Source organism: Podarcis raffonei, chromosome 2 (genome assembly GCF_027172205.1).
Source record: "Podarcis raffonei isolate rPodRaf1 chromosome 2, rPodRaf1.pri, whole genome shotgun sequence".
NCBI classification, from domain to species: Eukaryota; Metazoa; Chordata; class Lepidosauria; order Squamata; family Lacertidae; genus Podarcis; species Podarcis raffonei.
Window position 1 is genome coordinate 37003870 of NC_070603.1, and position 288358 is coordinate 37292227.

Here is a 288358-nt window from a genome sequence, read left to right on the forward strand (position 1 = left end):
GGGGGAGCAGGGAGAGGGTGGTGGAATTCATAAACGCTTAATTCAGATGAAACAAGGAGCTTTTACGCACCCACGGAAGCGCGCGTGCGCACCCCCGTTTCGAAAACCTCGCAGCAGATATGTGAGAGGTTTCGGGCGGGGTGGGGAGGGGTTGTTAGCGCTGATCTAAATCCGGAGTTACTCCTGCTGTGTTGTTGGGTAAACAGAAGAGCCCTGGAAGAACGGCTGTGCTGCTGGGCTAAGTAAAGACCCGCCCACCCTCGCTGAAGAATGTATGGAAAAGACCCACGTCCCGTCCCCTCCAACCATTGCAGGTACTACTCACTGAATTTCCAGGGAGATTTGTCTCTCCTCTGCCCTGCCCTGAAGAATTCAGACTCCTGTCCCCCACCCCTTGCAACTTCACTGGGCGAAGGCCAGCTCCAGAGGGTGACCAGGTTGGGCATTTTCCAAGGCCCCAAGACCAACTTTGTACAGAGAATGTGCAAAGTTTGTGTGTCTTGGGCAGTTTGTATGTCTTGCCTTCTCCATGGGGTGCTGTACCTGAGGAGGGGGCCCAAATCCATGAATGCCTGATGAATTTGCATGCGCGAGAATTTGCGTGTCTCCATAATATAATACAGTGGTACCTCAGGTTACGTATGCTTGAGGTTACAGACGCTTCAGGTTACAGACTCCGCTAACCCAGAAATAGTGCTTCAGGTTAAGAACTTTGCTTCAGGGTGAGAACAGAAATTGTGCTCCGGCAGCACGGCGGCAGCTGGAGGCCCCATTAGCTAAAGTGGTGCTTCAGGTTAAGAACAGTTTCAGGTTAATAATGGATCTCCGGAATGAATTAAGTACTTAACCCGAGGTACCACTGTACAGAAGGTTCGTCCCTGAGATCACCGAACAAGACAAAGGCAAGGGACTCGTTTTCTTTATCTTTCTCTACCTACAGCCACTGAGTCCACACTGTACCTTCAAAGCACACTCAGTGCACATTTAAATCTCATTCCTCATCCTGAGAACTGTAGTTTGCTAAGGGTACTGGGTATTGTAGCTCTGTGAGGGGAAACTAGGAAGTCCCTGGATTCTTTGGGGGAAGTCAGAGCCTAGAGCTTGCCGATCAGAAGGTCGGCGGTTCGAATCCCCGCAACAGAGTGAGCTCCCATTGCTCAGTTCCTGCTCCTGCCAACCTAGCAGTTCGAAAGCACAAAGTGCAAGTAGATAAATAGGTACCGCTCCAGCGGGAAGGTAAACGGCATTTCCGTGCGCTGCTCTGGTTCACCAGAAGCGGCTTAGTCATGCTGGCCACATGACCCAGAAGAAGTAACCACCCTGGTTACTGGTTATGGCAAGAAATACAATAAATAAAAATAACAGTGATAATAACAAACCCCGACGCCTGGGGTTTAAGGGGATGGTTTGCACTCAGAAGATACCATATTTTTCGTTCTATAAGACGCACCAGACCACAAGACGCACCTAGTTTTTGGAGGAGGAAAACAAGAAAAAAAATATTCTGAATCTCAGAAGCCAGAAGAGCAAGAGGGATCGCTGCGCAGTGAAAGCAGCAATCCCTCTTGCTGTTCTGGCTTCTGGGATAGCTGCGCAGCCTGCATTTGCTCCATAAGATGCACACACATTTCCCCATACTTTTTAGGAGGGAAAAAGTGAGTCTTATAGAGCAAAAAATACGGTATTTGCTTTCTGGTAAGCTTGAGTCCTAGCAATGCACTAAATAATCACCAGCTGAACTCTAAATAAATATTAAGAAATGACTTGCAGTTAATGCAATGATGGTGCAGCCAAGGTCTGAATCTGCCTCTGTGCAGCCATCCTATTCATGTGCTCACAATCAACATGATGCTTTGTCTTACACACATTCACACCTAAAAACCTACTTGTGGAATTGCAAATGAAAACCCTGGCAGCTTCCTAAATCCCTGTCAGTGGAGTTAGGTTAGCAAAAATAGCCTCCCATAGAGTAGTACCTCGGTTTACGAAATTAATCTGTTCTGGAAGTCCGTTCTTAAACTGAAACCGTTCTTAAACTGAGGCGTGCTTTCCCTTATGAGGCCTCCCGCCACTGGTGCCCTTCCACCGTTCGGCTTCCATTCTTAGACCGAGGTAAAGTTCGCAAACTGGGGCACTACTTCTGGTTTTGCGGAGTTTGTAACCCAATAGTTCGTAAACGGGGCTGTTCTTAAACCGAGGTACCACTGTATTCAACTTCCCAATAGCTTCATTCATGTTTACTCCCACTTATGTCAAAATGGAGAGGTTTGCAGACATGATGCAGAATCGTGTTTCTTACCACATTGATGTTGTCACACAAACTTGCTCTGAAAATACAAAGGACTGGATTAGCCATCAAACTAAATGATGCTGTTGTGTAGGAGGTGTGTATGCGTGAGAGAGAGAGAAATAAAGAGGCATTGTTCGTTTGTTTATTTCATAAAAATTATATGTCGCTTTATTGTAGAAAACCCCCTCAAAGTGGTTGTGATGGGATGATGAGCTGCTTGTGCGTAAAATCCTAATCCCTCAGAGTTTGGCTAAGTCCCCAAACCTCTGTCTGTGATGGAGCTCCTTAAACATGACTCCATCAATCGCTCGTTGAATCGGACAGTGGGCGTTTACGGAACTTCTTCCAGCATAAAAGCTCCTTAACGGAAACACGTCTTCTGGACTCTCGGCGTGACAGTTTCCGCCGAGGAGTGGGTGTCCCTACAGGAGGTCCTGAAATCTCCCCGCTGCTCCCGCTTGAAGTGTCTCTGAGCCCTCCCTCCGACTCACTTTCCCTTGGAACTCCACTTCTCCCCCTGCTGGTCCCCTCCTCCGCTGAATGGTCTCTCTCACCCTCCATGAGCCCTTTCACCTCCTTAGTCTCAGATGGCAGTTCCCTGACATCCACCTCCCCTCCAGGGCCCCCTTCACCCCCTTCCCTCCCCTCCTCTGCGGGAGGCGAGGGAGCAAAACCCCTGAAGGAACCTCCCTCATCTTCCGAAGTTTCGAACACTTCCCTCCACCTTTTGCTGTCTCCGGTTTCCAAGTACTCCTCCTCATCGGAGTCTGTTCCTCCTTCCAACTCCGATTCCCTGAATCCCTCCAGTTCCTCCTCATCGTCGGTGGTGCCAAAGTACTCCCTCCGAAACCTCGCTACTGGCTGAGGTTTCCTGGGGAACCTTTGGTGGAACGTTTCGATCAAGATCTCGTCACGGACCTCCTCTGCCTTCACCCAGGTGTTTTCCGACTCCGGTTCCCCTTCCCACGCGACCAAATACTCCACCTGATTACCCTTCCACCTGGAGTCGATGATTTCCGCCACATGGTTGCGGCTTTCCCTTTCTTCTATGGCTGGCCCCCGTGTGGATACCCCTTCACCTTCCCCCCTGTATGGTGACAGTAATGACCTGTGGAATACTGGGTGCAGTTTCATGTGGTTCGGTAACCGGAGTCTGAACGCCACTGGGTTGACCTGTTGGATGACCTCAAATGGTCCCAATCTTTTGGGTCTCAATTTCTTGCAACCCCCCTTGAACGGCAACCCTTGGGTTGATAGCCAGACCCGACTCCCCACCCTAATTGTTTCACCTTCCCTTCTGCTCTTGTCTGCCTGCCTCTTATATTCTTCCTTGGCCCTTTCTAAGTTGAGTTGGAGTTGACGATGGATCGCTTCCATTTCTTCTACAAAAAGTTCCGCGGCCGGAACACTCCATCTTTCCCCTCCTTCCCCTGGAAACGCCCTGGGGTGGCACCCATAATTAGCCAAAAAGGGGCTCATCCCGGTGGACACATTCTCAGCATTATTGTAAGCAAATTCCGCTAGTGCCAACTTTTCGACCCAATCGTTCTCTCTGTCATTGACATAACACCTCAGGTATTGTTGGAGAATACCGTTTGCTCTCTCCGCCTGCCCATTGGTCTCAGGGTGCCTGGCAGTCGAAAAGTTGACCTCTACGTGCAATAAGCTCATAAGTTTCCTCCAGAATCTGGACGTGAACTGTTTCCCTCTGTCGGAAACCACCCTCAAGGGGGCGCCATGCAGTCTGAAAATATGTTCTACAAACAATTTCGCTGTTTCTTCCGCCGTGACTGCATGTGAGCAAGCTACAAAGTGACCCATCTTAGTTAACAGGTCTACTACGACTAGTATGGCGGTTTTCCCCTGGGATTTGGGCAGATCAGTCATAAAATCTATCGACACCGCCTCCCACGGTCGTTCTGGTGTGGGTAACGGTTCTAATAACCCCGCTGGTGCCCGCCTTTCTCCTTTGGCTCTCTGGCATTGGTCACACCTTCTCACATACTCCCGTACATCCTCCCTCACCTTGGGCCACCAAAACTCCCTGGTCACCAACCACATGGTCTTGTGTTGCCCAAAATGCCCCGCTGTGGGATTGTCGTGCAGCTGTTTGAGTACTCTCCCCCTCAATTCCCCTTCGGGTATATATAGCGCCCCTCTGTAATACAATGCCCCGTTTCTTTCTTCAAAACCCCCGGGGTCTTCTCCCTCTCTCCTTAGACCTCTGAGCTTGTCCTGGGCGTACTCATCATTTACCGTTCCCTCTACCAGTTCTCTTTGCCCCACCCAGGCCGCACCACACACCCAGTGGTCCTCTGGGATAATATGTCTCTCTTCCGGCGCTCCCTCCCCCTCCAAATATTCAGGTTTGCGAGAGAGAGCGTCCGCTCTGATGTTTTCTGGACCTGGCACATAGCAAATTTCAAAATGGAATTTGGAGAACTCCTGGGCCCATCTCACTTGTCGTTGGTTGAGCACCCGTGCCGTTCTCCAATACTCCAAATTCTTGTGGTCCGTACACACTTGCACCTTATGCTGTGCGCCAATTAGTAAGTGTCTCCATCTCCGGAACGCTTCGTGAATGGCGAGTAGTTCTCGGTCATATACCGTGTAGTTCCTCTCGGATTTGTTCAGCTTACGCGAAAAGAAGGCACACGGTCTCCATTCCGACTTATTGCTCCCTGGCTGAAGCAGCACCGCCCCCACCGCCCGGTCTGAGGCATCAGTTTCCACTCTCATGGGTTTTTGTAAATCCACATGCAGGAGCTGTTCTTCCGAAGCGAATGCCCTTTTCAATTCCTCAAAAGCATGCTCCGCCTCCGCCGTCCAAACGAATTTCTTCTTGCTGCTTAGACAGTCCGTGATGGGAGCCGTTAGGTGGGCAAAGTTCTTGATGAATTTACGGTAAAAGTTCCCAAACCCTAAGAACCTTTGCACATCTTTTTTCGTTTTCGGTGTCTTCCATTCCAGCACCGCCTGGACCTTCCCTGGATCCATGGCTAATCCCTTGTCTGATAAGCGGTACCCCAGGAATTCCACCTCCTTGGTGTGGAACTGACACTTCTCCAATTTCACCCACAACTGGTTTGCTTGCAGCTGGCTCAGCACTTCCCTGACATCCTTTACATGCTGCTCCTCATTCTCTGAATATATCAGCACGTCATCGAGGAAGGCCACGCAATTCTTGTAGAGCAAAGGTCCCAGTACGTGGTTCATGAGCGATTGAAAACAGGCGGAGCCTGATTGTAATCCGAATGGCATAACGAGGTATTCAAACGCCCCCAAAGGGGTGAACATGGTGGTTTTCCATTCATCCCCCTTCTTTATTCGTATCAGGTTGTATGCTCCTCTCAGGTCCAGTTTCGTGAATATCTTTCCCTTCCTCACCCTGGTCAAAATGTCATCAATCCTGGGCATGGGGAAAGTCACTGGTTCTGACACGGCATTTAGGGCCCGGTAGTCCACGACCAATCTCGGTTTATCCGTGTTTTTTTTGTCCACAAAAAACACTGGGCTCCCCCCCACCGCTCTGGACTCTCTGATGAAGCCCCTCTTCAGGTTTTTATCAATAAACTCCCTTAACTCCTGCATTTCCCTGTCTGACATGGCGTACAGCTTGCCCACGGGGAGCTGGGCTCCAGGGACCAGATTAATTTGGCAGTCAAAGTCTCTGTGCGGTGGTAATTTATCTGCTTCCCTTTCACTGAAGACCTTGCTCAGGTCAGCGTATTGTTTGGGCACCTTCCCTTTGTCCGCCACTTCCGTCCCTGCTAGAGAGGCTTTTGCCCCTTCTGGCACCTTTCCCTCTCTGCAGTGTTCCAGACAATGTGCTGATCCAAAGGAGACCACTCTCTGATGCCAGCCCACTAGCGGGTCATGCAACGCTAGCCAGCTCATTCCCAAAATGACTGGAGCCCCTCCCAGGGTGGCTACATTGAACGCTATCCTCTCAGTGTGCCTGGCCACCCTCATAACCATTGGGACGGTTTGTAGGCTGACTTCTCCTCCCAGCAGCTCCCTCCCATCGATCGTGGTGACCTGCAGGGGGTTGCTTAAAGGGAGTGTCTGTATCTGGTGTTCAGCTGCAAACTCCTTGCTCATAAAATTACAGGAGCTGCCTGAGTCCAGGAGCGCCTTAGTCTTTAGTGGGTATCCGTTTGCCAGCTCTAGCAACACCTCTATTACTAGGGCTGGTCTTGGAGGTTCTGGAGTGGGCACTTTTACTGCTCCTTGGCCTGTCTGCAGTGCCCTGACAGAGGCAGACAGGCGTTGGCTTTTACTGGCTCCTGGACTTCCTCCTCCTTCCCCCCAACAGCTCCAGCCATCCCTTGCCATTCCTTTCTTTGCGGGCAGACTCTGGCAAAGTGACCTGGCTGCTGGCAGAGATAACATTTCTTGGCGCTCTTTCCCTCCTTCTTCCTCCCTTCACTGGGATTTGAAACTGCACGCGCGCGCGCTGTTCCAACTTCCATCGGCTCTCCTGGCGGGAAACTTGGTTCTGGAATCTCTGGAATGCGGAAATCCCTCCAACGCTCTCCTTTCCCCTCCCGCTTCTCCAAGGCTCTTGCCTCCTGGCGTGCTCCAATGGTCAGCGCTGATTTGGTCAGCTGGTCCATAGACTCCGCCCTGGGCGCCCGGGAAAGTTCATCTTTCACCGCCGAAGAAAGCCCCTCTTCAAAGAGCATTTGAATGGGTTCCGCCGAAAGGTCCCACCCCAATCTATGTATCAACATTGTAAACTCAGTCCAGTACTCACGAACCGATCGGCTCCCCTGTTTGCACGCCATCAATTGTCTGCGCACCAGCCCCTGTTCAATCTCGCTGGAAAACATCAAATCCATGGCGCGAAAAAACTTCCTCGCGTCCTTCAGCATGTCACTATTCCCTGCCATCAGGGGTCTGACCCAATCTCTCGCCCCTCCTTCGAGATGGCCAATCACAAACGCCACTCTCGATGCCTCGTCGGGAAAGTCATTAAACTGCAGTTCAAGAGCATACTGCATCTCTGTCCTAAAGGCTTGGTAGTTCCTGGGGTCCCCCCCAAACTTCTGCACCATTCCTGGCATCTTTCTTGCTAGTGTAGCGCCTTTTGCCTTTTCTGCATCCTGCGCCCTCCTTTCTTCTAGCCTCGCCGTTTGCATTGCTAGCTGGAGTTCCAACACTCTGTACCTTTCTTCCAGGCTTGGACCCTCTCCAGCTCCTGCTGCTCCTCCGGCTCCGGCTGGGTTACTCATGATGCCTCTCTGCACAAGCTGCTTTCAGGGACTGTCCAATTGCTGTGATGGGATGATGAGCTGCTTGTGCGTAAAATCCTAATCCCTCAGAGTTTGGCTAAGTCCCCAAACCTCTGTCTGTGATGGAGCTCCTTAAACATGACTCCATCAATCGCTCGTTGAATCGGACAGTGGGCGTTTACGGAACTTCTTCCAGCATAAAAGCTCCTTAACGGAAACGCGTCTTCTGGACTCTCGGCGTGACAGTTTCCGCCGAGGAGTGGGTGTCCCTACAGGAGGTCCTGAAATCTCCCCGCTGCTCCCGCTTGAAGTGTCTCTGAGCCCTCCCTCCGACTCACTTTCCCTTGGAACTCCACTTCTCCCCCTGCTGGTCCCCTCCTCCGCTGAATGGTCTCTCTCACCCTCCATGAGCCCTTTCACCTCCTTAGTCTCAGATGGCAGTTCCCTGACAGTGGTTTTCCAAAAAAAGGATAAAACAACAAAATTATCACTAACCTGTTATTCTTATTTCAGACCATACCCATATTAAAGGGTATAGGAATCTTCAAAGAATGGCAAAAAGTGATCTCAAGGTATATCTGGCAGGGGAAGAAGCCTAGAATAAAATTTAAGTTATTGACGGATGTAAAAGAAAGAGGAGGCTTCGCCCTGCCAGATATGAGACTGTATTATGAGGCAGCATGTTTATGCTGGTTAAAAGAATGGATAAAGTTAGAAAACAATGAATTACTAGACCTTGAAGGCTTTGATAACAGATTTGGGTGGCACGCGTACCTATGGTGTGATAAAAAGAGGGTTCACAAAGGATTTGGAAACCACATCTTCAGGGGTTCTTTAACAGAGGTTTGGGAAAGATATAAAAATATATTGGAACCAAAAGTCCCACACTGGTTGTCCCCGCTAGAGGTAATGAGTGTTAAGAAGACTAATATGAGAGAAAAATGGGGTACATATGGTGAACTGGTAACCAATGAAGGAGGGAAATGGAAATTGAAGCCATATGAACAAGTTAAAGAGTATATATATGATTGGCTGCATTACTTCCAAGTAAATGAAATATTTAAAAAAGATTTGAAGGAAAAAGGTTATGTGGAAAAAGAATCAATTTTCCAAAAAGACATAATAAATAACGAGTACAAAACTCTGTCAAAAATGTATAAGATATTGTTGGAATGGTATATGAAAGATGAAGAGGTTAAATCGGTAATGATACAGTGGGCAAAGGATTTTGGGTACAATATTCAATTTGAGGAATGGGAAAAATTGTGGAAAGAGAATATAAAATTTATGGCATGTACGTCACTGAAAGAGAATGTGATGAAAATGTTTTATAGATGGTATATGACACCTGTAAAACTAGCAAAGATGTATAAGGTTGATAACAAATGTTGGAAATGCAAAGATAAAGAAGGGACGTTCTTTCATCAGTGGTGGGAATGTAAGAAAGTGAAAAGCTTTTGGGAAATGATATATAATGAGATGAAAAAAATGTTAAGATATACTTTTGTGAAAAAACCCGAAGCTTTTCTTTTAGGTATTGTAGGAAAGGACATAAGAAGAAAGGACTGTAAGCTTTTCCAATATGCTGTAACGGCAGCCAGAATCCTGTTGGCCCAGAAGTGGAAACAAGAGGAGATACCGACGATAGAAGAATGGAGATCAAAATTGATAGACTATGCGGAATTGGATAAATTAACTGGGAAAATTAGATATACTAAAGACCAAAAGTTCATAGAGGACTGGGGAAAATTTGTGGATTATCTGAAAAACATATGTGGTGTAAATACAACGCTAGTGGGATTTCAAGAGGCACTGTAAAAAATAAATAAGTATTGTTTATTAGAAATAATGGGAGTAAGGAGGAGCAACGGCAATACGAAAGAAGGGAATGTGTATTAAAGGTATAAACATGGATGATTGTCAGAGACGCTGAAGGAAGTCCAAAACAGTCATAATTTGTTGTATTCGGGATAAAATGTATAACTGGATGAAAACTAATAAAATTTATTTTAAAAAAAATTATCACTAACATTTTTTACAGCATTAATTTAAAACATAAAAAAGTTACAACAATAGACTGAAACTAAAGAAAATTCAAATCAGCTTTCCAAACATCTGGGTAGGCTTGTCTAAACCATAATGTTTTTAGCAGGCACCGAAAATAATACAGCAGAGCAGGATCTGAATCCAGACCATCCACTGGTGTTGTATGAACTACCAACACTACTGGGATGTAAAAGAAAGTGCTTGCATGTGACAGGACGTGTTCAGGTTCCAAACCTAACTGAAATCCCATTTTTGGGCCTTCATGAATGCCACTGTCTGCCAGTGGCACAGTGTCCCAGTTTAGCACTATTAGCATTCTTCCATACAGAAGGAACACTTTGTATGAAGGACAGAAACTCAACAAATGCTGCTTTCTCCCACTGCATCTAATCCAATTTCTTGCATATGGCAAGAATGTTCTTCAACCAGGCATTGACTTGTCCATGATCCTGACTACAACAGTCCATTTCCTGCTAGTGGCGCCTGTCCTGTGGAACGCCCTCACGTCAGATGTCAAGGCGATAAATAACTATATAACTTTTAGAAGACTTCGGAAGGCAGCCCTGTATAGGGAAGCTTTTAATATTTGATGTTTTATTATGTTTTTATGTGTGTTGGAAGCTGTCCAGAGTGGCTGGGGCAACCCAGTCAGATGGGTGGGGTACAAATAATAAAATTGTTGTTGTTGTTGTTGTTGTTGTTGTTGTTGTTGTTGTTGTTGTTGTTAGCATAGGAGGTGCACTGCAGAAAGCTGTTTAACTGGGCAGATAGCTTAAGAGAGACAGGGATTTTCAAGCTGGATACCTGCGTTTCCTTGTAAACTCATAAAAGGATCTTCAAGATCAGTAATGGCAGTTCAGGTTCCACAAAGAAATAAAACACATTGTGATTCCTGTTTGAGGTTTGAGGGGTCATTCTGAATCCCTCCCAAACCTGTGACCCTGTATCTATTTAAGGGGAAACCAGCCAAACCAGTTCCTTTGTTTGGGTAATAGCTTGAGCTAGCCATTTACATATCCAAAGAGGTTGCCCTGTTGCCTGGCCTTCCCCCAGCTTACCTGGCTGGCTGGCACATCATCCTAGGATGAGAACAATAGGCCAATGGGTCTGTGCATGAGTAAGTTTGGGCTGATGCTGGAAGCTGGAGACACAGGCTTGTCTTGCTCTGCACTGGATCCAAAGTTTGGGGCTCCCCAGGAAACCTAGTGTTAATGCTGCGATCCCCTTCATCTTTAACTCGGGTTGTATATATGTGTACAGAAAACTATATAACCTAAAGACACCACAGTCTCTTAATTTCAAGGAAACCAAACCCTGGGTAAGTACTGGAACTGCTCGAGTCTCTCACTGCTCGTGTATTGGGGTGCATGATGCAGCATGACTATTACTGCTATTAATAATAATTAATATTACAGCACAGCAGCAACAAGTATACCCACCACACCATGTTTATAAGAAGAGAGTTAGGCCCATCAGGCATGGCCCACAACCTGCTTGCATGGGCCTAGATTAGAATATATCAAGTTCCTTTTGATGTAGAAAGGATTCCCTCAGATGAGCATGAGAATTAATCTCAGAATAGTGGGTTCGAGCTCCACATTGCATTTCAGGGGGTTGGACTAGATAACTCTCATGGTCCCTTCCAACTCTGTGATTCTATGACCTCTATGCTTAAGTCAGAAAGTTTTAAAACCACTTCCACAGATATTTAAAACCACTTCCGTAGATATTCCACGTTACATGCAGTTTGGGTTTGCAAATCTTTGGATGTGGCCACAGCTCAAATATTTAGAATGTATATATGCTACCAGGAGTGAAAATGCATTGTGTGAAGGTACTATGGAATATTTGAGGGCTCTGCATCCTTTATCAGCTGAGGAATGGAAAAGAGAGACATTTGAGTACACTGACAAATTCTCCTTCTTATCTCCCAATGCCTCCTCTTGCTCCTCCATAGCTCTGCAAATGCCCCCTTTAACCACATCCACTTCCATCTGCCCTCTTTCCAATTTCTCCTCCTGACCAGCTTTCCCCCTGTAACCAGAACCCTTAAATTACCCCCCCTCTCTCACACGCACACTCCCTCCCTATCTCCCATATTTCCCCTCATCTATGGAAATCCTACCTTTATCCCCACCAAATGCCCCTGCCCCTTTTCTAGTTCCTCCTTCTCTTCCCCTTGTCACCAGAGGACTAAAACTGTCACACTGATTTATAGGGCTTGAAATGCTCCCAGTGGTCAAATTTCGGGAAGGACACATGACCTCCCACCTTCCCAGGCCGTTTAAGCTTTGGGATCCTGGTGTTGCCCCCATGTCTTCAGACTTTTATGCTTCCCCAGCAAAACAAGCAGTGGCAGGAGAACTGCTCAAAACTCTACCATAATCAGGCCACATCGGCCGGGTCTTCCTGTTATATACCTGCTGGGATTGACAAGGTGTATGACCCTCACCTGAATCTCATTTAACTCTTTGGGGAGGGAATTAGCATCAGACGTCATGTGCATGGAAGTTGCCAAAGCAATTAACCAACTAGGGTTACTGTTAATAGCACCAGTTTTCCTATAACTTGATATTGCTGGATAGTTCTGATGAACTGCAACAGCATTTTTAGTTTGCTTTCTGTTGCCACCCTGGAACTTTTCTTTATTAGTGCCACTTTGTTTTGTACGATTCCTTGCAAATGAAGGAAAACAACTTTTCTCCTTGTATATGTTGATAATATGATTTTGGTTACTGAGAACAAACAAGAGTGTACAGAAACAAGATTGGGTGCAGGCTTGGCCAGGACATAGGCATGACACACCTGTGACAAAGGTGACCTGTGTGCTTGCTTGCTTGCTTGCTTAGCTGTTGGGAACGTCAAGGTCCCTGCTCTCCCTTCTTATGGTCTTTATATTGGACCTGGAGACTCCAATAGAGAGCATTCCATGTCAAGAAGGAGGGCAAGTGGGCACCCAATCAAATGACAAGGCAGGAGCTACACGGAGCAGGGCCTTTTCACTGGTGGTGCCCATTGTATGGCTCGCTCTTCCCAGACCTGCTCTCTTTTGGCCTGGAATTTGGAGCTTTATAATCTAGGAAGACTTTGGAATATCAGGTTGACAAGTCTTATCAGTCACTGACGTATGAGCAGATGTTATTTGCTGTTATTCTGGGTTCCTGGTGCACCAGGGTTTACACCAGCGTAATAGAGTTGGCCAGGACGTAAGAAGGGATACAATTTATGAGCTTTCTCCATTATCTGCACAGCAGGGGGTGTTCAGTCAACAGTGCAAAGGCTGAGCTGAAGTGTTTCCTGCTGGTTACCTGCTTTCAGCAATAGGGGTCACTGTTTGGTAGTACCCCATTGGTTAGCTGTCAGATTCTAGAGCTCCCTATTGGGGGCTCTTAGGTAATTCCAAAAATACAGAGTCCATTGATAAAACAGTGTTCATTCATAAAGCAGTAACATAAATCTCCATTGCTACATATTGGGTGTGTATTTCAGCACTTGAACGTACAGCTTTATGGCCATTCTGTAGTGTAGTGCTTATGCGACTGTGAATAAAAGGTGGCTGGGCTCATCGTCCTGGGGTTTGGGGGGGGAGGTGAGAAAACTGATGGTGAATTTGGGGTGACACAGTGCTAATATCCTGAGGATCCATGTGGATCTGTGCTTTGTAACCACATTTTTGCATCATTGCGGCCCCGCGAAACAGTGGATATGTGGTTTTTTGGTGCAGGCTATGGCCATGGACATGCTGTGTGATCTGATGGTGAATTTGGGGTGACCCAGTGCAAAAATCCTGAGGATCCAGGGCCTGAGAGGGTGGAACTTTATGTGGAGCAATGCCATTATCTAAGAGAGACCGCATCCCTTTGTCTCTCTCTGTGAATATTGAATAAACTACTTGGTAAGAACTCTTCTTGTTTTTCTCCTTCTTGACATCCCACTGTGGGAGCGATAGGATTCCCTGAAGTCTTGACACCTACCATCTCAAGTCTCTGGAGAAGCTTACATCATCACAGTGGGCCCTGAGAATGGGAGGATATTATTATTGTTATTGCTATTCCCTCTCCTGCACTCTGTACTGGTCACTGCCTTAGACAGCATGGTCAGGGATGGTGAGAGCTGCAGTTCACCAACATCTGGAGGACCCTAAGTTTCCCTCTCTAACTGTAAAAAGCCTCCAGACACATTTATGGACATTTTTAGAGCAGGACACATTTCTTCTCCATCTCTAGTAATGTAGTCCTGGCAGGAGAACCCTCCAGCACTTGCCAATATAGTGGAGCACGCTGACCGTGTCCTTCCATGCAGCCATGTTTCTGCTTGAAATTAGATTGTCCAAGTGAGATGACATTGCGCCATGTAGATTCAGGAAACATGAAGGCAAGAGGCAGTAATGAGATGATGGAGGCAGGTAATTAAATTTGTTCCGCTAGAAGCCGGGGGGGGGGAGGGATTTAACCACACGCCTGCTGTGCTGACTTGATCAAACATCCTGAAATTGGTCCTAGGAGGCTGGTTTGGTGTTTTTTTAAAAAAGAGGAGTGCAGTGGTTTCCAGCATTTCATGGCTATCAACTCTCCACCCTTGGCTTTGGACATGGCCTCAGGAAGTAACTAACCCTTGGGTACAACGGATGATCAGACGAGCCTCCTCTTCGTTTATACTTCTAGGCTAAGATGATGTATGTCAATGAGGCACACGCAAAGGTAAAATTCAGAAGCCCTGGCTCTTAAGAGTGAATTTGTCGATTACAGTCTCGGAGGAAGGCGAGATCAAGACAGCCAACAGGGAGCATCCTTTAAATAAATATATAAATATATTTTTGGAATCAGCCCAGGGATTGAAAAAGCAAAAAAACAAACAAACGAAAATTCAATATCGCTTGGCTGTGGATGACAAGCTGCTCTGGTTAAGGAGTTAAGGTCTCGTACAATGTGTGCCTGAAGCTGATCCTTAAGAGACCGACTTCAATAGTCTAGCAAGAAAGATCCATGGTATACGTTTATAGCACACCCACCACACATTTAAAGCACGTGGCTTTCCTCTCCCCCTCCCTTGTAGTTTGAAGGGTTCTCCTGGGAACTGTAGCTCTGTGAGAGGGAAAACTACAGATCCCATGATTCTTTGAGCGGGAAACTCTCGTGCTTTAAGTGTGCATTGGAAGTGCTTTAAGTGCAAGAAGTGGATCTGCTGCATGTTTGCAAGTAGCCTTCTGCACACGTTGCTGATACTTTATTAAATTAGTAGGATCTATGTGCAGCTTCATCTGAAAACAATGTCCTGAGGTTTGCATTAAATAGTATAAAATATTTGTTAAAAAAAGCAATGAAGCGGACTTGATGGGGTTTTTATCTGGATGCCTGACATCCCTGACAATATTGAGGCCACAATGGAGTCTTATAAGGTTTAAGCCTCACCGGACGACCTACTTGTACACCCAGCCTTTTGACGGAATCTGTGTCACTGTCCTTTGTTATTTGAAGGGGGTAAGTGCTCTCTCCTGTCGTCCTGTTTCAATGTTTACTGCTAGAACGTGCTTTTTTATATACTGTGTTTTATGGGTACCATATCCTGCTTCTGGGTTATTTCCTAATGAAAAGCAGGCAACAACTTTTATATACAGTGGTACCTCAGGTTACATATGCTTCAGGTTACATACGCTTCAAGTTAAAGACTCTGCTAACCCAGAAATAGTGCTTCAGGTTAAGAACTTTGCTTCAGGATGAGAACAGAAATCATGCTCCGGCGGTGCGGCGGCAGCAGGAGGCCCCATTAGCTAAAGTGGTGCTTCAGGTTAAGAACAGTTTCAGGTTAAGTACGGACCTCCGGAACGAATTAAGTACTTAACCTGAGGTACCACTGTATAAATAAGTCAATACCCTCAGCTGAGTTTGCAGCTGCCCCCTTATAAGCTGCCACTTGCAGCACATCCTGGGGCCAAGTCCAGCACCTCAGAGCCCTTTGCCAAAGCACCACCCTAGCACCTTTGCCAAGCGAGCGTGGGCCACCACCCCCAGAACGGGCACCCCAGCTACCCAGTGCTGAGAGTGGGCAGCTGCAGGAACAAATGGTCGAGAGAGACTGCCATAGCTGCCCAGCCCAGCATTGAGCCCTTGAAAGGAAATAAAAAACACACACCGTACTCTGGCAGGGGGTGTAATCATTATACTCATCCCTGCTAAGCTGACAGGGGTGGGGGACATGTTTTCGGGAGGCAGGCACAGGCTCTGGCACAGCTTTTTGTTTTTCCTTTTAAGGATTCAGCTCCAAAAAAGGAGTTCCAGGTCAGGCAGCTGCAGTGATGACCATCTTTGCTCCCCCACAGTGCCTTGGGGGGCCCAGAAGCTTTTGGTGGCTAGGTGTGATGTGTTGGTTTTTGTATTTTGGGTAATAGGAAAAAAACCACTAGGTAAAATAAAAGAAGAACTCCCTGGATGCTTAGATGGAGGTTTGAAGAAAATACTCTTTGGTGAGAGAGAACTCCAACAAAGATTTAAAATCACAAAAATGCAGCAAAACAAAGTGTGGAAATCTAGACTGCTGGACCTTTACAATATCCCTTTCTAAGTTTCTTCCATAGCTCCCCACTTTTAGACCATAGAAAGAGACCAAACATTTTGTAAGTTAAAAATGGTTTACTTACAAACTCTTCCAAAGTCAGATTCATGTGCTTTTCCACACGGCAGCAAGAAAAGATAGGCAGTATAACTTAAGCTCCCAAAATGGCAAATGTTTCTAAATTATTTGTCTAGGAACACAAAGATTGCTTGCTTAAGCCCCACGGTCTAAGCTTGGAGCATGCAGCTTTGTCCTCCTAACCGGTAAGGTTCAAATGGTGAAAGAAGAAGAACAAGAGAGTTTGGTAACCCTTCCTTCCAAGATGATGGGGAGTGACCTAGCTGAGCCTGGCAGGACTGCTTACTCTATGGTCTTAACCCCTTCATGCATTTTATTATGTTTTTATATTTTGCTGGAAGCTGCCCAGAGTGGCTGGGGAAACCCAGCCAGATGGGCAGGGTATACATAATTAAATTATGATGATGGTGGTGATGATTCATTACAGTTAAGCATGTTTGTTATATGAGGCTGGATATCCCACAGGATGGTTCCCCACCTGATACTTCTCCTTTCAGTTTATGTCTGAAAAATCAATCCTGGAAACAGCCCCAGTATGCCCTTTGAGGCCCATGGGTCATTGCCTTTGCCCCACAATGCTGTGTGCTGACGTCTGTCCTGTTCTGGGGAAGGGGAGTCTTCTCAGGCACTGAATTGCCCTACCCACCTAAATTAACCATTGGGGCCTTATAGGAGAGACTATAAGAGACTTCCTATGTAGGCTTTGCCTGAGCAATCGTCTTCCTGCCTCTGGAGTGTTTCTGGGTCGTTGGCAACCAACTTCTCTCTCTGTTGCCTGTGGCTCACTTTGTTGTTGTTGTTTAGTCGTTTAGTCGTGTCCGACTCTTCGTGACCCCATGGACCAGAGCACGCCAGGCACTCCTGTCTTCCACTGCCTCCAGTCAAACTCATGCTGGTAGCTCCGAGAACACTGTCCAGCCATCTCATCCTCTGTCGTCCCCTTCTCCTTGTACCCTCCATCTTTCCCAACATCAGGGTCTTTTCCAGGGAGTCTTCTCTTCTCATGAGGTAGCCAAAGTATTGGAGTCTCAGCTTCAGGATCTGTCCTTCCAGTGAGCACTCAGGGCTGTTTTCCTTAAGAATGGATAGGTTTGATCTTCTTGCAGTCCATGGGATTCTCAAGAGTCTCCTCCAGCACCATAATTCAAAAGCATCAATTCTTCGGCGATCAGCCTTCTTTACGGGTGGCTCACTTAGCCCTGATAATTGCAATGCTCATCCAAGCCCACTGACCTGGCTTTCAAGCATATTTTTATTAGAGAGGAAGGTGCACACCCACACCCGTGTTAACCAGTTGCCACATCCACAGCTTTACTGAGGCTGTTAACAGTATAGCTTTTCATCAAAGGCTGGATCTTCGTTTGCACCCAGAGCAGAAAATCCAAGCATGAGAAGTATACATCTCCCCATAAAGATCCTCGAGATGGTCTACAAAGTCTGTCATCCATCAACCCTGCCAAAGAACATACAGCATATGGCAGTCTGGGAATCTGCAGCATATGGGCAGAGTAGATGGCATACGTCTCAGGAGACTTCACAAAATCCTTCCACGGTGAGCACGATATGCTTAGGAAGAAAAGCAAATGTGCATATATCTACTGTGGTACATGTCAAACTTTAGATGCCCATGGATTTGGGAGGAGGACCAGGAAAGAGCAGACGTGGGGTGAGCTTTTGGGAAGGAGGAAGCAATCCTGAGGTGCGATTCAAAGCAGAATTCAGGAACATGGAAAGATGCCCTAAAACTAAGCCAAACTCAGCCACTGGCAGCATCTCTCTAGGGTTTGAGACAGGAGTCTTTCAGCAATCACTTCCTTTCATAGGAGCTGCTGGAAGGCTGGAGTCAAAGACAGTTGGGGAACTCAAGTAGCTTCAAGTGCATTCCAGCGCAATGACAGAGGGACAATTCCTAACAGTTCCTTGGTGATGGAAGAATCTCTCCACCCCTCAGAGAGGCCATCTTTGAGTCAATCTACCTCAGGCACTAAGGGGCACGGGTGGCGCTGTGGGTTAAACCACAGAGCCTAGGACTTGCCAATCAGAAGGTCGGCGGTTCGAATCCCCGTGATGGGGTGAGCTCCCGTTGCTCGGTCCCTGCTCCTGCCCACCTAGCAGTTCGAAAGCACGTCAGAGTGCAAGTAGATAAATAGGTACCGCTCCGACAGGAAGGTAAACAGCGTTTCTGTGTGCTGCTCTGGTTTGCCAGAAGCAGCTTAGTCATGCTGGCCACATGACCCAGAAGCTGTACGCCGGCTCCCTCGGCCAATAAAGCGAGATGAGCGCTGCAACCCCAGAGTTGGTCACAACTGGACCTAATGGGCAGGGGTCCCCTTTACCTTTTTTTACCTCAGGCACTGACTTTCATATGCGCTTTCAAATGGCCACAGTAGTTTCCTCTTCTTTTATTATGTGGCATGGAGGAAACAGCAACGGACACAATGAGAGAGAGCACAAACCATCCCCTTTTGTCTTGCTTTGTTATTGTAATGATATTGAAAGCAGACTGGATGTGCTAAATTAGGGATCACCAACCTTTCTGGGTCAAGGAGCAGAAGACCAGAGCATTGGCTAAGTGGCACAGGGCTTCCTCCTCCTGGTCTGATTCCCCCCTGATTCCCTAATGCACTCTGGAGAAAAGATTTGCATATGAACAGCGCTTGGGTATTCTGCTTTCCATTGCAGCACAAGTCAGATTGGATCACACACACACTCCCACACTTACACGGTGACTGACAGCTGTACGAAAGATGGTACACCATATCTCAGATTGTGGCACTTTTGCAACATCACATATTGCAATGCTATTTTGTGAAAAGAGTGCATTAAAACTAATAATCTATGAACACATTTCTATATTGCTTTTCATAAACAACATCCAGAAGTGTACAAAACCAAGAAGTACAACAAAAGTACAATTGAGAATAAAATGTAGCTGCTAAGCAAACAGAAAGTTAAGTTAAAAAGAAACTAGCTGGTATTGGTGGCCAACAAGGACCTCAGAGAACAGACGGGGTTTGCAGCACACGCCAAAATTGCAACGGTGTAGGCAATTGCTGCAAATCAGAGGGGAGGTGATTCTACAGAGCGGGTGCCACCACTAATAAGGCCTTTCCTCTTGTCACCTCTAAAAAAGCATTTATAGGACACAGCATAGCCAGGAGGGATTCATCCAATGATCTTAGTGATTGGGCAGACTGACAAAGGCCCTCCTTTGAGTAAGCTGGTCACTAGTTTAGGGTTTTGCAGTGCAAAACTAAAACCTTAAACCTGGCCAGGTTTAAGAGTGGTATAACAGCTACATGATAGAATGCCTGGCTCAGTACCTTAGCCCCTGCCTTTTGGAGCTGCTGCGGCTTTCAGACTGGTCCCTAAGGGCAGCCTCACACAGAACGCATTACTTTGGGCTTTGCTGTCAATAAATCATATGGCAACCTAAAGAGATGCTGCCACCTGATGGGCCAAAGCAGCATTACAATTATGCAGGGAGAACATGGACATTCTTGCACATGTTCTTGGGACACCTTCAGCCCATACATTGGCGTCCGCACCAGAGAGGTGGAAGAAAGGTTAGTCCCCCCCACTTGAATGGGGAAAACTCTTTCCTCTATCACTATGGTTCACCTCACGTGTGTGTCTGAGGGCATGCAGTGTATGCATTCTCCGGATGGTAGGTTTTGTGGAATATATAACCTTTGACAAACAAACTTCCTGCCATATTGATGATGTGCATTTCACTAATGACTTGCTCATTGTAAGGGTCATAGTGGAATAGGTGAAAAGTCAGAACTAGCCAGTATCCTGCCTTTGGAAAGGAGATGTTTTAGAGGAATGATTCAAAGATGAAACCCTTTGCAAAGCTCTGCAAATGCAAAAAGAACGTTTCCCTGCCCTCTCCTGGTCAAGACGCCCATTCCTGTGCTGGCTAACCTAGGTATTTTTATATTTACATACATTCTGATCACGTTCTTGTATAAGCAAAAGCATTCAGGCTGCAATGCTAAGAAGTAAGCTCAGTAGGACTTTTTCTGAGTATTGCATTTAATAAGGTGTAAGTGTAAACATAGGTCTGTTTATTAAAAACTCTGCACTATTTTTATATTGAGATATTAACTGACTCTGCCATCTCCTGAAAAGTTTGTCTTGTGATTCTTACCTTACACTGCAATCCTACGCAGCTGTGTTCAGAAGAAAGTTCCATTGAGTTCATTGAGGCTTACTGCCAGGTGAGAAATGCAACTTTAACTTCTTATAACACTGATTAAGAAATATCACTCAAGAAACAAGTACATGGTAGTACTTTCGGATAAGAGCAAACTACGTAGCAACAGACGCCAAGAGCAATGGAGTGTGCATAGGAATGCATACCTGTACAAGTAGATTTCCAGTACAACTGGACAAGCCAGCAATCAAAAAGTACTTCATTTTCTTCACTTTTATTTTCTTTCCTTGCTTTTCTCCCTCTTATCACAAGCATCGCATCTACTCTGGCCTTTCATAAATCAGGAAAAAAAAATTTGATAGTATCTTTGCACTATATTTTTAACAACACTGTTAAACCAATCAGCTGCTTTGTAAAAATAAAATAAAAAATAGTGTCAATATCTATAGGCTACTATCTAAAGAGAATGGATCCACCCTCCAGCCTGAACTTAAAGGAAATTCAGCATCTTAACCTTCTGTTTTCTGGATCCTAAGAGATCAGGATTTTTCTTCCAGTGAGACTACAATGATTAATCCCAAACCAGTTCTATGGTCTTGTAGGAAAAAAGCAAGACAGGGGTGCAATCAGCTCCGGTCATGCAGACAGTTGATCTTTGTCCATGTCTCTATGCCCTTGAGTTTTCTTGGATTTGCAGCTGACTTTGTTGTCAAGGGAGAATTTTCCATCACCTCCTGCTGATATGAAGGAGTTGGAAGGTAATCCCCTTTCCACAACAGAGAAGTGCAAGGGAGAAAGGGCCTCTGGAGAGAGAAACTTCAAAAACTTCTTGGGAATTGAAAAGGGTCCTATTCAGCTTTGAAGAATGCCAGCATGGAGGTGGTCACCTAGCAACCTGGAGCAATGTGGCACAGCTTGGATTCCAGAGCCGGAGAAACAATGAGTCCTTGCGACCCTACTGAGAACTTAAAGCCCCAGGATCGTCTCCCAGAGCAGAGACAGAGCACATCTAATGGGAAAGCATCTAATGAGAGAATAGGCTTCACCAAAGCGATGGCAAATGCATCAAGACATGTTGCCAACACACACACACAGAGGAAAAAACAAGGGCTCTTCACTGATGTAAATCAAATGTTTAAGCTACTGTAGTAGAGACTGACTGGTGGAGAACTGAAACCAGGAAGGAGTAAAACGGAAGAGAGAGTATAGTGGAAATGCTGTGTGAGACCCCTTCCAGCCAACACAGGTAGCAATGGCCAACCCGGCTCATTATACTCACAGTGGATTCTCAGGGAATAATTAGCCCCATCAAAATGTTTTCAAGTAGTAATATCCTTTTTGTCTTTTGTTTTGTCCTGCAACCAACAAAACTGCATGTGCAGCAGAATGGATATTTGTTGTTGCAAGAACCAAGTCTTTAGTTGGCAAGGACCCGCTCTACCAAAATGATAATAGAAAATATGGCTCAGATCCATCTCAGCTTCCAAAATTTGCCATCAGCCAGGGCTCCCTTTTCATCTCGCTCAGGATCGCTGGTACAGCTTCATGATGCCCGAGTCGTGAAGTTTCTTCCATGTCCTCCGTTCCAAATCAAAGTCATGGTTGCTATAAAAGACTAAGCGATGCCATTTTTGGTCATAATAATGATCTGAATACTTTTGGTAGTCTTCGGTGATGTATCCGTAAGCACTTACCTGTGGAAAGCCAAGAGCCATAATTGGGGAGCTACAGGATAAAGGAGGGGTATAATAATAATAATAATAATAATAATAATAATAATAATAATAATGCAGCCCACACAGAGATGTGCTGTGGAAGATCCATGGTGACTAGGGTCTCCTGCAAGGCTGCAAAATTATTAGCTCAAACCTTTTCTTCCCTTGCCCTTTCCTCAACCTAAAGCAATCTCCATCCAAAGTTGTTATTCGTCACTGAAAAGTGTGTGTGTGTGTGTGTGTGTGTGTGTGTGTGTGTGTGTATGTAGCCTCTGTACTTCATCTGCCTCCCCCCCCTCCCCGCTAATAGAGCTAATAACAGCAAGGTTTTGGCAGGGCAAGATTTAGACTGAGGAGAAGTAAGGGAGAAAGGGGTTAAGCCTCACCACCCTCAGCTGATACAACCCTGTCCATTGACAGTATCCCTAACATCTCCAAGGTATGGGGAGGAATTAAATGTCACACTAATGTGATTGTTCCATCAGCTTGCTAGAGAGAACAATCCCCACTTGCCTTGCTCCCGTGCCCCACACGTTGTCCCTGAGGTTCTCCAGACCACCCCCAGCCAATTGGGAGGGGGCATGGAAGATGAAAAGGGGAGGAAGCCCCACATCGCAAGCAGCATTCCTTGTTGAGGGCTTCTGCTGATGGGAATTATTAGTTGAATCCTGTCCCTTGCGTGTTTGCAGCCCTTGCAGCTCAGATTATCACCTCTGGGCACTTCTAGACCATCATTGGTTTTTGGGGGTGGGATTCAGCCACAGTCAAGTTCTGAAATGAATTTCTAGCTCTTGTGCAACAAACTCACTCCCCCACCCCGCAAACTAAACTTCTTTGTTGAATGCCAGATTGTATAAGCTCCCCGCAAACAAATCAGAACAAATGTTCAGCAAATAACCGGCATGATCTAACCTCCCTGTAAACTTTGTGCAAACAAATCAGGAGGAAGATTCAACAGACAGATTGTCTGGAAGCAACCTTTGGGGCGCCTTTGAGTTCTTCTTACCTGGTCACATAGGTGGAGTGCAGTTAGAAGGAGGAAGGCACCTGTGGTGGGTCTATAGATCCGCCAGTAGGACTTGTCTAGGCTTTTGGATCTTAGAAACCTGAAGTATGAGATATTATTATTATTATTATTATTAAATGTTTCTTTTTGTTGAGTTTTATAAAGGTAAATAAGCTAGTTGGAGATGCTTTGTGGGCACAGAGGGCTTGTCTTACATCCTTATTTGATTGTGGGAGCACATCCTGCAATTTCTGATGGCCACTTAGGCAGGTAAAACAAGTGGCATTTTTTAAAATTTAGCAATACAGTGGTACCTCGGGTTAAGTACTTAATTCGTTCCGGAGGTCCGTTCTTATCCTGAAACTGTTCTTAACCTGAAGCACCACTTTAGCTAATGGGGCCTCCTGCTGCCGCTGCGCTGCCGGAGCACAATTTCTGTTGTCATCCTGAAGCAAAGTTCTTAAGCTGAGGTACTATTTCTGGGTTAGCGGAGTCTGTAAGCTGAAGCGTATGTAACCCAAGGTACCACTGTAAAGCCAACCTAACAATGGATGCTCCTCATTTGTAAAAGTTGCCATCTTCCCTTCGGTCAAGGGGCCCTGTGTTTCTAAGAACTGTGCAGAAGAAATCCAGTGGTATGTTTCTAGAAAAAGAGGTGCCGGAACTCACCATGAACGCCTCCCTTGTTCTCTTATAATAAATGGCAATGGCACCCACCTGAGAGGTGCCAGGACTCGGTACCAGTGAGTTCTGGCTGAAAAAAGTTCCGACTGTCAGTGGGTACAGCTTCTCTAACTACCATTGAAGGCAGTGGCATCTGTTCTTGTTCATAAATGATGACACCATCATGCCAGGACAAGGAGCCCTATCCGCTTATTGGACCTGACAAGCTTGTTTATTTGGACCCTGCTAGCCCAGAGCATCCCTTATCATTCAAGTTAACTTTACATACCACATACCTGTTTTTCATGTATCTGAGAAAATCAGGATGAATGACAAAGTAGTTATCCAGGGTGAAATTGCTACCAAATTTATCCCGAGGGTATGGCCTGGGAACGGAAACAGAAAAAAACCTTTTAGGCCAAGCATGTGCCATTCAAGCAAGAACTAGTTTGGCCACTTCTCCTATGAGTTAGGTGATGTGGTAGACAGCCACCATTTTTCAGGGTGTGCCTAAGAACCGTATGGGAAATGAACTTTCAAATGATCTTTATTTCAGCTGTTTGAAACAAAGCAAAAGTGCTACCAAAAAAAGGAAAGGAGGCAAGGAGGACGTGGCTTTTAAAAGGGCAAGGGGGAGAAATGAAACGTCATCAAGGGATGGGGAAAGGATGTTGTGTTTACCACAGAAATTGAATAATAATAATAATAATAATAATAATAATAATAATAATAATTTATTTATATCCCACCCTCCCCAGCTGGGCTCAGAGCGGCTAACAACAATAAAAGTAACACAGTTTACATAAAATCACAATCAATTAATTGAAATACATTCTAAAATCAATTCATTCTAAAATCAATTCAGAATCAAATTAATGGCAACCATTGGGCTTGAGTTCTATGAGCATTACCAAAGGAGGGGGGCAGACTGCGCCTTGGCCAAAGGCCTGGTGGAACAGTTCTGTCTTGCAGGCCCTGTGGAAAGATGTCAAGTCCTGCAGGGCCCTAGTCTCTTGTGACAGAGCGTTCCACCAGATCGGGGCCACAGCCATAAAAGCCCTGGCTCTGGTTGAGGCCAGCCTAACTTCCCTGTGGCCCGGGACCTCCAAGATGTTTTTATTTGAAGACTGTAAGTTCCTCTGTGGGACATACCAGGAGAGGCAGTCCTGTAGGTACAAGGGTCCTAGGCCGTATAGGGCTTTAAAGGTTTTAAAACCAGCACCTTAAACCTGATCCTGTACTCCACCAGGAGCCAGTGCAGCTGGTATAGCACCGGGTGAATGTGATCCCGCAGCAAGGACCCTGTAAGGAGTCTCGCCGTGGCATTCTGCACCTGCTGGAGTTTCTGGGTCAGTCTCAAGGGCAGCCCCATGTAGAATGAGGAGACCAAAGGCTCTCTTCTCACTGAGTTCAAATGCTGCTAAAGAAAAGCCCTGTGCTCATTCACAGTAGCATGGGACTCTTTGCTGACAATATTCCAGCCCGTCAGGTCTTCCTGGAGTGATCATGTGACATATGATGTCCTGGCTGTACCTGCAAGAGCACATACTACAATCTTTGGTGGGCATTCCCACATACACAGGAGTTCTGGTCGAAGAGTCACCAACTACAGTGGAACCTCGGTTGTCAAACGCTTTGGAAGTCAAACGTTTCGGCTTTCGAACACCGACAACCTGGAAGAGAATGCTTCCGTTTTCGAATGCGCCTCGGAAATTGAAAGGCTTCCGAGGCATGTTTCTCCATTTTTTCAATGGTTGTTGAACGTTTCGGAAGTTGAACGGTCTTCTGGAACAGATTATGTTTGACAACCAAGGTTCCACTGTACTTGTTAAAATAGCAGGAGAACCCCGTGCTTTAACTCTGGAATTGTTTTCACTATTCATGTTTGAAGAAGTCAACTGTAGTATTAAATAGAAGGCAGTGATACTTTATTTGTTGACTGCCACATGGAAATTTGAATGTACTTTAAATGAATGGTGTGGATCTGCCCATGGTCTTCTGCAAATGCAAACTAAAATGGCCAAACTCTTAAGGAACATTGTCCTGAAACGGACTGAAAAACAAAAAGGGGGAAATCTGCTTCTCTTACCCATAGCCATCCAAAAATCCCTTCCTGACTCTCGTGTTCAGCAGAAGAGCTTTCAGCCATTCGTAATCTCTTGGCCCTTCCAGGAAATGAAGGTACTTGATCTCCTAGGAAACAAGGCACACATACGCTGGTAGGGGTTGCAGCAGATGGAGCATAAGCGCTGCCAGAGCACAACTAATGAATGGGTAGGCACTCTGTGCTGGCCAAACAAAATCCAAATTCTGATCCAGACCTCATTCTGAATAATTTATGTAAATGAGGCACGGCCAACCTCAGTGGAACAAGAGAGGCAAAATGACAGAAAATGGAAAGCTCTGCAAAATTTGGAGTGCCGATTTAAAAATCCAGAGACAACCCAGATTATTCAGGTTCAACATAAACTAGGTACTGTGTGGCTCTCCCAAGAAGTTCCACTGGCGGAGGAAGGGGTGCAGTGGGTGCGGTCTGCCCCGGGTGTCATCCCTGAGGGAGGTGACATTGCTGCGCCGCCCCCGGGACACTCGCCCCCCCCGTGGCTAGCTCCCCCCACCCGGGTGAACAGCATGTGTGCCGCTCTGGGTGCCAGAGCAGCTAGCTCTACCTGTGCGGAGAACTGAGCTGGGCACTTTAGTGACTGGTCTGCTGTTCTGCAACATGAAACACACGCTGGGACTAGGGTTAAAGGCTCATCTATTGTCAAGCCTAATGTCAATAGATAGTAAGTGGTCACAGACTGAGGAACCAGTGCTTGGATTTTAATGTGGAGCTTGGAGGGTGGGCAATAAACCTTTCCCCCTTCACCATTTTTCTCATCTAAATGACCCCTCTCTAAAAACCCCACTAGCTGTCCCACATGGGAGAAAACATCTAATATGCCATAATCTGCGTTACCTTTCCCATGGGGATCTTCTTGAATCCACGATTTCCCAGAATTGAGACAGAAGACACTAAGGAGTAGGCTGTGAATCCGTAGAAGGACGTTCTGGTTCCCACGTCTTCCTCAAAATCTTTGACCACGGCCCCGCTCACCCTGGCCAAAAATGACCATATAACATTGTAAAGTTAGCCTTGTAGCAGCTTCTCATTACTGGATTTCACAATGTGCTGCTGGGGTGGGTGGTTTTCAATATTTGATACAAAATAAGTGGCTTGGGCAAGTTTCTAGATGAAGGGAGCTCCAAAGGTTAAAGATATCTAGGTGATTTCAGTTTTCTGTAAGCCAGAACAATGAAACTTAATCGGAACCATGATCTTTGCACATATGCACAAGGTTGGTGTATAATGGATAGCTGTTAGCATCCTGACATTTGGAGAAGACTCCAAATACCCTGGCATAGAATTTATATGTAGACACAAGCAATAAATTATACAGTATATAAGGTGTGGGAATCCCCCATAACTTTTAATTTTAAAAAAGGTTGTCAATGATGTTGGCTCCGAAGAGAGAGAGAGAGAGAGAGAGCGCGAGAGAGAGAGAGAGAGAAGGTCGTTTTGTGTGCATAATATTTGGTTTAGGACCATCAGTTTCAGATTTTTCAGACTACCTGGAAAAGAAACAGCAGTGTTGGTGAATCGGCCCTGTCCCTAGGACCGCCTTCTCCTGTATGAAGCATCCCTCTCATCACCATCAGAAGATTCCCTACCTTTAGATGCCCCAACTATCCCTACATTATACATTGAAAGCACTTACAAAGGACATTCTTTCACTCAAAGAATTCTTGATGGAAGTTCACCTCGCCACACACACGTACGTGTGTGTGTGTGTGTGTGTGTGTGTGTGAGAGAGAGAGAGAGAGAGAGAGAGAGAGAGAGAGAGAGAGAGATATTTTGGCTTATAACGTTGGTTTTTAGTAGATGACCAAGGTGGCTTTGTGGTACTGTTGAAGGATTTCTCCCAGTCAATAATGACAGACATGGGTTCTTTCTGAGGAAGGACAGAATTTATTCACCTGCGCAGGGGCTGCAGTGGGATCTCTCCCAAAGGCTGAGCCCCTCCTTGTTCTCTGAGGCTTCCTTTTATAGTGACCAGTAAACAATTTCTGCAGGATTACCCATACAGGCAAAAAAAGAGGAAGTTTACTCAAGCAGGCAAGAGGAACAGAACTTTTTTAGCTCCCCGTCCCCAATCCTGTCTGCCCCAAACTGCGAGCATGTGCAGGTTTAAAAATAGACACAGACATCAGTTAGCTCATTCCTTGTGACTGACTTTCTGTCATAGATTGGCTTTACACAGCACTTTTCTGCCAATCTCCAGACTGTTGAGGGGAGAATCTCGATCCTTCAGTACTGAGAGGAGATGCCAGTTTTAATTCTGGCTTTATCCTTCTGGCACTTTCATGGATTATGCTTTCGTTGACTTCTGATATACACAAACACACATATGCACACATAAATACGCGCACACACGTTACTGTTTTAACAATGCTGTTAAGCTTCCTTAGACTGTTTTTGTTTACTTGTTTAGGAAGGGCTAAACATCTAAATAGATAGATAGGCAGAAGAAGAACACAGGAAAACAGCAGTTCCTCTTACCGGAAAACGTAATCATGGGAGTCAATCTCCTGGCCCATTTTGGAGTTGTTCAGTATCCCCCCATTCCCTACCACCGCACATCTGATACACCTGGAAGTCTGGCTGCTGTTGCGTGCAAAGAGAATTTGGTGGGACGGTTTAGGGGGAAGCATGGTGATGACTTGTTTTACTACTGAAAGACAAAAGACATCCTTATTCAGCATGAAGGGCAGGCAGTAAACACGCACAGCTCTGAACTGCTTGGGGCGTAGGATGGAAGTAAGGCACAGGAACAGAACAGAATCAGAGCACTTTAAAGTCTGCCAGCTTGTCTTAGGCTTGGCCTCTGAAGCGCTGCCATTTTCACTTTTGTAGACATCGCTTTGTAAGAAGTCCATACCTGCAGACAGTGGAGCAGCTGCTGAATTGTTGCTATCTGTACACAGGGAGGGCGTGTCTAGTGCACATTTAGATTCCTTGCTCTTCCCCACCCCATTGCAATGCCCACTACACTCCTTTTCAAACAATAAAAAATCCTGCAATAGCACAAACTGTGCAGGCTCAGTTTACAAATGGAGGTTCACATAGCTTTCAAAATTCTGAAGCATCTCTGGTTTTGGTTTTTAAAAAATATTTACCGTAAGCTGCCTTGGGAATTATTAAAAAAATATATACATGGAAAGGTGGGCTATGAATTTTTAAACAAATAAGTGTTTGACCTTGACAAAGGAACACAGAGATACTTTATATGTGGTGCACATTTATTTTATCTCATGAAGCTCTAAAGTTTATAAAAGGACATTCTTCTGCAGCTTTTCCCAAACAAAGCATCCCTTATCTGGTTAACCTTTATCTCGACAGATAATGCATTATTTCATTAAGGGCTTAAGAGCATAAGAACGTAGGTTCAATGCACCTCAGACACACCCATGACTTTTGCCCAAGGTGGAGGCAGTCATACATGTAGCAGACACGTCAAAGATCCCATAGATAATGTAGTTGGTACAGAAGGAGACTCTTAATCTCAGGATTGTGGTTTCGAGCCCCACACTGGGCAAAAAAATTCCTGCATTGCAGGGGGCTGGACTAGATGACCCTCAGGATCCCTTCCAACTCTACTAGGCTATAATTCTTTGAAAGCACTGGGGAACCCCACACCTCCTGGGATTCTACCTTTATTTTTATTTTTTAAATTTAATACTCTTATATACTGCTTAATCATTATCATTTCTAAGCAGTGTACTTTTTTAAAAAAAACCATACAGAAAATGAAACAATAAAAATGTATCCTAAAACCAAACCCTAACTTTAAATGCCTGCTGGAACAGGAAAGTCATAAATCATGCGCCTGAAGTTCAGCAAGTACATACAGCATTGCTGAATCCACAATATTGTTGAGGGCACACAGCTCCTCCCTCCAAAGCAGGGGAGCCTCATCACTACCAGAATCCAGCTTAATGTAATGCAAAACAGATTCCATTCTATATAGCTGAGAAATAGTGTATGCCAAACCGAACTTTTTCAAGGTTTATTACCACAGTTGGGTAAAAGTTGGCATAAATTTTATCTAAAAGGAGATTCCTATTATGAGCTTTCTTCACCCTGGTCTTTATCTGGAATACTTCCTGAAAGACTTCCTGACCTTCTTAATACTTTTAAGCAAATATATTGGGTCAGATCCTGGGTTCTCCCACCCTCAGGAGGCAATTTCAGCAGGTGCCCTCTTACCTGTCAACCACCTGACACCCCTATGCCTGTCAGCTGACAGGCACTGACTTGGAGCTGGGATTGCCTGGCAAAGGAATTCCCCTGGCTTGATGTCAGTGTCTGTCAGCAGCTGGGTGCTAACTTAAAGCTCCACTTTCTTCTCTGCTTTCTGCTGGAGTCCCCCACAGGGAATCCAGAAGTGCAGGGGATCCCAGCTGGTTTGCTCTCTCTATGCTGTCATCACATATGACAGCAGGTGAGCATGACTTTTGGGAGGAAGCAGCCCTGTGGCCAAATTGGGACCTGCGCCAGACCTAATTAGTTCTGCAGCCCAGAGGTCCTCCAGCCCTGCTGAAAAGCCCCTTCCACTGAAGGAGTCTCCTTTTATAACAGTGCTTTCCAAACTGGGGTTTCCAGCTGTTTATGACTACAATTCCCATCACCCTTGACCACTGGTCTGGCTCGCTAGGGATAATGGGAGTTGTAGTCTAACAGCAGCTGGAGACCCAATTTTGGGAAAACCCTGTTCTGCAGCCTTCTACTTTAAGGATGCATTTGCACTGATACTCAAGATGCTTATCACCACACTCATTTACCAAATGCGCAAGCGCACCTGGAGCGCATAGGCACCTTCTGCTAAGGGAGGCCAGACCCAAAGAGGACATGGAGGCGGAGGGAGTCTCCTGCATCTTTAAGAGCTCGGCACAAGAGGGAATTCCAGTTTGGTGTACTTACACTTCCCCTCCTCTACCCAAACATCGAAGATGCAGGAACCATGCTTCCTTTCGCATCTGGTCAATCAATTTCTGCTAAGGCTACCTCAAGGCATTTTGGCACTTGAAGCGAAAAATCCAATAATGTCCTCTCTTGGTTCATCATCATCTAAATAACTGACAAGCTGCCACTGTCCTGAAAGTGGGAAATGCTTCTATTTGAGGATACTATCTACCTCGTAGAAGAGTTTTGGATTTGATATCCCACTTTATCACTACCCTAAGGAGTCTCAAAGCGGCTAACAATCTCCTTTCCCTTCCTCCCCCACAACAAACACTCTGTGAGGTGAGTGGGGCTGAGAGACTTCAGAGAAGTGTGACAGCCCAAGGTCACCCAGCAGCTGCATGTGGAGGAGTGGGGAAGCGAACCCGGTTCACCAGATTACGAGTCTACCGCTCTTAACCACTACAATTGGTGTTGTTTGCATCCACCTGTCTCAAGAGACAATGGAGTGTGCCTCCAGGGATGAAGTCTAACCACTGGAGAATCATAGCGCCTGCTGTGGCTGCAGAGACCGGTAACCCATAACTGCTGCCTCCCATGTTGTTTTGCTGTGTCCTTTACAGTAAGCCTTACAGTAAATCTGAGTGAACAGGTTTCTGCAAAAGTCCTCACAATTCTCAAAATAGTGACTGTTCCTAGATCACGTGACAGGGGGACAGGGAGCAGGTTCTCATCTGGGGAATTTGAAAGAGGGTTGGTCTTCTCAATGAAAGACCTGTGAGCACTTGTCCCAGAGAGAAGAACCCTTGACCCCCGGTTCTTTCTGTCATCCCCTTCAAAGAGTTACTCACATGAGTAATTCAGCTCCATGAAGCCATAGGGTGGGCCAAAATGGTCTAGACGCTCCCATTCGCTGTCACTGAAGTGAGTCTTGTCCATGAAAAGAGTGAGGTTGGGCAGGAAGAGATCCTTCAGCCAATCAGACTTGGCAGCCTTGACCCGCAGAGAATCAGGGCAGCTCTCAAAATACACAAAAAAAGGGTGAATGAAGTCAGGAGGTGTTTATTTGAGAGACTATATTTAGAGAACCATATTAACTGACACTGATAACAGTAACCACATCCTGTTAGTTACGTTAGCAAAATCCTGTTGGACAGTCTCAGTCAAAGGGAGCTGCTATTATCTGAATGATTTTTGTGTACACACCATGCACTGAATGCAGGCACACATCCACACCCCGAATCTTGGGAACTGTAGCTCGGTGGGGGCTATACTACAACTCCCAGGATTATTGGGCAAGGGGGGAAATAAATATGTTGCAAATGGGTGGTGTGTACACAGTCAAAATGAGTTTTAGACCATCTCACTGGGCTGCTAAACCTGTCAGAGATTACAGATACAGGCTGATGTTACCGGTAAGTGGTCTTCTGTACTAAAAAAATACCCTTCCTTCGTATAGAAAACTAGACCAGAGAAGGAACCTTGACTTTCTGTTCCCTTCTCATGTCAATTCTCTGTGCCCATGGATTTATTTATTTACCTTATTTTGTAGGAACAATAATCCAAGCCACCATAAGCAGTCTAAAGTGACACACCCCAATTTTCACCTCCGTGAAAAATAGATGCATTGCCTGTTGGGATTGCCAGTGCTAATTTCATGTCCCTGGCTGCTATTATCACACATTATTTTTTAAAAATAAACTACATAGGGCCCAGTGGAAACATTTCAAATTTGGCCTTGGAGATCTGAGTTCCAGTCTCAGCTCTGCTCTGATAGAAGTCTGGACGGGCCAGATCATCCGTTCAGTTCCCCATCTATCTCTCTTTGGGATCTTATGAGAGAACCAAGGCAAAGATAAAGAAACACTGCCCAATGCAGGGTGTTATGTATGCATTAATTTATATTCCTCATCTCAAACCAGAACAGGTGTTTAAAACACTGTAGGAACCTAGGAGGAATCCCCATGCCAAAAAAGTTTACAGCCAAGATTAGAAGAGTGGGAAGAGAACAGGTGAGAATGTCACCTAGCAGAGTCAGCTTCTACTCTTTTGTTTGGTTACGCCCCAGACTATAGAGAACTGAAATGGCCCAAGCCAGGTCTATACTTCTGTATTATTCTGTATGTGTAACAATGAAATGAAGGTATCTGTAGGACATTTAGGGCCAGGTCACGCTATATCAACTCACTGATGCTGGTGTTGAATTGTCCAGGAGATACTGGTCATCAAAGTCCCAATGGGGCTCAGATTTGAAGTCAGATGCTTTAAGCCTTTTCTTGGGGGTCGGTGCAGGAACTGGATGTGTGACTTGTTGAGCCCCTGGCCTAGGGATAGAGACGTTGTGATTTGTGACAACAGAATGAGAATCAACTAAACTCTGGTTCTTTTTAGCTACATCCATTTCTCTAGAAACTTTCCCCTTGGTGTGGCTTGCAGTGGGTCGTGGTGTGGCATTTTGATTGGATGCTGTTTTTGCACCTCTTTCCTCATCCAACTTTCGATTGGATGCTGGTGCTTCATATTTAGCCTCAGCTCGTTCATTTCCTTTGTGTTCCGACTTATTTTTCTCTTCCTTTGGACTGGATGTTGATGTCACATGCTTCTCACTTTTTTTCTTATGCACGGTGGGGGTTGCACTCAGACCCCCAGCACGGTTTTGACCAGCTGCAGGTGTCGCAGTCTTGTGTTCAGCTTGATTCTCATTGGCTGTGGGCCTCAGTTTCTCCACAACTTGCTTTGGATTGGCTGCTATCACACCTCTCTCCCTGGCTTGCTTCTCAGTCGATTCTGATGGGCTGGTGACCTCCACATGCTTCTCTCGGATGTCCATTATGTTGCCACCATTTGCCAATCTCTTAACAGCATCTTGCTCCAATGGGGAGCTTCTTGGGCCAAGTATTACATTGAGAGGCCTTGGTGTCTCCCTGTTGGCAGACATCACTTCTGGGGTAGCGGGCCGGGTGTTTATTTGTGGCATGCTTCCAGCACGGCGAAAGTAAGGAAACTGGCTGAAAGGTAGTTTAAAAAAGAGATAGTTACTGCAATAGATAACTATACAAATTATACACTGTGTTCCACTGGTATGAAGTATACTAGACAGTTGCTTACACTTGACAATATTATGGAAGCCGTGTTATGGAGGCCCCAACGACATTTGAACTCTCGACCCCTTGTTTACAACCTTTAATAAGCCATTATAATTAATTCTCCCCCAATGCGCCTGTGATGCCAAGGAGTGGCCCGCAGATATTTGGATTTGTAGGAAGGTGACAGGAAGATTCTATGGATTTAAACAAACAACAAATAAGCCCTCCCTGAGGCTGGGTTTTAACACATTCAGACAAAAAAGCCAAGTGTATAAATACACTTGGGCTATGTACACATTGGCGGCACAAACCGCAGTGAGATAATTTCAAATCACATTTATAAATTGTTCTACACAACGGCGCGAGTGGGGATGTTTTCTCCAAATGTGCAATACCAGATTTGTTTCCCCACCCCTGTAGCGCCCCCTGCCAAACTTCTGTTCAAAGAAACTTTTGCCTGCGCATGTGCTGTCATCAGTGCACGTGCATGCGCAAAGACTGTACACACCTCAGATTTGCATTTTCAAATCAGACAGAAACTGCTTTGAGGGAAAACACATCCAACTGGAGTGTTTCTCGAGAAACTATAGGATACAGATGGACTGTGATTAACGTTGTGTGTAAGGTAAAGGTAAAGGGACCCCTGACCATTAGGTCCAGTCATGACCAACTCTGGGGTTGCGGTGCTCATCTCGCTTTAGTGGCCGAGGGAGCCGGCGTACAGCTCCAGGTCATGTGGCCAGCATGACTAAGCCGCTTCTGGCGAACCAGAGCAGCGCACGGAAACACTGTTTACCTTCCCGCCGGAGCGGTACCTATTTATCTACTTGCAGTTTGACGTGCTTTCAAACTGCTAGGTTGGCAGGAGCAGGGACCGAGCAACGGGAGCTCACCCCGTCGCGGGGATTCAAACTGCCGACCTTCTGATCGGCAAGTCCTAGGCTCTGTGGTTTAACCCACAGCGCCACCTGCGTCCCCAACGTTATGTGTACTCATCTTCAAACACCAGCAGTGGAAACACACTGGAGCCAAGGTAAACAGTAGTGGGTGCATAGCCTTGTTAACATAGCATTATAGGTTTGGTTTTGTGGAAGGCTGATAACATGCAAGGTGGCTATATTGGTCATGATAGTGATTTAAATTTAAAAGATTTGTATATCACCCTTCATAAAAAACAAGATTCCAGATAAACATGTTAAAAGTTCGTAATTCGGCAGTTATTGCAACTCGCTACAACACACACACATCTCTATGGAGAGCAATCCGTAAACCTATTATGCCTGCTCCTTACTGTTCCTTTTTCTAACTGGCATCCCAATAATATGTACCGTACTTCATGTGTTGTTGTTTTTTCATGTTATGTTTCTTTTGTTACTGTTGAAAGCCAATAAAATACATAATTGTTTTAGAAATGAAATACAGCTCCAATAAAACTATAAACACAGACATAAAGCCAAGAGTGCACAGATAAACCACAAAATGCCTGGGTAAATAAATTAACCTTTTTCCTGGCGCCATGATGACTGTGACGTGGGTGCCAGCCAAAGGAGTCTTTTTGGGGAGAACACCTTCTTCCTAGTTGGCAGCCTGAAGGAGGTTGCACCAGAAGAAGGGCATAACTTTATATCACAGCAAGATGAATATGAGAGTAGGCAGACACAGGAATACTTGGGTCTCAATCCATGTAGGGCACAGATGAGCAACCTGCAGCCCCCACCATGCCTTGCAGCTGTCCCATTCATCCATACCATCAGGTTCCCTTCCTTCCCGTTCTGTTTCTTCCTTATCCCCCCTCCCCCCCGGCTTTTAACAATATTTCCCCCTCTTTCCATGTAGACTGCTTCCAAACTGGGCATTTACTGTGAAATAGCAATGAGCCACCTGCATGTCGTTGCAAACAAATCAAGCTCCTCCCATGTTGTCTGTGTTCATCTTCTTTCTTTTTTCAGAGCTCAGAAACGTAATCTTAAAAAAAAAAACACCACAAAAAACCCCACAGTGGAACAGCTGCACAGTTTCCCCAAATAGGATGACCCATGTGGCACAGCAATTCTGGCTTCTTAGAGCTTGTGTAGATTGTTCTAGCCATTTCCTTCTCTTTGGGGCATTTTTCCTCTCTGGGAATCACATCTAGCCCTTTAAATGTTCCCATTTCAAATGACATTGCATTTTTCTGTTTTCTTCTTCTTATCAGCTGGTTTTCTCTCATGCCATCCACAATTGCAGCCAGATGTTGAAATAAGGATCTAGAATCATTGTATTTTAATATTCTGCTGGAAGCTGCTCAGAGCGGCAGGGGAAACCCAGCCAGATGGGTGGGGTATAAATAATAAATTATTATTATTATTAGGCACCATGGTGGGAGCTGGGAGTCTGGCTCCCATGAAATTAGTCTACCTTTCCCCACAACACACACACATAGCATGTGTGGCCCTTAACAGATCAATCCCAAGGGAATACAGCCCTTGAGAAGAAGAAAAAGTTGTTTATGCCTAGTTTAAAGGTTCTAGGTAAGTAACAGCACTTGGACTCTGCTCAGAAACAACCGGGCGACCAGCACAGATCTTTTTAACCTATGCATCAAGAAGTGATCTGAACAAGTTGGGACACATCAACATTTTAGCAAATGTATCCTGCCCTAACGGAAGCTTCTGAACTGTTTTCAAAGGCAGTTCCGAATACAACCCATGGCAGGAATGCAACCTTGACAATACGCTGTTATTTACCAGGCTTCCTGAGAAAACAACAACCCATATTCTGTGTATGAAAGCAACATGGCTGCAGCACAACTTGTTTAATGCATTAAGAAAGAGTATGGGGTTAAAGGAATAATCCTTTGGGGAAAGGACTTGCTGCAAAGTAGTAATATCACTGCTCTCGGCTTTGTGTCCTGCTAATGCAAAGCTTTCCAGACTTTTCATGTTGGTGACACACTTTCTGGACATGCATCATTTCACAACACAGTAATTCCATTCTACTAGCAAACTAGAGGTTAAACTAGCCCCTTTCCAGCCCCAGGAGGAGTGTAGGGAGTGTTTGTGCAACACACCTACACACTGCAGCCAACACACTAACGTGTCACAACACAAGAGTTTGGAAAGCTCTGTGCTAATGTCTTGAAACAGCTGGGAATATCATCTAATGGACTGGTAACTGCATCTCTTATCCAAGCCAATGAAGATACTTTCATCTCTGCTGGTGCTGGAGGCGAGATAAATTCATTTACCCAGGTGTGGCTGTATTCACAGATAAGTGCAATTATTGGTGAGTGTGAGGCGTGTACTAGCACAAAGTGAGGAGATTCCCCCCCAAAAAAGGGGTGCAAGCACTTTATCTGCTGGAGTCCTGAATGTTTGTAAGACAGTCCCCACTGCCTTTACTGCATGCAATCGCACAGGTTACATGCGGTTGGAACTGTTTGTTGTGCTTGCACAAACCTGCAGAGCGGCAGCTAGCCAGAAGATAATCCATCATAGCACATTGCCAGAGGGTTTTTTTTTTCCTGTCCCCAAACAAAATAATGCTTCTGTGCATCAATCATCTCCCAATTGCTGGGGCTCTGAAAAAGAGCCAGGGCACACAATGTGCCCATGTCATTCAGCAAAGCACAAGAGAAATACTGCTGGTCTTTGGTTAATGGGGCTGTGGCGCTGGCTATTCTTGGGAAACTTTCTGTCACTGAGAATTACTGAACTCCCACTGAACCGCAATCACACGGGCATTTGTCACATATCTGTATCTCCATGACATTTCTGTAAGAATGAGGCCTTGATGATATCATAAGACTTCAATGTTGCAGTTCGGGAAAAGCCACCCATGGCAGTTTTTGTTTTTTGTTTGAGAAGGTTGGGAGAAAGAGAAGCAGAGATTTAACAGAACTGTTTGATAGAATCTGATGTTGAGAACAGGCACCCTCTACCATGTCGCCTTGCCCTCCTACAGCTACAAGGAAGACAGTTTTGAGACTGACTGCCGGATCCCCCGCGTCAGTTGTCTCTTCCCTCTTGGCAATACAGTATGCCTCTTGAAGCTCAAGAATTCGTTTTTGTTATTTATTTCATTTTGTTGAGAGTATAAAGTGTTCTTAATGTTAAATCACCCCCCCTCCTTCCCCAAAAATTATGTAAACGGTTGAAGAATGCTCCTGCCTCACAGTGGCTCCATTCAGTGCCAGCACCGTTCACCCCAATGACTTTGTCTACCCGGTGGCACAATTTGGAGTACAGTAGTACCTCGGGTTACATATGCTTCAGGTTACAGACTCTGCTAACCCAGAAATATTACCTCAGGTTAAGAACTTTGCTTCAGGATAAGAACAGAAATTGTGCTTCGGCACAGCGGCAGCGGGAGGCTCCATTAGCTAAAGTGGTGCTTCAGGTTAAGAACAGTTTCAGGTTAAGAACGGACCTCCGGAACGAATTAAGTACTTAACCCAAGGTACCACTTGGGTATATAAATGGCAAGTGGTGGCGCTTGTTATGGTTTCTTCATGGGGCTGCAACATGCCACCTGGCCCTGAATAATGCATTCTAGGGAAGTGACCATTAAGCTTCCTTCCACACGAACTTTCGGAGGAGACTGGAGCTCTAAGTCGGAACAGGGATCCCTTCTAAACAACACGCTGTTCTAATAACTTCTAGACTACAAGGACCAGCACAGGAGAGAGAACTATTAGCATGCCCCAAAACAACAATGGTAACTTGATCCACCACAGGACGTACTGCTGGAGCAACCCTTGATTTATATAGAGGCCTTGCATTTCTGCATTATCTTCCACCTCTTTTCAATAAACTTTAAAGGTTACTCTGTCTTTTGATATGTTCAGCACAAGGTCTAAGCTCATGCACAACTCTGACCCTAAATTAAATCTCGGACACGCCTGAGTAAATGCAATTGTATGCACAGCCCTTCTGCAAACAGATCGAGCACCAGATGGCTGCCAAGTCCAGCAGCCTTAAAGTCGGGATACCAGTGTAAATAATTGTAGGTATGCAATTAAAAGGAGGAACGGCTTGTACTCCATAAGTGACAGGCTTGAACCCTCTCTGCAAAGAATGATTTATTGATTTAAACTGTGCTGGACATCTGGTAATGATTAAAGCTTTAGGTTGAAAGTACAGTTTTGAAACGACAATAGGGTTACCAGGCCAGTCAGTTAATTATCAGTTGATCACCTCTCACTTGATCACACCCAACTATCCCATGAAACCACGTAAGTGGAAGTTTTTCAACCCCATGCCCCACCTTATGGGGCCACTTGTTAGCAAAAGCATGTGAGAATTGCAGTACTTACCCTTTAGCTCAGTGGTTCCCAAGGTGGCTGGTACTGCCCCCTGGGGGGCAATGGGATTACCCAGGGGTCACTAAGAGGCAAGAGGGCAACAGGGGGGGGGACAGAGGTGGGCCCCTCCAAGCGCTTTGATCACTTATTTACATTGACCAGGCTAAACACCTTCCTCCCTTCATATTTAAAGTTTTACTGCTCTTCTCCCTTTCAAGGCTGTTTCCTTTGGTCATGTTTGCATTCACAATTCTGAGTTGTCAGAAGTCACAAGATGGCTGCCAATTATTGACAATAGCTGTTGATTTTCTTCTAAATTAGTTACTGTGCATCTGTGGTAGGTGAAGGTTGGCGCGTGTTTGCCCTCGTTGCCCATCTGCCGGCAGGTGAATAAATCTTTCCTATTCCAACAGGCTTTGGGGAACCGGCTGCTTTTAATGAAAGGGATGGTGCTGTTCTGATTTTATTGTAATTATTTGTGTGGTTTTTCATAGATTTTATATATGTATATACAGTGGTACCTCGGGTTACATACGCTTCAGGTTACATACGCTTCAGGTTACAGCCTCCACTAACCCAGAAATAGTGCTTCAGGTTAAGAACTTTGCTTCAGGATGAGAACAGAAATCGTGCTCCGGCGGCAGCGGGAGGCCCCATTAGCTAAAGTGGTGCTTCAGGTTATGAACAGTTTCAGGTTAAGAACGGACCTCCGGAACGAATTAAGTACTTAACCCGAGATACCACTGTAGTTTTAATCTTTCAGTGTTCAATTATTTTTTTTAAATGATGGGTTTCCCCCTATGTATTTAGTGGTTCTACTTTTTATCTGTAAGCCATGAGTCCCATCAGGGGAAAAGGCAGGGTGTAAATAAATGTAATAATCAAGGCCAGCAAGACCCATGGTCACAAATGATGGGATTTGTACTCCCAAACAGCAAAAAACAGAGGCTACCCCCTCCTTGTCATCGAGCTGTTTAATCCACACCCAGGTCAAAACATATTTTAGAATTCAGTTTCATTCTTTCAATAAACTGTTAAATAATTTGATCTGCAAATGATGCCTAGGCAATTGTTTCAACAGCGCAAGCATTTCCTCTTTCCAGGGGGAAAGATTCCCCCTTTTCTCTCCCTGCACAGTGTTCTTCAGGTTCTCCTAACCTTCCAGAGCAGAGTTGGGGGAGGAGAGAGGGGGAAAGCCCCATTGCGCTGACAGGAGCCCTTAAGATGGCTTCCACTAGCAGAAAAGGTTAGTTAATAGTTAATAATAACCAGTGCTTTTTTCTGGGGGGACGCAGGGGTACACATACCCCTAAACATTTTGTGAATCTTTGTACTTTTGTCCATTTACTGTATTTATTTTTCCCGATTTGAACTATAAAATGGTGATTTTCTTGAGTCAAAGTGAGAGTACCCCTAAACATTTTTTAAAGAAAAAAGCACTTATAATAACAAGAATAATTTTATTACTTATACACAGCCCATCTGACTGGTTTGCCCCAGCCACTCTTGGCAGCTCCCAACATATTCAAAGCACAATAAAACCTCAAACATTGAACACTCCCCTCTAAAGGGCTGCCTTCAGATGTCTCCTAAAAGTCATATAGTTGAATCCAGCTCTGTGTTATGTAAATAGATATATAATTTATCATTACTATTCAATATTTATTTACCGTATTTTTTGCCCTATAGGGCGCACTGGCCCATAGGATGCACCTCATTTTTTTGGGGGGGGGGAATGAATAAAAAAAAATATTCCCCCCCCCAGCCGCGGGGCTGGGGCGGGGGAAGCCCGAGCTTCCCCCGACCCCAGCCCCCAGAACAGGCTGCTATCCGCAAGCCTTGCGAGCCCGGCGGCAACTCCCTCCTCCGGAGGGCACCCTATGCTCCGGGCTGCAGGCTGCCGCCCGCAAGCCTTGCGAGCCCGCGGGAACTCCCGCTGGGCGTGCAAGACTTGCGGATAGCTTCCTGAAGCCTGGCGAGCGAGAGGGGTCGGTGCGCACCGATGCCTGTCACTCTCCAGTCTTCAGCGAAAGCCTGCATTCGCCCCATAGGACGCACACACATTTCCCCTTCATTTTTGGAGGGGAAAAAGTGCGTCCTATAGGGCGAAAAATACGGTATATCGCACCTTTTCCCTTGACAGGGACTTAAGGCAGCTTACCAATAAAATAATAACAGCTAAAAACTTAGAAGAAAAAGCAACCATTAAAAAACAAGTAGAATTAAAACGATATAAATATATAAAACATTGATTAAAAACATACATATATAATTACAATAGAAATAGCGCTATTAATGTTAAAAAGAGGACAGTGAAACCCCTAATGGAGTATTTGGTAGAAACTGAGCTGCAGTGGAATGGAAACAGTGCTGACTGCAATGAATATGGATCAGAATGGAAACTGCTGCTTTCCTACATCCCTAGTTCTGTCCTTCCGTTATAGACAGATGCAAGAAGTGTCAGCAGTGTTCTAGAACATTGTGCTGCTTCCTTTCTATCCCTTCAATCAAGGGGAACGGAGAGGAAGGAACCCCAGGAAATGGAACAAAAAAACTGCATGCCTCAAATAATAATAGCATGCACTTCTTGGCAGCGTTGAGGGCTACAACCACCACCAGGCAGCAAGCATTATTTGTCTTCATGTGCTCATAGCAGCAAGAGGCTTCTCCCACATAGGACAGAAAATTCTCTACAGGCACCCTTCACAAATGGGTTAACTATGGGAGAGCTAAAGGGCATTTCCAAGTGAGAACTAAAAGGGCTTTACTGCAGCCAGTATGTACCCTTTTCTGTATTTCTCAGCCTGTATTTTTAAGCATTGGTATGCAACATATGATTAATCCCGAGTGTCTGAAAAAATTAAGGGGCACAGCTATTTCCACTTACTATTAGTTACAGCAGAAGTAATTTGCTTTAAATTTTTAGATACCTCATGTTCACTGCATATCCTTAATTCTTATCTGGGGGGGGGCAGGACTTCTTGTCATTTAACTCAATGAATTAGTTGGTTTTTCATTATTTCCTCTTATATCTGCATAAACTCACTATAAATCTCCCCCTTTGGGACATTATTTCAGGAATGTAGTCATTATAAGTGAGTTGATGTATTTCAGTTTACAAATAGCTGTTCTCATTCAACCTGTGTGTGATGCTAAGTGAGCCTTTTATAGATACAGACAGAGATTATGTGAAAGGCGTATGAAAGTTGCTGTTGGTTATGATGAAGCCAACACTTCTGAATTAATTCATTTGAAGCCCTACCTGGAAACGTACCAATCAAGACTTTGCAAGGATTGCTGGCTATGGCCCTGCGGATAAAAGTGAGCCACTGACAGAGAAAATATTATCTTAACTTATATTATGCAATAGTTTTACGTGTCCATAAGAGAGATTACATGGGTAAGTATGATACACTATGCATTTCAGTATAAGGAAAGACCAGCTAAGCTTATCAGAGGAAGCAACACATGAGGTTCATCTGAAAAGGAGAGGGGTCTCCTCTTACCTGTATGGATATTTTTCAGTAAAGCCAATGTAGGCAGCAAAAGAGAGAACAAGGAACAAGAAGCCTATGAGAAGCAGCCTGGTTCCCCTAGGACACCACCTTCTGATTGATCTCATGGTTTCACACTAGACATCCTAGGAAGTCTCTGCCTTCTTTGCCACAGGTACTTTGCAGACTGACGAAAGCTACAAATCTGCTCCTCTGATATCCCTTGAAGGCAAGGCACACACTCCATTCAGGTGCTCAAGGGCAGCTCAGCCTCATTCTTCTGCCAAAAGGGCAGAGAAGGGTTACTTCCTCATGTCTGGCTTAGTGATTTTGTGGGCAGAATTTGCAAGCAGAGAAACACCCGCAAGTCAAACAGGTGGGTTTCACACATTTCCTTAGCCCCATAAACAGTGCTCTTTGATAACCTGTTTGCTGCAGGTAAATATTACCTGAACAGATAAAATGTGAGCAGATGGTGAAAGGAGCAGGGCTCTGTTCCCTTTAAAAAATTAAAAAGAGGACATTTAGGCAGGTGTGGCTTTATCTTATTCCTGCAAAACAAGCTGCACCTGCCGAATTTCCCTCTCTGAAACAGCTACCTGAAGACAACATAGGCATTCTGTCTTCTTTTCCTGTTAGTTTCTCTCTCTGTCTCTGTGTAGGAAGAAGTAGCTGTGTTCACAAGGAAGGGGAACTACAAGCTATAATCCTGTACTGAAGTTACTTGGCAGTAAGCCCCACTGAACTCAGTGGGACTTCCTGCATCAGATCTAAGGTGTAACACTTCTTGAGGGTTTGTAAAGAAATGTGCATTTTCATTAAGGAATTTCATTAATTCAGGGAGAGGGGGACCAGATGGACAGGGCGACCCTCTACAGCAGATTGGGGATGGGGAGGCTGCAGTGGAGATGAGAGGAAGGGGATTTATCAATGCAGAAGTCCACTCACACAGAATCTTTCTTTATTATACAGTCATACCTGTTAAATATGCTTCAGGTTGAGTGTTTTCGGGTTGCGCTCCGCGGCGACCCGGAAGTGATGGAACGTGTTACTTCCGGGTTTTGCCGCTCGCGCATGCACAGACGCTCAAAATGATGTCACGCACATGCGCAGAAGCGGCGAATTGCAACCTGCGCCCACGCGGGTTGCGTTCGCTTCAGGATGTGAACGGGGCTTCAGAATGGATCCCGTTCGCATCCAGAGGTACCACTGTACTAACACTATTATGTGGCACATTAAATTTATCCATATTTACTGACCTCCTTTCTCATTTGGACGGGTAAATACATTAGGTTTGTGATGGTGTCGTAGATTTTACTTAGGATCTGTGCTGGATATTCTTTCAACACCAGGATATTAAAGTTAGCAAGTCCTCTTAGAAAACTATAGTTTGTGGTTGAAAGTATGAGCAGTAGTTCTAAGCTGCAGACATTGAAAGGATTAAGGATGTTCTTGCAGTTCAACAATTATTTCATTATATGTCATAAATTATCATCCTTAAATTATTTTCTTAGTTCTGTGAAACCATGATTTCCATAAATAAAGATTTCCTAATAATCTTCCTCCTCCATGTTTGCATTATAAAACAGTGCAGTAAGAGGTGATTAAACCTGGGGCTATTTTTTTGCTTGTATTTATTATACAAAGTGTTAAACATGGCTGATATGCATAGCTTATAGCCTTATCAAAATGTGAGCAATGCCAGAGTGTATTGTTTAGACTTGTCAAAACATTAATTTGGTCCAGTATTTAAATCTTTTCGGGTAAAATCTGATTTTTAAATGGGCCAGCATAGCTGCTTCATAGTGTTTTCTAATTCGTGGGAGAGCTATTCCTTTCTCCTTCATTGTTATGTAGAGTCTTCAAAGTTACTCTGGGTCTTTTCTTTTGCCAGATAAAAACTATAAATATCCAATTATCAAAAATTTCGGGTGAACTAATGGTAAATTTAAAAAATACAATAGTATTTTTGACAATACTATCATTTTCAAGGCAGCCATTTCCCCTATTTGTTATTTATTTGTGATCAGTGTTTTTATTCATTTTTGTCTTTGTTTTACTTCAGATAGTATGATTATGTTTTAAAAGATTTAATGCACTCATTTATTTATTAACAATGTATGTATATTACCCAACAGCTAATATACAGGTGAATAATAAGGTTTAAAATGCATATTTTTAAAAAGCAACAAAACAAGCAATAAAACATTAACCGATAAAACCATCAACAGCAAACCATGTAAAATAGCATAAAAATGGCAGATTGGACTATTGGAAATCTTGATGAATAAATTGAGACTTGCATGAGAATAAATTTTAAAAGGAAATTTCACTGCAACTTGTGTTGATTTATGAGTACAGCTGAACATGGCAATCTTCTGGCAGCAGCTCTTTGTATTGTATAGTTGATGTAACTCTCCTAACGCCCCTTCTTTGGTGAAAGAGGCTCACCTATGGAAAAAAGGGCAAGTTTTATTTTATATAATCCTTTTGTCATAACGTCTCTTTGAATTAAAGTTTAATTATTTTTATTACTTCAATCCATCTCAAAGCATTATTTAATATTTTGCACTATAGTTGCGTTTAACACCTAAACAGTTACAGTAGTATGTATGCTAATATTGTGGAAATTCCATCTTTGGTGTTTTATAGCCTCTATTTTGGAAATGTGATGTTTCTCCTTATTGTTAAAAATCTAATATTTATTTATTTATTTATTTAAAAAAGATAGCATAGAAAAACACTAGAGTATCTTAAGGATTTAAAATCCCAGAAAATAAAAAGGACCACAATGTGGGTGCCAGGCAAGTACCTCTAGCGAGGGCATTCCATAACCAGGGCATGACCACTGAAAGGGTATCATATTAGATGCTGGAAGAAAATAACACTGTGAAATCTAAAAATACTGACAGGGTGAAGATTTAGGCCGTGTTCCTATGAATAGAGATAATGGAGGAAGCACTAGACTCCCAAGAAGCAGCACAGGACATTGGCCTTCCTTGCCAACCTCTTATTCAGTCCAATCCTGAACATCTTTATTCAGAGGTAGCACTGAACTCAGTGAGATTTACTCTCTAGTAAGTGTGTGGAAGATTACTCAATACATAGGTTAGAAGGAACCTGTTAGTTACACTTTTCTTCCTGATTGGAAGCTGCAGTGCCTAGCTTAAGAGAGACCACAGACACTCACATGAATGGGGGGGACGGGGGGGGACTGAATACAGACTTTAGCAGGGATAGTTAATGTGTTGCTGCCCTCTAGCTCCTATTGTTCCTATAGTCCCTGATGACTGGCCATGCTGGCTGGGGGTGTTGGGAGCTCAGCAACTTCTGGAGGGCACCATATTGGCTACCACTGCTTTAAGGTATTAGATGGGGGGTTATTTTCATTGTATTATTGACAGAGGTGTAAGGGGAGGGGTAGTACTTCTAGTGAGAGACAAATTGTGCTCCTTCTGGGGGAGTTAGTCCATCTTGGTCCCCACCCTACACTCAGCTCTCACCTGTGGCTCCTAGAATAAAGTTACTAGACACCCCTGTTTCCCGGGGACAGTCCCCAGATCTAAACATCAGTCCCCATAGAAAATCCATTGAAGTTGAAAAGTGTCCCTGGATTCATTGAAAAAAATCTAGTAACCTTATCCTAGAAGCCTGTCAACATGCTACAGCAGCCACACTCTGGGAATGGCTTCGACTGGCCAGCTAAACTGAGTGAGGCTAGCTGATGGGTCTCAAACCCTTGGTGAGTTTAAGGACCCTCCAGGTGAAGACAGGATGAAGCAGATTGAGTGGATGAAACCAAGAAATGGTCAAGAAGGTGGTTTCTGCATGTGCTGTAGAGGGAAGCGAGGGACAGGTGGGGCTCATCAGCCTGGGAAAATAGTAGCCTATCTAGGAGAAGGAAAACTCTGGTCCTAACCTCTGCTGCCTTGCAGTTTATCATCAGGAGAAGAAAAGGCTAAGGAGTCAACCCTACACAAATCCAGCCCCTTTTAATGAGGGTGAAAGAGGAGAGCGCAAAATATGGTCTGAGGCTCAACATCAAAAAAACGAAGATCATGGCCACTGGTCCCATCACCTCCTGGCAAATAGAAGGGGAAGAAATGGAGGCAGTGAGAGATTTTACTTTCTTGGGCTCCATGATCACTGCAGATGGTGACAGCAGCCACGAAATTAAAAGACGCCTGCTTCTTGGGAGAAGGGCAATGACAGGCCTAGACAGCATCTTGAGAAGTAGAGACGTCACCTTGCCAACAAAGGTCCGTATAGTTAAAGCCATGGTTTTCCCAGTAGTGATGTATGGAAGTGAGAGCTGGACCATAAAGAAAGCTGATCGCCGAAGAATTGATGCTTTTGAATTATGGTGCTGGAGAAGACTCTTGAGAGTCCCATGGACTGCAAGAAGATCAAACGCATCCATTCTTAATGAAATCAGCCCTGAGTGCTCACTGGAAGGACAGATCGTGAAGCTGAGGCTCCAGTACTTTGGCCACCTCATGAGAAGAGAAGACTCCCTGGAGAAGACACTGATGCTGGGAAAGATGGAGGGCACAAGGAGAAGGGGGCGACAGAGGATGAGATGGTTGGATAGTGTTCTCGAAGCCACAAACATGAGTCTGACCAAACTGCGGGAGGTAGTGGAGGACAGAGGTGCCTGGCGTGCTCTGGTCCATGGGGTCACGAAGAGTCGGACACGACTAAACGACTAAACAACAACAACAACAATGTGGCTGGATGGCACCTTGTACGCCTCCTTCCAGCAACTCCTGCAGCCAAACTGGTGCCAAATGTATTGCTCTGCTTTCCTTTGGACCACATCAGCAAGGCTGAGGGGGGAACCATGTCATCTGGGCAGCCCAGGATCTCCATCCACACACTGCCCAGGCTTGTGCCCTGGGGAGGTCACTTCACCCTTGGAGGTGCACTCCATTGTCTCTCAAGATAGATGGATGCTAACCACCATTATTGACATACGTTGTATCCACATAACTGCAAATGGCCAGTGGAGCTGGTTTAAATGAGGTGCAAATCTTTAAATAAGGGGCATGGGGCTGGTTAGAAAATAATTATTTACTACATTATTACATTACATGGCCTTCTTGTCAGAGTTGCTGTTTCTGCTTCTGTTGGCCTTTCCCCCTGCTCATTCCTTTTCAAATTCAGTTTTAATTCCAATTCCAGAACACTAATAATTTAAGGTGAATTAACACGTTAAATGAGTCTTTACCTTGGAGGCTGGTTGTGGGTGGGACTGATATTGGCAACCTTATTGTCAAGTCAGGATCCTAGAAATGGTTACGGTACTTGGAAGTTTCAGTGTTATAGTGAATAGGATACTATGCTCTTCGTGGTAGGAAGTTGTCTTGCCTTGGGCATTGTATTCTGAACATACCAAAGTGTCTGTCAATGTTTGCTTAATCAAATCCATTCCAGAAGAATATTTGCCCTTCAGAATTACTTTTATCATATGTCTGGCAGGAGCAATTTAACAGCATCAGACGGACAGCATCTGATACTGACTCTCTTTTTGTTTTCACTCTGGAATTTTAAAACATTTCTCTCTACAGGAAGTGCTCTTATAATGGCTGACCTGTGCAACAAATAGCTTAAAAGGTCTCAAGGAGATCCTGCGCTGCTCATCCAGGAGGGTAGAGCAACTCCTGCAAGACCTGCATGAATCCCTGCAATTCCCTCCAAGTGTATGCAGAGAAGAGCTGCCAGTAGTCCAGCAAGCAATTCAAAGCACGGTGTGGCAAAGGGCTGTGTTCTTATCCTAATTCCCTTCTATGGGTTGCTCTCATATGCCTTCAGCTTGATTGAAGACTGGGTGAACATCCATTCAACGGTCTGTTCAACCTTGCATTCTCCACATCAAGAGAAAACTGCAGTGGTTCTTTATGATGATGCCATCTTCATAGCGCACTGTGAGGAAGCTGAACAGAGATCCACCAACCGTTTTGCCCAAGCCTGCAGGGAGTTTGACCTTACCACCCCCCTGACAAAGACCAATTTCCTGGGTCAGAACATCGCCAGCACTCCATGCATCAGCACTGGCGACCACATGTTTGAGATGGTAGACACTTTTGTATACCTGGGCTCCACCGTAACCAGCAACCTCTCATCGATGCTGAGCTGGACAAGCATATTGGTAAGACAGCTACAGCTATGGCACCCCTCTCCAAGAGTACGGGAGAATGTAGTGCTAATGACCAATAACAAGATGAAGGTCTACCAGGCTTGTGTGCTGAGCACGCTGCTTTATGGAAGTGAGTCACAGGCAGTGGCGGAGGAAGGGGGCGGTCTGCCCCGGTGCCAGCCTGGGGGGTGACATCGCTGTGGGCAGACACCTCCCCCTTGGGATGCCTGGGCAGATGCCGCCCCATTGGGATGACGCTCGCACGGGCGGGCGCCTACCCAATTGAGATGATGGCTTGCACGGGCGGGCACCTCCCCCTTGGGACACTTGCTTGGGTGGGCACCTCCCCCTTGGGATGCTCAGGCGGGCGCCTTCCCCTTGGGACGCCCCCACGTGCAACGTGCTACGCCCCTGCCATCCTGGGTACCAAATCCCCATCTTCTGCGACTGGTCATGGACAACTTACAGAAATGATGCCTCAATGCCTTCCACATGTGCTGCATCAGGAAGATTTTGGGCATCACATGGCAGAACAGAGTCTCAAACAAAGATGTGCTCTCCCAAGCCCACATTCCAAACAAATTCACAATGATGTCTCAGCAACCTTTGCAATGGCTTGGTCATGTCCACAGAATGGAAGATGGCAGGATCATCTATGGGGAGCTGTCTTCAGGCACCAGGCTTGTTGGCAGACCAACTCTGTATTACAAAGATGTCTGCAAACGTGCCACGGAGCCTGGCTGCATTAACCGTGCCATGTGGAATCCCTTGCAGATGACCGCAGCACCTCGAGACAGGCAGGTTGTGTATCTACAGCAGTGATCGGAGGAGGAATGACCCCTAGGAGCACAAAAAGAAGAAATGCATAGCACATCTGCATCAGCACAACTGGATGCCTTCATCTGCCCCAGCTGCAACAAAACATGTCGGTCTCTGCAGCCACAGCAGGTGCTGTAACTCTCCTATGCTTTGACTTCACCCCAAAGGTGCACTCTTCTATTGCCTCCTGAGAAAGGATGCCATCAACAAATAGCTTACACCTAGACTGTGAAGAAACGCTAATGTAAGCTTCATGTGAAAATGCCCAATATGCCTCCCCTTAAAGACAGATTGCCTCGCATGCCCTTAGTGTCTCTTGTAAGCAAATCCCTTTAATCATACCTTTAAAGTATAAATTGAAAGAAAAGCCTTTTTTTTGTTCTTCTCAAAATAAACAAGGTGATAGAAAGATGTTGATTTTGCATCCAATGTGAAAGGATTGAAAAAAATCTGGATGTTCAAGTCCTTACCTGGTTCAGGGAGGAAGTTCCATTAGCTAACACATTCTTTCTGTGCCCATCATAGTTCTAAAGCAGGCTTCCTCAACCTCGGCCCTCCAGATGTTTTGAGACTACAGTTCCCATCATCCCTGACCACTGGTCCTGCTAGCTAGGGATCATGGGAGTTGTAGGCCAAAAACATCTGGAGGGCCAGGGTTGAGGAAGCCTGTTCTAAAGAGTATGAAGCATTACACGACTGTGTTGACTCTGACATACATCACTGAACTTTGGAAGCACATCTTCATACTGCTAGAATGTATGTGTTAAGTGAGCCCTTCCAGTGAAGGGCAAAAGGAAGCAGGCCACAGCACCCGTATTAGCTGATTTTTGAAACAGTGACCAGAAAATAGGAGCCAACTCCTAGGGGCTGATGTCACTTCAGTCCCCCCAATAAAATATTTGAGGGGCTGCCCTCCCCCAGTTGATAGGCATTGCCATTCAAAAGGTGTGCATGCACTTCAACTTGTGATTATGTGGGGCAGGGGTTACTTCAGCCCCCCCCATATTTTATTCAAGTTGGACCCATATTTTATTCACCCCTGGACCAGAAACACTGTAAGTTGCAGGGAAATGGCCTACAGCTATACCCAATTAAGGCGGGGGAAGATGATGGCACATTAAAATCAAAATGCCCAGATGGCTTCAGTGGCTACGGATGCCAGCTGGTTTGCCAACTGATGGCCCTTCCAGAATGCAGCAGCAGCTAAGGTGCTGGTGGGTACCACAGGCTAGGCACGTGTTGCACCCGTTCTTAAGACCTGCACTGGTTGCCTGTGTTTGTATAAGCACAATTCCAGGTGCTTCAGGTATTTGGGGCCCCATACAACTTGGCCACTAAATACCTGGAGGATCCTCCTCCTTTATAGGCCTGCCCATGTGTTGAGATCTCCAGGGGAGGCCCTGCTGACAGTTGTGTCTCCCTGTGATGTTCACAGGTTGGTCGTGCATGAACAGGACCTTTTCTGTGGTGACCCCCCCAAATTGAGGTATATCTGGACTTACCGTTGTAAACATTTCAGCATTAGTTCAAGATGTACCTTTTTGCACAGCTCTTTGAAGATAGAAGATGAGATCAAAATACCCCTCCCATTGGACTGGCGTTACTATTTCTGCTCATTAATTTGGTTGAATTTATGGTCCCATCATGTCTACTTGTACTGAGTTGCATGTATCCCACCCTGGGACATGGTGAAGGGTTGGGCTATAAATGCATACAAACAGAATTAGCAAAATACTGGGAGTACGAATAGATGGGGTGCATTTTCCTTCAGTCCTTCCTTCCCAGCAGAGAGAAATGTGTGGAGAACATAGAAGTAACAAACGAAAACAAGAACAAGAACCAACAGTCATCCTACCTTGAAGGAGAAAGAGGCCAGCAGCAAGTGGATCTCAAGAAATAAAGGTTTTATTTATTTACTGAGGTTTATCCTCAAACTACTGGATAGCAGGAGATGTGAGATTATCTGTCTGTATTAGTGAATGCCCACTGAGAAGTAGCTTTACTGTCCACATATTAAGACTATCACCCTGGTCAGCACAACCATTCTTGGGGCAACACTTTTCAGTTGTGATGCTGGAGGAATTAAAAGGTAGAAAATGGCAGGTGGTGATGACAACTGCCATTAAAAGCAAAAGTTATATAATTCTTACTTTCAGTGATGATGTGTCAGTTCCCTGCTGCTGATTGTATCATGCACAATGAGTTTCATTTATTCACTCCATTCCCAGTTTCTTTTTTGTTAAACTGCTCAGGGCACCCGGCCATTTGCAGCAACAACTGTATTGTTAATGTTTTGTTAAAGTTCCCAGAAGCTTATAATTATGAACGCCAAGCAATTGCAATTACTTTTTTTTTAAAAAAATAATATTTATTGGAAAAAAGGTTTTTTGTTGTTGTTTTTTTAAAAATAAAATAAAAATTCCACACACACAAAGAAAAAACAAGACAGAAAAATAAAAATAAAAAAACCATCATTCTCAGATTCCCCACTTTCCATACCTTCTTTCGTTGACCTCCTCCTCCTCCCTTTTCTTGTATCCTGATTAATAATAATCGCAGCAAATCCTTTCCTTAATTCATAATATTCTGTCATTACATTACCTTAATTCTATTTTCATCTTATCATATAGAAACCTTAAAGTTTAAAGCTTAAATCTTATTTTTACCAACTTCTCCTAACCATAACATTCTTTAGACATTTTTACAAGAGCCAAGTAATTTCATTTCAACATTTTTCTAACATTCATTAATTTTATAGAACAATCTTAATTATATATAAAAAAAGAGAAAAACAATCCAATCTTCATCCAGCGTCCCTTCCTCCTGGTCCCGGGCTTTGTCAGTCCTTTTTAACCTATTAATCTAGCACATTAACCTGGTAACCTTATATCCGAGGCCCTCAAGTCTCTTCCATGTCCCTTCCACAGCTCTTCTTCATATTTTCCTTTCATTCTCGGGAACTCCAGCTTGGTAACGTTTTGGACCCTTTTCAACAAATCAGCCCCTTTTCCATAGACCAGACTGGACTCCATATGGTAATTAAAAACATGTTCCAGATTCCCTCCAAAATTGAGAGCCCCCACAGCTCCAGACATCAGACGGCCCATTGCCAGACTCGAAAGGTCCAAATCTCCCTGTAAGGGGGGTCTATCCAGCCCCCCATTTCCAAACCTAACCAAACTTTATCTTTCCAAGTCTGGTTTTTTCCAAGTTCATTTGTCAACTCCAAAAATTTATGTTCCTGCTGGGCCGCTGCTCCCTCCGTCTCTGGCGCCCAAGATTCAGCAACATCCTCTTCTTTCAGTTGTTCTGTCATGGCACACTCCTGTTTTAGTTCCTGGGTGGGCTCCATATAATTTCCCACTACCTGTTCAAGGGTTCTGGCCTCATTAGTCATTAAATCAGTCTTCTGGCTTAACTGATCCAATAGGGCATTTATTTTACAGAAAGCACCCAACAGTGCTTCTGAAGACATTGTCCTGCAAGGTCACAAATCCTTTCCCACGGTTGTAATATAAGACAGCTGCAAGCTCCCAGGAATTAGTTACAATTTCACAGTCCCCCTCTAGGGGGAAAGCTTCTAGTTGTTCTTTCTTTTAATAACAATAGCAACAAAGTTTCTTTTTTGTGATATTTTGTCCATATTTGTTCTTTTAAAATGCGAAAGGAAACAATGGAATCACTATGTTTCTCTGATCTTAACTATTTGTCAGAGACATTTGTTTCTGGTCAATGAGCTTCAAACGTCAATTCTGACACCCCGCTCCAGGATCAGGACGGTGGAAAATTACTTTGCTTTAAACTCACTTCTGCAGGTTTAAACAGCCCCCCCAAAAAAGATCCCCCTTCTTCTGCTGCCGAAGGGGGGTTCAGCGATTTTAAATGATGAAAGCCAATCCTTTAAAAGTGATTTTCAAAGCTCTAGTTTACGTTGTCTTTGCTCTGTTCTGGCTACAAGGAAACGGAAGGCTGACTTCCTGTTTAGACCTTCCCATTTCAGTACCAAATTAGGGTAAATTTTAAGTCCAAATTCCTTTCTATTTCGCCAGTTCTTAATTCAAGTCCAATTATTCAGTGTTTCAGTACTCACGGGTGGTTATTTTAGATGCCAAATTGTCCCAGGAAAAAGGCAGCGCTCTCCGGTAACGGCTATATGGCTTCGCTCCGCAGAAAAAGCAATTGACTCACAGCACCGCGCCACTTCCCCCTCATCGCTTCGGAGCCCGTTAGTGGGTTCCTTTGCGGGTTGGGGGGGGCGCTAAGGATGCCCGCCGAGTCCCACGGTCACAGGCTTCATCCGCCTGTGATTTCCAGAAGAGTCCCCGCTTCGCCGTAGCGGAAAAGACCCGTTTCATGCGGAGCTGGTCCCTCCAATTCAGAGGGAGTCCGCCATTACCGATGGCGCCACCCCGGAAGTCCCTGCAATTACTGTTATAATCCAAGCTTTGCTCCAAGGCATGTGCTACAGCTAATAAAGAGGCAGAGTTCGCTCCAGCTTTTCTAATGAGCTTGCCAGTTTGCCATCACGCTGGACCCAAATAATTGAGCAGGGACCATCCCCGATTCAAGACAGGAAAAGCAAGAGAGAGTTTTGGAGCATATGTTCTAGTACAGTGGCAAGGAAAGCAAAATGGCTTAAGGAAACCTTCCATGTTCTTTGACTGCAGAGACCAATTGTTATTAGAAGCATTTTTCAAACAAGACTAATAACTTCTCTACTTAGCAAGCTATCACGGTAGGATGCAGATTACCCAGTAAGTTATAATATAGGGCTTTGTAGCCTGAGGGATTCCAGGTTGAGACCAAGACAATGTTCCAGTCTGGTCTTACACATCTTTATTTAGAAGGAAGTGGGGCTTATTTCCAAGTAAGTGTACATAGGGCTTCAGCTTTAGTGACATGAACAGTATTTACTGAGAGATAGGACTGTTGACAACAATACCAGTGGAAAAGACATTAAATGGTGCATTTGTGAGCAGAGATTTAACCAGTCAAAAGCAAAGGAATGGAACAGCAAGAGGCAGCATTGCCCAAAATTACAAAAACAAATGACAGTATTAGAGTCAATAGGATAACATTAGGCTATGGTGACCGGCCTATTTTTGTCCCTTATTATGGACTTCATGTTAACTTTTGTGGATTTTTTCTCTTTCCTGAGAGTTAGGCAATGGACTGTTCCATCCCACTTGACTTTCTTTCCCAGCAGTATTATATGGTAGAGGCAGTGGAAGCAGCAGGAGGCTCAGGAAACTGAATGGAGAGGGCAGCACTTGGCCGCAGGGTGCTTATTTCCCTGACCCCTTGCTCCCACTGCCTTCTGCTGGGCAAGAAAGCAACCCATAGCCAGGTGCCTGAGATGGAAGCAGCCTGTCTCAGGGAACTGGATGAAGGGCATATTGTTCTCCAACATTGTGGAATGGCCAGTCAGAGGCATGAGAATATCCACATTCTTTTTGTAATAGGCCACAGCCACTCAAAGTGCATCCATGGTGTCATGGACAGTAGTGGAAAACCTTTAAAAATAGCTGGAGGGGAAGGTCATCTGTGTGACAAACAGGGCACTACCTATCAATTCAAAATAAACGTTTCTTTGGGAATCAAGACAGTACTAAGGGCGCCAGGGAGATCACAAAAGTTCATAAAACTGCATGTTTGAGAACTATAATTTGAGATTAACAAAATTTATAAAAGGTTCTGCTATGGAATCTATAAAGTGAGTTTCCAGATTCTGTTAAAGAATAATCCAATGTTACTTATTCTAATCTCTGCTTTTAAAAAAATTAAAAATCCTCCATACTACTTATTCCTGACAAGTAGTCAATATAGTACATCCAGTGATATTACAGTGAGCTCCAAACTATCAGCAGAACTAAGAACCAAACGAAAAAGAAGTACTGTATTTTTTGCTCTATAAGACTCACTTTTCCCCTCCTAAAAAGTAAGGGGAAATGTGTGTGTGTGTTATGGAGCGAATGCAGGCTGCGCAGCTATCACAGAAGCCAGAACAGCAAGAGGGATTGCTGCTTTCATTGCGATCCCTCTTGCTGTTCTGGCTTCTGAGATTCAGAATATTTTTTTTCTTGTTTTCCTCCTCCAAAAACTAGGTGCGTCTTGTGGTCTGGTGCATCTTACAGAGCGAAAAATGTGGTACATCCAGATGGCTCAAAAAGGTGAGCTGTCACTACCATTTGCTAAATAGGAAAGACTGCCAAATACTATGTAGAACTCACATATGCAGTAACTGGGATATAGTGAAAATATTCCTGAACTGCTTCATGGGAGTCCTACAAACTGGAACTTCTACATTATCAACAACTGGCAAAATGAGAAAACTACAAACTTTAAAATGTTGGTTTAGTCATAGCACCATCTAGTGGAATACAAAGTTATCACTGGGAGTATCTCATAATATACTGTAATACTGTATAAAAAAAATTCTGCTCTTACAGAAATGAAATTACCATAGTAATAAACCTAAAACCAGCATGTAAATAAGTTACAGATAACATGAGTGATGCCCATATTCTCCATGATTTAAATACAGATGTCATAGGCGAAGGGGATCGAGATACCCCTTCCAATCTGCGCCCCATCCCGAGGGACGAGGGTAGGGTGAGCAAGGATTACTCACCTCCGTCACTGGTGTTGTGCAATGCCAGGTCTATAGGCAACAAAACCGCTACCCTGCGAGATTTCTTCACCTCGCAGGGGGTTGACCTGGCTTGTGTGACGGAGACCTGGGTGCGCGAAGGGGAAACTGTTACCTTACGAGAGATGGCGCCCCCGGGTTTCTCCATCCTCCACTAGTTGCGGACTGTGGGCCGGGGGGAGGGGTGGCATTATTAATCCGGGAAATTGTTCTTTCAGGGCTCTACCATCGCCATCGATCCCCGGCATTGAATGTGTTGGCCTAGTGTGGGGCTCCGAGGTGAGCTTGGCTGTCTGGCTGGTGTACCGGCCACCCAGCGCACCAGCAGTCACCCTGTCAGGCCTGCTGGAGGCGGTGGCCGGCTGGGCCTTGGAGTTCCTTAACCTATTGGTATTGGGGGAATTCAACATCCATGCTGATGCCACTCCCTCCTCACAGGCTCTGGACCTGGTGTCTTCCATGGCAACACTAGGGCTCTCCGTTTGTTTCGGGCCCCACACATCAAGCAGGCCACACGCTGGATTTGATCTTTGGCGTCGGTATAGATGTGATCATGTCTCCTTCGATGAAGGTGCCATGGTCTGATCACTACGCTCTGAAAGCCAGGATTGATTTTCCACCCCCACCCTGCTTAGGTGGCGAGCCAATTTGGGCTCGCCCGCAGAGGCTGATGGACCCTGATAGATTCCGTCAGGCCTTGCGGGACCTTGCTCCCCCTGGCGACTCATTGACTGAGCTTGTTGAGGGCTGGAATATCCAGCTCCTAGCAGCCATCGATGAGATCGCACCTAGGCGCCCTCTGCGACCCCGCAGAAACCGGGCTCTCTGGTTTACCGAGAAGCTTCGGAAAATGAAGCGGGACCTCAGACGGCTAGAGCGAGTATGGCGGGGTGCCCGTGACGGAGCCTCAAGAACATCTTATAGGGTTTTTATGAAAACCTACGAGATGGCAGTGAAGGCCGCTAAGAAGTCCTACTTCTCAGCCTCCATTGCCTCCGCTAGCTCTCGCCCGGCGCAATTATTTAGTATAATTAGGTCTTTAACGTCCCTTGAAGGACAGCCAAATTTAAATAACAATTTGACACACAGCTGTGAGGCATTTGCGAGCTTTTTTGTGGAGAAGGTCCTGTTGCTCCGCCATGACCTCCCTGCCAATTTGGATACAATTTTTTTTAAAAAGATATTTATTCAGATTTTACAAAAAAGAAAGCATAAGTTTACAAAATAGAGAAAATTATAACAACAATTAACAAACTAACATTATAGCCACAATTAACAAACTAAAAAAACACACATAAAAAAAGATTAAAAAAGATACAAAATACAAAAAACATGCAGCTAAAAAAGAAATTTAAAAAGAAAAAACATCCATTTTTCAATATCTTTGAATTCATTTACTTGTTTCCTTGACCTCCTCTCACCTCTTTTTGTATTCCCATTCACAAAGACATTTCAGCAAATCCTTACCCTCTTTCAACCATCTCTACTCTATATCTTAACTTATTATTACTATATATTTTCATCCATTATCAATCCATACTTGCATATTCTTGTTAATCTTAATACCAATACCATTTATTTTCAATCCAACATCCTTTTAGCATTCATTAATTTTACAGTATTTCTGCAAATAGTCTTTAAATTTCTTCCAGTCTTCTTCCACCAACTCTTCTCCCTGGTCTCGGATTCTGCCAGTCATTTCTGCCAATTCCATATACTCGATCACCTTCGTCTGCCACTCTTCCAGTGTGGGTAAATCTTGTGTCTTCCAATACTTTGCAATCAGTATTCTTGCTGCTGTTGTTGCATACATAAAGAAAGTTCTATCCTTCTTTGGCACCAATTGGCCGACTATGCCCAAGAGAAAGGCCTCTGGTTTCTTCGGGAAGGTATATTTAAATACCTTTTTCATTTCATTATAGATCATCTCCCAGAAAGCCTTAATCTTTGGGCACGTCCACCAAAGGTGAAAGAATGTACCTTCAGTTTCCTTACATTTCCAACATTTATTATCGGGCAAATGATAGATTTTTGCAAGCTTGACTGGTGTCATGTACCACCTGTAAATCATTTTCATAATATTCTCTCTTAAGGCATTGCATGCCGTAAATTTAATACCTGTGGTCCACAACTGTTCCCAGTCAGCAAACATAATGTTATGTCCAAAGTCCTGTGCCCATTTAATTATAGCAGATTTAATCGTTTCATCCTGAGTGTTCCATTTTAACAGCAAGTTATACATTCTTGAAAGTATCTTAGTTTTGGGATCTAACAGTTCTATTTCTAGTTTTGACTTTTCCACCTGGAAGCCAATTTTTTTATCCAAGTTATACACCTCTCTTATTTGATAATAATGAAGCCAGTCTCGCACTTTGTCATTTAATTTCTCAAAACTCTGCAGTTTCAATATGTCTCCTTCTTGCTCCAAAATTTCCCAATATTTCGGCCACTTGGCCTCCATATTGAGCTTTTTCTGAGCCTTTGCTTCCATCGGTGACAACCACCTTGGGGTTTTGTTCTCAAGTAAGTCTTTATACCTTATCCAGACACTAAACAATGCTTTCCTGACAATATGGTTTTTAAATGCTTTATGTGCTTTAACCTTGTCATACCACAAATATGCATGCCACTCAAAAACATTATTAAAACCTTCTAAATCCAGAATATCTGTGTTCTCGAGAAGCAGCCACTCTTTTTAACCAGCAGAATGCTGCTGATTCATAATAAAGTTTAAGGTCTGGCAGGGCAAATCCACCTCTTTCCTTTGCATCAGTTAATATTTTAAATTTTATTCTGGGCTTCTTGCCCTGCCAGACAAATCTAGAAATATCTCTCTGCCACTTCTTGAAACAGTCCATTTTGTCCAAGACTTGTAGTGATTGAAACAAAAATAGCATTCTTGGCAATACATTCATCTTTATGGCCGCAATTCGACCCAACAAGGAAAGCTTCAAATTTGACCATATTTCTAGATCCTTTTTCACTTCTGACCAGCATTTTTCATAGCTGTCCTTAAATAAATTCCCATTTTTAGCTGTCATGTTAATCCCCAGGTATTTCACTTTCTTAACCAATGTTAAACCTGTCTCACTCTGAAACCTCTCTTTCTCAATTGGTGTTAAATTTTTCTCAAGAACTTTAGTTTTTGATTTATTCAACTTAAACCCTGCCACATGACCAAATTCTTCAATCATTTCTAATACTCTTTTGGTACTAGATTCTGGCTCCTGTAATGTCAGTACTAAATCATCTGCAAAAGCTTTCAATTTATATTGTTTAGCTCCGACCTTTATACCTTGAATCAAACGGTCCCTTCTAATCATATTTAGCAGAACCTCCAGGACCGAAATAAAAAGTAATGGGGAAATTGGGCAGCCTTGTCGTGTCCCTTTCTCTATCTTAAATTCCTCTGTCACCACATTATTAACTATTAGTTTGGCCTTTTGTTCCGAATAAATTGCACTTATACCATTTTCGAACCCTTGACCAACCCCCATCCCCTGAAGATTTTTCTTCATGAAGCTCCAAGAAATATTGTCAAAGGCTTTCTCCGCATCCACAAAAATTAAAACTGCTTTAGTATTAATGTCCACTTGCAACTTCTCCAAGATATTAATTATATTCCTCGTATTATCAGACAAATGTCTGCCTGGGAGAAAGCCAGCTTGGTCCTTGTGAATCTCTTCCACTAATACTTTTTTTAGTCTTTTGGCCAAAATATCAGCAAAAATTTTGTAATCCACATTAAGTAGGGATATGGGGCGATAGTTCTTAAGTTGTGTCTTTTCAGACTCAGTTTTCGGTATAAGTGTAATATATGCTTCTTTCCACGACTCTGGCGCTTTTCCCCCCTCCAAAATTTCATTACAAACCTCCTTTAGTGGTTTAATTATCCAGTCCTTCAAAATTCTGTAGTATTTTGAGGTTAAGCCATCCGGCCCTGGAGATTTGCCCAACTGCATATTCTGAATGGCACCTTCTACCTCCTGTTCTGTAATTTTATAGTTCAGCATTGTCTTATTTTCTTGAGAGATTTTTTGTAATCCATTTGTTTTTAAGAATTGGTCTATATCAAACTCCTTCTGAGGCCCTTGTGTATATAGCTGTTTAAAGTACCTCTGGAAACATTTCCTAATTTCTACTAGATTCTGAATGTTCTTTCCTTCCACTTCCAAATTAGTAATAGTGTTAAGCTTTTGTCTTTTTTTCATCTGCCAAGCTAGCAGTTTCCCACATTTGTTAGCCGATTCAAAAGTTCTTTGTCTCATTTGTTTAATTTTCCATTCAATTTCCTGACTCGTCATCTTCATATATTGCACTTGATATAACTTTATGTCTCTCAGAATCTCTTGTGAATTAGGTTTTGCTCTCAATTTCTTCTCGCCCTCTTTTATTTTTTCCAAGATTTTTTCTTTTTTCTCATTTTGAGCTCTTTTTTATTGAATTCTGTTGAATCAGAAACCCCCTCATAACTGCTTTACTTGTGTCCCAGATTACTCTTTTTTCAATGGTTGTGTTCAAATTTATCTCAAAGTAGTCTCTCAAAGTTTTCTGGGCCTTCTTAATAACCTCTTGATCTCTAAACAAGGTGTCATTCATCCTCCATCTGAAGGAACCGGTTGGTGTTAGTTTCATCTCCATTCTCCTGGCATTATGGTCGGAGCACGTTTTAGGGCAGATCTCTACTTTTCGGATCTTAGGTGCCAATCCTCTAGTTATCCAGATTTGGTCAATTCTTGTCCATGTCATTTTGGCTTCAGAAAAGAAGGTTCCCTCTCTACCCAAGGGATTCCTAGTTCTCCAAGAGTCAATCAGGTCCATATTGTCAGTCAGTTCAAAGAAAGTTTTTGGTGGTCTGCCATCTGTCTCTGTGACTTGTCCATATTTGTGGATACCACTCCATTCATATCTCCCATCAAAATAATGTTATAGTCCATGTAATCCAACAAAGTCTCATGCAACTTCTTAAAAAATTCAGATTTCCCCTCGTTCGGCACATATACTCCTACAATCATACATTTTTCTCCTTGTGTTTGAATTTCAATTGCTACAAATCTTCCTTGTTCATCTTTAAAAACAAATTTCGGTGATAGGCTCTCTTTTGCATAAATAACTACTCTCTTTTTAACCTTGTCCGATGAAATAAATTCTTGGCCCAATCTTTTATTAATCAAAATTTTCCTATGTAGCCTTATCACATGCGTTTCCTGTAAGCAAATCAGATCCAATTGCTCTCTTTTCAATAAATGAAAGACTTTCTTCCTTTTCTCCGGGGAATTCAGTCCATGAATGTTCCAGCTTAATAGTTGCAGAGACATGATGTATTTAAATCGCTTTTCCTCCAACTGCTCCCAGTAGATCCTCTTTTTCTGACGGTGGTATCCCTTTCTCTAACTTATCTTGTCCCAAAGGTAGTGGTGCTTTGTCTAGTATTCCTGATCTTAAGGCTCTCAGCTCCTCTTCACGCTTCTTTTTGCAAGTCTTCTCCGTAATCTCTCAGAAATTTTTCTTTATCCTCCACTGATCTTATTTTGAGCTTTTTACCTTTGTAGGTAAAGGATAGTCCTTGGGGAAATTCCCACCTAAAAATGATTCTATTACCTTTCAGCAGGGTCACCAAATCTCCGTAATTCGACCTCAGGTCCAAAAGATATTTCAGAATATCCTTGAATATCTCCACTCTTAATTCATTTATTTCCAATGCGTTCTGGTAATGCAAACTCAATATTTTGTCTCTTTCCTCTTTTGATCGAAGGGTAATCAAACAGTCTCTCACCCTGTTCTTTCTCCCTCCTCTTCCAAGTCTAAAAGCACTTATTATCTTGAAGTCTTGCTTATCATCCAGTTTCCAAAAGTTTGCAAATTCCTGTGTTAGGAAGTCACTTAGACTATCTTTCTCAAGTTCAGGTACCGCTCTAATCCTCAAATTGGTCTTCTCCTTCAGTTCAATCATAGACAAGATTGACTGGTGGGCCCCAAGCTGTGTCTGGTGGTCTCCAAGCTGTTTACATATCGGTGGTATCTTTTCCTCTACAGCCACTGCTTTTTCTTTTGCTTCCTGAGCTATCTTTTGATTTGACGCAGATTCTTGCAGCAATCTTTCAATAGATTCTGTATTTGAATTCACCTTCTGCCCCAAGTTGTTGATACTTGTAGTATTTTGGTCAATTTTATTTGTCGCTCCAGTAACTTGTTTGCTTAATTTATCCAAAGATTCATAAATTTTGTTTAAGACTGAAGTAAATCCTTCTTCCGATGTCATACCTTTTGCCCCAGCTTGTGCTGAGTCCTCCCCTTGTGATACAGGAGGGCCAGATGCAGATGCTCTGCGTTGCTGCGGTATTGCACTAGTCTGTTGATGTCTGACCTTGCCCGATCTTGTTGTCTTTTCATCCATAACACTTTTGTTTGAGTCAAGGTCACTCCCACGATCAGACTTGTTTTTGCAGTGGAAGTTCCCAGGCTGGTTAGAAGTGGAAATTTCCCCAACCTGTTGTAGCACTTTCAGTAAGCCTCTAGGGGGACACAGTAACAGTCAATAAAGATGCCACAGAGTATCTTACCCACTTCTCAAAAGCCCCCCTTCAGCAAAATAAATAACCGTTTCAAGTCCAGAATATCTCCCTTGCAGAGTTAGCTGTCAGAAAGATACATTGTCCATAAATAGTGCGTCTCTCAATGCAACAATTCTATTTAGTCTTGACAGTCCGTTCCCAAGAGCTGAGTGGTGGTCTTATATCCCTTTTTCCTTCTCTTCTTAGACCTTTCAAGTTTTTATAGGCAGCAAACACTTTCACTACTTCCCTCCCTCTCCTTCAATTCAGGGAGGGAATTCCTTTGATTTGACGTTTGGATTTTAAGTCTTTTTGATGCGCCTTCCCCGGTCTTAGCTTAAACAGTCTTTGCTTTAATCTTTATACAAACCGGAAGGTGGACTTCCTGTTTACACCTTCCCGCTTCAGTGCCAAATTAAACCTTGATTTTCTTTAGCCTCCAATCTTTAAACTTGCCCTACTCACGGGTTGTTGTTTGGTAGCCGAATTGTCACAGGAAAAGAGGTCAGCGCTCTCCGGTAACAGCTGCGTGGCTTCACTCCACGGAAGTAGCGATCAACTCTCAGCACCGCGCCAGCCCCCGTTCCGCTCCGGAGCCCCTCTTGGGATTCCCTTGCAGGTTGGGGGGGCGCTTTAGGTGCCCGCCGAGTCCCACGGTCACAGGCTTCTCCCACCTGTGATTTTCAAACGGGTCCCCGCTTCGCCGTAGCGGGAAAACCCAGCTTCCGCGGAGCTTCTCCCTCCAATCTAGAGGGAAACCGCCATTACCGATGGCGCTGCCTCCGGAAGTCCAATTTGGATACAATAAAGGAACTGGAGGCCCCTCGACTGTCCTCGAGTCCAGTATTGGACCACTTTGACCGGATATCCCCAGCCAATGTGGACAGACTCCTCCGAGCTGGAAAGCCCACCACCTGTCCTCTTGACCCGTGCCCGTCTTGGCTGATTAGAGCGTGTCCAGACGAGGTGCGGGCCCCCCAGGGTGATATCATCAATTTGTCCCTTGGCACTGGGATATTCCCAGGGGAACTGAAGGAGGCAGTGGTGCGCCCGCTCTTAAAGAAAACATCATTAGATCCCTTAGATCTATCAAATTACCGCCCGGTTTCGAATCTTCCATTCCTGGGTAAGGTGATTGAGAGAGCGGTTGCTGAACAGCTTGGTAGGTTTCTGGATGAAACATCGGCTCTCGATCCATTCCAATCCGGCTTCTGCGCTGGTCATGGGACCGAGGCGGCTCTGGTCGCCCTAACAGATGATCTCCGCAGGCAGCTGGATCGAGGCGGGTCGGGGCTGCTGATTCTTCTAGACCTGTCAGCAGCCTTCGACATGGTTGATCACGAACTCCTGGACCACCGCCTTGCCGACGTGGGGATCCAGGGCACAGTCCATCAATGGCTGCACTCGTTTCTCTCTGGTCGGGGACAGAGGGTGGCGCTTGGGGGGGAATTGTCATCGCGCCACTCCTTGGTGTGTGGAGTGCCTCAGGGTGCGATTCTCTCCCCGATGCTTTTTAACATCTTTATGCGCCCCCTCGCCGAGCTTGTCGGTTTTGGGCTGGGTTGCCATCAGTATGCCGATGACACCCAACTCTATCTGTTGATGGATGGCCATCCTGACTCGGCCCCAGACACACTGACCAGATGTCTGGAAGCTGTGGCTGGATGGTTACGTGGGAGCCGGTTGAAGTTAAATCCTTCAAAGACAGAGGTCCTCTGGCTGGGACGGGGCGATATAGGATTGAGGGGGCAACTCCCATCTCTTGCGGGGGTGCAATTAGTGCCAGCATCGTCCGTTAAGAGTTTGGGTGTAATCTTTGATACCTCCCTCTCTATGGAGGCGCAGATTACAGCTATAACAAAGGTGGCATTTTTTCATCTCCGCCAAGCTAAGCAGTTGGCTCCTAATCTCTCTCGCCCTGACCTAGCCACTGTGATCCATGCGACGGTCACCTCCAGACTGGATTACTGTAACTCGCTCTACGTGGGGCTGCCCTTGAGACTGACCCAGAAACTCCAGCGGGTGCAGAATGCCGCGGCAAGACACCTTATGGGGTCTTCGCTGCGAGATCACATTCATCCGGTACTATACCAGCTGCACTGGCTCCCGGTGGAGTACAGGATCAGGTTTAAGGTGCTGGTTTTAACCTTTAAAGCCCTATATGGCCTAGGACCCTCGTACCTACGGGACCGCCTCTCCTGGTATGTCCCACAGAAGAACTTACGGTCTGCAAATAAAAACATCCTGAAGATCCCAGGCCACAGAGAGGTAAGGCTGGCCTCAACTAGAGCCAGGGCTTTCTCGGCCGCAGCTCCAATCTGGTGGAACGCTCTGTCACAAGAGACTAGGGCCCTGCGGGACTTGACATCTTTCTGCAGGGCCTGTTAGACAGAGCTGTTCCACCAGGCCTTTGGTCAGGGCGCAGCCTGACCCCCTCCTCTGGCAATCTGCACAGAATTTTGCTTAATGGTTGCCATCAATTTGATTTTAATTAATTTTTATAATGAAAGGTTTTTAGAATGTTGGATTATTTTGATTGTTGTTAGCCACCCTGAGCCCAGCTTCGGCTGGGGAGGGCGGGGTATAAATAAAATTTATTATTATTATTATTATTATTATTATTATTATTATCATCATCATCATCATTATTATTAATTACTCATTTGTCCCTTTGCTTTCCCTCTCTCTCCAAGGTTTAACAATTGGAATATGTAACAAATCAAAGCGTGAACCCCCTGTGCTGACTTAATAGGTAAAGGTAAAGGTACCCCTGACCATTAGGTCCAATCGCAGACGACTCTGGGGTTGTACGCTCATCTCGCTCTATAGGCCGAGGGAGCCAGCATTTGTCCGCAGACAGCTTCCGGGTCATGTGGCCAGCATGACTAAGCCGCTTCTGGCAAACCAGAGCAGCACACAGAAACGCTGTTTACCTTCCCGCCAGAGCGGTACCTATTTATCTACTTGCACTTTGACGTGCTTTCGAACTGCTAGGTGGGCAGGAGCTGGGACCGAACAACGGGAGCTCACCCTGTCGCGGGGGATTGAAGAGCTGGCCTTCTGATCGGCAAGCTCTAGGCTCTGTGGTTTAGACCACAGCACCACCCGCGTCCCTGACTTAATAAATCAAGTCAAAAATTGTAGTGTTGCAGTGTAGTATAGTATGTGGCACTGAGTGAATATTTCCTTAGTTTAACTCGAACTCTATGTACATGTTTGTGCTAAACATGACTAAGAAAAAGTATTATCTTTTATAAACATCAACAGTGAAACACATTTTGGTTTTTCTAGGTGCAATAAAGAAAGATGCTTTATTTCCAGGGGGAAAATGCATTTGTCAGATAACTGGCCAAAACATTATCTTCATAAATTAAAGACTCCTAACCGGGAAGAATTAACTTGAGACATGAATGCCTGTGTCCACGATGAAAGTAATAACTGAACCTGAAAATTAATTTCACATCTGTCTAAAGAATTCAGTCACTTTACTCTATTATACAAAGTTCCCTGTGTGTTATTCCAGGAATACTGATACCAACATCTTTGTCATGTCTATCAACATTGAGTAAGAATTCTACCCTGAAACACATTCAGGATATTACAATTGAAATGGTATGCAAGATTCAGAATAGACAAGATGTGCCACTGTTCTCATTGTTACAGTCCCCCAAACTACTTGCTTTTCGTTCTGGTGCACATGGTATGCCTTTTGATGACATCAGTGGATTTCCTTTTGAGAATTCTTGCTCTAAAGACAACTGGGTATAGTTGCTTAAGGAAGTACATCTAATATTGGGGGCAGGACAGAAAGCACAGCCCTACTCCCCAATATTGCCCCATATGTGAGCAATACATGTATAGGGCCTCAAGGCTGACAGCAGCATGTCCACAAAAAGATGATTTAGATCAGGTGTGGAGAACCTTTCATCCTCCAGATGTTATTTATCTACAACTTCCATTACCCCTGTCCATTGGACATGCTTACTAGGGCTGAAGGGAGCTGTAGTTCAGCAACCTCTGGAAGGGCCAAACGTTCCCTGTTCATGATTTAGATAAAACCCTTCCTTCTAGAGAAGAATCCTCATAGTATAAAGTAATGTCATCATTGCCTGTTGATAAAGGAACTGTTTCCAAAATCAGTTTGCAGCTGCCCTTTAATGAAGAATTGTTTATTTTGTTACAATTCCCAGAGGGACAGCAGTGTTAGGCTGGCGCACCAAAACCAATAATGAGTCTTGTGGCAGCACAAGGACTAACAAATTCATTATAGGATCAGCTTTCATGGACCAGAATCCACTTAAGCAGATACATGATGTGCAAGAGTGGGGAATCTGCTGCTGATCTGCAATTCCCATCTTGCCCGATCACAGGGCATGTTGGTTGGGGCTGATGGGAGTTGCAGCCCACTGGTTCCCCACCCCTGCTGAAGTGCAATCCCCAATTGGCGTGGATGTGTACATACATGGGGGGGGGGTTGACAGGGGTTAGTTCAAGAGAAATGCAAAAGGACAGTGATAATAAGGTAAAAGCAAAATAAGTATTGTAACAATTAACAAGGCTGCATTGACAAAAGCATAAACACCCCATCCTTGGTAGGTGCCACCAGACTCTCTGTTATTTTCATTATCGTGCAATTTAAACACTGTGGTGATGTATGACAGAAACAGGCTGAGAATCTTAACAAAATTAAGCAACAGTGTTGTGGGTAGCAACTCAATATAATGTACAAAAACAGATTTAGTTCCAAAGCAAGGCATCTGCTTTAACATAACATGAAGAAACAAAACAGTAGCAGGTCTACAGGACACAACCTTTGCCTGCATACAATTTTTTACATTTATATGTTACGAAGTAATATACAGTCAAGACATGTTTGCATTTCCATCACAGTACAATTTTGATTCTTCAAATGTCTTCATAAGTTGCAATTCTCTCTAGACATCTTGGTTTAGAGATCCCTTTGCTTGCTCCTGTGACCTTTGCTTCTGGCATTTCATCACATTTTGCAAAGATCCAATTCTGTAGATAGTTTAGGCAAAGCCTCATCCTACTCGATGCAAAACAAGATACAGACTAAGTGTGTAACTCAAGTGTATATATAAAAAAATCACAAAAATAGCAGTTCCTTGGTTTTGCAGGCGTCTCCATTTTTCCCTGTTTTTGCTCACCTTTTATTCACAGATGTCCATATCCACTTAAGTTCCTGCAGTGATGTGGCTATATCGAACAGCATGAGCCATAGGAAACATTTGCCTCCATCTTCATTCCAGATGGAGCAGTTTTTCTAGCAACTTACCTCTAACTCTGTTGCATCAGTTAACAGTAACTATTCTGAGATAAAAAAAGCACTGCAAGGCACTACTACACAAAGTCAAAGTTATGGTTCTATTGCAATATTTACACTGAGATTCATGTTGCAAAAATAGATAATAAAAATTCAGGTAGCCAAACATAAACCCATTTCTCCTTCTGTCTTGGATGATTCCATGACTGCCAAAGAATTATCCGGAAGAGTATTGGCCTCTGCTGCTAATTCCATTTGATTATTTGCACAATACGGTTTCTTAAGTTTTTATTAAAAACCACATATGGAACTTCTTACTTCTGCACCTATATCTGACCTGCATAGATAAGCTCATCCTCAAGCTTAGACGAAACCCCAACAAACTGATGAATACGTTCTTTGGTCATAATACAGTTTACAACATTATCCTGACCTCCCTATACTAAATGATAGCTTGTGAATTCAATACAAAATAGTGAGGGGGGGGGAGAGAACATAACCGCCGCCACCCTGGGCAAATCATTTATCATCATTCTGACAAAAAAAGCACAGAAAATTGTAATAGCAATTTCTATTAATTATGGAAACGGCAGCCACTTTACAATACTTAATTAGGAGTTTTAACTAGATGTCACAAAATAAGTGGCTAGTTTTTCAAATTTCACAATCCTCTTTGTCAGACAGGTTGTTAAACAAAACAAGGTGTCATGGAGAGAAGAGATCTGTTGCTGGTAGAGGGCATGGTAGAAGCCCTATCACCAGTAACGGAGAAGCCCCTTGCAGATTGATTAGGTTAGTTTATGCCAAGTACAGATGGTTCAGGTTGCACCAGAGAGCATTGGGACAAAGAATCAATGAATGTTAGAATGATGTTGGAATGAATTTATGTGATTCTAGCAAAAATGTAACAAAGATTTAAGAAAAATAGACTGTTAATTGGTTAAAGGAGGGAAAGTAAACTTATATTAATATCAAGATAAATTTTCAGGATAAAAGTTTGAAGAGAGGGAAAGGATTTGCTGAAATGGATAATTGACTTAGACTACAAAAAAGGGAGGTGTGAGGAGGTCAGGGAAACAAGCAAATGAAAGACAAGTTATGGGAAGGTTCAATTTGTTTTTTTTAAATTGTTTCTATTTTTCTGTTTTTTATTGTGATGTGTTGTTTTGCTTTTGTTTAATTTGGTGTTTCTTCTTTTTTCTTTTTGTAACCTTAAAACTTCCATAAATACTATTTTTTTAAAAAAAGACTCAATGGCCATCCCCCCTTTGAAAATATCTGAGTAGTGATTCAAAACCAAATCAGAGACAGGTTCAAGTGCTGGCTTTGCAATTTCCAAAGTGAGCGTGGTCACTGATTCTTTGTTCAAATCATTTGCACATGGCATAAACAGACCTAATCATTTGGCAAACGTTTTCCTGAATCGCTGTGCTAAGGCAATCACATATAGCACATGCGACTTCCACTGCACTCTTACTAGCAACACCTTTTCCTCTTCTTTCCCTGTCCTCTTCCTTTTTGCGTGTGCATTCCATATTCATCCCGATAAAGAGTGAAACAAGAAGGTTAGTTCACTACTCTGAGGTCCTAATAACAGTATTATGATGCTGGGGCTGTCTGGATTTTCTCTCATGGTCCAATAGGGTTGACTGTAATTATAATTAATTATGGATACTGAAGAGGTAATATGGAGTTTTCCTGTACTTGTATTAAGCAAGTCTTTTCCACCAGATGTAATTCCATGTCCTTAAGGTAGTCAAAGTGGGAAAACGTATATCAGAATTACAAATAGTAAGATTGGGGGGGGGGAGATATAAACTGGTACAAATGGCAATAGACAATGAATACTTCCTAAGTGCCACCACACTAGGGAATGATGGTTGGGAATCACAGCCAATTATTGCTCCAAATGACCTCTTCTAGACAATGGAACTAGTCTGCGGCAGAAACTCAGCCCTCAAATGACTCACAACCCTCAAATGGCTTACTCTGGAATAGCGCATAGCATTCAATGACCAAGTGGAGTAAGCAATTTGTTGACTGCAAGAGAGAATCAATGCAAATGCAAATATCCAATGCTGAAAAACATGTATATGTATACTTTGTGTGGTCTCATTTCCCCTGTCTACCCAATACACTTGCACATACAATTTGTTAACATCTGAAAAACTGTTTCACCTGTTTTTGCTTATAATGACTAGTTACATACATGTGCCTCTCTGAATAATGCCTTGAAGACAGAGTAGTAAGCAGATACCTGGTCCACAACATTTTTCATTATACCATCTTACAAGTTTCCCTTAAAGAAATCAAAATGTACAGTTTCATTAACAATGAGTGTATACATTGAAAATCTTCATGTTAAAAGGGAACAGTTTCTTTCATCTGTTATTAGACAGTCCTATCGTTGCAGAGATTAGTCAGAGGAACATATCTATCAACCTGTGTCATCTATATATGTAAAATGCAGTTCAAAGCTACCTAGGAACAGGAAGCCCATATCCACTCGTATTCATCCAAGTGTGCAATTTGTAAGACACTATATGATGGTCAAGCAGCAACAAACCCATTCTTTCTGACAAAACCAACACATATTACTAGCATCTTCCCAACTATCCCAAAACCTGATAGAACCGCAGGACTTTCTTCAGGTCTGCCAAGAATAAATCAGCTCCTGCATCAGATAGGTCATTGACATCAGGCAAGAACAGGTTTGCTTTATCAGACGTAATCAAGTTATGCGACAGAAAGTGTACACCAATTTCATTACAAAAGCCTACCATTTTCTTGTTAACATGCTTTTGAGCTTTCGCCATCTGTTCAGGATTTTGGTCCATCTTGCAAGCACGTCTTGGCAACAGTGAAGACCAAACTATGGTAGCATTTGGGAATGCTCTTTTAAGAATGCCCAAGTCATTTTTCATGGATATAATGAGAGACAAGTTATCATTGGGAAGATCATCTTCTCCAATATGAATTATTATAAGGGATGGAGAAGAACGGAGATGATAAATTTCATGCAGAAGAGGCATGAGCTGTTCCCATTTCATTGCCTGTATCCCATGCCAATACACATATGCCCTTGAAACAGAGATGCCCAACTGCAATCCATGTGGTAGACTTTTAGCTCTCTTCTTTGATGCCAAGATCACAGAATTGCCACATATCCAGATTTCCTTTGGGGGAGGTTGCTGTCTTCCAGCACCTAAAAGTAAAATGCCACATTAGTTCAACTACTTCAGATTGACCCCTGCACTAGCTTACTGTTCCTCCATCCTGAAAGCGCTAGTACTAAAAGGTTAAAGACTGAAATTTAAAATCTATAAACATGTTAATATGCTAGAAAATTTGATCAGCATTCTCTCCAGACCAAAATCAAGAGACCAAGCTAGCTGCACTTTTGAGAAGACAGAAGTCCACTAATATGCAGCAGAATTAAAACATTCACAGAAGCCTGTTAAGACAGCTGACTGAGGAAAACCCACTAAGAGGATCAAGGATGGGGTAGGGTGAACAGTGCAGCTGAGCTCAGCACACAAGGAAGCACACAAAAAAGGATATCCCCCTCCTTCAGCTGTAAGCACTGGTTTTCAGGAACAGGTGACAGGACTATCACTGCCACGGGTCATGAAAAGAGCTGGCTGCAGAACCAGTCTCAGCAACACTAATCCTTCCACTATGAGCAGCAGCCCAGATGATACGCAGGCAGGGAAGACAACAGGAGCTGAGTGATCCTGACATCTGCCCTCACCCACTTATCAACCTGAGGCTATAGTGTACCTAGCTGTAGCAAATGCAGCTCAATCTGACCTGAATTGAAGAAGGTGCAATAAAGTGTTTTTTTCTGACCAAGAAAGTCCATTAAGCTGCTTTCACAGGAATAAGCATTCTGGGGCAATTTCCCCCACGAGGAAAGGCCACAGCAGAAACCAGCAAGTAGAGGCAATTTGGCATGCCTCATTTTCTTGCCACCCCAGAATTTTAGCATGGCCAAAACATGGTAATCTTATGCTGCGATCCTTAGCATACATGGTAAGGAGTAATGGCCACTGGGCATATGGAACTGACTTTGGAGTTAACATGCTTAATTTTGTGTTGTTAAACTACATTTTACATATATAAATGGCAGAGAAAGGAGAAAGAGAGTGCATCTGTACAGTATTCTGTTTGCCCAGTTCAGTGAACTCTGTGCAGTTTTAACAGATCTCGCCACTGCTGTTTTCACAAACATATCTGTATGAACCAAAATTCAGGCAAACAGAAAAGACGCACCTCTCTCTTTATTTTTTTTAAGAGTCAAACCCTGCACTCAAACCTGCCTCTCCTCCATCAGCAAACAAATACTTCAGGTATTGACAACTGCAGGTGATATGCTGCATTTTTTCGTACGATTAGTACAAAGAGTTTTATTAGGTAAGGGGAACCAGCAAGATTAGCCTACTTACCTCTGTGATGAAACTAGTGTCATTTAGAATGAAGGAGGAGGATATAATCAACCACAGCAGTAAGAGTAGGAAGACAGCAAAATTCAGTGAGTGGTGAAAATAGGCAAGAGCATGGAGATGGCCATTTGAATGGCAGGTGGTGCTAAGAACCTGGCTTGAGAGTTTTTTTAAAGTATCAAAACTGGAGTGACATAATGCAGTAGATTCTTTTTGGCTCCGTTAGCTTCAAAATCCGCACACAGAGAAACATAAGGGGCACAAGTTGCAATCATTACACTTTGACATCTGTGGAATGTGAATTATACCTACCACCTGTAACTCAGTTCCATAGAAGTTTTGAACAAAAGCACCAGAGAGGAAAAAGAACACTTCCAAAAAGAGCATCTGACTGTAATTAGCTGGTTTCTTTTTATTAGATGGATCAATACTTAAGATAAATATAAACAATATATGGCAACAAACAAGGTTTTAAAAACCCACAAAACAAAACAAAACTACATCTTAACACAGTCACACATAACTTGAAAAACTAGGGTAGAAAAAATTATCTGAACCTTGTTTTGTGTCAAGAACACAGAATCATACCACTGGAAGAGAAGATGAACAAGTATAATACTCTACTATGAAGCTGGTCACCCCCCCAAGCTTCCCACAGCCCGTGCAATCCAGAGCAGAGTGCCCTACCAGTAACTAAGTGGAACTCAGAAATGCGCATGATGTACAAATAGATCCAGGTGTTTAAGCAAAGGAGATGAGACATATATTGGTCGTAAAAGTAAAGTGGATTTGATAACTAAAAGTCACTGCTTCCAGTCTAATGTTGCCACAGTCACACCTTCACCAATTACGGCATTAATAAGGGAGACCAAATCTAGCTCTCTGCTCCCAGTGCTATCATTGATTATTTGACCTGGGGTAGCTGAGGGAAGGAATTATGTGCATAGCACCTATGCACGCACACAGAACATTTCTGGAAACATATGTCTGCAGCAGGCTGTCTAGTTTTTTGCTGGATAAGCTATAGCAAAGCACATGAACCACGTATGGAGATCCAAAATAAAAATATATACTTCAGAAATTTCTTAAAGCCAATGAGATTCTTTGGTGCTACAGAAATTCTGGGCACCCAAATGCAGCATTCAAAATTTCTGTAGTTGAAAAACTTTTGATTTCCAGCTGAATTTATTAATGGTCAACTAGGAAAGGTGGCTGAGTGATGAGCCTCTCTTATGCTGGTCACAGTGACTGTTCCCATCTTTAAGGCATGCCCACAGTGTTATTGAGCACTGCTCAGCAGTACAAAACTTTAGGCTGCCGTTTTTGCAAGACTTATCCAGCAACATGGTGGGCATGTCTGCAGGGTGCTCCCTGTCCCTAGCAGAGATGGTTTCAGGATGAAAGGACTACTATCTTCTTGCTGTCGATATGCCCCCAGGCAGGTAGGCAATCTCCCCACTTTCTTTGGTCCAGCAACTTGATATCCAAGGGCACCTGCCTCTGCTACATGCTTACCCTCAGTCCTGAAGAAGTCTCTGGTGATGCATACCTGGATTTTGATGCTGTATGAATCCTGCTCCTGGTGCACTGCTGGATCCTTCCCAAAGATCAGTGCGACCTTGAGAGCATACTGTCCCAGTTGTTCCCAGGCAATATTTTATGTGAGCTACAATGTATTTTTCACTTGATAGTATTTGGACCACCACTCCTGGAAACATGTATGCATTCACTCAAGTATTTCCACAAGTGTACTTGATCAAGGAACAATGGCTGGTATGGATTTGAGCCAGCAACCTCCTGAGTTTGTTCACGCTTGCTTGGAGACAGCACTATTGCATTCTCTTGTTTGTTGCTACCACTTGATTCTATGCTTTTCTTCCATTGGAGTTTGCTAGAGGGGTAAAATGTTTTGCCTTCGAGCCAGTAATCACCTAAGTATGTTTGCTACCACTTTAGCAGACAGCACCAGAAGGGCCCCTTGAATGTGACTGCTGCCCAGTTGTCAGCACTTTGTACATGTTAGGGGCACAATGGCATGGCCAAAATGCCCCCAGCTTGGCTTACTGGCTCCCTTCATGTCTGCATTATACACAGCATGTTCTGCATAGCACCAGATTGATGGACAGTGGCACTGTTTCCCTTTTTGTGTATTTTCCAAGTAGTGTGTTTCCCCACTCCCAGTCTGAGTATGCACTGGATATGGCAGCCTTTTTTCTGGCAAAGCAGCAACATATTGTTGGTCTCAGTGTAAGGCAAACATATGATTGCTTTTTTAATACAGTATCTTTGGATCAGCTATAGGCAGAATCAAATGCTAGACAAAGAGAGGCCAGAAGCACAAGACAGTAAAGATCGTCTTCTTCTACAGTACTTACATCTATTGTTCAGAAGTATAAGGACCTGCTGATCATGCATTGTCTGACTTGCTGTATGACACAATAACGTTAAAGCTTATCACATATAGTATGGTACCTACACTGATTCAGCAATTGCTTTTTCTAAATATTTCAGGATTTTATATACCATTGCATTTGTGCCCATATTCTTTTTCAACTCTTTATTTACTACTTTCTGGTTTCATAATGGGTATTCCATTGCCTTAATTGTTCCACTTGCCCACTTTAACGCAGTCACTAAAAATCTGCATTATTAATTCAGAAGTTTATGGTGTGGGGTGCACAATCAATTTATACCACAACATGTGTTTTCTGCATTTTCTAATATTCCACAATTAATTCTACCTTTCTGGCCTTGTCAAAGGCCATGGGACACAGAGACAAAACATTCCATTTCCTGCTAAATAAAGAAAAATCTACCCTTGCTCTCAGTGAGTTGCAGCTAGATATATAGTTGGCACAATTACCACAGTCATGCCACACTAGGCAGCTGTGGTTTGGAAGCTTTTCCATCCTCACTCACTTGCGGCCATTTTTTCCAAACAAGTGTGGGACAAGATACAGTGGCATGGAAATGGCAATCCCTGCAGGTTTGTGTTTTGGAGCATCTGGCTTGAGGTTGCAGCCCCACCATATTGGAGGGCGCCTTGTTTGACTTACCCGTCACCTGTTGCACGGCAGTTATCACAGACGTACGCATCTCATTGACAGCCTTCTTCTTCTTCCCCCCTCCTGCCAAGCGGGGAATAGGATTCAGGCCTCCCGGAGGGTCTACTGCCGGAGGGGCCACTCCGTTGCTGCCTCCCGGATTCAATTCCGAGGTGCCTCCCGCTGCTGCCATGGCTTCTGGGCCAAGCAAGCCACGCCGGCCAGCAATTAAAACCGCCTCCAAGGCTTTCATGAGGGACGGGTTCGGGGGACTGTCCTTAGGGTTGGGTCCCCTGGGAAGCTTGTTTTCTGGCGTCCCGGGGACGACGAGGCTGTCATCACTGGGCCTCTTGACTGGCTCCATGGCAGAAACAAAGGGGAGATGGCAGGGAAGCTATGGGGTGCTCCAAAGGACCAAATTTTATTGCAGGTATAAGGGAAACCACAGGCCCCAAAATAACCTATAAATATAGGGCGCTGCCTGTCTCTTGGGGCAGGTGCTTTGCAGGCTCAGCACTGTCAGGTCCAGCACTGAGGTGGAGGCGGCGGGAGCCGCACCTAGCAGCACAAGTAAGCGACCTTTTAAGGCGGGAGTCGAAATGTAGGGCCCTTCGAGGTGGAAGGCAGAGGAGGCGGTTACTCTGCAGCCGGAAAAAGCGCGAGAGCGGAGGGGTCCAGCCCAGGCGCCCTTCTCTACCCCCTCGCCACCCCCCGGGTCTCAGCTCCCGAGAGAGGCGCGGGGGTTTCTGAGGCGACCCCCTCCCGCGAACTCCGCTAGGCCCCGGGCGCTTCCTCGCCGGAGAGGAGCGAAGCGGCAACGGGCCGTTGCCCTGGAAACGCTCGTCGTCGTCCCCCCCTCTCTCCGTCACCGCGAGCGCGGGACAACCGACGACAGCGGCGTGTAACCACGAGCAGGGAGCAGCCTCCCATTTAACATCGAGCGGGAAAAGGACCCACGCAGCAGCCGTAGCCAATGACCCTTCTTCCGGGCCGAGGAGGGAAGCGCGCGTGCGTACTTGGCGCGGCGCGGCTCGCTACTGTATCCTAGACTCGCAATGTGTAGAGAGTCGCCTGGAGGCCTCAGTTCGTGGTTCAGTTTAGCCCTCGCTCCGCTCTCCGCCTGGCGGAGGTGAGAGCTGCGCAGGACGGCAGATCACGCATGCGCAGTGTGGAGGGAGGAACAAAGATGGCCAAGATATACCTAAAATCTGCATGTGCTTTTATATGCAACAAATATATGCCTGTGCTGACTTATATGTGTAGGTGCACATTTAAAAATAGTTACTGCGCCGTAAACACAGTGGGCTGCCCACGTGTGCTTAACCCTAACCCTACTTCCCTGAATTCAATAGAACTTACATCTGAGTACACTAGTAGACATGGTTAGGATTGTGCTGCTTAGCAGCATGAGAAGATTTAAAGGTAAAGGGACCCCTGACCATTAGGTCCAGTCATGACCGACTCTGGGGTTGCAGCGCTCATCTCGCTTTATTGGCCGAGGGAGCCGGCGTACAGCTTCCGGGTCATGTGGCCAGCATGACTAAGCAGCTTCTGGCGAACCAGAGCAGCACATGGAAACGCTGTTTACCTTCCCGCCGGAGCGGTACCTATTTGTCTACTTGCACTTTGACGTGCTTTCGAACTGCTAGGTTGGCAGGAGCAGGGACCGAGCAACGGGAGCTCACCCCGTTGCGGGGATTCGAACCACCGACCTTCTGATCGGCAAGTCCTAGGCTCTGTGGTTTAACCCACAGCGCCACCCGCGTCCTTTTATGAGAAGATTTACATAATTGCAAACATGACAAAAGTGGTCATCAGCGATAAATAAAGCTCATCAGAAAGTGCCCAATCAAATGGAACGATTTCCACATAAATCATAATGGGATCTAAAAAATACAGGATACAAAAAGTTAATAGCTGTGACAGTTATTAAACAAGATCCTGGGGCCAAGAGTCTGTTCAGCAGCCTCAGCTTTTGTGGCTGGAGTGCAATCCAGTTACCGTAATTCATAGACGCTGCAATTGTAGCACCTTCCTGGCTTGTCTTAAATGTTCAAGTTGACTTGAGGCTGGCAAATTATAAGCAAAAGTTGTTTTGTGGGGAATGGGGACAATGCTGCCTAATGGTGCAAGTAGCCAGCACTGAAACACTTGTCTTCTAAAGGATTTCTTTTCTATTGATGAAAGTGAGTTGGAATGAAATGGCATAGAATACTGAGGGAAAAACATTTTGCCTATGCTCTTCACCAAACTACAGGTGGCAATCTTATGCTCACTTGATTAGGAGGAAGTCTTATGAAATCAATGAAGCTCTCAGGGAGCAACTCTCAGTAAGATCACACTGTTATAATACATGAATTGTCTATTATTTAATGAAGATATCCCACCATGTGTTCTTACACCCACCAAGTCCTTTTGGATAAGATGCATTTCTCTCCCACTGCTTAACAAGCTATGGATTCATTTCCATGTTATGTGTTAATTTTATCTCTGCCTTAAATTCTAAGCAGGTATTATTACACATTTTATGTTCCAGGGGCTCAGATTTTTTATTTTTTTATTTTATTAATTTGTTGATAGCTTGTGATGCTGCTCCTTCTGAACAGCTATACTGGACTGGAGGGCGGAGAATTGCAATGTGGACATTTAAAATAAATAAAAGTCTCAATCTCACTGGAGAATACAGGGTCAATACATAACTATATTCTGAGAGTTCTTATATGTGTCGTGGAGTATTTAGTTCAAAGGCTGTATGGCTTATTCCTACCAGGGGAAAGCATGTGAAATTTTAATTGAAAACTGGAATAAAGTGTTATTTTAATCCTAGCCTGAGATTTTGGGACTATCTCCCCCGTCCCACTTCCTTTCTGCTAGCCTTATATTGAATAGCAGAAGAACAAATGCAAAGCCCAGATGGTCCTTCTAATCAACAGCACATGCACACGCAGTGTTCCCCCCCTTTTGTATGTTAAACAAGAATACATTTATTTAAGATATCAAGAATACATTTATTTAAGAAAACATAACATGAAAACAAACTTTTCATAAAATTTCCCAATGTGCTTTTAGCAGTAAGGTAAAAGGTAAAGGTAAAGGCATTAATCCCATATTAAACATGAATGAGCATAGATCTTTATTTGTGAAAGTTTTAAGTTAATGTTTATCATTAGCTTTTTAAAAAAAAATTAGGGTTTTAGTCTTCCACAGCATCCATGAGAAAGTTTTGTCAACAAGTGTGTGAAATCTGGTAAATGCAATGCCAGTTAAGAAATCAATTTATTTTGAAATAAATGGGAGATAATATGTTGAGAAAGTAGCTGACATTATTTACTTTGCTGCCAGCAACAATATGTTTCTAACAACCATTTATTACTCTACCTAATTGGTTACATTATCTCAAAACAGATCATTTCAAACAATTATCTTGTTTCAGCTGGGTTCAGAAACATTGAATCTTCATGCAGCACTAAGGGTATCTTCCCTCAATGCGAGTGTAACATTAATGTATGGAACGTTGATTTGGATAGCAGTTGGTATATTCAAACAAAAAACCAGAGGACATTTTTCTTCTAGGAAAAATCAATTCCCAAAATCAGAATAAAAGCTAGTACTGAATATTTTAAATAGGCCAAAATGCAAACATTATCTTGTTCTACATATTTTTGCTGAAAGTTCTGCAGCCTCCAGTGTGCTAAAGAATTAAAAACCAACGGTGGTGAGGCTTGGCGACTTGCAGTCTACATGTCATAAAGCTTAAGCTGTTCTTTGATGTCAGTTTCAGACATCTCCCCAAATGTTTCTGTTTTTTCCTTTAAGAGGGTGAAGATGGCAGTCAGTTGTTCTCTTTGGACCCTGCCAAGAAGAGAAGAACAATAACAGGAAGAGAAAATGGAAAAACCATTGCTTCATAAACTTATAATGCCTCTGAGCAGGATTAATGGAGTCTGTCACCATGCTTTCTGTTACTTCTTCTGCAGTTATATCTGGGATCTCTGTGGTATGAGTACAATAGCACTGGGATATTCCCCATCCAGAATTAAAAGCAGGAATGGAGAACCTGTGGCCCTCCAGGTGCTGGACTCATCAGCCCTAGCCCGGTAACAACATCTGGATGGTACCATATTTCCCATCCCAGACCTAAAGTCTGCTTTATGGTAGGACATTTGAATGAAACCCTTCCCTAACATTCAGAATGGAAAATAGCATGCACCTCTGGTTGTGGGGGACCTTGGTTTCTAAACCCCACTTTGAGTGTGTTCGTTTATTAAAAGGAAATTGTCTTTTCAGATACAAGAGCCTATTTCCCTGAATCCCACCAGTTCCAAAAACATGTTGTGTATTTTTTAGTCTCAGAAATCATGGAAGCTAAGACCAGTAAGGTGCTATGTTATGTATGAAGGTGTTTACGTAAATAGATAGCTTCTTCAAGCAGGCACAACAGAGCAGTTGCTTACAGCAGGATTTCAGTTTAATGTAATTTAGAGGGAAGTGATGCGATGTCTTAAAACATCTGTAAAGGTAAAGGTAAAGGGACCCCTGACCATTAGGTCCAGTTGTGACCGACTCTGGGGTTGCGGCACTCATCTTGCTTTATTGGCCGAGGGAGCTGGCGTACAGCTTCCGGGTCATGTGGCCAGCAGGACTAAGCCGCTTTTGGCAAACCAGAGCAGTGCACGGAAACGCCGTTTACCTTCCCGCCGGAGCGGTACCTATTTATCTACTTGCACTTTGACGTGCTTTCGAACTGCTAGGTTGGCAGGAGCAGGGACCGAGCAACGGGAGCTCACCCCGTCACGGGGATTCGAACCGCCAACCTTCTGATCGGCAAGTCCTAGGCTCTGTGGTTTAACCCACAGCGCCACCCGCGTCCCATCTGTCCCAAAAACATCTGTAACTTCAGGTTATTTCTCCCATCCCTTAGACCTTAGATGATGGACATGCTCTGTGACTTGTGACATTTCTATATGTTCAACTTGAACTTTACTTTGTAGAAACAAGCATCTCTGAAGTGTGTCACCCTTAAAAATAACTGTGGTTCCAAAACATACTTTTCTGATGGTCTCCATCACTGTGATACCTTGATGAACGGATCTAGCACTTATTCTTCATTGAAATTAGGGACAACGGGGGATTAATCATTTGCTATTCAGGAGTCAGTGAGCTTGCCATGAGGAGTTGAGCAGGGGTCCCAAAGGGATATGTGTGGTACAGAAGCAAGTTTAGTTTAAATGAACCTTCAGGGGTAAGAGGACATCATGTCTGCACAAACTAATATTTAAGCACTGATTGCATATTTTATTTCAGAAAATCATAGATGTCTAATAGCAGAAGTGAGATCTTTAATGTGGAACTCTCATTCTAAACATATTTTAGCAAAGTGGAGGGAATACTAACAATAGGTCCTGCCCGTTTGAAATCCCAGTTCAGTCATCTTTCCCACCCTCCCATATAAAGAGAGAAACTAGTTCTGTCCCTCCCCCCCCCCCATTATGGAACAAGTCAATCTTAAGGCACATCTAAATGGATAAAGCAACAGACTTCTTGGAATGTTTTAAAGTCTATTGTGATATGAACTTCTATAGGCAAGAACCTTGAAAATTCATGGGTTACACATGGCAACTGTACTGGTGTAAGAACATGCACATTCTTGAATTTGCAGTTCAGCTGAACGTTGGTTTCTTGATGCAGCAAAAGAAGAAATATTGGTAAATTCAGAAAGACTGGATTTGGAACTAAGAGGAACATCTACAATTAATAGCAATGAATTAGATTATTATTATTTTTTAAAAGACCTCTGGCTTAAAAATGGATTTTCCATGGTTATGTTTCAAAAGAAATGTAAGTTTTCTTGTTATTTTTCTTCTTCACCAGAAAGAGGTGGTAGAACAGGACTGTATGTGTTGTGTCCAATGCTGCGACTGCAGAGTTATACTCGTGCAATGGGACTTAATCTTCCTCTCCTTGCATGCCTTCAAAATTTATTATGGGGTATTCTGCAATCCTCTGGAGCAAATTTTCCAGCTGTATGGGGGGGGTTTGAGGAGAGGAAGTATCGATTTGGAGGCCAAAGTATTCTGTGCTAGTGGAAGAGCAGCCTAGGCTACAAGCAAAAGCCTATGGACCAGCCTATACAAAATGCTCAGCCATGTGGTTTTCCCCTTGACATTTTCTTCTACAGAATGAGCGGCAGAAGTTGCAAAAGCCGAGAGGAAGATGTGTGCAGGTGGATTGCAGTGTGCCATGAGACAAAAGTAGCTTTGGGGGGGAAGGGGTTTTAGTGTGGGAAAACAGAAAAGCATATCTCCTGTCATGCTCAACTTCAACAGCAGACATATTGGTGTGTGGTGTTGTTTTTTTAAATCACATGAAAACATAATGTGACTGAGTATCATGTAGCTTGGCCCATCGCCATTACTGTCTGAGAGAAATGGTTACCATTTTTAAAATCAGTTTAGTAACTGTCCCTGCTGACGATGGTGGAACACTCTGTTCACAGCAACCCATTGCATAGATTTCGTTATACTTGTGACTTGGGTTTAAAAGGTCATTGCCCTGATCATTCAGAAGACTTCTCTATTATAACCAAGGCTCCAGTGCTGATTTATGGTGACAGACACTATTATACATTCCTGATTAGCTACCATGGGTGTAGTCAGGACTTTTGTTTGGGGAGGGGCAGCAAAAGTTGTTGGGCTTTTTTTTTCAATAGGAAATAAAAATTGTTGAACTTTTCTTGGGAAATCATGGGTAAAAATACCCTGTACTGTAAATAGGACATTGCAAGGGGCAGGCTTCTGCTGGGAGGGCAGAACCTCAGATAACTGAGCACTTTCAATGCTTTTCAATAATATTTGTGTACGCCCATGGGTACAGGAGATGGAGAGGAAAGGGGGAGGAAATGAAGCGACAGGCAGCCTTTCATGTGAACAACTCCAAATCCTTACCTACTTTGGAATGAGACATCGCTTATTTCCAGTTTTGGACTGCTGTTTTGTGCAAGCATGATAGATCACAAAAGGTGTATGTGCACATATAAACAAATATCCATGGATCTCAGGTTTCCTGGCTTGGAGCAACACACACACACATACACACACACACATGGCTGCTGTACCGTGTGTGTACAAGGTACCATTGTAATAGGAAAGCCGTCCTGGTCAGGCCGGAGTCCTTGCTGGGAATAGCTCTCCTGACAGATGATTTGGACTCAGGTAATTGAATGCTACTAACAGTGGAAGACAGGAGTGCCTGGCGTGCTCTGGTCCATGGGGTCACGAAGAGTCAGACACAACTAAACAACTAAACAACAATTGAATACTTTCAATGCTTTTCAATAATATTTGTGGATCGGGGCGGGGCAGTTGCCACCTCCTGGTTATGCCCCACTAGAATGCCCGCTCGGTGTCTAGGTTTTTGGAATACAAATAACATTCTATAACTAAGTGATCCTTCCTCCTTTCCTCAGCTCCAAATATTGGGGGTGGAGAGATAATTTTTATTGGGACCTTGGAGTGGAGGAAAAGGACTTACACTCTCCCTGCCTCTTGCTGCACTCCCAGTCATGATTGCCCCCACCCTTGCTGCAGCTGTGTGTGATGGTGGTGGAAGAAAAGAAGCAGATAAAAAGGTAGTACTCTTTGGAAAGAGAAGGGTTAAAATGGGGTGGCTGAGATGACTGGCAGAATCCGAGACCAGGGAGAAGAGTTGGTGGAAGAAGATTGGAGGAAATTTAAAATTTATTTACAGAAGCAGTGTAAAATGTATGAATGCTGATGACATTGAAATGAAATGAAGGGGTTTTAGTGACGAGAGTGAAAGTTTGAAATTATAAATTTGGGAGGTAGGATACTTAAGGACAAAGTGGTAGGATATGAATTTGCTGAACCAACTGTCAAAAAGGGATACAAAAAAGGGAGACGTAAGGAAGTCAGGAAAATAAGTTAATTAATGTTGAATAATTAGAAAAGAGTGACTTGTGTTTTTTCTTATTTTACTTCTGTGTGTTGATTGGTGTTTTTTCTTCTTCTTTCTTTTCTCTTTTTTCTTTTTTAGGTTAAATGTTTGTATTTTAGGTATTTTATGTATTGTGAAATCTTGGTTTTGTGCTTTTATTGTCCTTTGTTTGGTGATGTCTTTCCTTATTGTTAAATTTAATAAAATATTATTATTAAAAAAAATAAAATGGTAGTCGTGAGTAGGAACAAGGAAGCTGCCTTATATGAAGTGAAGCCATTGGTCTATTCAGTAGCTGATGCCATCAGGTGGGTCCCTGCAGCTTATGGGGAGGTCAGCACTGTGCAAACACACTGGCGTGAGCACTGTATTGCCTCCACTGGTGCATTTGTGCAGAATCAACTTCCCAACAGCCTTGCCCTCCCTGCTCTCTCTTGGTAAGCAGCAACAACAACTCACCTGCACAGAGATCAGGCAAGTACGTCTGCCTACCACTGAAGCCATCTAACTCAATATTGTCCACATTGACTAGCAGCTCTTTCCTGGATTTCCAGTTGACGTTTTCCCAGCCTTATCTGAAGATGCCAGAGGATGAGCCTAGAACCTCTTGCATGCAAAACATGTGCTCTTCCACTGAGCTACCATTCTTCCCACAAGAACCTAGGGAGATTCCTAAAGGGAGAAATCATAGCGAAAGAAATGACCAAAGCACCACTTAATCAGACCACACCCAGCCTATATAGGCCAGAGTAGCTGTGCAATGGGAACAGATGTTCCAGAACAATTTGGCCTTGCATGCCACTATTTCTCCTTTCAGACTTTATTTGTGTTTATTTTTCAGATGTTGTGTTAGTTAATCTAAATTGCTTTATGCGAAGTTGTATGGATTGATCTTTTTATTGATGTGTTGATCATTGACACTAGGGTTACCTGTAACTGAGGGAAGGTCTTGTTCCCCTCCATCTTTCTGGTTAAACCCTATGTTCATTGAGCAGAGATGCCATTCAGATGCAGCCTTATTCTCTATTTCCAACTTTGTTTGGCTCGGTGCTGTCTCAACTTCCCCTCAACCACTTTTGATCTGCCTAGAGGATGACCCATCCACATGTGCCCATATTCAGCCCACTGTTACACTGCTTACCTATGTGAAATGTGAATGGACCCAGACAGCACATGACATGCAAAAGCATGAAAGGAAGTTTTTGAGGGCAGAAGGGGGGGGGAGAGATGCCTGTAACTTTGTGTCCTGCCTACTTTTAGCCCAACATAAACTGATAGTTTGAATTTGCTCTTTTAGAATACCTGCTTCTCATACCATTCCTTCCAAGATGATACTGTCTTCTAGTTGTTAATCTTGGGCAGTAATTATGGTATTGTTTCCCAAGGAGGATATAACTAATGCTCTTTGAAGTATTCCTCCCCCCCACCCCACCCCACTCCCAGGGTAATATTTGAACCAAACCAAGTAGTTCGAGGGTGGAAGGGCATGGACACCATGCACATTAACAAACACAATGACCATTCATATAAACTATTTAAAGGTTTATTGGACTGAATAATGGCAATATACATTTTAAGCCACTAGAAATTACAGTCCTATGTATATAAGATCCACCTTCACATTTAGAAAAAAAAATGTAAAAAATACCCAGACAGCCAGTTTTGTCACTATTGAGGAGATAGCTTTGCTCGCTGCCACTAGTAATATTCCTTGTACAATAGACGTATTGCTGTATACTGAGACGTTATATTGTATATAAGGCATTCTTTGCATAGTTAATGCTGTTTGGAACACTGCATCTGTCAATGTGAGTTGGAGGCAGAATGGTTGCTAACAGTTTTTTCAAAGCCGAGTGTCCTTATACATATTTGTATATATAAATAGGATTCAATTGCAAACTGTATTGCTAGTGAAAACATACAGAAGCAGAAGCTTAGACTTAAAAAAAAGAAAGAAAAGCCAAACTTCCCACTGTTTCCTCAATAAGCCCTTGAAAAAGTTATGCTAGGGGGGAAAAACATCTGCCCCAAACCTAGGTGCCCCAAAGAATGATTGACTAAACAATTTCAAGTATTGTCTGCATAAGTTATCATTTTTAAAAGCAGCTTGGGTTTGATATATTATTAAGCATCGAATCAGTCTGCCCTCAAAACATGAAGAAAAAACAGGAGTATTGGGAGGAAATTCCAGCCTAAAATGGTAATTTTGCAAAACAGGAAGTGACACCAGTATTGTCCTGAAATACTACCTTTGTGGAGGAAAAGACTTATAAAACCAGTGTGGGCTTATAGTAATTGATGGTTTCTAGCCACTAAGGCCCATCAGATGTTATTTTCTGTATGGGTTAATGATTGGATAAATCTTTCAGGGAAGCAAAGAACAGAGAAGTTCAAAAAAGATGTAACAGTGTAGTGTCAGGGAGAAAAGAAAACAAGGATCTTTGAGGTTAAGTTTATAATTAATATTTCAAGAGTTGCCTTACATTTCATGGATTATGTTTTCTAACTCTGTTATTGGGGACAGGAAGCAACTGCTAACTAAACAGAAGCATTGGCTATCGAGCATTAATGGTGCTCAGACCTCAGGATGAAAATCAGTCATGAACTATTACACTAAGGCGGCAATCCTGTATATCCATTTTGCTGGGAGTAAGCCCCATTGAACTCAGTGGGACTTACTTCTGAGTACACAGGCCTAGGAGTGCATTCTTATCTCTCAGGATTCATTCTACCTAAGATGGAGGACTGCTTCGTCTTCAAAAGGCTATGAAGCAAGACAGGCTACACTAAAGTCTACATCCTTCCACCATCCACAAACCATCACAATGCTTTATATCTCAATGCATTGTCTTCAAGGATATAAAGGAAGTTTTTGGTCCCAGGTAGAGGGGTGGAAAGGGACCAAATAGTTTGATATTGTATCTCTGGACTGGCTGATGCAATGGGTAACCTTTGTCCATGCTATCTAAATGGAATATCTCAGGTTTTTCTTTTGGATACAGCAGATATGGAGTGGTTGTCACAACAAAGTGCATTCATGAGTTTTACTTTGACATCCAAGAACAGTACCCTCAAAATGTAACTTCCGTAACTTTCTCTAGCCCACTTAATTCTTGGGATCAAGCCACACAGATCCTTTCCGGTCTCGATATTTACAAAGATTTATTCTGAGGAACTCGGCTTCGTTCAGCCAAAGAGAAAGTCCCGTATTTTGAGGGGTTATTTATTTTTCGGTTATGTATGCGTATCAGGTTGGTTTGGGGTTGGTTTGTTTCTCAAGCCTTTAAAGATGCCAAAGGGAAAGCCTTAGGAAGAGTTTAGGGATAACTTCATATAGTCTTCAGTTCTGCAAGGGAAACAAGAAGAAAAATAAAGAGGATACATTTCAGTCAGGTCGCTTTCTGTGGGTTGCTTTCCTACTACTACTTTCTGAGATAAGTGGAGGAAAAGAACCGAGTTTAGGGAGGGAGTTTGAAGGAAAGTTTCTGAACCACCCAGGCACACACACACAGTGATTAGCAGAAGGGGTGCCTCAAGGCTTAAGGCATTTGCTTCATCATTTGCAGCAGGGTAGTCTATGCCCAAGAAAGTGAGCACTGTATCTAGAAACCTCTTATTTTGTGCCAGGCATATTCCAGGTTCTAGCCCTGCAAACTGAAAACATGCAAGGATCCATGTAAAATCAAATTAGTATGTCTCAGTGTCCCACCTCAAACATTTCCCCCTTTGGATATCCCAAGAAAAGTGGGTCACTTGGCCAAATAACATGTTTCATAATATAGGTCTACGAACAGATTCAGGCAGGCCATACATTGCTTCTCACACATTACAGATTTGCGTTAGCCTTTCCACGGTTGACAGAAGCAGTTTTTACTGACCCAGGAAACTGGAGCTTGCAACGGAGGGAATTACTGCAGTGCATAGCTTTAACCAATCTCATTTCTGCCGGCAACCCTTTCCTAAAAATATGCACATCCCAGCATCATTTCCTTATCCCCCCACCCAACCGCATACATTTTTCATAAAAATCAAAGACTGACTCGGTCCATAAATATTTTGAGAGCATGTGCTTGCTAAGGTTTGCTGTTGAGGCACTATGGGTACTGGTAACCATTTATCATAGACAGCAGTGGACAAGAGGTATACTCACCCATGTCTTATATATCAGACAAAATGAGTTTACACCCAATTGTCCAGTATAAAAAGATACAGGCTATAATCTTCTTTATGCTGGAAATAATATCTTAATAATTTACAAAGGGCAGCATAGTTCAGTCACACTCAGTTGTTTATTGTTCCCCTTTTATAGATTGAATAAAAGAAAAAGCAAAGTATATGAATCCAATATCATTTATACTGATGTTGACTTACTGAAGTTAATGAGGCTAAAGCAATGGAAATGATCGTGAAATAGCTCCACTAGGTTGCAGTCAACATGATTAAAGAACTGGTGTGCCTGCCCTTAAACCACTTTTACCTCATTTGGGTCAAAGGAGCTTAATGGCTTAGGAAACAGGCAGACAGCATTTGAATGCCATTACACTCTTCAGAAATGGTCTTTTTCCCAAAGTAGCTTTGGGATCAACAGACTTAATGGCCTCGGTGTGTTATGTCAAGTATTTTTGAGCTGTTGGACCACACAACAGTCCTCTTGATGCCATATACATTTATATAAGGCATTTTATTTTGTTTATTTTGTTTTGTTGGAAGCCGCCCAGAGTGGCTGGGGAAACCCAGCCAGATGGGCGGGGTATAAATAATAAATTATTATTATTATTACTTGTCGTTTCAAATGAAACAGTTCATCCCAATCTTAAGAGAAACATTAATGTCAGCATCACTTGGCTTGGCAATATAAGCAGCATCATGCAAAAGAGAGTTCCACATGCTTTCCGATTCCAGCTTTGTGGACAGTCACTGACTTTAGTGTTTTAGGGAAACAAAATGGCATTCAGATGTTCTATGAAATTCTTGATGAATCTTCTCCATGCATAGGGAAAGGAGGGTACCTACATACCACACTTTTAGGGAATGCAGAAAACAATCTTATTTTGACCATGATCACCCCAAAATGCTCATTTCTGGACAATTCACTAACAGCCCAATCTACCCATTCAAGCCAATATACTTAGATTTTACTACAAACATCAGGAACTGCATTAGCTAATGTGTCGCTATGCAAGCAATTCATCTGATGTAATGTTAGCTAACTTTGCATGGCATAGATCCAAAATATTGTACAAGTAGGGAGAGGAATATGAGATCACAGTCCCTTGATGGCTCCCAGTTCTCCCATTCAGTATTTTTCTGCAGCTTCCTAATCCATTCATCCCCTTCCCTATCGCTTGTTGACCCAGCAAAACCACTCATAAGTTAGCAGATGGGAAATGACATCAACTGCCTGGAAAAGGATCAGTACAACACAGAAGATATGAGAAGGAAATTTTGTGAAGGATTGCCAGGTGGGGCACAGATAAAGAACAAAAAGACCTGGGGAGAACTAGAAGCTGAGCAAAAATGGAAAATTTCAAAAGCTCAAAGCAGCATTCCCACTGCCCCTCTGTTTTCTCTATGCCTTCCTAACACATTCAGAAAGAAGAGAAATTTTGGCCCACTAGCTAATAAATACCATGAGTTGTATTCCAATTAAATTATACTCAGAGGAGATCCATTGAAATTGAAGCACCTACGTTAATTTCAGTGTGTGTACTCTCATGATTTCCCCTTATATGAATGGTTTTATTTGAAAATTTGCATGCAGGTTAATTATAGTTTCTAGAGAAATAGCTATGCTGACTGCAGTAAGCCCCCACCGGCTTGGGTCTCGCCTGCTTCTTCTTCCCCACCGGTGAGTGCTCTTACCGTGCTGCAGAAGATGAAAAGCAAAAAAAGGAACAGAAACTTACCAGCCTCTCTTATCCCAAAGAAGCACCATGCTGGACAGGAAAGCAAAGCTGCTGATCAAGGAGTGGGAGGAGAAGGACAAGGCAAGCAGCGAAAGGGCAAATGACAACAGGAAGAGAAGGTATTTACCACCCCAAGGCTACACACACAAGGAATCAGCAAGCAGATATCACAGGAGGAGCAAGCAGAGGGGGGAAGCATGCACTGGGGAGCAGGATTGGCAGAGGCGGCCAAAAGGGCACCTGCTCCAATGTATTCCCTACCCCTCGGAAGGCCTAGCTCTGTTTGTGGAAGGGGGAGTTGGCAAAAGCGCCTTAGCTGCTTTGATTGATTCTCTGCAATCGCTTCTTTCTTTTGGCATATTCGGAGGAGCTGTCTTATGATGACGTGTTTGTGCAGCCTGAAGTGATGCAACAGTGATGCTTTGTGACTAGAAAGACAAACTTGTATGTTGTCCTTAAAAACAGGACACAAGCAGACCCCAAATGGGAAATTCTTGCCCTACCCTGTGGGATTTCACCAAGAAGTTGTGGTGCACTAACATTTAGATCCAAAGTTGAGAGTTCTTCCTGTTGTATGAATTGTGAGTTTCAGAGTGTTGTGCACAAATCTGCTGCAAGCTTTGGCCACTGTATCTTAAATGAAGGGCAGGTCAAGCAGGAGGGCTGCATCCCCTCCATTCTCCTCTTCTTCACTTGGAGTTAAACTAGGGCAAGCACACAGCTGTTGTTGATAGTAAACACAGCCACCATGCATCTAGCTCTCCACTGCCCACTGCCATAATGTCTAGTAGAACGTATACTGGCTGCAATCTGCAATGCCAAAATCATATTCATTCTCCAAGCTGCATAATTGGGAGGTAGGAAAACATGAGATCATGATGTCACAACACAAGATACGTTCTACTACACATTAGAGAAAGAGAAGTGGAGCTAGATGCAGAGCTGCTGTTTTCATTGGCAGCTGCACGTTTCCCATGATGTCTAAGTCTGGCCATCAGAAAACTGCTTTGGGGTTGTCTGTACCTGGAAACAACAGCACCTGATGCTAACAAATGGTGGTTACATCAGAATGGCACTTTGTTGATATTTCCCAGGAGGGGTGACATTCAGAAAGCATCCTGACCTTTATTGCTCTTTGAAAACTCACGGGACACTTGAATGTTGTCCTTTGCCTCTGGCTGACCCTAAAACTGTGTCAAGAATGTGCACACAGACATTCACCTCAAAGTGGAAATTTCACAGGGGCCATCCGCAGACCTTCTTGTTCTTAGGTTTAGGCTCATACCCCCATTCTCTGTTTCTCTCATCTATGGAACGACAAGAAGATATTGTGGGTTGTATCAGCCCAGATCCTGCCCAGAGCAGACCTGCTGAAATTAGTGGAACTTAGTAAGTCATGGTCATTAATTTCAACAAGTCTGCTCTGGTGACCAAGAAAACCTGTGTTTCTAGACCCTTGCTTAACTACACTGAACAAGTTATGTTGGTTTATACCTTGTTAACTGCCTAGGCTTCCTCAAAGAATGCTTGGAATTGTAGTATGGAGACATGGTGAGGAGAATTCTATGAAAGGTCCCCACCACATCTACTTTCACCACCACCCTCAAGCTACAATGCCAAGGTTTCCCTGGGAAGAGGGACTGGTGGAGAAACCAGTTCTAATCTGGTGTGGATATGCCACTATAATACAAAACAGGAGAAGGGGTTTTGCAGAGAGGCTTCCCAAGATCTACAGAGGGCGCCCCAACACCAGGAATCTCACATTGTCTTCCCGGGGAAACAGTAAAAATGAAGCGTCATAACTAGAAGACTGGAAAGGACCAAATCCAGAATCATATCCTGCTTTGAATTGTTGCACCCTTCAGGATTAAATCCTAATATGACCAGAGATCCATAAAGTATAATTCACAAATCACTTGCTGAGGCTGTTTCTAAAATGCATCCTTTAGACTTCCTGATAGGCAGGTGGGTGGAAGTGCATAAGAGGAGGAAAGGTAATGCTTTTTACATGTAAATATAGAATGTGCAACCCATTTGAAATCATGAGCATTTCCAGGCTGGTTTGTTCCCTTGACGCCAAAGGGGCTACTAACTAAGTGGAAGTGCAAGTTTGCCACTTGAAGCGGCTTCTGGACTGTAGGTTTTGGCCACAACCCAGAACCTAGTCACTTACTGCAGGGCATCTTCATAGATTTTCACTGGGGTATCTGCAACACTGAGAAGGATGGCATCAAGGGCGCTTGCTGAAGCCCATGCCCCAGCAGGAGGCTTGCTTCCAATCCCCGGCTGCTGCCTCTTCTTGCTGCCTGTTCACCTGCCTTCTTGGAGTAAGCAAGAAGAAGGAGCAGCAATGCCTTGCACTCATTCTCTTGGGCAGGGTTGCCTGTTGGGCCTCAAAGGAAAGGCACATTGTGGCAACAATGGCAAGGGAGAAAGGGATGGGTGCGCTTAGGGAAGGGAGCCCAAGGAGAGCATCTTGCCCCCAAGGGGCCCTTGGATTGGCACTGGACACCGATGCGGATCCTCAGCTACCAAGACAAGTTATGAAACGGAGCTAATCCAAGAGGACAAAAAGTATTGAGGAGCCAGGCAGGCAGAGCCTATGCAGTGCAGCTGGATTCCTTGCAGACCTCTATTTTTTGCTTCTTCTGTAATCCTACTATTTGGCTTGTCACTGCTCTTGACTCCTGCTGGATCCTATGTCATAGCTTGCCCTTCATCTTCGGTTCTTACTCTCTGCTCCTGGGGCTGTATCTTTCCCTGTTTGCGCTGCAATCTTGGAAGCTTTAACCTTGCCTTGATGTCCTGGCTGACTAAACCTTGGCATGATCATAATCCATAGTCTTCAAGCTTTGCTGTTCCTGCCTATTTCCTTGGCCTCTGACTTGAACGAGTTCCAAACGCATCCCTTACATGTGAAGTGTTGAATTTTCCAGTTGTGCTTTAATGATTAAAGTTGTTTGCAATCAGAAAGCTGACATGACCAGGACACCCCTTGAATTTTCTCCCTGTTGCCAGATTTTGAATTGGCCCAGATAGTTGCCCCTTGAACAGCAGTTTTATGTGGAGCAATTAGCAGTGGATAATGATTAGCTCCATGACATGAAAAGCTTCACTTGCTGATGTCAAACCTACGTTAAAGGCAGAGAAGCAAGCCAGAGCTGCTGTAGCTGAGTGGCTAGGTTCACGTCTCATTTCTACCATAGACTCAAAAGGCAAACCATTCTCTCATCTCCACTCTGCATCTCAAGAATACTATTGATCTTCCTTACTGGGCTGTTCCAAGGATTGTTGAGATAATGCATGTTTCTGAACACTTGGGAAGTACTGTATGAATGCTAAACAATAATGATTTTCAGAAAAGCTTGTTCTTCGGTATGAGAATTTTTGGAGCTGTTGGGCAAATGGTCCCTGTAATAACGACCCTCTTATTTTCATGACTGCACAGCAAGCTAAGCCCTATATGTAGTTGTTGCGTAGTGTCTACATAAGGCAGCTGTCCCCAACATGGTGCCCTCCAGAGGTTCTGGACTACACTTCCTATGATCCCTGACCACTGGCTTTGTTGATTCAGGGTGATGGGAGTTGTAGTCCAAAACACCTAGAGGGCACCAAGTTGGGAAAGGCTGGTTTAAGCCAAAATTGCAAGCATTAGATTGTAAACAACACAGCAAAACTGTGGCAAAGGATATTAGTGGACTGGGATCAGTGTGTCCTATAATGCAAACACCTTCCAATATTGAAAACCCAGGGCCCAATCCAGTAAGCACCATAAAACCCCACTGATGTCAGTGGGAGAGATTTCAGCATGTGCATAGCTTTGGGGGTGCTTCGGTAGTTAAAGAGCACAAGTTCTGGACTAGAAAATGGCCTTAGGCAAACGACTGTATCTCAGCCCCTAACTGATACAGCTGCACCTCAGAAGTCAAACGGAATCCATTCTGGAAGTCTGTTTGACTTCCAAAATGTTGGGAAACCAAGGCCAATCGGAAGCCAATCGGAAGCCGCGCAAACCGCGTCAGATGTTCGGGTTCCAAAGAATGTTCACAAACCGGAACACTGACTTCCGGGTTTGCGGTGTTCGGTAGCCAAAACGTTTGACTTGCAAGACATTTGACTTCCGAGGTACGACTGTAATATCATTCTGCTGCATGCCTTTCATTTTGGGTGGACAGTTCCTTTGTGCAGAAAAGACGGCAATATTACTACAAACAGAAACTCAACCTGAATGGAAAGAAGTTCTGTCCAGCCTATAGCAATTTGACGTAAACGTTCATTTTCAAATTTGGGAGGCAACTTTGCTGGACTCGGGTGAAGTCAGAATGTGGATTCGGAGATCTGACAGAAGAATCCTACGTGGAACCCCTGCAGCCCGCTCTTGTTATTTTTAATTCTGGCTGCTGCCTAGGAGGAACAACTCGCAGAATGGAAAATAAAGGCCAGTGAATGTCCCATTAGGGAAAAGCCGGTGTATCCTGTTCCACCATATTGATTTGTGGTGCTCATGGTAAATGAAATGGGGCACAGAGGGGAAGGAGACTAATTCATTAGTTATGAGGAGGGAGGGGGGAAGTGGGAGGTGCGGGGACGGGGGGGGGGGAACATGGTCAACTTTAGTTTCAGATCACATTAGCAGAGGTTATAGGTGGTACCACTAATTCTAAGAAGCATCGTCTCCTTACCAAAAAGATTTGTAAGAATGTTTGTGGCCGAGGACCTAAGGTACTTGCTACAGGGATGTGAGGTCAGAGGTCAGCTCAATCCTGTAATATAAACGCAGCAAACCTGGGTCACATCAACATGGCAGCACTGTCAGGCAGTCCCTGACTGGGGTGGGGCTGAGGGGTAAGGCGGTTGTGTTTGCACGCAAGGGATTTGGGGGTGGGGGGAAGGACTGGGTGGCATGGCTTCCCTCATCTGATTCAGTGCATCTCCTTACCTGAGGGCAGCCCTGCCCCAACAAACCAGCTAGAAAGAAGGATTGTTTGAAGAAGCCTGAAATGAGAAATTGCTGATGCCACAGCCAGCACTCAGAGGTGGGGCAAGGACGGGGGAAGAAGAAAAGAAACAAAACCAGAGCTTGGGGAAAACAAAAAACACAGACACACAAAAATATGGCACATTGACAAGAAACAGAGAATCCGTTAGAAGAAATGCAACAATCTGCCAACGCCAATTAGTGCAGGAGGCTGGAGAGGGGTTTGCGAAGGGCTCTGCACAGAGGCAGCAAGCATCAAGGATCCCAGCCCAGGTGAATTCTGGAACGGAAATGCATGGCACAGGAGAAAATGCTGTCAGCCAGGAAGCAAACCACCGCTTGTAACACCGACATTGCAATCCAGGACAGGGAGAGGTGTCAGAGCACATGCTCAGCCCTTATGAAAAAGTTGTCCTGTAGAACTGCTTGCCTTCCTGTTAAATGGAAGGTTGGAGGAACAGTCACTGAACCACCTCCATGACGGAGGCAAGAGAATCTCACCTGGTTATTCTTACATCAGTCCTCGTGCATTTTTGGTTAAATTAGCACCTACAGGGATGGGGAGATTATGGCCCTCCAGAGGTTGTCGGACTCACCAGCCCCAGACAGCAGGACCAGCGATGACTGGGGTTGGGAATCCAACAGGACTGGAAGGGCCATAGGGTTCTCTATCCTTGATCTACCCAATGAATGACTGTGGTCTTTAAAGCAGACCTGCACATCATACAGGCTCTGGATCATATGTGGTATATGGGGTGGCCATGTGTCCCACTTCACAGAGGATGGTCCTCTGTTTGAAGGTGGCTGTCTGGTCCAAATCTGGTTTAAAGGTAAAGAACCAAAACAAGGGAGTGCAGTAACTTTGAAGTTGCCCATCAAGGGCCATCTCAGACTCTGGTGAGACGTATTGTATTTCTATTTAAATTATTTCTCTATCTATCTCTCCCCAGCAAAATGTCAGTCAGCAATGCAAGGTCAATAGAGCAATGGGATTACAAAGTCAGTAGAGCAATACATTAGCCACCTGGAGCCTCTTTTACCTGCTGATGCATCATTGAAAAGCTAGCTAAACAGCTGGATCTTTCATTTTGGTATTAATGGAAGAGGTAGAGAAAGCCTGGTACGAATGAGAGCCTAACAGGTACTTGAATTATTACCAACAGAGGAAGGAAAGGACATTATGTTCCTACATGTAAGCACAGCAAGTTTGATTCCCTGGAAATGTGCAAGTCTACATTTTGTCTGTTAAAGATATGCATGAGGACAGAGGTGCCTCTGACTTGCACTTTCTGTATTTCTGCATGTCATGAATGCAAAAATGCAAGCAGCTCTGAGCACTGAGACTTACAGTGGAAGGGCAGGATATAAATAGTTCTAATAAATAAATAAACGAAAGACTGCTCCAAAACGGCTTAAATAATTTCTTCCCAAAAAAAAATATGTTTAGGACTGTTGCAGAAGATAACCTTACAGCAAAGCTTGCATCAAAATGAGTTGGGACTTCTCAAGGATGGATCGCAGCTATTGGAGACCACAAGTTTGATTCTTTTGTGGCTTGATTTTAACTTAACTGCCCAGATTACATAAAGATCTTCTTTCTAAAGAAACTCATTTCTAACTACATCCAGTTAAAAGCATCAAACCGCACCAATGAATAGAGGCTTCTCTGAAGGACATTTGATATAGAAGACCATTTCTAAGAGTAGGAGAACTCCAGGGCCTTTCTGTACCCACAGTAGTATGTATGAATGTAACAGGTAGCACTCCTATAGCACCCTACCCAGCTAATGGGTACATTCAATGCTACTTCACTGAGGGCTGTAAAGAATTGTCTTCTTCCAGCGATATGCCTGATGAGCATGAAATGTTGCTGTTAGGTGAACGCCATCTCTTACCAAAAGAAGCTAGATATTTGCGCCTGGTGCACACATTTTGAAAGCTTTAAATTCATATTCAGTTCCCTTGAGCATTTGGCTTCCTGACCTGATTACTCACCTGGCAAACAATGCCTCAGGGCATCCTATGACCCCCTCAACAGTTCACATCTGTGTATTGGCCTGGTAGTTCATTTGTTTTGCTTGCTCATTGACACCACTCAGATCAGCTTTTGGGGACAGGATAGGTGCATGAACTACTAGACGATAAAGCTCTCGTCTGTTATGAATTGATTAATAAAGGTAAAGGTAAAGCACCCCTGACAGTTAAGTCCAGTCACAGACGACTCTGGGGTTGTGGCGCTCATCTCGCTTTACAGGCGTTTGTCCACAGACAGTTTTTCTGGGTCATGTGGCCAGCATGACTGAGCCACTTCTGGCGAAACCAGAGCAGCGCACGGAAATGCCATTTACCTTCCCGTCGGAGCAGTACCTATTAATCTACTTGCATTTTTGGCAAGCTTTCAAACTGCTAGGTTGGCAGGAGCTGGGACCGTGCAAAGGGAGCTCACTCCGTTGCGGGGATTCGAACCGCCGACCTTCTGATCGGCAAGCCCAAGAGGCTCAGTGGTTTAGACCACAGCGCCACCCGCATCCCTCTATGAATTGAACTGATACATAGGCCAAATATAGGCACCTTGCTGTGCTAACTACCATTGCATGAAAAGCTGTGCATGCTGAAATTCCTTCTGCTACACAGCTATTCTACATAAAGGACTCCTGTCCTGTTGCATTTGGTCACACTATGTGGTGGTCGCAATCTACAACCGAAGCAAGCAGAAGCACTTCTACTGGACTGACTTGTGTTCAGCTGGAATCAGCAGCTCCAATTAGCCTATATGCAGTGATTTCCTCGCAAGTGGATTTCCACTGGAGAAAGCAGATCTGGATTGTTTAAGCTGCAACCCTATACACACTTACCCGGGATTAAGCTCAGCTGAAAACAATGAGATCTGCTTCTGAGTAAACATGTCTAGGATTGCAGGTTAACATCTTTACAAACATAAATTTCAGTTCCAGAACTGGCTTCCTTTCTCCATCACGATGTTCTTTGCAGAGCCTTGTGGAACCATAAGAGAATTATATGAACTGAGTTCCAACTGAAGAAGCAGGGTGTCATTCTGCTATTTTAAATAATAGCAGTCTATAGTCCCTGTTTTTATTGGAACTAAGTGTGACTGCAGAGCAAAGTAAGGTCCAGGATTTATGGAATTGCCAATTAAATATTTAGGCTTGCGAGCATGCGACCCATTCCTAGTCAGACTTCATGTCTCCATTAGTAAGCTCATTTTTACACAGCTCTGACCAAACAGACACAAAAAAGGGAGGAAAAGGCAAAGCAAACTTTGCTGACCACGTCATAAAGCAACAACATGAGAGGGAATCGCTAAGCCATTAGCACAAGAAGGAAAGCTTTGTATTTTTTTTTTTTTGCTATATTCCATTATTTTCTTACATATTTTATTTAGGTTTAAACTGCCTTTAAATTTTTATTTTAACAAGAAAGGCAGTGTCACAAGAACTCTTTGGCACAGGTGGGAGGAACCCTTGCCCCCCCCAATGTTGTTGAACCACAACTCCCATCAGCCCCAGCAAGCATGGCCAATGGCCAGGGATGATGGGAGATGTAGTTCAGCAGCATCTGGAGGGACAAAGGTTCTTCTCCACCACCTGCTTTGGCATGTAAAACATAATAACGATGCTGGTGATGCCATCTCCCAACTGGACCTAGGCAGCTGTTCCTGTATAGCTGCAATCCTAAATGCACATACAAGAGAGTAAGCTCCACTATAGTCAGTGGAGCACACTTCTGAGTAAACGTGCTTAGGCTCATGCTGGACATCTTCCAGTGCTAGGGTTGGATGAAATATTCAGCCAAGACCCTTTTTGGCACTTGATTTTATAATCTTCAGTACTGGGGGGAACTTACATTTTTTGTGGGGGTGGCGGTAGCTTACCATGCTAGATATGAGATGGCAGAAGGTATCAAGTGGTGGCAGATCTGTAATGAGCAGCGGCAGCTCAGCCTTCCTGAATGGGAACTGTTATGTATTGAAATTCTCACCCTGGCCACCAGGGGTATTGTGTACATAGTTTTCACTCAGTTAATTTAGGCGGGAAACCCTGGGGTGTTGTTGTTGACAGCCGGCTGCCTATAAAAGCAGGCCGGTCGAGCTGTTCAGTTCAGTTCAGTTCCAGCTTACTATAAAGAACCACTTGAAGAAATCTCTGTGTCGTCTGCTTTGTCAACCCACTACATAATGGGAACGATGATATATTTTGATGCAGTACAGCCTTTGGCCTACAAATTCTATCAACCCCACTGATGCAGCTGCTGGTGGGAGTTGCCCAAACATCTGGAGGGCACCAGGTTGTGGAAGGCTGGTAAAGCACCATTCCCAGGGGTATTAGTGGAAATATGTATAGTTAATCTCACTGGCCATCTGCTCCCTGGTTGACAAGAGGTCTTAATGCACAGAATGAGAAAGTAATGGAAGGCCAAAAATGGCGTCTATTTACATGATCCCTGCCATACTGGGTGGCTAAACTCAAAGAACTAAAAAGAAAAGAAAACCTCTTTGGAAAGTGATTTAAACTGAACTTGTCTGAGCCTGAGGGCAACCACAACAGGATGCCCACAGTATATCTTGTTCCTCTGAGAAATGCTGGCTATTCATTGCTTGGACAACTTCGAGATCCCTCCTTGAAATAGGAGGCTAGAGCCATTCCTTACCAGCAGAGCTGTTTCCAAGGAAGTGGGCAGCATCTCTCAAATTGGGAATACCACATAGCCATTAGCCGGTCTTTAATTCCCAGGAAAGCAGCAGGTGCAAACAGACCCGAATGTCTTAGTCTTTTGAGCAGCAGCCAGATAATTCCGAGTTACAACTTGTAACCAGAAGAAGATGGGTTCCAATCCCTGGCTGATCTGCTGAATTTAAAAGGATGCTCAGCTTACCTTTGTTCTTCTTCAAGTTCTTCTTTGGTCATCATGGTTTTATACTGGTTTCCTCTCAGTTTTCCAGGACTATATTTAAAGGAGAACTGTTCATCTGCTACAGAAGAAAGAGAGAAAGTCAGAACAAAGAAAGAACTAGGTCCACAATTTTGTGCTGACACGGGAGGAAAGACTATATAATGGTGAGACTTATTTCCAACAAAATGCAAAAGATCAGGCTATTGTTCTCTGAAGAATATCCCTTTCTCCTTGAATTAAGGGTTCACTTCCATATTAGGAAGAAGCAAATGCTATTTTGATTACCCTACGTTATTCTGATTTTGCCTTCCTTCCAGCCAGAGATTTATCTGTTTCCCCTGTGAGCTGTTTAATGCTTTAGTTTTGCATGCAATCTATAATCACACAGAAAGAAAACTGAGCTGGGCCAAAAATGCTCATCACACAGAAATCTAGTTGCATCTTTGAAAATAATTCCACTTCAGATTTTTCAATTCTGAAATGTGAAAATCAGAAGAAACATTTTTTTAAAAAAATTAAAGGTGCGAGCTGGTCATATCTAGCCATCTCTTATAGGTGCAAGAAACGTTTCCTATGCATTTTTCAGAGAATGGCAGATACGTTGTCCTGAGTAGATCACAACGCAATCGCTTTATTCTCACTTTTATCACCATTCCCTAACCTCCCCTTACGGTCACATCTCTGTGTGTTGTTCCGCCCGGTGTCTCCTCACACAGTGCGGCTCTAGCATGTCAAATTCTGTGTTGAATTGTGTACCCATTAAGCATGTTGCATATATGACTCAAACGTGTGCGCACAACCCAAGATTTTATGGGGCAGTGGTTTTCTTTGTTACCACGTGATGGTGATGATGATTTTATTTATTTGCCACCCATCTGACTGGGCTGCCCCAGCCATTCTGGGTGGCTCCCAACAAAATACTGAAAACACAAGAGGATTCCTAAGTTGTAGATTGGCTCTGCTGCCTTTCTTTACAGCACTGAATGATGCTTTATTTCTCTGGAATCCTGTAGACGTAATTAAAGCTATAACTAGTAGGCAAAGACCCGAGGTTTATCTATTCAAAGCAGGGTTTTGGTAGAGCTCTTTGTTTATGTTTTAAACCGCAGTTCTGGGTTATCTTCCTACAAGAGCCCCAGTAAATGATAGGCCTGGAAGTCAATTAAAGGCCCCACGGCAAGGGGGAGGCACCTGTGCCTGTCAGTTTCTCTTCCTTTAAGCCTGCATACATAAAAGGTTGCATTTAAATAAACTCTGCACCAGGCAGACGATGGAGCAATGCTGTCTCATTGTTGGGACTCTCCAGTGGGGCACAGGTTGTTCTCCATGTGCGAGGAGCAGTGGGACACTGTCTATTCTTAGAGCTTTATTTCTAACTGCAGAGAGGAGGGTATTGTTGTAAAGCAGGCTATGCAGCTTTCTCGCCATTGCGAGAGGCAACTCATCAGGAGCTGAAGGACCGCTGCTTCATTTGTATATGCTAATGTCACGCCATCAGCATAATGACATGCTGTCGGCAATTTGCATCTCATTTGGAAAGAGCCAAACAGCGCTTTGCGCATCTCCAGCAATGCATCTTCACGAGGAATTGTCATGCTGTTTGTATTACTGCTCCGAGTGGTGCTTGTCTTTGGCGAGGGGTCGGGAACAGATGGGGAGGAAGCGCTCCAGGGTTTCCCTCAGAGCCACCTAGGCTGCCTTGCACCACCCCCAATGGCTTCAGGTGATAGTATAAGCCCAACTGCCAAAGGGAAAAGCCCCGTGCTGAGCCAACCGTATGGAATTCTGATGGTGTCGGGTAAAAGGGCAGGAATTAAATTTCTGCTTCAACCAATTAATCGATTCATTAGCCAATTGTGGCACCAGTTAAGAGTCACAGAGGTGGTTGCTCAACCCCGCCTCCCAAATGTGGTAGTGCTCAAAGCTCTGCCTCAGATATAGCCAATGCAGGTGCTCTTCAGATGTTGCTGGATCACAGCTCCCATCATCCCTGACCACTGGTCATGTTGGTTGGGGCTGATGGAAGTTGGAGTCCAACATATTGAGAGCTTCCCTTTAGCTACCACTTCTCTGGCTCAACCCCTATATTTAATACCCTCCATATTGCTCTATCCCTCCCAGTTCAAACCACCTGAGAAAACTACTTACCTCAAGGTAGGGGGGAATCTATCTGCCGGACCTATATATGCAGAAGTAAAAATTCCTGGACCCTTCTATCATACCCATGCTTCAGTCTCCCTCCTCTATTTTGGATTGGTCATCCTCAGAAACTATAGTTTCTGGAGCAATCTGTGGATAACTAAAGTATGTACTGGGACACAAGGAGAGAAAACTGGGTATAATGCCAACCAGCTCCATAGCATATATTTTATATTTTCTGGGACTGAGAAGAAAGAGCAGCGCACAAAAGTTAGAGGTAAGCTATGAAGTTTGCTTGCAGCATTGGAGTAAAGCTACTGGAAAACAGCACTATGCAAATTCACTCCCTTCCCATATGCCACACACTTTCTGTGGGAGCCAGGAAGTCATGGCAAAGGTTTGTAGTGCCACCTGGTGTCTTGCTGACCCAGTGACCAGCATGTCCGTGCTTTACAATGTATTGGGATTGTATTGACCTTAAATGGAGTTGTGTTTCCTCTGGGCAGTGATGACCCTATATGGTGTGGGTGGGTTTAAGCCTTGGCCGGATGAGGTAACATGAGACACTGGAATGCAGCCATGCGGCTGGAGAGAACAAAGGGTAATAAAAACGGACAGGAGAGGAGAAGATGTCTGAAAGAGCTGCCCCTCAGTACATGAAAAAATACTAGCTCTCTGCGTCTTTATTTTATGCTGAATTACGCCATTTGGAACAGCTGGACTGCTACAAGTGGTGCCCCGTGTGAGGCTGAATAAAAGATACGACTGAGGTTTTTAAAAGAGAGCTAAGAAGCAAGATTAAAGCAAACTGTCTGAGGCCAGACTGTGAGAAGATTTTTGATCCAAGCAGTGGATATCATCGACTTACCTCGCCCGGCCAGGGCTGCAAGCGCTATTCATCTACGGATCCAAGGTGAGTCGATCCCTTAAATATTGATTTTAGAAAAATGGGCAGCTCTTTGACTACTCCCCAACAGAAATTTTTAAAAGACTTAAAATTTCTCCTCTCCTGCAACAAATTGGAAGTTCCTGAGGGAGATTTGATACAGCTCATTCTGGCAATTGATGAACATTGCCCCTGGTTTCCTGCAGATGGGACTTGGGAATTAAAACATTGGGATAAGATTGGAACACATTTTCATGGGCATCCCAGCATTGGTGTTCGGAATTTAAATGCATGGTGCAAGGTTTGGTATGCTATGGGTTCTTTATCACCAAAAAATATCTCCATGGCTGCATTGCCAACACAAGCTTCAGCTTCTTTAATTCAGCCTGCTGTCCTGCCATGTGTTCCAACCCTTACTTTGCCTGCAGCCCCAGATCCCAAACCTCCAGACTGCAGTTCCTCACCAGAGGACCCAATCCTGCAAAAATACCGTGGTCTGGCTGGAAATGATCCTGCTCTTCCAGCAGCAGAAACAGCTACCCCTTTGCAACGTGCAGTACTTGCCTGTAACTTAACTCAGGATACTATGGCATTCCCTGTTATTGTGCCAACTGCTGGTGCTCCAGCAGGAACTCAAGCCCAGCTTTTGATGCCAGATGACATCAAGCTTTTGGCACGTACAGTTTTACCCCCATCAGCTCACGAATGGGAAATTGCCTGTGGTGCTTATGCTCCTGCTTTACTGAACCAAGCAAGAGGGAATAATCCTAATCTTACCCTCGCAGATGTGATGGATGCTATGATGGGGCATGGGACCTTTGCTCAGGCTTCAGTACAAGCCACACTGCTGCAGATCTTATTGAGGGATACTGCTCTTGCTGCTAAACAAGCAATGAGAAAAATCCCGGAACCCACCAGTATTCAGACTAGATGGAATTCAATCAGACAAGGACCTAGAGAATCATATTCTTCCTTTATGGATAGGCTGATTACAGCAGTGAGTAGCCAAATTGAAAATCCTGAAGCCAAACAAATAATTATCAAACAATTGGCCTTTGAAAATGCCAATGAGGATTGTAAAGCTGCATTACAACTGATTATACACCTTTCTGCCACTACGATGCTTCGCATTTGCCAGTCTGTAGGTACAGCCACCCACAAGGCTCATTTGCTGGCAGCAGCGCAAAATAAAAACCAGCCTGTAGCCATCAATACAACGTTTCCAGCGTGGCAAACCAAGATCACTGATACCTCAGTGTGGGTAGAACAGTGGCCTCCACCAAAAGAAAAATCCGCAGCAATGGCACCATCTCGTTTCTGAACAGCTTATTTCTGAACAATTAACTTTTGGCCACATTGAATCATTTTCATCCCACTGGATCCAGCAGACAGGAACAGTTTGCTTTTACATTGCCAGTATATAACAATTTGCAATCCACCCAGCGATATCAGTGGATTGTTCTGCCACAAAGCATGCGGAACTCCCCTACACTTTGTCAGCATTTTGTGGATGAAGCATCGAAACCTTTCCGCATGCGCCACCTAGAGGTGCTGAACACAAGCTGCATCTGGCAGTATTTGCTACACCATTGTTGCCAACAGGAAATTTATATGCTCAGATGGACAAGAAGAAGACTATCTGCATTATAGAATGGTTACATTTACCTCATACCCCTCCGAAGAACATTTATTCCGCAAATTGAATCCACATCAGACAATTGTTGTCAAAGGACGTTCACGTGCTATAGCTTTGAGCAGTTTTGATGTTGCATCAATTTATTTGCCATTTTCACAGACTGAACAGCAGCATTTATTGATCACAAATGCTGCCGTGCAAATTGCTTTGGCTGATTTTATAGGTCATCATTTTTAATCCTCCAAAGGATGACCGTTTGACATTCCTGACACAGGTCACTTATGTTTTGACTAACCCCTTGTCTCTCACACCTCTCCCCTCTGCACTAACTCTCTTCACGGATGGAACGAAAAATAGGGGGGTGGTGACATGGGAAGAGGGAGGAAAATGGAAATGGTTATTTACTTCTCCACAGTCTTCTGCCCAGCGAGCAGAGCTAGCGGCTGTGATTCTTGCCTTTCAATCCTTTCCTACTCAACCTTTCAATCTTATTGTGGATACTCAGTATGTATATCGCCTTTTTGCTATTTTACCAATATCTTATATAACTCCTTCCTTGGATTCTGACTTGTTTTCCTTGTTTCTTGCCCTGCAAGCCTTACTTCAGCACAGAGAATTTCCTTATTATGTTGCACATCTTCGCTCCCACACATCACACCCAGGGTATTTAGCAGAGGGAAATTCAAGAGCAGATTCAGCTCTGAAGAACATTTCTGCCTTTTCTCTCTTTTCTGATGCTATACTAGGTCATAACACCCTTCATCTCCCTGCGAAAGCATTGGCTAAGCAGTTTTCTATTCCTTTGGCCCAAGCTAGGGATATAGTTTCCCAATGTGCTTCTTGTTCTAAATCTCAGCTGGCCATTCCTTTTGATGCTGTCAATCCTAGGGGCACGTCTGCATTGGCGTGTTGGCAGATGGATGTCACACACACCTGTGTTGGCTCCACGCTCCAAGGTTCACCTCACGGTGGACACCCACTCTGGATTCATATGGGCTACGCCCATGAGGGGGGAAACAGCTCGGCATGTTATTCAGCACACTATCCGCTGTTTCTAAGTCATGGGTAAACCTACGCGCATCAAAACTGATAATGGTCCAGCGTATAATTCTAAAACATTTTCGGAAATTTGTATGTTGTGGAATGTGAAATTAACTCATGGTATACACTTTAACTCCATAGGGCAAGCAGCTGTTGCCTGAATCCTACACTGGCTGGCAGTATTCACGGCTCAGCCACTCGAACTAGTAGGACAGTGTTGTTGAATAAGACTTTTAAGGGTGAAAATTATCATAAGATATGGAGGAATAATATTTTTGTAGAGGTTATGATTAAGTTTACTAGTCTATTGCATGCTTCTAAATGTTGGGTATGTATGCCTGCCCCCATTTGTTTTCAAATTAAAGAGGGGAAAGAATCATGGGGCATATATCCAAACTGTCAATATACATTGAAATTCATGTTTAATAGCTCTTGTTCTCTTACAGGAACATACAGTGACCAATCTCAGTGCTATAGAAGCGATACCAGTGCATGGCTAATAAACTAGAAAAGAAGCCTACCATGCAGCTTGGAATCAGAATCCTTATATTCTTAGCTTCCGGATGGAAGTTGGCTTCGACATTTATTGATTATAGTGATTATTATAGTAGTTATTTGCATTATTTTGTGTTGCTATATACAATGTATTCCTTCTTTAATTTCTGTATGTACTGCATGGTTCTCCAGTCAGAAGAGTCGCTTATCGCGCTCGACATATGGCTCTGATTAAAATATAAAGAAAGAGGGCATGTGGGAGCCAGGAAGTCATGGCAAAGGTTTGTAGTGCCACCTGGTGTCTTGCTGACCCAGTGACCAGCATGTCCGTGCTTTACAATGTATTGGGATTGTATTGACCTTAAATGGAGTTGTGTTTCCTCTGGGCAGTGATGACCCTATATGGTGTGGGTGGGTTTAAGCCTTGGCCGGATGAGGTAACATGAGACACTGGAATGCAGCCATGCGGCTGGAGAGAACAAAGGGTAATAAAAACGGACAGGAGAGGAGAAGATGTCTGAAAGAGCTGCCCCTCAGTACATGAAAAAATACTAGCTCTCTGCGTCTTTATTTTATGCTGAATTACGCCATTTGGAACAGCTGGACTGCTACAACTTTCAGCAACAGCAACCACCCTGAACAGCAAAGCCTTGGCTCAGCAGCCTTGAGGAAAGTGAAGCTTCGTGAAATCTCATTTCCCCTCATGGAAAAACCAACAGTGTCCCCTGACAATGGCAGCCACACAAGTCTGATCGACTGGAAGTGTGCAGAACTTCAGCTCATTTAATTATCACACACTACCAGAGAGCTTGAAAAGGCGCTTTAATGGGTCACTGATCCTGGAGTTCCTGGATAAATGCTACCGAGACCATCCATTGAGAGAAATCAGCAGTAACGCCACGATTTATGAAAGGAATTGAATAAGGAATGGAGAAAGGATTTGTTGTTTCTGTACTTAGGGTTAGCCTGGCCACCGGCATATTCAGAAAGCTCCAAAGTACAGAGTTTTGTTTGTTTTCGTTCCCAGTGGAATGTCCAGGGAGGCCATGATATTTTCAGTTGCCTCTTGTGGAAGGAGTAGCAGAAACCTAAGGTCGCTTTGTAATCATTCCCTCTGTTGCCGATGTTCAGGTGAGAGTGCCAGTGTACCAAAAGGGAAGCATAATGAATTAGAATGTGCTTGGACAAGAGAGAGTATATGTTCAGAGGAAGGACTGCAATAAATACAAAAAGGCCAGCTTTAAAAGCAGCCAGGTTGTCCTGACCTCATTGCATTTCAAATCACATTTGCATGTCACTGCATATATGCATGTCACTGCATATAGCTGTATTGTGTGTGTGTGTGTAGGATCAAAGCTGGTTTGAGAGGAAAAGCATCAAAACTCAGTATTTCTCAAGAAACTACAGGAGAGCTGTTGATTGAGGCCAATGTTGTTGTGTGTACACATATCCACAAACCAGCAGTGGAAAAGTGCATGGAGTACAGGCCAATTTTTTCAAAAAGAAATAGCACCGAGCGTGCTCACTGACCACAAAATGCTGACAGTCTGTTGGGGATGGAGGGACAAAACAGCAACGATATAAAACTGGATTTGGGGGAATTGGAATGGAGTAGGGGCATCCTGGAGGAAAGCCTGGCTGACTGAATAAAAAAGTGAACAGGCACGCTATAATAGCTGATGAATCTACCAAGGACCTCTTTCTTCCACTTCTTTCCATAGTCCGGGCTGGCCTGAGACATGTTGCCACTGCAGGCAAAACACAACGACGCTGTCCCCACCTGCACAATGGCGCCCCCCAACCACAGATCCTGGTCCCCTCCCTGCCTCTGCCATGGCCCCCACACTGCTGTCAATTGCATTACTGCAACTGTACCCTCATTGCAGCTGTACCTGTGCTGCCGCTGCAATACAGGGGCAGTGGGCGCAGCGGCACAGTCGTTGGGTTGGTGGCACAGCTGAAGCCCCAGCAGGACTGACAGTGGCACAATGGCAGGTGCGGGGGCAGAGAAGGGGAGGGATCTGCCACCTGAGGCAAATGGCTTCCCCTCAACCGCATGCATGGAAGGCTCCTGTCTGAAGCGCAGGGATGGGGGACATTTGCTTCTCCCGATGACGTTGGACTTCTGTCAGCCGCAGCCGCAGATTCCTCCACCCCTGCTCTAATGCTTTCAGAGTGATCAATCTGCGCTAAAGCTGCTGCTGCTGCTTCAAACACTAATGAAAGTTTACTGAACAAAGTCGACGGTTCATCTATCCATGCTTGCAACTTAACTCTTATTTCTCTAGTTTTTACTTCTTCTGTGAGAGCTTCTTCATTTAAAGATCAACACACAATTTCTGTGGGTCCTTCCACATGACCTGTTTATTGAGCGTTCATCCTGATTTATTCTGATTAGACAATGTTCGCTATTTAATGTGTATTCGTTCTGATTTGTCTGCAGGGAGGTTAGATGACGTTGCCTCGAAGCATGTGTTAACCCTCACTTTCCTTATTGCAAAAAGTCCAAACTTTTAGGGAAGCGGGTTTGTTGCATGAGACCTCCCAATCAAATATAATTGAGCAACCTGAATTTGTGGCTGAGTCTCCCTCAAAAATAGCAACAGTCTGGAAGCACCTCCAACCCCTACATAACCTAAGTTTAAATTATCCATAGATGCAGTAAAGAATTCTAAATATGGCAAAGCAAGCTTTCCAAGTGTTCATAGGAATTGGGCTGAAATGAAAAGGCCTACCAATATTTATATCTTCCCTGCCTCCAGCAAACTACAGGAAACACTTTTCAAGTTCTGGGCATGAGACTTGTTGCAAAATATGTAAGAGGAGTGGAATGACCTACTTTAAACAAAGCAGCTGGAAATACAATTTTAAAAGGCATTTAGCTAAACTCACTCCTTTGCCCTCACCCACCCCATCATGAGCCTGCCAGATGCCATGGGACTCTGCCTCAAAAGGTCATCTTCTTCCATGAAGTCATTTTTTTATTATTTAAAAAAATAGAGAACTTTAAATGCTTTTCCATCCTATCTTCCTCACAATCTGATCCTATGCAGGTCGTTTTCTCAGAAAGTTATCCCAATTAAAGTCATACCTCGGGTTACAGATGCTTCAGATTGCGTTTTTTGGGGTTATGGACCGCTGAAACCTGGAAGTACTGGAACAGGTTACTTCAGGGATTCGGTGCACGTGCATGCGCAAAAGCACTAGATCACGCTTCGCGCATGCACAGAAGCGCCGAATCGCAACCTGCGTGCGTGCAGATGCGCCGCTGTGGGTGGCGGACGCTGCGGGTTGCGAACGTGTATCCTGTATGGATCACGTTCGCAACCCAAGCATCCACTGTAGTTGGATAGGACTCATTTCCAAGTTTTAAACCTGTGAATCCCATAGCCTACTGGAGATTCTTGTGTGGCAATGTCACACCTTTAAGGAAGATGAAGAGGGATGCTTGGGGTGGGGGCAGTCTCAGCTTGTTGAAAGCTTCATTTCTGGCTGCACCCAGATGGGTACCACGATGTGAAACATGAAGCTTTGGTTTCTAACATTCAGCATGCAAAGTCAGTGGCAGATTTGCCAAGTCATTCTTCTCCTGCTATATGCAGTCTACAAAACACTTAAAGTAGATCGGCTCCTAAATCTGCATGGACCTGGTATTTTTTAAATGAAGTGATATTGAGAACTAGCATATTAGCTTAACTGGTTTTGGATCTTAATGGTTGACACAAGAAAGGAAAAGTGAACACAGCACAGATTTGGGTTAGGTTAACCAAAAAATGAAATGAAATGTACTGATGGATAGGCAATAATCTAGTATTGTGTCTCCAACAGTGATGGGTATCAGAAGCTAAAGAAGAGTAGGCAATACTATTGAGACATGCCTTATTTTTTCAAATTTGCATCCCATTTCCAGGCCTCAGAAGTTAAAGGACTTCCTGACCAAGACCTGTTTATCTTCCGTAGATTATAGCAGGGTGTCTTCTGAGCCTGAAAGTCCATGGTGGCAACAACCTTGCTGAAGTTAAGCAGCTCTGTGCTTGGAATGGGAAACTGCCTGAGAAGAAACACTATGGTCTGGTTTGCGCACAGTGTTAAGCCCTAGTTTAAATTAAACTGAGGTTTAAAACTCATAAGTGCTCTGCTCCTCCTCCACTTCTGACTGGCGGGGCGCAGTCTGAAAAAAAGCCCAAGTCTGGCTTGTTGTGTGATGTGCAAACCTGGGCTTTTGAGCAGTCGGGAGCAGGTAATGAGAAACATGCTCATGCATGTTAAATCATAGCTTATGTTAACTATGGTTTAAAATGGTGTACAAACATGGCATGCCATTTTGCGGCACATCATGAAATAATGGCAAGATATAAATTTAAATGCATCTAAGCTTTCACCCAACTAGTTTTAAAAGCTCATTACAGGTGACAAAGCAGGTTAACACCAGTCTCTCTGACCTTCTGAATCATTTCCTAACTTTAAAGGCAATACTTTTTCATACCACTATATAGTATAACAGATTGAACTGGAAGCCTTGGGTCCATATCCCTCATCAGTTGTAAAGTTGACTTGTTGCTCCCAGCAGCTGGTATTCAGCGGCATACTGCTACGGACCCTGGAGGTTCCATAGAGTTCAGGAATCAAACATGATAAAATAATATTGATATTTGATACTGCAGCAGCACTACGTATTTGATCAGCAACATTGAAGTGGGCAGCCTTGTCGCCTAAATATGATGAAGCACAAGACTGCAGTGCTGAAATGGGGCGGAAATCTCCCGCTGAATCTGTCTGGAAGCAGACTTAAGTTCATGTTGCTGAAAAGAAGTAGTAGAAGAAGAAGCAAACCCAGAGTCAGATTGCAAAAGAAAAAGGAAAGAGGAAAGAGAAAGTAGTTGAACTATAACAATGGGCACTCTTCTTCCACAAAGATGGGAACTGGGGAGAGAGGCATCCATTTACGTCAGAGAAACACTCAGAAAGCTGGATGCTGCAGGCAGGGGCGAAAAATGCATTAGCGAAGTACAAAATTTGCTGGCTAACAATTCAGTTCCCACATGGTTGCCAGGGGCCTCACCTTCTTGGCCTTCCCAATTCTATTAATACGCCTGAATTATATAATACCTTTCTTCGTGGTTGGGAGGGGACCAGTGTATGAACCGAGACAGCCGCAGCACCAGAGTCCCATATGGCAAAGATTTTGTATGACCTCAAGTTCCCCAAGCCTTGGAATCCTGTCTGCCTCCACTAACTGCTATTGGCATTTTACATGGACATATTAAGCTATTCCAGTAAATAGTATCTCAGGTTCGTGAAATGAATAAATTCCAACACACCCAGGGATCATGTTGCCTCCTTCTTAGGACAGTAATAGTTTTCCTTCTAGCTTCTTTCTTTAATTTGGAAGTCCCTTAATCAATGTTGGATGCAGAGCTGGAGATCGATGATGCACCTTTCTTATTTTCACTCAGTGATGCCTATTCAGGTGTGTCTGCATACATATGTAGTATCAGGGAATTGGACAAGCCAGATGGCAAGGAAGACTGGGCTCCTGAACCTTTTGTGCAAGTGTGGAAATTTCAGGAGGTGCAGCTTTTCTTACCTTCGCAAGACAGACAGCACCTGCTGGGGGAAAATGCTTCCTACTTTTACAAATGGTTAAAGGTCCCTGTCCTCCTTTGCATCTGATCACCCTAAAAATCACCTCTGAGCCTTACTAGATGAATAAAATAGCTCTGTAGCCTCATGTCAGAGCTCTGGTTGGCTACTAGTCTCTAGTATTGCTCTTAGAAACCTCGCCCTCACAGGGCCAGACAGGTGGTGTTTTGCTGGTGTATTCTGCGACATGCCACTGGTGCAATGAAAGTGGTGGTGGACTGACCCACCCACCCACCCACCCACCCTTCTGCTTTCTCGGCCGTTCTGTGATAATCCCCCAGTGTTATTGCATGACTGCTTCCTGGAGGAGCATATAGTGCTGTGACGAAAGCGAGGGCAAAGAACAAATGAAGCTGGAGCGTTAGTGGTACAAAGAGTTACAGGATGTTGCCAGGAAGGTAAGGGGCACGCACCAATTGGAAACGAAGCACCACAATATTTTTGCAGGCACAAACACTACTGGGTATAACCACCCCGATGCCATCATGAACGCACAGTAAAAAGGACGCCAGGAGAGGTCCACTGTCTGCATTGGCTCTGTGCTTTGTTTATCTAGAGCTTCCACCTTTTGGCAGGACTTTAAAAGCTATGGAGCAGGCAGAAATTCAGCCGCTGGGACTGTTAAATGCTTTGGCATGCAACTTTACGGTCCATCTGGAAACCTAGTGCCAACGTCCTCCTGGGCTTTGTTTCATAGGTGCTACAAGATGAGGACAAGCTACACTGGACACAACTATTATTCAGGACTACACATTACATTTGTATGCATACAGGAAGATATAAAGGGTGGGAAGATACAATCCAGTAGGCGATACTTTTGTGTGTGAAAAGATCATAGCTCTATAGCAAAGGACATGCTTTGCAGAAAATCTCTAAAAGAAACAAAATTGGAACTAAAGGATCAGATAGTGACCTCAAAAGACCTCAAAAACTGCTGCCAGTCAGAATATGCAATATTGGTCTAGATAATTGGTTTCACCCAGTTTAAGGCAGTTTCTTATGTCCCCCCCCCCTTTTAAACTGGCCTTCGTCCTGTGCCTTTAACCAGCAAAACCTTTCTGGGTGCAGAGATAAAATGAAGGCAAAGGATTCACCTGCTTAGCGTCTGTGTGCCAGACTGCTGTCAAAGGCACAGGAGCAGCGCCTATAAAGAAATGTCGCAGCTCCACTTCTTATTTCTCAAAAAAAAGTCTTGCTGTGTGAGCGCCAGCAAATGGCACTATAAAACAGGGATGATAATCACTCCCACTGCCTTGCGGACATGGTTTGTGAGGATTAAAGTTTGTTTATAAGGGTGATAAGTGTAATCCTCCTGAGCCAATAGGATTGTTGCTGTGACATGGGGCCTCGAGGGACAGCAAGAAAGTGGGACAAGGATTTGTCCCACTTGCTGTAACCACCAGACAAGTTGCAAACAGCACCGTGACAACTTTCTGTAAACTTCCTCAAATGATCCTCCAACCCCAAAAAGTAATGCAGCACTTTTTAAAGTAAGCCAAGCCCAGTGCCCCATTTAAATTTCAGTAAGATTATAGGCTTGCCAACTGCAAAAGCAACCCCCAGTAAATCTGGTGTGTTCCTATTGCTTGAACTGCAGGAACCACCTGCCAATTGGCGCAGATCGCAGCACTGCTGAAAGCACAGCTACAAGGGCCAGTTGAAAAGTTGGCAACCCTAACTGGACACTGGAATTTGAGCCGCTGGTGCTGGATCATGGCATAAAATACAGAGGGTTTTCCCCCCCCAAATTTAGCTGGAAAGGCCTCAAGGCACACATGTTTCTGTCTGCCTTGCTTTACGCTGTGTTCCCCAATTAGTCAATTAATCATTTGCAAATCAGCTGATGGACTAATCACTTAAACAGGGCTCCATATGAACCTCTTCAGAGATGCCCTCCAGATCTGGCAAGGAGCTCTAGGCCCAGTTTCCAAAGTTATTGTAAAGCAAGGGTAGGTGGAGGCAGAAATAGAAAGCAGATCTGTGCTGAATGTTCGTGTGTTGGTGAGCTACGCTGCCACGCTAGCATTCTGCTTTATTTTTAAATGTATTATTTCAGATGTGCAATTTGTTCCATGCTGAGGTCTGCTCTGGCGGTTGGGGGGGTGGGGGGACACCATTTGCAGGAGGTCCGCATCTAAAACGCCTGCAATTAATATAAATTGCCTAGTATTTTCATGAACGTGAAGGTTGCCAGCTGATACAACTGGTGGACACACTGTGCTAATTTGACAATCTTCTTCTTACAAGGTTTCATTGACAAATCCCCGGCTTGTCTTTTGTTCTTCCCCTTGCTTTGCATCTCCTCTGAAAAGAATTAACAGCCTGATAATCAGGAGGAGGAAGCAGCTGCTTGGGGGCAGGCAGCTAATCCTCTGCCCTCCCCCAGAAGGGATGGGAGAGTGAATGCAATGCCCAGGACTTCTTCACCGGAGGCCTTATTTATAGGATGTGACAGCCTTGCCTTAGCCCGTCATACTCTCCAATTCACATCCTTCAAGAAGCAGGGTTCTTGCCAGGCTGCTTGAGTCCTCCCTCTCTGGCTCCCCGCCCCACCCACCTCTGCTAATATAGGAGAGAACTGGAAATGAAAAGTGAAAGCTACCTGGATTTTCATCTTTGCTGGCTCAGAGGGGAGAGGACGAAAGTGTAGAACTTGTCAGGTTCCGATTGTCAGCGCCAGAGTTCTTTGTCAGCCCCTTCCATTGTATCGCAAGGGGTGAGTTCGCATCCAATAATAAGCCATCAAATCCTACCCAGGTGTGTATGTCATCCCTGATTTAGGAGGGATGCAGATATTGTTTGCTTTTAATCTAAGGGTACTATGGCTGAGGTGTGCCACTATGGAGCTTTCTGTTCACATTTAAATATGATGGAGAGATATTCCCACAATGCACTACACAATCTTCTTGTGCAACAAAGCCAGATAGAGGTGGAAGGCAAGCCCCATATTTTCAGAAACGTGCCTATTTCCCCAAGGTTGCTTAGAGGGCCAGAAATAAGGAAGCAGTTCAGGTAAGGCTGCGGGGTGGGTAGGTAGGACTACAGAAGTTGGAATCAACAGACAGGAGAATTTCTAAAGTAAGAAACAATGGGAAGTTGGGAGTTGCTGTCTCTCATTAGTAAAGGTAAAGGGACCGCTGACCACTAGATCTAGTCGTGGCCAACTCTCATCTTGCTTTATTGGCCGAGGGAGCCGCTGTACAGCTTCTAGGTCATGTGGCCAGCATGACCAAGCCGCTTCTGGCGAACCAGAGCAGCGCATGGAAACGCCGTTTACCTTCCTGCCGGAGCGGTACCTATTTATCTATTTGCACTTTAGCGTGCTTTCAAACTGCTAGGTTGGCAGGAGCAGGGACCGAGCAACAGGAGCTCACTCCGTCGCGGGGATTCGAACCACTGACCTTCTGATCGGCAAGTCCTAGGCTCTGTGGTTTAACCCACAGCACCACCCGCGTCCCTGTCTCTCTCATTATCTAGTGTTAATTTACATGTAGGTGTATACACATTTAAAATGTACTTTGTTTATGTTATGAATGGAACTGAATCAACTAACATTTAGAAATTGGATTACAATAGAGAGTCAGGAAAATCAGCAGGAAAACCAACCAAGTGGCAATGCATTGTGGCATTTGTCTAGTTTTCCCTAGAACTGCAGTCTACTGAAATATAAGGCATCTTACTCTAAAGTTCACATTTTTCGCTTGGCTCTGATTTTCACAAGTGATCCCTATACCTTCAGTCCACATACAAAAGCTTGCACTAACTGGAATGTGCATTCCATTTTAAAATTGCCCTTTTTGCTCTGTCACAGCCTCTAATGGTTAAGAATTTCAAACAAAATAAATTAAAAATGGCTTTCTTCCAGTCTTACATTAAGAACATTAAAAAATGATGGTCTCCAGACTAAATGATGCTCTTTGCATCACTCGTGCAGTCTTTTATCGCCAACGTTTCTCCCTCCAGCCATCATGCATCCCCAGACTTACCATCTTCAGTCTCAGGTTCCCTCACCACTAGTTTCTCATTTTCTGATTCCTGATCTTCTTCCTGGAACAGAGGAATTAAACATAAATCTGTTGCAAAGATGCTGGCGGCAAGACCTCCTTACAAAACAAACAGAGCAGCACACTGAAAAATCACAAGGGATTCATAGGCATAATAGCTCAAAGATAAAATTTTAGTTGGATCTCACTGAAAGGCATCTTCCATTAAATAAATCTTAAATTCATTTACACTTTCTTCCCCATTGCTCTTCAGAGGAACAGGCGCCGGAAGATGGAATTTAAAGGCTTATAAATGCATGATAGCAATTCATGCAGCTTATACTCACAGCACACGTAAAAATGGTTGGCACAAGATTGTTAAAAGAGAAAAATAAATTAAAAAAATGAATGACACCTTTTTTTTGGCACAGGGAATTCATTAAGTGCTTTTCCCCTTAAAATTGCCCTCTTTAAAACTTGAATTGGCTAGCATGTACATTCTATTTTAAAATGTTATTTATCCACTTCCTGTCCTGTGTTAATAACGCACATATACATATTCCAGGAGAAGGTGGGAGCCTGATTCTTTTCTGGTGGCAGCTTATGTGTGTGACAAAAGGAAAGACCTCTATTATAAAAGGGGGGAAATAATGCTTGCAGGAAACTTTGGTCTTGGATTTATAGACCCACCCCTTCTAGTTTAAGCATGTTTATTTTGATCCACCTCATTCCATCTTTGGTCATGCCTATACATACACACACACACAGAGAGAGAGAGAGAGAGAGAGAGAGAGAGAGAGAGAGAGAGAGAGAGCATAGTACCTCAGAGCATCTGCAGAGTGCCTGCACATGTTCAGAGGCAGGGGGCTTGGCAAACACCAAGGGGAGGGGGATGCCTGACGGTGCTCCAGCTACAAAAGCTGAGGCTGCTGAGGAGGCCAGAGACCATCTTGGCTGTGAGTCCTGGGAGTGTGGGGCCCTGACTGACTCCAACTACAAAAGCTGAGGCTGCTAAACAGACTCTTGGGCTTGGGTGTTGTTGGGAGGTACGGTTCAGTTATCACTGTTTTTTTTTGTAACTCTATTTTAGATCTTGTTGTGATGTATGTGGAAGTGGTTGAGTTTGGTTGTCTATTTTTCAGTGCTTTACTTTATCGTTTATAACTACTCTTTGAACTGTGGAAAGGAGGCATACAAATAAAATTATTATTTATACCCAGCCAGATTGGGGGGATATAAATTATTATTATTAATAATAATAATAATAATAATAGTGCCACAGTGAAGACCTCAGTAGTAGCAAATTCCCAGAACAAGAGCTGCTATTCCATACATAGGTTGAAAAGTAATTCTCTTCTCTCAGGGAGAGCCGGGAGATGCAGTTCCGTGAGAGGGAGAATCGCTTATTCTCAACATCCTCAGTAAAATACAATCCTCAGAATTCTTCAGGAAATGCTCTGAAAATTGTTATTGAACTGATTTTCTGTTCGGGTTTGGATTTCAAGTTCTTGCCATTGGAGAAGCTGGTGGCTCAATCTGCTAGTCCCCCTTCCACAGACACAAATGCCCACACGCCCACACTTACTTTTCCATTAACACTTAGGTGCTGGAATGCATAACAGGGCAGCCAGCAGCAGCAGCACATATTCCCTCTCCGTATCTCTGCATCCCTGGAGAGGAGTGGAATAGCCAGTCAGATTCCAGATGGTGTGTGGGCCTGTCGCCCATCTCCTCCCCACCTCATCTAATCTCCCATGCTTGATTCAATGGGACAGGGCCTTTACAGTTGCTACCATTTGCTCTATTTGTAAATGATGGTGTGTGTGTGTGTGTGTGTGTGTGTGTGTGTGTGTGTAGAGGAAGAGCCACGGGAGGCTGCCAGCCTCAATTACTAAGATGGAGTCAAGTTGGAGAAGAGACAAAGGCAGCTATTGCAGACATCTCAGGGTCAAGAGCTCGGAGAGATAAAACAGGAGCGCTCTCCCGGCAGGAAAGGTCTTGGGAATTCAGAAAGCAGCTTCATAGAAACCAGAAATTTGCTGTTGTTACCCAGAGGTCAGATCTGGATGGAAAGTGTCACCGCTGAGGAATGTGTGCGATTCACCAGCCTTTTTGGGCGCATCTCGCATTCTCTGGTCTCTGACTCACCAACCGGCTGGAGACACACGCACACACACACAGAGAGACAGAGCCAGCATCTCCTACACACACGTCTATTTTAGTCCATGCTTCCAAAAATGGAAACTCCTTTCGCCTCTTCATTCATTTATTTCTCAACAGCCCTTATTTGGGATGGGGAGAGGAAGTGTGACCCAACAAGCTGGGGTTTTCTTATGCATAGAGGGAATGCCAGAAAGGTGGCTTGACCTGGTCGTCTTGCATAGATGGGACAGACCAGCCCAGAGAAATTCTCCTTGAATGCGGGATTGTTATCTGATTGTCTGGAGGCAATAGAGCACTATGCCATGGGTAGGCAAACTAAGGCCCGGGGGCTGGATCCGGCCCAATCGCCTTCTTAATCCAGCCCACAGACAGTCCGGGAATCAGCATGTTTTTACCTGAGTAGAATGTGTCCTTTTATTTAAAATGCATCTCTGGGTTATTTGTGGGGCATAGGAATTGGTTCATTCCCCCCCAAAAAATATAGTCTGGGCCCCCACAAGGTCTGAGGGACAGTGGACCGGCCCCCTGCTGAAAAAGTTTGCTGACCCCTGCAATATGTCATCCACTATTCTCCCATCCACACTATACATCTAAAGCACTATTATACCACTTTTAACAGTCATGACTTACCTCAAAGAATTATTGGAACTGTAGTTTGAGGGCGCTGACTGCACAGAGCTACAATTCCTAGGACCCTTAGCAGATACAATTCCCAGGATTCCCCATGACTTAAAGTGGTACAATAGTGCTTGAAACAGATGCTGTGGTTGCGATCAGTGTTTGGGTCCTTGAACCCAGCCTGTAAGATCGTTTAAATCTGCACTACTGCCGTGTTTTCTCTATTACCCATCTCTCTTGGTGGGTGGGTGTGCATGAGGGAGAGGTTTAGACCAAGAGACAGAGCTAAGATAGATGGAAGCTAAGTCTGGGTCTGGTCAGTGCCTGGGCAGGAGTGGAGACCTCCTCAGAAAACAATGTATGCTGCCTTCAATCCAATGATGCAAGAATGGTGGAATATCAATATAATAAAATAAGTATTGTAGAACTCTGGAAGAGCAAATGAGAACTTTAAATATCTAGACAGACATCTGTCTGCCTGGGCCTATGTGTGGGATTAACACACGGGAAAGAGTCCAATGGGACTCTTCTGCTAAGTATAAAATACCAGTTTAAAAATAAACATATGCTTCCATTAATGCTTTAGCCTGGATAGCTCAGTTGGTAAGAGTATGGTACTGATAATGCCAAGGTTGCAGGTTTGATCCCCGGATGGGACAACGGCATATTCCTGCATTGCAGGGGGTTGAACTAGATGATCCTCAGGGTCTTTTCCAACTCTACAATTCCAGGAAATCTCTCCTTTTTTGTTATGTTCACCATTATGATAAACCATTTTCTGACCCTCTTGCCTTTGCAGGTTTCTGTTCTGACTTCTAATCAGCAGGTGTTCCTTGGCCATTATTTTTAACAGATCAGGATGTACGTTTCAGCTGTCCAAAAGCTGTGCACAGGACTGTTCGTGCTGAACATCTTTTCATGAGGTCATATAGTATGGCTGGGGCGGCGGCAGCAGCAGGGGGGTGTACACAACATATTTCTATCTCATCTCTCTATTCCTTTGCCAATGGTAAGAGCGTCTCTCTCCGAAGCATGTCCCAACAAAACCAAAACTGGGCAGTGCAGAGGGCCTTTCTCAGGAGGAATCCAGCAGTTTTCAGGGCCTGGTGGAACTTGCTTTACATGTTTGCCTGACAGAGTAACACAGCAAGGTGGAGGCACAGGTGAGCAGGAGGTTCACAGAATATCACAGCGAGTTTATTTAATCATGGTGGGAGGGGGCGGGGAATGATTTCCCCAAGTCATAACTAAAGCAAAGTGGTCATATTTGCAATGGGGTTAATATAAGAAAGCCCTGGATCCGCAGGAATGTTATAATTTTTGCTTGTTATCATCACTTTTGGAGACGATCATTTGGGGCACATGCACTAAACTGCAGTTGTTGCTTGGTTACTGCAGAGAATTCAAATGACTTTTCCCAAGGTAGTGTTTCCACTGCAAAATATAATAACAATAATAATAATAATAGCATCATTTAGTGCCAGGAGGGGAAATGCTGTATTCCTCTACTCCAAGTGTTTTCATTGCAGTTGTGTGCAGTGTGTGATGCCGCAATGCAAGAGAATGGCTGTGGAAGTGCCAATAAACTATTGATTCCTTCCTCCTCCTGCAAAAGTCAGCATGAAGTCAGGGAAAGATCATCCCATACTGCAGAATAGGGCGAAATGAAAGTGTGCGTGGTGTTGGGAGAGCCTGCTGCTGCAATACCACCCCTTCTGCCTTAAAGGTAAAGGTAAAGGTACCCCTGCCTGTACGGGCCAGTCTTGACAGACTCTGGGGTTGTGCGCCCATCTCACTTAAGAGGCCAGGGGCCAGCGCTGTCCGGAGACACTTCCGGGTCACGTGGCCAGCGTGACAAAGCTGCATCTGGCGAGCCTGCGCAGCACACGGAAACGCCGTTTACCTTCCCGCCAGTAAGCGGTCCCTATTTATCTACTTGCACCTGGGGGTGCTTTCGAACTGCTAGGTTGGCAGGCGCTGGGACCAAGCAACGGGAGCGCACCCTGCCGCGGGGATTCGAACCGCCGACCTTTCGATCGGCAAGCCCTAGGCGCTGAGGCTTTTACCCACAGCGCCACCCGCGCAAGAACATCTGAATAGGGTGCTCCTTTGAATTATAGAGCACCATGGAATCCTCACTTCTGCTTTCTGCTGTGTTGGAACAGCGGGGTGAGAGATTTAAGACATTTCCTAATGGCACATCTGTCCGGGAGACCTTGCACTTCAGCACACAACCAGAAATACGGAAAGCAGTCTCAGAAACAAGAAGAACAGTTTGGTGCTGAACTATCTCATGTGAACGTTGCACCTTCCTCTGTGATGCCTGGATTGTATCAGGTTGGGTGAGAAGTCCGTTTGGGTTCCTTCCAAGTCCAGTGCCAGATGTACGTCGAAGCTAAACAAGCTGTAGCTTAGGGCCCCACTGCCTGGGGTGCCCCCCCAAAAAAAAATTAAAGGGGAAAAAACTGGATGTTCTTTGATAAAATACATATTTTGTTATGTGCAAATGGCTTTAGATGCCTATTAGGTCCATAAATTACCATATATTCAACACAAACAACAACAATAATTTGTTGTTGACAAAGGACAGCTGGACATATAAAGGGCCCCATTACCTTCAGTAGCTTAGGGCCTCAACAAACCTAAATCCGGCCCTGCTTCCAACATTTCTATGATTCTGTGTGTAGACTGTGGCATTCATGCCCATGGCTTGCTGTTCACTGCAATCAAGGCATGTGCTGTTCAGCACTAGCTTTGAGGGCTGCACAGGGAGAACACCACTTTTATGATAACGCCAAGGTTGCAGGTTTGATCCCCGTATGGTCAGCTGCCTGGCTGAGGGCTGGACCAGATGATCCTGAGGGTCCCTTCCAGCTCCACCGTGCTATGATGCTGTGCCACACAGAGGGTCCCTAAGAGTTATCAAGTCAAGCCGCTCTTCTGTAAGATGGAACAGCTGTTTCAATGATGGGCAAAACAAGAGGACAGAAAGGCCCATCGGCAGAAAAGCCTCGACCCAGTTGGCAAGCAGCAGGCAAAGGAGCATCAGCGCAGATTTTTTGGGGTCATGAAGGCCACGGTACCCCGGGAGGCTTATGTTCTCCCAGTGTTCACTGACTGTGGCTTGGAGAGTGACATCAGCAGGGGTGGCAAGGAGGTTTCCCTTTAGGAAAGAGGGCAGTGGAAAGCTTCTTGTTTGAGGGCAAACAGAGGGCAAGCTTCTTGTTTGAGGGCAAACAGATCTGTGGATCTGGGAGCATCTGGGGGAACTGCTGCATACATAGGCAGTTTGGGCAGCTGTTGTAATTGACAAAGATCCATTCATTGGAGGATTATATTATTTTTGTTCCATGAATATTGCAACCTCGTTTCCCCGCTCCTTTCCTCTGTGCATTCACTCTGTGAGTGTGATGGGGACATTGTCAGAAGGAATTGTGAATTTTGGGGTGAGAGAAGCCAGGCTCTGACTCTTCTGGTCACTTTCAAAGATGGGCAGTTATGGGAACATGACAGAGAGGGGCATGGTGGGCTAAAGCCCCCCCCCCAGTTTCTGTGCTAAATCCATCTATTACTGGACTGTATAGATCAGACTGCCACCTGTTTTTAAGCACAGCTCTGGCAAGAGGAAAAGGGAAAGAGGCTCATGATATCACCTTGTTTATTTCCTACAAGTTCATTTCCCTTGTCCCCCAAACACAGGCTGACATCTAACAGGTAAAGTTGCCAGATGATCCTTGCAAAAGAAAAACAAAGAGAAAAAGCACGTAAGGTCTGCCAGATGCTTGATTTTTGTTTTTATTAAAAGTGAAAGAGCAATCCCAAGCCCATAGAGGCTGGAGGAGGAATCTGTGTGATCTGTACTCTGAGGGAGAAGAAGGGTGTGAAGGGAATGTAAACATCCAGCTCTGAAGAGGAAAACCACAGCTTGGAAAATAACTCTTGGCTTACAGTGCTGAAGCCAGTAACACGTTGCCATTTATGGCTCTGCTTTCTGACCCAAGCCTGATGCAAGACGCTGCAAGAGGAAAAGGGAAGGAACAAAGTCTGGAAGAAAGGCACACTCCACGAACATGGCCAGAGAGACAATGACATCATGCCCTGTTCCTTTTCACCCTTATTCCACATCTAGAACTCTGCCTCCTTGTATTGAAGGAAACAGCTGCGAAGGCAAACACCTCTCCAGATCGTTGGAATAACCACAGCTGAAGTCTGTTTTTGTCCAGAATGGAAAAAAGTGGATAGCCAATATGTAGAGTCAATGGGGGAGAGCACGTTCAGCTGAGACGTCTTGGATATCCTGTATGTGCACGCGTGTGTACATTATGTCCCATGTGCATCAATGTGCCTACTGAAGGAGGAATGCCGTGGCAAACAGGGGAAGAGATACACTCTGCCGATTTGCTTTGGCGGACAAAATTATGAACGGTTACTAACCCAAATGGCCAAGTTCTGCTTTCATTGTTGGCTTCTCCTAATACCATGACTGGGGATCACAAGCATGAAGAGAGTTGTTGTGCTTTTGTTCTTTCCAGAGGCATTTGGTTGGCGACTGTGAGAACAGGATGCTGGACTAGATGGGCCTTTGCTCTGATCCTGCATTCAGGTGTTCAGCTTCTTGTGGTTCCAGCTTCTGAGGGCTCCCTACACCACCAGGTCCTAAACTGTGAGGGAAGCTATGTAAGACAGGGGTGCCAACTTGAATAAAATATTGGGAGGGCCCAGGTAAGCCCTGCCCCACATCTATCACAAGATGTGGTTTGAATGGCAATGCCCATCAACTTTGCAGGGGCCTGGCCCCCTCAAATATTTTATTGGGGAGCCAAAGGGAGCTTGGACCCTAGGAGTTGGCTCCTATGGCTTTAGAGGTTCACCTTCCAGAGTGTTGAGAGTGGCAACAGGGATGTGGCAGAGGAGGCAAGGACAGCAACTGGGGTCTCCCTCTCCCCACGTCGTATGATGAACAGCTTTTTGTTTCCCAATTGCCTGTAAACACAGGCAACCAGTGTACAGGGCTCCAGTGCCTTTAATTGTGGTTTCAAAGAAGTGACTTGAGCCGCTTCCATGGTTTTAACATCCTGTACTGTTCAGTTGTTACGCTGTTTAAACTGGGTGGTTATTTTAAATGGTTGGTTTGCATTGCTAGCTGCTGTGGCAACCCTTTCAGGCTTGAAGAGCAGGGTAGAAATTGCCTGTAACCACTCAGCAAATGTATTGTAAAACATCAGCTGGCGTAAGGCCAATGCTTGGTTGCTTAGCTCCTGGCTATCTCAGTCTTGCCTGCGACCTGCTTGGTTGCTCTGGTTCTTAGCTTCTCATACCTTAACCTTTAACTGCATGACAAGCTCTGGCCTGGGACTTCTTCCTGGAGCTTGAAATCCTTCTATGGACATCTGTTCTTGAGTCCTGATAGAGCAAGAAAGGTTGAGGCATGCCTTGCCTCCTCTTCCTCCTCCTCCCCACTGGCATTTGAGCCCAAATGCCTCATGCCACTGATCAGCAGCAGGACAAGTCTTTCATTATCTTCTAAACTTATTGGCAGAAGTTGGCCTGATAGGCAAGGCGAGATGTTCTACTTGCTATCTCTCATGCTGTGATCTTGACTCTCTAATATAAAAGGAAAGGTGGCATATTCTCTGTCAATAACCCATATCCTGAAATGGGACTCATGGGCTTTCATACGGACATGATACATTGACCACTGATGAATGAATGTAGGCTGGAGCATCACCAACTCTTGCTCCACACACACTGCCTTCACAGTGACTTAGACTTCACACATTGCACCAGGGCAGACTTTGGTAACATGGCACCCTGAGCGAGGACAAAATTTGGTGCCCTCTTCCCTGCAATTATTTTTTATTTTCCCAACAATTGCTTTTGGTGCATTTACCCATATAGCTATCCATATAAATATGTTGTTGTTGTTGTTGTTGCTGCTGCTGCTACTATTTTTCACCCCCTTGGCTTGGCACCATATGCAGGGGGAGCACCTGCACTGCCTTAAATCCAGCACTGATTACACTGGCAACAGACACAAGCTGTCTCTATACATGTACTGGCAGGGTGCACACTTGTCAATCTGTACGGCCCCACTGTTGTGTACACAGACTGTACACTCCTTGAATGCTGCATGCAAATAAATGTACAGCTCAACTATTTGTGTACACAGATGGTGCAATTATTTAATGTAATATATGTGACACCCCCCAGCGTGATCTGAGGAGGACAGTGGGGGATGGAGGGTTGGACTTCACATCTCTGCCTGCCCATGAAATCATGGGGTGGTTGAGAAAGTTCTCCCACTCCTAGCCTCAAACCCATCATCTCTATAATGGGTGTAATGTTTACTTGTCTTTCACAGTGATGTTGTGTGGATGAATGAGATTATTTTAAAAATTGAGTTATATAAAAAGGTAATCGTTTGATCATTCTCCACAGTGAACAAGGCTGAGGCTGCAGATAATTTATAATTATGCAATGAAAAAAAGTTATGGCCAGCACAGGATTATTCCTCTCTTTTTTTATCTGGCTCACAAAACTATACCTATGAAGATCTTTAAAAGGCAAGAAAGTGACCTGGGGACCACAGTTCTCAGGAGCTAGTCACCTACAATTGCACCAAGGTGTTGACATCCCTAGACAGACAATTAAAACCGCTCCCAGACAAATTGTAGGCCTACCCAGCATATAGCTGCCCAGATCTGCTATTTATTTCCCTTCTACATTTATCCCTGCTCTGAATGTAGTAATAATAAGGGAAGGAGTTAACAAAGGGCTCCCAGCCGCACCCAGCCCATCCTCCTGGGATGCTTTGCAAGGTTGTTTGAGTGTGCTGTTTTTAACAACATTTCTAATCTGGCTCATTAATACCAGACCTCCAACTGCATTGGCCTGATAATATATGATGTAATTTTGCCCAGACATTATTATGAATAGATTTCAACTAATCTTAGAAACAGCAGGAATTGCCGGCTACAGTGTTAACAGCACAGGACTTGAAGTCCAAACACGAAGTTATATTCCATTATTGTTTTGGACTTAAAGTCCAAGCCTTGGGCACATCTTGTCAAATCTCTTTGTCTCTGTTTCCTTACTAAGAATAAAAACGACGCTTTCCCCAATAAGCACAATTGGAATATCATTTTCTTTTTCCTGCAAAGAGAGAGTCACCCCCTATATATTTTAATCCCTTTGCTTATTAGACTCTTCTTCTTACAGCTCAACAAAGCATTGCACAGTAATTGTTCTAAGCAATCTCAGAGCCACAAGCAATGTTCCCAACCAGGAAAAGTATCTTCTGCTTACAGAAGTGTGGAGTGTGCACAAATGCTATTTCAGATGGGAAAGCAAGACTAGTTATTTGTTCTTTGGAGAGCATGTCCATGTTAACATGCTCTCTTCTGTACCTTACCCAACGATGGGGCCGGATCCACATTACAGCCCCTTGTGTTTGCAATGCAATGCTACACTGATTTTTTAAAAAATAAACACAAATGCTATGCATGGGGCACATTGCGTGGGGTACCACCCTATAAGCCCATTGTTAATAACACAAGCCCATGGCATGTAGCACGGACTCAGGTTATAAACAAGGGACTTACGGTGTGGTGCTCCATACAATGGCCCCTCCGACCAGCAAATGTGTTTGCAAAAAGGTATGTTGCGAGTCCATGCTACAAGCCCCTGGGAAATGCAGTAAGAGAACATACACCATGTTTGACAAGAACACATCCACTTGCACAGGCAGTGAGTATCTCCCTCTCCTGAGCCATTTTTTTCCTCATCTACAGTTTCAAAAATCTATTTGAGGTTCCTTTCATGAAATGTAGGCTTGTGTGCCAGCTCTGTAACAACAGTCACCAGAGTTGCCTTTACGTTACGCAAGAGATTTTTGCCATCGGTCAGTGAGCAGCATCTGGTCTTCATCTGGCTCCAGCCCCAACAGTCCCCGAGGGGGTCCCTCAACCCCAGGCAAGGTGTGCAATATGTTCCCTGCCATTGCCAATTCTCCACCTTCCTCGGTGTGTTAAGGTGCTTGTTATGCTTCTCTCCCAGGGCCGGATTTAGGTTAGATGAGGCCCTAAGCTACTGAAGGTAATGGGGCCCTTTATATGTCCAGCTGTCCTTTGCCAACAACAAATGGTCGCTGTTTTCTGTGTTGAATGTATGCTATATGGTAATTTATGGACCTAATAGATATCTAAAGCCATTTGCAACCAGTCCATGCAGAATGTAGGCACCCTATATATAGAAATGAGCAAACAAGTGATATTTTAGGGAGCAGGCTAGCAGGCCATTACAGTGCTACCTCAGGTTACATATGCTTCAGGTTACAGACTCTGCTAACCCAGAAATAGTACTTCAGGTTAAGAACTTTGCTTCAGGTTGAGAACAGAAATTGTGCTCTGGCGGTGCGGCAGCAGCAGGAGGCCCCATTAGCTAAAGTGGTGCTTCAGGTTAAGAACAGTTTCAGGTTAAGTACAGACCTCCAGAACGAATTAAGTACTTAACCCGAGGTACCACTGTACTTACATCCTAGGAACCTACACAACACAAAACACTGTTGCTGCATGTAGTTTTATTTTATTTGTTTTTTATCTTATATTTTGGAAATGCACAACCAGTTTTTCCCACTCTAATTTTTTTGGGGCCCCCCCAAGAGAGTGGGACCCTAAGCTATAGCTTGTTTAGCTTATACATAAATCTGGCACCGTTCTCTCCCCACATGCTCTTTCCTCATTCCCCCTTCCATCCCTGGCAGAGTGAGCAGTTCACCCTGCACCCAGGATTCACTCAAGGAAGCAGCACAGGTAGAGTATTATTGACAGAACACTTAGCTTTGGACCTCTGCAGATATGCAGGTGCAGATGGAGAGGCAGCATCTCCATGCAACCACAGCACCCCTGACAGATGGTTGTCCGAATCTCTGGTTAAATACACCCAGCAAAGGAGATCTGAGCCTACCAGAACCTCCCAAGGCAGCTGGCTACACAGTCAAGTTAAGAGGGTTCTCCCACTGCGTTGCCAAAATCTCCTCCCTTGCCATTTCCACCTATTCATTCTGGACCTGTCAGCTGGAGTAGCAGAAGATAAGTATGCTCCATCTTCTATGTGGTAGCCCCTTAAGCCTTTGAAGACAACTGCTGTCTGTAAAAACTGAAGGATTCCAGGAAGAATCAGAACCAGACAATTCATGCTGTCTAGGGGCACAGCTGTGCTGTCATTCCACACTTTGATGGAGGCTTTAGTGCAGGGATCAGGAACATTTTCCAGCCATGGGCCAGTTCACTGTCCCTCAGACCATGTGGTGGGCCGGACTATATATATATATTTTTTTTGGGGGGGGAATGAACTAATTCCTATACCCCACAAATAACCTAGAGATGCATTTTAAATAAAAGCACATATTCTACTCATGTAAGAAAACCAAGCAGGCCCCACAAATAACCCAGAGGTGCATTTTAAATAAAAGGACACATTCTACTCATGTAAAAACACACTGATCCTTGGGCTGGATTTTGAAGGCAACTGGGCTGCAGCCAGCCCATGGGCCTTAGGTTGCCTACCTCTCCTTTAGTGCAAGGATGATGCGACCATCCACCCCAAATGACAGGAAGTACCAGAGGCAGAAAAGAATATTGAAATGTGAAGTATTGGAGTTAGGTTTTTTTAAAAAAAATATTTTTAAATGTTATATGTTAATTTGGATTTTTGTATATGGATTTGTGGGCTGCAGTATTGCTTAGGGGCTTTTGTTGGGGAATAGATTGTTTACTATTAGTGTGTATACCTTTGTATCAATAATGGTTTTGATCATTTTTAATTATGTATTTTGAACTTTGTATAACATAACTTTGGGTTGTAAACTGCCCTAAGACCTACGGGTATAGGTATACAAATTTAATAAATAAAATAAAAACAAATATAGTCAAAAAAGGGGGAGGGGATGAGGAGACACATGTGTCCAAAGAAAGAAAGAAAATGTGTGCATGATCGGAAGCAGGGATAGCCAACATGGTGTTTTCCAGATGTTGTAGACTCCAACTCCCATCAGCCCCAGTCAGCATGGTCCATGGTCAGGAATGATGTAGTCCACTAAAGGAATAACACAGTCAGGTTTAGCTCGTTCTACTAAATGGCTACTTGCTACTTTGGGAAATGCTGTTTGTTTTTCTCATTATTAATATCACATACCACACTGGCAGAGGCTGAAGCAATGAGCTATAGTACACATGCAGGACAGGTTTGTTGAGCTCTGGGCCCCTAAAATAGAACTGACAGGAGCCCATTAAGGCCCCTCTAATTGGACTGGCTGTAAATATGTCATCTGATCCAGCAGCTCCAGTAAACAAAAGGTGTCACAAGAGCCTGAGCATGTGGACTGAGTTCCTAACTTTATAGTTGGGGAGGGTGGGCCGTTGGCTTGTACGCAGTAGGAGGTTTAAAAATATTATTCCATTGCTTTCGGAGGAATTCAAGAGCCTAGTGCACAAAGGAAAAGGAAAACGCAAAACAGAATGCTGTAGATTGGGGTGTTGTTGTTGTTGTTTTGCCTACAGATGACAATAATGAAGTGTGAGCCGCACCTGATATTGCCAAATCTCCACCCACCCCCTTTGGGTTGGGATTTTTGGGGGGAGGCTCCCACAAATTTATAGGACTGAATGAGAAGTTTTAAGGTTAAATTCCTGACCACTTTAGAAAGCCTGCATTGGGATTCTATAAACCTAAAATGCAGCCTAAATATAATTAGCGAGACTGTGTATGTGGTTTTTTTATTATTAAAAAAAACAGCATATGCACACGATAATGACAGCTCTTAATTGAGCTTCTACTCTCAGTCTAATTACTACCCCTTCATTCCTCTCCCCTCTCATCCTTTCTTGGTTTTCCACAAGAGCTGATCTGTGCACAGCTTAATGCCGAGAGAATAATCCCCATATCTCCTCCCCCACTAGAATCCAAGAGCAGGAAGAGCTCCCATGGAAACCTTTCCTTTTTAAACTCCAGTTCATCTATTGTGTTTTAATTTCTTTAAAAGGTGGTGAGGAACAAGGACTAACCCCCTGCCCCCCCCCACTTCTAAGGATGCTTTTCTTAAAATTAAGGAACATCTGGCAGCTCTGCTCCTTGCAGCTACCCCACCCGAAACTCCTACAGGGCAGCTGGGATAACATCCATCCACTGCCCATTAATCAGGATCTTGTCTGCTTGAAAAGCTAAACATGAGTTAGGAGGCAGCTGGCTCTGCAGGGGGAAGTGTCAGTTTACTGGGTGAATAGGACCGCTGTTGTCTAGCACAATTCATTTCCCACATGGTTGTGCCTGTCGGAGGCGGCCCCTGCTCTGAGGAACTAAGACTGCTGCACTGTGATCTTGACATCTTTGCTTGCTTGGCGACAGGCACCGTCCAGATCTTCTCTCCCCACAAAAGGAACCCTCAACAAAGCAGGAAGAGTTATCCGAGGACTGGTTATCTGAGGACTGGTCTACATGCACACGGGCGCAGCACTCCATCAATCTGTTCTGATGACTCAGATGACATGGGAACAGCCTCCCTCCGGTGAAATACATTGTCAAAATGATGTCAGATGATAAGAACGCTCTGCCTGCGGTTCGGAACAACTAACTGGGCTTAGAAGAGTTGCAAATGGGGTTGTAAAGGAAAATACCTTTGATGTGAAACCCAGTCTCCCTTTTCTTTCATATGTAAGGGGAAAAGAAAATAAAGGTTTTCCACCAGCCTCACAAACCTGCCCGTGGAGAAGCTATATAGACTGCCAGTGTTTTAAGATCATGTAAAATGACACCATGGGCTCGGTGCTATGTTCTTTTCTTTGCTGTGACTGTATTGTGTGTGTGTGTGTACACACACACACACACACACACACACACACACACACAAAAGGTGTCAGGTGATAATAATGCTCTGCATTATTTTAATATGGGATGGCTACTTCAAGTGTACAAATCATCGCTTGATGTTGCAATCCCATGTCTGAATGAATACTAAACTCCACCAACCTCAGCAGCAGAAGCAACAACAAAATAATAATCCAGATTTCAGCTAGCTCAGGTTTGCAAGGACCCCAAGCAATCCACAATGCTTGGACACAGAGGACTGACAATGGCAGTAGGTTGTATATTATACTGCCAAATAGGCCCACAGGGAGACGAGAAAGACTTGAATCTTTTAAGCATGTACCTATTTGGGAAGAAGAAGTGATAAATTAAGTCAGAGAAGAAGTCCCATGGAAGCGACTGCACTGTACCACTGGTTTTCGTCTGTATATTTTCTGAATTGGATGCCTCTTCCACTCCTGTTTCTTGAATTGGCTTGTAGGATGATGTGCAGGAGTGAGAGGAGGGAGCTGCAATTTTTAAATTTGCTCATATGTGCCCTCTGTCTTGCCCTGCCATTTCCTGCCCTGAGCCATTTCAAGGCACATATGACAATAAAGGGAAGGAGGAAAGGCAAGGAATGGCCTCACTCCTTCATACATCTAGAGATGAAAGAGGAGCTTTTGCCTTAGTGAATTCTTCAGGAATCTCGAGTAGGGATTTGCCAGAATCTGGCAGCATTTCTATACCTTGACATGCATAGGTAGAAATTTCCTGTATTGGTTGACAATAGCATCAACCCACATCAGGGACATTGTAAATTCACAATGAAGTCTAGCCCATTCTGGGTTCCAGACTCCCGGAGAGTTCTGGAAACAGTTCCAGAAGTTTAAGAGAAATCCAGATGGAAAATTTAAAGTCATCAGATGCCAAGCAAGTTTCTCATACACAAGCCAAAGCCTAGGGGCTAAGCAACTGGATTGGGACTCAGAGAGCTGCATGCTCCATTCTTGCTCAAAGCATGCAATACTTTAAATTTAAACACCCACCCCCACCCACCCCATAACCACTACAGGTTCATCATCTGCAAATGGGAATAACACAATAAACCTCCTGTGTGATATTATTTTCAGCCTACTGATTTCAGAACATGATGTCCTATGTTATGGGCAAAATAAGTAGGTAGGATTTATACATAGCAGGGCTATTTTGTGTGTGAATACTCATAGAGACAACCGAATGTCTGATGGGTGATCAGGACCCCATCTATGATAACTGAATATATTAAGAAGAAGGCAAGGGTAGCCAAAAGCATTTTGGGGTCTGCGGTAATATGGCACTTCCTCTCCCCACCCTGATTCCACATTCAGAAGTTGACAAGAATGTCAGATGAATCTTCTTTCAACACTGGTGATGGGGCACTCTCCTCATCTTCTACTTCTAAGACCACCAGGTTTGGTTAGGGGTTGAGGGGAGGCCCCATGATCCTCTAATGTGTCACCTGTTGATACTATCTCTTTAAGAGGCAAGCTGAGAAGGCCTCATGCTAGCAGTCCATGCAAGAGGAATAGAACAGGACAGGGAGGGGAGAGAGAGAGAGAGAGAGAGAGAGAGAGAGAGAGAGAGAGAGAGATGAGATTTAGTTTTCTAAGCTTCAAAAAAAGGCCTGGGATATTTTTGCCAAGACAATCAGAATCTGGATATTATTTGGCAAAGTTGTTTATGTTGCTCTTTAATGTCAAAAATTGTTGCTCTGTAGGTTTTAATAAATATATGTTGAGTTTGATGATGTGGTGTGACTTACTGTTTCCCACATACAAGATCACCACTCACAACTCTGCTTCCTCATTATCGGCCACCTGAAGCAGCCGCCTCATTCTGTCTAAAGGTAGGGCCGGCCCTGGGAAACTTGAAAAGAGCCTGTTTTACAAGCATCTTGTTTCCTTCCCATAACTTCAGCTGAAAGAAAGGCCTTTAAGATCCACAGCTGTATCCAATCCCATCTAGTCTCTGCTTCTGGTCAGGCTCCCTTCTTATCTGAACTGCAAAACCTTTTTAGCTGGATGTCAGGTCCTTTTTAAAATGGCTCCTGTATCAAAGCTTTGCAGCTTGATGAGCAGATGGGATGCACAAACCTACATCTGATCCAGCTCACAGGGCAGGAAAGGATTTAAGGATTTTATCCACAAAACACTGCTGGCTACAGCTCTATCAGCTGCAAAGAACTTCTGCAATGCATGCCACTATTATTACATGCATCCCAAAGCAAGGACCTACTTCACCAACAGAAATAGACCGTTTACTGTTTTTGGCAGAAAGGCCCCACCACCACCAAAGAACCACTCTCCCAAGCAACTGGGAGCCTCAGCCAGTCATGGTGGGAGTTCGGACTTGGCGGCAATTTAAAATTTGCCACCCTGAGCTCCCTTAAGAGGAAGGGTGGGATAGACATTTAATATCTACAGAATATGGTGCTCGAACTGTTGGGTTATCAAGTGATGAGGAATCCAGTGTTTGGTATCAAGGGGTTGAGAGCGGAGAGAGACAAATGTGGTCAACTAGCCAGTAGGTTGGAATTTGCTGCAAAACTTGGTTTGACTGCCAAGCCCAGTCTTCTCGGTACATTGCTTAGCATCTGGGGATGCTGCTGATTCTCATTCTCAGAAGTGGTTTTCACAGGCACATGGACATCAGCTTGATTTCCTCGCAGCTTGTGATGACTTTTGAAGCATAGGTGGGTTCCCATGAGGCAAGACACAGTGATAACAGCAAGAAATTTATTGAATACGTAACTGGAAAACAGGGGCAAAGCAACTGCTTATATACATTCCTGAAAGCCTGGGCCACTCCCACTACCAACATGATTGGCTGTCTAAACTTCCAAGCTGCGAATCACAATTCAGAGTTCAAGGGCCAATGGCAGAGGCCCAAATCCTGCAATGTTCTGTGATGTCTCGAATCAGAACACAGGAGCTCAGAATCCTTAGTCCAGACTCAAGCTTGAACACATAACAACTTTGAGCTGAGCTAAACAAGTGAAGTGATTTGATTCAAAACTTTTGCTTTTATGTGAAGTCAGGCAGTGAAAGTCTGTATGTAGTGTTAAGATATGTGACCACTCAGTCACATCATCACATGATGCTACATGTTACCATTCAATACTGCAATGTGCAGACAGAACCTGTTTGTGTGTCTGTGTGTCTGTTTGCTTGTGTTACTCTGTAAAGGGTGCAAAATAACATCATAATGAAGTTACCAAGTGACAAACAGTCATGGATGGGCCAACCCTTGGTTTCCTTGGTTTGTGAACAAACCTTGGTTTTATCAACAAACTGCCTATCAGCACACTGAGAGCACCTTTTATCAATGAACATTTTAGTTGGCTGATTAATATTTGCACGGAATCCAACCACATCCTGATGCATGATGCATCCAGGCAGTTGAAGGGGAAAGAGGCAATCATCCTTGCTTTTCTGCCATTCCTGATGTAGCGATTCAATTAAAAGGGCCTTCTGCCTGCTTCGGAAACCCCTGAGGTGGCTACAGAATGGACAGCTGAGCTCACAGTGTCTCGGAAACTCAGGTAGCAGACATTTCTAGAGCTTTCCTGATTAGATAAGATTATTTTAATAAATCATGCCTGCCACAGATTAAGAATTAGCCAGGAGGCAAGGAATGTCATTATTTTCAAGGTATCTACATCTTTCTCCAGATTCCTCTTGGCATTTAGGGGCAGCTGTGTAGTCAACAACCTCTTCCTAGGTGGCCTTCCAAACAGCAGTGGCTCAGCTCCCTGACCAAATCTCTAGTGTCAGGCAGACAGGAGGAGTTTTTCAAAACTCCAAGAATCAGCATATTTTTAAGGCAAATGCTTGCTTCATACTTCTTCCATTTTTTTCCCTTTTCTTTTTTTTTGCAAGGCAGCCATCAGAGAAACAGCTCAACAACATTCCCTTTCTGGGAGTAAGGACAAATAAATCCAATCACTGACAGCTGAACCAGATATTTATTTGCATCCAAGTCCACCTTTCTCAAACACCGTTGACTCACAAAGCCCTGATCAGATTTCCTGTACAATCTGATGATACATGTCTACTCAGAAGCAAGTCCAGTTGAGTTCAACGGGGCTTGCTCCCTAGTAAGGGAGTATACCATAGCAGCCTAAATATCTTCTCTGGAGCTGCAAATTTCATAGCAACAACAATGACATTCTCAAATAGAAGAATTTTCGACGAGAAAATAGGCTGGATGAATCAGACAAACCAAAATGCAAGCCGATAAATGGTCTGCCCTGGCATAAAGCTGAACCCTGAGTTCCAAACCCACGATCCAATAATCAAATAAGTTAGTATTTATTCAAAGGCTCCCTTATTTCTGCTCTAGCTAGAGTAAGGGAGATGAGAGACCTCACAGACCACGTTTTCAAAGACTAAAGGGCAGTGCTAATGACTGCCACCCATGTTGAATTCTGTGGGCACCATTTACTTTAATGCCAGCTTTTTTAAAAAAGGGCTGCTCAGAGAGCACCCCAGACACACGCCTAGTTTCCCTTGCGCTGTGCCAGCCCAGTCCTGTCAAGCACTTGCTCAGTACAGAAACATCTATCTCCCTCTAGACACCGCTCAAGCACAGCCTCGCCTCCCTCCGAGATCAGCCAAAAGAAGATATGCAAAGCAAGTAAACTAAATGGGGCCATTCTTCCCACAAACAACATGTGGCAAGTGGCAGAGAAGTAATAATCAGAATATTCTGGCTTGCTTTAACAATCTAATATGGGGTGGGTGGGGTAAAATGAAATGGGGAGACCGTGACGTGAAGCCGGCCCATCATCCAACATCATGCTGTTTAACAAACAAAAGAAAACTGGAGGTAGCTTGCTGGTAGGCAGAGGAGAATGTATCAGCTGCTCCTTGGAAGTTGTGTGTACAAAAAAAGAAATGCTTGACTTTAGACGTAGGTGATTTGCAGAATTCTGGCTGAGAACTTAAAAAACAAGGGATGTTGGAATGGGTAGGTGCCATACTCTACAGGCTGAGGGGTTCTGAAACATGACATTTTCTTTACAATGCAAGGCATCTTCCTACCTAATATCCTTCCAATATACAGTGGTACCTCGGGTTACATACGCTTCAGGTTACATACGCTTCAGGTTACATACGCTTCAGGTTACAGACTCCGCTAACCCAGAAATAGTGCTTCAGGTTAAGAACTTTGCTTCAGGATGAGAACAGAAATTGTGCTCTGGTGGTGCAGCAGCAGCGGGAGGCCCCATTAGCTAAAGTGGTGCTTTAGGTTAAGAACAGTTTCAGGTTAATAACGGACCTCCAGAATGAATTAAGTACTTAACCTGAGGTACCACTGTACTGGTTTTCAGCCTTGCGAATGTCTGCATAAATGAACATAATAAATAAATAAGAAAGACAATGTACACCACAAGGCAGTTAAGCCAGTGAGCTGCTCGGAGTGTTATTTCTGCATCAAAGCATTCTGGCTAGGATCCCAGCTAAGCCCATCCACTCATTAAACCCCTCTGGACCTGGTAGACTCACACTTAACCAGGCATTGGTTTCCTGTGGTTGTTCTAATCAAAAGGCCTGATAACTCTCCCTTAATTATATATAAAAAACACCAAATGGAGTTTGCTTATTGACATAGGGCAGGGGTAATCAATATGATGTCTTCCAGGTGTTTATTGGACTCCAGCTTCCACCAGTCCCTGCCAGCATGACCAATGAACAGCGGCGATAGAAGATGCAGTCCAGCAATAACTGGAGGGAGTCAACTTAGGGAACATATTTTGTTTTTGAGGCAATTTAGTGGGCACTGTTCAGGAAGTAACGTGGATTCAAATTTAGTTGCCCCCCCAAAAAAAAATGCAGCACGTGAAATTTAACACAGTTAGAATGTGTGGGTTCCTTTTGGTGCATTCTTCATTCACAGTTTGAGTTTGCACAGATTTTGTGATTACAGGTAACAAGAAAAAAATGGAGCGACAGGGTTATGATGGTGGTGGTGAGAGGTGATTATGATTCTGAGGGGAAGAGAGGCAGACATGATAGGAGACGCACTGACGGAGGAAAAAACAACAACTCAGGTAGCTTTACAGTGTACAAAAGGTCTTTCCCCCAAATGAGAGTTTTCCCTTTTCTAAAATTATCTCCAAAACCATGAGGGTTAGCAACATGGGAGCCACCAAACATATTCACACAACAGCTTTGTTTGTGAAGCTGTGTTCTATGGACATACAGCTAGGAGTCACAGGAAACTGCCCATTAATCTGCACTGATGGTTATCACACAATAAACACGGGAACACCCCATGGACATATTTGGGTACAAACAGCAAAAAGGCAGTAAAATGAGGTGACCTTATGTACAGAGCAGGCATAAACGTTGCTTTTGTAGATACTCTTAGAAAGTGTAGATAAGCTGTAGCTAATACAGAGACAGAAGAATAGGGGGAAAGGCAGAGAAGGGTGTACGCTAGCCAGAAAGGAGCCCAGCCCCACCTCAGAGAAATAAAAGTAATTCTTTCTGAACCAAGAGACGCCCATCATGCCACGACAGTGGGGAGACTCCCACCAAGCACACTGTGAGGCTGCTTGTCTGAGGCCAGCTATATATATATATATATTTAGATGCTGTATATTTCCACCCAGAAAACAGCACGTGCTCTGTATGCTGGGAAACCCAGCTGGCTTAACAGAAGCTATCTCCTGATCAGCAGGCCTGCTTAGGGCAACTTCTCCCTCTCGCCAATGTTTCCCCGGGGAAATTACAAAACAAGGTAAAAGGGTGCCCAAAGGCATAAACAGGCACAGGAGCTAAGTGAGCGATGTGGAAGGTAATCACCGGGTCCAGGGATGAAAATAATAATCACAATAGCATCAACAAACACATCCTTCCTCCTGCAATCTGGCATCTGGGCTATAGGGGCCTGTTTCTAAGATGTGCTGACTCTGCACTGCTTCCATTTACTTCGCAAAAAACCCAACGAAGGTAGCATTTCTCCTAAAGAGATGCCGCAGAGGCAAGCAGCATATGAACCAGAAAACAAAATGAGCAGAGTAAATGCAGGACTCATTTGCCAGGCCCTTTACTAATCTTATTCACTACTCCGCACTGGCTTTTTGTACCAAGTGAGACCTCAGATGGAGACCTGAAGTTATTTTAACCAAGAACAGGCCCCCCAGTTGTTATTTCTGACTGGTTGGAGAAGGTAGTGGTTCGGCTCTCAGACTAAGACCAGGAGATCCGGGTTAAAATGTAGCCATGAAGCTCACTAGGTAACCTTTGGTCAGTCATCACATCTCAACCTAGCCTACCTCACAGGATTGTTGTGGGGATAAAATGGGGGGTATGATACTTTGAGCCCATTGTGGGAAAGGGGGGATATAAATGTAATAAATAATACTTATATAGCACTTTTTGTGGGTTCAAATAACTTCAGCAATCCTTACCACAACTTCTAAGGTTAGTATTATTCCCCCGTTAGAGATGGGAGAGTGGGATTGGAAGATATGTATGAGGCAGTCAACAGCACAAACTAGTTAAAGACAGTGACGTCAATGGAATTAAATAATCTTAAATCGAAGTCTTCTGGGTTGGATCCCAGTAAAGCACCCAGACAGGCTCACTGCTCATTAATCTCCTCTGGGCCTGCCACGCTCCTGCACACACTTAACCAGGCACCAGCCCTTTTAGTTGTTCTAACCATGAGCAGCGTTATTCAGTCAGGGGTGATGAGAATTATATTCCAACACCATTTGGAAGGAGACACAAGTTTGGTGTTCCCACTGCTATTCCAAATCAAATTGGGGGGGGGGGACACTTATAAATTACTTTCATTTAGTAAATCCCCTCCAAAATCACCTTTTATTTGGGGAATTATTCAGCTTTGGTGTCTACAGTAATTCAGGAAGCGATGATGATGATGATGATATAGCAATGCCTAGTGAGATCCATCATGGAGAGTAGATTTGAATTGGAAGCGTTCTGGACTGCAGCTCACGTCGTCTGTCATCTAGCCGCTACAACACAACAGCTCTTTTAATAGCGCTATTTCTATGGAGTTGCAAAGATTATACACCCAACATAATGGAGGAATCAATGTCCTCCCTCCCCAATGCTGAGTCATGCCACAGTGGTGATGAGACTAGACTTGGACTCTTCATGAGACTTTACACACACTTTCTATATGCAGTATTTTCCTCAACAACCAAGTCAATGTTAGGCAGCGCACATTCTGTGTTGCACTTAGGCGAAAGTGCTGGTGTGGGTGGGGTTGTGCACTGCTTCCCTCTTTTCAAGCCCTCACGGCAGCCTCTTTCTTCAGCAAAGGAATTGTTCTTGGCCTTGTACATGAGGGTGACAACAGTGACTCATCTATCTGGACAAAGTGTACTCCAACAGGAGTGGGGTGGTGGTGGATGACCAGTGCTACTTTTATGGAAGAAGAGGTGCTGGAACTCACCATAAACACCTCCCTTGTTCTCTTATAATGGCAATGGAGCCCACCTGAGAAGTGCCAGACCTCAGGGCGAAAAAAGCCCTGGAAATGACCTTAATGCAGGGTGCACTGTTAAGAATGAGGGGATCCCCTCAAATGAACATTCAGGCACCACCCTCCTTAGCCTTCCAGCTTCTTAAAAAAAGGTCTGCCTGGAGCCATCTGTTGTGATACTTCAATGTGCATCTGTAATCATCCTATATGCTAATGGCAGATTCATTCCTTGAGTGTGGATCCCTGTATAGCCAAAATAGCCCAGGAGGCGATGTGCAGAAGTACTTACAGACAGAGCAAAGTACAAAATAGTCTGTAGAAAAATCAAATCAAAGTAGCAGCCCCGCATAGAACAACCCCACAGGGACTGAGCATGTTCAGTGGCCATGGGAATGCCGACTGTTGAGGAGGGGACAGGAAAAGGGGGTGGGAGTGGAAATGGAATGGAGTATCCTAGAAAAAGCATGGCCAAATGTTGCTGCAAGTCCCACTTGTCTGGACTATATTTGAGCTACTTCAAGGAATACGGTTCCAGTGCCAGTCTAGAAGAGAGTGAAGTAATGGGGCATATTTTAGATATTAAGGATTTTAAGCACAACACATGGTTTATAGCCTAACTAGAAGAATGGTAGGTTGACAAAGCAGGCAGTGTGTCACCTCTTTGTGTCTTGAAGATCTCTCATTTATTTTTAATCAGAAGCCATCCAGGGCTGAATGCAGAGGCGAGTATTTTTTACCTCTGCTGCATGCCAGTGCCTCCTGCCCTATGCATATCCAGGGCACATCTCTGGGAAAATAAGGGACATCACCATGTGTCTCACTCTCGAGACTATGGGAAAACATGAGACTGCAGGAGGAGATAGGAAGCCAGACCTGTCCTTCTTAACGGCTGGAGAAGGCACCATCCATGGGGATTTCACCTTCATGTATAGTTGCATTATGAGTAAGGAGAAGACTTTCCAAGACCTCCTCTCGCATTTAGGCTACCAACAGAAAAGACAAAACGCCAAAGGCAGATTCCCAAAGGGAGCACAAGCAACTAAAGGTAAAAGGTAATGCTTGCCTTTGCATTATTTCCATCAAGCTATTTCAGAAATAAATGAATCAGCACACCTTTTCTTTGAGAATCTTAAAAGTCTCTCTTCTGAATGAGGCCTGCGACATTTACAGTATCAACAAGCCGTCATTGCTCACACTTCCTGAAGCTACAGGTGGGCTTCCTGAGCCAGTTACACAAATGGGAGAGAAGGGGATGGAAAGCTTTTCGGGGTCTCCCTTTTATAGATGCACTGGGATGTACAAAGAGTGAAACCAAGGCAGCTCGTTTGTTACAATCAAAGTTTGGGTTGATGCTGTCAAGAGATCGAGGGTCCTGGATGGCTCTCCCCCGGTCTTTCCAGGATGCGGGCTAGGGCAGGTATTAGAAGTTAATAGCACTGCATGGAACGTGGCATCGCCCTGGAGCTGCGCCCGCCAATTGCCTGGAATGCTGAATGGGCACGAAACGCAGAGCAACAAAGGCGAGGGGCGGCGAGGGGAGTCCTCGGGAGGAGGCGATCCGCGCCTTGATTGCCTGCGGCGGGAGGCTTCGCTCGGCCTTTCGAAGGAAAGGAAGGAGAGCGCATTGACCTCCCCACCAAATACCCGCACAGTTCAAGTCACCGGCTTGGCTCACATGCACAAGGCGAGGCAAACGCGCACAAAATGCAAAAGCAGGGCTGTCCGGAGAAGTGGAGGAGCTCCGCTATCTAGACATACACACACACACACACACACACATATATATATATATATATATATACACACACACACACACATACAGGAATGCTTTCGTGGAGAGTCCTGCATTGCAGGGGGTTGGACTAGATGACTCTCGGGCTCCCTTCCACACACACACACACACACACACCTGGATCTTACAAGACTCCAAGCACACACTTCTCCCTGGCTCCCCCAGTAGCATCTCCTTTACCTTGCTCTCCTCCTCTTCCTCCTCCTCCTCTTCTTCCTCCTCTTCCTCCTGCTCTTCTTCTACCGCCACCGGAGCTGCAGCGACAGCCGCCGCCGCCTGGCTGGGGATCTTGACCTCCTGCGGGTGGCTCTGCTGTCCGGCTTGGGCAGTCCTAGAGGCGGCAGCGGCGGCGCCCTCGTCCTCCTCGGCGCTTCTCTCCTGGCGCTGCTCTTTCTCCTCCTCGTCCCCTTCTTCTTCGCCAGCCCCGATCTCCTCCTCCTCGCGGCGCCTTCTCCCCTCGCCCTTCACTTCCCCGCCTCCCTCCTCAGGAAGCCGGGGAGGCCCCGCTGCGCCCGGCTCCTCCGCTCCCGCTTCGCCGCCCTCTGCCCCGTCCGCCGGCTCTGCCGCAGCGCTCTCCTCGGCGGCCTCTCGGGGCTCGCCTCCTCCCGGGGCCGCCGCCGCCGCCGCTTTGTCGCCCTCCGAGCCGGTCCTCAGCTTCACAAAGACCGAGGCGAGGATCACGGCCAAGACGGTGAAGAGCAGCGGGACGGCCAGGTAGTACAACTCCGACGCTACATCCATCCCTCCTTCGGCAGCAGCGCCGCCGCCGCCGCCGCCGCAGTCCCTGTGCTGGGGGCTCCGCAGCACCGCCTGCAACGCACCAGCAAGGAGCTGCCGCCGCTAGCAGAGAAGAACCGCGTTATTAAGGGTAAGAGCGGCAGGCAGCTCCCTCCGATATCTCGCCTCCGCTGGTTCTGCTGCCGCGCAGTGGAAAGAGCTCCGGCGAATTCCACAGTCCCCACGCGCGCCGCGCAACAGCCTGACAGCAGCAGCACTGGGCGGAATCCCTCCTCTCCTCAAGCTGGGTCGGGTTTCACAACACGCGCGTCACGGCCCTGCGCCCCGCCCACCGCCGCGCGCTCCCGCCTCTTAGACCCCTGATGCGGGGGGCGCGCGTTCTCTTTGCTCCTTCTCCCCAGCTGGTATGGGATGTCCTTGACATCGACATCATCATCATCATCATCATCATCATCATCATTATTATGTTTCTATGCTACTTTATATTTTTAAGCAAAAAACAACTCAAAGTGGTTTACAACCTTAATTAAAACATCAAATAAAACAATCCAGAATAAAACAATATTGAAGAAAGTGAAATATTATATCATAAAACATCTTACAATATCATCAAATCATAAGATACATGGGCATAACCAGGGGACAGCCCCCCCATCTAGTAAATAAAAATACTTAACTGACCAATGGTGTCATAGATAGCTTGGTTTTACCCCCCCTCCATCCTGCCCCCAATATAAATCCTGGTTATGCCTATGAATAGATAAACACTATGATCAAGCAATCATAAAATCGTGTCATAAAATCGTATCGTGCAGTCATCACCCAAGCCCTTTCTTCGTGTGCCTCTTCCGCAAGAGGTCCATAGGGTGACAACACAATATTTATGGAATGCTCTGTTCTGCTTCTCCCCTTCAAACTGTGTATATGTGTGCAGGGGAAGGGGGGCAATTATTTCTGTTTGTTATTATGGTTTGCATGTGTTTTTATATTGAAAACTGACCTGTGATCTTTGGATGAAGGGTGGTGTAGAAATAAAATAAGTAAGAATAACAAGCCTCTTTCCACCAATGAATTGCACTTGCTCAGGTAAGACAACTGGGTGGCCCTGAATCAATCACTCAGCCTCTGCCTCAGTTGCCTACTCCTAAAATGGGGACATTAAGCACTTATTTCACAGGAATGAGGAAATATTAAGACTGTAAAACACTTGGTCCATTAAGAGTGCTATATAACTGGCGCACTCTCTCACATGCAGCCAGCCCTTCATCACCGTAGCAGAAATAAGCTCAAACCCATCTCCCACTTAAATACTCTGTCTGCTATGGATTCTCTCCTTCCACCCAGCAAGGAAGATTCTTTCTGTCCATAATCTCCAAAGCCAAGCAACAATTAAGGTTGGTTTAGCAATTCAGTTGTTTTCTTCCTCAGTATACAAGGGAACATCTTGCAAGAGGGAATCTCTCCAGAGATTTCCTTGGCCTAGTGCTAAGTACTTTCCCTGCCTGTATGCTACACTAAGTGAACATCCAAAAACTTCTCTGCTCACCTTCCCCCAGTCCTAAAACTCATTATTAAAATACTTACTACAGCTGGGCTGTCTGTCTCTATTTGCCTTCAGGAGAAGTTGGTCAGGATCAGGTCTAGAGACCTCCCTTATGAATGGAGATGGTCACTCTATTAAACCAAGTTAGGAATGAGGTGAGCAGTGGACTGAGAAGTGCTGTTTCCCTGTTCTTGAAAAGTCTCGTAGCTGAAGAGCCTTTGGCATCAAAATAAGGTAGAATCTGAGGGGCTGGCAGCGGCCGCCGCCGGTTAAACCACAGAGGTACAGCTTCCCTTAGAGACACCTGTACCATTTGTCACACACACCAGCTTTTTGCATTGTTCAATCTACTTCCCACAGCAATGCCTTGCTTAGCAAGGCAGGAAGAACAATCCTTGATGCACCACAAAAGGAGGCACAAGGTGACAGAAAACATCTATGGACAATAGGGCCATGCTTTTCCTCTCTTTAACAGTCCTAAATATTGCTTAAGCCCTGCAAGGTTTGTAAGGCTGGTAGTAGATTGCTGCCCAGAAGTAAAATTTATCTGTGCCGTTACAGACTCCCCCCCAAGCTATCAGGATAGATAACTATGCCCTGACTTGCCAACAGGAAAGGGAAATTAAAGCTCGCATGCCAGACTCATATCCTAGGGCTGCTAGGTGCTGGCCTGTAAACAGAGCGATTAGTCCTGCAGTTCTCCATCCTGCTTCAGTCATAAAAGGGGGGGGGGGAGAGAGAGAGAGAGAGAGAGAGAGAGAGAGAGAGAGAGAGAGAGAGAGAGACTGCACCATAACCTTGCAGTCAACGCAGATGCAGCCTTCAGTGATGTTTACTGGTCTTGAGTCATTGCCAGGAAGCTGGATGGCCAGATATTGTTTGCACAGCCTTGGGAAAAAAGATATGGTACAGGATGGCTGCTAGAAGCGGCTGAAGTTTTACCCATCTCTCCATTTTACTGATTTTACCTTGTTTCTTTTGTAAAAAGAAAAAACCACAAAGAGGTCAGCTTCAGCCTTCTTTGGTTCATTTTAAGATTCTGAAGTTTGTATGTAACACCAGAACTCTGGTAAGATAAGAGAGGGTTGGCTTTTATCCACATCCTCGCTAAACATACAGTGGTACCTCAGGTTAAGTACTTAATTCATTCTGGAGGTCCGTTCTTAACCTGAAACTGTTCTTAACCTGAAGCACCACTTTAGCTAATGGGGCCTCCTGCTGCCGCCGCACGATTTCTGTTCTCATCCTGAGGTAAAGTTCTTAACCTGAAGCACTATTTCTGGGTTAGCAGAGTCTGTAACCTGAGGTACCACTGTATCCCCATTTTTTTCAATAGATGTATAAATGAATCGGCGTAGGTGCTCAGCATAGGGCTGTCTTCAACCAAGTCCTCCGACTAGGACAAGGGCTTCTGCCTATGAAACAGTACGTTCTCTTCCCACATCTGCTCTGGGGGTTTAAGGAACCCCTAGAACAGATCAGGAGGAATTCATGGGGAGGAAAGAAGAGGAAGTTCCTTTGTGTGGGTGGTGGAAGCCTTTGTGCTACTGGGACAAATTTGCTGGGTAGAACTCAGTCTCTAGCTCATGTTACAGTTCCCAGTTTTGTGTGAAGTCTTGAGGGGTCCAGTGAATGCAATGCTTTGTACTGAGACAGCAAAGCAGGAGTGGGGAACTCTGTGGCCCTCCAGGTGTAGCTGGACTTCAAACCCCCATCAGCCCCAGCCAGCATGGCCAATGGTCAGAGATGGTGGCAGTTGTAGTTCAAGAACATAGAGCCACAGGTCACCCCCATCTCTGTACACACACAGCTCGTGAGACTTCACCAAAGGCTTTTATTGGTAGAGTCTGCATTTTTACAGATCCAGGACCCATATTTAATTCAGACATGCATCTGGGGATCCTTTTCTTTTCTTTTTTTCTTTTCCATACATTTGTGTGGTGGTAGCACGACTGTTATGACCCACCTCAGATCACCTTTGTTGAAGACAAAGGGTTTAAATGCTCCCGGTATTGGGCAGTCTGGCCTCATGCGAGTGCCTGGTTAGAGGTCTCTGTGTGCAGAGTTGCTTGCAGCCATACACACACTTTGATTTTATGCTACTAGCTTGCAGGTCAGAGAAAAAGTGAGTCATCATCAGTAATGAGAAGTGATGGATGCAGGGCTGCTCCCATTTTCTAAAATATATGAATAGACGTTCCAGTTGGCATTTGGGACTACTTCAGCCTTTAAGAGTTGTAGAAAACCATCCAACCCACCAAATCACATTCCCACAGGTTTGCATTGTTTCCTTTACAGCAGAAGGCAGAGGCGTCCCAGCCAGCGGAGGCCACTGTTTCAGGCAGCAGAAACTCCTCAGGTGGCATGCCTGTGGGTGCCTTGCCTACCCCATGGGAGACGCCCCACCACAATCAGCACCAATTTTGGGCAAGTTTGCAGCCATTATGGGCAAGATCTCACCTGAAACCAGTGCAATATTACCCTAAATCAGCACTGCTAGTGGTGCCACTCTTCTGACAACGGAGGAAGGGGCAGGATGCATGGTGGTGGCAGCAGTAGAAGGCAGGAGATGGCAGCAGCAGAACTTCCCCTTTAATCTCAAGCAACAAAACAAAACAGGACACACCACCAAGAGGGCATTAATCAAGCTCACCTCTGGAGACAAGGGTCACATTCCAGCATGCCTTTAAGGGGCAGGGTTTGTTTTCTTTTGATTTTGTCCTACTTAAGTCAACAGAGCCAATATAAATTCTCTCTGAGCTCTAATGTGACCTTTATAAATTAATATTTTATGCATTGCCTGGGATAGGGAGACCAAGTAAATCCACTTAAAAGAACAGTGGACTGGCCAAGGCAACGTCTCCAGGGTTGTAGCTGGGATTGTCTTTCGGGCTAATCCTATCAAGACGCTGATCATTAGCATGCGGATAATTATATTCTTAGTAACAAACAACCATAACACCTAATCTTCTCCTCCATACAGCTTTATATCTCACAGGAAAGGGATAAGCAGAGCTGGACTGTTAGCGATCACTCCCTTTTGGACAGTGCTAAGGCACATCTAGGAAGCGTTGTCAGCTGGCTGGTACTTCTTCTCTTTTGTTAGACAATATACAGTTGCTAGATACGTCAGTGTCATTTTTCAGAACTGACTATGACAGAAAAGGGAAGTGAATTCTCTTTAAATCTTTAGCATTAGAACATCTCTACCTTTCTCTCCACTTGACTCAAATCTTTGGGAAGGTCTGGGCTAGTTGCCTCCAAGTTTCATTTTGGCAGGTAAAAGTAATAGATGACAGAACTGGCATCTGATATAGTTTTCCAGTTCTCTGATTTAATCACAGTAGCTCCCACACTGACTACTTCTGTGTGCAAGAGGGAGCAATTGGTACAAGTGAGACAGGTATACAGCACATCAGTGATAGGTCATAGCCTCTATTTTATTTGTTGCTGAAATTTCCATTTTGCAGAAGTGCTTATATGGACACACTCAATATGGACATTTCTGGATTTTGAGTATCTAGCTAAGAAACACCCAAAACTTGATGATAATGATGATTATTAAAAAAGGGAGTAGAGTTCAGTCATACCTTGGGTTGAATGTTCTTCAGGTTGAGCGCTTTCGAGTTGTGCTCCACAGCAACCCAGAAGTAACGGAACGCGTTACTTCTGGGTTTCGCCGCTCACACATGCGCAGATGCTCAAAATGACGTCACACACATGCACAGAAGCAGCAAAACGCGACCCGCGCACGCGCAGACGCACTGCCGCGGTTTATGTTCTATTCAGGATGTGAATGGGGCTCCGGAACGGATCCCGTTCGCATCCCGAGGTACCACTGTATAAGAACATAAAAAGAACCTGCTGGATGAGGCCAGTGGCCCATCTAAATCCAGCATCCTGTTCTCACAGTGGCCAACCAGATGCCCATGGGAAGCATGCAGCCAAGAACCAAGTATATAGTCTTATGTGACTGAATATTTTGGTTCTCGGAACCTCTGACAAAAAGGGAAATCTATGGACAAGGAGGAGGGCACAAGGAGAAGGGGACGACAGAGGACGAGATGGTTGAATAGTCTTCTTGAAGCTACCAGCAGGAGTTTGACCAAACTGCGGGAGGCAGTGGAAGACAGAAGTGCCTGGCGTGCTCTGGTCCATGGAGTCACGAAGAGTCAGACACAACTAAACGACTAAACAACAACAATGGACTGGGAATCCTTTTGAAGATTCACCGATGAAGAGCCATAGATCTGTACAAAGGGTTGATGTGGCAATCCATTTCAAGAAGGGATAGGGAACCCGGTGCCCTGCAGATGTTGCTGCTCTGCAACTCTCATCATCCCTGAAAATGAACCATGCTAACTGGAACGGATGGGAATTGGAAAAAAACTTCCTGTGGGTCACAGGTTTACCTCTCCCGGTTATAAGGAAGTGGTAGCATGGTTTGCCAAGATTCTCCCCCTCCCCCTTACTTAAATGACCAGGTTGTTGTTGTCTGCTCTCCTTAGTCCAGATCACCCATTATTGGTGATAAGGGCCAGTTCTTAATCAAACCGTGTCTAATTCTCAACAGATCAAGCTCTTCCACAGAACACTCGGCTAATTTCAGCAGTTTGCTGCCCTCTACTGGAAAAGGGTGGTCCTCCAAATATCTAAGCAGGAAATCGACAGCAAGGACAACTGCAACTATGGTGGCGATATGCAGACTCAATCGCTTTAGAATGGAATGGACCTTATTGAGAAAAACAAGGTAGGAAAGGATAGTTGAGCACCAGCACTATTTCCAATGCTCAAAGACGTGTCAATCGAATTTGTAAACAATCAGTGTGTGTTTGGATAGCCAATGCACAACTAAACTATGGCATGGTAACAGAGCAAGTCAGTTGAACATCTCAAGTGGGAGAGAAAATTCCTCTTCCCTTCTCACTATTATGATTACTTGATAATTAGGGAATTGCCTTCCACATACATGTCCCAGGTGACCTACAGCCATGTCCTTAAAAGGCGGAAAAGAACAACCCAGTGTAGGTTTAAAATCACAAAATGAACACCTAAGGCAGGTAACTTTTCAATTAGCTGAAAAGGCTTGCAGAAACAAAAATCGTTCCAGTTGTTTCTAGAAAGCATACATAGTGGGCACCTGCCATTATCTCAGCAGGAATGCTGCTCTGTAGAATGGGGGCAGCTCTACTGAAAGCTCTGGTCTGAGTTACTGTGGGGCTGGCTTCTGGTATCTTTGGAACTTTTAAAGACAAAGTCTCCTACAGAATGCAGTATATAAGGGATATATAAGGGGAAAGTGGCTGGCAGCAGACTGACAGCCAATGGAAATCCCACAAACAAGATGGTACCATACAAAAGGGATTCTACCAGAAGGACAGTGAAACTCTTTCCCCACTAGCGCTGCAGAGGGAGACCATGAAGATAAAGGCAAAGCTGCAAATAAGCTGTTGTTCAGGTTCAAGAATCTAAATCCTGTACTGCATAACTGTTAAGAATTTGCAGTCTTAAGAAAATGATATAGGTGGCTTCCTACAGAGTTCAATGGGGCTTACTTTCTAGTAACCATGTACAGTATACTTGGATCACAGCTTCAGCTATTTCCTTGGCTGGCTATTGTAGGACCCTGCAACCACCATTCAACTATCAGACTGCTGTCTTGAAGTTAAATGGAGTATTATTCATAGCTGCTGGCAGAAACAGGAAAGGCCAAATTTTACTGTGGGCTGCACAGGAGGCAAACATTGTTCATTGCTGAATGCACATAACTGAATTAGAAAAAAGTAGAAGTGAATACTAGACCCGTCAAGGATATGGGGTCTCTTAAAATTGACCACATTGATACACTGGTATATTAAGCTGGAGCAAGTTTGGGAAAAGAGGAACTTGTGGATAGTAAAGCGACCAGAACAAGGGATAGAGGTACTCTGTGAACACTTGCAATCTCAAACAGACACCGAACATAGGCAGGAAAGTGTGTTAAATGTTTAGGGTTTTGATTGGGACATCTGGTGAATATTTTAAAGGATCATAACAGGGAACTGTATTATTTTCAGAAATCTCAGCAAGACCAGGTGAACACATAACTGGGGTGAGCTCATGGTGAGAAAGGCTACTGAATTCTGAGGTAGGGTCAAAGTCACATGTGGAGAAAGAGGGAGAATCAGAGGGGCATTATGTTTGAGATAGCCACCTTATATGGAACCCAAGCTTTAAGAACTATATAAAAAAGGGCAAAAGCATGATGGGCGTGATTCTTTTGGATTTGGACCACCAAAGCTGTGGGTACATATGGGACTCTGGAGTGACAGGTAAGAACTGCTACCTTGAATCTCTACTGTTTAAGAAATGCCTTGTGTTTCTTCTTTTAAATATTTGTGTGACTTTATTGTTTCAAATGTTTGTAAGAAATTGTGTGAAACTTGTTTAAACCATAACCACATTTGTTCCAATTGCACTCTAAATCCAGAGAAAGACCAAGGTCAACAAAAAGGTGATTGGAAAGCTTTATGGAGCTTCCAGATCAAACTCTGGTAACTAATTAAAGTCTCCTAAAAATAAATTCCTACAATATAATTGCAGAGGTTGGATGGCCATCTGCCATATGTGATCTAGTTGAGATTCTTGCATTGTAGGCGGTTGAACTAGATGACCCCAGGGTACCTTCCACCTGTACAATTCTATGATAATAGACTATTCCCTTTTTTTACTATTGATGAGTTAATTCCTCTCAGCCACATAACTATAGCCTAGCACTGAGTAAGTAGCACACCGCCTAGCATGCATAGAGAGCGAAGCAGAGATTCACAACTTCTTTTCAGATCTATGTGGTTGCTCTGGCTAAGTAAAGGATGTTGCAACTTCCAGTTAAGCCATATCAAACTTATGTTTCATTTGTCTGATATGGCTTAACCGAAAGTTACAAGTTAAATAACGGTAATCTGTTCTGTCTCTGATATCCTTATCGAGGCTATACGGGTTGATTAAAAAGTGTGACACAAAACTAAAGGCCAATTCACTGTTGCTTTCAAATGTATGTATTGCAGAAGCATGAAGTCACTTTGGGCTTCTGATTTCCTCTATGCAGAAGGTTACAATACTATCTAAAGCATTTCCTAGAAAATGCAAGGCAGTAATCAGGATACAAATTCAATAAGAAGTTGAAGCTCTAGCAGAAGATATATTCTAGTTAGCATGCTGCACTGAATCAAGTATTTCAGAATCCTACAAATTGTGACACTGCAAGTTAGATACTGCACATAAGGAAAAAGATTATCACCCAATGTTTAGATGAAAGCTAAGTACAAGTGAAGTAATGGAAAATAAGGCTTTATTTTAAAAAATTTAAAAATGAAAAACATGAAAATCATTCAGAGAACAATTCAGAGCACTCCCACCCTGGTTCCATTAAATGATTAGACTTAACGAGTTGTTAGAGGAGGTGGCACTTTAAATGTTGCTGAAACAGTCCAGAGACTTCGCCCCTCACAAAAGGGAAGAATGGAGCTCTAGTCTAAGGGCCTCTCAGGTATCCTCAACACAATGACCCAGTCATTAGGAATTCGAGAAAGAAAAGGTTTTAGCACATTTCCCCAAGTAAGAAGTGGTTGTTGCTGAAAGCTGTTCAGAAAAAAAGGTTGATCCAGTTTAACTGAAATATGCAAGAAGAGCTAATAAACCCAGGACTTTCTTTGATGCAATCACAAGCTCTAAGTGAAATTTTTCATCGGATGGGTAACTGTAAAACATGCATCCTTTTAAAATGCATAAAGTGCCTCCATTAACAAAAGCATATGTTCTAATAACAGTACAGCATTAAGGACCTGAAAATAAAGTCTGAGCTAGAGATATATTGATTTGTAAAGCCCCTGTTACTTAATTAGTGTTTAATAATGATCCTGGCTAGGATCATTACAATCTCATAATATAAGTTTCTAGGTATCATAGTTATAAAAAAGGCAAGTATTAGCCATTGGACTTTTAGGCAGCAACTTCAGGTCTAACTGCAGCTGTCATAATATAAACACTGCATTGGTTTTCAAAGAGGCACATTAAGGGGGGGGGAGTTTGTGAAAAGCAGTATCTTTAAAATAAGAGTTGTGATTTAAACAACGATCAGCTGTAAATTTTCTCTACAAGGATTATTTAGAAGCAATATTGCAGTTTTCACACTCTTGTCATCCCATCACAAAAGAATCATTAAACCAGAAGCTTGGAGTTATTTACTTCTGCTACAACCCTGGGCAAGTAAAGAATTCAGGATCCTTATTCCCAACCCATGGCTATCTGAATGATTGGTACTTAACAAAACCAATTTACTTTCCTCCAGCATGACAGCTGCCTGGCTTCAACTCCGCAGAACAGGAATATAGTTGGCATCTGGCAAAACAATGAAAATGACAACACTGAAAGAGCGCAACTGAAAGGAGCTAGCCAGCTACTCAGATGCAAGATGTACATTCCTATAAATAAAATCTACAACTTTTTTAAAGAAAGAAAGCCCAAGTTTAATGTGGGTTTTTTTCATCAGTTTGGGAGATCTGGAATAAAAATATTCCCTAGTACAGTAACAGAGGCAAATGGCATCTATAAATGAACATATCCCACTTGTGGAAGATATACGGTACATTTAAAAAGGACACTGATTGTAGCTGAACACTGACATGTTCAGTTGCCTGTGGTGACTATTCCTAAAAAAATATAACTGGCTTAACCCTGAAATGCCAAATATCCATCAGCTCTTGATACAAAGAAAAAAGCCACCGAAGTTTGTGTTTTAATAGCATATTTGATACAAGACAGAGAAAGTTAGCATATTGTACCCAAATGGCAGGGCTCTTCAGCCTCACCCACCAAACATACTTAGCCCCCAACTTCCAGATGAATTTTACTGATCAACTCAGTGAAGGTTTGTAATCCTAGTTTAAATAAATGTACATGGCTGAACAAATGTATCTGCATCCCAGTATGACAAACAGGAATTAAGACTTCTAGGTAAAGATGACATTCCCTGCAAACCTAGTGCATAAAGGCCACACAGAATGTATTACACAACTCTCCTTTTTTAAACACAGAAAGCAAAACAAATACACTTTCAATATTCTAAACCTCATGGTTGCAAGGAATACTTTAACAGCACGGGCAGATTTTGCCAAATTCTGATTGGCATGCCGAAGGTTATTGATGCAATCCACGGTTGTCAAACAACGTAATAGCAGGAAGCAAGGCTAGAAAAGACCTTTGCCCAAGATATTGAAAATGCTGCTGCCAATGAACAAATATTGGGCTGACTCAGGCTGCTTCAAATGTTCTGGCCAATGTTAAGATATCTATACTAGTCCTAATTCCTTTCCTGTTGCTGTCCTGTTGGGTACCAGGCCACAAAAAATTGGAACATAAAGTTATACAGATACAGCTTCCCAGGAAGTTGTAAAATCCAGGGGTATGCAAGGTAAATTCACCTGGTTACTTTCATTCGCTATAAATTTTGGAAAGGTGTTTGTGCATTCGCTATGCATTTGGATCCTTCTTAAGATATTGTAACCAAACTTTGCATGATAGTTCCTGATGCAATTTTGAATCAAGATAGTAGACTGAACTTTACAAACGATACTGATTTTAACTGCACTGGCTGAGCAGCATCAGGTACAAGTCTGCTAGTTTAACCCAAGTGTTTTAAGGAAAAAGAGCCTGGGAGAAAACAGTTATGGGATACAGAAAGCAGCCATCCTTTTAACACATACTGTTGGCATTCAAAAAAAATGATAGTTTTGTGCAAGTATGGAGTTAAGGCTGGCAAGTGATATGTGGATCCCTGCCTGAGTGATATGGTAGTATTTTGGAAATGAATAATTAGTACTTTCACAATGCATCAGCCAGTAGATGTGAATTCTCCCTAGGTTGCTGGTAATAGGGGTAAGTAGAAAAACAGAAAGAGAATTGAGAAGCATACCCAATTAATCATTAAACTTGCTTTTAAGTGTTATTGGGGCATCAGACCTTTTCACTATATTGCAGACCTTCAGGGTAGAGACTGTTGTGTATGGAGGTACAAGACCCATCTTAACACATAACACCCATCTCCATTAACAAAACAAAAAACCTTGAAGCAGCAACATATCCTGAAAGAATACAGCTACCTTAAGATACACACAACCACATCCTATTTCAAGACAAAACACACACACATAAAAATACCTGCCATATTACAACAGCAGATACGAGTAGGAAGTTTCTGGGCTGCAGAGAAGCAGTTCTTCATAAAATGGTTTTTTTATTGTATTTTTTCAGACTCCATACACTCCATATAAAAAAGCTTTACCTTCATATAATGTTTCCAGAAGCTCCCACAGGGAGAGGTAAAAGAGGCAACTACAGCTTCTTCCATACCTATTTTTCTGGGGCAAACTTACAAACTTACTGCAAAATCCAGCAGCTTTTCTTTAAAATAGAAAGCATATTAATTGTGGAAATGGACTGCTGGTTCAGACATTACATATCTCACGAATCTTATTAGTCCATGGTTGGTTTGGTGTCATCAACAAGTTAAGAATTACAAAAAGGTGCTTCTTACAGGGTGATCATGTTTTACACTTGGTTGGATATAGCTAACACAGTGTCTCTTTTTGTGCTCTAGTTAAAGGATCTGCTGACTAGTTACACGCAGCAGAGGTTATAGTTCTGACCTCCAGTTGTAGTGCACGAGAACTCAACTTGTAAACATATGACAATGTTGGAACTTGACACAGGCTTTCAGGAGCTACCTGCTTATTTTTAAGATTACGTTTTGAATAGATATTCCCCATTTTCTTTTGCCGACTGCACGGAGTTGTGAGCCACAGCACAGCCTTGCAGAGGGCAGCATTGTCTTCTGATGTATAACAAAGCTTGTTTGATGGAGTGCAGAAAGTTTTGAGAACATAGAAATCTCTAGTTTTCTCCTTTAGGAAGCAAGAAGTCAGCAGGTAATGGCAAGTAGAAGTTTGGATTTTAAAAAATAATAAAAAGGAGTGGTGAAGACTTGAGAAAGCTCCAAGCATACAGCTGACAGGAAGAATAGAAGACTGCTGGCTGGCTGCAACTGCCTTTAGATGGGTCTTGTTATCTTTCAGGGATGAGCACGGCTTCCACAAGATTCCCTAATCCTGTCAAAAATAACAACAAAAATAAAAACACAACTTCCTGTCATGTCAGGGCATGCATCTTTTAGCTTATGCAAGATGGCAGTAAAAAAAACTTTTCATAGAGAATCTAATGCACCTCAAGCTTCTTGGAAGTAGCTCCAGTTCTTCAATACATTTACTGCAGCGGAATCAGAAGTGGCTAGCCAATCATATGAATACCTGAGAAAAGTACTGACATAAATAGCTGGGAAAGAGCCTTTAATTACCCAACAATTCCCATCCTGCTAGCCTTCAGACCACACAAGCAAGAGAGATGAGATGCCATCTTAAGATGTTTACCTCAGCCACAAGCCTTACCAAGAGCAGGACAACAGCTCTTCAGAGATCCATTTTTTCTTCTTCTTAAAAGCAGAAACTCCTAAGCTTTATATCAACAGGATCCACCAATAGATAGTATGGTCAGTATCCACCTGCTGCCTCTGAAGAATGACCCAGTGGTACAAGAGACACCATTTCTTTTCCTTTGTTACCTACCACCCACCATTGGAAGCTTACCAGGCATAAGCTCTGACCTACTATTTGAACATCAACATCTACAACACCCCAGATACATGAAGTCAAGGCTACAAAAAACTACAAAAACCTGAGAAGTATTTTCCAAGATATGATTAAGCTATTCAAGTCTCATTCCTCAGTTGCCAGCTCTAGCACTTAACACCCCTATAAGCATGGAATCTGATTCTCTTTCCTAGAAATAGAATTTTTATACCTTAACAACATTACCATTTTCAAGTTAAGGAGTTGTGAGTTGGACAAGCAATCAAAATGAATCAAAAGTGAAGAAATCTAGGCACTTTTGATAAATAGAAGTCCCAGTTTAGAGCATTAGAAATGAGAAAGGAGATGTGTGGGGTAAGGTGGGTTACAAGCACATGGTGAAGCTACCTCCCTTTATGGACAACTCCCTTATACTCTCCCTTATACAATTAGCAGCCCAGCCCCACCAATCTGATGAGCTTCCATAATTTGTTTGGTCACCTGGAGGAGCTGCGCTCTTTGCTCACGCAGTCATCGTGGGAGCTTGTATCGCCATTCCCCATCATGCTGCATGTCCTTCGCTTTTTCCTTCTATGCATCATTCCTTCCGTCTCAGAGCTAGAATCACACTAAACAAGAAATAACAGTAATAAATCCTGACTATCAAAACAGCAATTCTGATCACTGATTAGTAATAACGGCTAGCCAATAATAATGTCTACATTGCCTGAGGAACAGCATTATTTCATGGTGACATCTGAAGTGATTACGAGGCTCCTAGAAGGTGAGCTGTTAAGAGTCTGTTATATTCCTATTTAGATGTCCAAAGATGGGGTAGAATGCAATTAAGTCTCATTTTTGAACATGGTGGTTACACTTCTAGAATCTAGGCCAAAGGTGGAGGTGGACCCATATCAGTTGGGCTTTGGCCCAAGATTTGGAAATTAAGCCACTTCAGTATTCCTTGGTGGACTGTGCCTGGAGACTGACTTTTTCAGCTCCCTAGATCTTACAGTGGCATATCACATGTACAAAATTAGAAGAAGAAAAAACAAGCATAGCTCAATGGTGACCGAGTGTGCTCACTCCCCACAGAATGTTGCTTGAATAGAGGGGGGAAATGAAAAACATGATGGTTGACCCTGAACAGGAACATCCCACACTGCTACCTTTTGCTGAAGATTCACTTCTTGATATTACTGACCATCAAAACCTTTTACATCATCTGCAGTGGTTGGGGAATATAGAAACCATTTATATATGGGACCAGAACTAGTGATGCAATCATTTTTGCTAAAGCACACCACCTGAAAGTCAACATCCCCCACTCCAGAACTGTTGTCATACAACCCCACCCGTGACTTACAACATGTGGCATGTCTGATGTAGTAACTTACCTCTGAATCAGAGTCTGAAGAACTGGAACTTGAAGAGCTGGACGAATCACTAGAACTATCAGAAGCAATGCCTGTTGATTCCTGTAAGTCAACAGAATCTGCTAGTGCAGCCAGCTCAGGATGTTCCTGTTTTAGGACCCTTGAAGACAAATTTTCAAGAAATATTTGTTGGCAAACAAACTAATGGATATACATGCAGATGGCAACATTATTGTACATTTTGCATCTTCAGCCCATATGACACAGCAGACTATTTTACTAGTCAAATGCATCAGCTACAATTCTGGAGTCTGTGTTTACATGCAACTTGGAGTGTTTATTAAAAGTAATTTAACAATATTGACTGGGGTTCTCATGTACAGTATCTAGGTAAAATAAGAAATGGGATGCAGATGTTCTCAATTCCCAATATGCTGCTTAAATGTGATCCAAATTCACTCAACAGTTCGAGCAGGCCTGTTCCCATAATGTAACCATTGCAACTTTGAGCTTGCCACCAAAAATACCAGTTGCTGGAAACAACAGGAGAGGGCTATTGCCCATATGTCCTGCTTGTAAGTGTCTCAAAAGGAATCTGAAAGGCGAAAATGAGAAACAGGATGTTGGACTAGATGGGCCTTTCCTTTTGATCAGTTGAATGGGAAGCCAGATCAGACTACTCACATAGGTAATCTGAGAAATGAGTACTCACAACAGAGTGAGAATGCATCTGTTTCTAGAATAACTTTAACTCATGCTCAAAAACATCCTTTTTCACCATGATAATACATTTCAACTACTGAAATAGCATTTTTATTTGATAGCTGGTAATTGTAAGTTTAAACAAAGTGTTCAAATGCATTCCCTGTCTTAAACTGTATGTTTTAAAACACAGTTGAGTCACCTTATTGAATCTTGAAATCCAGAAGCCTAATTCTCCTTCTGGACCACATGCAAGATGTTGCTATTAGAAAGCCACAATCTTTTTCCAAAATGCAAAAACAAGTACACCTTCATCACTTCTGTCTTTCGGATATTCTGTCAAGCATCATTCCAGGCGTACGCAGGAAGCAACATTTAGCTTGTACTGCCAGCATCTGGGAAACCACAGAAGTAATGATCACATCTCTCACCTGTACCATTTTCTTGATAATTTTGGTCTTCCCCTTACTGTCTTGTGCCACACCACAGGGAAATTTGTACAGCTGGCAAAGTTCTGAGTGACAGCAATAGTTGTGTCAAGATTGAGAACTACATGCCACCAGCCACCTACAAATGCAACACCACATAAGGTTATAAACAACCAACCGAAGGAATCTATTTTTAAATGTAGGCTTGAAAATAGGGAAAAGCATGTTTGGAAACAGAGGTGTATAAGAAGCATCTTTGAAACCCATGTCTCCCGTACAATACTCATTCCAATAATGTCTTGGGATAAACACAAAGGTTTACAAATTTGGTCAAAAGTGGCAGTCACCTCTGCCTTAAAAGTGTGAGGAAAGGGGAGAAATGTTTCACCTTTCTAAAAAGCAGTGAGAGGTCGGCAAGGCCCTCTGCAAAAGCTACTCCCCAAGTACTCTGTAATGTGCAAGAAACTCAGGGATGGGGTCTTTTCTAAATCACTTCAGGCCAGGCTTTAGCAGACAACAAAAACAAGTTGAGACTTTTCCTGCTTTTATAGAGAACCCCAGTTCCTAGACAGTGGTCATCTTCACACATTGTGATAAACCATGCAGTGTTCAGCATGATGTGCATGAGTTGTGTGGCTCAGACTAACGTAACCCATCGTCCCCACAGTCAAGAGGGCGACTTCAGCAGCATTTCATTTTACTTTCACTGGAACAGGAAAATGTTCTTAAAACCCTGACTAGCTTAAAAAGAGAGTTTCAGAAACCAGGGTTTGAAGCTGGCTTGTTTTGAAACCGACAACCAACTTTGTTACAAGCTACAATCCCTGGTCTTTACAACAGGACAAGCTGAGATAAGTGAAACAGAACAATGTCAAAATCTTCCTTCCTGACATGGAGGACAGAGTAATATGTAGACCAAAGGCGTACAACCATAAAAACAATAATGAAAAACAGTATCCTACTGCATTATAAACAAACTGAAAAAGGAAAAAACAACCTACTTTGGGAGGAAAGGCAGGGTATAAATTTATAAATAAAGCAAACCCATATATGGGAATGAAAATGAGTATTTTTGTCCCCAAATCAACCCCTGACTGACATCGATGAAGAAAATTCAGAGCGGCAGAGCATGACACTACATAAGAAGAGGAAAAGGGACTGCTTAGCAAACAGTGGATAAATAAAAGGGTTTCCTTATACTCTGGGACTGTTCACCTGATGAGCCATCCTTCTAGGACAGCCTTCCCCAACTTGGTGTCCTCCAAATTTATTACACTACAAATCTCATCAGCCCCTGCCAGCATGGCTGATGGTCAGGGCTAATCTGGACCTACTCTATACGTTCTCCACAGAAAGAACATGCAGTCCCTTGCAGATTTACCTGGAAGTACGCCTCACTGGGTTCAATAGGATTTAGAGTGTTCACTTACTTGGAAGTCCTACCAAACATGGTAAGACTTGCTTCCAAATAAATCTGTGGAAGGCTGGGCTGTTAGCCACAGCATCCAATCAATATGTCAAGTAAGACAGAAGACGCAATCAACTTTAAATGATAAATGAAATGGAAGCACAATAGCTTGGTTTTTATTTGGGATCTTATTGTTTCAACTAAATAAAACTATTGTATTTAAACAAAACTGTTTTGTTTTGCTTCAGTATGGTTTTAAAAGAACAAAGGAGTCACAGAAGAATGGAATTCTGTTTCCTCCACTGTTAGTGGCATACTTAATATGTAATCTATGTTGCACAGAAACTCTGTATCAAATACCAGAGATCTATTTTTAAGCTGACTTTTTATGACGAGAATATTAATTTTCCTCACATATGAAGCTACAATTAAAGACATGATCAATTGATTACATTTACACATTTCTTATGAAAGTTATAAGCACCTAAGACAAAAACAGTTTATAAAGGAAACTGACAAGGCAACTCATGTTAACTGAAGACTGTGATATATTTCTGATACAGAATCAACAGTTCTACAAAGACAATTGTCAACTGACCAAAAATCCTCCAAACACAAGAGACAGAGGCCTACTCCAGTCTGGTTATTATGTGACATCTGGCTCACGTCCTAGAAGTGTGCATTTAAAAGCCGAAAACCTGATCTGGTCCACAGATCACAGAACCAGTATTTGCTACTGGGTCAGCCCCAACCTGCCAAAGACCATAATACCCATGTACTTGAGTTTCTGAAATTAAAAATTGGAGACAGAAGGAGAGAGATTATTTCCCTAAGGAAAAAATTGAAATGAGGGTCCAAGTGTTTACTTCCCTGCTTCATATACCTTTTCTGGAGAGATGCAGGTTTGTACAGATGTGACAAGAAACGCAGCGCAAAAGTAATTTTAAGAAGCAAGATCAAGTGGAGTCCACTTTCGTTTTCTCCTTCCATTTTACCGTGGAAGTCTCAAAGCTGACAAATTATCTCGCCTATTGTGCCAGTTAATCTGCTTGGAACTGAAAGGACATTATTCAAGGGGCTTCCTCCCACTTCCTAATCTTCAAAGGTTTAGCACATCTCCATCTCGGTTGCCTTGCTAAAGTATACATTATTTCAGGATTACCTCCCATCACATTTGCTATGCATCCTTCTTGTTCAACACATGCAGCCTAACATAACAGAATCTATGAAGAACTCTTACGACACTTTGTTTCGCATCTGTCCAGGCTTGGATACTGCACCAGAAGTGTATCTTCTATAACTTCACTTCAGCACAAAACTTAATAAAAGCCCTTACCTGGTACAAAGACAGTCTCTCCTGGTTTTTGCACAATTTCCAAGGGTTTGAACTCAGAAGGCCAAGTGGGAAGCTGAGTCCTTGGATATATTACTCTGAACCAAGTGATGGCTTCATCTTGTTGGTTCCCTCCTTCCTCACGAGTCACTTTGATCAACTCTCTGGGAGTGCTGGTAGGGAAGAGGCACCAGCGTTTGTATCCTTGGACTAAGGAATTCCAGGCACTGGTTCCCAAAGGGTCAATGTGGATGCCTGTACCTGATCGAGGTGGACCCATCACAAACCATCTGCACAGAGGGAAAAACCCAGCAGGGTTACAAACAACTCCGCTATTTTCCTTAACGTGTTTCTCAAAAGCAAGTGTTTTCTTTCCATTTCCAAAGCAGTCTGAGATAAGTTTGCTTTATCTTTTGTTTGTATTTGAGGAGAGATGAAAGCAAAGAGATGAAAGAACGATAAATATTACACTGCTCTATACAAGTTCAGTATTGTCTAAGTTAACCAGCAGCTTTCTCCAAGCTCTCCAGAGGCCTTTCCCAGCCTGCTATTCATTTAACTAGAAATTGCATTATTCCGCCTCCCATCCAAGACGAACCCTTCTTCAACCCAGCTGGCTGAGTTATCCCAGAACCTGGGGAGACGTCTCCATAGAAATGTTACAAAGGCAATTAAAAGGTTGGTGGCATATAAAAAAATAAATTAAAATCTTTGATTATGCCAGCATAATGCAAACTGCCCGAGATCTATGGATAAAGGGCAGTGTACAAATCTAATAAATAATAATAGTAAATAGTCAAAAAAAGCCTACAGAAGGCAAGACAGAAAGCAATTTTACCCAAATGAAGAACAGAAGTTAGAATACCTTTTGAAAAATAAAGGTGTAAGAGACTGGGGCATTATAATTTTATTTTTCACATTGTATTGCAATTTGAAATTCTATGTAATGCAAATTGTAATATAGCAAAATACAGTAAACGAAATAGAAGCAACAAAAAATCACTTGGAAATAATGTAGCACCTATCAGTTCTGTGGGGGGCATGTTTGGGAACCAATGATCTGTACTGTAATTTTGTTAATGAAATATGTTAACATGGTACGAGTGTGAAACTGTGGAAACCCCACCCCCCAAAAAAGTTAAGGAACCCGATTACCCTGAGATGTAGCTATGAAAAGTATATATAAGCATAGGAAAATGCACTGCAAAGAATGTAGGCCAAAACTGTGTAAATGATACACCAAAAGGGTGACAGTAGGAGTGAGGAGGAACATCTGGCGTTGGCATAGGAAGTACAAGGTCATTTCCGTAAAATATGGGTCTTTTACGTCTCTCCATTTCTCATTAGCTCTTCCCTATTATGTTTTTTGTTAACTTTTAGTGAAAGTTCTGAAATAAAAACAACTCTGGTGCACCTATGCTGTATATGCAGGGAAAATGGAAAATGTTGGACCCCTGATGGACTGTGCATCTGTTTAAAAATCACTGCCCTTTGCTGTTTCTATCCCGAGGTATCAAATAACCAGTTTATACCTGTAAGGTGGCCTTCTCTTCTCGCCTGCATACTTGAACAGGTCATCTGTGAAAAACTTGGGCACCCTGTAATCCTCCAAGAGTTTTCTACGCTTTGGGTGCTCTCCATAGCTGCTGTCGAATATATAGAGGGGACTGTCATCCCGCGTGGTCTCCATGTATTCAATGTAATATTTCATTTTCATCTTGACAGAGTACCCATCATTGTCCTCCCCACACTTGAATTTCTGGTTCCTGTATTTGCGTTTCAAACGCTCCAGGGTCCATTTCTCTTGAGCTGGCCATCCTGCCTGAGCGTTTAAGAGGACAACCGGCTTGTAAGGCTTCTCAAAACGTTCAATAAATTCTTCTACTGACAAATGGAGTGCGTCTGCCCTTTCCACATTGTCCTGAAAGATGGATAAAGTGTTCTCAATGCAGGATAATGCACATTTAATACTGCAGAATAATAGTGACCATGTTAAGTTCCACAGAACAAGTGCAGAGCAAGCCTTATACTGAATCAACCAGTCAATAAGAAATATACATTAAGCAGTCTTTAAAATCCCGCCACCCAAAAAATCTTCCTTAGTTCTACAAGGACATAGACTCATCCAGGCAACCAACAGGCAGTAGATTTTATTCTGAATGCCTCTGAATAATAGCACTATGTGATCCACACTTTAAAAAATATGTTTTTAAATGGCCAGATAATCTGATATGCTTAATGAAATACAAGAGGTTCTAGTCCTTAACTGGCACCCTCAAGGAAAAACATTGTGTATGGTAATAATTATTTTAATATAATTTCTACAACACTTTAACAGTGCAACCATATATATGTCGAGTCAAATGGAAGCCCCGTTGATTTCAGCACGACTTACTCTCAGATAAACAAATACCGGAGGGCAGCCTCAGTGTACAAAGGAATTTAAAATATAGCAATAAAACTGACAATTACAGATCCCTCTTTAGATAGGAAAGCTTCAAAACACATAAATTTTGTTCTACACTGAAAACATGCAGTTCTAAATGATTCTGTTCTTATTCCTCATTAAAATGAGGCACAGCACTAACAATATCCCAATTGTTCAAAAGTATACCTGAATCATCACCATGAAGCAATGAGTGAAATCAGAGGGATAGAGAAAACATTGCAACTTAATCCAAGGGCACCCAAGATTCTTGCTACAGCTAAAAGTTCTCTGTACAAATAGTGAAGTACTTGAATGGAAATTTCCATTCCTCTTCATGCCTAAATTGCTATGCATTAAGATAAGATATTACTTTGTATTTCAACACACATCAACAGATTCCCCTCCTACATTTATGTCACACCATAAAGATTCCAAAGTTTCAAGATAACCAAGTTATGTCAAACAGTCATCTGTAAACATCTGCAACACATGAAGCCTGATCATATGGAGAGTTGCTCAGAAGCCCCACCAAGTTCAATGTGCGGAGGATTGCACATTAAGAGTAATTTTATGGTACATAATATTCTTGGAAACAGACTATTTTTGGTGTGCTTATGATTTGAATTTTAAATGGTTGCTTTCCACTCCGAGAGTAGAGTTACAGATACAAAAAATAGAACGAGACCAGAAGCCTTAGATTCATGTTTCCTTGATAACTACCCACTGTAAAGATGACACAGGATTCTATGTTACATAAGAAAACTTGTCACCATGAGCCTTTGAAAATTGTTTCCCTTATTCAGTGTTAGAAACTCAGATATATACACTAGGCAGCAAATGACTCCTTAAACCAGGACTACAGTCGCCCAAACAAAATGTCTAGATGCCATTTCTGTGCCAGACAACTCAAAAGTTGTATTTTTCAGCAAGACTTTTTGATTCTTAAAATTCATTCTATATGTGCAGATAAATATAATGGATAGAATTCAACTGGATGTGTTGCTAGTGTGTGAAGACAGTCAAGATCCAAGGATCCCCAGGCTTGCACCTCCAGATGGCAGAGATGTCAGGTGCCATCCTGGCACCTGGGCATCTTCACTTGGTCACAACTGCTCTTGGGACCTGGTGAATTTAGAATGCTGTATACAACAAGTTCTACTTTGTGTCGCTTCCCTTCCAAGACTATTGAGACAAGATTTGTACAGTTTCTTGAGAATACGGATGTTCTTGAGTTAACAACTGATTTATTTCCCAGAACTCCAGCAACAAGTGTTCTACCACTTTTCACAGCATACACTCATAAACTCACTCTCTCTGGGTCCTTGTACCATATAAAACAAAGAACCATGGATGGCAGGACAGTCCCAAACGGCTTTCTGCTCCCAGGGTGTGCTCTGAAGGCACATAGCTGAAGCTATGGAGGTGTTCAGTCTGACACTGCCTGGCAAACCACTTATATGCCACCTTAGGTTCCATGGTCGGAGAAAGCAGAACAAAAATGGAAGAAAATATGGAAAGAGCAGCTACTTATGCTCTTGCAAAGTACTTTTTTTAAAATGCAAAGGGGGAAAACCCCAAATCTGCAGCAACAGTTGCACTGACAAGACTAAAGCCTTATCCCCATTTACGTGACAGTAGACCCCACTGAACAACACAGTAGCTTGCTTCTGAGCTGACATCTATCAGCTTGCGCCACAGAGTTAAGTGAAGCATGCAAGTGCATACAAGCAGCCTCTGGTGATTGCGGCTTCCAGTCCAGGAAAGTTCACACCACAATACACCTTAGTCTTCAAGGTATCACAAGACTTCTGCTTTCCCCTTACCTGTTTACATATTATATACAGTATATATATACACACACACTCCCTATGTGGTTTTATGATGAATCAAAAGGAAAACGGGCACGCGTTCACGGGGTGGCTGCTGTGGGTTAAGCCCCTTTGCCCCTAGGGAGGACTGGCACCTGCCTAACCTTGCCCGGTTTCACGCAGGATCCGGCCTTGAGCCTCCCCCCGACTCCCTGCGCCCCACAGCCCTTCTCCCCCTCCCCGCCCCGCCATTTTCCTGCCCCTTTTCACCTCCCCGCGCCCGCTTCACCTTGCAGGCTGCGGGGCTAAGCGGGAAGCTCTCGCAGTAGTTGTGCCGGGTCCAGTCGAGGGAGTCCTTGAGCTCCGGCCGGGCGCTCCGCTTCGCCTCGCGGATGCGCTTCTTGCTCTTGTGGTTCATGCTCCCGCTGCCGGCGCCTTCGCCGCCGTCTCCTCCTCCTCCTTCGTCCGCCGTCTCTTCAGGCTACGGATCCGCCGCGGAGACACCCCGCCCGAAGGAGCAGCGCCCCGCAGCTTCCAGAAACCTCACGCCCGCGCCTCCTCGCTCCGCCGCCAAACGCCGCTACCTCCTCAGCCTCCCTCCAGGCATCCTCCTTCCCATTGGCCGGCGCTTCTCGGCCCTCCCTCGCGCAGGCAGCGCCGATTGGATGTCTCTGGCAGCGGAAAGAGGGCGCCGAGAGGGAAGGATTGGAGGAGGTGGAGGAAGCGGCGCCGCCTCCGCCGCCATCTTGAGAAGGCAGTCGCCCACCTTCAAGGGGTTGCGTCGCCGCATTGAAATGGGCAAAAGTTGTGGCAGGTTCTTGCCGTTGTTGTTGTTTTTATTATTAAAAACAACAACAACGGGAACTGCACTGCCGTTTAGGGAGGAATGGTGCATAAGGGCTGGCGTGGGTCAGAAAGCCTATTCCCAATGTCAGTCTGGATTGTAAGAGAGGAGAGGCTGAAAAAAAGAGAAACAATCACACAGCCATGTGGCACCGTGAAGACTTAATCCTAACGCATAAGTTTTCGTGGGCTCGAGATTCCTCAGATGCACCGTGAAGCGGCATTGAGGTCACGAAAGCTTTTGCCCCAATGCATGTGTTTATAAGGCGACACACACAACTCTTTGGGTGGTATTCAACTCAGGGTAGACCCACTGAAATGCAAGAAGTTAATTTCAAGTTAATTTCAATAGGTGTACTCTGAGTAGAACGAGCTGCAACCATCGCTCGAGGAGATGGTTACACCATGCATGTTGAATCATACTTAAAATTAGTGGCTCAGCCTCAAGCAAGTGTGCAAACGATTGCAGCATTATGGACAAAGTGTGCTGGATATGCTCAATCAGTGGGAGGTGCTTTATATTTCTTGGAAACAACATGTGGCGTTCTTTATTTGCTTCCAACCCATAGACATTGCCGGACTCTGCGCAGGGATGAGGATCATGTCGCAATGTGGGCCTGATCACAGGTGCCCGATATCGTGCACCGGATGGAAGTAGGTCCCACGGAAGTTCTTTAAAAAGAACCAAGAACTAAAAACTTCCATGCATCGAAGTGGGCTCTGATCCACGAAAGCTCCTGGCCATTATCAGTGTCAGCTGCTCTTCGCTGAGTGTTGGTTCAGGTGTTCTTTCTCACCTCATCTTATTTTTATTTTAATTCCGGAGTAGTAATGCATTAATTGAACCAACGGGGTACTCCAGGGGAACGCCTGAGAACCATGAAGACTGAGTAAAACAAAAATTAAAAGGCGAGGGACCTCTGCTGCAGCACAAACTCCATCGTCCCGTCTGCTGCTTTTCCCTAATCCCACCCTCCTCGTAACTGGCTGCGATAGGGTGCTTGGCCGGAAGGCGCCTTTAACGTTCTTGACTGCGAATGGTCCACTTACACATCAGTCCATAGCGAGTAAGATACAGCCAATGCTCAGGAAGCACCTCATGGTTGTCTGTCTATGTACCGGGAGCTTTCCTTCTTGCGGGGAAAAGGGTTCCCATGTGCGAGCCGGAATGCAAATTCAGTGTGAGGGAGTACAGGTTTGCAGGAGAGCATCAGGAGGAGGAGGAAGAAGAAAGAGATCAGCTAGTGGTGCTTATTCCTGAGGTGCTGATCCATTATCATTTTTTAAATGCGTATTTGCAGGAAGCAGAATTTGGAACTATGCAATTTAAAGCTGAAGAAATATGGGGCAGGAGATACATATACAGAAATATATGTATCAAATGGGTCTGCAATTACTAGTAAATTGCACACAAATCATTTGGTGTTGCTTGCCACTTAGAGACATATTAATGAAAGCCGCTTAATTTATTTTGATAGGCAAAATCACCTAAGTTGTTTTCATGTTAACTCCTAGGAGAAAACTAAGGGCAATTTTATAGGATTTTTAAAATGTTATTTTTTTGTGATAAGCTTCGTGAAACGAATTGTGAAGATGAGAAGGTAGCCTTGTTATTTTAGTCCCACCCTGCAAAGGTTTGGCAGGACATTCTGTTGCAAAAGAAAAGTAATGCTTTTTTTTCAAATCTGTTGACAAGGAGGTAACAATGACGACATTTCATCTTAGTTCAGGACTATTTAAATTTCAAGTATTGATCTGAAAGTGGAAACCACTTAGGTTGCAATCTTGTGCCCACTTACATGGGCATAAATCCCATTGAACTAAATGGAGCATTCTTCTGAGTAGAGATGTACAAGACTGCACTGTTAGTACATTATGCTGATTTTTTTTCTTAGCGTTCACCAGCAGCTGGAAATCTGATGGCTCTTCCATAATGTTCCTGTGATCCATTGGCACAATTTGTTCCATTATTTGTGAATCACTGAAGTAAGGTACAGGTGATCATTTTGTAGGACAAATCAATGAATTCAGGAATTTTTTTCCCGTCTCTTTTGTATCTCAAGCTTCTTTTGCCACTTCTACTCTCTCACAACTAAACAAATCACAGCATATATGCACTGTCTCGACCATTTGCACATGTTTATGTATGGTTCATGCCTCAGTGATGTGCCAGACTGGGTTGAAACTTCAGCACAGTGCATTTATATTTTTAAAAATAACAGGAAGAGTATGTGTGTTTGCCTGTGTATTTGTCCTTTATGCACAAGTGATTTATAGGTAATTTGACTTCTTATCTATATGTGTTAATTTAGCAAATACAACGTATGGTTGACAAATGCTTCCATAACATATCTTTTCTTTTTTTGATGTTGGCTATAACCAGTGCTTTCTTTCTGGGGGGACGCATACCCCTAAACATTTTGTGAATCTTTGTGTTTTTGTCTATTTACTATACTGTATTTATTTCCTCCGATTTAAATCAAAATGGTGATTTTCTTGAGTCAAAATGAGAGTACCCCTAAACATTTTTTTAGAAAAAAAGCACTGACCATAACTATGATAAAGTTACAAGAGTTAACGTTACTGGTGGAATAATAGTGGCAATGCTGACATTCTTTAAAATGTGCAGATGTTCAATGCTGCTGCTAGCCTCTTTTGTTTGAGATTGTAACAGCACTTTAGATTACATAGACTCTAATGAATCCTGGAGTCATTACACATGGTAGCATGGTAGTATTGCTTGGCCATCTAAACAAGAGTTAATGGTCTCAGTTGTTGTGTTACATCACTTTTTAAATTGGTTATGTGTCGGGTCCCTATCCTGGCAACCAGCAACCATCATTTTGCTTCACTGAATTTCACTGGCACTATATAACTGATCAATGACAGCAACTCCTTTTATGGACACCCAGCAGAAAAAAAAAATTGTCTTCTGCAAAACAAACATGATTCCCCCTTGATCTATTACACAATTGCAATTGCAGCTCTTTCTCAGTATGTGGTTTCTAATGAAAAATTCCATTACAAAAAGGAAAACTGATGAAAACTTAAAATGCACTTGTATCATCTTTCTTTAAAAGATGTTTCTGAAGCAACCATGTTTTACAGCAAGATGTCCTTTTTTCAGGTCCTTGATCCCCAATATGGCATGTACGTTTGGCCCTGTGCAGTGGTTCTGGCCCAATATGTGTGGTTTCATAGAAGACTAGTCTGCGGCAAGAGAATTTTGGAGGTGAATCATCGTAATCATTTTATTATCATCTTCATCATTATAAAATTTACCCGCCAGCAGGTCCCACTGCGGGTTACAATTAAAAAGTGAAAATAGATTAGTCACAGGAATAGGGTAGGCCCTGAAAACACACATGGAAATATAGGTTTATAGTATGAAATTATAATATTAAAATAAAGTAAACTATGTTTTTAAAACATGGGTGTGACCCTTCAGATGCTATCAAGCTCACTGCAACACAGAGGGCTTTGACAGGATCAACTCTATCCACTGGAAAATCCTCTATAGTATTCAGGAATTCCTAGTTCCATAAATCTCTGGGACATGGACCATATCAATAGGGTAGCAGACCTTGCAACTATATCTGCTTCCCCATTCAAGCTTTCCTGCTAAAAAACTGCAACAAACAAATGTAGACCAGACCACAACTGTTGACACAGTTCATTTCTGAAGGAAACGCTTAATCAAAGATTAAATAAGACCTTAGAAATCGGATTGTGCAATGAGGCTTCTAGTGAGTAAACTGCTGGTATGTTTTCGTTTGTGTCATTTAGCAGTTATCGATGATCATGAGGAAGAAACACACCCAAGCTGTAGTAAAGTTCTGAACTCGTTATACGTGTATTTGGTGTTAAAAATCAGTTTTTACTCTGTTTAGATTGGAGCAGGTGTGAGTCTTCCTGGGATAGTGGCAGCAAAATGTGGAGCAGAAATTATATTGTCAGATAACGCAGAATCCCCTCAGTGTTTGGACAACTGTCGAAGAAGCTGCCAGATGAATAACCTCTCAGGAGTACATGTCATAGGACTCACCTGGGGTCATGTATCACCCAGTCTATTGGCCCTACCTCCAGTGGACATTATTTTGGCATCTGACGTTTTTTTCGAACCAGAAGGTAATTCTAAAGTTTTATCTACTGCTGTGCATGTTCTGAGCATCTACAGCATAGAATTTGACACCAAATTAAATTGGTGTCAATGGTGGCTACAAAAACCTGAGTAGTTCCTCAGCTCTCCAGGCCACTCCTGTCTGCCATGTGTGTTATCCAAATTGCTGAAGAAAATATTCTTCCCCTTGATTTATATTTTTTTCTTTTACACAGAGGCTGTGGTTAACAGCGCAAATGTTGAAAAACTGGTTCCACATGCAAATTCTGTGCACTGCATGTCCATAATAATGGACATGCAGTAAAATACTAGTGATGTGGAAACTAGCAAAGGAAGTTAAAAGGAATAAAAAAGGATATTCCTTCTTTAGACTATTCTTAGAGCACTTAGACTATCATCAAAACACAAAGTGTGGGAGCTCTGCAATGACAGAAATGGTAAATCGTTGATTTAGGCACTGCAAGAGTATACTGTACTAGGATAGAGCAACTTAGAAAGTAAATGAGAGTTTTTCTTAAATTACTTAATTACTGACTCATGGAAATCTAGTGAAGTATTTATATCTAGTGAATATTTGCTTTTCATTAATATATATCAGACTAAGCATCATTGGTCAATTATATGAAAATGAATTCATTTTCTTATATTCCAGTCTTCCTTCCAACAAGAGCAGAATGCCCAACATGTCCACAATAAAAAAAACATATGAAGCTGTTCTGGACAATTACTCATCTTGGTCAGCATTTTCTATTGCTAAAGGTCTATGTGAAAAAAGCAACTTGGTCCTACACTTTTTTTTTGGATATAGTTTTGATCAGGGCCAGATTCTTAAGCAGGCTAAGAATGCAATGACCTGGGGGCCACTATTTTCATAATGCTGTGGTGGTTTTTTAAAATACAGGTATTGGAACAGCAACAAAAATCCCTTCAAGCACATCAGAAATGAAAACTGTAGTTACAAAAGTATTTTGTGTGAATTTGTAGAAAAGTCCATCAAGACTGTTAGCAAAGTAGTAAAAATCAAGTTTGAGAACCACTAGTCTATAGGGCTGGAGAACCTGTGGTCCTCCAGATGTTGCAAATGAGATGTTGTCTCATTAGCTTGGCTGTGAGGATTTGTAATCTATCCCGACTTGCTGTGGAAATCATGTAAAGTTTTCAAACTCTTCTCATTACCCAAGGTATTTTAATGAAGCCAAATCCCAACACCTCTGTCTGCGAAGTGTCTATTCCACCTTCAAGCCATGGCCTAGTCCCCTATGAACTATAATACTGTTGATTCAATTGTTGTTCAAGTGATAGCACAATGAATTGGGCACCTGCCAGTCTTAAGGTTGCAAAATTCTGCATATTAGATGGTACCTGACACAAATAGGACAGCAACACACCTTCCTCACTCTTTCGTGTGCTTGTAATAATTTTAATTTTTACAATCTTAGGAGCTGCAAATAACCATTATCATGGCAGTACGGGAACATACACTGTGGCCTTTTATTGACATGTGGTAGAGGCAGACTATTCCACCTGCACTTTCTTCAAAAAATTAGTCCAGACCAGTAAAGGCTATGTAAAGCTACCTGATACACACGTGTGCGTGTGTACAGTGTAATATTCTTCTGCACTTGTAACATGGGAAGAGTTTATTTTGAAATGGGAATCAGATACAATGGTTGTACTTTTATTCAGCTGGATAAACAAATAATATAGTTGCAAGAGTGGGGAACCTTTGGTTCCCAACTCCCATTCGCCTAAGCCAGTGTAGCCATGGGCCAAGGATGCGGTCCCATTCACTACCCATTCTGTAGAAACTTGGTCAAGATCTGAAAAACAGACAGAACTCATGTGCAAAACTGGATGAAAGCCCCACACACTCTAAAAGAACAAAGCCTATATGAAGAGGCTTTTTAGAATAGATGTTACTACAACTTATACTTCTGATAACAGTGTTTATGCCATTGTACAGCAAAATATAATGCACATAATTTACAAACTTCTACAAATTTATATCCCTTCTCCAATATGGAATAAATGGCAGCTTAGGTTTTTAAAGACCAAAGTAAAAAAGGCACAAAAGTAAAATGCCACCACTTTACAGTATTACTGCATTAAATACTTCCGTTATTTCATAGACTTTGAAGATGTTATAAGTACAGCGCATTACCTAATGGAAAAGAATCCACATGCTCAGTTCTGGACTACACATCAAATCAGAAGGTATGCTTGTGAATTTCCAATTTTGGTGTTTTGCTTCAAGCATTTTCACAGGGCATACTGATGGACCTTGGTCTAAAATGTGCACACTATTAGTTTATTACCATTTTTGTATTTTTACAAGGTGTTCTGTGACTTGTAACCTTGAAGTGTTACTGAGGAGCCAGTTTTAAAACACGTTGGCGATTACACAAGCCTAGGTATTGAATGAGAAAGAGTCAAGTGCTGACTGGTGTTTCTTTCAGTGCTGACTGGACTATTGAAGGACTGCTTCACAAATGGGAAATGGAAAGCATCTATGTGCCCTTGCAATCCTTTGAGGCCAACAAGGAACAACTGGCAGGCTCTACTCTTCCGGGGAGACATACTATTGAAATGCTGATCCTCACAACAAATAAAGCAACCAAGTCGGATCCTGTTACTGTTTAAAAGAGAGGTTTGCTTTGATGTGTTTTAAAATAAAAGTTATTAACCTCTAACACCTTTGGGTTGGATATACTAGAAAGCTGTACATTCAGCCAGTTCACAACAGATGCTGTTTAAACAGGCATGGCCAAACTTGGCCCTCCAGATGTTTTGGGACTACGATTCCCATCATCCCTGACCACTGGTCCTGTTAGCTAGGGATGATGGAAGTTGTAGTCCCAAAACATCTGAAGGGCCACATTTGACCATCCCTGGTCTTAAGTAAATGGAGTTATGTGGCACCATGAGGTGGTGCTTTTCCTTGCATTTCAAGGGTTCCCCCTAGTCTTCTCCCGACATTCAGCAGTGAAGTAGCTGTTGCCCCTAACATAGCTGTCAATGCACACAGCATGTTTATTAAAAGTTTTAGTGCAACCATTCTCACATAAGATAGCATATTCTGCTTAGTCAGTTTAGTTTCCTACTTCATGTATCCACCACCCAGAAAACACCTCCAATGACTTATGTGCAATATTCCCATCTGTGTGCTCTACTATATAGTGTGTACTGTAGAGGTACATTATTGACTCCTATCCTGCAAATCTGGAACAATTCATACAAATTTCAAAGGAAAAGTACCCCAAATGTGATTTGTTATATATAAATGAAGGTTAATACACATTAGCTACTGTTCTGAAATAGGACGACAGATTTTGTTCGCTTCTAACATACAAAGCAGAGTCAGGATATAAGAGTTCAAAAAACTGAACACCAAGTAAGTGTTTTATTAAACTACAGACACAGTGGTTATAGTATAGAATGTTGTAAGAGATACTCCAAATCAGTACTTACAGAGGAATGAATCAAATGCTTTTAACATTACATTTGTTTATATCCAAGTTCACATATGTAGATGGTCTAATTTACCATTCTGGAAAAAAATAAGGTGTGTTTACCACCAGCTAGATGTGCTCACTGTATGCTCCGTTATTTTTATGCAAGGCCCGGGTGACTGGAAGTGCAGTTGTCAGGCAATTATAATTAACTGGACAGCCATTTGTTTCTGCACGACAAGGCATCGTTACAGGAGCAATCAGGAGAAAACAGGAAACAGCCAAGCACTCTGCACTGCAACACGCCACCTTAACAGCTAACCAGCATTACTCAACTGCTACACAACTGCGCCTAGTGCACAAAAATACATAAGAGAAGAGATTAGAATTTTGTCTGATAAAAACAAATTGTTCAAAATAATTGTCAGCTGTAAAGTTTAACGTTTGACTTGTAGATACTATTTCAACGAAGTATTTGCAAATGCATTTGAATTAAAAAATTCAGAATTTGATACTAAAGGCAAAAATTGAGCATGTGGACAGCATTAAGCTATTCAGCATATCACAGCTGCATAGATCTTTAATAAACTTGAGGAAGCAAGTTAGTTATCACTTTTATTTGCAAAATCAGCACTACATGAACAAAAATGAAAATTTTACCTCACATATCCAAGCCAATAATGAAATCTGTAGTCGTTCACTTCACTAAATTACAAGAAATTTGAATAATAGCAACAAAATGGCACATAAATGTAAAAGTCTGCCATTTGAGGCTCAAAAGTAAAGTAAAAGTTAGACAAAGTGTTACAAAATAACCTTTTCAACAGCTGGTTGGTTGTGCCGGGATCTCTCCAATGGACTGGCGATTCTAACGATCGTACTTCCTCCAAGGCTTCCTTTATGTAGGTTTCTCATGTTTTTGACGTTATCTAGGTTTGAAAAAGGTATAGTTCAGCAAGGTACCCCTTTGTTTGTCCTCCATATTTTATGGATGCTCTCAGATTCCTAGTAATACTGGCCTTGTCTCACTGTTTTAGAAATGTGCAATGCCCACCTCCCACCATGATACTGGATACTAATGTAGACAGCATGAGAATTTTTTGATACTGTTGAATCTCCATTATTGATGTTACATAGTGTCGGGCTAAGATTGAACTACCCTTAACCTGAATCCAGCCCAATTCACATTAGGCATTAGTTCTTATTCAAAACCTTGAAGAATCATTAAATAGTTATGTAACTTAACAATTCTAGGCCCACTTCCGTTGAAAAAACAGGACCAAACAATTTGAGGGAGGTTAAAGACACACTATCCATTTTCCCCACCCTACATATCCTTAGAAGCCCACAATCGTACTTTAGATAAAACTGATTTCCATTAGCTCTTGCAATTCACCTTCCACTTTTAAAAATATTGGATGCCGTTCAGCATTGTAAACACAGGACTGATTGGTCATTAATAGGATAGTGTATCTTTAACATTTAAAGACAAACCTGCTCCAATACACGCCCACAGAAACTGGTCCCTGGAGGATCAGCCAAATCAGTTAAAATCTGCAATACTGGCCAATATTCTTTAAGCAAACAGGAGACCGCAGCTTTAAAGGGGAAAATGCAGATGTTGGGTAAGAACAGTAAGAAATAGTCATTTCAGAAATAGGTTGCGTCTCAAACAATAGATATTAAAAAGCAAGCTATTAATTGCAACAAAACATATAGTCTCTGTAAAAAATTGCATTTTATTTTAATAGCCATAAGCTAAAATGCCCTCCTCAGAAACGAACATGCCCCATTAGGATTTACTTACGCTAGAATCCTGTCTCAAGAACCCAATACCCACTAGAGTGCTACAATACAGCATGCAAATACAGTAGGCCGCCAGACACGTTACCATATTCTTAAGATGACACAGCTCCTTCTTCTTCGGGAGACTTAGGAGGGCTCTTAGAACGGGACCTCGACTTCGATTCCCTCTTTGAAACAGGCGGGGGGCTTCTTGATCTGGACCTGGACCTCGATCGGGAGCGAGATCTGGAGGCAGAAGAGGACTTGGACTTCGACCTTCTGGCAGACCTGGACTTGGAAGTGGAACGAGACCGGGATCGTGTGCGGGATCTGGACTTGGAGCGGCTGTACCGCGATCTGCTTCGGGACCTGGAGCGGCTCCTGCTTCGGGACCGGCTGCGACGTCGTCTTCTAGGACTGCGGAGAGCGGGCGGGTTAGAGGAAGGATTGAGAAGGGAGAAAAAGGGCGGATTGAATAACGGCTAGAATTCACAATGCTATTTCCCGGCCAGATCTCGTTTATGACGCCTAAAGGGGAAAACGCCGCGCCGCCCATTCGATCCCTCGCCCTCGGGGATCACGTGGCCCATCTACTTTCCCGCCGACCTGAGCCAAAGCGATCCGCAAACACCACAGGCCTTTCGTTTGCCACCTCAAGTTACTCGCAACAATCACTCCCTTTACCTTCACACGCCCAAGATCCCACTTTCCATACACCCCTCCACCCGCCCAGCCTTGGCCTCCGGAGCAGCCGCGGGGCCTTCTCTCCCCCCCCCCACTCACCTCCTGCTCCGACGTCCGTAGCCTCCGCTGCCGTACCGGCGCGGAGGGGGCCCCCGGCGGCTGTGGTGGGAATCGGGCGGCCGCCCGTAGCGGGCCATCTGGACGCGCAGTTCCCGCCCGTCGAGCACGGCCCCATCCATAGCGTCCATGGCGTCCTCCGCGTCGCGCTTGTCGTGGAAGCGCACGAAGGCGAAGCCGCGGCTCTCTTTGGTGTAGCGGTCGCGGGGGATGTAGACGTCCCCGACGCGGCCGTACTTCTCGAAGACGCGCCGAAGCGTGTCCGGGGAGGTGCGGTAAGTCAGGTTGTCTACCTTCAGCGAGGTCATGCCTTCCACGTCCGGCGGCGGCCGCCCGTAACTCATAGCAGCGGGAGGGGAAAGGGGGGAAAGGGAAGGGAGGAGGGGGTGACGCCGGAGAAGCGGAGCGGTGACGGGGGTGGGGGGGGGAGAAGGCGCGTGACGAGAGGGCTGGGAGTGAGGAGTAGCGGCCGAAGGCCTCTTCCGTTGGGGCTGCAGGTGTCGGGACCTGCGGTCGGGTCTCAAGCGCGCGGACAGGGCCTCATTCGCTCACCACCATCTCCGCGCAGCCACGAGCAAATGAGCGAGGTGCCGCCCTTCCCCGAGCACTTAAGCGCCACAAAATGGCCGCCTGTGACCCGGAAGCAAACCGCGAGACCACCCTCCCCCCTCCTACTCCCAGAGCTGGGCCGATTCAAATTAAAAATCCGTTTTCGTTTTCCCAACCGAAAAAGTCATGGAAACGCACTGGCGGCGCAACTGGGCCGTCAAGGGAGATACTGTAAACTTAATTACAGGGTTTTGGACGCTCAGGGGCCGTTAGGTTTGAAACCCCGGAAGAGATTACACACACGTATAATACATAAATGTCTGTTCCTGAGGACTATGCAATGTTTTTAAATTTGATGAATCAAATATGAAAACATGTTCTTTAAGATTCTGTTTATTACAAGTTGCGCGGGTTTCTTTTTAAGCGTTCAAACAGCGCTTGTCGAAAAAGAGGAAGTATTCGATTCAAAATGGCGGCGAAGGGAGAGCGGAAACTGATCTTTAGGGAGCGCGCGCGCGAAATCTGTAGTACACACGTAGCGTGCACGAGAGCCTTGGACGGTTTAAGGATGTGAGGCGGAGCGATGATGTCCTTCCTGCCGCAGTGAAGAAGCGCGAACTAGGGTTGAGGGCGTGGCTACCTTTTGCCCCGCCCATTGCTATTAGTGCCGAGTTAGGTGGAGGTGGGGGAGATGTTGATAGGAGCCGTGCTGCGTTGGTCCGGGGAGGGGGAGGGGGTGGAATCAGAAAATAATAGCCCGGCAGTGTATTTTATCAAAAGCAATCATGACACCATAAAGCAAGCTTTTTGCTAAGGGGACTGCAGATTACAACTGGTGCATTAGTGAATGTGAACAGCAAAAAAAGTAAAAGTTTGGCATTTTAAAAAACAATAGACCTGTGTTACTGTATTTTGTTCTATGGAGGTTTATAGCCATTATTACAACCTAACCTACCAAACTGTGTTCTGTACAAAAGTATTACACTGAAGTAAACAGATTTAAAGACAAGTTAATTAGTAGTGCTCCCAAATGGAACCCCTTTTGGGTTTGGCTATGAACAAAAATAGTGTTTGGCTACTTGATTCCACAAGTGAAATGTTTAGCTGACAAAATTCTGAAATATTAGAGGTCATCACTCTGATTTATGAAATGATGGTAAGGTAAAGGTAAAGGGACCCCTGACCATTAGGTCCATTCGTGGCTGACTCTGGGGTTGCGGTGCTCATCTCGCTTTACTGGCCAAGGGAGCTGGCGTACAGCTTCCGGGTCATGTGGCCAGCATGACTAAGCCGCTTCTGGCAAACCAGAGCAGCGCACGGAAACGTTTATCTTCCTGCCGGAGTGGTACCTATTTATCTACTTGCACTTTGACATGCTCTCGAACTGCTAGCTTGGCAGGAGCAGGGATTGAGCAACGGGAGCTCACCCCATCGCAGGGATTTGAACCGCCGACCTGATCGGCAAGTCCTAGGCTCTGTGGTTTAACCCACAGTGCCACCCGCATCCCTGAAATCATGGTAGAAGCATCTAAAAACAATGCCTCCCAACCTTTTTATACACCAGCAATATCTTGCCCACATTCCAAACATACCCCTGAACCAGAATGTATCACCACCTAATCTGTTGTGCCTCATTGTCACCAAAAAGCTGCATGGGAATGTGTAACGGTTAATTAAAAAAGTAGTTTCCTTGTGTGATGGAAGAATAAAGTGATAGAAATTATTACTGTGTTAACAGTACACGTTATATCTGAGTAATTCACATTCTAGTACAGTATGGAGAAAGTAAATTAAACACTGACACACATAACTTGAATGCCCAATTAAGTAAATGATACTTAGATATCTTACCTCTTTTTACAACTCATTGAGATTATATAAATATATGAAGCAGAAATGAATGTTTTTTAAAGGGAGTCAACAATTCCTCATTAAATGTATCATTTAAACAACCAAGCAAGTCCTTTGCATGCTTGCCTTTTCTGTGTTGACTAAGAATGGAACATTCAGAACTGCATTTCCCAGAATTCATCAGGGCTTTCTTCCTTTTGGTCAGCTGACCTGACTTCTGTACTGCTCTTTAGTTCCTGTCCAGCATGAACTGAATGCTCTCTCTGCAGGAGTTCCCTTTGTCACCACGTGATTTAAAGTCTCTGGGCCAAAAACTGACTCAGAAGATATGATGAGGAAGTAAAATGTCAAAGAAGATCAGCTGGGGCAGAATGCTTCATCTTTTGGGAGAGCCTGCTGTTGTTCACTGTGTGAAAGGTAGTATTTTCATTCCTGTTGCTTGGAGATTTTTCTCTGCTAGTATTTTGCTTAGCTACAGTTGTACATGATTTCCCTTCGTTTGTCAGAATATATCTGTTGATGCCACAGTCAGTTTTACATATGCGCTTATTGTGGTATTTGTGGTGTCTTGACAGAATTTTTTAAAAAAGAAGCTTAAAGGGTAGTGACCCTGCCCCAACTTCAGCCGGAAAGCTTTTTGAGGAAACACAAAATGAATCCTGAGACAAAAAAACTGTTGAACATCATTGTTCTAGGAACAGCCTTTATGTTTATGTTCACTGCTTTCCAAACATGTGGAAATGTTGCGGTAAGTGAAAATCTAAGCCTACCCCTTCCTACCTTCCCCTGAATTCCCCTTTCCTTTCTTCATGGTGCTTCAGTCTGGTTATATTGTTTTGGGGCTTCAAGCACATGTAATGTGATAACTCTAGTTTCGTTTCTTCTAATCTCTCTAGATTTAGAAATATTTCTGAAGCTATCTACTGCTTTTAGTGAACACAGAAAATGATTAGGGCTGGAATCCTAACCTCATTGCCTGCAAGGATAATAGATCTCAATGAGCTTTCAAGTGAAAAAGCATGTGATTCCCCACACTGCCCTGTGTAGCATTCAGATGATCTTTCAGGACGTAATGCTGAGGCATAATAATCTTTATTCTGTCTCTGTGTGTGTTCATGTCTGTGTGAATGCAAGGCAGAATAATCACCAATTCTATAGCCCTGCCAGGACTGATATATATCCCCCCCCTCAAATATTCCAGGAGCATGCCAGAGGATCATGCCAAGAGCATCCCAGACGCTTGGGATTCATCCCAATATTCCTCTCCAAAAACCACTGGGGAGGAGCCATGTCAGTGGCCTTTTTAGTGGGAACCAGGGGAAAGGTTCTGGGGGTGGATGCCCCCCTCTGAGGATGGACCTCTCTCTTTGGCCAAGGAAAGGAAGATTTGCAAATTCCTATGGCCCTGGGACACCCTCCCATGGACTATAGGATTGTATTCTTAACTGCCAGCACTTGCGCATCTCTTTTATAGAGAGAAACCCATGCCTCTAGATGTTGTTGGAGCACAGTTCCTACCACCCCTGTCTATTAGCTATGCTGAGGCTAATGGGAGAAGGATTCTAACAACATTAGGAGGTTACCATGTTGCCCATCCCTTTGTGTGAAATTCCCTTTTTTATCATTCCACCTCGCCCCAATCCCATATATGAGGTTTCTTGGGTATAAGGGGTAGAATTCAATGTAGTGCTAATGAAGCATACATAGACACAACATGGTCTAGTCTCCCAGCAAGACACCCCCCATGTGCCCCCTAAACCAGTTCTGGGCTTTCATCCAACCCTCCAGAGCAGATTTCGGCTGGCAGGCATTTGGGGGGAGGATGGAGGGAATTCCTGTTGTGCAATAATATCTTGTTCCAAGCATGCAGTATCAATCCTGTCCTCAGTAAGCAGGAGTGTGAGAGAGTTATTCCCTTCCTAGTTCCCTGTGGATTATACGTAATCAGGGACACTTCCCACTCACCAGTTAGAATGTTCCATTGCAATCTCACTAGTGTTACCTGTTCAAATGTAGGTTTCAGAACATCTGTTTGTGAAAGTACAGTGGTACCTCGCAAGACGAATGCCTCGCAAGACGAAAAACGCGCAAGACGAAAGAGTTTTCCGTTTTTTGAGTCGTTCCGCAAGACGAATTTCCCTATGGGCTTGCTTCACAAGACGAAACGTCTTGCGAGACGAGTTCTTGCGAGTTTGTTTCCTTTTTCTTAAAGCTGCTAAGCCGTTAATAGCCGCTAAGCCGTTAGCCGCTAAGCTGCTAATAGCCGTGCTTCGCAAAATGAAAAAACCGCAAGACGAATTGCGAGGCACCACTGTAAAGTGTAGTTTTGCCTTCAGGAGAAGGGGAGAGAAAAACACTCAGGGAGCTCAGAAAACCGATGTGCAAAACTCTTAACTTACTCAGGCTATCAACTTTCCTTTGCATCCTTGCTTTCTGTGTTGCAACATTAGTGATTATGAAAACCTGTGTTCACGTGCTGAATGAGTCAGTGCCTATATCAATGAAAGGAGTATTACAATAGCAACTACCTAATTCAAGGTGTTGCTTTGAAGTTTAATTAGTGTTTTAATTACTGTTAATCTGTAGTTTGATTTCTAGTTCTCTTAGGTATCTCAAGTATTTATCATTAAAAAAAAATTTAGATACCATATTTTAATCTTTTTAAAAAATTCTTTCCGTACAGCAAACCGTCATCACAAATTTAAATCACACTGATTTCCATGGCAGTGGCTATACAAGGTACTCTTCACTGATACCTTTCTCTTTTTGTTGCTTTTGAGTTGCACTATGTGCTGGGTTCAGACATAATGGAAAACAATCATTCTCCCTATCAATACTCTGAGTTCCTCCCTCCCCTTTTTTTGGAGGTCCCAAACAGAGTTTCAGAGCTAAGCATTTCAAGCTAAACAGCTAATGCAATGTGTCAGAATGCTAGTCCCCATCTGCAAAGCAGTGAAAAAAGTGCATGAAGAAAACGAGACTTGCACCAAAGTGTCAAAAAATAGAAACCCCTTCATTTTGTCCCCCTTATGTGCATGCCTCTCTTGTGGGGGAAGGGGGTGGGGTGAGAAGGCAAGCCGGTGTCTAACTCAATTTTCCCCTGTCCATTTCACTGACTCATAAGGATTTATGTAAATAAATTGGTGATATCCCGCAAAACAACCTCTGCTCATTACACAGAAGTTATCTGTCTCTTCCAAAGTTGAAAGTCCTTAACAAAGAATGTGTTAAAAACACCCAGAAAAAAGTAAGGATTAGCCTCTGGATAAGAAGTTACAATGTGCTGACAGCATTTCAGCTTAAGATACAAATGATACATTCCTAGTTATTTTCATCTCATAGTGTGAGGTAATTGCTAAAATACAGTAACTCAAAATTATGTAAAAATGCATATACAGTGGTACCTCAGTTTAAGAACAGCCCTGTTTACGAACTATTCGGTTTACGAACTCCGCAAAACCGGAAGTAGTGTCCCTGTTTGCGAACTTTAACTCGGTCTATGAACGGAAGCCGAACGGTGGAAGGGCACCAGCGGCGGGAGGCCTTATTAGGGAAAGCGCGCCTCGATTTAAGAACAGATTTCTGGAATGGATTATGTTTGTAAACCGAGGTACCACTATATCTGCTTGTTTTGTGAAATGTATTTTGCTTTCATAATTGAGCTCTTCCAATTTATAATGTTTTGATCCAAGCCATGGAAGGGAAGAACAATGAAAATGGCTAAAATAATAATTAATAATAATAAATCCTTTGACTACTAATGGCTAAATCCAATTTGTCATTGGATATGTGTGAATACAACTTCCTACGTGTCCTGTTTTGTGTTGTTTTTGTAGAGGGACCTACAAATTGATTGGATTGGACCTGGCATAACACAGGCATACAGTCCTGTGTTAATTAATAGATACAGTTGAGGAAGGCAAATAATGGCCAAACTGGACATTATATAACTGACCAAACTAAGCCTCCTGATGTATATTCTGCTCCAGTTCACACTAAATGCATTACTTCTGGTAAATGAGCCACCATAGCTACTAGAGGGCCATGAAAATTTGTGTCCTGGGCTTTTTAGACTCATCTACCCATGTACTATCTGAAATCAAAGTGGCACATTGGTTGCCATATGTGAAATAAGTTGGCATTATTTTCATCTCTCCTACCCCACTATTCATATATTTAAAAACTCTGAAATGACATTGAACGGTATCCTAATATTTATTAATAATTAGTGTTACTTTCCGCAGCATGGCTGTTATTTATGGGGTGTTTTCAGCATCCAATCTTATCTCGCCTTCGGTGGTTGCCATCATAGGACCGCAATTGTCCATGTTTGTTAGTGGTATCTTTTACAGGTAAGTCAAAATACGTAAGCCCTTGATGTTTCCTTCTGGCTGTCTACCTTTTATTCATCTACCTTTGGAAGGCTTATTATCCTCATGGGCAGGATCAGCAGGTGAGGAACTGAAGAACATGGGATAGTGGTTAGTGTGTTGGCTTTGGACACAGGATGTACAAGTTAAAATCCCTGTAGAACCATGAATCTCGCTTGGGAGCCCTGATCAAGTCATCTTCTCACAGCTTAAATCGAGCACTCGGGGTTGCTGTGAGGCTAATATTTTAAATTTTTAAATTTTTAAATATTTTAAATTGAGCTTCTTGGAGTGGGGTACAGTGTAAGAAAATAATGGTTGTTAGATTTCATGATTGAAACAGCATGTCATGATGTGCTTTAGTGACATGTAAAACTTTCAGATATATTGAGCTGCAGTATTTTTTGCAGTTGGAGTAAGAAATTGACTTTAATATAATATAAAGTATTGCAGTTGTAGCATCAGCAATTTTAAAACTGAATCCCATACATTGCCATCTTTTCAGCATATATATTGCCGTTTTTATCCAGCCTTCTACTTGGAGCTTCTACACAGCCTCTGTTTTCCTTGGAATAGCAGCTGCTGGTAAGTCTTTTTCCACCACGCCTGGTTCTCATGGAACTTTAAAGCATAGTTTAGTTTAGTTTAGGCATAGGCAAACCTGGCCCTCCAGATGTTTTGGGACTACAACTCCCATCATCCCTAGCAAACAGGACCAGTAGTCAGGGATGATGGCAGTTGTAGTCCCAAAAAATCTGGGGGGCCAAGTTTGCCTATGCCTGGTTTAGTGCTAAGTTGGTGAGGCTTCATGAGCCCAAGCAAAGCGTTTGGCTTGCATAATTCTCCCTCCCCTCTCGCACACAGTTTGTGAGTTTTGCTTTCAAAGAATCTTGGCTAACTGTTAGCAGTGAATCAGGGATTCTGGTTTAAAATAAAAGTGGTTTGTTAAACAACCCAACTTCATAATTTATGGTTGGAAGTTGGCTTGTATCAAAACTGACCAGAGCTTGTTTTAATCCAGGGTCCCGGGTTTGTGTGCAATGTTTAGCCAATTTTTTTTAAACTGAAGCTAAGCTTGGTAGAACTCCTCTTGACTGTGCAGGAGAGATGAGGTAGGAGCATGCAAGCCCAGCGGTTCACTCAGGCTCTGGGAGGCTCACGTGTGTAGCACTAAACTATGGTTTTAATGAAATGTGTGAATGAGGCCTTTCTGTATGCTGTTCCCAACTTTGTATCAGAAAGATCTAGGAATGTTTAGGTTGGACTTGGGGTCTTGGTAGGATCTTGAGATCGAGGCCAAGATGCCCAGAGCATATATTCTAGGCACATAATATGCCCTTTGGAATTGTTGATTTTTTTTTCAGCTTCCCCATCTTCCAAACGACAACTTTGCTTTTGAAACTCCTTTCAGTTTAAAAGCAGGTGTGCTTTGTAGCATGAGGATATCCTGTTTGAGACGACAAAGTCCAAAGCTCCTTTGGACATGCAGAAGAACTATGTGTGGTCTTTGAATCCAAATGTTAGCGTTTCTATTTTTAAAAAGCTTTTTAGTGTCCCCACTTCTCTAGTAATGATAGTTGTAAAGAAACATTAGAGAACTTTTATACCTGATAGTTTGGAGCTGGAAGAGGAATGAATGAAAACAAAGTTGAACGTAAAAGATCCCCAAAATTATTCTGTTAGCAAATCTCTTGATTTCTTAAGCTCCGCCTTTAAAAATTAAAAGAAGTTTGTGATTCTTGATGTTCCAACTTAGTAGGAATCCTAAAAGCCAGGTGAGATGTTACATTAAATGTGTCACATGTTATGTGTTTCTTTTTGAATTGCTAACAGCCAGTGTGTGGATTTTTAGTTTTTTTAACAGTTGCATCAGGGGAAGAAAGGGCTAAACTCCCTCTCCTTGGCACCATGGTCTCAACGAGTTCTCTGTGCCTCCCTTTATGAATTAAGATGCAAAAGGCACAAGAACAAGTGACATGGCTAGTTTGGCTTTAAGCACGCGACAGTACGTTTGTTTCATTTTTACAGCTCAAGCTGAGAATTATCAAGTTGGTATATCTTGAAAACGAAATATTTACACAAAGCATACACTCAGGCATGGATATGGTTTGTGTGAAAGGTTCCCACAGGAATTATTATTATTATTATTATTATTATTATTATTATTATTATTTTACTATTATTATTCCCTTAGGCTGCAAACCTAACACATTATCTAGAAAGCAAGCCCAGTTGAATTTAGAAAGATTTACTTAGGATCACCATGTTCAAAGTAGGTAGCATTATAATTAACTTGGGTTTTTTTGCTGTGTCATTTGGAGATGCCCTGAAGTGGTACTCAAAGTCCAGATTAGAAATATGACCGTAGCTGAAGTGGCATCCACTCTGAAAGTCATACCTTATGCATCTTAAAAAGTATATATGATTCAGATTTGTTGCTGCCAGCAGCCTGTGATAAATCAGAAACTAACCCTTAGTGCCGCAGAGGCTGGCTGCGTTGCCAGCAAGTGGAGAAATGCCTAGAATACCTTCTAGTAATGTTTTATGTTATTTGGTATATATTAATTGTTGATGCTTGCAAGTGTGTAATTATTTTCACATTTTGAAGCTGGGTGATAAATGTTGTTTCACACATGGCAACAAATTCTATTTGGTATTTGGGATTTGTTGATGCTTGGAAATGTGTCATTATTTTCACATTTTGAAGATGGAGGATAAGTGTTGTTTCACACATGGCAACAAACTCAGCAAGGAGCTGCTGCCAATTCCAGCCCTGTAGCATATGAAGTATGAGATTTGTGTTTCAGACAGAACTTTGTTACATTCACACTTGACATTTTTATTAGTACACTTAAAAACATCTTGGGTATAGTCCTAAAAATCTGTGAAGTGGCCCAAATAGGCATCTTAAAAATACTTACGTGAACTAACTACCCTGGGTCCACAGACATAGACACACATAAAATGTCAGCAAATCCTAGATAACGTTCTTTCCTTGTTTACCTGTGTTCTGATTTAAATTTCAGTATTGTGGACTGCTCAGGGAAACTGTCTGACAATAAATTCCAACGAAAACACCATTGGCAGAAACAGTGGCATCTTCTGGGCATTACTACAATCCAGGTAGGAAGCAAAATTATCACCTTTACTTATATCTACCCAATGCGATCTTGACCTCTCCCTACTTGTTGTTTGTTGTTGGTAAAAAGCCAATAAAAAGTTTGTCTGTCTATCTACCTGTCACTTGTTGGTTTTTTTTACATGAGGGTGACGCTTTTCTTTAGAGAATACTGCACTTGTGTCATTTAACACCAAATGTCTAGTTTTAGGAATTCTGTCTCTTTTGAAATATCCGTAGTTAATTGGAACAAAAAACTGCAGTTCAGTAGCAATTCTGTGCTCGCTCATTTTCTTCCAAGAAAATATGGCTAGGATTGGGTTGAATAACAGCTTCCAGCCAATTCTGTGTTCCAAAATGCTTATTTAGAACTGGTCGTCTTTATTGGAAGGAGTGCTTTGCTCTAAGGCTGTTCTGAGTCAACATCACTTCTGTGTCATGGGAAATGATCTGCCTTGTTCCTGTAGGCTAGCACTAAGAATTTCCCATGAACTTAGCTAGTGCCCTGGCATCTTAAGGGAAGTAGTCAGAAATTCAGGGAAGGCTGCAGAGTATGCTGCCTGGCTTATGTGATCAGACTTTTATATAAGCTTTATTCCAGCCTTCCGTGACACTAACCCACAAAACCATTCACCTGCTGTTGTGTTCACACCTGCATATGGTCGTCACTTGCCCCTAGAAGAGGAAGATAACCAGTTTCCTTCCAGTTCATGTGAGCTTCCTTGTCTGGTTGACTGGAAGGCAATTCCTATTCATTTTTTAGACAACCTGCTTTATCTGGGAGGCACACTGGCTTTGAAAAAAATTATTCTCATTCTTATATGTTGTCCATCTAACTGGGTTGTCCTAACCACTCTGGGTGGCTTCTAGCAAAATATAAAAACACAACAAAACATCAAACATTAAAACCTTCCCTATACAGGGCTGCCTTCAGATGTCTTCCAAAAGTCATAGAGTTGTTTATCTGTTTGACATCTGAAGGGAGGGCATTCCACAGGGCGAGCACCACTGTCAAGAAGGCCCTCTGCCTGGTTCTCTGTAACTTCACTTCTCGCAGTGAGGGAATTGGTAGAAGGCCCTTGGAGCTGGACCTCTGTGTCTGGGCTGGGTGATGGGGGTGGAGATGCTTCCTGTTTGCTTTTTAATGAGTAGACCCCTGATTTAAATTTGTCCAGCAAATGTCAAGAAGTCTTTAGAATGTTAGTTTTTAGCGCGAGTTGATATAGCGGCTAGTGGGGATTTGAATCTCCACCAGGAGGGAGTTAAAGAGTCACGGTGCCAACACTGAGAAGGTCCCGTCTATCACATGTCCCTGCCTGATTTCGTGTAGGAGTGGCACAGCAAGCAGGGGCTGTGAGGTCAGTCAAGTTCCTGTGTGAGTGGGCAGTTGCCAATGTAACCGGCCCCTAAGCTGCCCATTAATTAATTAATTAATTAATTAGATACCCGCAGCTCTATTTTTTATTAATTAAAAACATTTACAAACTGCTTAACATTTTTAAAAATCTCCCAAGTGGTGTACAATATAAAACATTAATACAAAAACTTCCTATAAAACAGAGCTATAAAAGGATATAAGAATAAGTAAAACAGGAATTCAGGGAATACGAATATATAAAACAGGGCCCAATTTCATGAGTCAGGGAAAGCCTGGTCAGAAAGGTAAAGTTTTCACAAGATGTCTGAAGAAACCGATGTTTGTTGATTCATATATGGCAGAGTTTAGAGGTTTAAAGGTCATCACCAGTAGTTTAAACTGAGCCCAAAAACAAGTGCCCCCCTGGAATTAACTCTGAGATGTGGTGGTGGTGGTGGTGGTAGAAAATGAAGAAAGAAGAGCAACGATATAAGCAGAAGCTGACAAAATCCATTCTTCTTTTGGATCAATTTTTGTGATGTAGATGTATACAGTGGTACCTCGGGTTACATACGCTTCAGGTTACATACGCTTCAGGTTACAGACTCCACTAACCCAGAAATATTACCTCGGATTAAGAACTTTGCTTCAGGATGAGAAATCGTGCTTCAGTGGTGCGGCGGCAGCGGGAGGCCCCATTAGCTAAAGTGGTGCTTCAGGTTAAGAACAGTTTCAGGTTAAGAACAGTTTCGACCTCCGGAATGAATTAAGTACTTAACCTGAGGTACCACTGTATCACCATTGTTGGAAGCAACTTGTTGGGTTCTTTATCCAGCAAAGAAGTATTCTTGCTTTAACTTCGTTACACTTTTTGTGTGGGTGTAGCAGGAGAACAAAGAGAACAAGCTCTTTGTTATCTTATGTTGTCCAGGTATGTTCAACTATGCCTGGAAAGCCAACATATTTTAACTTTTTACAAGGAAATCCTTGGGCTTGTTTCAGCTTCACTAGGATTTGCTGTCTTATCTTCTGACAGTGTAAAGTAAATTGCAGTCTACATTTCCCCCCTTCTTTTGCGATTCAAGTAGTTTGCTTAACCAGTAATGTGCTTTCTTTTGTTCACAGTTTGTTTTTTGGAAATTTATATATATACTTTGCCTGGCAAGGGAAACTTCATATATCAGGTTGGTCTTTATAATATATCCTTTTTTTTAAGGTAACCAGGTTGTGAATGAAATAATAAGGGGAAATTGCTATGTTGATGAGGGGACAAACAGAAATAAAAAATGCAGTGGAGATAGCCACAGCTTATTTTAAACAGTATTTTTAAAGTCCTTGGAGGCTATTTTTAACTTCATGTGTAGCAGCATAATTGTAAACACTACAGTGATTCCATTCTGTTTGCTGTATTTTTGTTCCATGTGTACAGCTGGCTCGTATTCCCATCTATGCCTTCAAACTGTGATCCTCGCCGAAACAAATCTACTTTGACATATATCTGGGTGTTGCTTAGCTTCCTCTTTTATTGACCTTGCCTTGACCCTTTGGGTCCCTTCCAACTCTACAGTTTTGTGATTCTATGATTCCACGTCTCGGTGTTTTATCATTCCAACCTCAAAAAAGCACTGCCATCCTTGAACTTCCCTCCTACATTACTCTTGCCAGTGTGGTGTAGTGGTTAAGAGCGGTAGTCACATAATCTGGGGAACCGGGTTCGCGTCTCCGCTCCTCCACATGCAGCTGCTGGGGGACCTTGGGCCAGTCACACTTCTTTGAAGTCTCTCAGCCCCACTTACCTCACAGAGTATTTGTTGTAGGGGAGGAAGGGAAAGGAGATTGTTAGCCGCTTTGAGACTCCTGAAGGGGAGTGAAAGGCGGGATATCAAATCCAAACTCTTCTTCTTCTTCTTCTTGCTCTGGCTCCCAGATTCTGCAACTGAGCTCATGCCAGTTTTCACAAGCTTCAATAACATTTTGCATTTATTTTGTCTGTGAATCAGATGTGATACATTAGCTAGAATTCACAGCTGATTTTGAAACTGAATAAAGCTCAGAATTAAAACACACTACTGGCATGTGGTTCCCAGAAAGTTACTCAGAGGGAACTGGCCCTTGGCTTGAAAAAGGTTCCCCACTTCTATTGTATAGGTAACTTTGGATATAGAACTTGAGTTTCATTGATGGAGAACTTGACTAGTACATGGGAGAGTACACCTTATTTTATATGCTGTATTTAATCACAGCACAGAAATGTCCTGGGTATAGAATGAATGGATATGCTATTGTTAGTTTATGAAGTTGACGCACACTTCTTTTTCTTTCCCAGAAAATGACCGTAGGACCGTCTTCATTGCTCTGACGGTGATTAGTCTTGTGGGGACCGTTCTGTTTTTTCTCATTAGGACCCCAGAAGAATCAAATTCAGAGGAAGAAGAAGCTGATGCCTCTACTGACAACCTCATAGAACGCACGTAGGTGTTTATGGCTGTCCGACTCCTGAATCTGTATGCTTAGCCATTTCTACTCCTCTGTGAATAAGATAGATAACTAATTTGTATTACAAAGGATGGTTATGCACACTGTCCTCACAGGTCACACTATATTTTTCCATTAATCAATTTGTTTTGGGGGGGAGTAGAGGAGTTTGTGGGAAAGACTCCACCTAGCAGTTCGAAAGCACGTCAAAGTGCAAGTAGATAAATAGGTACTGCTCTGGTGGGAAGGTAAATGGCGTTTCCGTGCACTGCTCTGGTTCGCCAGAAGCTGCTTAGTCATGCTGGTCACATGACCCGGAAGCTGTACGCCGGCTCCCTCGGCCAATAAAGCGAGATGAGCGCTGCAACCCAGAGTCGGCCACGACTGGACCCAACGGTCAGGGGTCCCTTTACCTTTAATGTGACACTAATCCAGGCTAGTGTGTGGCTAAAGTAAGAATTAAGTCCTTCTGATACTTTAGGAGTTACTATAGAATGCAATAGTCATTCATCTGGGCAGCAGAAATTAACTTGGGTTTGGGTAGAAACATAATAAACAACATAATGTCCATCCATAACATAATATCAGTAAAATACAACAATTCAGAGGCAGCTTGCTGGCTGGGGTGCAGCTGCTGCACGAGCTTCTTGGCAGGTGGGTTTGCTGTTGCGTAGTGGGAGATAGAGAAGGAGTGGTGGGGAGGTCAGCAGAGTGCATATGCACCAGCAGAGCCAACCTGGCACACCTGCCAGTGTGTTTGCACTGCACTGACCTCCCTGCCACCTTACGCTTCTCCTGTTATAAGCAGTCGTGACTCACCCACCAGGAAGCTAGTGGAGTGGTTTCGCCCCAGCCGGCGAGCTCATTCTGAAATATGGCTAATAATCAAAAGCAATACATAATAAGTAGATCGTTTCTGAACGAGTTATTTCCCATATTGGTATGGTAAAATTTATAATGGCGTTGTTGTATAAAGAATAATAATCATGACAAATTCACCATTTGTAAATTTATTTTCTCACTTTAAATAAATGTTTGTTTTAACCAGGTCTGGCCAAAGCAACATGACAAGGGCCATCGATGCATTTAGTAAGTAAAATCCCATGGAAATATTAGATTTTCCAGCATGTCAAGCCATAGTCATACATGGATGTCTCACGTTAAAAGCTCACCTCCAGGTGTTTTTTTTTATAAAAAGGACAGGCAATATGCATTATTTTCCTGTGTTGTATGATACTTCTCTTCTTGCCACCCAGACACCAATGCTTTGCATTTCCCAGGACCACAGTTAAGCTTCATTGTCTGAGATTCTTACCCCTAGCGAGGAAAATATGCTTTTAATTCCCTGTGCTAGGGGTTCCTTGAAAGTTTCATCCTTAATGGAGCATGGTGGCTGTTCTCTTAAGGGAGCAGTGGATGTGTTCTCCTTGGGCTAAGGGGAATTGAAAGATGGTTTGCCTAATATTAGCATCAGGATTACTACATTCGCTGTAATGTGGTTTGTTTCAGATATGAAGTAGGCAGGAAGGGAGGCTCTTAAGGTGTCTTCCCCTGCCTAGGAAGCTGCCTTCTTCTGACCATTGATCCATCTAGCTCAGTATTTTCCACCTCGACCTGGAGACCCCTACCTGGGTTGAACCTGGGGCCTTCTGCATACAAGCAGCTGCTCTACCAGTGAGCAATGGTCTGGGCTCACAAAGCTGGAATCTGTCACCCTTTTGTCTTCTTAAGCCCTATAGTTCTGTGTTCCTGTATGCAACTGTGAATCGTCATTATGATTGTGGGATGGGATAACATAGTTCATCCCATTCCACCTCCCCCCACTTTAATTCAGCATCCAGCGAGGATCCTCATGGTGTGCATGTATTTTAATTGTGGCTTCTTTGCAGAAAGATCCATCAAGCTGTGTGTCACAAAAGAGATTCTGCTGCTTAGCATCACAACGGCCTATACAGGTAACTAACTGGACGGGGATAGAATCACCAGCCTTAGGAGTTTGCATGGGACTTGTGCACAGTACCTTTTCTTTGGCCCAGACTGACTTTCTTACTGCCCATCAGTCCTATCCCAAATCCATTGCTTTTGGCTGCATCATGCAAATCCCCCAAGTGCTTTTCTTTTCCTTGTATTTCCCAAAGCATTTGTTAGTCTGAGTTTTTGCTCTCATTCTGAGCCTGTGAGCTTGTGGGAGAACCATGCACAGAGCTGAGGATTTCTTTTAAAGATTTCTCTGCATCCAAAAAAGACAATTGCTCTTTCTAATGAACTGCCACTCATATTGCTGGCTGGCGCTACTTCGGACAAAAGCCTTGGCTGCTTGGATGATTCCCTTGTACACATCTGTAGATGCCTTTTGGATTGTGGTCCTTGCCCTGCATTAAGACATTCAATTCCAGCATCTTCAGTTATCTCTTCCATCGTATTTTCCTCTCTATCTCTCCCCCCCCACCCCGCAGCAACTTTCAGTGCTCCTATTCCTATACGGTATCTTCCCTTTGGTAGCCGTATACTTGTGTTGCAGATTGCCATCTGGTGGTTGCAGCTGAGAGTATCTATACCTTTCATAGCCTGCAGTCTTTTTTTTTTTTTTAATCCTTTCCGATGTGAAAGGATTTCAATTTTGGGGGGGCTTTAAAGTGAAAGTGGAGATTTTCAGAATTTTGCATTTATTTCAATCCCATTTTTTACGGACCCGATCACCACATTTTAGTATTCTTGCTTTAAACTTGGAGGCCTGTCTCAGGTTCCTTCACCAAGTTGTGTTTTTTTGGGGGGCGTTTGCCTGAAGTTCCATGGGTCGGTGGAAGTTTTGGCCCATAGCAGGATCTCAATGGGCCATGTGCCTCATTTACCTCACTTGGTTAAGATTTTTTATTATTTAATTTATGTTGTACTTTTCGTCAAAAGAAATCAAGGCATGTGGTACATATGATCCTTTTAACCATCATTATATAGAACCAGACAGCTCTGAAGTAAAATGTTTCACGAATACTTCTTGGGAGTTGTTAGTAAAGCTAACACTTAGCATTCCATAGGTGTCTTGGTTGTTGTAGTTGAATCCTGCACAAACATTCTTAAAATTTAATATCGGCGCCAGTGGTACAATGGTATCTCTGGATGCGAACGGGATCCATTCCGGAGCCCTGTTCACATCCTGAAGCGAATGCAACCCGTGTCTGTGTGTCTGCGCGTGCATGGGTCGCGATTCGCCACTTCCGCGCATGCACGTGATGTAATTTTGAGCGTCTGCGCATGCGCGAGCGGTGAAACACGGAAGTAACACGCTCCATTACTTCCGGGTCGCCACAGAGCATAACCTGAAAACACTCAACCTGAAGCACATTTAACCCGAGGTATGACTGTACTTGGAATACTTTGGTGATTTATATGGTTGCATCCTACACAGGCATTTTTGCTACCAGCTGCTTCTTCCAGATAATCAAAGTACTGTACGCAATGCCACCACTGGTCAACTTGGCTTGCACTGCATAAATACAATTATGAAAAGTTCTCCTAAAAGACCAGTGTATCATTCAGTCTACTGATATCTTTTGGCAGCTCGATGTTGCAATTCTATCTTAAACTGTAGACTTTAATAAAGCTCTAACTAGGAACTTTCTCCTTCCGACTTTATAATATTGCTGTTTCTTTCTAGGTCTGGAATTAACGTTCTTCTCTGGAGTGTATGGGACCTGTATAGGTGCTGTAAATAAATTTGGAACTGAAGAAAAAAGTCTGATTGGACTCTCTGGTATTTTTATTGGTATTGGAGAAATATTAGGTGAGTCATAGGAACAAACGAAATTCCTTGATGCAAGTTAGGCCTTTGGTTTATCTCACTCAGTATTGTTGACATATATAGACTCATAGCAGATCTCCAGGGTTTCAGACAGGCATCTGAAAAGGCGCTGGGGATTTAATCTGGGACCTCCTACATGCAAGGCAGATGCCTTACCATTGCGCTATGGCCTCTCCCTAAACTGGATTTGAAATAGCAGGAAATAAATTTTGCCTACAGTTGTATAATACATATATACCACATATGCCAAAATGGCTTCTATGTGGTTAAATGAGGTGCATTAATATAAACAGCTACAACAGTTTGTTTAATCCTCAGGAGCTAACTAAGACTATCCACACCAGTTTAATGCATCAGGAAGTTAAAAGGTAAAAAAAAAAAAAAAAAGGTAAAGGTGACTGTGGGGTTGCGGTGCTCATCTCACTTTCAGGCCGAGGGAGCCGGCGTTTGTCCACAGACAGCTTTCCGGGTCACGCGGCCAGCATGACTAAACCGTTTCTGGCACAACGGGACACTGTGATGGAAGCCAGAATGCATGGAAACGCCATTTACCTTCCCGCCGCAGCAGTGCCTATTTATCTACCTGCACTGGCATGCTTTTGAACTGCTAGGTTGGCAGAAGATCAGGAAGTTAATACTTATTTATAGTGGTGATGGAGTAGCAGCAGTGTTTTGCTCATTTTAGACTATGCAAACTCTGCAGTATAGGACTTCTGACAGCCAAGGCAAGCAGCTGTTGGGTATAAAAAGCAGATTGCCTTTTTGGCCGTTTGAGCCACTGCAGACAGCAATGTTTGTGACATAATTAGTCCTAGTTCTCAGAAATAGCAGTAAACCATTGAAGTGTACCACTTTAGACTGCAGATATAGACTTACATGACTGAATAGGTTTCTGTGAAAGAAAGAAAAACAACCCTTGGCCTAACAGACTAGGTTCCAGGGTGAATGATACAAGCTTAGTCCTTTTCCTGATATGCTAGCGTTCTCTTTACGGGGATGTTTATTTAACCGAGGTGGAGGTATGTGAGTTCCTACCCTCTTGAGATCTCATGTGATACAGTGGTGACACAGTTTACCTCCTGATTTGCTCTTGTGAGAGGCCAGGCCACAGTTTCCACTTGTGGATCAGGTAGTGGTGCTGTGTGGGGGAGAGAGGATGGAGTGTTAGCTCAACACTTTGCCATAGTCAATCATCTGGTGAGGGTTTGCTTCTCCCCTCCACAGTGTTGCCTGCTTTCTAGCATGTTGGACTGTGGGTAGAACCACCGCTGCAAGGCATACTGTTCAGGATGGAAGTTGCCTCTGCTGGGTTTTCTGGAATCCCTCCTTCCTACTCAGCCTCCCAAGCCAGAGAACGCCACAATTTAGCAGGATCCTCTCATTCTTTAGTGAGGCTTTTTAGGGGGGGTGGGATGCTGCTAAGCAGAGCAGGGGTCAAAAAAGTCCAGTCCCACCATTCCCTTACATGACATACTAGGGAAGTGATTTAACCCTCAAACCCTGCCCTGTTTTCTTACTCGCAATAATGATACATTCTCTATTACAGGTGGAGGAATCTTTGGCCTTCTGAGCAAAAACAACCGTTTTGGCAGGAACCCAGTGGTGATGTTAGGCATTGTGGTCCATTTTGTAGCCTTCTATCTGATTTTCTACAACATGCCAAACGATGCCCCCATCGCCTCCATCCATGGCACAGACAGCATAGCATTCATGGAACCAAGGTACGAGTTACTTTACTTCTCATGAACAGACAGATCCGGTTTACACAGGGTGCTAAGCCAAACCATGGCTTAATATGAACAGGCAAACATGTTGGTTACAGGACCAAAGATAATGGCTGAGGCGCTCCTCCTTCCCTTTCTGCTACCATGCTATCTGGGGCCAAGTCATGGTCTGCCTTACTGTGATGGCCAAACTTGGGCTCATAGTTTGTCTTGCTCCAGACAAACCATGAACTGGAAATGTAAGATTTGCTCTTGGTTTACCACCCATGGTTTATCTGGGGAAGACAAACCATAAGCCCAGGTTTGGATGGAATGCTAAGTCAAAGAATATTTAAAACATTAAATAATATGGACAAAGTGCATTTGCCATATTTAATTGCAATGCAGAAATGCCCGAAACAAGAATTCTCAAAATGAAGCAACTCTTTGGTAACAATCTGGACCTTGCCATTTTTTTCTCCATTATTTCTCAGTAAACTTAGACAAAAATAATATGAATGGTAGGATTGTACCTAATTTTCCATTCATAGTTGTGTATATTTTTATTAGTTACAGTGTGGTTAATGTTGGCATCTCTTTCTTTTCAGCAAAGAAGTGGCAATTTTCTGCAGCTTCTTACTGGGTCTAGGTGATAGCTGTTTCAACACTCAACTCCTCAGTATTTTGGGATTCCTATACTCAGAAGACAGTGCACCTGCCTTTGCAGTCTTTAAATTCATACAGGTATTATTGGTTGCCAAATGTCAGAGCCAGACATCATATAATCTGTAGTCCACTGAAATAATACAGTAGTTTATTCATTAGGCAAACAAAGAGCTTTGTGTAAAATTGGAAGGAGTTTAAAAGTCATCTACTTTTGTCTAGGACACTGGGTAAGGCAAGAACATAGAAGCCTTTTCAGTAATGCAGGATGTTTGGTTAACCAAAATACATACTACAGTCCTGTGTTTAAGCCCCAGTGAAGACACTGAAATTTAATTCTGTTTAAACATAAACGTGTGTGATATGATAGTTGTGCGTGACGAAATGATGGTTAATATAACAATTACTTTTAAAGAACAAACATTTGGGGTAGTCATAAATGGAATACATGCATTGGTAGGTGTGCTATATAGAAAATGCTACCTTCTATCTCAATGCAATAAATGATATTAATGGAACAATAGCATTCTATATCAGTATAAATTAAATTAAAATAGCTAAGTGGATAAAGTGGAAAAGATAGATGCAAAAAAGGCCATCTTCCAACTCAATCTACAAGTCACTGTGATGGCTCAGCTGGTAAAGCACGAGACCCTTAATCTCTACATTGGGCAAAAGATTCCTGTATTGCAGGGGGTTGGACTAGATGACCCTCGTGGTCCCTTCCAACTCTACAATTCTAGGAATCTGGGAGTCTCTACTTTCCTGGATTTGGTGCAGGTCAGCCGTTTGTAGACGCAGTAAGGAATCTAGGAATTAGGAATGACCTTGGATCAGGAAGAGTCAAAGCTGATATGAAAGGGCATTGGATGCTAAGCTGTTCACTTTGAAATAGGCAGATTGCAGGAGAGCTAAGTAAGGCAGTTAATTAGAAAAACAACTTGGACTGGGGAATTTATGTTCTGGAAATCACAAAAAGTTGGAATGTTACTAAAGCTGAATGGCACTGAAGCCAAGTTGAAATGTCACTCACGCCCTTCCTTGCTTCCCTTTTCAGTCTGTCTGTGCTGCCATCGCGTACTTCTACAGCAACTACCTGCTTCTTCAGTGGCAGCTTCTGATTATGGCCGTGGTTGGGTTCTTTGGGACACTTTCCTTCTTCACCGTGGAGTGGGAGGCCCCAGCCTTTGTGGCCAAAAACACAGATTACAGCAGCATTTGATGGAGGCAGTTTCAGCGGCCCGCGACAGTATTCACATGCAGAGACACAAGCACGTGCTCTTTAGAAAAGACTTGATAGCATCTTCTGAACACAGGGAAGACTGAACTCCAAAGTTTAAAAATCTTACCCTCCCCTTATCAACGTGTTGTGATGGGTATTGCATACTACAATGTGGAATAGTAACCTGGCCATTGGGGCAGCGAAGCCTCTTCTTAATTATTTCCACTTGCCAAGTGCCTGCATCTTACGCTTATGCCCACCTATTGTGGAGACCCTTTATTCTTTTTAATTGCATTCCTTTTTCATTTTTTACTTGATTGTCTCTGAAGCGAACAGTAGTCTTTTCAGGACACCCCTCCCCCCCCCAAGTACATGAGGCTATTTTTTCACAAGATGGAAGGCCAGTTCACTTTGTGGATTTATATGGAAATCCATGGAGGATTTCCAATGCTTTTAAAATAACCCCACTTCCATTTTTCTCCACATAACTCTAATGTTCTTACATTATAATGTGAATGAGCGTCGATTTTTTAAAAGAGGAGCTATATATTATGGGATAATAGCATAAGGGAATGAAATGCATTTGCACAAGCTATTTTAGCTAATTTTAGCTGAGTTTCATCAGAGGTAAAAATGATTATGGTTCAGAACCCCCATAGTCCCCATATTCCTGTGTGCTCTGAGACTTTATATTATATTTTCTCAGGATCAAGTTTATAATGATATTTGCTGCTATGAAACTCTGTAGGAAATCCACTCCAGAGACTCCCAAATACTTTACCATAGTGATCCCACAAATATTCAAATACCCTGGTGTTCTGCATGGCTTGTCACAGGCATAAAATTTCTCAGCTGCACAGGTAGGGACCTGATTAAGGAAAGTGCTGTGCTGGATTCTAGCCTCATTGTCTTACTTTACTGGCAACATCATTTGGGGAAATTTGCCACCACAGACTTTTAATATGTTTTTTAATGCTTGCTTGGGAAGAATAAGATCTTACGAGTTTAGCATTGTCAGGATCCCAGGGAGGAACACCGCTAAGAGCAATGGCAAGAGACTCAGGGCCATTTAAAATGTTAAATCCTACAAATTGCTTACAGTGCTCTCCTGTGCATGTTTACTCAGAAGTAGGGCTTACGCCCTAGTAACTGTTACAGATTGCAGCCTTAAAATGTAAATGTAGGGAAATGTGTGAAAACCATATATGACAATCATGGTGTCTGTGTACAGTTAGTGTCTGCATGTACACAACTAGATACATTGAATTGCATACTCTGTGCTTAAAGGGATAAGTGGAAAAATGCAGTACACTAAGCCCACAACTTATGCACATTTGACTTAGGTGCATTCAGCTTTACATGCTTGGCAATTTTTTTTAAAAAAAGGGCAGGGGGTATCCAGGAAAAAATACTTTGGCAATTCCACTTGCATTGCACCCAATGTGTCTTTAACTATATGCAATTTTGGCATTAGGTATGATACCTGGGACAAACCCCCTATGTAAGTTGTGGGCTTACTTGGCTGGCATCCTTGAGTTCATTGTTGGGAATTTGGTGAGATTACTATTAAATAAACTACCTGGGGGTTAATCCTTTTCCAAGGGAATAATTTTCCAAGAGCATTGCTGAGAGTAAAGAGCTTATTGCTTGGAGCAATGGGTGAGGAATGAAAAGGATGATTCTAGGTCCTACGAGCTTCTCAATGCAAAGCCTTGTTGAAACTGATTAGTTAATTTTAGTGGGGCTTGTGTAGATCTGCACAGTGAATTGTGTTCAGAAATTTTAAAATAGTTGCTGCTGAGAGAGGGGGAGGAAAGGAAGCTATCTGAACTTCTTCAAATTGTTGGTCTGACCCCGAAGTGGAGGCTAAGGATGTCAAGGGACAAATGCCAAATGAAGCAAAAGGATTCCAGAAATAGGGCATTGGTCCCATCAGGCATTGCCTGTCTCGGAGGGGAGAGACACAGCTGTCCACATACAGAACCTGGCACATCTTTTTTAAAAATCTCATTTGAGAAGAGACATCACCACCACCACCAAAGGTAATTAGTTTGGGTAATTAGATGTCGTTGGCATAAATTTTGCAATACACATGCCTTACTGTCCCAGATTATTTCCATTCATGAAATGATTTTGTGATCAGCCATTCTAGTTTATTGTCATACTTCTGTTATTATTTTTTTTAAATGATGACTCAAAATATCATTTTTATGACACCAGTTTTGAGAGTATTGAGAATAGCTCCTTGTTTCATTTCTTTCTGTGATTACACCATCTGAATAAAAGTGAACCTCAACCAATACCTATATTTTGCAAATGTGCTTAGTGATTTTTGAGTTAAATGTGTGGCGTGGATTATCTGCAAAATTCCTTGCTTTTTCTGTATGGTAGAACAATTGCGTCTTGTCTTACGGAAATAATTCATGACAGCCATGGTGGATGCCCCTCTTTCCTGATAATGCTGAAGAGTGTCCTTACCTTAGAATTCTTGCAAGCCATTTTATAACAATTGATACTGTTCAGAGGATTATTAAGAGCAAGCCATGACTGCAATCCTATATACACTTGGGAATACTTTTGCATAGGTTTCTGAGTATATGTATATCTAAAGCACACAATGTCTTTCTCTCTCCCCCCTCCCCAATTTTAAAGATTCTTATTTGTAATAATTTCAGTCTAATTATTTTTCTTTAAAAGATTGCTGAGCTACCATTCAACAAAATTGTAAGGACAGCATTCAAAGACAATCTTTTTTAAAACAACAACCACCACAATAAAACAACAACACAGTAGACGGAAAGTGGATAAAACCAACAGTAAGCCAGTTCATATACAGTGATACCTTGGTTCTTGAATGTAATCCGTTCCAAAAGTCCCTTCGACTTCTGAAACGTTCGAAAACCAAGGTGTAACCTCCAATTGGCACAGGCGCCCTGGAAACAATTGCCGACAGCCGCATTGCACATTCGGCTTCTGAAAAACATTCGAAAACTGGAACACTTCCGGGTTTTCAGCATTTGGGAGTCAAAATGTTCGCGTACCAAGGCGTTGGGGAACCAAGGTTCCATTGTATTTGTGCTGGAATGTGTTAACCTGACACTAGAAAGAGATATCCGTTGGTGCTAGTCCTTAGGGAGAGCATTCCATGAACAGGGAGCCACAATTAAGGCTCTTTCCCTAGTCCCCATCCACTTAGAGGAAAGAGAGGAAGTTTGCATTATTTGTTTTATAGGCTGAGAGTAGCTGATGGGACATGAAGAAAGCGAATATATACATGGCTAAACTAACAAGGAGGGGAAATGCTACAAGCATGGATCTGACACACATGCAAATTTGCAAAATGTTTTTTCCTCCTATGGGTCCCTAATACTTCTGTTACTACCTAGGTTGTAAATGGGGATGTGGAAAGAAGACATTATGGCTGGGAGCTGCTCTGGCAGAACAGCAATGTGCGCTCTACTGTCTCCTAGGGACCATCTTTGCGTAGATGCCTCTCACTTTTTACTGCTGCTCCCCTAGGCCCTCCACTGTCCTCTGCCACAAGCAGCTCGTTGTAAAACAGCCCCAAACAAAGGTAATGGTTGTGGCATTATGGAAATCAAAGTCATTTGCATGATTTCCTTCATGGCCCGAATCCATAGCTTCCAGCTGGCAGCCGCAATCCTTCCTAAGAAGATGGATGTCTTTGAGCCAGGCCTGTCACTTGCCGAGGCAAACATGTACCGTGTGGTGCCTGTAAAGTGGGGTCTGGGGAAGCTGCCCGGAAATAAATGATGGCCGACAGCAACTTCACGGAAACTTTGGAAGCAGGTGAGACCTGGGCATTGTTGCGCAGGCTGCAGCACACGATGGCAGAGTGATTTGCGAGTTGCGATTTTAAGGTTTCTAATGCAATAGGAGCAGGCAGCCAACAAAAGCAGATGGTGCCTCAATTATCAGTAGAGTTGTGGGCTAGATCTAGAGTCCTGCTCGCTGCAACCGGTATAGGAGCACACGGGCGCAAGGACAGGGAAACTGTTGTGTATTGAGTCAAAGGATTTTATATCTGTATTATTATTGTCTGTATTTGCATTAGGGTAAAGTAACTGCCTTTTGGTTCCAGAGGGTACAGCTACTATTGGTTCATTTAAGCTGCTGTATTTGGATCCTCTGTCTTATTGGTTTCCTCCAAAAGGCAGGACTGTGATTGCCTGATATTGTTCCCTCCAAAATGTATCCCTTCTGGCTAGTTCCCTGTCCCTATAAATGTAGCTCTCCCCTCCTCAGTTCTCAGTCTTGTTTGCTTTAATAAAGAAGTGTTACTACAGAACTGTCTCCAGCATATTATGTCAAGAGAGCTGAAATCACAAACCCCACGTCACAACAGAAACACAAACCTGGAGGAATGCAAATGGGACCTGCTAGCTTTCTAACTCCGACTCTTCGGGGTGACGAAGAGGCGGACACGACTAAACGACTAAACAACAACAACAACAACAGCTTTCTAAGAGAAGTGCTGTAGTCCAGCACTACAGGCAGCTTGGAATAGGAACCTTGTGGTAAGATATTGTGTGTGTGTGTGTGTGAGAGAGAGAGAGAGAGGGGGGGGGTGTAGCTAGCTGCTCTGGCACCCGGAGCAGTGGGGGCGGGGTGAGCTGCCCACGGGGGCAGCAATCCGCGCACAGGGGCGGCACAGTGCAGTGAGCTGCCCACGGAGTCCGCCTGGTGGATGCAAGCCCCACGCTGCTGTTTTGGGCAGCGCGGGACCCCGAGCCACCGCGTCACTCCCAGGAGAGACACGTGGCTCGGGTGCGTTGCAGACCAGGCCCCACGGTAAGTGCCATTTTGTCACCACCTCAGGGATGACACCCAGGGCAGGCTACACCCCCACACCCACTTCCTACACCCCAGAGAGAGAGGGAGGGAGGGAGAGAGAGAGATCCCTTGAGGCTTTCCCCACCCATGCTGTGTAGCCCTAGAAGGCAGAGCCGTAGCAATAACAATAACAATAATTTATACCCCGCCTGTCTGGCTGAGTTTCCCCAGCCATTCTGGGCGGCTCCCAATCAAGTGTTAAAAACAGTACAGCATTAAATATTAAAAACTTCCCTTCTAAAGATAGGATAGCTGCTTATTTCCTTCACATCTGGAGGGAGGGTGTTCTACAAAGGGGCTAGCCTTTTTTTTTTTGCCCCAGGTGAAGCCTCCAGAGAGGCACCATTGATGCTCCCAGCCTGTGTATGTGTGTATGCAAAGGCCTGTGTGTGTGTGTGTGTGTGTGTGTGTGTGTGTGTGTGTGTGTGAAACTGGGTCTTTGACCAAGGTGAAATAAAGCCTGGTTTTGCCCCTGCCAGAAGGCATCCAGTGTTTTCTCCAAGGCAATACTTTTGAGGCTGAAGTCCAGGGCTTCGCTCAAAAAGAATGAGTAGGAGTGTCCCTAAATCAGCAAGGCTGGCTTATCGCATTTGGCAGTAAATGACGTAATTAATACACATTACCATCTAAAGATGGGTGTCCACTGTGTCATCAATATCAATATAACAACCAGACAATTAAAAAAAAAAATCACATTCCATCTTTCTCTCTTTAAACCCACAAACACAAGTACTTCTAAAGGCTTAGGCTGTCCCCCAAGTATGTAGAAGCCACACAAATCTTATTTTTGGGTAGTGGTATTTTGTTTCCAATCTGATAGGCACTCAACCTTCTTAGTTTGCTATAATAACAGGGCTTATGGCTGATTGCTTGACATGTTGAATCTCGTTATTTGAAATAAATGGCTAATCCTGTTTTTTTGTGTTTTTTAAAAAAGGATAATGAGAAGCAAGGCTGATTTTGTTCTCTTCCTACAAAAGGCATTTGGTCTTCAGTGTTATCTCTGAAAGGAGGAAATAAATAGAAAGGTTAGTGGTTTATGTAAGAAATTTCTCATGCTGTCATATTAAAAGGAAATCGCCATTTATGAAAGTCATTTGTTGAAATCAACTTCAATTAGGCTCCCTTTTGCTATGTGATGGTTTCTGCCTGCTGGCAATACAGTATCTTCCGTAAGTGGGTTTCTGGCTTTTTTTTTTTTAAATGATTCTGTATGAATCATTTTCTATGCAAATTATAGGAATATAGAAATAAAAGGTGGGACCATCCAGCCCGAAACACAAGGTACTCTTTTCTTGACTGCCATTGCAGCAGAGCAATTATTAAGGTCCTAAAATCAATCCCAGGCATCTCCATGTAGCACAAGGAGCAGATGAGGAAGCTGATTAGTTTCCTGTAGGTCCAGCACTTACTCTACCCTATATAGATCATGTTGTGCCATATGCAGCATACCACAAGTAAGAAGACAACATCTAGTACATAAAGAGCCATCCATTATTATGCCAGTGCTGAAACTGATGGTCCATCTAGCCTAATAATGTCAATGATGAACAAATGAATGAATAAATGAATAGTCTCAAACCTGACTGCCTAGAAATACCTTTCTCAGCACTGCCTCTTGGAGATGTTGCTAAGTCGATGTTGAGTGTCAGGTAATTGATCTTGTGTTCTATCTTGCCTACCCATCTGCTAAATAGAAAGTGAGTACTGTTATCAAAGGCTGAGCACATACAATAGGTTTCTTAAGGGCTGGGGGAAATTGTAACTCTCATTCCCTCCAACATTTCTCCGATGAAAATAGGATTAAATATCCTATTCAACAACAACAACAACCAACAACAACAACAACGAAAACAACAACTCTGCCCATCAGGTCTGGGTTGCCTCAGCCATTCTGGGCAGCTTCCAAAATACATTTAAAATGCAACAAAACATTAAACATTAAAAAACTATACAGGGCTGCCTTCCTATGTCTTCTAAAGGTTGTATATCTTCTTGACTCGGGGGGGGGTCACATAATTCCATACCCTCCAACATTTCTCTGATAAAAATAGGAAAAGTGGGACATTCTGGGATCAAATCAGAAACCGGGACGGCTTCTGTAAATCCGGGACTGTCCCTGGAAAATAGGGATGCTTGGAGGGTCTGTGAGGGGTAAACTACAATGCCCAGAATTCTTTGATGGAAAGAATGTGCTTTGAATGTGCTTTAAAGGTATAGTGATCTACTCCCAGTATTAAAAAAAAGCTGGCAGTCATCTACCCATTGTCATTGGAGCGAAGAGGAACATGCATGGGGTGGGTGGATTGCCGAGAGTTGTTGAGCTTTTTTTGGGAAGGGTTGCACAGAGTTTTAAAGCTTCTTTTGCAACTTTTTGTACACAATAAGGATCCCGCGATCTACCAGGATCATCCAGGGATCTACCAGTAGATTGCAGTCTACTGGTTGGACATCCCTGGTATAGTGTGTTCACAGCCAAAGAGGCCCCTTGGCCATGTCAAAGAGAGCTATTATATGTCAACTGAGGCAGGAGCTTCTTTACTTACATACTCTGATGACCTTGTCCCAGTGAGCAGGGTTGATCAGAGGGTAATACCTTCTGAGCAAGGAATGCACTTCGTAAACATCAAGTCAGTCAGAAAGTTTAGCCAAATGAGCTTTGTCACATTCTGGGGTAGAGGAAAATACAGGGGGGAGGCAAGCCCTTTCTTCAGCCGGAACTCAGTTCTAGGTTCCATTGCCATTGTAAGAAAACAAGGGAGGTGTTCATGGTGGGTTCCGGCACTTATTTTTCTAGAAACATAGCACGGGGGGGGGGGGGGAGGGATTTGGAATTTCAAGTATGGTGGACCCTGAGCATTAAAACAAAGCTCACCATTACCTCAGCATGGATCTCCCAGCTACTGATTTGATCCCCAACATTTCATAAGAAATTCATTGCAAGGGTGTAGAAAGACTTCTGGCTGAAATCCTAGATGTCTGAATTTCAAAGATATTGCCAGAAAGGGTTGGCGGGGACTTGTCCTGATCAAGCATTAGTCTGATAGCATATGGTAATTCTTTTTTATTGTGACAGGAGGCAGATAAGTGATTATTATTAGATAGCCTTTCTCCAATAGCGTTCAATTTTGGGTCAGCAAAAGCAGAGAGTAGCAGGATAATCCACTTCCAGTGGTTCAGGGCTCAGCCACACTTCTGCTTGTCCCTCTGCTTTCTCCCGGGAAAACTCTCTCCTTACCGCTGAATCAGAGCAAATGACAACTGGTTTTTCTGCAGATTGATGTTTGCTGTGATTCAGTGGTAAAGAGCAGGTATTCCTAGGTAAACTGGTGGGGCAAATGGAAAAGCACTCGGGGCCCTTCCCTAGAAAGCATGCTTTGGGAGGTCACATCCACACAATACAGTCATACCTCGGGTTGAAGTAGATTTGGGTTAAGCGTTTTAGGGTTGCGATCCGCAGCGATCCAGAAGTGACGGAACGCTTTACTTCCGGGTTCGCCGCATGCACAGACGCTCAAAATGACGTCACACGCATGCACGGAAGCGGTGAATTATGACCCGCGCATGCGCAGACGCGGGTTGCATTTGCTTCAGGATGTGAACAGGGCTCCGGAACGGATCCTGTTTGCATCCAGAGGTACCACTGTACATTTAAAGCACTTGTATCCTAGTTAGCAGTCATGACTTCCTCCAAAGAATCTTGGGAACTGTAGTTTATTTCTCACAGAATTGCAATAGCCAGCACTTAGGGATAGAAGAATCTGTCAGTTTTGGTTCTCTTACAGTCTTTTCAGGTCTTAAATTCAGTTCTCCACATTTCTGCAGCAATTTGCATTTTTTTAAAACAACAACAACAACTCTTTTTCGTTCAAATTCCTCCTCTTTTAGTCAATGCCTTAAAACATCAGCATATGAAATGCCAAGTTTTTGCAATATGCTCTGCCCATGGGGATCATATACTATATTCAGGAAAAACAAATCTCCACTTTTCTGAAGTCTATGAATCACTTTGTGCCTCCAAGGAGCCTTTTCAGGAATGTATTGAATCATTTTTACACAGTGTTTTTGTCCCAAATTTTACTCCGGAATTTAGGGAATGCTTTCATGATAAAGTAACATCTGAGGAAGTGCACTGTTATTTCTAAACTAAAACCACAGCACTGATCTGGCCCAGATAGATTGTCTGCAGACTTCTACAAATGAGGCAATGGTCCCACACCTTGTGGACCTATTTAATGGGATTGTTGGGAGCAATAGTGGGTGGTAATCCAAAAACCAGGAAAAGATCCCAAACTGGTGGATTCTTATCACCCTAATTCGCTCCTCAGTCAGGGCAAGGAAATGCACCCCCAGGAGAAAAGAGTGTCTTTACCTCAGGCATCACTCGTGTGTGTGTGTGTGTGTGTGTGTGTGTGTGTGCACGCGTGCGCTTATGTCAGGGCAGCAAACTTTTTCTGCTCAGGGGCAACAGAATAAATACAGCCATCTTGAATGCAGAGACCAGTTGGTCCTGGAGATTGGTTCTGGCTCTTTTTCATGGCAGTGGACCAGATCACATAGTCTGTAATGTCAGCTTTCAGATTCTATCAACTTGTGCAAAAGGGAGCACAATGCTTGAATGCTGCATTCCTATTTACATGCAAATTATCCCTGGATTGGCTCCTTTCCCTTGTTTTCTTTTTCATCAGGTATAACCCAACCCATCACTGTTTCCAAGGGCAGTGAGTTCCGCAGCTGTGAATGTATGGTTTTCATTCCTTTAGCTAGCTTTTATCAGGTCAACACATATTCTGCTGATCTCCAGTTTTATCACAACCTCTCACATCTCTTGCCTCCTCTGCAGTCCCAATCTGTCTCTTTGGCAAGACGAAGAGCTTGTGTCAGAAATGGACTGGATGTGTTTAAGAGGTCAAGAAAGAAGATGTCCTTTCTGAAGTGGATTGAAATCTCCAGGGCTCTTTGAAGTCTCTTGCCATTCCTTTTGAACAGATGTTGAAATAAAGGGGAAATAGATGGTTTTTAAAAATTGATATTCCTTTAGTTTTCCTAATACTTGCAAGCCCTGAATTCTCTCTCTCTCTCTCTCTCTCTCTCTCTCTCCCTCTCTCTCTCTCTCTCTCTCTCTCTCTCTCTCACACACACACACACACACACACTCTTTCCTTACCAAGAAAAGAGCATTCTGTCACAAGTCTTCCCAGAGCCAAATTAATTATCCCATCCCAAGGCAATTACAGTGGTACCTCGGGTTAAGTACTTAATTTGTTCCGGAGGTCCGTTCTTAACCTGAAACTGTTCTTAACCTGAAGCACCACTTTGGCTAATGGGGCCTCCTGCTGCCCCTGCGCCGCCGGAGCACAATTTCTGTTCTTATCCTGAAGCAAAGTTCTTAACCTAAAGCACTATTTCTGGGTTAGCGGAGTCTGTAACCTGAAGCGTCTTGTAACCTGAAGCGTATGTAACCCAAGGTACCACTGTACTCTTCATCCTGCTTTATGTTTCATTCATTGGTGTAAACATGTCAGTTCCTTCTCAAAACCTGTCAGAACAACCATGATGGGGCCTCGGCTAGTCTCATTGTATTCTGAAGCATCTGTCTAAAGCACGGACCTGACACTCATCTCTTGCTTGTTGCAAAAATAGTCAGTGTGAAACACACCACGGGGAAAAGGCAGATTTGCTTTAATTGACTGGGGTTCTTGACAGAGAGCAGCATCTCGTAAGGTTGAGATCTAAGCGACAAAATGAAGACAACACCCCGCCTCCCCACTGACTACAAACCTGCAATCCTTGGACCGCATCATTTTCCTAAATTGAATGGCATTATTCCCATATCGTTGATTTTAGGGTAGGTTTTCAATTTTTCCTTCTGAGGGTTTGTCAGATATTTCCCCGCACAGGATTCTGCTTCCCTAAGAAGAAAGGGAAGCTTAAGGGAAGAGCCGTAGCTCAGGATGCAGAAAGTCCCACTTGCAAACTCTGCCACCTCCAGATGGGACTGGGAAAGACCCGAGAGAGATGGTGTCAGTCAGTGTAGGCAGCAGTGAATTGGATGGATCCAGTGGTTTGACTCAGGGTAAAGCATCTTGCTATGTTTGTGTGTTCCCCTGTTGCAGGCCCGGGGACCAAGTGGACAGTTTTAAGGACGATAAGAAAGGAGAGAGACAGGGGTCTTGAAGTTGCCCATCAATAGACAACACTCAACAGTGGACTGTGCAAGCACACAGGGCTGCCCCATCCATTTGATGCACTCTTACACCACTTTAACAGTCGTGGCTCCCCCACAAGGAATATGGGAATTGTATAGGGTTCTGGCAAAATACAGAGCGGGGTGGTTGGACGATTTTTTTTAAAAAATCTGGTGCTGAAGCAACTTCAAAGCAATTCATTAAAATCTACTGCAGCCTAATAGGATGGCCCCTCTGAAATTTGTCACAGACACACACATTTGGAGAGGATCCCTAACTTGGCAGAGAGAGAGGATCTGAAATACAGGACAAAACTGAAACGATACAGGATGTAGCATTTTACATTGAAATATGGGACAATCCTATACAGTGGTACCTCGGGTTACATACGCTTCAGGTTACAGACTCCGCTAACCCAGAAATAGTACCTCGGGTTAAGAACATTGCTTCAGGGTGAGAACAGAAAATCGTGCTCAGGCGGTGCAGCAGCAGGAGGAGGCCCCATTAGCTAAAGTGGTGCTTCAGGTTAAGAACAGTTTCAGGTTAAGAATGGACCTCCAGAATGAATTACCGTAAGTTCTTAACCCAAGGTACTGTGAGATTTTGACCAGCTTCGGCCCATCTGAAGCTGAAGCTGATACAGGCTCGTCTTATCTTGAGCCCAAGCAGAGTGTCGTCATACACAGCGGAAGGATAAGCAGTATGTGCTACATTCTTAATTTTATTTACACTCTATGCTGAGAGAATACAAACGTGCATCTTGCCTCTGCGAGAGCAGAGAAGCAACACATCTCGGAAACAAAGAACACCGAGAGAACAGTGAAAAACAGGAAACCAGTGTACGTCACACCCAGTCTCCCATTCCCGTGGGAATCCAACAGTAACTCTGACTGTGGAATGCAAAACAATGTCTTGTGACTGCAGATGCTGCTCAGTGAGGGAAATAGAAACCAACAGGTACCACCGTATTATATAGGACAGGCGGCAACCCTAGCATAGTTTGCTAAGGGTGCTGGGAATGGTGCTGGGTCTCTAAACAACTCTCAGCTCCCTGAAGAAACAACTGTTCCCATAATTCTTTGCAGGACAGCAGGGAGAGGGGAAGTGATGACCATGGCATAAGAGTGTTTTAAATGGATGGGGTGGATAGGATAGTCTTCACCGCTATGGTGAGAGATGCATTTGTAGTTCTATCTTAGGGTTGCCATATTTCAAAAAGTAAAAACTGTTTGTTCAGCTTTTTAAAAAGGAAACCACCAAAATTGTTCAGCTTTTTTAAGGAAAGCCCCCAAATTGTTGAGCCAGGAGAAAGTACTGCCTTTTGGAAATCCGCCCCCCAATTGATTTTGCCTTTGAAATCCCAGGAAATTCCTATTCTATCTGAATTGTAGTGGCTATTGCTAAACTGGCATCTGCACATGTAAATTGGTGCATGCAAACTGTTGCTTTGTTATTGTGTGTGTGATACATTTAATTTTGGGTCCCCCCTGCAAGTGGCTTATGGACACACCCAGTGTTGAGCAGGACAGAGCTACAAAGTTGAACAAAGCAAGCTTCTCATTTAGAGCTCGTGGGGGGGGGGGGCACAAAAGCAGCCACATGGGCAGTACAACTGACACATGACAAGAAAAAATCCAGTAGGTGAAGTTTTTTTCTTTCCCCATCCCGCTCCCCAATAATCACTGCCAGGGGAAAAAAAACCCAAAACCCAGCTGCCAACTCTTGCTGGCTCCCTCCTATTTTTATGCCTTCTATTGGCAGCTGAAGAGGCTATTTATCTGGAAAAGCATTTGCAGGCAACTGCTGCATTGTTTCTCATTTTAGCTCACTGAGCTGACAAACGGCTCGACTCTCTGCTGGCTTTGTCATTGTTTTGTAATTTTACTGCCGTATTTGTTTTATTCGTGTGTTTTATATATATTTTTTAAAAACCCAACAAAGTGGGAGGGAAAGGTGACTTGAACATCTTATAAATACAGTGGTACCTTGGGTTACAGACTCCGCTAATCCAGAAATAGTACCTCAGGTTAAGAACTTTACCTCAGGATGAGAAGAGAAATCGCACGGTGGCAGCGGGAGACCCCATTAGCTAAAGTCGTACCTCAGGTTAAGAACAGTTTCAGATTAAGAATGGACCTCCAGAACGAATTAAGTTCTTAACCTGAGGTACCACTGTATAACTGTTGCATTTATGCATTTTATAGACCAACATCATGCTCATCATCATGCAGCCAGAATGGCACCACCCATGAGAAGGAGGTATTGGAGAATCCCAAGATTTGTACAACCATCTTTTTTTGTGGGCAGAACTGGGATTTGAACTCTGAAGCTGTTAAGGCTTTGATGCGCAACTGTTACCATAAGTTCCAAATTTCCAAAATGAAAACAATGGCAATGAAAAGGTTTAAGCGCACCCCCCCCTTTTGCAACAGAATGGTATCTTTGGTGTATTAACATGGAAGCTCTTGGGCCGAAGAGAATTTGTGCTCTTCCTTCAATAGCATCAGAAAGGCAGCTGTTTTAGCAACATCCATAGAATCAGATGGTGTTAGAAATGACTTTAAAAGCCATCTAGTCGAACCACAGTGCAGGAAATCTGCTACTACAGCACCTATGATAGGTGGCACCCAGTGTCTAATAAAGGGCATTACCTTTCAAGGCAGAGAACAGAGATTTAATCAAAAGCCAGATGATTGGCTGTGTTTGCTGCATTGAAGAGAGTTGGACTAGATGACATTTGGGGTCCCTTCCAACTCTATAATTCTATGATTAATCAGCTAAAATCTGTAATTTTACAGATTGGCCTTGAGAATACCAGTAACCTGTAGAATGCTGGTTTGGTTCTAAAACCTATATATTTATTTATATATGGTAGACGTTAAGAATTTGAGATGTATGTAATGAACAAAAATGAAAAATGAATAAAAAATTTAAAATAAAATAAATAAAACCTAGCTGATGGTGGTTCAGGATGCAAATTGTGCAGTATGTAAATGGAAGTACTGTGTAGTGCAATTCAAGAGCAGGCTTGAGCACATAAGAATAGGCATGGGCTGTTTTATTCAGTTTGTGGACTCTTGCAAGCGGAAATATTTTCTCGGTTATGGTCAGGCATTTGCTGCCTGGATTGACATGAACAGCACAAACCTGGACAGGATATACGACCTAAAGTATATTTATGCCTTGACTGTTGGCTTTTGGTAGCATTATTTCACATGGCTCACTGCGTTCTCTTTCATTCTATTCAAATAAATATTCATTAAGTCCTGTAGTTGCAAGTAGCACTCTATGCAATTCATGTGCGACATTTGCTATGATTATTTCCTTCTTGTGCCTAGAAATACAGCCCAGAATGCTTTCATGCAGCCACCTCTTTTTCTTACTTAAAATCCCTGCTCAAAATCTAGCTTTTCCATGAAGAGAACAAGGGACTTGGGAGGAATCTAGACACATACAAAAAAGGCTGTGAAAACTCTTTAAAAACAAACAAACACGTTTTAAAATATATATTGAATTTGCCATAAGCTCACAATCGCCATCCAGTGTCATGTTTGTATAATGCACTTAAAACACACTCAAAACGTTATATTTGCAGCTTTATAGCTGAGTCCTTGGTGGTGTGTTAGATTCCACCCATAGTTAGAATTGCACTGTTAGTCTCCACATCATGAAAAGCCTCAGATACTAGTGTTGTGTAGTGGTTAGAGTGTTGCACTAGGGCCCGAGAGACCAGGATTCAAATCTTTTTTTTTTTTTAAATAAATGTTTATTAGGATTTTACAAAACATAAAAATCAAACAATCACATAAATCAAAACAGAAAACAGAAAACAGAAAATACACACTTAATAAAGAAAAGGGAAAAAAAAGAATCCACTTTTAAGTTTCAAGGTTCTATATCCCTCTTTCCTGACCTCCTCACATCTCCCTTTTTTGTATTCCTCTTTATTCCGTCAAATTCAGCAAATTCTGACCCTCTTTCAAACCTCATTTATAATTATATGTTCCCACTTATTATGTCTCTAATTTCCCTTATCTTGGTCCTTTACTCCACCTTATATACTTTAACATAATATTATTCTAGTCATACCCCCCTTCTCTTTTTTAAGATTCTTTTTTCATAGCTCTTTTAACCATATCCCAAATGCCATGTTACCTTCACATCCCACATCATTTTAACATTCAAACATTTTACAATATTTCTGTAGATAATCCTTGAACTTTTTCCAATCCTCTTCCATCAACTCTTCTCCCTGGTCACGGATTCAAATCACGGCTTACTCATTCTCAGCCTAACCTACCTCACAGGGTTAGAATAATAGAATCATAGAATCTTACGAGTTGGAAGGGACCCAAGGGTCATCTAGTCCAACCCTCTGCCGTGCAGGAATCTCAGCTAAAGCATCCAAGACAGGTGGCCATCCAACCTCTGCTTAAAAACTTACAAGGTAGGAGAGAGTCCACCACCTCTCATGGGCTCCACTGCTGAACAGCTCTTACTGTCAGAAAGTTTTCCCCCCGAATGTTTAGTCAGAATCTCCTTTGTTGTAACTTGAAGCCATTGGTTTGAGTCCTACCCTCCAGAGCAGGAGGAAACAAACATGTTCCCTCTTCCACGTGACAGCCCTTAAGATACAGTGGTACCTCAGGTTACAGATGCTTCAGGTTACAGACTCTGCTAACCCAGAAATAGTACCTCAGGTTAAGAACTTTACCTCAGGATGAGAACAGAAATCGCATGGCGGTGGCAGCAGGAGGCCCCATTAGCTAAAGTGGTACCTCAGGTTAAGAACAGTTTCAGGTTAAGAACGGAGCTCCGGAACGAATTAAGTTCTTAACACGAGGTACCACTGTATTTGAAAATGGCTATCACTTCTCTTCTCAATTACCTCTTTTCCAGGCTTAACATACCTGTTAGAATAAAATGGGGAGGGGAAAAATGTATGCTACCTTCTGCACCTTGGAGGAAAGGTGGGATATAAATGTAATAAGGTATAAATACAATTGCATATTCTCCCCTTATGCACTCCTGCCTCCATTTCAAGCCTCCTTCCCCTTTGTCTTCCTTGGGTTCCTCCAGGAAACCTGTTTATTTCTCATCCATCCTGGTTTCGTTGCACAAAGGTTATGCAGAGGTTAATCTATGTCCAGTCTTCATGGATTTGTTTGCAGGCTAGTTTAACAGCAATGAGCATTCATCTTGATTGAGGTGCAGGGTGCTTCTGTGTCTTCTTCTCATTCATTATTTGTTCACCCTACACTTTCTGTGCATTTCCCCCACGTCTTCCTAACAGCAAAAAGTGCCTCTCTCTCTCTTTAAAATAGAATTCTTGCACCTTGACAAGAGAGCCCTTCAATCCACTTTTAGTGCACAAACTTAGATTTCCAGTATGTGTTTGAATCCCTCCCACAAAATATTGGCATTCTGGAGGAATCCCTAGTGTCAGTCTCTAGCTTTTAAGCTCCTTGGGAATGGAAACTTTTTTTTGGTAAGGTGTCACTTTTTTTTTAAGTAGTTGTGCTGCATGTATGTAGGTGAATCTGGCTGGACAAACTAATCATGCTTTACCCCCGATCAGTTTTGTTTGTAGTTTGCCCTCAAGCAAACTTAATCTGTTCTGGAAGTCCATTCCAAAACCAAAGCATTCCAAAACCAAGGCATGCTTTCCCATAGAAAGTAATGCAAAATGGATTTATCTGTTTCAGACTTCTAAAACAGCAGGTTAACATGAATTTTACTATCTAACGAGACCATTCATCCATTAAATGAAAGCAATAAACAATGTACTGCAGTCACACAATCAATCAATCAGCAGCTGAACTGGGTTCCACACAGTCAGGTTTGGCTTCCGAAAAAAGTTCTCAGACTGGAACACTTACTTCCGGGTTGGCAGTGTTTGGGTTCCAAGTTGTTTGAGTACCAAGGTGTTTGAGAACCAAGGTACCACTGTATACGCATGTGAAACAATTACTAACGCATGAACACAAGTGGGCTTTCTAGAAGGAAAAGAAACATGAAGGTGATGTGACGAAGCAAACTCAAACCCTTTGCTCACACAAAGCCTCTAATGCAGCTGCCGGTAGCAATATTAATATGAGAAATCACTGATCGTCAACCACGTGTAATTCAATTTTCTTTCCCTATTTTGCCATGCTAGATGTTAATCAGCTCAGCACGTGGCAGAAGAGGCCCCCTCGGCCCACATCTCATTTTGAAAGGTATGAAAGATAATATACTGTGTGCCATGAAGGATTAAACCCCTTTTCAAAAGTTGACAAGTTTATAGAGCTTTTCTTACAGGATTAGTTTGAATGGTGTCAAAAAGAAAAGGCTGCTAGAATATGCAGATAAATCGCAATCAAATAAAGTTCTGATGAGGCGACCGGAAAACAAGCGCTTCATGAAGAAGCAGAGGCTTAAGAACGAATAAGATGAAGAAGAGATTATATATTTTTCTCCTCAGAGGCATGAATCTTTGATACAACAGAGTGTTGTGGAAATTCAGCAAGAAACATCTGACATACATATAGATCTGTGTATGAAGTGTATCCAACCATGCCGTCCTCTTAGTGCAAGAACATTCACTTTTGCAACAAAACTTTGCTCCCTCTTCTTTCCCTGTGTACCCCCCACCTCTGTCTACTTCAGAGAGGCAGGGCAAGTTCCGTGGGCAAACTAAATCCGGCCCAATCGCCTTCTAAATCTGGCCCGCGGACGGTCTGGGAATCAGCATATTTTTACATGAGTGGAATGTGTCCTTTTATTTAAAATGCATCTCTGGGTTATTTGTGGGGCCTGCCTGGTGCTTTTACATGAGTAGAAGGTGTGCTTTTATTTAAAATTCATCTCTGGGTTATTTGTGGGGCATAGGAATTGGTTCATTTTTTTCTTCTTCAAAATATAGTCCAGGCCCCCACAAGGTCTGAGGGACAGTGGACCAGCCCAATGCTGAAAAAGTTTGCTGGCCCCTGCACTAATGGGATGACTTTGCTTGTTGTTGTTGTTTAGTCGTTTAGTTGTGTCCGACTCTTTGTGACCCCATGGACCAGAGCACGCCAGGCACTCCTGTCTTCCACTGCCTCCCGCAGTTTGTTCAGACTCATGTTTGTAGCTTCGAAGACACTATCCAACCATCTCGTCCTCTGTCGTCCCCTTCTCCTTGTGCCCTCCATCTTTCCCAACATCAGGGTCTTTTCCAGGGAGTCTTCTCTTCTCATGAGGTGGCCAAAGTATTGGAGCCTCAGCTTCACGATCTGTCCTTCCAGTGAGCACTCAGGGCTGATTTCCTTCAGAATGGAGAGGTTTGTTCTTCTTGCAGTCCATGGGACTCTCAAGAGTCTCCTCCAGCACCATAATTCAAAAGCATCAATTCTTCGGCGATCAGCCTTCTTTATGGTCCAGCTCTCACTTCCATACATCACTACTGGGAAAACCATAGCTTTAACTATACGGACCTTTGTTGGCAAGGTGATGTCTCTACTTTTTAAGATGCTGTCTAGGCTGGTCATTGCTTTCCTCCCAAGAAGCAGGCGTCTCTTAATTTCGTGGCTGCTGTCACCATCTGCAGTGATCATGGAGCCCAAGAAAGTAAAATCTCTCACTGCCTCCATTTCTTCCCCTTCTATTTGCCAGGAGGTGATGGGACCAGTGGCCATGATCTTCGTTTTTTTGATGTTGAGCTTCAGACCATATTTTGCGCTCTCTCACCCTCAATAAAAGGTTCTTTAATTCCTCCTCACTTTCTGCCATCAAGGTTGTGTCATCTGCATATCTGGGGTTGTTGATATTTCTTCCGGCAATCTTAATTCCGGCTAGGGATTCATCCAGCCCAGCCTTTCGCATGATGAATTCTGCATATAAGTTAAATAACCAGGGAGACAATATACAGCCTTGTCGTACTCCTTTCCCAATTTTGAACCAATCAGTTGTTCCATATCCAGTTCTAACTGTAGCTTCTCGTCCCACATAGAGATTTCTCAGGAGACAGATGAGGTGATCAGGCACTCCCATTTCATTTTAGACATAGCCAAAATGCCCAGATAACAGATCTTCAGGTTGTCAGTTGCAACGGCTCAGATTAATGCCATCTCTTATATACACCTCACGCAGGTGTTACTCTAGCACCGGACTCCAGGAACTCCTCCTGTCTCCCTTTCCACTTAACACATGCCGTTCCAAATCACCAGCTGCTTTCAAGCACGCCTGTCTTCCCAGTCTAATTCCACATCCCTTCTGGGAACTGCCCAGCAGAGGGTGCTGCTCCCTCGCTGGTGCTTCCTTCTCCCTCTCTCCACCTCTTTTGAGAGTCCTTCTCCCATTTCACAAGTCTCTTTGTACTACACTCTCCTATGAAGGTGCCCTTTCCGATATCTCACTCCCACTGCCAACAGGAGACTTTCAATTAAACCCAGTTTAGGTCAGCTCTGACAAGCAGCCTGCCTTGTAAATCGAGAAGGTTATCAGCTGATGTATTCCTGAAATGCATCTCAGGGAAGGCAGGGAAGAGGAGCACTCTGCTGTAATTCAGTGCCATTTCTTTTTTTAAGAAAACAAACAAAATTAATTGGTTTCTCCATCCCTCCTCCTCCTCCCTCTCCTATTGCAAATGCCAGACTGTCTTTTATAAGCTGAGTTTCTGCTATCAATTATTCGTATTAATAGGTACTGAAAGAGGATAATGAAGCTTCCAAGGTTTCCTTCCACACCTTGAAAAGCAAGGAAACCAACAGTTTATTTAATGTTCTTCATTCACAGCTGCAGAAAGAGGAGGACATACAATGGAGAGTTATTTCTTCTTCTTCTTCAGCAGCAGGTCCCCTCCCCAAGCAACCTCTCCAGCAAATAATAATAATAATAATAATAATAATAATAATAATAATAATATATTTTATACAGTAATAATAATTTATTATTTATACCCTGCCCATCTGGCTGGGTTTCCCCAGCCACTCTGGGTGGCTCCCAGCAGATTCTTAATAATAATAATAAAAAGATAAAACATCAAACATCAAACATGAAAAACTTCCCTACACAGGGCTGCCTTCAGATGTCTTCTAAAAGTCAGATAGTTGTTTATTTCCTTGTCATGGGAGGGCGTTCCACAGGGCGGGAGCCATCACCAAGAAGACCCTCTGCCTGGTTCCCTGTAACCTCACTTCTCACAGTGAGGGAACTGCCTGAAGGCCCTTGGAGGTGGACCTCAGTGTCTGGGCTGAACGATGGGGGTGAAGATACTCCTTCAGGTATACATGATTCAGTCAGGGCTTCACATTTCCTTGTGTGTTGGATCCAGCTTTGTGAGATGCTGCCAAGTACAGTGGTACCTCGGGTTACAAACTCTTCAGGTTACATACGCTTCAGGTTACAGACTCCGCTAACCCAGAAATAGTACCTCGGGTTAAGAACTTTGCTTCAGGATGAGAACAGAAATCATTCTCCAGCAGCGTGGCAGCAGCAGGAGGCCCCATTAGCTAAAGTGGTGCTTCAGGTTAAGAACAGTTTCAGGTTAAGAACGGACCTCCGGAACGAATTAAGTACTTAACCCGAGGTACCACTGTATATTGAGAGGGCATGTTCAAAGATGATAATTTAATAATATTGCCTTGATGGTGTCATTCCTTGTGAGGCTACTCCAAGGGCAGAAGTGGTGAATTAATGGGATTGGTTTCTCTTTCTTGCATCTAAGGTCACAGTCCTTTGCGCACACTCTGGAGTCATCTCCTTCACTGACCTCACTGGGAGTGGCGGAGGAAGGTCCATTAGGGTGAATGGACCTCTGCCCTACCAACCTCAGTCTGCCCACTGAGAGCTCCCAACTTGAAAAGCACACAAACTGAGAGCAAATCAGGACACAGTGTGGCATTCCGCCAGCATCGTTTGCACAAATGAGAAGTCACAAAACAGCCCAAGACTTTGGGGAACAGAACTCACAATAGGATGGCCAGATGCTAAAAGGATGGGCCTTCTGGACCTTCAATAGGTGTGTCAAACATTGTCTTTCAACCTTGGGGCCTCAAAGGTAGTCCAACTCCCTGCATCGTCAGCCTCCCTAGGGATGATGGGAGTTGCAGTCCAATGACATCTCGGGGACCAAGGTGGAAGAACTACAGAAGCCCTGGCTGTGTGCACAGCAGACATGAAAACCAACGGCTCCCCCTGAAGAATCCTGGGAACTGTAGTTTGTTAAGGGTGCTGGGAACTGAACCCCCGTGAGGGGTAAACTAAAGTTCCCAGGATTCTTTGAGGAGGGAAAGTCATCTACACAGAACCTGTCCCTTTTTGGATATGAAATGAACCATTTGCCGCACAAGTGATTCCCTCGTCTGCGCAACTATTGAAAGGTGCAGTTTCCCCCTGTCCTTTTCAGCATCTACCCCCCTCCTGGTTCCTACTGGCAAAGGACACAGAGCTCATGTGGGAGTCAAGACTGCTGGGTCTCATGCTATTTCAGAAACTTATTTCACCCCCACCAGCCCCTGGAAATGTGGAGACACAGCAGAATATTTCATCACCACCCACGGAGGTCAATGGAAAATTGTTTAAGACACTTCTCCCCCGGGCCTCACCCTTCTAAACCATGAAACGTCCTGCGTTGGAGGCTGACACAGAGTGAGAGGCAGCCTAGGCCGTATCTAAACCACCAGCTGGAATTGGAATTAAAGTCCCAGCATGCAGTGTGAGGCATGAGCATCGCGGCAGCTTGTCTTCTAATCCATCCTGATGCTGCTGAACAAACCCAGAGCCTTTTCTCGGCTGCGTTATGAGTGGCAGCTTCCCAGACTGGGGAATTAGCTGAGGTTGTAGGAGGAAAGGTTCCCCTCCTCCTCACTGCCGCCGCCTCATCCTCTCTCTGGCCTGGCACTTATGGAAGAACTTTTGCCGCTGGCTGCTCTCTTGTGCAGACGCAGCTGCTGGCTGGCGTTCGCCAACCTGCTTATCTAGTATGGAGGAAAAGGCAGCTCTGGCCAGTTCTCATTAGCCAACTCCATTTACCGTTGGCTGGGAAGAAGCCTCCATGCAACATGTTGGCTAGACAGAGATGTGTCTGCAGCTGAATCCAGCATTTGAAGATACTGAAACACGGTTGGCTGCGAGGAAGTCTGTGTTTATACAGGGAATTGGGGAGCTAAACGGAGTGCAATACCCGGAACCTGCAGTCTCTGTTGCCGAAGAATAAGAAGAGTTTCAATTTGATATCCCGCTTTATCACGACCCAAAGGAGTCTCAAAGCGGCTAACATTCTCCTTTCCCTTCCTCCCCCACAACAAACACTCTGTGAGGTGAGTGGGGCTGAGAGACTTCAGAGAAGTGTGACTGGCCCAAGGTCACCCAGCAGCTGCATGTGGCGGAGCGGAGACGTGAACCCGGTTCACCAGATTACAAGTCTACCGCTCTTAACCACTACACCACACTGGCTCTCTGTTCAGGGGTGCATTTCTTTCATTATCATGATCAATGGAGGCTGGTCCATCAGGGCAAATGAGGCAATGCTGCACCAGCCTCAGCCTTACCTTAGCTGGCCTTTACCCAGCTCCCTTCTTTCTTGCAACCAGTCCAGGGAATGGACTCCAGCTCCCTCTGGCCACACTGGCACCTAGAAATCTGTATTTCACTCCATATACCAGGGGTTGGCAAGGTTTACCTCACCTGGGCTGGTTCACTCCAGCAGAGATCCCGCCGTAGACTTGACTGCATGCGCACGGGTGCAATTTCCGGTGTCTGCATCTGCGCAGACACAATTTTCGGTGTCTGAGCATGTGCAGACACGATTTCCGGTGCTGTGGAAGCAAGTCCCCACACTGCGCTGCGTCGGTTTAGCGCAGTGTGCGGGGACTCGTTGAGTGGGCAGCTTTGTATGGGGGCGGCTTATGGGCTGGTTAAACGACCCCTGTGGGCCGCTTGTGGTCCATGGGCCTTAGGTTGCCTACCCCTGGCATACACAGTGGTACCCCAGAAGTCAAATGGAATCCGTTCCAGAAATCCATTCGACTTCCAAAACGTTTGGAAACCAAGGCACAGCTTCTGATTGGCTGCCGGAAGCTCCTGCAGCCAATTGGAAACCACAGAAGCTGTGTCGGACATTTAGATGCCAAAGAACATTCGAAAACCTGAACACTCACTTCCAGGTTTGGGAGCCAAAACGTTCGAGTCACGGTCGGAGCTAAACAATATAAACTGAGAGCATTTGCAGATGACCTAGTACTTACATTGCAAGAGCCAGAAGCTAGTACGAAAAGAGTTTTGGAAATAATCCAAGAGTTTGGTCAATTGGCAGGATTTAAATTGAATAAGTTAAAAACAAAGGTATTGGAGAAAAATCTAACACAGGTTGAAAAAGAAAGGTTTCAGAATGAGACAGGGTTGACTGTGGTTAAAAAAGTGAAATATTTGGGTATAAACATGACAGCTAAGAATGTGAATTTATTTAAAGATAATTATGAAAAAACTTGGACAGAAGTGAAAAAAGACTTGGAGATTTGGTCAAATTTAAAGCTTTCCTTGTTAGGTCGAATTGCAGTTATAAAGATGAATGTATTGCCAAGAATGCTGTTTTTGTTTCAAGCACTGCAAATAATGGACAAAATGGACTGTTTCAAGAGGTGGCAAAAAGACATATCTAAATTTGTCTGGCAGGGCAAAAAGCCCAGAATTAAATTTAAGATATTAACGGATTCAAAGGAAAGAGGGGGGTTTGCCCTGCCAGACTTCAAACTGTACTATGAAGCGGCAGCTTTCTGCTGGCTGAAAGAATGGCTGCTTCTTGAAAACACAGACATTTTGGACTTGGAAGGTTTTAACAATATTTTTGGGTGGCATGCATATCTGTGGTATGACAAGGTTAAAGCACATAAAAGTTTTAAAAACCATATTGTCAGAAAAGCATTATTAAATGTTTGGGTTAGATATAAAGATTTGCTGGAAAACAAAACTCCAAGGTGGTTGTCGCCAATGGAAGCTAAGGCAGTTAAAAAGTTAAATATGGAGTCTAAGTGGCCAAGATACTGGGAAATTTTGGAAAAGGAAGGGGACAAACTGAGATTGCAGAGTTTTGAGAAACTAAAAGGGAAGGTGAGAGATTGGTTGCATTATCACCAAATAAATGAAGTGTTTAAATTGGACAGTAAAGTTGGCTTCCAGGTGGAAAAATCCAAATTGGAGACTGAATTGTTAGAATCCAGTACTAAGAATTTGTCAAAAATGTATAATTTGCTGCTGAAATGGAATACACAAGATGAAACGGTTAAATCAGCTATGATTAAATGGGCTCAGGACATTGGTCATAATATATTGTTTGCTGATTGGGAAAAGTTGTGGACCACCAGGATGAAATTTACGGCATGTAATGCCCTAAGAGAAAATATTATGAAAATGATCTATAGGTGGTACATAACCCCGGTCAAGCTTGCAAAGATTTACCATTTGCCTGACAATAAATGTTGGAAATGTAAAGAAAAGGAAGGTACATTTTTCCACCTTTGGTGGACGTGCCCGAAGATTAAGGCATTCTGGGAAATGATCTATAATGAACTCAAAAAGGTATTTAAATATACTTTCACCAAGAAACCAGAGGCCTTTCTCTTGGGTATTGTCGGCCAAGGGGTGTTAAAGACAGACATAACTTTTTTCATGTATGCTACAACAGCAGCTAGAATACTCATTGCGAAGTACTGGAAGACGCAAGATCTACCCACACTGGAAGAATGGCAGATGAAGGTGATAGACTACATGGGCTTGGCAGAAATGACGAGCAGAATCCGAAACCAGGGAAGAGAAACAGCGCAAGAAGAATGGAAAAAATTCAAGGACTATTTAAAGAAATATCACAAAGTTAATGAAAGTTAGAATGATGATGGATTGGAAAGTAAACGGTTACTATTAGTAATGGTTAAGACAAGGAGAATAAGGAAGATTAGCTTAAACTTAAATTAAAATAAGGGAAGATTTGCTGAGTAATTGATAAGAATTTGGAATACAGAAAAGGGAGGCATGAGGAAGTCGGGGAAGGAAGGTATAAGAAATCAGGATATGAAATGGTACATGTTTTTTGTTTTGTTTTTGTCTTTGTATGTTTATGTATGTTATGTTTATATGGAAAAATTCTTGAATAAAAATATTTAAAAAACAAAAAACAAAAAACGTTCGAGTCACAAGGAGTTCGACTTCCGAGGTATGACTGTATTCATATTTCTGAGGCAATCAGCATATCTGCACTATAGAGCCAATCTGCTTCTACAAATCATACTTTCTTCCCAGGGTCCCCAGGGAACTGTTGGGTTGTGAAGGGAGCTATGGAGTCTCTAGTACAGTATCAGGGACACTCTCAGTATGGTCTAATTGAAATACTGTACCTGGAGATGTAAAAGGAAATTTAAATTTTGGAGAAATACCAGAGACTTGAAAATCGTACCCCCCCCACATCTCAGCAACATGCCAACAAACCAGAGCCTTACTAGTCCCCTTTCCCTGTTTACTTAAAAGTAAGTCCCACTGAGTTACAGAGCTTATTGGTGAGTATGCATAAGATTTCAGCACAAGTGAATTGATACCACATCTCAGGCACATTTACTCAGATATAAGTCCCATTTAATTAAGCAGGACTTACTCCCAAGTAGGATAAGGATAGCAGGCTTGCTTTATATTGTTTGAACCCACCATCTGCTTCTTCATCAGTCATATGCAATGAAAGCAAAATTAGAACAGATTTTGTTATGCTTTTTGAGTGGATGACCATCTGGCAGGATCTTCTGCTCAGTGGATGAAGAATGTGACAACAAAGTTGGCAAACTTAACGACAAAGTGTAGCAAACGGATATGTGATCAGCTTTGGACTTGGGCATGCCACTGGGCCCACTAGCTCAACTGATATTCACATAGTCAGCCATTATAGCAAGACAGACTTTCATCCCCTCCAATGAAAGGCAGAGCGGACAGTGGCAGGCAGTAGTCTGGGCAGGGGAGAATGTTCTCCTGCAGGTGGAGTCTACTTACCAAGTTGCACCCTTTAGATCTGTAGCCCTGCAGATGTTTTTGGGCTACAACTCCCATCCATCCCTGATGGATATTGGCCACGCTGGCTGGGGCTGATGGGGCTTGTCATACAACAAACATCTGGAGGACCATGGATTCTCCATCCTTCCTTTAGATGTTCTCCTCCATATGGGGAAAGTGGCACCCTATGTGACCCGATTCAAAGAAGGCTGAGACTCCTGCCCTTTTCATAACTGCATGAAAAAAGAAGGCATTGTGGCAACTGCAATTTGTCTTGGCAGAGCAATGCAGTGTGACTTGTGACTTTGCTGTGGAAGAGCTACATCTTTAGTCTTCTCGCTTTTATTGTAGATACCTTGATTGGCTTGAAGTCCTTTTTTTGTTCTCCAGGTGTTTAAAGATTTCCTATTGCAGGCATGGCCAAACTTGACCCTCCAGCTCTTTTGGGACTACAATTCCCATCATCCCTGACCACTAGTCCTGTTAGCTAGGGGTGATGGGAGTTGTAGTCCCAAAACAGCTGGAGGGCCAAATTTGGCCATGCCTGTCCTATTGGTTCCCCTTTAGCCTGCCTTTTCTTCATCCCCTTCAAGACCAACACATCTTGCTCCTCCAGGCAGAGAAGCAAATGGGGCACTTCCAAGGGCAAATTGCATGATACTCAAGGACAGTCAAGTTATTCTGGCACACAAGGCGCAAAAATCCCCTTCTTGACAACAACACATGACATTACTAAGAGTTTGCTACCCTTTCAGGACCCGCAAAATCAGGTGCCTGAAGCAACTGCTTCATTCACCTTATTGGTGAGGTTGGCCTTGTTTTCCTTCTTTGTTTTTTTTAAGGTCTATTAATATTTGTATGTCATCTTATTATTATTATTTTTGCAAGCACCGGGAGTGCTGAGTATATTGTCATTTTGCAAAGCGTCCTGAGAATCATCTCCTGGCGGGGGAAGCTTTATATAAACACAATGCAAATGCGAATAATAATGCATCTTGGAATAGCTGTAAACTCTTTCTCTTGAACAAGGCTAATATGACCCCCCCTGGTAATCCAGAGGCCCTGATGAAAACAAAGCCTGCTGGAATGCCAGACACATCTGTTTCTCTCTCCAGAGGCTGTGATTCTTTCTTCTTTTGGTTTATTGCCATTCATGCTCAGAGGCAAAGAGGCACATTTCTCCAGGCTTTTGGAGGGGCCCAGCGAACGCTTCAAATTTAAATCCCACTTAAACCTTTTGTCCCAGTTGTCCTCTCCTGATAGCGCTTCTGCCTCAAAGGATTTGAAACCCTTCTCTCCTCTCCCCCAAAGGGCTAACAGGCCACTTGTCCTTCAGGGCTCCCTCATTTTGCCAGCCAGTGCTTTGGCCCAAGGCTCCTCATCATATCAGATGTTAGTCTGGTAAGCAGCGATCTCTTTGTCACAGCATCTTCAATGGACAGGCTGCAGCAAACCAAACAAAGTGTACAAGTTGTGTGCAAAGGATGCCAAGCTACGTGAACCAATGATCTAACTTGGTAAAAGGCAGCTTCCTAAGTTCTTATGATGTCCTTCCATAGATGACATGGAAGATGCTAAGGTTTCAACCCTATAAGCATTGACTCCTGCGAGCTAAGTCCCACTGAACTCAATAGGACTTACCGTATTTTTTGCTCTGTAAGACTCACTTTTTCCCTCCTAAAAAGTAAGGGGAAATGTGTGTGCATCTTATGGAGCGAATGCACGCTGTGCAGCTATCCCAGAAGCCAGAACAGCAAGAGGGATCGCTGCTTTCGCTGCGCAGTGATCCCTCTTGCTGTTCTGGCTTCTGGGATTCAGAATATTTTTTTCTTGTTTTCCTCCTCCAAAAAGTAGGTGCGTCTTATGGTCTGGTCCGTCTTATAGAGCAAAAAATATGGTACTTCTGAGAAGACATGCGTAGGATTGCACTGTTAGCCTGCAATCCTAGGCACACTTACATGGGGGCAAAATACCCTGAGCTCAATGAGATTTACTTCAGAGTAAGCATTCATAGAACTGGGTTCAATCTGCACAGTCCTACTGAGTTTAATTTGGCTCCCCTATGTTCTTTCCAGAGAGCGCCACTCCATTCCTTTAAAAAGAAAAGAAATAATGAGAGAAATATTTTGATAGTTGCCAACTAGGGTTTGAGATAAGCCAAAGCAGTGTAGCATATTCAGATAGGTACACCAAATCACTCACAGGTTGCAGTTGACATCACTGTGGCAACTGGCAATTAATTCTGGGCAAAAACTGCATGTTGTAAGGAAGGAAAAGAGTATCTGATGACCGTAAACTGATGTTGTTTCAAACTGACTGAGGGTTGCAGCCATTGCTTCAGTAGTTGGACTATTAGAATAATGGGAGGCATCGTAGGACAAAAGCCATGTGCCCTCTTTTTGTTCAGCTTGCAAGAAATTGTTCAGTCTTTGACAGTTATCCGGATGCTTTTATCCTCATATCTGTGCTGCAAAGTTATTACTACTACTGTTGCTGCTACTATTATTTTAATGACCTGTATCCTGCTTTTCTTGAGATGGACCCCAAACAGCTCATAAAGATGAAACCAGATAAAAGCATCTACCGGTAATCACAACACCAATAACGGATAAAATACAAACGATGTCATCACATCGTACACAAGCAGCAAGGGATAATGACATTTCCCCTAATGGAAAGCAGTTTGTATTTAAAAACAACATTGAATTGTTGGTATAATGGCCTGTCCCCATGGTTGTTTACTCAGAAGCAAGTCCTACTTATTTAGGGGACTGCTCACAATCACATTTGCTCTGCATTCCCACTGCAGGTGTTGGAAATGGTGTACACACAATATATATATATATTTATTTGTAATTTTCAGTTATATGTATTTCAATGGTTTCATAGTCATTTTAACATTTCAAAACTCAACTTCCTTCCTCCTCTTTCTGCGGCTCCTTAAATTTATATTTATCATTTCCTGCATATTCTAAATTAACTTAACTTATTCTTTTATTAATCTACTTTAATTAGTTACTCTTATGAAACTGCAGGTTATTACAATAATCCTGCCAATGTCCTTATCCGTTTACAATTTATTTGTACATATTTAATAAACCATTTCCATTCTTTTATAAAAAGTTTGTTGTTTCGATTTCATATTTTTCTGGTAAGTTTCGCCATTTCTGCATATTCCATGAGTTTTTGTATCCAATCTTCTCTCCGTTTTTTGACCAATAGCATTCTTGCCGCTGTAGTCACATACATGAATAAATTTCTATACTGTTTAGGTAGTTCTGCCCCTATAATTCCCAGAAAGAAAGCTTCTGTGTTTTTTTTAAACAAATGCTATTTTAAACATCTTTTTCGATTCATTATATATCATTTCCCAGTAAGCTTTAACCTTACTGCAAGACTACCACATATGATAGCTTCTTTCACTTTGCATTTCCAACACTTATTTGATTTTGATTTATACATTGTTGCTAGTTTACTTGGTGTTAGATACCATCTATATAACTTTTTTTATATAAAAAAATAAGATTTATTTTATTGTGCAACACAAACACACATAACACTAAACAAAGGAGGGAGGAGAGGCGAAAACTTAAAAGGAAAATACAAAAAACAGTACGAAACAAATAATGAACATGTAACCACCTATATAACTTTTTCATATAGTTTTCTCTTAAACCATAGCATGCTGTAAATTTTATATCTGTATTCCACAATCATTCCCATGCTTCCATACCTAGAGAGCCAGTGTGGTGTAGTGGTTAAGAGTGGTAGACTCGTAATCTGGTGAACCGGGTTCACATCTCCGCTCTTCCACATGCAGCTGCTGGGTGACCTTGGGCTAGTCACACTTCTCTGAAGTCTCTCAGCCCCACTCACCTCACAGAGTGTTTGTTGTGGGGAAGGAAGGGAAAGGAGAATGTTAGCCGCTTTGAGACTCCTTCGGGTAGTGATAAAGCGGGATATCAAATCCAAACTCTTCTATATTATAACCAATGTCTATTGCCCAAAGCATCATTGAAGATTTTATTTCCTCATCCTTTGTTTCCCAGTCCAGTAATATCTTATACATTTTAGACAGCACTTTAACATTACATTCCAACAGATCTCTCTTCATTCGTGATATTTGTTCCCCAAACCCTCATTTCTTATCTTGCTTAAATACTTCATTCAGTTGATAGCATTATATCCATGTTTTTAACTTTCCTGATAAATTCTTAAATTATTTTAATTTAAACTCTCCTCTTGTTATAATAAATTTCTATAAGTTGTCCAACATTCTATCATATTCTTTTTCTTTACAGCTTTGGCTTCCAACGGTGAGAGCCAAAGTGGCATTTTTGTCTCCAATAAGTTTTTATACTTATCCCATACTCTATACAAATTTTTCCTGATGTGCACACACAATATTAGCCACAATCAATATCTATCCTGTCGTTTCTTGTTAAATATTGTATTTTGATACATTCCCCTCCAAAACTGGCTTTGATTGAAATTAAGAAAACAAACAGCCTAGCTACGTTTTAAGCCGGTAATGCGTACCCAACCTAAAGCTGCAATCCTATACCCACTAATTTGGGAGTAAACCTGACTGAACTCAATGAGTAGACATATATAGGATTGTACATTACTCCTGAGCAGGTATGTGTAGGAGTACAGCACCTGTAGGTAATGAAGAATCCAGTCAGCTGGTTGAGGAAGCCTGGTGATCAGAGAAAGTCACAGAATCAATTATCTTCCCAAACTATTTATCATGGCTGAGATGCAGATAAATGTGCAAGTCACCTTTCACTCCCAACTGTTTTTTCTGTCTTTGTCATCCTCCCCTGTCCTGGAGCAAGCACATGTTTCATAATTAGCTTCCTCGCCACATTCGGGGCTCATCCCCTTAATCAACCTCATCTTACACCTTGCCATTGAGCCCCTCTGAAATTTGACTAACCCCGGAGAAAGTTGAGATTGAAAAGATAAGCCTCTTAACCCATCATCAGCAAACACAGCCAGTCTTCCCATCTGCTCAGAAAGTCCTACAGAATCCAGACAAGGCCGACGTGTCACCCCTTAGGATTCTATAACAGGCTGGCTGTATGTGTCAGAACTCTGTTTCCTCTTCACTGTCTTCCCCCAGATTAGGAAGAAGTGTCACCGTCAGGTTTTTGGTTTTACCGAGGCGCAAAGTCTAAGCCTCCCAGAAGGCACTGCAAGCTGGCTCAAACAGGCATGCAGCTACGATGAGAAATGAATGCCAGGTGGTTCGTGGATCCATGTGCAATTTAGCACCGCACTCTCCAGAACACCAGAGCCGGAGAAGCATCCCCCTTGGCCTGCAAACATTTCCTGCGCCTGCAGAAGAAGGAAGCAGATGCACACATTTCATCTTATTTATGATAGTTGCAAATATGTCTCCACTGCACTTGCAGCCCCTGGGGGCCAGTCACATTATGATCAAAATCATTTGCATCTCGATTTGGAGCAGAAGTCACCGTCAGCCACGAGGAGGAAAGCATATGGGCTAGGATGGCTGCCAAATCGTGCTCAATGACAAAATGATAATAATAAAAATTGGCTTGATCTCTGCCGCAGTTCTGTTGAAGGAAAACGGGGTTTCGGGTCAGTCAGCACACTTGTCAAAATCTGCAAGGTCAATTTGGGAAAGAGAAGAGGCAGGAGGGAAAGGGGTTAAGTGACCCCTCCTCTCATCCTTGCCATTTCTCCACCTCACACCTTCTGAAGCCGCTCTTCCCCCAAACAAAGAGGCCATCGCATGTGTTTTGGTGACATGTGATTTGCATGTAACATGTGCTTTGGGGGGCAGTGATCTTGTGTGGCTCCAAAATCGTCGTATCGTAAAACCTTTTATTGGCATCACATACAACATCCAAAACAAATCAGTACAGAATTACCACTTCCCCAATGGGACAAAACATTTGCTAAAAGAAAGGAGGTGCTAAAAGAAAGAAATGTGTGTTTTGGGGCACCAGGTCCCACAAAAATACTGTCCAAAATTGTACGAGATCACAGCAGCCATTTGAGCTGCTGTTTTCTCAATTAGAAAAAATGGGATATCCCGTTTTTCCCAGGGCAGTTGACAGGTATGCAGTAGAGCATGAGACTCTAAATCCCAGGGTTGTGGGTTTGAACCCCATGTTGGGCAAAAGATTCCTGTTTTGCAGGGGGTTGGATTATATGACCCTCAGGTCCCTTCTGACTCTACAGGTCTATGACCCTACAGCAAATAGAAGGTAAGGCCTTTTCTAGGATGATATCTACTGTGGATTTCTGTCCACCTGAAAACAGGGAAATTGCTTTAGATCAATTGCTTTTAGTCATATACAAATATAATTGCTTAATCCAGGAGTGAGGGGTGGGAGAGAAAAGCTTTTTAAGTTAAAGGGCCACATTGGACTCAGCTATACAGCTGCAAATAAGACGTTTTAAGTGCAATATACAACGTGACACTAGGTGGTGATGGTGAGCCTTATGGAAAGTTCAACATATTTTTAAAAACGCTTTTTTAAAAAAGCATTTTTCAGAATGGTTTTTATATGGGTGTAGATTCCATTACTGTCTTCTGGGTGACCTTCTGTTCTGTTAATAAAGCTTTGGAACCATATTTTGGGCCTGGACAATTTTTATTCCAAGAGGAGTCAGTTTGTATTCATCCTATTGCTTCAAACTGCAATAGGGCTTTGGGGAGTTGTAGTCCAAAACATTTAGAGGGCACTAGCTTGGTGAAGGCTTCTCTAGACTCTTCCACGAGGACTGTGAGGCTATTGGTAAATAAGCCAGGTGATACCACAGCAGCAAACATTGCCATTGCCAGGGAATTACTAATGCCTTCTGATGAAGCCTCTCTAGAATATACTCATGAAAAGTTGTTGTTAAAACCACAGCTTCTCTGTCTGTGGGGTGGGGAATATGGCAGTACTAATTGGCAGTTATTTTTACAAGCCTCTGCTAAAAGGAGAGATGAAAGCACTAGAAATAAATACATAAATCTCAAAAAAGGGGGAAAAAGATAATGGGGGTAACAGTCCCTTCTGCCACATTCTGATTCAGTTTCTATCTCATTCTCTCCATAACGGAATTTTGTTTTTCATTCAAGATAAAGTGGGGAGGGGGGGAATCCCCTAATGATTACAAGCGTTTGGGCCTCCTGCATAAAACACAAAGAGGCTACAAGTGCCAGTGAAGAATAATTTAGTAACTCATTTTCTACAGAGTAATTATTTCTTAAAAACTGGAATTTGCCGAAAAGTAGCTCCATTTCTTTTCATTAGCACTACAGAACAAATGCTTGTGTAATTAGTAAACATTTGGCATGCCTGCAAATAGGTTTTTAATTACACTGAAAGGACACGGTCAAGGTGTTTTTAATGATTTTTCAGAAGAATTTCTTTGATGGGCTGCTCCTGAAGAACTCCATGGGAAACAATTTCCCAGAGAAAGAAAGATCCTATTTATTAAGGTTGGTGGTTGGCAACTTGCTCTGCTTCTGATGATGTCTCCTCCACGACTCCCACCAATTGGAGGCAATTTCATTGGGATCCCTTGCCTACTGACCTTTATGGAACTCATGCCATGTAGCTGTGGACACCCTAGATCTCGGTCAACAAAGCTCCTGAAATTTAGAGAAAACTGCCAAGAGGAGATGAAATCGTAACTGTGGAGGGGCTTCTGTGTAGGGCTCTGAGACTTATCACACAATTAATAGGTGCATAAAGGGAGAATTATGACACAGTGCTTCTACTCTCAGTGAAACACTAGCAGGAGAAACTGGGTCTACTGAAATTCTCCCTGCAATACAATTATGAACACCCTGACCCTGTTGTGTATTTATTATCTTACTGTCTACACAGTCCAATTTAAATTGTTTTAAATTCCTTTCTAAAACCATGGGTGGAATTCAATATCGTGTCATGGCAATCATGACTGGGGCAACCCAGTCAGATGAGTGTCAAATTAACACTCCCCCCTCCAGCCCCTCCAGAACAGATTTGGGACAGAAGCAAGGGGCACGCTGAGAGAAGTGAGACGGAAAATCCCCATTGTATGAGCAGCAGCTTTTGTGCTGGCTTTAGCTAGTATGCTGGGTTAGTTGAATCCATAAATTAGAGCATTCCCATTTTATGCAAATCTCTGTTCTCCTTTCTCCTCATGTTTGTCCTGTTTCCTCTTCTTTTTTTGGCAATGCATACCATATTTTTCTGTGTATAAGATGAAGTTTTTGTATTATAAAGAAATGTTTAAAATTGTGGGTTGTCTTATCCACTGATATTGCTGAGGGGGGACAGGCAATTGGTGGCAGCCGTGAGTAGGAGACTTTCAGCGGTGATTGGGTGGGTGACTGGTGTATGTGGCAAGGGCTGCTGGTGATAGACTGTGGCGGCGGCAATTGGGATGGCGATTTGCGTCTGTTGGCGGCCAGGGGCCAGATGACTGGTGGCTTCGTCGAGGTGTGCGCTTGTCAGCGGTGGTCAGGTGGGTGAGCGATTGTCAGCATCCCCCCCCAAAAAAGCTTAACAACTCTGGGCAATCTCCCCCCGTTTCCTTAATTTGGAGTCCCCCAAAATAGGCTCATCTTATACACGGGGGCGTGTTATACACAGAAAAATTTGGTAACTGGCCACTGTATATGGCATGAAGGGGGTGGGGACGACCTGTAGGCCTTCATATATTACCAGACTACAACCTCCAACAACTTTGCCCATCGGCCATCTTGATGGGAGTTGGAGTCCAACAGCATCAGAGGGGCACAGGTGCCTCATCGCTGCAACATGGCTTACATATTTCAGGAGATTCTGCCTCTTTTATTCCTGAGAGAAATAAGTTGACTACCATCTGGCTGACTGAAAGGTGAGATCTACCCAGCTGTGCAACATGCCATTTCTCTCCTCACCTTAGTATGCGTCACCTGCTTTGTCTCAAAGCTGACCATGTCTAATGCACACTTTCGAGCTTAAAAATCAAAGGGAGCCAACTTGTTAGGCATTTTCAGTATCAAAGACCCTTGTTCCCACTTGAATTGGATCAGAAAAATGAGAGTCATTCTGACTTTTGTTGAATCCAAATTGATTCTATGCTGCATGATGCAAGAGACATGTTCTGGAAAGGGATAGACGGGTCTCCTTTAAAAAGAAAAAATGCTGTTTCCCCCGCTAAGCTTGTGCCCTGATCCATTTTATTGCAAAGCACTCTTTTATTTTATGTACAATCCTACATATTTTATTACAATATTTTATAAATATTTATTCTTTTTAAAATATAAATATTTCATTATAATTTATAGTAGAAAAATGTAGACATATATAACACAGGACATATAAGACAAATCCAGCTGCTATGAAAATACACAAACAACGTTTACAATACTGCTAAAATATTCAGGATTTGCAGCAATTGGGACCACTGTGAAGGTCATGAGAGGGCTTCTTTCTGATTCCCCCTTCTTTTAAAGATGCAGAACTGTGCAGTCTGAATTAATCAAATAGGGCGACTGTGGGTTGGATTCAGGATGCATAGAATGCTGTCTTGGGACTTAACCACACCTCTGTTTGCCCTGCTGCTCCCCCCTGGGGAAACCTGGCCTTTAGTGCTGAATTGGAGCAAAGGGCAATTGGGTTTCCCACAGATTGCTGTTTGTTCCGATTTACCGCTAAAGAGCAGGTTTTCTGGGGGGTGAAGGCAAAAGCCACTCAGATCCATGCCTAGAAACCACAGGACAAGTGGAAAGTCCTTCCTGGAGGCCCTACTCTCACCTCCCTCAGTGGCATGTGAGAAGTGGAGGAAACAAATAGGACAGTATGCTCTGTACTTCCATGAAATTCAGCACTATGGTAACCCAAATCCTGTGGAAAGAAAAAGAATTGAACCATTCAGTCCACAAAGAGTTGCCTACATTTGCTTGCCACATCTGTATGTATTTTTCAAGTATAAACGCCATCATTTTGGCCCAAAGAGTCTGTCAATGTGTTATACAATGCCCTAAACAAGCATTAACGCCAACATTAACATTCCCAAATCTCAAAATAATAAAAGATCCACATCAAAGTCACTGATACCAAAGCAGCAACTGAAATAAAAAGACATCGTATCAGAAGTACGAGCCAACCAAATTTACTCTGACATACGGTAATTAGTTGCGGGTTGGGCTAGGATACACAATGATAAGCTGGAATTCTTTATCATGAAACTAAATTTGCCAGAAGTGCTCCCCCACCCTGCTGTATCTGAGAAGGAGAGGGAGGGTGAGTGGACTCACCCACATCGCACTAAACCATGGTTTAATGTTACTATTGCTGTGAGGGACAGTGAGGATGTTTTGCTGGTAGAACCCTAGCCCAAATGTCCAAGGGTTTGGGATGATGGGAAATGTGGTGCAGTCCAAAACATCTGGTGGGTACTGGCCTAATCCAGCCTCCATCTGAGCACCTGTGGAGGGCTCATAACATTTGGCTGGAAGCCATATGTAACCATCCCAAAGTCAAATATGGATCCCTCTAGTTTCCCACCAAATGCTTTTACTACTGAACTATAGACCTTTTCTACTCACTTTCATGGGAATATTTGGGTTGCCTGGAATGGCCAATAGAATCCGGACACCAACTGTCAGTCAAACAGGATACAGTGGTACCTCGGGTTAAGAACTTAATTTATTCTGGAGGTCTGTTCTTAACCTGAAACTGTTCTTAACCTGAGGTATCACTTTAGCTAATGGGGCCTCCTGCTGCCGCTGCACGATTTCTGTTCTCATCCTGAAGCAAACTTCTTAACCCGAGGTACTATTTCTGGGTTAGCAGAGTCTGTAACCTGAAGCCTCTGTAACCTGAAGTGTCTGTAACCCGAGGTACCACTGTAATTTTTATTAAAAGCATTGCAGTAGATGCCACTTAACTCTGCTTACGCAGAATGGTAAATGCCATGGCAATATTTATATGACCACAATCCCAATGTTCTGCTAACAGTTCCCATCCACACGCTCCAAATACCTGACATAATTTTGTTTTCTCTGTCCTTCTAAACCATTTCCGGATGAACAAGACTGCCATATCTCAGAGTGGCGTGGTGGTGGTATAACCCACATATGGGCAGAGGAGGTGCTTGCTTGTGTAGCCATCATGCTCCAGGCTTGGTTGACCCCTGTGGACGTCATGCTCTCTGTTATGTACTGAAGTTCTCACCCTGGGCCAGCTGTAGATAGTTTTCACTCAGGTCCATGTCAGTTATTTTAGGCAGGAAACCCTGGGTTGTTGTTGCTACAATGTTGATAGCTGGCTGCCTATAAAAGCAGGCCGGCTGAGCTATTGCTGTTCAGTTTTCTGTTCCAGCTTACAAAATAAAGAGCTGCTTTGGAGAAATCGCTGTGTCGTCTGCCATGTCTACCCACTATTCAACACTCTCTGTTTTTCTTCTGCCTGTGTAGCTACCAGGCACACGGCTCAACAGCAGATGTGCAGATGGTTGGTGAATGATAAATGAGGCACAAGAGGGTGAAGCAAGCATTCATCCACATCAAACACTATTTGTCTTTCTCCTCATAGGCAGGAATGTGATCTCCAGCTTTCCCTCTTTAGGAAGACTCCATCACTGAAATATATAAAGTTACTGGAAATATTCAAGGTGTTGTTGCTTTTTTAAAAAAAAAAGCAAAATAACCTGTGTCCCAGCGACTTCAAGAAAAGATTGGCATGGAGTTCGTGTGTGCAGTCTGTCTAGCAAGAGGAAGTTCTGACTTCCCCCCCTAAAATCAAGCTAGCATCTGTAGCACACAAACACCTAGTGCCAGGCTGTGTGTGCACGTCAGCTTGTCGGAGTCATAAGTCTGTACACAGGACCAGTCAGGACTCTGGTGCCTTTAATGGCTGGCATGCTAGCAGGCAGAAACCTGCCTGGTAAAGCTTTCTCCAGCAGTATGTCTCTCTACTGAGAAAAAAAAATTTACATTACTGAGAAAAACTCCTCCTCCAAAAAACGCCTCCAAACTTTGCCCAAAATCCATCAAACTCCACCACAGTTACTCCCTCCCAACTTCCTTGTCAAACTCCAACTCTCCACAAGCTTCAAAGGTCAGTGCAAAGGCTCCTGGGATTGCACTTGCAAAGGCTCATGGGATTGCTAGGCACTGTTTTTGCACCATTTTTGTGCTCCTTTAATAGGCATTTTTGCCCTTTTTCATGCCACTTCTGGATTCAGCGCGATGCACACCTGTGCAGTCATGCATGCCTTGAACATGCGTAAATGGGGAGTTGCCTGTACAATTTCTGCTGACATCATAAAATAAAACCACAACACAGCAATAACAAAACCACAGAGCAGAGGTGTTCTGCTATATATATTTGCCCCCCCCATTTAAAATATAGTTTTGACTGAAAAAATAAATCAGGTTTTGTATGAAAGAGTACAACACTAAATCTGAAGCAGGCTGGATCTACACTGATAAAAAAACTATAGAAAAAATGCTATAAAAGCTCTCAATGCAAAATCTCATTGGTGACAGAGCACTGCTCTACAGCGCCATCTAGTGTCACATGTTTATAATGCAGTTATATCAATATAATTGATGAGTGTTGCTGAGTCCACAGACAAAACACAAAGTGTGTGTTTGTTGTGGTGTTGCCTTTTACAGCCTCAATCAGCAGTATGTTCATATGCAGGGTATGGAACAACTCAGGTTTAGGACAGCAGGTCTCCAGTGCGAGCCCTGGGCAACTGGAGGTCATGTGTTACCACATGTAAAATGTACATATGAAATAAAAGAATACTATGTATCTAAAAAAGCCAGTATTGTTTAATTGCCTTACCTTACATTATTCAGTTTTTAGCTCATGCTGTCTCTCTTTGCATATGCTGTTTGGCCCTCGTATAAATTTAATATGTGTTGTGGCAGGAGCTAGAAAGTCTTTATTAAGTGCTGAAAATGAATCAAGATAACTATGTATTTATTTACCTGCTTTTTATGACAGCTGACTCTTTCAGATGTAATTTCTGATGTGTTATAAATATGTATATATATTTTCTGAAAGCTTATCAGCGACAAAAAAGCAGGCGAAAAATAATCAGGTGGCTGGAACATGCTGGAAGCATTCATGTCTCGCACATGAACCTGGTAAGCACTTGCCCCTTTTGAAATAGCTTGATGTGTTGACATACTAACACTGACATACAGTGGCTGCTGGCTTGTTTGCTTTTCGGTAAGCAACAAGGCTAGACAATTAATAATATGCAACCTGTTAGTATGCACAAATTGACAGTGCGGGATGATATGGAAATCTTAAGAGACATCTGCTCAGGGCTGTCCAGGTTGAAATATCATACACAATCAAAACTCCAGGAATAAGGAGAATCCAAGGGTTTTGAATGCAGCCCTAAGACAGAATAGGGAATGAGTCTTACCAGAGACAATGAGACTTCTGAGTGAAAGCACATAGGATTTCTCGGTGCAACTTGTGAATTGGTGGGTTGTCATTATTTCCATGTTGCTAACTTGTTCTGGAGAACTTCAGAACCAATCCTTTCAATTAAAAAAAATGGTCTGGCACCCCAGAGGCCATCCCTTCTAGAGACTGAAGCCTAAAAGGCAAAGTAAGGTATGTAATGTGGTCTTCAGATCACTTTTAAAAGGGGGGAAATATGTAAATTACAACAACAAATGCAGCCTGGATCTTCGTTTCCAAGGAGACAGACATTCATACATATAGAGCGCAGTAGGTGAGCAACTTTTCCAGCCCCACATTAAAAAGAGAGGAGCAGCTTTGCATGAAAAGCATTGAACATTGCATAGTCTGATGTTAAAAGGGTGTTCTGATCTAGCATCTCTCTTACGGTGCTGGGATGTTCCAAGACTTTCCATGGCCTCTAACTGCTTCATAGAAAATTGATTTCCCCTTCCTCCTGCAGCAGAGACGCTGGAGGGTGAAGGCTTCATCTTCTGCTATTGTAGAAGGAGACCTGCTCAACTTGACAAGGGGTGAAGCACCCATGTGTTTGCTTTGTTGTAGGTGATGTGGTGTGTTGCTTTGGTCCACAATGAATTGGAAACATTTGCTGATGAACATCAGTGAGGGAGGGGGCCAGAGTAGGGGGAACAATGTGTGGGAAGATGTGGTAGTAGTCACAGTTTTGATGCTATCTTGAGGATTTATTATTAATTTTCTTTTGATTCCCTTGAAGTGACTTAATTTTATTTGTTAAAAAATTAAAAGCTGATTTTACAGTGTGTATATTTTGGGTCGGGCTGGAGGAGTTCAAAAGGTTGAGGTGAATTTTGCATTACGATTCTTAATATTAACAGCAACAGCGAGTCTCAGGCTGCATATGCACTATACTGTTAAAGCACATGCAAAACACAAATCTCCCCCTCAAAGAATTTTGGGCACTGCAGTTTGGTTAAGTGTTGTTGGGAATTGTAATTCTGTGAGGGGTAAGCTACAACTCTCAGAATTCTTTGAGAGGGGAAATGTGCTTTAAAGGTATATGTTGTGTACACAGCCTTAATATTTCCAATAATACTTTTTTCTTTCTTTCTCACATACAAAATCAGGTTATAACTGGTGCACTGATAGGACCTAACCATGGTGTACTGTTACTTCAAATTCTTGAGTTAAAGAGAAACACACTATGGGGCCTGGCTTCTTATATCCTCTTCTTCTCACTCAGACCTTTGGTTCACTAGATGCTCACATGCTCCTTTACCCATTCCAAATTTCACAGCAGGAGAACCTCAACAGTGATGAATCTAAAGAGCAAGAACAGTCCCTGAAAATCTGCATAACCTGTAGTGTTGCCACCAGCTTGTAAAGGTAAAGGGACCCCTGACCATTAGGTCCAGTCGTGGCTGACTCTGGGGTTGCGGTGCTCATCTCACTTTAGTGGCCGAGGGAGCTGGCGTACAGCTTCCAGGTCACGTGGCCAGCATGACTAAGTTGCTTCTGGTGAACCAGAGCAGCGCACGGAAATGCTGTTTACCTTCCCACCAGAGCGGTACCTATTTATCTACTTGCACTTTGAGGTGCTTTTGAACTGCTAGGTTGGCAGGAGCAGGGACCGAGCAATGGGAGCTCACCCCGTTGCGGGGATTCGAACAGCCGACCTTCTGATTGGCAAGTCCTAGGCTCTGTGGTTTAACCCACAACACCACCCGTGTCCCTTTTCCACCAACTTGTAGACTGGACCAAAATCTGTTAGATTAGACCAAACCAATTAGATATAATCCAATATTTATACCCTACATTTCTATTAAAATAATACTCAAGGTAGCTTGCAATAAAAAATAACAAACATACAATGTACTCACACGGAAATAATATATTCAATCTTACAATAGCAATAACTCCCAGCTGCTCCTCCACTTGCTGTCTCCAGCAGAGATTATATGGCTCTGACTTAGATCCCACTAAGGATCTTCCCCAAAGGGCTGCCTTCCTTTTGGCAGCTGCTTTCCATGCAGCTATTTTCCTAAGCAGCAGCTCTTCCTATCGATGGTCTCTTTTGGCTAGCTCTGCACAATGATGACAACAGTTTCTATGATAGTTTTAATTGCTGTCTGTGTTATCATAGGCTGGCTGGCTGGATTCCCCTCTCAACCTGTGAGGTAACGCTAAGCCCTGGAGGTGATGTTTCTAATTCATCTCTCTTGTATCTGATGTACCCACCTCCACTGTGTCATCTGCTGCTCCTCAATCAATTTATTCAGTGTCTCAGCACAGGCTAAGAGCCACAGAGCAAGAGGCTCACCAACAAGATGCCTGCTACATATACCGTATTTTTCACTCCATAAGACGCACCTAGTTTTTAGAGGAGGAAAACAAGAAAAAATATATATTCTGAACAAAACAGTGGATGTATGATTTTTGTGGTTCATGCTGTGGCCACAGACATGATATGTGATTTGACGGTGAGTTTGGGGTAGCCCAATGCAAAAATCCTGAGAATCCACGTGGATCCGTGCTTTGTAACAACGTTTTTGCACCATTGTGGCCCCACAAAACAGTGGATGCGTGTTTCTTTGGGTGCAGGCTGTAGCCATGGACATGCTATGTGATCTGATGGTGGATTTGGGTATATTGAGGGTTAATCTCAGAAAAGATCACAACTAAAGGAGTTCACTAAAGAAGAAAAAAACCTGGAAGGGGTCTCCATCTGGTGGTAAATGGACAGTCCACACAGCTTTCAACACATCCCTGCAACCAAATTCTTAATCTCCATGTCACCACTTAGGCTTTTATGACTAACCATGGAGAAGCTACTGAGTTGAATTAAACAAAGTCACTGCACGAGGGGAATGACTTCCACTTTTGCAACGGAACTTCTGCTCTGCAAGGTTAGGGGAAATCCCAGAATAGATTGAAGGCACATGGCTGGGAAGGAAAGAGAGGGGAAGTTTCACGGTGTGAGCAAAGGTTGTTCTACTTCTTGTACCCAATCCACTTTGTCCTTGCTTCCACCTAGAGAAACAATTCCGGCCCATAACTTTGCAAAGGTGGATGGTTGTTGACAGTAACTTGCAAGTTCGGAACAAACACTACGCCCTTCCTGTTTTCCCTCCTCTTCCCCCTCATATGTGCAGAACTTTGGAAAGCAAAGCGGAACCTACCTATGCGGCAGTATCTAATCAAAAACGGTCAAGACTTTTACTCTTCATCCATAAAACATGGCTAAAGTTTGCATAAATGATTCATGCAGGCCAGCAGGGGATTCTCTTCCCAGTAATTATCCATGGACTCCTGGAGTTCAGTTTATCCACCTACAGAACATGGGTGACTTCTCCAGGCACAGGCAAATACAGAAGCATCAAGCTAGGTCACCTGATCCCCTGCTTATATCTCACCCTCCTCTAATTGCAGATCCCCCCCCCCCCCGTCTGCCAAGATGTGCTTATTCCCTTTAAGCTCTCAGCACTATTAACACTTCTAATTAAAGTTGTGCTTATGGACACACTCTGTTTTTCCTTTAGTCTCAGCATAGCTGATCAAGGCAAAGGAGCCATTCAGTTTAAGCGAATCACACCTTGGTGAGTTCTTGACGAAATGGAACGAGCCAGAAACACAAATGCAAACACTCAGCAATGAATCTCAGTGCGCTGCAAGGAAAATAAATGAAAAACAACAACGTAGCATTAATGTGCTGCCATCAGGCAGCTTCCATGCTTTATCTTCATGCTGTCAGCTTCAGAAGTATTTTGTTCCTCGTAAGTCACAGCACGGGCTGCAAAGCATTTTGGAGTGATGCATACTCTTTAGTCTTTAAGTCTGATCCGCCACTGTACTTTGTGGGCATTTAGATCAAGGTCAATCTTAGGTGAGGCACACTTGAGGATAACCCACACTTAACAGGCTGCTCTTCCTCCAAGGAACTCAGGGCAGCATACAAGAGGTGATCCCATTTTATCCTCATAACATCCCTGTGAGACAGATTAGGGCCAAAAGATGCAGACATGTCCAACATATCGCTCTGAGCTTTGTGAGTGAGGATGGCAGAAGATTGTGCTGAGCAACCCTGGCCCAAGATGAACCCTTCGCTTCAAAGATGCGGAAACATCCTCCAGATGTGCCTAGACTCCAACTCCCATCATCCCTGACTGTTGAGCCTGATGGGAGTTGGAGCCCAACAATATCAGGGGGTGCATAGGCTCCCAATCTCCATTCTATCAACTACACTGGCTCCCTACAACAGAATTTCTCAGAAATACATGACACTATTGGGTTGTCGGCGGACTAACAACTCATGAACAATGATAATAACAAGGGTAAGTCAAAAGGCTCTATTAGTAGTAATAATAATAATTTATTATTTATACCGCGCCCATCTGGCTAGGTATCCCCAGCCACTCTGAGCGGCTTCCAACACAATATTAAAATACAACAATGCATCAAACGTTAAAAACTTCCCTAAACAGGGCTGCCTTCAGATGTTGTCTAAAAGTCTGGTAGTGGTTGTTCTCTTTGACATCTGGTGGGAGGGCGTTCCACAGGGCGGGTGTCACTACCGAGAAGGCCGTCTGCCTGTTTCCCTGTAACTTGGCTTCTCGCAGGGAGGGAACCGCCAGAAGGCCCTTGGCACTGGACCTCAGTGTCCGGGTAGAACGATGGGGGTGGAGACGCTCCTTCAGATATACTGGACTGAGGCAGTCTGTAAACCTCCAATAATCCTGAGAGATTTTGTCCCATTTACCCGGGAATAAGTCCCACTGAACACAACAGGACTTCTGAATACACACGTATGGGCTTGCTTTGCATAAACATAAAAGTAAAGCTTATGGGTGGCTTTCAGATTGGAAAATGTTTATATTCTTAAGGGGACAGGACCAGGGCCAACTCCATAATGAAGATGGAATGAGGCAATTGTCTTGGGTGGTAGGGATTGCTGGTGGCGAATGGTTGCCCTTCTCCCAGCCTTCCTCTCAGTTCATTACTAGCTAGATTGGCTGACTGGGTGACAATCTGTCCAACCATCCCTGCCCCACTGCCTATGGCCAGCCACACCTTGCTTTGAGAAAGGCCATGGGGGTCAGAGTGAGGCCTTCTGTGCGAGGTGGCCCCCACAGCAGTGAGAAGTACTGCATTTCTATTTAAATTATAGTAACTATTTCTAAATTTCTGTCTATACATACAAATCATCTTATGCTAATTTTATGCAAACTGGTGTCCTCTTTTGTCTTTTTAAATTTTTTTGCTGATGCAAATCCCCCCTTTTGGCAATGCAAAACTTGACACCCTATTAATAATGACCCTGGAAATCATCTGCACCGGAATATAGTAAGGTCCCCTATCCCACCTCCTGCTGCCTGCTGTTTCCTAGCTGAAATAATGGTTTTTAAAAAAGATAAAAAATTCTTTGTGGATTAATTAAAATGAAAAATGGCAAAAAGCCCATTTGAATTATTTACCAGCTTCTTGCAGACATAACAATAATTGAAGACATCCTATTACAAGTGGTCAGAAGGAGAGGAGGGGGGGAAAGTGTGGTATTTACTCTGCGCAAGAAAGCCTGGGTAGAAAAAGTGAAATTGGATTGTTCGTTCATGCGTTTTTAGACAAAATTATATTATGCCTTCATTGATGCTTGGAAGAGTTTTGTTGCCATTGTTGCAATCTCTTTCTTCTCCACTACTTAAACTTTAGGTTTGACTAGACAATGCCTGCTTGTAAAAAACAACAGAGAAACATCTGTTACATTCCTTGCGTCTTGTTTGCATATTATCATATCATACCTTTTCACAAGGGACGTGGGTGGCGCTGTGGGTAAAACCTCAGTGCCTAGGACTTGCCGATCGTATGGTCGGCGGTTCGAATCCCCGCGGCGGGGTGAGCTCCCGTCTTTCGGTCCCAGCTCCTGCCCACCTAGCAGTTTGAAAGCACCCCTAAGTGCAAGTAGATAAATAGGTACCGCTTTATAGCGGGAAGGTAAACGGCATTTCCGTGTGCTGCGCTGGTGCTGGCTCGCCAGGGCAGCTTCGTCACACTGGCCACGTGACCCGGAAGTGTCTCCGGACAGCGCTGGCCCCTGGCCTCTTAAGTGAGATGGGCGCACAACCCTAGAGTCGGACACGACTGGCCCGTACGGGCAGGGGTACTTTTACCTTTACCTTACCTTTTCACAATGTAGATATGTGAACTGCAGGATGCCCCAAGTATAGGGACAGAGCTTCTGTCACAATGGTATAGAAGAATGAATTTGGCCAAGTTGAGCTTGTCACATGCGGATGTGAACAGCTTTACCTACAGAAAAGCCTTCTCCTGCACAACACTCAGAAGAGAGATCCACTGACTTCCAGTAAGCATGCATAAAATGCTTACTGGATAGCAGCATAACTTTGAGCAACCAAAATCAGGACAGGAATCCATTGTGACACACACCTTATCCCCCTCACTTGCTCCCCTCGTCCCTCATACCGCCAGGAGATTATGGCTGGGTCAGATTCCTAGGAAGTGGCTTTCATACTGAGTAAGGCTTTGGGCCATCTAGTTTAGTGTTGTCTACTGCAAGTGGCTCTCCAGGGTTTCAGCCCAGGAGTCTCTTCCAGGCTTGAAGTGTAGGTGGGTTCCCACGAGGCAAGACACAGTGATAACAGCAGGAACCTTTATTGAACTACAGAACTGGACAACAGGGACAAAGCAACTGCTTATATACATTTCTGAAGGCCTGGGCCACTCCCACTCCCAACGTGATTGGCTGTCTAAACTTCCAAACTGCGAATCATGACTCAGAGTTTAAGGGCCAATGGCAGAGACCCAAATCCTGAAATGTTCTCTAATTGGATATCATGTATCGAATCAGAACACAGGGGCTCAATATCCTTAGTCCAAACTCAAGCTCAGGCAAACACAGGCCACTGAATACATAACAAGGTTTACCTGGAGATGCTGAGAATTGAACCCAGGATGTAGTGCATGTAGTGTGGAATCGTCCACCACTGAGAGCTATGACCTTCCACACTGATGTACCTACTGCTGTTTTTCCCCCCTATTAAAAAAGCTGACTTGCTGCATATAATTAATAGTAGCTAAATAAATAAGTAAGTAAAATTAATAGTTGTTATTGCTGTTATATCCCATCTTCCCTCTAAGGAGCTCGAGGTGGACTCTCCCCTGCACAACAACCCACTGAGGTATTATCCACACAACAACCCACTGAGGTAGGTTAGGCTGAGAGATAGTGACTGGCTCAAAGGCACCCAGTGAGCTTCAAGGTGGAGTAAGGATTTGAACCCTGGTCTCCGAAGTCCTAGACCAACACTCTAACCATTACACCACACTGGCTGCATATGGGCTGTGTATGGTAATGTGCCCACATTAACAGGGCTGCAGGGCAGCAAGAAAGAAGGTGTTCAGTGACTATGGCAGTACCACCCATTGGGAACATCTGCTTAATAGGCAGCCTGACCACAGCACTCCCCACCTCGTCTCAGATGGGGCATCTCCCATTGACAAAAGTGTAAGCATTTATAGCCAGACGAGCAGCTTCCATCTAAGGAGCAGCTTCTGTCTAGCATTTCCATGGGGTGAGGATTCTGCATTCTCTGTAGGCTTTGGGATTCCCTTCCAAGGAAAACCCTCCTCACCTTCCTCTCTTATGGCTTTATGTCACTACATTAAGATGTTCCTTTTTTGGATGCTATTTAGCCTCCCCTGATGGTAGTTTTCTCACTGTAGTTCTCTAGATGTTTTTCCCTGCCATTTTAAAGCTTGTGACTGGTTGTGATGTTTTGAAGTAATAATATATTTTGCTACTTATTTTATTAGCCACATTTGGGCAATGTTATAATGGCAAAGTCCAGGGCACAAGGTTTTGTAGTAAATATGGATACATGTAAAATTAAATATAAATTCATGGGCCAGAGGGCTACCAAGAACTGGACCTCAGTGATGCTAGAAACCCAGGTTTCAGCATTAAGAATTTAAAAGTTTTAGCTTGCAACAAACCATCAAGTAATTGCAGTGCCCTACATTTTTATTGGCTTGAAGGATTAACTTCCCATATCCTACAAGACTCCCCTCCGCTTGCACTTTCTCAGCAGGATTCAAAACTTGAATAAGAAGACATATTAATATTGATCGAGCTGGAGCTCATTTAATGCAATTCTTTTTATGTGTGTTTATACCATGCAGAAAAATATGAGGGCGACTGACTCTCACTGATGACATTTTAGAAGGCAAAGCACGGTTTAACAACCAGCCATAAAATTGTGCAGGGTGGGAAAGGAAACTTCCCTTTTATCCAGAGTAGAGCTGAATTGAAATGAATGTTTACATTTTACCAGAAGACCAAGATGGGTGTGAGTGCCTGGCCAGAAACAGGACTGGTTATATTGAGGAGAAGGCATCCTCTTAGCCTAAGCCACCTACAGGCCTATTTTTTCAGAGACAGAGATATATTCTGATTGAACACTGTCCCAAACCCACCAAGATCAATGCTCACAAAGGCCATATCTTCCAACATTTCTCTGATGAAAATAAGGGTGTCCAATATAACAACAATAACACTGTTTATACCCCACCCATCTGACTGGGTTGCCCCAGCCACTGTGGGTGGCTTCCAGCATATATTAATAAAACATTAAACATTAAAAAAAACTTCCCTATATAGGGCTGCCTTCAGATGTCTTCTAAAGGTTGTATAGTTCCTTATTTCCTTGGCTCGGATTTCACATAACTCCATATCCTCAAACGTTTCTCCGATGAAAAGAAGGACGTCCTAAGGATAAGTGGGACATTGTGGGATCAAATCAGAAACTGGGATGGCCTCTGTAAATCCGCAACCATCCCTGGAAAATAGGGACACTTGTGGGGTCTGAAAGGCTGCTATTTTGAGACGCCAGGTTCAGTTTTAACTCTAAGCCTGTGTTCACGCTTTTGCTTACTGTGCACTCACTGCATTCCCAGTCCTGCGTTTTTTTAATCCATGTTCACACATTATTCAAAATGCACCTGTATCCTGCACTTATGAGATACTACGGTTTAGCAAATGCTTGCCAGATTGCTACTATGAATGCATTGGGATCCAAATCCAGGATTCCTACTTTTGAATCATCTGAATCTCATAAAGCAAGGCCCACCTCTTTCATGTCAAGAAAGATTTGGTCCTTTAGGTGGTGACTTGTTAGTATTTCCTGTCTGCCATGTACACCTTATTGACTGGCAAGCTGTCCTGCTAAAACACTTGCCACCATGTTGCTACATACGTGGCTATCTGCTATAGTCCCAGGCCTTATGGATGACAATTGCACCTCAGGAGTTATCCTCTCCCAGGCCTTAAACTAAATAAATAAATCTGCATTTCTTTTCTCCTTTTACTTTGCAAGTAGGAGACTACATCCCCTGATGTAGTCTGAAACCCACTCTACATTCTTATCGTGTTCTCAGAAGTGCTTTCATCCCCCTTGAGCTTTTGTGTCATCTCTAAATTTGATAAGAATGTGCTTTCTTCACTCCCTCATCCAAGTCGGTAATGAAAACACTGAGCAACGCTAAACCCAGGACAAACCCTCTGGGGACCCTCCTAGTTATCTTCTCCCAGTATGACATTGATCCACTAATTTTGAGTAATATGTCTCAGCAAGTTACGTGCGTCCATCTGACCAGGACTTCCATCAAGCTGCATTTCAAGTTTACTCGGAGGACTGTCACGCTGCATTTCTGTCAAATGCCTCCCTGGAATCATGAAACAGAACTCTCCCACAGGCAACGAGGCCTTCAAAGCATGCCACTGACACAGGGCCCCATTGAAGTAGAAGATGTGGTGTGTGGGTTTGCAAGAGAAACCAGAAGGTTGGTTTGTAATGCAGTTAGCCAGTCAGATAAATTTAAGCTGACATGTCCCGGTCGGAACTCCTGTGGCGTTTAAATGGAATATTTTAATTACATGATGCAGCAGTTTGCAAGACTAGCTGAGCTATAATTCTCTAGTTAGTCTGTCTTATCTCTTTTCTAATGGGGTAATGTTTCTGATTTCCTCTTGCAGCTTTTTTTTTTTACTATTGATGCTTCCAGCCAGTCACCCCCCTCAGGGAAGGATGCAGCTATCTCTCTAGCTGTAGTAGAAGTGACACGGAGCTTGTACATACTTTCACTTGCCCCATGCCAGGAAAGAATGGGACAGAGCGGTTTCCTGCTTACTCTGCTCTTTCCCCAAGGAAAACCTGCTCTTTAGCTCTAAATTGGAACAAATGGCAATCTGCCTAAAACCTGTTTGCCGTTTGCTCTGACTGAGCACTAAAGAGCATTTTCCCTGGGGGAAAGTAGTAGTGGAACAATAGGAAGTATGGATAAGTCCACGGGCTCAAAATTGGGCTCGGATTGCTCACAGGGCCTAAGAAATCTAGAGCTCCATGTAGGGGATGGGCAGGCAAAGGATCCCAATACTGAAGGAACCCCAGAACCATCCCAAGTGACCAGCCAAGGCTTTCAGAGGATCCATCAAGAGTTGACCAAGGCCTCACATGCACCTGTCCTTCTTCCTGATGCGAGATGCAAACAGGTTTGCTAGTGGAATACAGAGTATGGAAGAAGTGCTAGATTCTGAGCCAAGAAAACGAACTCTTTAAGAGATTCTTCACTGAAGGAGTAGGACGTGAGTCAGGGGCATGGCTTCCAGTTGTCTGATGGAAAGCTGGTCTCCTACCCTCGCCCTCTGTATCCCCAAGACCTTGTTCTTGGCTGCTGTAAATTCAGACTAGATTCTATGTAATATTTACCCATGAGCACTTTCAAATGATTCCTGCACCGAACATCAGGTTGAAACAGAAGATCTGTATGGATTAGCAGGAAAGACCTGCAAACAGAGTCCTGTTCATACATTTATGATGGTACATGAGGGAATGAACTGGTATGATCATTGCTGAGTTTGTTTGTTTAAATATTTATAGCCTACTTCTCAAGCTTGGTTTTGAGCTGGCTTACAACTGAACCAAAGCAGCAGCGTGCACATAAAGGCCCCCCCCAAGCAAGCAAAAAAAGCAGGAGCAACATTTTAAAACCACTTTGAACAGCATTAAAACCAGCAACAGAAAATGTAGTTAAAAAGTAGTAAACTCCATTAAGTTTTGCATAATACTTGTTTAACTTATTTTTTAAGAAAATATTTTTTATTAGATTTTTCATCTTTAACAGAATTACATCTTATAATACAATCAGAAAGTAAATTCCTGACCACCACCACCCCATGACTTCCCCCAACTTTCCTTTCTGGTTTCTATCTTTAAGTATAATAATTATTTACATTAATTTAAATAATTTAAAGATAATACTTGTTTAACTTGTTATCTGAAAGCCATAAATGGGTTCATTGAACAAATGAGAAGAGGGAGCAGTTCTGCTATTGAGGTGCCACAGATGAAAAGGCCCTGTGACACGTTGCACCCAGTGGAGGTTGGGAGAATTATGCTACTGGGGCAGAGCCCCTGCAAGGAGAATGTGACTGCTCATTGGCCATGCTTCCATGACTTCCTAGTAGCTGTATCAGGTCTAGTGGGCACCAGCTGCCACTGGCTGCAACCTGCCTAACTTAGGAAGCAGCAGTATTCTGAGTAGGCCCTCTGAGCAAGAACTCAATCATCAAGCAGATGATAGAATATATATATATATATATATATATATATATATATATATATATATATATATATATATATTGTCCAGTAGCACCTTAGAGACCAAATAAGTTTGTTCTTGGTATGAGCTTTCATGTGCATGCACACTTCTTCAGATACCAGAAACCACTAGGAGAACACTTTAATCTCCCAGGACATTCTAAGTAGCTGTCATATTACAGATCTCAAAGTAGCTGTCATATTACAAAAGAAATTCAGAAATAGACTGGAAAGAGAAGTTGCTGAATTACTACATTACCAGACTTAAAACCATGGAGAGACCTGGTCTGAATAGAGACATTGGATTCTTATCTCATTATACATGATAAAGCTATTTTTGGCCATCTAATCCCTTGCTTTTTCCTGTAAGACCAATTGCAGTCGTTAACAATTGTCAACAGGTTTACCACACCTATCAGCCAATCACCCATTCCCACCACCCTTCTGAGTAATACCCCTCCCCACCCTCTCACTATATATAAAGGTGTGGTGACTTGTGTTTCAGTGTATCTGAAGAAGTGTGCAGGCACATAAACGCTCATACCAAGACTTAGTTGGTCTCTGTGGTGCTACTGGACAATTTTTAATTTTTTTTAATATACTTCTACTGTGTCAGACCAACACAGCTACCTGCCTGAGTGAAGATGATGTGTGTGTGTGTGTGGGGTGTTTAAAAGGGTGTCAGGTCATGGCACAGGGTGTTGTTGAATGTAGGTCTTTGCTATATCCATGGATTGTATTCTTGCCATAGGTATTGTACATGTAAAAATATTAAAGGGTGGCATTCAGATTGTATCCCCCACTCAAAGGCAAGTAAAACAGAAGCAACTCCCCCACTTACATAAACTAGACCTACCCCACCTTCTGAAAATGTTGCATTCTTTTCTATAGTCTCTCACTGAATGGTGTGCCGTAATGAATTGTGGGCTGTTTATGAACACCGGAGCCTACAAAAGAGTTTTCATATCTTTATTGATCCTTTGCCTTTGGGAAAGAGAAGGGAGAGGGAGAGAGAGGGAAAAGAGGAGAGAGTGAGAGTGAGACGGAAGGTAGAGTTGCCTTGGACACAGCAAAATAATCTGCTTAGCATTTGATTCAGAAAGCATCTTCTTTCAAATTATGATGTTATCGACTGGTGACTGCTTCATGTTAGATAAAAGTCTTTTGGGGAGGAGGAGCGGGGCAAGAACCATATTGATTGATTCAGCACCCATCACACTGGACAGCTCCAGAATGATTGGGCTTGAATGAAGCTTTACAGCAGAGAGGCTTCGGCAATGGGGAAATGGGGGCAGGAAGACATAGCAAAAAGAAAAGGGAAACAAATGCCAGTGCTGTGACTTCTGATCTTTTATGATTTGGACAGCTTAGAATAATACGGTGCAATGACACCCAGCTATTTATGATCTGTGCTGAGAATTTCCTAGTGCAATGCATTTTCAGCACCAATGCTCCTTCGCTATCTAAAGCGATAACTTATTGCAACTCTAATTACACATCTCTTTGCTCAGGGTCTGCCTATTCCTCTTAGCCTTCCAGGCACTCAGTGACATGCAGTTTGTAGATTCCAGCAATGCGAGGGCAAACAGAGCACTGATGGTGCAATACAGAAAACAGATGTGAGTGCAAGTAGGTAGGTTGACAGGAAGGATGGAGAAGCACTGAAGACCAACAAAGAAGCTTGCTTCATGCTTTGTGGCTCCTCATGTATCTCAATATAGCTCACAGTTTCCTTCTTGCTTAACCCCACACATTCCTCCAACCCCTGGGACTGACTTCTAGCTCTGAAAATAATATCTGAAATCCACAGCCCTCTGTCCCAGTATCCAAACTGTCCTACAGACTTTCAGCTCCCTGAGTGCAGATGAGCCCTGCTACTCCCTAAACTGGCATGAGCACCCCTTCTTCTGGGCATCAGGTCGCTCAGATTGGGTCCACATCATGCAGCAGAATGGAGTGGAAATGAGGTGGCACTATGGGCAGCACCACTTTAGATGACAAGTAAGGGGTTTCATTTTTGAACGCACCCTGTGTAAATGTTGTTGTTGTTTAGTCGTTTAGTCGTGTCCGACTCTTCGTGACCCCATGGACCAGAGCACGCCAGGCACTTCTTTCCTCCGCTGCCTCCCGCAGTTTGGACAGACTGTGTACTGTAAATAGCTCCCTGCAAACAGAAACCTAGAACAGCCTTGTGCTGCTGGTTTTCTGTTTGCAGGAATTTTAAATGCAGGAGAGCATCCCCAAATATGATCTGCCGTTGTGCAGTCCATGCTATCCCCTCAGAAAGTGTCATGAACTGGGAGGATGACAAGGAGGAGGAAGAGGATCCTGGCAAGGGGTGTAGCCAGGATTGGGACACACCAGGGCAAGCAAGGAATGGGGGAAGGAGGTACTCACAGGATGATGGAGGAAGGTGGGGGGATAGGGGTCAATGCACAGGAACCAGAGCAGCAGGACCCATCTCCAGATCCAGAGGGGCCCCTGTCTCACCAAATATGGTGGGCTCTGAAGTGTAGGGAGCAGTGGCAGGAGCACCCTAGAAGACTGAGGCAGGCAAGGGCCCACAGTCTAGCTCCCCAGCAGGCCAGATGGGGCTTGTTAGCTCTGGGAGGAGGTGTGTGATTCCTCAGCTGGAGTAGGCTTGGAACAGGTAAGGTGCACAAGCCTCATCAAGCCCAGATGCTGCAATCAGCATACAAATTGCAAAAGGAAAGCAGAACTGAGGTGCTGTGTCTGCTCAGCTGCCCCTTTTGATGGACCTTGACTTGGATACTCCTGGACCTCTATGGGATTGTGCTTTGGGTTTGGCTCTGGGCTGTATCCTGACTGCTGGACTTGGCTACTTGGAATGCCCCTGGACTGTGTTTCCTGACCTTTGGACTTTTGCTTGTGTGGATTGACCCTTGGACTTTGAACTTGGCATACTGCCTTGCTGCCAGGTAGGCCACAGGTGCAGGACAGAATGCTTCACCCTATTCTGCTGCATGCATAGGTCTGGCTGGATTCCAGCTACTCTCGGGCATGGACAAGCTCCCTGTACAATCCCTTTTCAGGTGTTCTCCTTGTGTGCATAATATTCCCATGAAGGGGGAGGGTGGGGCTGCTCCCAATGGCCTCACTGTCACATCCCCCATAGTCCCTACCCCAACATTCACACATTGGAGGGAGGTGTCTGTAAAAGTGAGCTTGGTGTACATGTGTTTGATTTTGATTTGATTTATTGTATTTCTATCCACCTCATGATTGGGAGCCCTGCATGATCAGGTATCCAAACAATGGAGAAAATGCATACAGCAGATTTATTCAGTGTATGGGCTGGGCATGGGGACCAGGATATGACAGTGAAGGTTAGGCAAGCCAGGATGGGATTGCTCTCCTTCTCCATGTAACACCTAACAACACAAGAGAAAGGCCTGAAATGGGCTATAACCTAGTATGCTTATACCAGCCTGCAGTTCACTCCCTGAGGAGCATCATCAGTACCTGCCCTGAACCTACAAAACCCATTTGAAGGACTAAAAGAAAAAGTGTGGGACACTCTACAAACTGATGGGCTCACCTTAGTTCTTCACTGTTGCAGTAATGTAGCTTTAACCATATCTACACACTTACAAGTCCAGTTACAGCAAGTCAAATGAGAGTTTATTGAGTAAGAAAGGGCTTTGTTGTCCAATTAAAGCTAACATAGCACTTCGCAGAGGTTTAAGAAATTCAAGATATGATTTCCCATACGAGACAATGTTTAGGTAAAGGTAAAGGTACCCCTGCCCGTACGGGCCAGTCGTCTCCGACTCTAGGGTTGTGCGCCCATCTCACTTAAGAGGCCGGGGGCCAGCACTGTCCGGAGACACTTCCGGGTCACGTGGCCAGCGTGACGAAGCTGCTCTGGCGAGCCAGCACCAGCGCAGCACACGGAAATGCCATTTACCTTCTCGCTTTTTTAAAAAGCGGTACCTATTTATCTACTTGCACTTAGGAGTGCTTTTGAACTGCTAGGTGGGCAGGAGCTGGGACCGAAAGACGGGAGCTCACCCCGCCGCGGGGATTCGAACTGCCGACCATGCGATCGGCAAGTCCTAGGCACTGAGGTTTTACCCACAGCGCCACCCGCGTCCCATGAGACAACGTTTAGACGTGATTAAAGCTACATCACTGCAACATCTGCTGGAGGCAAATGTAACATGGTTTCACTAATACGTCTTTGATGTTACATACTGGTTAGGTGAAAATGGGAAGTCCAAGAAAAGTAATAAGCCAAAATGCTTCTGTCTACAATGGGGTTTTTTAAAAAAATGGGAGAGGGAGATAGGAGGAGAAGGGTATAGATGTGATGAGGCAATGTGAAGGAAAGGAAATTAATTAATTGATAAATCAGGGGTTGGGGAACGTATGGAACCTTCAGATCTTGCTGGACTACAATTCCTACTATTTTTCACCCTTGGCCATGCTGGCTGGGGCTGATGGGAGCTGAAGTCCAGCTGCACATGCAAAGCCAGGCAGACTCAGCAAGTCATTGTTATTTCACTCTGTGATGCAAAGGGAGAAAGAACAGGAAGAGGTTTGCCTAGGCAGAGATTGCTTAGAAAACTAACCTCCAAAAATGACTCCCCAACAGATAAAGGATGGCTTGGAACCATTCACAATGCTACTAGTAGTGTGTTCCAATTTTCCCACAACACAGATGCTTGTCCATCCGGCTTCTCTTGTTTCTCAATTCTTTTCAAGCAAGATCAGTCCTATTCTATCTTCACAAATACTCTGTGACGAAGGATAGCTAGGCTGAGAGAGTGACTGGTACAAGGTCACTCGCAGTGAACTTCATGGGTGAACAGGGATTTGGGTCCAAGCTCCTTAGTCCAAACCTACCCACTAATGTCACTGGCTCATTCTGGTTGGCGAGAATGGGGGGCAGGTGAACTGAGGGAATGGGATTGAACGAAATGGTGAAGGCTGCATGAAACCAAGTTTTATTCTCTTCTGTGAAAAGGCCAGAGACACTACTGCTCTGTGATCAAGTGCACTGGAACAACTCCCCTATGAATAAAAGTTACAATATTTGGTGCCATTTAGTTCAGAACAAAGGTAAGAGGGGCCATGAAAGAGATGTGTACATTTATGCAGGGTATGAAAAAAGTGGATAGGCAGAGGTTTTTCTCCCTTTTCTCATAATGCTAGAACCCAGGGTCATCCAAAGAAGCTGGACATAGACATGTATTACCAGAGGTTCATGAGAGTTCATGGATACTAGCCTTCTAAGAGACCCTCTAGACTAGAGGCTCTCTCTCTGTCGGTCTGTCAGATAAGGGCATCATATTCTCATGTTAGGACACATCTATACTACAAAATGCACATGTTGTTGTTGTTATTTATTAAATTTGTAACCCGCCCTATACCTGCAAGTCTCAGGGCAGTTCACAAGGCAGCAAACCAGTTGTATGCCACTTTAAGCGGTTGCACCTAAGTGTCTAACTTGGCAACAAAAAAATAAATGGATCAAGGAGCTCTGGAGTAGACACAGTCTTAGCTCTGGTTATAGATTCCAAGCAATCTTGTTATATTCTACAAAACTACAGATGTAAATGGGAGAGAGGCTGAGGCCATGACATGCAATACTCCTGATTGCCAAGTTAAGCTATTTGCTCTAAGTACATCCACTTTCTGGCTTTTAAAAACCTTGCATGGAATCTGGAAAGAGTGCCAAAGAGCTATATTGGAAGCCCACACCCAGCCTGATAGGATTCACAAGCCTTATGCTTGACCCTTGATGCTGTCCAGACATGAGTACAGTTTATCTATACTGAAGGATGGTACAAGTGAGGGAGAATAAAACCAGGACGAGGCTTTGGGGGTCAGCCTGCAGTATATTTTAAGCCAGTTGCTCTCCTGCCAAGAGTCTGGTCCATTTGTTACAATAGAATTAATCTTCCATTTCCCATTGTCTCAGTGTTTTGGATGATCAAGAAAACTTGCACTCAGCACAAGGGGGGGGGGGATATGATTTAAGGAGCAGCAATGAAATGTTTTGTAACTATCATGAATAAGACACTTCGGGTGGCACCCTTCCAAGCTGTTTTTGCAGTTGCTGTGCCCCGGATATGCATTAGCTCAGGCAGCACCAGCCAAACCAGGAAGGCTTGTAACCGGCTGGGGTGAATGGCAGTATATTTGCTCACAAGTTTAATTGCAGCATGGAGTTCAGGGTCAATCACTATGCAGACGCTTGCGCTCCTTCTGTCGTCCCTTTGTCGCATGAACGGAAAGGTGAAACAACTGTCAACAATAAGTATGTGGAAAGACGGTTCTTGCCATCCATCAACATTCCCTCGACAGATGTTGATTTAGCTGCCAAGACGGTGCCATCACAATATATTTATAATGATGCAGGTTATTTGGAGATCATGTGTGCATGCAATAAATAACATTGCCATAGGGACAAGGCTTATGCTGCAGCCAATGTGTTCTGCTCAACACAGTGGCAGCCTAAGGGGCAATTAATTACTCACCAGCTTGGCATCTAGACAGACGGCAGGGATGGCCAACAACTTGGATGGCTTTAAAAGAGGATTAGGGAAATTCATGGAGGGGCAAGGCTATCAATGGCTACTAGCCCCAATGGCTATTTCCTATCTCAGCTGGCAGAATGGTGATGCATTGGTTCATGTTCCTGATCTGAGACTATACTAGGGGGTATGTAATTTCCCAGGAGATAGTGGCATGGTCATTCCCAACCCATCTGCTTGGATCGCTTAAATGTAACTTAAGGTGGAAAATGTAACTTTGAACAAAAACAGTCTAAACAAGGGAATGTTTAAAGGCACCTTACAGGGAGAGGGAGAAGTTCTGAAGGCAGGCCTGTATTGGGATAATAATAATAATAATTTATTATTTATACCCCGCCCATCTGGCTGGGCCTCCCCAGCCACTCTGGGCGGCTTCCATAGAAACCAAAAATACAGTAAAATATCACACGTTAAAAACTTCCCTTAAGATGTCTTCTGAATGTCAGGTAGTTGTTTATCACTTTGACATCTGCTGGAAGGGCGTTCCACAGGGTGGGCGCCACTACCGAGAAGGCCCTCTACCTGGTTCCCTGTAGCTTTGCTTCTCGCAATGAGGGAACCGCCAGAAGGCCCTCGGCGCTGGACCTCAGCGTCCGGGCAGAATGATGGGGGTGGAGACGCTCCTTCAGGTATACTGGGATGTCTTTAATGTATGGGTTTCCCTCCACTGTGTTTTATATAATGTTGAAGCTGCCCAGAGTGGCTGAGGCAGATGGGTGGGGTTGATGATGATGATGATAATAATGATGATAATAATAATAATAAATAATAATAATCCAGAGTGGGATGCACGATCAGGTTGGATGTGTGCATGTACCAAACTGTTGTTTAAACTCAGATTCCAAAAGGAGAGACTTAGTGTGATAGATTTGGGAAGGGGAATTGCTGTTGGTATCATAGAATCACAAAACTGTAGAATCATAGACCCTGTGGACCCTCTCCTTCTAGTCCAACCCCCTGCAATGTAGGAATAGGCAGCTGTCCCATATGGAAAACAGAATTTGGAGAAACAGAGCAGCAGCCTCACTCAGCATCTTACGGCATGGTAAAAGCCAGCATCTCTGAGCAAGTATGCATGGGGTGTTCATGGCTAGCGATGCCAAACTTCACTATAATATCTGAGCTATCAGGTGCTCATAAGTTATTTAAAGGGAGCACTGTAGCCATGAGGTGTATCTCAGTGCAATTGTATTGCTGGTACCTGAGCAGTTGCTTTTATTTCTTAATTTCGCTATTGCCTGACACACTCCTCTGCCTTTGTGAGTTCTCTATTCACTCCTAATTTGGTTTCCCTCCTCCTCCCTCCTTCAGCTAATAGAAATTGCTTTGTTGTTCAACTTAATTTCACTCTTGAATGGGCTGAAATGGGCTTATTTTCAATGCTGCTCTTATGCGAAAGAATAATGTAATAATCATAATAATAAATTAATACAATCAAAAGCTATTCCTCAGGAGATAGGAAAACAAGTCATTTTCTTCTTTATACACCCAGATAGAAATGCCTGAGATCTTAAAAAGCACGTAAGGTGTGACTGAGCCCTCATGCATCTGCCTAAAGATTGCTGTTTCTCCTGTGGTCCCGTTATATTTATTATTATCATTATTTAGGCAGACTTGAAACTGCTTTCAATTAAAACTATGTCCCTGAGCAGGTAGCAAGAAAAAAGTCAGTGAGTTACAAAATGACCTAAAATGAAAGAAATCATAAAAGCCGCAGAATAAGACAGCTAAAAGTATAAGGATTACAATAGCAGAATAAAAGGCAGGTAACAGGAGGGCAGTTAAACACTGCTATCCATCTGCACAATGACTGCTGCTGGCAGTGGGGCTTAAATATACCCCAGGCAGCTGGACAAAACAGGCTTGTTAAGAGCGTAGGCTACCATCCGTCAGGCCAATACGATTTAACCCCCCCCAACAAAATCAAGGTCTGCCAGTAAGGAAAGGCTCCCTCCCCACTGATCCATCAAAATGTGATACCAATATATAATTCATTATATATTATGGAGGTTCTTCATTGATTCATTTGAAACCCTGCTTTCAAGGCTGATCATCTGGGTATGCCCTATATAGGGACACAATTCTGGACAGAAGTCATTCTCTGTGCTAACTTGGTCTCGGGGGAAATCTCCCCAATTCTTGGTTGTTCATGCTGTTAAAATGTAACACTGGGGGCATTGACGGAGGGGCAACATAACTGAACTTTGCATGCCCTTTTGGTGGGCAAAAGGCTGGTGTTACAACATTGGAAGGAACGTATATTCCTCAACCCCAAAATTGCTCAGTGGTCAGAAGACTTACCTACTCATGCATCATATGAAAAAGTATCTTTAGCAGGCAGCAAGAGGAGAACAAACAGACACTTGGTATTCATAACTGGAATTGTTTGTGTGAAGTCTATGCCCCGAAAGCTCTGCTGGAGCCTATTCCCCTCTTTTTTTGCTTCCTCTCTCCCCCTCAAGCCCCTTAAACCTTTTAGTTTTGACTGTATTTACTTGTGTGATACTGCACTAAAAATTGCTTTGATTCATTGCTGAACTTCCTCTTTAAAAAGGGAGGGGGAGAGAGAAGAGGGGAGGAAGCAAAATAAACAGTACAGGAAAACAACAGCACCCAATAGTATTTAGAAAGTGGAAGGACAGGACACAAGGTCCCCAAATGGAAGGGGAAAGAAGAGCAGTGATCCAGTGGTTGAAGGCTCAGAAGGCGAGATGCATTTCAGACATTGTTTAAACATTTGTACAGAGCAAGATGATGTGAATGTCAGATTTAAAGGTTGAATTTTTACCTCAGACCTTAAAATGCAAGTACTTGAGGCTTGTTGGTGTCTTCATTGTTTGGAAGTCTCTAAAGCTGCAGCTATCAAAGACCATTATATGTGTCAACTCTAAAACATTGTTAGATATGAAATACCATTGTCAGCTCTCAAATGGTACCAAATGCTGAACAGCGCAGTGTGTAAACACTGCTGAATGCTAAAATGGTATTTCATGCCTACTAACAGATACGGCAGCATTTTCACTCTTGGTGATTCCCATCAGATATTATAGGATGAGTGAAAACTGCAGATAGCAAGTACTTGATCAAGCACAGAATATTTACAGAAGAGAGGAGTTTTGTGAAGATTTGGAGGGGGTGTTGTCCATTTTTAATTTTTTTTCTAGCTCTACCCTGGACTCAGGGAGCAATGCACTCCTGTTTTTAAAAAGCTCACTGGTTGGCAGTTTGTTTTTGGGTCCAAACGAATATGCTAAAATCAATGTTCAAAGGCTTAAATGCCACAGGCCCCGAATATCTGAAAGACTGTCTCCTTCCTGACAAGACCCTGTTGGATGTTAAGATCAGCAGAGGGGGCTCTCTTGGTAGTCCCACTGCCCTCAGAAGTGTGGGGAATAGCAGCCCAGCAGGTGGTTTTCACTGTGGCAGCCCTTAAATTGTGAAACTCCCTCCCCACAGAAGTCTAAGGGCTAGGGTAACCCAGTCAGATGGGGTGGGGTACAAATCATATTAACAACAACAATTAGCATCTTCATTATTTAGTTACCATCATAATCTGGGCACACACTTCTCTAAAATTAAGGCATTTTGCTGGGACCCGCCCCTTTTGTTTCTATTTTTTACCTGTCCCCCCCCTCCCAATTGTATAAACAGTTTTCAATTGTGTGATTATATTGTTGTAATCCATGCTGGGACTTTATGATGAAGCACAGGTAGGAAGTCAAATCAAATCACTCAGTCACTCACTCAAATGGCTTACTCATCTCAGGTGTTTGGGAACACTCAGGAATATTTGGGCTTGCAGGGCCAAACCAGATTTGTTGGAAGCTATTCAACAAGTTGAACCTGAATTTTCAGAAATGTTTCTTTTCTTCTTAATGTGTCCAGGGCAGCTGTTTATCAGCTCCATCTGGTATGTAGGCTGAGACCCTACCTGCCCGCGGACTGTCTCGCCAGAGTGGTGCATGCTCTAGTTATCTCTCGCTTGGACTACTGCAATGCGCTCCATGTGGGGCTACCTTTGAAGGTGACCCAGAAACTACAACTAATCCAGAATGCGGCAGCTAAACTGGTGACTGGGAGCGGCCGCCAAGACCACATAACACTGGTCCTGAGAGATCTGCATTGGCTCCCAGTACGTTTCCAAGCACAATTCAAAGTGTTGGTGCTGACCTTTAAAGCCCTAAACGGCCTTGGTCCAGTATATCTGAAGGAGTGTCTCCACCTCCATCGTTCTGCCCAGACACTGAGGTCCAGAGCCAAGGGACTTTTGGCAGTTCCCTTGCTGCGAGAAGCCAAGTTACAGGGAACCAGGCAGAGGGCCTTCTTGGTAGTGGCACCAGCTCTGTGGAACACCCTCCCACCAGATGCCAAAGAGAAAAATAACTACCAAACTTTTAGAAGACACCTGAAGGCAGCCCTGTTTAGGGAAGCTTTTAATGTTTAATAGGTTATTGTATTTTAGTGTTCTGTTGGAAGCCGCCCAGAGTGGCTGGGGAAACCCAGCCAGATGGGCGCGGTGTAAATAATTAAATAATAATAATAATAATAATAATAATAATAATAATAAAGTTCCAGATAAGGGAGTTTGTGGTGGCTCCCACAAGTCAAGGGCCCTGCTTGTGTATAATGAACAGAAGAAATAATTGGTGTTGAATGAGGGAACAAGGGCCTTCTGCAGAGGGTAGTCTTCAGGCAGAAACTGTATGCTTTGTTCTTGGGGAAGGGAGAAGAGAAGAAGCAAAAGCTGGAGGGATTTATTATTTGGCTTCATCTTCCCAGCAGCCAGCTACAAAACAAAGCCCAAGTGAAGCGAAATGGTGATACATGGCTATGTTAGGCCCGTAAAAGAACCGAGGGAGCAGAACTGAATAACCATGACATGAAATGAAGATATATGGCATCCTTTGAATGATGATGCATGGCTTTATTATAACGGCCTTCGTTTTGAGCGTGTGCTTGGATACATCAAAAAGGGAAAAAAGGGGAAAATGGCTCTGAGTGAAGCACAGAAGCTTAGCCTGGTCACAGACGCGTGATAACTAGAGTTTAGGTGATGGGCATGGAGCCCCAGGACACAAACTTGTGGGAGCTGGTTGAACCTCATACAGGAGCACGTGAATGAAGATCTGTGTGATGAGGAGTTGTGACTGCTGCAGCAGTGAACATTTTGTTCCAACAGCTCTTATAGCTGACTGAGTGCCAAAAGTCCCTTCTCAGCCTTCTCTCAGTTTGGCTGCCACTTGCCCTCTTCCATACCCTCCAACATTTCTCCTATGGAAATAAGGACATCCATCTTCATCATCATCATCATCACAACAACAACCGCCCAGAGTGCCTTTGCCATACAGGGCTGCCTTCAGATGTCTTCTAAAGGTTGTATAGTTCCTTATTTCCCTGGCTCGGGGGTCACATAACTCCACACCCTCCAACATTTCTCCAATGAAAAGAGGGACGTCCTAAGTGGGTCATTCCGGGATCAAATCAGAAACCAGGACGGTGTCTGTAAATCTGGGACTGTCCCTGGAAAATAGGGACACGTGGAGGGTCTGCTCTTTTCTGCTTGCCCATCATCTGGTAGCACCCACCTCCTTCTCAGAGCAGCAGAAAAGAGCTGCAGTGTAAAAGGAATGTTAAGAAACTGGGAAAGAAGATGCAGTAAGCCCCACATCTGAACACAGCCCCTGTGTTGCCTTTGCAGGATGGGGACAAAAGTAGAATTAGTGGACTCTGGCTCCAACTGACTTCTGCCCTACTTGGTCCAGTGGGCACCAGCCCCCCTGTCTGCCAGGCCTATGTCCCCATAAGCTCCAAGTACTTCTTCCAGGTTATGGGAAGCATTGAGACCTGAAGACATAGTTGGCATGAAGCAACTTGGCAAAGCCGCAATGGGTGCTCTTGTCTTCAGAGTTTGCAGTATAATGGGAAATGCAGTGGGCATGTTAGCAAGCAATTAACAGTACAGTTGCCCCGGAAAGTGAGATGTGGGATGGATATGGGCTAATCCTTTCCTGCTAGACTTAACTGTGGATTCAAGAGGATGATACTGAGGGCTTCATGAAATAATTTTGAGTTGTTGTTGCCAAGTATCTGGAGGTATTGAAGTGACAACCCTTCTGGGTACAGGTCCATGTCACACAGTGAATGTAATGTTAAAACAATGGTTCCTTCTGATCCTCCGTCCTTTACATCAGAAGTGAACTTGCAGGGCACAATTAATATTTGTTCAGACTGATGCCAAAGGGAAGGATGGGATTAAGCAGGGGCGGGAATGACAGAGACTTTCTAGCTGAAGTGCTTAGTCATCTGAACATAGACCACTGGCTGTCAGGGCTTTTGGGATGTATTCAGGACCAATCAATCTTATCAGCAGTCTGGCCAGCCAGCTATAAATCCTTCAAAGAACAGCAGTGTAATTCAACCTAACGTGGCCACCACTGGCTGGATATCTGAGCAGCATTTAAGATAAATATCCATCAACAACCAGCCAACACACCAACATTCACAGTTTTCTATTTGATGAACCTGAACCAGGAAGCGCTTGTCCCCATTTCCCCTCCGCAACATAGTAAGCTTTATCCTTGTGCTGTTTCAATTATTTCATAGGGGAACATCTGTTTCTACTGCCTTACACTACAAAAACTGACAGCGTACAAAGCAGAGGAGTAATGGCAGTGCAAACACAACTAGGCAGAATTCAAATCTGAAAACCTGTTACTTAGGTCCAGTTAGCAGAAGAATTTTTGTGGGTTTTGTACCACCTTGCCCATCAAAAGACAGGATAGTCAGAGAGTTTACCTAAAAGCCTACCTTGAATGAGCCTGCAAACAACTTAATGCTACATCTGTGAGAACATTTGCCTTTGTTTTCAGCAGGTTGTTTTTAACCAGTCAGATTCCCTCCCCACACCTGCTGTTAAAATGAGGTGCTTAATGTTATGCTTTAACCTTTGCCTCCTTACTCACTAATAGTCAATTTTAAAGTTGCATAGATATAAATTATTTAAAATCTGCTAAGTTTTCATCACCACAAGCCTCTTTAAGGGGTAGATCCATGCTGTATAGCAGGAGATTCCTAGGTTTTTATTGGAATGGATAAAACTGTCCATTTTGGTTTGACTTAATTTCTTATTCTTTCCAGTCCTGAGGTCAGTTCGTCCCATTTCCCCATATGTTTGCATTTAAAAAAAATATCACAAGAACATTCATTTGTATTTCTCCAAATATACCCATTTTTTTGCATGCAAATTTGCCTTGTATATGTAGTTTCCCCCTAATATAATGCATTTTTATACATGATTTTCACCAGTATCCACACTTTTTTTGCATGCACTTTTCACCCATGTGCATTTTTGTATGCATTCTTTGGTTGGAGAACGGAATTGCAAACTTCGGAGAAGTGTGCATTTTGAAGGAGAGCAGTTTTTCAATTTGCATGCTGGCTCAGGAAGTGCAAATTTGGTAAGCTCATATCAAAATGCAAACTGAGCAGATTTCTCCTTTATCCCTGGTAGTTGCTACTTTTTGTATGTTTTAATATATATTTCATAAGGGTGTCCTCTCAATATCCATGGAGCTATTGCTCTAATTTCTTGCAAGCTATTGTCAAATACTGCCACAAAGAGCCACATTATGCCTTGGGTATGTCAATAAAAAAGTCATGCCTTGCCCTTATTGCAGAATCAAGTCACAGTAATTCAATCCAGTTGCCTTCCCCATGAAAGCAAATGATGTTTTATGATAATACTGGGAGGACAAAATTGCTTTTGAGATTGAAAATTGGTAATGCACAGGAAGAAAGGGACAGAGATGAAAGGAATGGTTAGGAACTGGATGTAAATCTGATGACATAATGGAAAAGGCTACAGAAAAAGGATTATTGTAATGAAAAGTGAACACTGGGCAGAGTGTGTGTGTGTGTGATTTCCATTATATGTCTTAGACAATGGTGAGAATTAGTGATACATATTAGCTGTATACCTGTAACTTTGAGTAAGAGCTGAGTAGACCTGAACAAGGGTTCTAGCATTCAAATGGTAAATCATGGCAAGATTGGTTTCCGTTTGGGAAGAGCTGGCTCCATGGTGTCATTGTTAGAAAAACACTGGGGCCTAATTTGAATAGTAGAATGTCTGGCATCTGGTAGGCAGGGCTTTTGTGTTGTGCTCTGGAATTGGCCCCTCCCTTCAGGTGTTCTGTTAAGTTCAGTTAGAGAGGCCAACTGTCATTCTTGCCTCATAATGTTGTTTTAGTTTCTCTCAGATAGCATGTTATTGTGTTACAATTTTCTTTATTATTAAAGCTTTGTTTGACGTATACCTGAGCTGCTTACTTTGCTGAAAGAAAAGAAACTCTGCTGAAGAATGGTGAAATATCCTAAACTGGGTGAGTGAGGGGATATTCCCAGTCTGACAGGAGGATTGATTTTTTAATCACTCCACCCCACACAACAGTCATGACTTCTGAATTCAGCAGCAATCCAGACACAGAATCGGAGGTCGTAGAGGCACCAGCTAAAAAGGCAGATCATGTTCAGGGCTCTGCACTGGCTTCTGGAGACCAATAAGCCATTGTATCTGAGGCTGTTGGACAAAAGCCCCCAAAAGAACCTCTCGGACAGCCAGGGCCTATAGGGCCAGAGCCCAGACCCACACAAGCATCTTCCCCAGAGGAGCCTATGGCCTCCCACTACACAACACAGGTCAATGATACTGAGAACACACCAGTAGAAAAGCTGTGGAACAGAGGAGAAGTGCCCATCTTCAGACCAGAGGGTTGTCCCTTTAAGACTCTCCACAAATGGGTGGAGTCTGGAAGAGGTAGTTTGGAGACAGTGTCTTAAAAGGTCTCATTCTGTTCCTAAATTTGTTGGGAGTGAGTTGCTCACTGGGAAATATTTGTGGTCCTGTAGCTGCCAGCCTGGGGCCACACTCTCTGTGGGATCTGCATCAGGAAATGACACAGGCATAGTATATTCCACTTACTTTAAAAAGTTCAGCTAAATTTTCTGGATCTCAGAGTTCATTTATGCAATCAGCAGAATCAAGGGATAAAGTTGTTTAGTGTGCAGTGGGGAGGATGGGGGAGAGTTGCATGTTTGAATGCTTCTCTGCAGGGCAATGTCTAAACATGTGGGGAAATAGTATGCAATGAACAAACCTTGAACAGACTCTTTCCCCTAACATTTCTATTTTCAGGGGTTTTTGTTGTGGAAGTGTTAAACAGGCAACCCCCCCCCAAAAAAAATCCTACAACCTGAAGTGGTACAGTCTAAGAAAAGCTTATTTATCACTTGAGGAAAGCAGCTTTTATTTTGCTTCCTTTAGTGATGCAGTATTCAAGTTATCCTTTCTAAAGTCAGTTTCCTCTGTAGTAAAGAGCAGTAAAGTTTTCTAGTTACATTGTATGAATCTGATTGCTTATATATCTACAGCTGAGGAATAAATAAATGAGAACCTCCTCTTCCATTAGTAGTAAAAAAAAATTCCAGTTGCTTATTTAAATATGTTAATTAATTCTAAATTGTAAGTGGCCAATTGTTTAACACTGAGACTGAACTAGGGTTCTGTTTCTTTTTTCGGAAAACCTTGCTACTTCTTATTTACATTAGGATTGAGGAGAGAAATTAGCTTGGTCTGAATATCAATGTGAACCTATGCAATTCTGATTCTCTAGCCAACACATAAACCAAAATGCAACTATTTTTTGAAATTTGCACTTTTCTGAATTTTGTGATGCAGCTCTTCTGTTCTGTTTTTTAAAGTATACAAAAAGGTGTCTCTTAGGGGAAAGTACACACAGAAATGCATATATTAGTGAAAATAATATACATAGGGAAAATTGATGGCAGAAATGCTTATATTGGCAAAAATTGGATAAAAATGCACACGCTAGGAGAAATATGCACAATATGGGTATCATTTTTTAAAAAATAAAGTGATGGTAGGGTAACTGAAGATTGGAAAGATGAGAAACTGAGATAAATCAAAAGTGACAGGTTTGTACATTCCTAATTTGTATGTGTTAAATTTCTTAATTGGATACAAGTTTGTAGTATCCTCACTGAGGAGAATACCCATTAAAAGTTCAACGTTTTGTGAAAGTGTTGTAGTAGAATCATAGAATCATAGAGTTGGAAGAGACCACAAGGGCCATCGAGTCCAACCCCCTGCCAAGCAGGAAACACCATCAGAGCACTCCTGACATATGGTTGTCAAGCCTCTGCTTAAAGACCTCCAAAGAAGGAGACTCCACCACACTCCTTGGCAGCAAATTCCACTGTCGAACAGCTCTTACTGTCAGGAAGTTCTTCCTAATGTTTAGGTGGAATCTTCTTTCTTGTAGTTTGGATCCATTGCTCCGTGTCCGCTTATCTGGAGCAGCAGAAAACAACCTTTCTCCCTCCTCTATGTGACATCCTTTTATATATTTGAACATGGCTATCATATCACCCCTTAGCCCCCTCTTCTCCAGGCTAAACATGCCCAGCTCCCTTAGCCGTTCCTCATAAGGCATCGTTTCCAGGCCTTTGACCATTTTGGTTGCCCTCCTCTGGACATGTTCCAGTTTGTCAGTGTCCTTCTTGAACTGTGGTGCCCAGAACTGGACACAGTACTCCAGGTGAGGTCTGACCAGAGCAGAATACAGTGGCACTATTACTTCCCTTGATCTAGATGCTATACTCCTATTGATGCAGCCCAGAATTGCATTGGCTTTTTTAGCTGCCGCGTCACACTGTTGGCTCATGTCAAGTTTGTGGTCAACCAAGTAAATCATGGTCTTGGTTGTTGACACATCAACATGTGCCAGAGCATTCACAAGACCAGCCACCAACAAAAAAGATACAATTTCACCAAAGAAGTCACAAAAATGGGTTCACAGACTTGAAAATGCTGCAAAACCCTGTCTCCTGAAGGCTTCTTCAGTCACTATGAATTTCTGCACAGAAAGCACCTCTGTGCCATTCTTAATATGTAATGGAGATAATTGCATGGAATAATTGCACATGCATGTGTTCCACTTTGCATACACAGTGCAAATTCAGACTTAGTACAACTTCCAGATCTGCCTACCCTGCCTCCAATGTCACCAGGTGTCCATACAGGAGCATTCAAATAGGGTGTGCACACATGCAATCCAGTGTAGGTGGGCTAGGATCACACAGTCCATTTCCCAGATAAAATCCAGGAATTGCTTGCAGTGCTCTTGGCCTACATGCACTGGATTCCACCCTATGGGAACTTTATGCCCCTGTATGGATGTCTGATGCCATCAGAGGCAGTGCTGGGATGCTGAGTAGACAGGTGAGTTCTTACTCCCCACCCAATGTGACTGTGTTATTGGAATATATAATTCCTGGACAAAAGTTGCTGAAAGAAAAACAGACATTATTTATGTACGCTACGACAGCGGCAAGAATATTAATAGCTCAAAATTGGAAGACTGGAGAAGTACTATTGAAAGCACAATGGCAGGAAAAGTTGATGAACTATGCAGAGCTTGCAAAATTAACGGACAAACTATGTGAAAAGGACAATAGTGACTTTGTAAAAGAATGGGAACCTTTTACAATATACTTGCAGAAACAACAGAAAGAAATGGTCTCATTTAGCAATGTTACTGGATATTTGTTATGAGAAAATAAATTTAATAAAAATTACACACACACACACACACGGAATATATAATTCTTAATAGACACAAATTTTAGCCACCAGTTAGTTTTCAAATCATATTCCTCCCTCATTGCTACTACAACATGTTCGTTATCTCCAGCCAGTTTAATAACATGTGAAAGTATGTTTTAGTTAAATCTGCCTCGCTTAGTGCTTGATGCCACATTATTCTGGAAAGAAAAATGACTCAAGAAACTAAGCAGGCTAGAGGAAACTTGCATGCATGGTTTCTTCAAACTGTGACTGTCAGTTAATCATTTCTAGAAGCTCATTCCATCCTGATTTAATTAGCAGAGTGTCCTTGCTACTGAAAGCACTGAACTCCATAATTAACTGTCAGGATTTCAATATCCATTGCCTAAAATAATGAGAATGAAGGCATCAAGGGGAGAAAAACAGAAGCAATGCTTCCCCTCTCCCCAACCCTAAGCCTAGTTTAATGATGAGAGAACTTTATGGGGAGAGTCACAGCTCAGCGGTAGAACATCTGTTTTGTATTCAGGAGGCCCCAAGTCCAACTCCCAGCAGCTCCAGGTATGGTTGGGAAAGACCCCTGTCTGAAACCTTGGAGAGCTATTGCTGGTCCAAGAAGACAATGCTGAATTAAATGGACTAATACAGTAGCTTCCTTATGTTCAGCCACTGCTGAAACCTGGGCATCCAGGCTCAAGGATGAACCAGGAGTATACTCAAACTGTGAACCTGGGCTTCAAAAGAGAGTGAAGGCCCCTATTTTAGAAGGCAATAAAGGTTGGGGATCCAAGTCAGGTTGCCCTCCCTACTTTTTATCTGCCTTCTAAGTAACCAGGAGCACCTCTGCCTTGCCTGAATTAAGCTTCATTTTGTTTGTCCTTAGCCCTATACTGACCAATGATTCCGAACTCTTAAACAGCTTCCTTGGAAAGCAAAGATGGAAAGATGAGATAAAGTTGGGTGTCATCAGCATACTGGTCACACAAATAGGACTTCACATCATCATCGTTGTGTCCAAAGAATCACATAAATAAAAACTAGTCAGAAGAAAAATGAGTTTGAGTTTGAGGTGGGACTTTTGCCATTATCTTTATCTCTTGCTTTTATCCAGTGGTATCTTTCAACCACTGTTTTATTCTTTTGCTGACAATATCTTGGATAGATGATTCTGCCAACTGTTAGGTTCTGTGCTCTTCTTCTGGCACAATGTATACAAACAGCATGCTGTTGCTAGAATGTGACTTGATGTGTGGAGGATCTTGTCAGGTGGCCAGAGTGTTGGACCTAAGTGAACTCTGGGCTTGTTTCAATATAGTAATTTTATGACATTTTTGTCTGGCATACATACCAGACTTTTGGAGAGAGAAAAATATATCCCGGTTATTTGAAGGAAGACTGGCCATCTGTATTGATGCTAAGAATAGTGAGAGCAAGTTAGGGAAAACTAGAATAGACTGTTGGATGTTAAAAATATGTGGCACACCATTCTGCCAGAGGAGCTTTGTGCTATATATTGTTGCATGCTACCCCAATCTCTGAGTAGTGCGAGATTCCAGGGGTTCCAGACTCTTACCTGGGGTTTGTGTTTCCTTTAGGAATAACGTACAACAGAGACTGCGGTGTCTTTTTGATACAGACAACTCCTGTCTTGCACATGTTCTAAGAACGGGTGACCATGCATGTGTGTATCACTGCAACCCAGAAGTGGCCAGAAAAGGGGGAAAGGGGGCAGGAAGGGTCAGAGTAGGGCCTAACAGGGTGTAACAGGGCAGAGAGGGCTGACATGCACTCTGCTGGTGTGTGCGGGGGTCTGGAGCGCAACCCTCCCCCACAAAACAGTCATTGCCTGTATATGGTTTCTTTACACATGTATACAACCTGAGCCTATGGTGGTAGGGTTCACACAAGTAATACCAAAAGGATCTTGTTTCTCCCATAGCGGCAGCCTTGGATTCAAACAGACATCAAACATTGCTCTGGCTCTCTCTCCAGTTTGCTGCTTTTTCCTCCAGCTCACACCACTCAACTCTCAGGTCTCATTTCTGGCTTTATCCTTCTAATTATTCACGAGTTGATTTGCCTCCTCACACAGAGCCCTTTCCTTTCATTCCCCTTAGTGGCCCATCACCCAAATAATCACCTCACCAGGAAGCTAGCCTGGCTTATATCTTAATACTTGTTGGATCCAATGTGTCTTGGCGTAAACCAACTCCCCCCGTCTCACAAATATCAATCTAGTAATCACACTTTCTCCCCCAATTCCCTGTCAGGCCAGGGCTTGGCCTAACTGGATCTGATATGGAGGCTTCCTAGTCCATCTTGCAGGATGAAGGAGAGCCACAGGCAGTGGTGGAGGAACCCTTTCCAGCACCCAGTGAGGCACCCTGAGGGGTGGGGCAAACTGCCCGGTGGTGCATGCACAACATCCATACGGACTGTGAATGCCTGGCAGCCTGTATGGACGCCGTGTACAAGCAGCAGCCCCCTGTACTGACACCGCATGAGCAGTGCCCATATTGACTGTGCACGTGCCCTTGGCTGCTCTACAGCTGGGGGGAGACAGTAGGCCATCTTTTTTTTATATAATAATATTTTATTAAGTTTAACAGTAAAAAGATACAACCAAACATAGAACAGTAAAAACACAGGAAAAATATAAGACACAACAATACAAGCTTTCACAATACATAAAATACAAACATTTAACCTAACAAGGGGGGGGGGGAATCCGTCAACACACAAAAAATAGAATAGAATAGGAAAAAACACAAATCACTCTTTTCTAATTGTTCATCTTTTGTTAACTTATTTTCCTGACTTCCTCATGCCTCCCTTTTTTATATCCCTTTTTAACAGTTAGTTCAGCAAATTCGTATCCTACTACTTTGTCCTTATATATTGTTACTAGAACCCCTTCATTTTATTTCAATGTCATCAGCATTCATACATTTTACAGTACTTCTGTAAATAAATTTTAAATTTCCTCCAATCTTCTTCCACCAACTCTTCTCCCTGATCTCGGATTCTGCCAGTCATCTCAGCCATTTCCATATAGTCAATTACTTGCATCTGCCATTCTTCCAAGGTGGGTAATTCTTGTGTCTTCCAATGCTTTGCGATGAGTATTCTTGCTGCTGCTGTAGCATACATAAAGAAAGTTCTATCCTTCTTTGGCACCAATTGGCCAACTATGCCCAGGAGAAAGGCCTCTGGTTTCTTCACAAAAGTGTATTTAAGTACCTTTTTTATTTCATTATAAATCGTCTCCCAGAAAGCCTTAATCCTCGGGCACGTCCACCAAAGGTGAAAGAATGTACCTTCAATTTCTTTACATTTCCAACATTTATTATCGGGCAAGTGGTATTTTTTTGCAAGCTTGACTGGGGTCATGTACCACCTATACATCATTTTCATAATATTCTCTCTTAGGGCATTACATGCCGTAAATTTAATCCCAGTGGTCCACAACTGCTCCCAGTCAGCAAACATGATATTGTGTCCTATATCTTGTGCCCATTTAATCATAGCAGATTTTACCATTTCTTCCTCAGTACTCCATTTCAACAGCAAATTATACATTCTTGATAATATCTTAGCATTGGGTTCTAACAATTCTGTTTCCAACTTTGATTTTTCCACCTGAAAACCAATTTTTTTATCTTGATTATAAACCTCTCTTATTTGAAAATAATGTAACCAGTCTCGCACCTTCCCTTTGAGCTTCTCATAACTCTGCAATTTCAGCTTGTCACCTTCCTGTTCCAAAATTTCACAATACTTTGGCCATTTTGCCTCCATATTAAGTTTTTTCATAGCTTTCACTTCCATAGGTGATAACCACCTTGGGGTTTTGTTCTCCAAAAAATCTTTATATCTTGTCCAGACATTAAATAGTGCTTTCCTGACAATATGGTTTTTGAATGCTTTATGCGCTTTAACCTTGCCATACCACAAATATGCATGCCACCCAAATACATTATCATAACCTTCAAGATCTAGGATGTCAGTGTTCTCAAGAAGTAGCCATTCCTTCAACCAGCAAAAAGCTGCTGATTCATAATAAAGTTTAAAGTCTGGCAGGGCAAACCCCCCTCTGTCTTTAGCATCAGTAAGTATCTTAAATTTTATTCTGGGCTTTTTGCCCTGCCAGACAAATCTAGAGATATCTCTTTGCCACCTCTTGAAACAGTCCATCTTGTCAATGATTTGTAATGATTGAAACAAAAACAACATTCTCGGCAGTACATTCATCTTAATGACAGCAATCCGACCCAGCAAGGAAAGCTTCAAATTTGACCAAATCTCTAAATCTTTCTTCACTTCTGACCAACATTTCTCATAATTATCTTTAAATAAATTTGCATTCTTAGCAGTCATATTCACCCCCAAGTATTTTACCTTCTTTACTAATGTCAGATCTGTCTCTTTCTGAAACCTCTCTCTCTCCACCGGCGTCAAGTTTTTCTCCAAAACTTTAGTTTTTAACTTGTTTAACTTAAAGCCTGCCACATGACCAAACTCCTGGATTAATTCTAAAGCCCTCTTGGTACTAGGTACTGGCTCTTGTAATGTCAATACAAGATCATCTGCAAAGGCTTTAAGTTTACATTGTTTTGCTCCGACCTGAATACCATGAATCAGCTGGTCCCTTCTTATCATATTTAGCAAAACCTCCAGGACCGAAATAAAGAGCAGTGGGGAAATTGGGCAGCCTTGTCGTGTCCCTTTCTCAATTTTAAATTCTTCTGTCACTATGTTATTAACTATAAGTTTAGCCTTTTGTTCAGAATAAATCGCACCTATACCATTTTCAAAATTTTGTCCAACCCCCATCCCCTGCAGATTTTTCTTCATAAAAATCCAAGAGATGTTGTCAAAGGCTTTCTCCGCATCTACGAATATCAAAACCGCTTTTGTATTAATATTCACTTGTAACTTTTCCAAAATGTTAATTACATTTCTCATGTTATCAGATAAATGTCTACCAGGGAGAAAGCCAGCCTGGTCTTTATGTATCATTTCTGCTAAAACTTTTTTAAGTCTTTTAGCCAAAATATCAGCAAAAATTTTGTAATCCACATTAAGCAGGGATATGGGGCGATAGTTCTTGAGTTGTGTCTTCTCAGACTCAGTTTTAGGTATAAGTGTGATGAAGGCTTCTTTCCACGACTCCGGCGCCTTTTTCCCCTCCATGATTTCGTTGCAAACCTCCTTTAGTGGTTGAATCAAATAGTCCTTCAAAGTTCTGTAGTATTTGGAGGTTAATCCATCAGGCCCTGGAGATTTTCCCAGTTGCATAGTCTGTATGGCACCTTCAACCTCTTGTTCTGATATTTTAGAGTTCAACAATAATTTATTTTCTTGAGAAATTTTTTGTAATCCATTGGTTTTCAGAAATTGATCAATTTTAGTCTCTGTCTGTGGCCCTTGTGTATAAAGTTGTTTGAAATATCTCTGGAAGCAGTTTCTAATCTCCTGTGGGTTTTGTATGTTCTTTCCATTCACTTCAAGGTTAGTCACAGTATTTAACTTATGTCTTTTCTTCAATTGCCATGCTAGCAATTTCCCACATTTGTTAGCAGATTCAAAAGTCTTCTGTCTCATCTGTTTAATTTTCCATTCTATCTCCTGATTTGTCATTTTCATATATTGTGCTTGGTAAAATTTGATCTCTCTCAAGATTTCCTGCGACTTTGGTTTAACTCTAAGCTTCTTCTCTCCTTCTTTTATTTTTTCCAAGATCTTTCCCTTTTTCTCTTCTTGAGTTCTCTTTTTTATTGCATTCTGCTGAATCAAGAATCCTCTCATAACGGCTTTACTTGCGTCCCAGATTACCCTTTTTTCCACTGATGTCTTCAAATTTATCTCAAAATAGTCTTTCACCATTTTTTGGGCCTTCCTAATAATTTCTGGATCTCTAAACAAGGTGTCCTTCATCCTCCATCTGAAGGAGCCAGTCAGTGTTAGTTTCATTTCCAGTTTCACAGGGTTATGGTCAGAGCAAGTTTTGGGGCAGATTTCCACCTTTCGAATCTTTGGAGCCATTCCTCTGGTTATCCAGATTTGGTCAATTCTTGTCCAGGTCTTTTTGGCTTCAGAAAAGAAAGTCCCTTCTTTACTTAGGGGGTTCTTAGTTCTCCAAGTATCAATTAAATCCATATTGTCTGTCATTTCAAAAAAAGATTTTGGTAGTCTTCCATCTTTTGTTATTATTTGTCTGTCTGACTTGTCCATGTTTGTCGATACCACTCCATTCATATCTCCAAGCATAATGATGTTATAATCCATAAAGTCCAACAACGTCTCATGCAGTTTCTTAAAGAATTCTGATTTCCCCTCATTTGGTGCATAAACACCTACTATCAAGAATTTCTCTCCTTGGGCCTGTATTTCAATTGCCACAAATCTTCCTTGTTCATCTTTAAAGACAAATTTTGGGGATAAACTTTCTTTCGCATAGATCACCACTCCTCTCTTCTTAACTTTGTCTGATGAAATGAATTCTTGACCCAATCTTTTGTTAATCAATACTTTCCTATGTGTTCTAATCACGTGGGTTTCTTGCAGGCAAATCAAGTCCAAATTTTCTTTTTTCAACAAATGAAAAATTCTTTTCCTCTTGTCAGGGGAGTTCAGACCCCGGATGTTCCAACTTAGTGCTTGCAGAGACATTGTGTTGTTATTCTGTAGTCCCTCCAACTGCTCCCGTCAGTTGTTCTTGATCAGTGGGTGGTATTGCTTTCTCTGTTTTTTCCAAGCCTGAAGGTGGGTTCCCTATGTCCAGGACTCCTGGTCTTAATGTCTTCGGCTCTTTTTTCGCCTCTTTCTGTAAATCTTCCTCGTGATAGTTCAAAAATCTCACTTTGTCTTCCTCTGATCTTATCTTCACTTTTTCCCCTTTATAATTGAAGGACAGACCCTGGGGGAACTCCCACCTGAAAATAATGCTGTTTCTTCTTAACAGTTGGACTAAGTCACCGTAGTTAGCTCTCAAATCCAATAGGTGCTTTGGTATATCTTTGAAGATTTCGATTCTCAAATCTTCTATCTCCAATAGATTCTTGTAATGGAGGCTCAATATTTTGTCTCTCTCTTCTTTAGATCTAAGTGAAATCAAGCAGTCTCTCACTTTGTTCTTTCTTCCCCCTTTGCCAATTCTGAAGGCACTCACTATCTTGAAATCTTTATCTGACTCAAGGCCCCAAAATTCCTCAAACTCCTGTGTAAGAAAATCACACAAGTTGCCTCCTTCCACGTCCGGTACTGCCCTGATTCTTAAATTGTTCTGTTTGTCTCTAAGTTCAATTAGAGATAGTTGGGCCTTGTCATCCTCCAATTGCTTATTAATTGGAGATATCTTTCCCTCTATCTCCGTCACCTTCTCTTTCGCTTCTTCAGCAATTTTCCTTGTCTCTTTAGATTCCTGGAGCAGCCGGTCAATAGCCTGTGTATTGGAGCTGATGGTTGTAGTGTTTAAATCAATTTTAGCTGACAATTTTTCCAAAGCTCCAAATATTTTGTCAAGTGATGCATTTAATGTCTCATCAGGGCCTACTCCCTTTGTTCCTGTCTGCCCAGTATCCTCTTTTTCTGGGAGAGATGGAACTACTATCGACTGTCTTCGTTGCTGCTGCCTAGGTTTTATCCTTGTAGATTTTTCCTGGGGTTTATCCTGATCCATAACTTTATCTTAAAGTCCCAAGGTCGTTCTCACAACTTAACTTGTTTTGTTATGAGAAAATCTCCAAGCCAGCTGCAGTGGAAATTCCCCAGTTGTATCCCAATCCTCCTCTAGGGGAGCACAATGGCAACAATGTTCTTTTCAAAGCAACTTTTGTCTAAAGGCAGCAGTATCTCTTTTTAACTTTCCAATTTTCCCATAGAATGGCAACAGTTGCAAAGGGGGTCCTTCAATTCAGTTCAAATGCAGGTTAAACACATAAAATTACAATGTCTCTAAACGGTGCAATACTTTCCACTTTCCTGGCAGACCAATATCAGGGATTAAGTGGTGGTCTCTTCTTTCCTTCCACTTTCCCCTTCAAAAAGTACTTTCTTCTCCCCGCCCCCACTCTGAAGGGGGGTTCTTAGATCTGGCATTAAAATTAAGTCTTTTTAATTCAGCTTTCACGGTTCTTAGTTCCAATAGTCTTTGCTTTAATACTGTCTACAAAACCGGAAGACGGACTTCCTTTTTACGTCTTCCCCGCTTCAGAGCCAAATTCAAGTTCTTTATTCCGATCAAAGGAACAAATCCTTTGATCTTTCCAACTTCAGAAAATCTTACTCACGGGTTGTAGTTTAAAAGCCAAATTTCAAGGAAGAAAGGACAGCGCTCTCCGGCAACAGCTGCAGCGGCTTCACTCCACAGAAGTAGCGATTGACTCTCAGTGCCGCACCACCCCCGTTCCGCTCCGGAGCCCCTCGCGGGGTCCCTTTGCCACTTGGGGGGGCGCTTTTGGCACCCGCTGAGTCCCACGGCCACAGGCTTCCCCCGCCTGCGGTTTTTTGAAGGGTCTCCGCTGCGCCGTAGCGGATAGACCCGATTTCTGCAGAGCTTCTCCCTCGTAGTTAGAAGGAGACCGCCATTGCCGTTGGCGCCGCCTCCGGAAGTCGACAGTAGGCCATCTTGTCACCCCCCCCCAGGTGGCACCCGGGTCCCTGTGCCCCCCTTTGTATGGCCCTGGCCATAGGTCCTTAGAGGGCAATGGAGGTGTCACCTCTCAGGAGGCCTATGGATTCTGGACAGTGACAGGGGTCTGTTCCATGACAGATGAGGTGCCATTAGTTTTACAGGCCAGGTCAGAGTTGATTAAGAGGTGGAACAGTGCCCACTTGATTTCTTCTTCTTGGAATTAAACTCTATTTCCCATTTGCGGGATATGCGGAAGACAGATCTGGGTCATTTGACCCTTTACTCAGTTGCCTTTCCCCTCCTATAAAAACTACTCAAGACATACTCTTTTAAAGTTTAAATAGCATATAACTTTTACTTAGTGTACTTGCACTTGCAGATTAAAATATACGTACAATGCAGGTAGATGATATTTAAGTTGCTAAAACAACTGTTAAAGACTAACTCTGAGGCAGACAGTAGCACAACATAACATACCTGCTGCTCTAACTGCTAGGACTGTTCACCTAACTGCCACTGCTGTGCCAACTGCCATAACTGTCACAGAGTGTGTGACATCATAGAGTTCTACAGCTCTTGCAAGCAACCCTTTACATATGCATTTTGGATGCTAACATCCCACACTTCTATGAGTGAAAAGAGGCATGATGTTAAATATGTGTTTGCAAATGGCAAGCGATACCTATTGAACTTCTGGTGAGGTCATAAAAAAAATGGCAGGCATTTCATGGAAGATCTTCTCGTTGATTTTAAATTATTTTATCCTTTGTCTCTCTATAGTGGTTTCATTGTGCACCACTTAGAAACTGTGGTGTTAAGCAGTATATAAATAGTTGAAATAAATAATCATTCATCAGCTGGGAGAGCTGGTAATTATTCGGATCAGAGCAGACATGAAGGATCAAATTAACTTTTCCTCCTCTGCTGTGGTCCTGAGGGAAAATGCTCCTCGGAAGCTGGTGATTTGTGTGTGTGTGTGTGTGTGTGTGTGTGTGTGTGGAGAAATTCTCTGCTGCTGCCAGGGGGCACCTGGGAAAAAGCATATTCAGAGAAAGAGAAGGGATTCTCCTCTGAATTGCAGTAGGGGAGGAAAGAGGGGAAGCCCACCCACACCTGCTGCCATCTTATCAGCCCTCAGTCTTGGCTGATCCTACTTGTATTTTTAACAATCTGCATGGTAAGTATTAAATACACAGTTAATGGCAAGTCTAGCTTGGCGCTAAGAAAATTAACAATCCCTAAAAGTCCTGAATCTTGCCAGAACAGCTTTCATCTATCAAGTGAGCCAAGAAAAAGGGGATAGGTTTCTGCTACAATAGCATTTTGGGTCATTTGCCAAAGCTTCTTACCCCAAACGACCCAGTTGTTCTGCTACTGACTTCAACCCAGCCCTTTCTGAATGTCTGCTCAGTGCTTAGATAATAACATTACACTCCCCTGATTCTTCTCTGCTTGTCTGCTCCAAGGGACAAATCCCCCCTCTCAATATACTTTCTAACCTTTCCCAAATGCTAAGACTGGCTCCATGCCTGCCTCTTTTAGGCCCATAATCCTTCAGTTGGACTACCCTGTGTTTGTAATAAAGTGTTACAAGTCACTGAGCAAAATCTTAATTTCTCAAGATTATCAAAGGCAATTAAAAGTGTGGAGCCTTTCAGGAGCAGTGTCCAACCGATATCACTTTAACCTTTGGAATCCAAATTAAAGTTTTAATAATGGAAGCCTCTTTTATTTGACAGGCAGGAAAGTGATAGAAAGAAATGATATTTAAGAAATTTTTAAATTCCTCCATATTGATGGCTTGTTGGAAAAGGGCACATGTTGTGCCTCTAACAAAAGTGGGTCATGGCTAACAATTTAGCCTTGCTCCTCTATGTTCTTGCCTAAACTTTCCTTTGCCTCCATGCAACTTTCTCCAAAGTGTACCTGTCTTCAAAGGGAATATTTCATGAACAGGGCAATTCTTTTCGGTATGTACCCTTTATAGGCTGGAGACTAGTGGAGCAAGATGCAGGCGACTTTGTACGATTGATCTCTGTTATGTACTGAAGTTCTCACCATGGGCCAGCAGGGGATACTGTAGATAGTTTTCACTCAGGTCCACATATGCAAATAAGGGATTGAAAGTGACGTTCAGTGATTGGATAGTTACAGAAAGTGGTTACAATTGTGTTGTAGTGGAGCTCTATATAAGCAGGCTGGCTGAACCCTTCAGTTCAGTTCTGTTCTGGCCTGTGAATAAACAAGAGCTGTTTGAAGAATCGCTGTGTTGTCTGATATGTTCACCCATAACTTAACACTCTCTTTGTGTTATTGTTACATATGTGGGGAAGTGAAATTTGAGCCTTGGAGTCATGTTGTATTAGAAGTAGGGATGGGAGAGAGATTCTGTTTTGTATCGAAGTGAATCTGATCAAATCCACACTTTCTGAAACAATATGCAAACTGAAACACAGCCATCCTTTGGAATTAGTACTTACCCAAATTTTATGATTCAGTTCTCCAAGCAACTGGTGTTCACAATAATGCATATATGGGGGGGGGGAATGAATATTATAGTGAGAATCACATAGAAAAATGCATGATATTAGAGAAAACTGCTTGCAGATGATCAGTAAAAAGTGCATACAAAATGTGCTTATCAGGATAAATTTACACTAAAATGCTGATGATTTCTTTAAAAAATTGAAAATTGCTGCAGAAAGGTCAAAATAGAACAATGGCACACAGAGACAATTAAAATTGACAGCTAATTCCATTTATCCTGAGTTATAAGTGAAGGATTCGCTATAATATAATCAACTTTTTATTTTGCTCTGTGTATATTGCAATGTTCTTTTGTTGCTATGGCCGATGGCTGACGCAAATAAAGTTTCATTCATTCATTCAAGGATTCAAAACCTTTCCTATTGCCCAGTTTGGCAAAGAATGAATAGGAAAGAGCCACAACTTATGTAATCATTTAGAAGGTGGTTGTTTTAAAATATTGGAAATATTTTCAATAATATGAGGAAGACAAGAGGGGGACCATCTCATATGGCAAGCAGAAAAGTTTTCGCTGACAGAGCAATTGCCATAGCACTATACTGAATTCCTCCATTTGATGGTTTGCATCAAAGTCCTCCATAGTCCCCTGGTGAGTTTTTATCAGTGATTGCCTTCTTCCATGTACCACAGCCACTCTCCTTGGACTCTTCTCTGCCTCCAGCTTGCCCTGCAAATTCATTCACCCTGGAAAATGGATAACAAATGTTATCCATGCTGGTGCCTTGACCCCCACACTAGGACGATCTATGGATTATTATTGACCAGGCACTGACAATCTGATATCCAAACATTTTCTGCCAGTCTTGTTGTTATTGTATGGGAAATCTCAGAGCAACAGATGTTATTGTGTGGTTTTGGCTCAAGGTTTTGGCCATGAGAAACATAGCCAATCCCATTATCTTTCATTGATCTTTATGCCAGTCTAAAAGCTTGAAACCAGACAACATTCAAATGTTCTTTACCCAGCTGAGTTGAGGATGCAAATTGCTAGCTTTTATTGTGCACAGAGGACCAATATGGAAGAGAAACAACGCCCCCCCATCACATGATGTATAGGTATTTTTGCCATTTGGAAGGCTAGAAATCCTTAATGGACAATCGTTGGAAAGGAAATTTGCATTCAACACCCACATTTTACAAAGTGCAGTTAGTTGCTATAGGAAGTAGGGTGGGGTCCTGATAATTATCCATATTCCAACAGGCAGAAGATGGCCTGGTGAAAATTAGGATGGAAAGACTTTTCTGCCTTTACTAGTTGTGCAGGAGATGGAATTTTGGCAGGTGAGCTTTGCATGACAAGCTCCTTTAAGGAGTTTAAATGTGTGTAGTAATGGGTTATGTCATGTGGAGGTGCTGTGGCCATCTGGTAAGACCACAGCATGATACAGTACAGTAGTAAGGGCTTCCCTTATGAGCCATCAAGATAAGTCACTGGACAGCTGCCTCGGCATCTTGGTGCATGGAGAGGTGAGGTATCTCCCTTGGCCACTAGCCAGTTCTCTGAAGTCACATGTTGGCTTTGCAGTCAACAGCCAGGAGAGTGTTGGGAATGTCTGGCAACACCATCATATGATAGTATATAAAGCCCAGCCATGCCTTTGTTTAGAGAGTGAGATCAAATGCCAGAGTGGGAGGATGTGTTGCTGTTCTGGATGACTTCCCCACCCCCCAGCAACTCAAAGGGCAGTTCGGCTTTTTATGCTTTCCTTTGTATTCTTGTTTAGCAAATAAATCCTATTTAAGTAGTGTTTCTGCTATTGCCTGCCAGAATTGAAAAAGAATCACATGCCTCTTGGCAAGGCAAACTTTCCACAAAGCACACTGTTGCTCAAGGGTATTGTTGTTTTGTACAGAAGACTTGTATGGTTTTGCGTCTCTCTTGGTTTATTTGGGTTCATGGGCTTTGCAAGAAGTGACACTGTCCAAAATGTTGCCCACAGAGCACTGAAGAACTGAATGTTGTTGTTGCTGAAGCATAGCAGCAGAGGGTTTTTTTAAATGTTAAAAACCATCAGTTAATTTAAAAAATCCTATGTTGTGCTGCTTTAACAAGACCAAAACCAGAGCTCTTTAGAACTCTATGGGCAGCATCCTAGACAGTGCCATGTTGTAAAGCCTGTATCAGAAACCTGTGGCCTGCTGGAGGTTCCAAACAAGACCTGTACAGTAAGTCCTATTGGAGGGCACTGGAAACTAAGGTCTATGTGAAGCTGCATTTTTTTTTTTTAAATGTACCAGCAAGAGTACCTGCAACTCAGCCATGTCTTCATTATTTTAAGGTAAGAAAAATTTCTATAAGAATTTATGGAAGAAAATGAATCCCTTTTTTACAGTGGAGCTATCTGTATGCAATTTTGCAAGCTTAATCCACTCTGGAGGCACTCCTGGGCCTGGAAATTTCACCCACTTTGGCCAAAAGGGGAAACAGTTACAGCTATCTTTAGATTTCTCCCATTACTGTGAATGGAGTGAGAGCACAGAGCAGCACAGGAGCCAAATTAAAGATTTAAGCGGAGAGAACACAGTAACTCAGAAACAACAACATATTTTTCCAAAAAATACCACAGCAAAAAGACTGATACTGATGAACCGGAAAAATAAAAATGCGGCTCCTTTCTACGATTGGATTGAAGACTTATACAAACTTGCAACATATGAACAGCTTGCATATAAACGCAGACTTGCCATGGACAAATTCAATGATAAAAAAGGTAAAGGTAAAGGTACCCCTGCCCGTGCGGGCCAGTCTTGCCAGACTCTAGGGTTGTGCGCCCATCTCACTCAAGAGGCCAGGGGCCAGCGCTGTCCGGAGACACTTCTGGGTCACGTGGCCAGCGTGACAAGCTGCATCTGGCGAGCCAGCGCAGCACACGGAACTCCGTTTACCTTCCCGCTGGTAAGCGGTCCCTATTTATCTACTTGCACCCGAGGGTGCTTTCGAACTGCTAGGTTGGCAGGCGCTGGGACCGAGCGACGGGAGCGCACCCCGCCGCGGGGATTTGAACCGCCGACCTTTCGATCGGCAAGTCCTAGGCGCTGAGGCTTTAACCCACAGCGCCACCCGCATCCCCCAAAATTCAATGATATTTGGAATCAATTCTACATGGGTGCTGTTTCCTTCTCTCTCTTTTATTTACGTCTCATCATGTTTAGTTCAAATATAATTATGCACTTTTAGACTTTCAATAAAGATGTCGGGGGGGGGGACATTTTTAAATACATACATACATACAAACACAGATTCAGATACAAGGCAAATCTTAGAACCTGGGCACACCTCAAGTTATTACATATTTGTCATCTTGATCTTAAGTCACTGATATACATTAGTGTTTTGAAATGTTCTTGCAAAATGGAATTTCAAAATAGAAACCTGGAAACCATTGACATGCAACATTTTCGATTTGTGGATCTGAATTAATTGGTTAATATGCACAGGGCTTAATGGAATGTACATGCATGCCAGACTAAGTGATTTGCATAATAAAGGGCTTGTCATCTTTAGTCTGCTAAGGGCCAATTCACACTACCACTTCTGAAGGGGTTGTTTATAGTGGTGCATTCAATTGGAAATCTGTTACCTATAGTGGAGCTCTCAGGTGGCAGCTTCATCTTACGCCTATTCAGTCTGACCTGACAAACAAAATAGCCTGGATTTGAATTTTTAATACAAAAAGTGGTTGTGCAAATGGGCTATAAAAAGCCGAGGCCATTTAGATGAGTAAAGCCACCCTTGATTTACGATGGGTGTTAATCAAAGAGAGGAGACAGGTCTTGTTTTAGCCATGGTGATGGATGTCGCTTTGCATTATACAATTAATGCTGAATCTTTTATTGAAGGTTTCAAGTTAAAACTACTTTTATAGCTAAACAGCACTTCTCTTTAGGGTGACAGCAGCAAAGCATAGCCTGGGGGGAGTGAAAGTTTGCTGAAACTACATGCTAGCATGTACTTTGGGCCTTGTAGCTATCACACAATCCAATTCCATTTCCTATCTCAAGGGCGACATTGCAGACAGACATTTCTCAGGAAAGTGGCGAGCGCTATCTTATTGCATATTGTTTTGTTGTGCTTTTCTATTACTCTTTCTGGGAAAGTGCAGTAAATCTTCCCTGGAAGAGGGCTTTGGAATGTAATGTGCATGCATGCACCTGCATTTCCCATTTGCTTTTGGAAAGAGCAATACATCCGAGCATCTTAACCTGTATTGTAAGCCAATATAGCTTCTGTTCTGCTGGGATGGAAGAGTCATAAAAATGTGTGCAAACAATGCAGAGGCAAGAACAGCGAGAGACAGATGCTATTCCTGAATCCAAGGCTTAATGTGGAAGGAACTAGCTCTCTCAAAGATCAATAAATATGTTGGAGTGAATCAGGAGGGAGGCTAAAACCAAACAAACAAACACTTCATCTATGCCACAGGCTCTACGGTCTCTAAGTGAGTGGCCACTGTTTCGGCTGGCAAGGTGAGAATTGAACCAGGATTCTCCTAAATGAATGGGTTTTCTCCTTAGAGTTTGAGCCAGGCTCAATATATCCCAAGGATGTTGAAGGCTACTTGCCAGATCAGAACTCTTCATGTGGGCTAATTACCTGGAAACCTTCCCAATATGAAAAATAAGTCCATGGGTACCATGCCTTACCATACGCAGTGAAGAGTCAGTTTATCCTTACACAAGGGGGAATTAGCGTCCAGACAACAGACCAGTTTTGAATAAAAGAATGCACCATTGATTACAAACCATCCTTAACTCATTACGAAGTATTCATTATTGGTCGGGCAATTCTTTGACTAAATCTAATGGGTCTGAGAGAGAGCATCTGGGCAGACAAGAGCTTAAGGACACCTTCCAACCAGGCAAAAAAACTCTCAGAGGATATGAAGCAAGGCTGGGGAGGGGTATAGACTGGGGAAGGAGGGGCTTTGGCTTGGGGAGAGTCCCAAGAGGCCAGATAGAGGAGCCTGGACAGTTGCATTTGGCTCTCAAAGCTAAAGCTCTGCAGTCCTAGTTGAGAGCTTTATAAAGTCAAGGGATACGTCAACCATGTATGCTTAGATGGTGGGTTGCATTGTGAACAGCAGACACATTTTGCACTGTTGTTGCTTCTGTTATAGGTGAGTAGCTCAGAGTGGTTTAGTTCCAGACTTTCAAAAAGCCAGTGCTAATCTCTAATGCTAGTTCCATCTCTTGTGGTGGTGGCGGCTTAGGAAACAGAAGCTGTGCTTCTACAGAACAACCGAGGTGTGTGTCTGCAGTCTCATGCTCTACATAACTTGAAGTCTCCTCTAGGGCATTCCAGAGGCCAGTCCCTGCCTCCCTCTTCTCCCCTCCCTCCCTCCCTCCCTCCCTCCCTCCCTCCCTCTGCAAGTCAGGCAATGAAGAAAGACAGCTTAAGCATTGACATTGCCTAATTTGTAACAACAACAATATATATAATTTCAAAAATATTGATTTTTCAAGGCCATCGTTTTGCCTCCTGCCTTCAGTAGGGAGATGATGGATCACTTTATTACCCTATTTGGGCTTTATATCTATCAAATTAAACAGGCAGTGAAGTGGTAGTTAATTAAGATTATGTTTTGTCAGGTAGCACGGCAAAGAGGAAATGTGGTTGCACAGCTAATGCCTCAGAGAGAAATTCCTAGCCTATAGACTTAACAGCGTTCTCTGAGTCATGGTCCTCAAGTAGCAAAAAGGGACATTATCCGTGCACGTAAGGGAGAGATCAGCAGACTTGGGGGGGGGGCGGACCTCGAGGTTTGCAGAAATAAAAAACCCTTTCAGAAAGGGTAGGACAAACTTCTTTTAAAAAAAACAAAACAGTGAGGGCTGAGCATGCTCAGCGGCTATAGACACTGGAGCATCTGCTTTATGTGCCAAAAATAATCTAGGAAAAGGTAATGGAATATTCTGGGGAAAGGTCTAGCTGATTTTGAAACGCTGAACAGGAGCACTCCATACTACAATGTTATATTGCAGAGCCTACTTAAGGGTTCTAATAGCAGCTCTTCATTAGGTAAATGTTGTTGGGACTGGGGTAGAATAATAAAGTGGACTGTAGATGGCAGCTTCCTGGTTACCAAAGAAATCTTCTTGGGATGTGTGCTTGCCCTCTATAAGAATATGTCCTATGGTTAACAGTAAATTTGGATAGATGGTTTAGTTGTGGCCCCTTGTCTGCACACACAGCAAAATGTGTTGGTAGGATCTTTAGTGTACCATGCCGCTTCAGGCTTCATGTCACATGTGGGATGCCATTTTGAATGCTCCTCCTTAAAAATATATATATATAGAAATAAAAACAAAACAACACATAGGAAAATGATGCTAGCTCAACCTTCTCCTGGTATGCTAGGTTTTTTCTCTCCTAGTAATGAGTCACTCCAACATGGGGGAACATTTTTAAAAAAATGGACCTCACCTTTAGTCTGAAGTGGTACAATCTATTACTACCTCATAAAGAGCACCGCACGGACCTGTGGTGCAAAAGATTCATGCTATGAGGTTATAGGATTCTACAGCCTTTTGAGCTCTGACATTCTTAGCTGTCATGACTAACAGCCACTGAGAAACCTATACCCCATGATTCATTATAAAGATCTTCAAGCTAGTGGCTGCTTCATCATCCTGTGGTGATAAATGCCATTGTCCTGATTCTGAACCACCTGCCAATCAGTTTAATTGGATCATGATCCTGAATTTCAAGTGAAATTGAACATTTGGTCTCTTGATATAGCTCATAATTTTACAAGCCTCCATTTTGTTCTCTCTCAAGAGAGAACTATAGCTAAAGTGGAACTGATGTCTGGGCCCTCCTCCTTTTACCTGTAACAATGTAAAGATCTTGAGTTTCGGGACTCTGAGGCAGAGAGTTTGTTAGCAGGGCCCAGGCATCTTCCTCCCTCATTTAGCAGCTTGTGGGCAAACAGAATTGCTGACCTGATCTTCGCTGCACTGCAGTGCCACCAGTACAGGTGGCCAGATGGTGGTACTACAACTTCTAGGTCTGTGGGAATCAGAAGTCACAGGGAGTAGAGCTCCATATGGTCTTATAGAGCTTCTGACCCTGGTCTGGTTCTTCAAGCCAAATGATTCATTGCTCAGGTGTAGAGCTTCTAGGTGACCTATAGCCTGGTCACATGCCAAAGGTGCTGACCCCAGGGGCCTGAGCTGTCTTCAGTCCCCCCCATATCTGTTAGCAGGGTGCTTGGCCCCCTCAATGTTGAGGGGGTGGAGGAGGCTGAGCACTGAGCCAAGTGTGGCACAACTTCAGTGGCTGGCTTCTCCTCAGCACATGACCGGAGGAGCTGTTGGCCATTGAAGTCACACTGCACTGGGCTCCATGTTTGACCTCATCCCAGTGATGTGATGTCGTGAGCCATGCACCACATGCGTCTTGTCACACACACTCTGTGTGTCAGGCATATGACGTTGTGGATGTGCAATGGGCCCTCTCAATCTTGGGCGCAACTTGGCGCCTCTGTCACGTGCCAAACCGTCTGCCTGTTTTCAGACCACATGTCCTGAAGTAGTTCTGTCATGCTTTTGAATTTATAAAGTTTTCTGAGAGGGGAAGTAACTGCATTTGCTCTTCTGACTTTAGTAATCTGTGATGTAAATATGAGCCATTATCCTAGGCGATGGCTACAAAATGCAAGCGGATGATGTTAAACTCACGATACACACGCCACAGACTGGATGCCCTGATTGCTCCAAAAGCCCAAATATTTGTAATATTCACCTGAACATGTTCCTGAAGAATGGGGAGATTGGGCAGATTTGTGGAGGCTAAGACTACCAAAGACTACTAGTCTCAATGGCGTAATGCCAATTCATGGCAGCCCCTGTTACCAGTTGCTGGGAAGCACGAATGAGAAGGTGCTATTGCACTCCTGTCCTCCATGTGGGCTTCCCCAGAGAAGTTGAGTTGGCCATTATGTGACCACAATGCTTGACTGCAGAGGACTTTGGTTTATCCAGTAGAACTCTTCTTATGTTCTTTAGCCCTTTGAATTGGGCTCTTCTTCATAAGGAAGATATTCTTTTCCTGTAGTGTGTGTGTGTGTGTGTGTGTGTGTGTGTGTGTGTGAGAGAGAGAGAGAGAGAGAGAGAGAGAGAGAGAGAGAGAGAGAGAATTTTTTTCCAAACAGACAGTGCATCATAGAAATGAGCGCCTTGCTTACTTTCAAATTACCTACATGTCCCCATGTGCTTGACAAAAATAAAATAAAATAAGACTGATCAACAGTGGAGGTGGCAAAACAACATTATGCTGCAATGCTGAGGGTAAGCTTTCACCTTTGTTAAACCTGACCAGGCAATGAATATTTAATCTCCTCTGACCTCTTGGCTAGAAGTAATTGCCAAAGTAATGCAAATCTGCTCCCTGACTTTAGGCCTGCTTTCTGTTTTGTTTCTTTGCTTAACATGACATATTATTTTGAAATTGGGTTGAATCCAAGAGGCAACAAACAGGATCGTAACACTGCAACAAGATCAGGAACTAAGGGGGCAGGGAATTTTGATTACAGTCCTTAGTACATCACGGCCAGCTTGTGAGACAGAGGAAAAAGGCAGCCTGAGGAAAAACTCATTAACTATTGAGAGAGTTTGGATCCGTGTAAATTATGTAACTGAATCACAATAAGAAAAATACCTGCATCCCCATAAGATTAGAATGTAGTCAGATGCTTGAAGGGCTTCTACATATGCAATAAACAGCAAGGACAATACCATATATTTTTTTTAACATGGGGGAATTCCTGGCCTGCCGCACTTGGTGAATAATTTGCCCATAATCTCCCAAATTTGATCAGGCTACAGCTGTTTAGAAGGATCCTTGAGACATTTCCAGTTACATGGTACACAATAATTCTCTGTTGTATACACTGAGTATTCATGGCACTTGTAAGTGCCATTTTCACAGATCAGAGCTGTCAAGTGGGCACATAGGGTAAAGCAATAATTCAAGTAAATTGGTCCCAAGCCATTAAGGGCTTTATATGCCAAAACTAACACCTCTCTGAGCAGAGGTGTTGTATGCAGATGAATGGAAATATTACATAGTGGTAAAAAATCGATATTTTAGTATGGTGGCATTTACCCTTTGGAACTCCCTGTCTGTTGACACCAGACAGGTGCCTTTGTAGTACTCTTTTCAGCACCTGCTTAAAACATTTTTGTTTAGGCAAGTCTATGCAGACATGTAGATGCTGATGTGCTTTAATTTCTTTTACTGTTCATTAATTGTTATTGATCATTTTAGTATTTCTTGTAAGCCATTTTTGTATGCAATTTTGCCTAATATACACATTTTTGCAAAACAAATTTCCCCACTATGATGCATTTTTGTAAATTATATTTAGTAATAGATGCAGGTAAATGCACATATTCCCCTAATAGATGCATTTTTGTAGATACTACCTGTCTAGAGAATTGTAATGCAAAATTTGGAGAAGTCTACATTTTGAACAATGGCTGTGTTTCAATGTATGTATTGTTCTAGAAAGTGCAGATTATGTAGGCTCACCTCTAAATGTGAATTGAATTGAATTTCTCCCCTATCTCTAAGAACAACAGCTGACTACAGTTCCTTGTGATGTCCAAAGCTGGGGAACTGTGGTTTGTTTAAACCAGCCTTCCACAACCTTTCTGTCCAATGTGTTAGCTACTTTCAGAGAGCTTTTTACATGGAGAAGCATTCAAAAATGGCATTATCGCCACAGCCTGAAATGAAACGATCTATGCTACCATCTCATTTTGCTGCATGTGTCAGCTAGCTTTCATCAGAAGTGGAATGGAAGACCCCGTGTTAACATCCTGGGCTCGGCTTGTGAGCAAGGCTGCATCTTTTCTTGAAAGATGCCAACCATATGCTTGTCTTTTCTCAAGGATAATGATAATAATAAACTCTCTTCCATAGCAATACTCTGAAGGACTAGTCCATTGTTCTGCCTTGTTAAAAGGAAATACATCCAGCTTTCTGAAAACAATGTGTCTCTACATTCTTGTTATAAAAGAAACGCAGACACAAATTATTTCCCCTCTGTGCCAAGATTTTCTCATAGCACAAAGCATGAAATATATGTTGGGGCAGGGGAAAAATAAAAGGCAAGCTAGCCTTTTAACTCCCTTCTCCCCACCAATGTCGCACAGTTTGTGACCATTCTAAGCTGCCCACACAGGTGTTTCTGGTTTCTACACACTCTCAACAAATGCTATTATAACATTATAAATGCTTCAACACTCCAGCATGAGATAATGGACAATTGCCTTTTAATATGCCGTCTGGAATTGCTTTAGAAAAAAACATTCTAAACAGTGGCATAAAATATACAAGATTCAACTCCAGCTGATATTATGTACAGGAAGAAACTGATTCAGTCTGCAGCGATCAATACGTCTGCTAACAAAAAGCTGTAATTAGACTTGGCTTGTGATTTGACATAAGCTGAAGGGAGGGATAATAGCATAGCGCTAGAGATGAATCCTTTGGGCGCTGCAGGTTGCAGGCTTGATCCCTAGTTAAAAGGACCATGAAACACAGGGTGTGGCTGGGGAACCTTTATCAGCCTAAATGCCACATCCTCTTCTGGGGGAGCACATGCCATTGGTGGAGACAGCCAGAGGCAAAAGTGTGCAGAGTCTCTCTAGCTCCATAACAGCCTTTTCTAAGCTGGTGCCCTCCAGATGTATTGGAATGCAGCTCTCATCAGCCCCAGCCAGCATGGCCAGTGGTCAGGGATGCTGGGAGTGGGAGTCCAGAAAATTTGGAAGGCACCATGTTTGGGAAGGCTGCGCCAACAGGCAGGGTTTTATAGTGTTTTATTGTTTTATTGATGATTTTGTTAATTAGTTTATATTACTTATGCTGTGTTTGTGATATTCTGTTGTGTTACTTATTGTTCGCAAGCCACTTGGGGAATCATTTGAATTAAAAGCGGCATAGAAATACAATTTTTTTATATTAAAAAAAATCTATTTTACCTTTGTACAGCAGGCTAGTTTCTGTACACCTGAACATCCCTTTTTACCCTCCATCCAGGCAAACAAGAACCTAAGAACCTCTTGGATCAGGTCAATGGCCTGTCTGGTCCACTATCCTGTTCCCACAGTGGCCAACCAGATACCTGTGGGTAACCAGCAGAGCCCTCTCTTCTCTCTCTTCTTGAGCAGCAGAGCACTCTCTTCTCCAACTTTTGAGGCAGAGCATAGCCACCAAGGCTTGTAGCCATTAAGAGCCCTCACCTCATGAAGCCTTGTTCAAGTTCAAGGAGGACACATTCCAGCCTGGTTAAAAAAAACAGGAGGAGGATGCAAAGCGGGGCAGGTGAGTGGTGTGGCTCAAGAGGGTGTGTAGTTTGGGGAGAGTCCCACAGACTAGCTAGAGAGGCCTGGAGGGCTTCCTCTGAGACCTGAGGTAGCAGATGATGGGAAATCTTCCCATCTGAGACCTTGGAAAGCCACTGCCTGTCAGAGTAGACCTTGCTGGGCTGGATGGACAATTGATGGTATAAGGCAGCTTTTCCTCTGAATGGGCCAGTGAATTTGAAGGGCCCAGCACTAGAATATGCATGTTTACAAGATCCTGCCTGGTGGCTGCTGCTTGGACGCTGCTTCTGCCTTGTCTTTCCTGGTTCATTCATATTGATGATGCTGGCCAGTTGGGAATTGTGTACTGGATGTGGTGATGCCATGACCCTATGTAACAAATCAAATCTGGCTATGCAGCAGCGTGAGTGAGGGCAGTGTCTCTTGGATTACTTGCATCCCAAGCAGTCAGGGTTCACATAATGAACAGGTTGCCTAGTTCATAAAATGTGGCTCTGGGATTATGTTATATGGGGTAGGGGGCATATGACATCAGCTGATACAGAGAGTAAGTCAGGGGAAGTTTAAATGACCCACTAAGCTTTTCTTAAATATAAATTAGTGAATTATTTCCCTGGAATCTTGGACCTAAAATTTCAGTGAAAACCAGCCCTCAGTGGGTGTGTTTGTGTGTGCAGTGCCCACCTATGGATAGGAACCTTGTCCTTTCTGTTATTACATTGTGTACTAGGCTTTTACCTCTTTGCAAAGGTTGCTGAAGGACAATCTCAATTTTGACTTACGTTAAAATACAACCCCGCTGTATTTTCAGACAGATCTCCAGGATGCCTTTACATCTGGCAGTCCACCAACATGACCTTTAAAAGTACAGGGGGCAACTGATCCTTGCTCTTCTTACTGAAGAAACATGGGGCAGTACATCTGTAGAAAACTCATTTCTTTGTATATCAGATGTTGTCCTACTGGAATTGCAAAGACA

At 43.4% G+C, this 288358-nt stretch overlaps 7 protein-coding genes and 3 long non-coding RNA genes across 19 annotated transcripts; 4 read left to right on the plus strand and 6 right to left on the minus strand.

Moving 5' to 3' along the window:
- Positions 1–15506: 15506 nt before the first annotated feature.
- Positions 15507–21465, minus strand: LOC128407537 (uncharacterized). Its single transcript, XR_008328826.1, has 3 exons — positions 18547–21465; positions 17383–18176; positions 15507–16975 (listed from the first exon to the last, which is right to left on the minus strand). It is a non-coding gene; the product is annotated as an uncharacterized LOC128407537 (long non-coding RNA).
- A 287-nt stretch (positions 21466–21752) lies between these two features.
- On the minus strand, positions 21753–43023 carry ST6GALNAC1 (ST6 N-acetylgalactosaminide alpha-2,6-sialyltransferase 1). Its single transcript, XM_053376022.1, has 9 exons — positions 42620–43023; positions 32935–33754; positions 31598–31766; positions 28344–28515; positions 26703–26841; positions 25833–25936; positions 24040–24129; positions 23081–23180; positions 21753–22053 (listed from the first exon to the last, which is right to left on the minus strand). The coding sequence occupies exons 1-9, from the start codon at positions 42733–42735 to the stop codon at positions 21883–21885; spliced, it is 1881 nt and encodes a 626-aa protein (XP_053231997.1). The 5' UTR covers positions 42736–43023; the 3' UTR covers positions 21753–21882.
- A 27224-nt stretch (positions 43024–70247) lies between these two features.
- LOC128407539 (uncharacterized) lies at positions 70248–76577 on the minus strand. The gene is made up of 2 exons (XM_053376025.1): positions 75548–76577; positions 70248–71254 (listed from the first exon to the last, which is right to left on the minus strand). Exons 1-2 carry the CDS (start codon positions 75897–75899, stop codon positions 70662–70664), a joined length of 945 nt encoding a protein of 314 aa, XP_053232000.1. The 5' UTR covers positions 75900–76577; the 3' UTR covers positions 70248–70661.
- Positions 76578–78792: 2215 nt separating this feature from the next.
- Positions 78793–141058, minus strand: MXRA7 (matrix remodeling associated 7). 3 transcript variants are annotated; one of them, XM_053376026.1, is made up of 5 exons: positions 140203–141058; positions 115110–115170; positions 99266–99362; positions 79270–79387; positions 78793–79216 (listed from the first exon to the last, which is right to left on the minus strand). In XM_053376026.1, the coding sequence occupies exons 1-4, from the start codon at positions 140761–140763 to the stop codon at positions 79273–79275; spliced, it is 834 nt and encodes a 277-aa protein (XP_053232001.1). In that variant the 5' UTR covers positions 140764–141058; the 3' UTR covers positions 78793–79216; positions 79270–79272. The 3 variants fall into 3 exon arrangements, with proteins under 3 accessions (XP_053232001.1, XP_053232003.1, XP_053232002.1); XM_053376028.1 differs by lacking the exons at positions 78793–79216; positions 79270–79387 and adding exons at positions 85016–86834; positions 94077–94157 and having other exon boundaries at positions 140203–141057; XM_053376027.1 differs by lacking the exons at positions 78793–79216; positions 79270–79387 and adding an exon at positions 85016–86834 and having other exon boundaries at positions 140203–141054.
- A 1357-nt stretch (positions 141059–142415) lies between these two features.
- Positions 142416–151659, plus strand: LOC128407541 (uncharacterized). Its single transcript, XR_008328827.1, has 3 exons — positions 142416–142465; positions 146883–147053; positions 150633–151659. It is a non-coding gene; the product is annotated as an uncharacterized LOC128407541 (long non-coding RNA).
- Positions 151660–152900: 1241 nt separating this feature from the next.
- JMJD6 (jumonji domain containing 6, arginine demethylase and lysine hydroxylase) lies at positions 152901–164063 on the minus strand. The gene is made up of 7 exons (XM_053376024.1): positions 163736–164063; positions 160743–161131; positions 159214–159500; positions 156473–156608; positions 155361–155499; positions 154465–154592; positions 152901–153447 (listed from the first exon to the last, which is right to left on the minus strand). The coding sequence occupies exons 1-7, from the start codon at positions 163862–163864 to the stop codon at positions 153411–153413; spliced, it is 1245 nt and encodes a 414-aa protein (XP_053231999.1). The 5' UTR covers positions 163865–164063; the 3' UTR covers positions 152901–153410.
- Positions 164064–164730: 667 nt separating this feature from the next.
- METTL23 (methyltransferase like 23) lies at positions 164731–171099 on the plus strand. 2 transcript variants are annotated; one of them, XM_053376030.1, is made up of 5 exons: positions 164731–164943; positions 167417–167521; positions 168180–168417; positions 170539–170623; positions 170866–171099. In XM_053376030.1, the coding sequence occupies exons 1-5, from the start codon at positions 164938–164940 to the stop codon at positions 171047–171049; spliced, it is 618 nt and encodes a 205-aa protein (XP_053232005.1). In that variant the 5' UTR covers positions 164731–164937; the 3' UTR covers positions 171050–171099. The 2 variants fall into 2 exon arrangements, with proteins under 2 accessions (XP_053232005.1, XP_053232006.1); XM_053376031.1 differs by lacking the exon at positions 164731–164943 and adding an exon at positions 165225–165356.
- Positions 171100–171774: 675 nt separating this feature from the next.
- Positions 171775–175057, minus strand: SRSF2 (serine and arginine rich splicing factor 2). Of its 3 annotated transcripts, none has more exons than XR_008328829.1 (4): positions 174427–175057; positions 173750–174060; positions 173353–173456; positions 171775–172787 (listed from the first exon to the last, which is right to left on the minus strand). XR_008328829.1 is itself a non-coding variant. In XM_053376029.1 (3 exons), exons 1-2 carry the CDS (start codon positions 174786–174788, stop codon positions 173757–173759), a joined length of 666 nt encoding a protein of 221 aa, XP_053232004.1. In that variant the 5' UTR covers positions 174789–175055; the 3' UTR covers positions 171775–172787; positions 173750–173756. The 3 variants fall into 3 exon arrangements, 1 of the variants encoding a protein (XP_053232004.1); XR_008328828.1 differs by lacking the exon at positions 173353–173456 and having other exon boundaries at positions 171775–172210; positions 172675–172787; positions 174427–175055; XM_053376029.1 differs by lacking the exon at positions 173353–173456 and having other exon boundaries at positions 174427–175055.
- Positions 175058–177018: 1961 nt separating this feature from the next.
- MFSD11 (major facilitator superfamily domain containing 11) lies at positions 177019–196925 on the plus strand. 4 transcript variants are annotated; one of them, XM_053376032.1, is made up of 14 exons: positions 177019–177261; positions 177420–177592; positions 179528–179583; positions 181089–181196; positions 181720–181799; positions 184241–184337; positions 186815–186873; positions 188016–188160; positions 189213–189253; positions 190054–190119; positions 191820–191945; positions 193510–193684; positions 194275–194410; positions 195387–196925. In XM_053376032.1, the coding sequence occupies exons 2-14, from the start codon at positions 177497–177499 to the stop codon at positions 195549–195551; spliced, it is 1350 nt and encodes a 449-aa protein (XP_053232007.1). In that variant the 5' UTR covers positions 177019–177261; positions 177420–177496; the 3' UTR covers positions 195552–196925. The 4 variants fall into 4 exon arrangements, with proteins under 4 accessions (XP_053232007.1, XP_053232009.1, XP_053232008.1 ...); XM_053376033.1 differs by lacking the exon at positions 177019–177261 and adding an exon at positions 177741–177913 and having other exon boundaries at positions 177494–177592; XM_053376034.1 differs by lacking the exons at positions 177019–177261; positions 179528–179583 and having other exon boundaries at positions 177486–177592.
- A 1964-nt stretch (positions 196926–198889) lies between these two features.
- Positions 198890–205413, plus strand: LOC128409587 (uncharacterized). 2 transcript variants are annotated; one of them, XR_008329261.1, is made up of 3 exons: positions 198890–199361; positions 201343–201433; positions 205249–205413. It is a non-coding gene; the product is annotated as an uncharacterized LOC128409587 (long non-coding RNA). The 2 variants fall into 2 exon arrangements; XR_008329260.1 differs by lacking the exon at positions 198890–199361 and adding an exon at positions 200252–200363.
- Positions 205414–288358: the final 82945 nt, after the last annotated feature.

Coding starts and splice junctions, on each gene's coding strand:
- MFSD11 (XM_053376032.1), top strand. CDS start 177,497: ATGAATCCTGAGACAAAAAAACTGTTGAACATCATTGTTCTAGGAACA. Junction 179,584..181,088: donor CATGGCAGTGGCTATACAAG/GTACTCTTCACT, acceptor TACTTTCCGCAG/CATGGCTGTTATTTATGGGG. Junction 190,120..191,819: donor CATCACAACGGCCTATACAG/GTAACTAACTGG, acceptor GTTTCTTTCTAG/GTCTGGAATTAACGTTCTTC.
- METTL23 (XM_053376030.1), top strand. Junction 167,522..168,179: donor GCGGCAAGAGAATTTTGGAG/GTGAATCATCGT, acceptor TACTCTGTTTAG/ATTGGAGCAGGTGTGAGTCT. Junction 170,624..170,865: donor ACTACACATCAAATCAGAAG/GTATGCTTGTGA, acceptor TGTTTCTTTCAG/TGCTGACTGGACTATTGAAG.
- SRSF2 (XM_053376029.1), bottom strand. CDS start 174,788: ATGAGTTACGGGCGGCCGCCGCCGGACGTGGAAGGCATGACCTCGCTG. Junction 174,061..174,426: donor TACGGACGTCGGAGCAGGAG/GTGAGTGGGGGG, acceptor CGCTCTCCGCAG/TCCTAGAAGACGACGTCGCA.
- ST6GALNAC1 (XM_053376022.1), bottom strand. CDS start 42,735: ATGAGATCAATCAGAAGGTGGTGTCCTAGGGGAACCAGGCTGCTTCTC. Junction 33,755..42,619: donor ACTGAAAAATATCCATACAG/GTAAGAGGAGAC, acceptor ACTACCTTTCAG/CCAGTTTCCTTACTTTCGCC. Junction 25,937..26,702: donor AGAAGATCCCCATGGGAAAG/GTAACGCAGATT, acceptor CTTGTTTCCTAG/GAGATCAAGTACCTTCATTT.
- LOC128407539 (XM_053376025.1), bottom strand. CDS start 75,899: ATGGAGCCAGTCAAGAGGCCCAGTGATGACAGCCTCGTCGTCCCCGGG. Junction 71,255..75,547: donor TGCCGTGCAACAGGTGACGG/GTAAGTCAAACA, acceptor TTTTACTTTTAG/GTGCTGGAAGACAGCAACCT.
- MXRA7 (XM_053376026.1), bottom strand. CDS start 140,763: ATGGATGTAGCGTCGGAGTTGTACTACCTGGCCGTCCCGCTGCTCTTC. Junction 115,171..140,202: donor AGGAAGAGGAGGAGAGCAAG/GTAAAGGAGATG, acceptor CCTCTGTTCCAG/GAAGAAGATCAGGAATCAGA. Junction 79,388..99,265: donor GAACTTGAAGAAGAACAAAG/GTAAGCTGAGCA, acceptor TCTTCTTGGCAG/GGTCCAAAGAGAACAACTGA.
- JMJD6 (XM_053376024.1), bottom strand. CDS start 163,864: ATGAACCACAAGAGCAAGAAGCGCATCCGCGAGGCGAAGCGGAGCGCC. Junction 161,132..163,735: donor TTAGCCCCGCAGCCTGCAAG/GTGAAGCGGGCG, acceptor TCCATCTTTCAG/GACAATGTGGAAAGGGCAGA. Junction 154,593..155,360: donor CTTCAGACTCTGATTCAGAG/GTAAGTTACTAC, acceptor TTTCTTGTTTAG/TGTGATTCTAGCTCTGAGAC.